Source organism: Rattus norvegicus, chromosome 2 (genome assembly GCF_036323735.1).
Source record: "Rattus norvegicus strain BN/NHsdMcwi chromosome 2, GRCr8, whole genome shotgun sequence".
In the NCBI taxonomy this organism is placed as follows: domain Eukaryota; kingdom Metazoa; phylum Chordata; class Mammalia; order Rodentia; family Muridae; genus Rattus; species Rattus norvegicus.
In genome coordinates this window covers 194,945,200-195,195,958 of record NC_086020.1, presented here as the reverse complement: position 1 = coordinate 195,195,958, position 250,759 = coordinate 194,945,200, and the positions used below count along the sequence as shown (strand labels likewise).

Genomic DNA, 250,759 nt, shown 5'->3' with positions numbered 1-250,759 from the left:
AGGCCATGCTGCAGTGTGGCTGGCTTAATCTGTGCAGGCAGCCACAGCTACTGAGTCCATGAGTACAGGTCCTGTCATGTCCAGAAGACAGATTTGTCTCCATCCTTTGGAACCTCTGGCTTTCAGACTCTTTCTGCCCCTTCCATGTTGTCCCCTGAACCTTGGGAGAGGGGCAATACACACTTACGGCTGAGCTCTCCACTTGGGCGATTCACTGACCTTCACCAGTTGTCAGTTCCTGTGATAACCACTGACCCCCACACAAGGAAGCTTCTCTGAGAGGTGCTGAACGCTGCATTACTCTCTATATAAGGATACATATAGCACGTTGGCACTGCGTCCTCTTAGCAAATCACCCCTAGGGCCTATGAGTGATAGAACCCAGTGGGTTCTTGGCCAGATTTACACTGCCTTGCATGGAATTTTCTCCTGCGAGGGCAGGTCCTAAATGCAACCAGAAAGCAACAGGTCACTACATTTTCGCCACTGATGCACCACGGGCATATCTTGCTGGACCAGTTACTAATAGTTTTATAACTCTTTGGGGGTTCTGGGCCTGTTGAAAATCTTACAAAGGCTATATATTGTAGTTTCAGAAAAGTAGATGTGCCTGTCTGCTAAAGGTAGTTGATGGTTTCACTGGAACCAGACCAGAAGCCACCAGTGACTCATGGGCTCCAGCTTCAATGCCTGATCTTGCCTTGCCCTCTCATTTCACAAATGACTAATGCTTCCCTTAAGTTTACTAGTCCCTGCCTTTGCTGCTACTCCACATTTGCCATTGTAAGTTGTAGCCAGACGAAAGTACTTGAAAACCTTTGATGTACAGAAGATGTGCAAACAGTGTGGATGTTTACATATCTTAAGTAAGCTCATTAATGATCCATTCAACAAACACCAGCAATATCCAGTTTCCCATGACGGCCTCAGGCAACTGCTGCTGCTGTGTATGTGTGTGTGGGGGGGGGGGTAGTTTTTCTAATGTCTAGGTATTCCTTGAAACAATCTCCAGTGTCCTGAAATGCTGGCTTTGGGTTGGGGTGTGGAGCTAGGCTGGCTCTGGTGATATGGTTGCCTAGCACACGCTAAGCCCTGGGTCCCACCCACAGCTCTGGGGTGGAATGAGACACATTTTCAAAAATGAATCGGGGAGATAATGAGCAGTATTTCATGGGAGTCATTTTTAATTTTTAACTACTATTTAAACTAGTTGAGAAAATTTGAGAGTCCATCTATCTATTTGCCTATCAATGGGCACATCATTACCAAAAGCAGGAAACACCCTGGGTTGGGGCTCCTCAAACTCACTGTGCTTGTGTATAACCTGGGAAGCCTGCTAAGAATGATGGCCAGTGAGGTCTAAGGACTGCATTTTGGTAAGTAGTGCTTCATATCCCTCTCTTGTTCTCTTTGTGACTTTTCTGCCCATTGTGTAAGGACAAGTCTTAGCTTCTGAGAATCCTGCCAGAATGTCAGTTACATTTCGAGAAGGACCTGCGAGGTACCAGGCCCCAAGGGAATGCTCGGACATGAATACCACTCTTTATACTGATCCTCCTGTGACCTGTTATCTCTAGTGAGCTGATTGGTGATGGAGGACAAGAGATCGGTGCAACAGCTCCAGGTTAAGTGACAACCAGGATTGCACATCTGTTACTGAAAAACTCGGGTGCCCCAAATATGACCAAGGTCAGAACCCTGGTCAGAAGAGGAGGGAGAGTAGTCTAAGACTGAGGCTGGAGAAACGGCTTGTGACTAGGAACACTTGGTGCTATTGCCGAAGACTCGGGTTCATTTCCAAGCACACAGTGTGGCTAACAACCCTGTAACTCCATTGCCAAAGGTTCCAGTGCCCTCTCCTAACCTGTGCAGGCACTGCATGGATGTTACATACATGAGGGCAGAACCCGCATACACAGAAAAAATAACCTTAAAACCCTCTACAGGCTGAAAACAGAGTCTCCCTGCGCAGACTTGACTGACCTGGGGCTCACTCTGTAGACGAGGCTGGCCTCAAACCCTCTCTTGTGTCTTTGAAGATGTGTTAAAGTCTCATGGCTCACCACCAGGGTGATGGCACCTGTTCTACATAGACTAAAACTGTGACGGACAATCAGTTCAGAACCAATAGTTTCACCTGTGGACTGCCTTCCCACAAAATCATTCCGCTTCATACAATCTGTTCCTCCTTAATAGTCACGCAGTTTCATCGGAAACACTGTTCATAAAAGCACTCTTTAGTTGTGCAAGTTTGCACACACCTGCAATCTCTTAACTTGTGAGTTCTAGGTCACTTCATCTACTTAAAGAGTTTGAGGCTAGCCTGGGCTTTTTGAGAACCTGTCTAGAGAAGAACTAGTTAAAAGTGCTTGCCACTCCTACAGAGGTCCAGGTCTTCCTGTAACTCCAGCACCAAGGGATCCCGTGAGGCCTCTGAAAACATACCTATACACACTTGGGCGCACGTGCACACACACAGAGGAACCTAACCTGCCCCACCCCCCTCCAAATGATAATGAATGAGCAGACTCTGTAAAGACCCCTCAGCCCTGGGTCTCGTGGTCACTTTCCCTCTGCCCAAATGTGGGTCCTTTGTTTTCCTGCCAGCATCTGTAATAGCTTGCTAAACCTGCTTATTGTAGAGCTTGGGTCAGTCCCAGGAGTTTGGGTTTAGCTCCTTCAAAAGGCGGGTCAACGTAGTGAGTTCCAAGTCACCCAGATCTACACAGAGCTTTTTAAAAAGAGGGCAGAGCGGGATGCTGGGGAGATGGCTCAGCAGTTAAGAGCAGTGGCTGTTCCTTCAGAGACCTGGGTTCAATTCCCAGCACCACATGGCAGCTCGCAGCTTATCTGCAACCTCACTTCAGGGACCTGACACAGATTTACATGCAGGCAAGATGCCAGTGCATGTAAAGAGAGCATCTAAAAAAGAAAAAGGCGGCCGGCTTAGCATGCATGAGCTCTTAGATACAACTCCCTGCACCATGCCACCCAAACGTCAAAGCTATAACAGGCTAGAGATCTTCATTGGCCCTGTTTAACAAGTGTAAGTTAGAATAAGTTATGGGAATACACCAGGCAAAGACTTTGTGGGGATTACCAAGCTGAAGGGAGCAGGATGTAGTTTGGTCATTGCAAAGTTACTTGTAAGGCAAAACAAAGTCAGATCAACCTAAAGCTAAAAGAAACCACACTGGTGGACTCAGCCCGACTAAGAATGTGGCTGTCCTCTGTGCTCCTCTGCAAGTCAGATAAGGTTATCTTGATGAGGGAGCTTCTGTGTGAGTGCTTTTGATTTTTAACCTGGTCCCTAGGGGCCTGGGTTAGGAACCTAGTCCAAAACAGCCATGTGAAATCTTCATCAAAATGTTTTGCTCCCAAAGTATCTGTGTTTCCCAAATTCGGAGTGTGGTGGTCTATTACCCTAGCAGAGGCAGGAAAATTGCCACAAATTCAAATCCTGCCTAGACTACATAGCAGATTCTGTCTTGGACAAAGCCATCACCATCACGTGACACAGAGGAAACCTACAGAGTCTCAGATGCTCACTGCTGATTCATTAGGCCAAGATGGGCCTCTAACCAAGGAACTACGATTGAACGAGGTCAGAAAACCCTGTCAGGCTCCACTCAAGTGCCTTATCAGACCTAACCAGAGCCTGGAGTCTTGAGATAAAGGAAGCAAAAACAAAGGCCTTAATTAATTCCTCTCTAACAACAGGTTTCTGAAGGATCCAAGGAAAGCCAGAAACCAAAGTAGCTATTACAGACACAAGTTTAAACCTGTTATAAGCTGGGAAGGTACTCTCGATTTAGCTGGAAAAACACAGCACACACACACACACACACACACACACACACACACACACACACACACACAAATTTACTTGATTCTAGGAGGATCTTGAGTCCTAGGCCAGTTAGGGCAACAGGGAGATCATCCAACTTTTAAAAGAAAAGATAAAAGGCATGTATTACTGAAAACGCTTTAGAAGGACGCCCCTAGTACTTCCCTTAGCACAGCGCTCTTAGGAAGAGCTCTAGCAGGTCTTCGGATGAGGGAGGGGACGAAAATGTTTACTAGGAGGCCAGTAAAGTCTCCTGTCGCCAAAGCAGTTGTCTGGGAGTTCTGCCTCATCTCCCCATGTTTGTTTTAGGGTTCAGCCTTGATTCACAGAGCCCAGTCTCACTTGAGGAAGAATGACCAGCACCTGTGTGTAATTTCTGCAAGGTCTGGGATCAGTTTAAGAAACTCAAATCCACGGCACAGTCCTGTGGCAGGGTGAAAAGGTGCTGTCTTTTGCAAAATGCATCACCCAGAAACGGTCTCTCTTGCCCATCTCCCTCCTTACTGTCTAAATCTCTAAACAAAAGAGTAAAATGGTTGTAAAAGATCAAATGCAGGCTCCTGGAACCTTGCAAGTGGCTCCATCAGAGGATGGAAAAGTGAAGTCTGCCTCTCCATACCACGGCCATTGTTGCTGCCTGGAGGGTGTTTCCACATCCCTGGCAAAGGTCTGATACCAAGAAGACACTGAATTTTTTGTTTTGTTTTGTTTTTCAAGACAGGATTTCTCTGTGTAGCCCTGGCAGGCCGGGAACTCACCCTGTAGACCAGGCTGATCTGGAGCTCGGAGATAATCCCCCTGCCTCTGCTGGAGTTAAAGGCATGCACCACCACCATCAAGCAGAGTTTAATTTTTTTTTTTTTATTTTTGTTTGATGTGTGCTCCACAGCTGTGGGAGCCCAGAGAGGCAGTCGGATCCCCTGGAGATACAGTAATGGCGAACGGCCTGATGTGAGTGCTGAACTCGGTCCTCTGAAAGAGCAGCAAGCATTCTTAGCTGCTGAGCCATCTCGGCAGCCCCTGAAATGGTAAGATAGGCCTTATCTTGGAGAGCCACCCACTTAGTCACACAGGCTGGCTGGGCTTCGAGTCAGTGGGCAAAAGTGCTCCTGCTAGCACATGTGAGGCTATGGGCTTAATCCCCCGCGCAGCACAATGAAGACTTCTCCCAGCTCAATATGAGCTAACTAGAATGTCCTAGTCACAGGGAGTGTTGGGTTAGGCTGTTGCCCTCATATAGGAGCTACATTTACTAGGGAGGGGGAAGAAAGCTTCTCCAAGGTCATTTCTCTTATACTGAGCTCATACCAAGGACAGATTGGTGTGTGCATGCTCTGTGTTCCTACTGTATAGGCATGCATACTCTGTTCTCAATTAGCAGTTTCCCATCTTCAGCCTCCTAAATGCTGAGATCACAACTATGCTGACTCCAGTTTACTGTTTGTCTCCTTGTCCCAACTAAGGAAAACTCTGAAGGGTCATCTCAGCCTCAAAACCGTGTGAGGGCTGGCGGTTGAGCTTAGAGGTAAAGTGCGTGAAGTGTTGGATTTGAACCTCAGCACACATTCAAATGCCAACAAATAGTGCAACTGTCAAAAATGCATGAGGGTTGTCTGTGGCCTTCCTGATACCTAGCGACTCAGTTTCTCCCTCTGCCCATCCCGCTCCACTTCCCTTTCTGCTTCCTGGTGTGACTAGCTTCCATGCAGAAGACCTCTAGCCACACCCACACTCTTCCTTTTGGTTCTGATTAAGTTCCGTAAAGGAGGGAATGTAGTTTTGAAAATATTTGTCAAGTAGCCAACTTGTGTTACTTCCTTTAGTCTACATAGCTACTTAGTATGGTCCTCCTACCTAACATACAGTAACTCACAAACCATAAATTGGCCAAAGATCCTACAGCAGAGCCAGGCTGAGATGTAGTCATAGCTGCAAGTCAAGGTCTCGAGAAGGACTGCTCCTGGTTGAGAAATGCTACTAACCGTTGCCTAGTTTGTGTTGAGTTGTGATGTGTTTGGGTGGTGCTAGGGACCACCATATGCTAGGTGTTTATTCCACCACTGAACGCCATCCTCAGTCCTGCAGCTGGGATTCAAACCCATAGCCGTTTGGTTTCAAGGCCGCATCCCTTCCGCTGGCCACACTACCATCTTGAACAGGTCAGAGGGTTGCAACCAGGGGCTCACTCCGCCTTCTGAAAGCCCTGGGGCCACCTGTGATAGATAGCTCACACCTTTGACCCCAGCACTGGGGAGGCAGAGGCAGGCGGATCTCTGAGTTGGAGGCAAAAGTACTCTGCATATTGAATTCCAGGACATCCAAGGATACCCAAAGAAACTCTGTCTTGAAAACAAACAAGCAAACAAAAAAGCCCCAGGATATTAAATCCCCAGCACCAAGAACAAGCAAAGCCAGCAATGCCTGTAGGGAGTTAGGACACTAGCTGACTGTCAGTCATGCTCCCAAGTGAGTCCACTGGTATTTTTCTTTTAAGCTCTTCAGCTGAGAACAGGACACAGGGAAAAACAAAAACAAGAAAACCTGGATTTTAATGAGGAGAAAGGGTAATTTGTGTACTCACATGGGATCAAACCAGAGAAACTTAGAAAACCTCTGGGTAGGTCTCCTGTGTTAAAAATGAGTCCTAGAAAGGTCAAGAGACTACCCAAGTTCAGTTCATGGCAGAGCCCACACAGTAAACTGTAGTCCCCACCCCCGCCCACCACTTCAGCCTCATCTTCTCCTGAGCTGACCTTGGACCAGCAGTTCCCAGTCTGACCCTGGCTACTCCCTCAGACCTACCCTCTCTCCTCTCTCCTGCTTCTCCACAAAGCTTGGCTTTGATCTTGCTTACCTAGGCTGCCTCAGGCTGCCCACCACCCCGATTGCCACAAGAATCCTGTCCTCAAGTCTCTGAACAGGTTTGACAGTGGGGGTAAAGGCAGGAATGAGAAGCATGACAGGGCTTCTGCTCCCAGGCTGGCCCTCTGTGTGGCCTCAGGCCTGGGAAGCTCACAAGCAAGCTTGCTCCTCAGGTAGAGCCGGGAAGCCACAGAAACTAAGCATCTGTCTCCTCCCTGCTCTGTGTCTGACTTGCCACACCTGCCTGTGGGGAAGGGCGGCCAAATGCTTAAGGAGAGATACCTTCCTCCGCCCCCTTTCTCCATCAGAACTCAGACCCTAAGCTCCTCCTTAAACTGCCTTTTGCATTCCTAAAACTCCCCATCTCTCTTAGCTGCTGTGTGCTCCCTCTCCTCTTCCCTGCCTGTCCCACCTAAATCACAGCCTTCCAGGACTGTTTGTACCTCAGGGCAGCTGGTATCCTCAGGAAGCCCCTGACCAAAAGGCATCTGGGGAGGCAGGGTGGTTTGGAGGTGGTGGCAGGGCATAAACAGGCCCCTTCTCCATCCCTCCTCTCAGCCTGGTGAGTCAGCAGCACAGGGCCACACACAAGGCTCCCATTCAGGGCTCAGCTTCCTTCTGCTATAACTCAGATCTTGGCCTCTCTCCCTCCCTTATTCTCTATGTGGGCCTTATTCTCACCATGGGAAAGCTCTGCTCCCTGCCCCGGGCCTCCACGCCCCAACCCCCACCCCAACTCCCCAACACCACATCAGTCTACATTCCTCACTCTTGCTTTCTGGGGAGTAGGGTAATCCCAGCCGGCTGTGGACATAGAGGACCCAGAACAAAATAGAAATGATACATTCGTGAGTCCTCATTTGCATATCCAATAGAGATCTGTGGGCGTGCTGGCATAAGTCTGTGATGCCAAGTTGAAGGACAGCCTGGGTTACATAGCAAGATACTGTATTGAAAGGAAATAAATACAGGTGAAAGCCAGTTGTTTGTTGTTGGTGGCTCTTATGTAACCTTGAGCTGGATCTAGAAACACACACACACACACACACACACACTAAGTGCTGCAGTTTACACTTTGGTGGTGGGGATGAGTCACACATAGTGACATCTTACAATAATGCACGTCTTGAGACATAGTAGGTGTCTCAGGTTGGGGTGGGGGCTGTCCAAGAGCCTAAAAGGAGAGCAGGATCAGAGGGCTTAAAGATTTATAATTCACTCAGGCAGAAGGGAGAGGTATCTTGGGTGCAAAAGGAATTTGGACCCAAAAGACATTAAGAATAACAATATTGGGGGTTGGGGATTTGGCTCAGTGGTAGAGCGCTTGCCTGGGTTCGATCCCCAGCTCCGAAAAAAAAAAAAGAATAGAAAAAAAAAAAGAATAACAATATTGTCGTTCTCTATGGAACCCAGGGAAGTGACGACGATGTGAGCTACCTCTTCCAGTAGCTTGCCCTCTTCCCATTGGGATTTCTGCCTAGCACACAGCAGCTAGTCTGTAGGTTATCTGCCCTTGTCCATTGGAGTTGCAGGGTAGGGAAGACAAACTTGCACGTCTGAACTAAACTTGCACGTCTGGATTAAAGGACGCTGGTTCTGATGCCACTGCTGAGCACAAATGCCAAGCAGGCTTCTTCAGGCTGGCAGCCTCACCCTGCTCCCAAAAGCTAGGTTGATCGCTCCCCCTGGTGTTCGGACGTGGACAACTTCAATGGGACGAGGTGCTGCTGCTCATCAACCTCAGCAACCTAGAGCGATGTGTTCTGCGGCCAGGAGGGGGCGCTGCACCAGAGCCGCCCGCAGGCAGTGCCGCGTGCCCTCTCCTCTCGCCTGTGCTCAACTTCCTTGGGGATGAGCCTCCTGCTAGGTTCCTTTAAAAAAAAAAAAAAAAGAGGAAGACAATGACGATGATGACGATGATAAAAGGGGAGAGAATGATAGGACCACCTCACAGGATTGCTATGTTTTGGTTTTGGGGGTTTGGGGTGTTGGGTGCTGGGGATTAAGCCTAGAGTCTCACACTCACCAGAGTATAAACACTGGAACAGTGAGCTACATCCCTGGCCCTTTTACATGCTTTTAAGTTTGAGATAGGATCTCACTAAGTTATACATGCTGTCCTTGAATTTGTGATCCTTCTGCCTCAGCCTTTCATGGAATTGGGATTACAGGCCTGCCTGCCCTATGAGCCTTTGTTTGCCTTGGGTCTTAAAGGAGCACGTTTAAAAAGGAAACTAGTTCTTAGCACAAATGAGCCCTCACCAAGTCTTGGATAGTGACCAACTCCTTACATGTCCTTACTGCTAGAGGGGTCAGGTTGAGTATCACTATTTATTATCCACACACTGCATGATACCCCAGAAATGTCGTGTTGACATCCCAAACACAGAACTCTTAATGGAGTGAGGGTTTTATTTTATTTTGCTTTGTTTCTGGTGCTAGGGGCTGAACCCATTACCACTGCTCTACCACTGAGCTAAATCCCCAACTCTCTGTTTTATTGTTTGTTTGGGAGACTAAGTCTCATTCTGTTACTCAAGCTGGACTCAAATTCATAGCCATCCTCCTGCTGCAGCCTCCCAAATGTAGGATTGCAAACTGGGATTACAGGCAATGTGCCACCATGCCTAGTGCGTTTCGATGTGTTTTGAGACAAGCTCTCACTCTAGCACAAACGGGCCTGGAACTTGCAATGATCCTCTTGTTCCACCTCCCAGGAGCTGGGGTTACAAGCATGAAACACCACACCCAGTTTCATGAGTCAAGCAAATAGCCAAGAGCCAGCACCCTGGAAGGAACACAGAGACTCCATCCTAGAGATGTCCACGACATAGTCTCTATGAGGTGCCAGGCACTGCCATAGGCACTTGTAAGAATAAACTTTCTGCCCTTGGCTTTTGCTGGTAGTGTGTGAGACAAATGTAAAATATGGCACTCACTATTTAGACTGCAGGCATGATAGGCTCACACCTGCCTACAAGGCAAGTTCCAGGCCACCTAGGGCTCCACGTGGAGACCCTTTCTCAAAAGGCAGCTGTGCTGCACACCTTTAATCTCAGCGCGTGGGAGGCAGAGGCAGGCAGATCTCTGTGAGTTCATGGCCAACCTGGTCTACAGAGTGAGTTTCAGAACAGCCAGGGCTACACTGAGAGATCACGTCTCAGAAACAAAACAAAACAAACAACAACAAAACAAATACAAAAGAAAAGAGGAAAGACAGCTGTGGCTGCAGGTATTCGGCCAGTGGAGTTAGCAAAGGTCTGGCAGAGGAAATGACATTTGTCCTGGCTTTGGAGGAGATGTGAACCAGGAGTAAAGAGCCCTAAGAATAGCAGTGCCAGGCGAAGTGCTGGGTGCAGTCCCAGCACCGAAGCTGAGCCGAACGTAAGCACCACACCAAGAGCCTGGTAAGTGTGTGCCGCCTCGGGCAGCAGTGTGGACCGGGAGAACTCCGTGGGAGCCATGAACAGCGTACTCTGCCCGGGGAAGGATTTTAGACTTCTGGGCCTCTGACAGACGGAACTGAGGAGACACCCAGAATACAAGCTCCCTTCTGGTAAAGCTAAGTTAAGCTTCAAGCTCCTTCTGAACCCTAAAGGACCCAAGCTGCGTGGTCAGCACATCATTATAAAATGCAAGGGCAAGCTCCACGGTTGCTTGATGCAGCTTCCTTTCTGCTCCTCCCAACATTACTCTCGGCTCCGTGTGGGCTGGCCTTGGAGTGACGGTCGCACGCAGTTTTGGGATTGGCCTAAAGTTAAATTGAATAAGAAGCTATTTGTTATAACGGGAGGTGTATTTATTTATTATATATTTTGTTGTTTTGCTTTTGTTGTTGTTGTCTGTCTGTCTGTCTCAAGAGCAGTGAGGCTGCTCAATGGGTAAAGGTGTTTGTTACCAAGCCAAACAAGCTGGGGTCAGCCCCCAGAATCTACATTGTAGAAGGAGAAAACCGACTCTGAACTCCTTCCTGTGTGCAACATGCTACCCGCGCACATGTGCCCACACCATGAATATATACAGAACTGTGTATAAAAATGGTGCTAGAGGTATCATCTTATTTCAGGTTATAATTCAAAGCACAGTGATTAAAAACATCATGATGCCGGGATAAAAACAGACACGCGGATCAATGAAATCAATTAAAGCCCAGATGTTATGGCCACACAGCTATGGCCTCCTGAGTTTCCACAAATACACACTAAAGAAAGACAGTATCTTTAACAGGTGGTGCTGGGGGAGATGTAGAACAGTCAAACCACACCCTTATCTTTTACTTTGCCCAATAAAACAACTCCAAATGGGTCAAAGACCTGCATGTGAGACCTGAAAATCAGAAACTGAGGAAGAAGTAGAGAGAAGAAGTTATAGGCATGGGTGCCGACTCTCTGACTAGGACCCAGTCGTTCATTCTGGAAGTAAGGCCAACAGTCAATAAATAAGACCACATTGAAATTAAAAAGCTTTGTACAGCAAACAAAATAATTAATTAATATTTAATATTTTATTAAGGGATAGGTTGGAGACTAGGAGAAAAATCTCTGCCAACTGTATGTCTGTGAAAAGATTAATGTGAAGAATTACAAGCAAAACGAAAGAGCTAGAACGATGTTTCAACGATGAAGAGGCCCTGTTCTGCAATCACGATGATCCACCGAACAAGTTAGGCACCCCCACAAATGCCTGTAACCTTAGCTCGCAGGGGGCAGAGACCAGAGAACCTCTGGGGCTTGCTTGCTCCCAGCTTACCTGAGACAGGAGCCCTAAGATCAGGGGGAGACCCTGTCTCAAAGGAATAGGCAGAGAGTGATGGAGGAAGACCCCAGTGCCATCTCTGTTCTCAATTGTACAGAGCGGTATGCCTAAATACACACATGGCCATGCACTCTCACAGAAACACACAAATAAATACTCTTTAAAAATCTAAAGAATATACGCCTGATTGAAGAACATATTCTCAAAAGAAAAAAAAATTACAAATGACCAATAAATGTTTTTAAAACGGTTCAATATCCTTACTTGGCAAGGAAAACTTCCTGAGCTACCAAACTAAACTACAAACGAAAACTAGCAAACTAAAACTACGTTGAGAGATTCTATTTCACCCCGATCAGAATGACCATCAATGAGAGGACAAATGACAACACATGCTGGGAAGAAAGGGGACCCGTATTCACTGCTGCTGGGAATGTGAGCTGGTCTGACTACCATGGGAATCCTTGAGCGCTCTCGACACGCCGGAAATAGAACCACCTCTATGACCTAGCTATTCTGTTCCTGGGCACACACCCAAAGGACTCCATGTCCTACCACATAGACACTCACCATTCCGTGCTGTTCTAGCCACGATAGCTAGGATGTGGAATCAGCCAGATGTCTGTCAATTGGTGAATGGGAAATAAAAATATGATACATATATATCCTTGTTTGTTTGTTTGTCAACTCCACACAGGCTAAAGTTGGCTGGGAAGAGATAATTAAGAAAATGTTCCCAGATTGGCCTATAGGCAAGACTGTAGGGCATGTTCTTGACTAGTGGTGATCGATGTGGGAGGACCTAGGCCACTCATGGGCGGTGTCCTCCCTGGGAAGATGGTCCTGACTCGTAGAAGAAAACAGACTGAGCAGTTAATTAGTAAGCAGCACTCCTCTGTGGCTTTGGCTTCAGTTTCTGCCTCCAGGTTCTTGCCCCGACTTTTCTTGGTGACAAAACATGACTTAGGGGTTCTAGGTAAAATAAGTCCTTCCTTCCTTAGTTGCTTTTAGTTATGATGTTTTATTACAGCAAAAGAACCCCCAAATATATATTCACATATATGTATATATATGTATGTATATATACATATATATATGAATTATATCCATCCATAAAGAAAAATGTAATTTGCAGGAAAAATGGAACTGGAAAATATTGCATTGAGTAACCCAGGCCAGAAAGACAAACTCCGAATGTTCTCTCACGCAGATCCCAGATCTCGCAGATTCTAATTTTTATGTATGTGCCTTTATGTGGGAGAGACTACGTGTAGAGGGCAAGAAACTAGAACGGGAGTGCACCTTGCCTTTTCCTTTTCTCAAAGCTGCTTCTGTGTGTGTGTGTGTGTGTGTGTGTGTGTGTGTGTGTGTGTTACACTAGCATACATGTAATATGAGGTGACTAGGGAGAACTGAGAGTAGAAATGCTCAGGTGATGGAGCAGAGATGAGGGGGTGAGAAGGAGGTAGGAAGCTTGGCCAACACTAAGGATGGATGAAAAAGCCCTAAGGAAACCTGCTACTCTTAAACTAATTAAATATTATTTTTTAAGATTTCACACAGCTGGGCATGGTGGTGCAGGCCTTTAATTCCAGCACTCGGGAGGCAGAGTTTGAGGTAGCCTGGTTATACAAAGCGAGTTCCAGAACAACTAGGGCTCTGCTATGTCTCACAGAAGGAAAAAAATACAAATGCAAAATAGTCTCAAGACAAAAATGAGAAAACAGGGGTTGGGGATTTAGCTCAGTGGTAGAGCGCTTGCCTAGCAAGCGCAAGGCCCTGGGTTCAGTCCCCAGCTCCGAAAAAAAAGAAAAGAAAAGAAAAGAAAACAAAAACAACGAGAAAACAAAACACAATGTGTGTAGTGGCGCGTGCCTGTAATCTCAGCAACTCCGGAAGCTGAGCAAGGAAGATTGAGCCCTAGTGTTCCACACCAGCCTCAGTAACATGCTAAGACTCCACCTTTAAAAACGAAGTAACCCCCCAAAATCGGCTGGGTGTGATGGCACATACCTTTATTTCCAGCACTCAGGAGGCAGAAATGGGAGGATCTCTGAGTTCGAGGCCAGTCTGACCTACAGAATGAGTTCCTGGACACCCAAGGGTTTCCCAGACAACAGGGGTCAGATCGTGGACTCAAACATGTCTCCTGTCTGGAGCATGGACCATTGCCATCAAAATGGCCACTTCTTCTGCAGTGGTATCCAGGACTGCAGACTCATAACTGAGAAGGAGAGACCGTAAAGGCTTCTGTGATGCGCCCCTCCCCCCAACCCCCACCCCCAACCGGTGATGAAGATGCTGAAGTGTAGTTCTTCACTGTTGATGGTTTCTGGGATGAGGGGCAGGGAGGGTGAGGACTCGGTTTTCTTTAAGGGGCTGACTGCTGTGAATTTGACCATCTTCCAATGAGTGCGGGCAACACGTGTTGAACTAGATGTTTTGTTTTGTTTGGAGCAAGGGTAGGAGGGTAGACCTGGGAGGAATGGGAAACGAGTGCGATCAGGATTTATTGTACGAAATTCCCAAATAATTAATACAAGTGTGTTGGGAGTGGGGATGCAGGTAAAACATTTGATGGAAGCCAAAACCACTCATGGTAAAATATCTCTTTAAAAGTTTTTTATTTGCAAGTGTTATCTGACTTACTGTTTCAACAAACCAGAAGTAGTTGTGTGTGTGTTAATAAAAAGGAACTGGAAAAAAAAAGTTTTTGTTTGATTTGTCCTGAAGATTTTATTTTTACTATTACGTGTATACATGCATGTGACTGTGTGTAAATGCAGTGCCCCTGGAGTCCACAGAGACCCTCTAGAGGAGTTAGAGGTAGTCGTGAGTCAGACATTGTGGGTGCTGGAAACTGGACCCAGTCCCTCTGCAAGAGCAGTGTGAAGTCTTAACCTCTGAACCCTCTCTCCAACCCCCCATGGTAAATCCTCTTGTTGACTAGAATAGGTGAAGTCCGTGTTTGCTCACAATGTCTCAAGAAGTATGGTGGATGTGAAGAGATGGCTCAGCAGTTAAGAGTACCCGTTCCTCTTACAGAGTGTAGGTTAGTGGGGTCACGCATCTGCTCAGCCTCTGTGGGAGGCAGAATATGAAAAGTTGGCTGCGCTTACCCAATGCCACAGCCAGATGGGTGTCAGGCAGTGGAAAGCTGCAGGACACCACTCGAGGGATCGGGAAGCATGGTCTGAGCCGCCGGACACAGCTGGAGCTGGCTCGGGGATCAGCAAGGGCCAGCTGGTTCTCAGACTCTTGGGCATCCAGGTACCGCTGGAAACCACGGAAGAGCTGAGAACGGAGTGTGGGCCATGGGGCTGGATCTAGCCCAGGCCGAGGAGGAACAGGGTTGGTCTTGCTGGGGGAAAGTTCTCGGCTTGACAGTGGTAGGCTTGAGCTTGGTGGCTGCTGCAGCTGGGAGCACAGGGAGGCTTTCTTCAGGAGATTAGATGGTGGCTCTGTAGACGAAGGCCTTCTCTATGGGTCCTTACGGCAGATCCCAATGAAAGAGGCAGTCCATGGTTTTAAGACATTTATTGTCATGGCGGAAGGTGGATGAGTAAAACCGTACCCCATTTCTCAGAATGGGCTGAGATTAAATATCTTTTGCAGGGAGGAGTGTCTGGGAAGGGAAATTCATTGGCCTTTAGGTACCTCATTCTAATGGAGATCTGTCTTGAGCCTGTGTGACCTATGGTCATGTCCTCTACCGGTGAAGGGGCTTGGGGGATTGCCTTTATGTGACTGATGGTCACAAATCTATGGAGGGCTGTGGGCCAGTAGCTGGCCTGGTTTCCTGGAAGTCAGATGAAACACCTATTGCTCTCATTCAGGGTCACTGGGCTTTCAAACCTCCTCAACCAGGAACCAAGGTATCTTTCACTGCCCCAGAACAGAGAACCCAGGTTCAGTTCCAAACACCAACATGGTGGCTCACAAACATCCAGTTTGTGGCACATTCTTAATTAATGACTGATGTGGGAGGGTTCCACCCACTGTGAGTGATGCCACCCCAGGGCAGATGGTCCTGAGTCATCTAAAAAAAAAAAACAGACACATACATGGTACCCATACTTCCATACACACAAGCAAAATTCTCGTACACATAAAATAATAAATAAATATTTTTCAAAAACTTAAAAACTTTTTAAAGAGAGAGGTAGCCCTCTGGAGAGAAGATAGCTCAGTGGTTAAAAGCACACACTGCTCCCAGACAGTCCAGAGTTCAGTCCTTAGCAGCCATGCCTGTCATCAGCCCACGCCTGCCTGTAATTATAAAAGGGATCTGAGGGCCTCTTAAGGTCTTTGTGGGCATTCACACTCACACACGTATATATTAAAACAGATTTTTTTTCCATTACATTTATCCACTTTACATCCCAGTCTCAGCACCCTCTCCCTCCTCTCCTCCCAGTCCCACCCTTACAACTACCCCCATTACCCCCTCCCCTTGGGCACCACCCCACTCCACAGCAGGACCTAGCACATCCTCTCCTGCTGAGACCCAGCCAGTCACAAAAAAAGCACATTTTTTAAATTGAAATGGTGGTGGATGTGCATACCTTTGGTTCCAGGACTCAGGAGGCAGAGGCAGTTGAGTCTCTGAGTTCAAGGTCAGACTGGTTTCAGGATGGCCAGGACTGCACAGAGAAATCCTGTCTCAAAAGACATTAAAAAATGAAAAAGGAAAGAAAGAAAGAAATTAAAAAATGAGTAGGGATGGAGATGGTAGGAGTGGCTCAGTGGTAGGATGCTTGTCTAGCATGTTCAAGCCCTTCGGATTTATCTCCAGCACCAAGATGGGACAGACAGACAGACAGACAGACAGGCAGGCAGGCAGGCAGACAGGCAGACAGGCAGGCAGGCAGACACACACACACACACACACACACACACACACACACACACACACACACACAAATGTGGCCTTACCAAGGGAAAAATAACTATTTATCTGCTCTGGCTTCCACTACATGTAGAGGTGATGTCTTGGAGTGTGAGCCTTTTCTCCCCACCTTCCACAAGGCCAGTGGCTCCCGTGGTTTATCAGACTCAGAAGTGCCTATGGCTACAGTGTTGGCCTGGGCAGAGGCTTCAGCAGTACCAGGTGCAGCAGTAGCAGCCCTCAGTGGTTTAAGTCGTGGTGCTTGTTTCCTTCCTTCCTTCCTTCCTTCTTTCTGTCTTTCTTTCTGTCTTTCTTTCTTTCTTCCTTCCTTCCTTTCTTTCTTTAGTTAATAGTCTTTTTATTCGGGGTGGGAGGGAAGATTCGTATTTACAAGTTGGAATGATGTTCTTGAGCAGCTGATGGTTCCGCAGAGGTCCACAGCCACCGCCTATCTTGCCAGTTCTGAGTGATGTTTGAAAGGTGTTAAAAACGGAGTCTAAAGGTGCTCCCTTGATGGAAGCCTACTAAAACTTCATGTGGCTGGTGACAGCCTGACATTTCACTGTGCTAGAGTGAACCAACAGCCTAGTTTATCCTTGGCCTGTTTTTCTGCATATCGTCCTGAGGTAGACACATTTTAAACCTGTTTGTTTTCAGTAAAGCAGCTATTTTAATTTACACTGACCAACTGACCCCATCTAAACAGACTTTGACTTTGTTTTTCCTTTTTTTTTTTAATTTTAATACAAGTGCCTGTCTGTGCTTAATTTTCAAGCTACATGCACAGAAGACTGGCCAGCCCAAACAGTGCACTAATCATCCCAAAGGGAACTTAAGGAGTTCACTAAGTGCCTCCTTATCATTAAGGCAGTACAAGTATTTATACTGTAAAATTAATGCAGAGCCTGATCTGAGGGGACAGGACCACCAACCAATGTACACAGACAGACTCTAGGTGGAAACAAAACATTTCTTGATGTTCAGTTTTGCTTCTAGAAACAAAATGAATACATGAACTTTCTTTTCTTTTTTGTAGCAAGCAAGGAAAGATTTGCTTTAATTTTTCTAGAGGGTTAAGTGGGGAGGTTGGTTTTTGGTTTTGGGGGTTTTTTTGTTTTTTTGTTTGGATTTTGGGTTTTTTGTTTGTTTGGTTGGGTTTTTTTTGTTTTGTTTTTTTTTTTTTGTTTGTTTTGTTTTTTGGGTTTTTTTGTTTTGTTTTGGTTTGGTTTTTTTTTTTTTTTTTTTTTTTTTTTTGGTTTTCTGTTTTTTTCTCTATGTAGCTCTGGCTGTCCTTGAACTCGATCTGTAGACAAGGCTAGCCTTGAACTCACAGAGATCCTCCTGCCTCTGCCTCCCGGGTGCTGGCATTAAAAGTGTGCACCACCCTTCAGCTGAAAGTAGGTCTTTAAGTTAAAGTCTCCATCAGTCTGAATTCTCCATGGTTGCTTTATCAATAACTGCAGTAAAGAATCAGAAAGCGTAGGGAGAATGAGGGGGTGGAAGGGGAAGACGCCATGGTGAGCGAGAGTCCCAGGCTCAGAAGGGAAGTACCTCAGACCTTCTTGCGTATTGATCCCGGCTTCTAATCTCTATACACGTGCTCAGATGTGCTTTTTACAGCCGAATGGATCATTTCATTATCCATTCAACAGTCGGTGGACATGTAGGCTAATTATAAATGTAAAGTGGTACCATCATTTCAAAGAATCTTTTCACGATGTGTATAAAAGCAGGATGTGTGAGCAGATTCATTTTTAGAGATCCATTAAATACACTTCCCCCAAAACACCTATGCAGCATCAATGGTAAACCTAGACATGTATCACCAGCAGAACAGTAAATTATGCTATTTACACAACTGGCAATTTATGGCAACTACAAAAATGTATAAATATAATTTACTCTTGTTTTGGAAATTATATTTCTTTTTATAACAATAGGACATTGATATTAATGAATTCATCATTGCTAAATTTTTGTTGGTTTTTAACCTGTATTGTGTAACCCAGGTTATGTGTATAAATGAATCATTCTTCACATAAATGTGAACAGTGAATTAAATCTGGCAACTGGGGCTGGAGAGATGGCTCAGAGGTTAAGAGCACTGACTGCTCTTCCGGAGGTCCTGAGTTCAATTCCCAGCAACCACATGGAGGCTCACAACCATCTGTAATGGGATCTGATGCCCTCTTCTGGTGTGTCTGAAGACAGCGACAGTGTGAAAGACCCCCAGAGTGGGGAGACCCTCACTCAAGTCTCGGGATGACGCAACCCCCCAAGAACTCACACAAGACCGTCCTTGTTGTAATCACATGAGGTTTATAGATAGCAACCAGTGCACTGGGGTCGAGACTCGTATCCCACGCAGGGGCAGTGGAGTTCGACCCAGAGAGGCTGGGAGAAGAGGTATTTAAAGGGAGAAACCACAACCCGAGGGGGCAGGGATGGAATAACAGTGAAAAATCACAAGGAAGAACTCTCTGTCTCCCAAGATTGTTTCCTAGGAGAAGCTGTCTCTTACTTCTCAGATTGTTTAACTTCATGGTCCGCTAGTTCCTAAGAGAAGTTGTTTCCTGCTTCTCAAGATTGTTCTCTAAGATTTATGGTCAGCTAGTTTCTGGGAGAAAGCTGTTGAGCTGGCCAATGTAATTATCCATTCTATACCCCTAGGAGAGACTTTTTGGAACATACAATTCTGGGGCCTAACCTGTTTTTTTTCTGCTCTAAACTTTGTCTAGGGGGGCAACTTTAAAACTTTTATCTTTTAAGTGTACTCATATTCATAAATAGATTAATTAATTAATTAATTTAAAAAATCTGGCAACTGCTTTTGTTTTTACTTTATTCTAGCCCCCAATAACCACACATAGAAACCAATATTTATTTTTAAATGCACCTCAATAGCTGAGCAGTTAAATGATCGACCTTTGCCTCCTATGCTAATCTGGTTACCTCTCAGCCCCATCCCATGACACTTGCACATTATTATTATTGATCTGGCTCTTTGGGCTTTGGTTGTGTTTCCATGATCTCTCGTCAGACTCCTTCCTTATGGCTCCAAATCCTCCATCTTCCTTGATGATCTAAATCGCCTTCTCTCTTCTCTCCTTCCTCTGGTTGGTGAACATCCCACCCTATTCTCTACTCTTCCCAGCTATTGGGTGATCAGCATTTATTGACGAGGCAGAAAATAAACGATGCTAAGAATTGTTTACACAAACTTGAGACAGGGGATTCTTGGTATAATAAAGGCGTTACAATGCCATGTCCAGATTGAAACAAGACATGAGGGCAGAGAAATGAGCATTTGAATAACACAAGGGTAAAACTTACACAGTGTACAAAGTCATCATGCTTACATTTCCACCTTTTGTCTAGAAAAAGGCTCTTTTTCCTATAATAATAAACAGCGTACAGTAGGAGCAGTTATGAAAAGTATTACATAAGAGTTGCTTTCACAATCTCCAGTCCACTATTTTTGTCAAGTAAATAAAGTGTTCTATTATCTACCTTATCTCGACGAGTTCAGAGTTCTGTATTCAATTCACTTCTTTGTATTACCATTTTAAAAATGTCTTTTTAGACCTAGAACATCTTCTTACATTTTAAGCGACTTAAGCTTATACTAAGACTATTGCTATCTAGTCTTTAACCCCATCAGAGACCCAAGAAGGAATTAAATATTACCTGACTATGCAGAAATGACGGAGACAGCTGACTGCCTGGACAGTCCCAATATTCTCTATAGTGTTATTATTATTATATTATCAATAATATAATAATAATAGTCAGCCTTCTGGCCCAGAGTATCTGACAGACCTTTTGTGAAGCAGGAATTATAAGGGCTTGCATACACTATCTTGGCAGAGCTGGGCAAGCCATTTGTCCTTTCTGGGCAGCATTCTGTCTGCACATGAAGTTAGGGCATTTTCTTCCCTCAGTGGCTAGCTTGCCACAGTTGAAGCAACTCCATATGGGTTTTCTTGATGCTCATCATCATCTTTGAAGTACAATGGGGCAGCGTTGGGAGCAGACCTACCTCATAGCCAAAAGATCTTAAATTAATAAAATTATGTTTTTTTCAAGGTCTGATTATTTATTTGTTACTCTTAAAGACTTATTTTTGACTGGACTCAGATTTAGAAGTGGAAGCTCTCAGCGAGGACAGCCTATGTCTCTTGGCAATCTGTTCCTGGCACTTTTCTTTGGCTTCCTTCATTCTCCTGGCCAAAAGTTTAGCGTATTCGGAGCTGGGAACTGAACCCAGGGCCTTGTGCTTGCTAGGCAAGCGCTCCGCCACTGAGCTAAATCCCCAACCCCCTCCTTGCTTTTCTTAGTATGTTGCTTCTTCAGACCAATATGTCAGCATTCGTGTTGCAGGACACAGGGACTAACAGGACGCTGAATCTTGGTGCTTTGGTTCTGGGCTTCTTACCTTCTTTGTTTAAGGGCTTTCTGACAACATATTGGCGGACATCATCTTCTTTGGAGAGATTAAAAAGCTTTCGGATTCTATTAGCTCTTTTAGGTCCCAACCGATGAGGCACAGTGGTATCTGTCAGTCCTGGAGTATCCTTCTCTCCTTTTTTTTTTTTTAACAACAACCAAGTTGAGAACACTCAGGTTGGCGTCCACAATGCACCCACAAAAACAGACTTGCACTTCCTCTCTCCAGTTCTCCTTGGTCTATAACAAGAATGTCCCTTACTCCACAGCAGGCGCACTCTGCCATAGGTCAAAACGCCTTGCTTCATGGGAAAATCTTGTCATTCCCACCGCTGATCTGGACCTCATAACCCTTCCACTCTTCACCAAGAGCATCAGCAGCTACTTCTGTGGCCATGCGCTTCTGATAGAACGTACGAAGCTTGTGTTCGTCATCCGCTTCTGTGAGTTTCTGACAGCCAGTGGCAGGGACGGAGATGTTCAGTGTCATCTTGACACAGCCGATCGCCTAGGAGGCATCACGAAAAAGAGTTACGTTTAAATTCCATATTCTGTAAGTCTCAGATTTTTGAAGACCAACTATCTATAGTATATTTGAAATAACAAACATTGTTTATTCTTAGCTATTTACTATCTGACTAACCTTGAAAACATTTTATTATAATTAACTAAGCTAGTATCTAATATGACTGTGAGTTTGCCTAGCTAACCATTGATTTGTTATTTCTTAACCATCCCTAATAGTTCATAATTTGTATTTTTTATCATCTCTAACAGTTTGTAATAGCAGCTTTCAAAAGGACTACAACTTTATATTGCAATGTTAAAATTCATCTAAATATAATACCTCAGATAAATTCTAAAAGTATATATGCATTCTATATACCAAAAATAACCTTAAATTTGTATCAATATGCCAATGTGCCAAATTATGACCTCAATTTTGCATCAAAATATAATGATCTTTACCATTGTAAGATTATGGGTATAAAATATTTTTTGGTCTTAAGAATAAATTCAATAATCCATACCTATTTGTCTAATGTCTTATAATATTTCTCTATCCCCCACTTTTCTTTTCAACTCCCTACCCTTTACCTAAGAAAGGATAGGGAAAAGGGAAAGATAGGAACCCCTGAGTCTAATCCCCCTATGTAGTTTCCTCCCTGTCCATGACTTATTTTGTAAGACTTATTTGTAAACCATTCCCTAAAAATGACAATATATGTATAATTTATAAAATGACCAAAACCATCCGCCCCAACTTAAGGGACTGGGATGATGGTCTCTTCATAATTGCCTCCTACTGAATTGAGATGTAGAATTCCTGTCTGGGGCCCAAAAGGAAATTGGAAAAATGGTTAAGGCAAAAGAAAGCTAGCTGACATCGTTTGCTGTCCGGTCTCTACATGCTGAGAAAGGTCAGGGCTTAACTGAAGTCCTGACTGGGACGGACTGAAAGGCTGGAAGAACCAAGGTTATGTGGGACCGGCAGCCTTTCCTGAGGCTGTTCTAGAAGCAAATCTCCTGAGGAAACAGCAGCAATCTGAAGCTGGATCCTGCATCTCAGCATCCTTGAGGGTGACTCTAGTCAGGGCTGCATTTTAGGTTGCTCTTTTTTCCTGCAAACACAAGGCTTTTAAAGGTGATTTATATTCTTCTGTATTAACATAGTATATGGTATGTGCACTGTGCACAGATCAGTCAAAGATGGATTTCTGTTCCTAGTTTGAGCAGGTGAAAGACAGCTGTCTTTCTTTTTTCTTTTTTCTTTTCTTTTTTTTTTTTTTTTTTTTTTTTCCGGAGCTGGGGACCGAACCCAGGGCCTTGCGCTTGTTAGGCAAGCGCTCTACCACTGAGCTAAATCCCCAACCCCGACAGCTGTCTTTCTTTAAGAGTTGGTTTGGTCGTAAAGCCAGACTGTAATATAAATCTTTGTACCATACAGAAGGATGGCATGATGTAACCAAGACTCTTTGGCTGTGTACAGCTGAAGCTCTGGCTAGAGACATTTTTTATGTCTCAAGCACTTTCAGGGTTATTCCCATGTAGAGGGATCAGCAAATCATGTTACCTGTCCTGTTTGGTCTTTTTGATTTCTTTCTTCCTGTCTGCAGCCAACATCTTCAGGGGGTCTTCCTCTATCAAACCTGATTTTTATCAGTTCGGACAGAATCCCTCATTTTTATTCTCCTGTATGGACATATACAAAGCCCCTCCCCAGCATAACACATTTCCTGCTCTCCGTTCTGAGGTTAATATATCTTTGAAATAAATAGGTTGATAAAATTCAGCAGTTTTTTTTAAATAACCCGATGTCTCTGAGCAGCTGTTGTATTTTGTTCATTAGCATCTAAGAAATTTAAAGTCAACAAAGCATTATGTAATCCATCTTAGGGGGGCTTTGATACCCTCTCTATTTATTAAGCATTTCTTTTAAAGTATGATTGGATCTTTCCAATCCACTTATCCTGTAGGATTGTGGGGTACACCTGTAATATGCTTTATATTATAATAAGTATTTTTTTATTTTATTAGAGACATATACTGGAGACTTGCCAGCCTTAATTTGTCTAGGTATACCCATAATTGCCATACATTCTAACAAATGTGTAATAACAGTCAGCCCTTTCAGAGCTCAAAGCAGTTGCCCGTTGAAATCCTGAATATGTGTCTGTAATATGGTGCACATATTTCAGTTTATGGAACCCTGTAAACTGGAGCATATCCATTTGTTAAATTTCATTTTTTTCTTAGTACCATTAGGATTACTTCCTACAAGTAATGGAGTTTGATTATGTAAAGAACAAGTAGGACTTTTCCTTATAATTTCCTTGGCTTGTCGACAAGCAATAGAATTCGTTCTTTAAATACTTGATATTAACATTGTGTTTTTTATGAAATTCTGAAGCTTCTAGCATATTTCTTTTTTTAATTGATTTATTTATTTTATGTATATGCATACACTATCGCTGTCTTCAGACACACCAGAAGAGGGCATCGGATCCCACTACAGATGGTTGTGAGCCACCATGTGGTTGCTGGGAATTGAACTCAGGACCTCTGGAAGAGCAATCGGTGCTCTTAACCACTGAGCCATTGTTCCAGCCCCCGCTTCTAGCATATTTCTTATCAAGAGCTGATCAATTTCATCATTACCTTGTGCTAGAGGGCCTGGTAGACGCGTATGGGATCTGATATATGGAAACCATATATTGCATGGTTTCCATTTCTGATCATTTGCTGCAGTTGCATAAACACTGAAATCAATTTGGAATCATCCTGAATAAGTTCATCAGTTTCTATATGCAAGACAACTCTTTCTGCATATTGAGAGTCGGTTACAATATTAAGAGATTCTTGAAAAATCTAGTAACACCATAAGGATTGCATATAATTCTGGTTTTTGAACTGAATTATAAGGACTTCCAACCACCTTACATCTTCTGATTTATACCTTGCCTTTCCTGACTTACTTGCATCAGTATAAAATGTAGGGGTTCTAGAAACTGGAGTTTTAATTATGTGAGGCAGAATCCAATTAGTTCTTTTTATAAACTGAAGCTACTTGGGTTTTGGGTATTTGTTGTTAATTTCTCCTGCAAATATTACTGCAAGCTCTTTGCCAATATTCATCTTGTACTCATAATGCAATTTCTGCATTAGTAAAAGGTACCACAAGCTCAGCTGGATCTATTCCAGCTAATTGGCAAAGTCTCATTTTTCCATTTAGAATCAATTCAGAAACCTTTTCTACATAGGTTTTCTATATAGGTTTTTTTTTTTTTTTTTGCTTCTTTTTTTTGGAGCTGGGGACCGAACCCAGGGCCTTGTGCTTCCTAGGCAAGCGCTCTACCACTGAGCTAAATCCCCAACCCTCTATATAGGTTTTTAACTTTACTGTTTGTGATCTAAAAATATCCATCCTAAGATATAACCTTCCCTCTCCATGAGAGTTCCTGCGGGAGAATGAGTAGAAGGCGAGCTAACCAAGACGCAGGCCATCTGCAGACCTGTACCATCTAGATGTGCATCTTGTAGTTCCTTTTCTATCAAAGCCCACTCCTTCTCAGCTTCAGTCGACAATTGTCTTGGACCAATTAAATCTTTATCACCTTGTAAGGCTTTAAATAAATTACTCAGCTTTTGAGTAGCCAAGTCAATAGTAGGCTGAAGCCAGTTAATATATCCCAATAATTTCTGGAAACCATTAAGAGTCCTTAACTGGTCTCTCCTAATTTGTACATTGGTGGTCCAACCGTTTGTAAAGTATTGCATATCCTAGATTTAATAGACTCTCCTCATTGTATTTTTTCAGGGGCAATTTGTCATCCCCTAACAAGTCAGGTTTTTGTTTGTTTTTTATTTCATCAAAACACTCTTTTCAAGGTATTTGTGTCTGGATCAGCCAATATTAAATCATCCATATAATGATGAATTCTGAATTGAGGAAATTGCTCACAAATCATCTCCAATGGCTGTTGTACAGAATACTGGCACAAAGCAGAGCTGTTTAACATCCCTTGTGGCAGGCCTTTCCAACAGCATCTCCTTATTAAAGAAGGTACTGAGAAAGAAAACCTTTCCTTATCATGTTCATGTAAAGGAATTGTGAAGGAGCAATCTTTTCGGTCAATCACTATGATCGGCCATTCCTGAGGTAACAATGGAGGCAATGGGGTGCCAAGCTGTAAAGGACCCATTGACCGAATGATTTTATTAATTGCTCTGAGATCTGTCAACATCCTCCATTTGCCAGACTTCTTTTTAGTGACAAATATCAGAGAATCCCAAGGGCTGGTGAACTCTTCCATATGCTGAGCCTTCAGCTGTCCTTGGACTAACTGTTCTAGTGCCCATAGTTTTTCTTTTGTCATAGGCTGTTGTTCAATCTAAATAGGTAAGTGAGTTGACCATCTTAGTGGTGGGGCTCTTGGTATTCTACCAGCAGTGTCAGTTTTTGTTGTGTCCTGTTTATGGACAATTTGGACAGCCTGTAACAGTCTTGTTAAAATTCTTTAACATTTTCATCAGGAACATTTATTTTATCACTTGTCCCTCAAGTTGGAAGAATAGTAATCCGTGTCTCCCATTGCTGAAATAGATCTCTTCCATCCAAAACCCATGGCTATATCAGCCATATGTGGCTTCTGGCCCTATATATTTAAGCCATTTCATACTTTGATTTACCTGGAATAAAATTCCAACTCTTTGAAACTAGACATCTAACTCCTGAAGAGGCCAAGCTGGAGACTATGACCTTGGAGAGATTATGGTTACTCTGCTCCGGTATCAACCATTTAACTTCAATATTATTTATTAACATATTTAGTTTGGGCCTTTGATCATCTATAGACGTTTGTCAATTTTTTTTTGTTTTTTTGGCTTCTGGTTTGTTTTGTTTTATCTGTTGAAGTGGGTTTGATTTTTGATATCTGGGTTTTTAATGTTTATTTTTAGGACACTGTTGTTTAATTGTTCTGCAGAGGAGTATTTCCACTGTTGCCCTGGCTTGGCTGATTTGAATTTGGTATTGAGGGTTTTCTGATAATATGTTACCCCATTTATCTGTTGATGACTTACACTTATTAGTCCAATGTCTGCCTTTGCCACATCTTTCTTATACTGGACAGCATGGCTCTCTTTTGGACTAAATTTGGTTTTCTTTGTAATTCTTTTGAAATGACTTTGTTCATCATAATCCAGATATTTGTGAGTTTGGCTTTTCTCATAACCCCTAGGGATGACTTTGAAAGACCCTCCCCCCCCCGAGCAGGAAGACCCTCACTCAAGTCTCGGGATGATGTGACCCCCCAAGAACTCACATGAGACCGTCCTTGCTGTAAAAGGGATGACTTTGAAAGACCCCCCCCGAGCAGGAAGACCCTCACTCAAGTCTCGGGATGATGTGACCCCCCAAGAACTCACATGAGACCGTCCTTGCTGTAAAAATACGAGGTTTATTGATAGGAACCAGTGCACTGGGGTTGAGACTCGTATCCCACGCAGGGGCAGAGAAGTTTGACCCTGAGTGGCTGGGAGAAGAGTTATTTAAAGGAAGAAACCACAACCCAAGGGGGTAGGGAGAGCGTCACTGGAAAATGTCGAAAATACCAGTGAAAAATCACAAAGAGAAGCTTCCTGTTTCTCAAGATTGTTTAACTTTATGGCCAGCCAGTTCCTTGGAGAAGCTTCCTGTTTCTCAAGATTGTTCTTTAAGATTTTAATCTAACTTTATGGTCAGTTAGTTCCTGAGAGTTGCCAAACCGGCTGGTGTAATTGTAGTTCCAGGACCCGACCAGTTTCTTTCTTGTGCTCTAAACTTTTGTCTAGGGGGCCAACCTTAAAACTTCTACCTTTCAGCTTCTCCTATTCAGGTTATCTCAGGAGAATAAGATACAGCACCAATCATATTCCTGATCCATTTGTCAATAGGTGCTGAATGTACCCTCAATATCCTGATCACCTCTTTGCAGTTAGCATTAGCATTTTCAAAAGCCAAAGATTCGATTAGTCCTTTTTAACTAAGGGATTTGATACCTTTCTATCTTTGTTAATCTTTGTAAAAACAGTCAGTGAATGTTTCTTTGGGGCCTTGTACAACCTGAGTAAAAGGCTCAAGTCATTTTCCTATTTCTTCAATCTTGTCCCAGGCACTTAAGGCTGCTATGCGATATAATGTCAAGGTTTCTTCGTCACATGTGACTTATATCTCTATCTTAGCATATTGACCTTCAGTCACCTAGCAGTTGGTCTTTGGAAATATTGACACCTCTAGCCCTATTTTTCTGTGCTATATCTTTAGTCTCTTCTTTGCACCATGAAAGTCATTGCAACTGTGGCCCGGTTTTTTTTTTTTTTTTTTTTTTTTTTTGAGCTGGGAACCGAACCCAGGGCCTTCTGTGGCCCTGTTTCTCATATTGCTTTTTTTATGTCTGTCTAGTCTTGGGTGATTATTCTACTTTTGTTGGCCCAAGAAATCAAGATTTGCTTCTACAAATGGTGAATGTATTCTGTAGTTATTGACATGTTTCCTAAACATTCTCAAATCTAGCACATCCATAGGGTGCCATTCATGTTCATCACTGGATGATGTTTATCTTCTGACCTTTGCTGCGTACTAACTGCATAAGCTAAAGTTTGTTCTAATAGAGATTTATTTATTTATTATGTATAGTGTTCTGCCTGCAAGTACACCAGCAGGTCAAAAGAGGGCACCAGATCTCATTATAGATGGTTATGAGCTACCATGTATTTTTGGGAATTGAACTCGGGACCTCTAGAAGAGCAGGTGGTGCTCTTAACCACTGAGTCATCTCTCCAGCCCTTGAATTCTTTTCTTATCTTTATTTATTAACTCCTATTTTAGGTCTGTGTACATTTCACATTTCTTTTGTGTTCATATGTCTGTCATTCTAGCATTTTGTTCAACCTGGTCTATAGAACTTTGTACCTGCTGTTCTAATTTTTATTTCCATATTTTATTTTTTCTTTATTTTGTATCTCTAACATTTCAATATCTTCTTTATTCTGATTTATTAATTTTAACAAAGTCTCCTCTAAGCGTGGTGACTTTTTTTTCCCTAAGGCCCTGTTTCTCAAAAAGACATAACAAACTAAAATGCTTACTGGGATAAGAATGGAACTTAATATTGCAATAGCTGTAACGGCCGTGTTTTAATTTGCCCTGTACCTTCCATCTCCCTTGAACCTTAGAATAGAAATATGGAGAGCCCCAAAAGTCTTCACTGTGGTGTTCTTCTCTATATGTTTTATTTCTTTAAAATTATCGATTTCAATATGTTTATATGTAACTATGAAGTTTTATAATTAGTTCCTTTTGCTTTTAGCACAAAGGTATAATTTTTAAACAATTTTACCTGATTGGGAAGTCTGTTCTTTGAGTTTGGCTTCTGCTTCTAAGTTTGTGGTATCAGCAGTTCTGCTTTGTTCTCACAGAGAAGAAATGTGTTTGTTCCTTTTACTTGTAACTGGGAATACCTTACCAGATCCCAGTTCCTCACCCATTCTGGGCAGTTGTCAGCTTCCCAAGGCTTTTATGACCCCCCCCCCCTGGCAGTGGCCTGAAAAGCAACAGAGTTAAGTAACCTTTCCTACGTAAATAGCCAGGGTGGGGGTGGGGGGTTCCTCTGCTCTCCCAGGTTTGACTCCTCCCTCTATGGCTTCCAGCTAGTGCTTGCTCTGGTTGGCGGTTGACTCTGGCCTAAGATTCTGCTCCCACGGATTCTGAGGCCCAAGTTCTTTACCAGACCCTGACCTCTGCCAAGTGGCAGGGCCAGCCGGTCCTTTAGAGAAAATCTCTGAGAGATTGCCTTTGGTCCCAAAGAGTGTTAGCTTGAACATTCCTGCTGAGATGTTTTGTTTATGGATAACATGCTCCACGTTGGGCGCCATATATAAATGGATTATTCTTCACATAAATGTAAACAGTGAACTAATCTAGCAACTGTATTTTTTTTTTTTTTACTTTATGCTAGTACCAAATAACCACACAGGGAAACCAAGCTTTATTTTAAAATGCACCCCAATAGCTGAGCATTTAGAAGATCAACCTTTGACCTTAGTAGCCTCATATGCTAATCTGGCTACCTCCCAGCCCCATCCCAGGATACTTGTATATTATCTGGCTCTCTGGGCTTCAGCTGTGTTTCCATGATCTCCCTCTGTACCTCTTCCTTGTGGCTCCAAACTCCATCCTCCTTACTGATCTCAATCTCCCTCTCTCCTTCCTTGGTAGATTTCCCACCCTAGTCTCTCTTCTTCCCAGCTATTGGGTGGTCAGCATTTATTGACAAGGCAGAGAATAAATGGTGAGAACTGTTTATACAAACTTGAGACAGGAGATTCTTGGTATAAGCCTTACAAGGCCATGTCTGGATTGAAACAAGATATGAGGGCAGAAAAATCAGTATCTGAATAACACACGTGTAAACTTTACACAGTGTACAAAAACCTTATGACTACATACATGTGTCGTTTAGCCCAGGCTGGACTAAGAGTCACTATGTAGCTGAGGATGACCTTGAATTCCTGACCCTTCTACCCCTACCTCCCAAGTGCTGGGATTACAGGACTCTACCACCAAGCCAGGTTTAATTTTATTTTTTGGTTTTATGGGACAGAATCTCTCTGCAACACCTTGGCTATCCTCAAAGTCACTTTGTAGACCAGACTGGCCTTGCACTTGCAGAGTTCCACCTGCCTTCAGAGCACGAATTAAAGGCATGGACAGTACACCCAGCTTCAAGTCACAGTCATTATTGCTAGTTTTGCTTCTATATATTTAACAATCTATTTATCTACCTATCATTTATCAATCTATCCAGTGTGTGTGTGTGTGTGTGTGTGTGTGTGTGTGTGTGTGTATGTGTGTGTGTGTGTGTGTGTGTGTGTGTGTGTGTGTTGTACCTGTGCCGTGATGTACATGTGGCAGTCAAAGGACAACTTTTGAGAGTGAATTCTCTCCTTCTACCATATGACTTGGTAGTGTACACCTTTGCCTGCTGAGCAATCTCACCAATTTGCTGATTTCAAATAAATAGAAACAAATAAAGCAGATTGTGGGATGATGTCACAGGTGAAGAAGGTACAAGATAGAATGAGGCAAAAAACAAGGAGGGCAGGAAAAAAGTTTGAGGGACAGAGAGGAGACTGGGACAGAAAGGACAGCAGAGGGGAGACAGTAGTTGCGGGACAACATGGGAGCTGACATTAAGATTCCACACTGTACCTTTACCAGTTGTTATAAATGTTCTTAAAGGATGGATCTGTACCAGGCTTTGTATGTTTAGGTGGGCAACTATATTTTATCAATTGGATCAAAGGTTATTGTGTCTTGTGGTCTTTCATGTGGAGAATTGAATTTTGGACAGTGTGTGAGATGCCTCAGAGTTGGGATGTCTGTTTCTGCCTTGGGAACTGGATGGGTAGAGAGATTGCTGCCAGGCTCAGAAAGAGGCCTTTGGCAGTGTGATATGGGATGGAGCAAAGCGGGTGAGAGGCTTTGCTGACTGAGACTAAGATATCCAGCAGATATCTTGGGGCACTTCTGTGCCGGATCTAGTGGGATAAAAGACTCTTTTATTTTTATATTTTTACAACGACAGCAGCTTTCCTCTATTTCCTCCTAATGTCCTCATTATTTTCCAGGCTCCATTCTGGAAATAACATCCCCAGCATATTACAAAAAGAAGCAAAAAAGGAATTTATTTTCAGCAGGATGTAATGATGCATATCAATGACCCCAGCATGAGGTGGACTGAGGCAGAAGGGTTGAGAGTTCAAGGCCAGCCTGGACTGCACAGCAAGAACCTGTCTAAAAAAAGAAAGAAAGAAAGAAAGAAAGAAAGAAAGGAAGGAAGGAAGAAAGAAAGGAAAGAAAATTCCTCAGATGGAGTTTGTCTGATATTTTTCTCATGATTTCTTGTGACACTAGGATTACAAAAGAGATCACAGAGGAGGAAATCCTGACACTATCATTTCCATAGTTTTGCCTTTTGCCAGGAATGCACAGTTGGAACCACAGCCTTTCAAATCCACTTCTTTCTGCTAGTGATATCCAAGGGAAGCTCCTCCACGTCTGTTGATAGCTCATTTTATCACTAAAACATTCCATTCTCGCACACGCACAGCTCATGTATCCATTCATCTCTGAAGGGCATGTCAGTTGCTCCCCAGTCTTGTCAGCTACGGAGAGATTGGCTATCAGCGTCAGTGTGCAGGGTTTTGTAGCCATCCCAATGAATGAGCGCACTAACTTGATCACATGGTAAGAGTATATAGCATTAACTGCCTTCCCAACTCACTGGGCCGTTTTACCATCTCTCTGGCAACAAATGTTGCTCTGTAACGACAAGAGACTCAAGTGTTATTTTTGTCACTGGGGCAAAAACTATCGCCCTGACTCCAATAATGTTGAGCCTGATGGCCCTGCTGAAGTATTTGTCAAGTTTCTCCCGTGGTAAAATTCTTTTTCCCTTCCATCCTCCATAGCTGTGTTGTATTTGTTGGAAAGATGTCAGAATGCGCAACCCACACTTAAGGATTAATTATACTTCGTGTCATCGAATGTGCAGTGTCTACATAAGTTACTTGGAAGTCTTTCTATGAGGGAGATTTGTCCTTTCCCCATTTATTTATTTGTTCAGTTGTTTGTTTATATTAACTCAGACTCATGGATATTTATTTTATTTTTTGAATTACTATCCAGAAATGCTTTTATTTTTGTTGCTCATGGCCGCCTCGGCCATCAGGAGCTTTATAAATTTGTCCCTGTGTTCGTATGAATCCAATGAGTGACTATAAGCCACCTAAACAAAAGAAGCTCTCTGGAGAAACTTCGGTAATATTTGTGTTTCTAAGAGCAAAAATTCTGAGAATGTCCAGGGATCCCTTATCCAACCTGGCTACAGGTGCGTTTGGTTCTACAAGAAGGCGATTCGGTCCTGGTGGAATCCCTGAACGCCACTCTTCCACTCTTGGGAACATCTCCCTTCTCCGTGTCCAGCCCTGAAACCAGGAATCCCCAAAATGAAGCTCGGCCCTCTGTCCTTCCAGAAAACGCCACGGCGGGGCGCCCTGCGCAAGGGGTGCGTTCCAGCCGGCCGCGAGCGTCGCAGAGGGCTGGGCGTCTGGGCTCGCTCAGTCGGGTCTCCACGGAACCCCGACCCTGGCCCGACCCCGACGACCTGCCTCACCCCTGGGTCTGCGGCGTCTCTCTGGGCCACATCCGCGCGTTGTGACGCCCAGAACAGAGCGATCGCAGCGAGAGTGGCCCGCGGGCTCCACTCCCCTGGGCGCCCTCCCGCCCTCCGCTGCCCATTCCCACAGACAGCCGCGGGGCGCTCTCGGCCCCGACCCCGCCCTTCTCTCTGGTTCCGGGCTTTCACGGCAGGGCAGACCCTTAGCCAGCGCACCAAAAGCCAGCGATAAACAGCTGCAGCTGGAGACCTGGCTAATTGATACAATAAGTTCTGTAATTGCCTCGAAAATAAGGTAATGATTTGGCAGAGGGAATGCTTTGATCTTATCAGCCCAGAGAGATCTCTCCAAGGAAAATTCAGGGACTGGCTGGAGGCTTCCAATTTGGAGTGTAATGCCGAGGGCCAGCCTCATTCCCCCACTCCCACCCCTCCCCCACGTTCCCTATGTCCTTCTGCAAGTTCTGGGCTTTTCAAGAAGGGATTGCCAAGTCCTAAAATGACCGAAAAGTACACACAATTAGGCCGTGAGCTATGCGTCGAAGAGGGGTAGATTCTGGACTGTTCGGGAACAGGGGGATGTCCGAAATGTATAATCCAGTCCTGGAAAGGCTACAGAAGAGATTGGAATGGAGGTGGGAGGCTAGTTTGGCTCAGGCCTCAGACTTTTTTTTCACACAGGGAGGCTTGCTGGCTTGGACTTTACTCGTAGGTGGGGGTACCAGAGGAGAGAACCTTGTGTGCCCTGCCTCTCCAAGAACAAACACCCACACACACGCACGCACACCCACGCACGCGCGCGCACACGCACGCACACACATACACGCGCGTGTACACACACACACACACACACACACACACACACACACACACACACACACACGGGGAGCGCCGTGGGTGTCCCTGCAGGGCAGAGGCTCCAGCACAAAGAGGATTAGAGAGATGAGCTAATCTGGTTTGTATCCCAGACATGGCCCCAGAAAGGACCCTGTCTACTGATGTTTAAGGAGTGGAGTAGTGTCGAATCTTGCTTTGAGGGCCTTGCTGGCTGACACTAACAGAGACCTCACCCCACAGGCGTCCCTAAGACGCTAGAGTCCAGGCTTCAGGGTCAGATTTAGGAAACAGAGAGACAGAGGCCTTGGGGCATAACAGAATGGCCCATGCTAAAGAAAGAAGAGAAAGACAGAGGACCTTCCCCAGCAGAAACTAGCTCTCCATTCACTTTCCAGTGGGGAAACTGAGGCCCAACGTGGGAAAGTGACTTACAGTATTGTAAATAATGCCCAAGTACTGCGTTGAGTTGAAGGTAGAAAGCTTTTTTTTTTTTTTTTTTTTTTTTTAAATCTTTTCTGGCTCTTGGAGCTGAGGGCAGTTAAAGTCACATACCAGAGAACATAGAGAGTCAGGTAGGCAGGTACCAGAGAGATTCAGAAAGCCACAAAGATAGTTTTGCTTGTTTGGTTAGTCTTTTTAAAAGACACAGAGAAACCAATGGTGGAGAGAGAGAAAAGAAAAAAAGGATATGGATCACAGTTGTGCCTCCACCCCCTCTCTCGGGGGGCGGGGGGACGACAGAGGGATAGGGAGACAGACACAGACAGACAGAGGCCAACCAGGAGAGGCCAAGTGACAGAATTGAGAAAGAGGGACAGACAAATATCTGGACAGTAAGAAAAGGCAGACAAGGGAGACAGGAAGCAAACCTAGACCGTGGACTAGGACTAGACACATAGTCACGAGCTTAAGAAAATAGTACCCCAGAGGAGAGATGGGGAGAAAGGCCATGTGAAAGGGGGTAAAGTCAGGATTTGGGCTCACTGGGGGCACTCTAACATCCAGATCAGTTTGGGACCCAGAGCAAGCAGCAGGCAAGAAAGAGAGCTCAGTGCTTAGCCTACAGGATTCAGTCACATTGGGGCAAAGGCAGAACCTTTCTTTGAGGAGAGGCTGGCCAGTGACCACCCAGGATCCCAGTAGCACAGCCTGGGCCACTTGCCCAAGATGGCACTCAGCCTGTCCACTGCCTGGCTCTAGTCTCCTTATAGCTCAAGTGCTAAAAGGCTCAGACCACCCCAAAGTTCCCATCTCCCTTGTCTTCCCTTCCTGGTGTCCTTCTTCCTTGATGTCCTTCCTTCCTTCTTGGTCCTCTGGGGAAGGTTGCTGTCTAGCCACTTACTAACTGGGAGGAAAGGGATGCTGTGCCATCAAGCCCCCTGCTTTGGCTGGATGTTCCTTTCTCCTGTGCCCCTCCCACACCCCAAGCCTGATTGGCCTAGCCTCTTACAGACAGTTCCTCACCTCGCCTGAAACCTCATAAATACCAAGCAGAGGCCAGCTAGGCTGTGTAACAAGCCAACAGCCCCACTGCACTCTCCTTTAAAATCTTTGGGTTCTCCTCAGTCCCCAGATACCTGGGGTGGATAGCAGGGCAGGAGGTGGGGCATCAGGCATGGTGTGAACCTGGCCCTAATTCAAAAGAGACCTGCCTTAGTCTGCAAAGAAATCCCAGGAAAGGCATCCGGGGGGCCCCTCGTGTATGCAGCAAGCTCAGGAATTCCTTGACTTCCATCCAACAACCCCCCCCCAGCCCCTTCTTGGCCTTTCTCTCTCTGCTCATTACCATCCCCACCACCTCCCACCCACCAGGAAAGAGAAGGTCATCGCCAACTAGGGCCCAAGGAAAGGGGGCTTTTTGGAGGATAGGCCAGGGTGGAGCCAGGGCTGTTTACACACATCAGCTTCCCTTAACTCATCTCCACGCCCATCCAAAGGCCAGGAACAATCTAAAGCCACTCAGCGTACAAAGCTGAGCCCAATGTATAGGGGGACCTGAACCCTAAAAGGCCTCGGTGGACAGCAGAGCACAAAGTGAGCTATGGAATCTGAGCGTGGAATCTCCTTTTTATGCCCACTTTGAAAAGGGCAAGAGATTACGGTGCCACTGAGAGCTGATCTGGAAGCTGTCTGCAGAAGGACATTTGGCAGTGTGCGTGCGTGTGTGTGTGTGTGTCTGTGTCTGTGTCTGTGTGTGTGTCTGTGTGGTGAAGGGGTGGGGTGGGAAGGGGGACAGCCTGAGATTCCTTGGGTCTCTATTAATGCTTATTCTATCTGCCGCATACAGCCTTGAACCCAGAGGTTAGACATCACCTTAAGGCCTTCTCCGCCTGTGTCCATTCGGATGCTCTTGTCAGTGGCAGGCACATAGCAGGTACTCACTAAGTATGACTTGACCTCCAGACCGGTGTCAGACTCTCGAATCAGAGGCTTCTCCTGCAGGCTCCCATAACTCAGGCAGTGGGGGGCTGGGGCATAAGCTAGAGGAGCAAGGCACAGCCACCAGGATTGACCCTGGTTCTGGAAGCCCCACAGCAGGCTCTTGCGTGAGGAGCTGAGCTCTCCAGTAGTGTCTAGGACTTTGAGGCTGGAAGTTTATTTTGAGATTTGAAGCTCCAAAGTGGCAGATCCCAGAAAACCTCTTCTCTGGCTCCATAATTGTTCTCTAGTTAAGTGGTTGAGTGCTCTTGCAGTCAGCTGGCTCCTGCAGCCCGGGATCTGGGGACTGAGTAGAGGGGGGGAGAAGGAACAAAGTCTCTTCCTGGGTTCCCTACTCTAGGCCAGGGGTAGCCTGTAAGCTGTGAGGGATCTTGTCTCCTCAATCCCCTCCCTTCTTGGAGCTGCTGACGTTTTAGGGGTGGGGGCTTATATCAGAAATATACTTCAATAGTTGAGCATCTGTGTTGTGCCAAGACACGGTCCCACTCAGCTATGGTGATAGTTGAAGCCAAAGAGGGGCCTCAGATGTGAATCTGGGGCCCACGTGGGTGAGTCCACCCAAATCAGATGTGATCATCTCCAGCTCCCATCCCACAACCCCAGGCTCATGTGTACAAATAAACACAGGGCCAGAGTCACACCCAGGTCTAAACACATGGGGGAGTCTGGGGACAGCATCCAAGCTGGAAGACTTAGGCCCTGCAAAGGGGTGGAGCTGGGTTGGGAGGAGGTAAGAGTAGTCCAAGGAGAGGGCTTCAGCCAGGAAAGCCTAACTTACAGCCTCTTACCTGACCACCACAGGGGAACTGGCTAGAGCCTGTTCTGTACCAAACGCTTAGCAGGCCAGCTAGAAGTCTACCAGACTGCAGGAATGGGGGCGGGGGTGGGTGACATGGAAAACTGCTGGTTCTGCTCGCTCCCAGTATTCACCCCTTCCCTTTTCTCATCCAAAGCCAGCCCAGCCCCACCAATGATGATGGGCACCTTCTCTCCTCCTCACCTTAGATCACACTCCATTCATTTATCTGAGCTCTCCTCCTCCCTAGGGCACTCTGCTCCATTTAACCTACCCCTTTGATGGTCCCTGTCCACCACCTCACTCCTGTCTAGGGGGTGTCTACTGACTCTGCCCCTCACAGTGCTCTACACCACAAGCTGCCCAGCTTATTTCCTGCCTCCTCATACCCTCTCTTCATTATCACTGTTGATGAGGCCCCCTTACCCTGCCTGATCGCCCTCAGCCCCCCAGCTCTCTGCACTTATCACTTTGTAACATTCCACTGGTTCACTTCTAAGGTTTATTATCTATCTTGCTCAATAAAGTGTAGGCTCCACGAAGGCAGAAATGCTTTTTTGGTGTGTGTGTATATGTGTGTGTGTGTGTGTGTGTGTGTGTGTGTGTGTGTGTGTGTGTGTGTGTTTTCGGAGGCCAGCACAACCCTATCAGATGAAAGAAAATATTTGTGGAATTGACACATCCACTTTGCCTCTTACCACGGAAACTGCAGGCAGGGAACTGAGTTGTGGGGAGAGAGGATGAACGGCCCTCTGAACTTTTCTCTCTTCTCTGTCTCTGAGATGTCTGCAGCCAGCTGCACCCTGTCCTTCACACTCTGGCATCTCTAACGCCCCCACCAAACACGGACTGACAGTGAGTTTGGGGTTAAGGTGGGTGGGCAGTCACCAGCATGATGTTTACATGAGGACTTTATATAGTTTAGATAAAATCACAAGAGGAGGCATGAAAGACACCGGGGAATGGGAGGCTAGGCAGGAGAAACTGAGGCTGAAGGAGTTAGGCCAGACCTCAGAGTAGATCTCCTGTTGGAAGACTCCGGGTTTTAAAGAATTTTTATGTTTCAGTAAGGTTCATTCTGCCCCCGCGGGGCTTCTACTTCACATAGGGAAGTGCGAGCCCGTTGTGGGTTGGGAGCAAGGGGAGCATAAAAAAGGGAGCAAGGTATCCTTCCAGCCCACATCACCTCTCCACCTCTTCCCAACTAGCCCCCTCCCCCGACTCTGCGGGACTTTGGAAGAACCGGTGGAGAGGAAGAAGTGTGGAGAGGGAGGGGGGAGAAAAGGCACCAGTGCTTCTACCCTCTCCACAGGACCCCCACCACCGGCCTCTGGTGCGGGAAAGCAGCCCAGCTGTTTCTGATTCTTTCCTAGTCGCAGCTCCGCCCGAGGGGGTGGGGGACGGAGATACTGGGAGAGACCGAGCTCTCCCGAGCCCTGGCCAGCGGTCAGGGCACCGGCAGGCGGCTGCGTGTCGCCCGCAGGTGTGTCTTTCGGGCAGCTGCACTGCCCTGATCTGGGGAAAGCATCAAGGTGGGCAAGAGTCTTAACGACAGGCGGGACCAGAGAATGGTGTCAGTGCAGTGGGTGGGAGAAGAGCGGTGTGGGGGGTGGCGATGAGTCCTCGATGAGAGGGTCCCCCGCCCGAGGCCGGTTGCCCACGGTGCCCCTGTAAGCAGCGTGACCAAGGGAGTCCCACTATCCGACAACTCTTGCTGGTCTGGTGTCTGCCAGTTACCCAGGAGCGCAGGAATGGGAGGACCAGAAGAAAGTGCATCTTCTGTGCTTTGAGGACGGGAAGTGTCCGCAACCCCTCCACATCTCCCATCCACCACACACCGGGTGTGTCTAGCCATCAAACGCAGTGGTCAGCGTTGCCGAGTGAAGGGCGCTAGGACCCGGTGGCGTGGCGTGGCGTCGGTAGGGACAGGGGGCTGCAGGCAGGGAAGAGCCCCGTCGCGGGTGGCCGGAGCAGGTGGGGGCGCGGTGGGGTGGACATCCGTAGAACCGAGAGGAGGAGGCGGCCGCCACACCTAGGGCGCATTGGAGCACCCGGGCTGGCGCGGGCGGAGCCCCGCTGAAGGCCGCGGGTGTCCCCGGCCCCGCCCCGCCCCGTCCAATGAGAGCTGCGGCCGCAGGGGCTGTCTGCGCGCTCTGGCCCCCGCCACACTCCGCGCCCTGGAGCCACTGACACCGCACCCGACCGCCCACACCCGACTCAGCGCTCGTCAGTCTCCTGGCCCTGCAGCTCGCGCGCCCTTGGGAACCTTGCGTCCCGCTCCCGGACTCCACGTGCCTTGAGGTTCCTGGTCGCCCATGGCCCCCATGGCCACCCTGTGGGGCGAGCTAGGAGACTCCTGAGGAAGCCCAGACAGTGCCCGTCCACGGCCCTGCGGGCTGCGCGGCGGGAGTCTGCGCGGAGCTATGCTGAAGCCGCGGGGTGAGGACGAAGCCGCGCAGCTCGCCCCTCGGCGTGCCCGCGTCCCGGTCGCCGCGTTAAGACCCGCGCCCCCCGACGTGTCCCCAGCTTCTGCCCGTCTGGGTCTTGCCTGTCTGCTGCTGCTGCTGCTTCTGACTCTGCCGGCCCGTGTAGACACGTCCTGGTGGTAAGTGTAGTTCTGGGGTGTGTAGGCATACTGGAACTAGTGCATTGCTCTCGGCACCAGCTGCTTAGGTACCAGAATTGCCTGGGGGGAATTAAAGGGAGGGCAGTCCCAGAAGTCTTCAGTGGCCGGTGAGGAGTTGGAGAGAATGAGGCGCTGGAGAAGAGAGCGCTGGGCATCTGGAACAAGGGAGCTGATGGTTGAAGTTCCCTAGACTGTCACACTGTGCCCCTTGTATGTCTATTCAAGCCTCTAGGGCAGAAGCTACTATACTACCTGACTCTCTCTCAGGGTGGGATCCTTCAGTGACTGTTTGACATGGTTATAGGCTTCAAAAAAACCTTCCACTACCTAAGGATCCCTGGGGATATGAATAGGGGAGCAGCTGCCTGTCCCCCACATACCTCTGCCAGTCTAGCCCACACAGTGAGCCAGCAGCATCCACGGAAAGGCTTAGACGTGAAACTGAGGCACAAACTACTCCCTTCCTCTTAATTCCCACAATTGAAACATATTAAATATTTGGGGTTGCATAACCCAGACATTTGTCACCAGCCTTGGCTTTGAGGGTGTAATTTGGAACACCGATGTCCCCTTTTGCTTTCCTGTCCCGGATGACACAATCTCCCACCTTTCCTCCCCAAGCTCCAGGGGCTCCTAGAGTCTCAAGAGTTGTGAGACCCTCTCTTCAGATCTCTTCTTGCAGGCCTTAATCTTCAGACGCCTCCAAGGGGCAGATGAGGCAAAAGGCATCCAGGATCCACCCGACGCCTGCTGTGTTCTTTGTAGAATTCCCTACCCAGCCCCAGGACTCCTTCAGCCCCCCTTGGATACTCATCCTCTTTCCAGAAAGGGCAAAGTGGGTAGAGTCGGACTGCAAAAAGATTCGGATCTCTCATCCTTCCTTTCACCCCTCCAAACTGGCTTCTTGGGCTGGGCTAGTGCCCCTCTCTAACATTCAGTGCCCCCCTCCCCCTTGCTCTGCTCCTCCTCTGAAACAAGCACCCCCCTCTCCACCCCCATCCCTACCTCCCACAAAGCGAGGTCTCTTCTCTTGCACCCTGTGGCTGCTTTTCTCCTCTGGACTAGGAATCTGGGCTGGAGGGGTGAGGGGTAGCTGGCTGAGGGGCAAGGCAGCTTGGGCGGCAGATTCCTATCATTTCAAGATGCTGCTCTCCACATCCCCACCCCCACCCCTGTTTTCCTGTTAAAGAAGAATCTTTCTTTTGAATCTTTTTTATCTCTGTGGTGTTGGGGAAGGCAAAGAGGGGGGTTCGGATGAGAGGCCTATATCTTACATCTGGCTTGAAACATTCCTTTAAAGAGGGAAAGAAGAAAGATGAAGTGAAAGAGCCTTTCGATGACTAGAGCGAGCCCTCCCCCCTTTATCTTTATGACCCAGTTTGGCTGGGGACTTACATCTTCAGGGTCCCTGTGAAGAAACCCTGGAAGCATGTCCTACCCAGCGCCCACCTTTATCCAGCCCACATGGCTTTTCGGAACACTGCTTGCTTTTCACCAGTTTGCGATAGTCATGGTGACCCACGGAGGCTGAGATGAGGAAGCAGCACTCGGGACATTTCCACGTTCTGGTAGCAGTTCCTAAAGACTTTGCAGCTCTTCTAGCCCCCATTTACTCCTGACTACTCCCTTCCCCATTTCCTCCCTCCCTCCCTCCAAAGTGGTTCCTATTAAAGATGTTGCAAAAGCTGCTAGATGGGAGAGCTTTTAGGGAGGCAGGTGACAGGGGGACTGGTGGCTCCCATGTCCCTGTGAAGTGGAGGAAGCAGTGTCAGAGCCAGGATGAGTGAGGGTGCACAGCTCATTTGCAGAGCTCAATCCCACCTCCCTGACTTCAACATGTCGTAGCTACAACCATAGATGTCCGTCTCAGTAATCAGCACTTATAGGAGGAGACCTGAGTTCTAAAGGCAGGTCTGGCCCACTAAGTGATTACCTCAAACCCAGCCAGATTAGTAGTGTGTAAAATCATACAGTCCCTGGAAGAGATCAATGTCTACTGACTCAGTGCGTCTGTGTTCTACTTCAGAGTAGAAGGCTAGCCCTATGACCAGGCAACAGTCTGATCTCACAGCTTAGGATTCTTCTCCTTCCTTTCCCATAACTCCTTCTGCTTCTTCCCTTAACTAGAAGAGACACATGGCTTCTTCTCAGCCTGTGACAAGAAATGTGAATATATGGAGACCCACAAGAGCTCACAGAGAGAGCAGGGAGCAGCGTACTGTCAGTTCTTCTGTTAGCGCATGGGCACCCTTTATTGATCCCTTGCTAAGTTCCACACCGTGCCAAGCACCTTGCGAAGCATCACCTTTAATCTCCAGGATAAGTGAGTGAGATAGGTACTGTTATAATCCCTGTTATACCTGTAAGAGATTGGGAGGTAGGAGGGGAAGGGAAAACAACAAAACCAAAGTGTGCTGGGCATGGTGGCGCACAGCCTTAACCCTAGCACTTGAGTTCCATGTCTGCCTGACCCAGCTATCAAATTTTAGGCAAAAGTGAGACTCTATCTCAATAATAAGGAAAAAATGCTCAAATTTACAACAGTTTTGAAGTCATAGTTTTATTTCTAATCAAGCACATGTGCTTCTCTTGCTCCAAGAATAAAAATGAATTTTAGCTGGGCATTATGGCACATTCCTGTAATAGCACTACTTAGGAGGCTGAAGCAGGGGAGTCATAACTTTGAGGCCAGCCTTGGATATATAGTGAGACTCAGAAACAAAACAAAAAACCAACCACAAAGCCCTCTTGTGTTTGAAGTTAGATGGCTTCCTCCATCCTGGTTTTCCCCAAATATCCTTTCACAGAGTGGGATTTCCATCAATACTCCTGAACTCATAATGCTGAGATTTCCCTGACTCATACTCAGTGGTATCATCTTGCTGGTTTGCTGGTTTTTATTTTGTTTTGTTTTGTTTTTTTGAGAGACCAACTCATTCTGTATGCATCTTTGGCTGCCCTGGAACTCTATAGAGACCAGGCTGGCTTCAAACTCACAGAGAGATCTGCCTGTTTCTGCCTTCTGAGTGCTGGGATCATATATGAACCACCACTCCTAGCTATGTCTGGGAATTTTTTTACAGAATGTTCTGTGACCTGTGCACTATACAAAGACTGGTTAAAGAACAGACCTGGGGGGCTAACAGTCTTCTCTGCATTTTAAGTCCTGTTTGTGTTGAGTCCAAACATTTATACTAATGTGTAGACACAAAAGGAATCAGAGAGGCCAGGTGTGGTGGCTCATGCCTTTTAATCACAGTACTTGGGAGGCAGAGGTAGGCAGATCTCTGTGAGTTGGAGGCCAGCCTGGTGAGTCAGGATAGCCTGAGCTATTACACAGAGAAACCCTGTCTCAAAAAACAAAACAACAAAACAAAAAAGAGAGAGTGTGTGTGTGTGGGAGGGTGTCCCCGGCTCTGTTCAAAGGGTAGAAACATAAAATGTCTGCAAAAGAACATGCAGTGTTGACAAGGAATCAAACTAACTGAAATAGAGTTGGGAATGCCGAGAGATGGAAGCCAGGGGTAATCAGAGCAAGCACAGAGAGTACTACTGAGTACCTACTGTGTACCAGAAGCTTTTCTTAGCACTGGCTATACTGACAGGAAGACTGCCATTCAGTAGATGTGGAGGCAGAGAGAGTCTAGGCACTTACGAATCCCTGAGAAGCAAGGCTAGTGTTGGTCCTAGCGACTTGGCCAAAGGAAAGGTGAGTTGGTCAAAAGCAGCCAAAGGGAGCCTTCTGGCACAGGAGGCTGGGGTGGAAGTGAGGAATTAATTTCTGAAAGGGAAAACAGGAAGTCAGGACTGAGGCATCCTCTCGTAGACAATGAGCTGAGGGATAGATGTCATGAAGTCTTTGTGTCCCTAACAACTCAGCTCAGTGACTGGCACGTGGCAGGCATTGTGCAAGTGTGCGCTGGGCTGAGGGCAATGGGTTCGGCTTCGGAGTCCGTATTATTGGTGGTTTCCACATTTGACTACAAGGGCTCCGAGAACCAAAGAGCAGGCAAGCCCCATGCAGGGTCTTGAAGCAGTTACTTAGGAACAAGTATGGTAGTAGGAAAACCTAATTATCTTCCCATCTTATATACCGACCAGATGTTCCCATGCTTATTGAGGATGTAATAAGAAGGATCAGTGTGGGCCACAGCAGAATAGATTAAAGTCAGACCACAGGAAGGCCTTTTTAACCAGAGTTTGGCCTGCCCTACTCCAGACTGTCTATGAGGGCTGGATTATTGGTCTGCCATTCCCATCCAGCCTCCTTCCTCCAAGCCCCAGATAAAAAAAACAAACACCCATTGCCTAGATCAGTAATGTGGGACTGAGCTGAGGAAGCAGATCGGTGGTGAGACAGGGACGAGCTCCAACTCCGATGGTTTCAATACTCCAAACAAAGCACCAGGGCAGTGGGTGTAACTTAGAGCTGTGCGTCAGGCAGGCCTTTCCGGCCTGGCCCAGCCTGGGCTGTTTATTTTGTTTGTTCCTGGAAGCTGCTGCCCTGATGGACAGTCCTGGGATGCTGATTCCATGGGATTTATTCTTGAAGGATCAGCCCCCTCACCATTGGACAGATGGGGCTCATCAGAGTTCCTGAAGAGGTTATCGACAACCCTCCTTGTGTTTGCCTGAGTTTGCCACTAGTGATGGTCTCGTCTGTGGGTGAGGGCTGGCTGTGGGAATGTATGGTGAGGACAGGGCTCAGGGCTGGTTGGGTTGTCCCTCCTCTATTGGCTGCCTTCTCTTCTCTCCACTCACTTCTAGGCCTACTTTGGGGCCATTGCCAAACCACTGGCTCATTCATAGTTCAGGCCAAAGTTTTTCTGTTTGTAGTAGCAACTGGTCACTACAGCTCCCACCTGTTGCCAACAGGAAAGACAGCAGCAGTCTCATTTCGGTGTTGGCACGAGAGAATAGAATATACCGAAAATGCCAAGGGAAAGCCTTTGGGAGACTTCTTGGGGACAAAGGGTGATATTGTTCCTGTTTTCTCTCCAGAATCTCCTGAGACCATGGTAGAGTTCAAGGGCAAGAGTTTGAAAGGAGAGGTAATATTGCCTTGAACCGTTTTTGAATGATGCTGGCATCCTACCTATCCTTCAGTGGCCATCTTGCTTGAGCATGTAAATTGGTCAGATTAGGGACTCTACCACATTTTGGTTGATTGATGGATTGATTGACTGACTGATTAAGAGACACGTTCTCATTATGTAGCTCCAGCTGGTTTAGAACTCCCTATGTACACTAGACTGGCCTAGAACTCAGATCTGCCTGTCCCTGTCTCCTGAGTGCTGGGTTCAAAAGCCTGTGCTATCCTGTCCATTGGCCTTGCCACTTTGGCTTCCCACTGCAAACAGCTCTTTGTCCATGAAGATCCTTCCTGGACATTGTGTCGTATAAGTTGGAGAAACAGATTAAGAAAAGTTCTAGGACCTGGAAGTAAAGGGAACAAGGAGAGGGGATAAAAGATGGAGGTCTTGCTCAGGATTAGAACTGAGGGCTTTTTAGCTACCAGATCCAAAGCTGTAAACATTACTCAAACCTGCTCACCATGAGTCCTCCAGTCCCTTCCTCTCTTCATGCTGCTGTGGCCAAGCTGCCTTCATGGCCCAGCCGCTGGGTCGCGCCTCTGACATGAACATTTAAGAGTGTTGTCTCAGATTCTTATTTTGTTAGTTTATTTTTCTGTGAGGATTGTAATGTTTATTAAATAAACAGATGGTGGGTTGGTATAACATGTCACAAGCCTGGCCTGTGTTCCAGAAGCGTGTGTCACTTTGTCCTTCGGTAATGGTAGAGCCCATTCAATTACCCAGTTACTCCTTCTGCAACCGTGTAGCTTTTTGTTTCTTTCAGAGATTGCAGGTAATGGTTTTATCTATCAGCCTCAGAGAATGTCTTAGGAAAGGAAAGAATCTCTTTAAGTTCTAGTTTCCAAATAACTCACTTCTTTATCCCTCTGCTGGTGCCCAGCCCCTTTCAGGAGCTATGACAAGGCCATCTCCACTTTACAGGTACATAGGGGCACTGGGAGCCCGAGTGATCTGTGACAACATCCCGGGTCTGGTGAGCCGGCAGCGGCAGCTGTGTCAGCGCTACCCAGACATCATGCGCTCAGTAGGAGAAGGTGCCCGGGAATGGATCCGAGAGTGTCAACACCAGTTCCGTCATCACCGCTGGAATTGCACCACACTGGACCGGGACCACACTGTCTTTGGCCGTGCTATGCTCAGAAGTAGGCTCCTCTTCCAAGCTTCTGAAGCCCCTTCCCTTCCTATGCTTGGGGTGGTGAGTTAGAGGGTAGGAACAATCCCCTTCAGTTCCCTACAGACTACTTTGTAATCTAAGAAGCAATTGTGAGCAAACCTCAGGGACAGCAACAGACGCTCTGTAGCCTAGATTTGTAAGCTGGGGCTCCTCTTAACCTACATGCTCTGAGATGGTAGGTCGAGGCAAATATTCCCTGTTACTTCTATCTTACTCCCTGCCTCTCTCTGGCTTCCCCATATCCAAGCCCAGGTGGGCATCCATGAACTCTATGGCTAAGGACTAGGACCAGGTTCTTTGCTTTTTATTACCACAATCACCATTGTCACGCACGCACGCACACACGCACCCTAACATTCCCAGCATTATAGTAATGGGCACAAGAGATAAACAGAGGGTGATATGCAAATATTCCAAGAGCCAGTGCCTTGACCCCAGTTCAGCAAAAGAGTTCAGCAGAACTAGAGGGCAGAGGAGGAGGGAGGGGTTGAGATGGGACTCTGCAGGTGAAGAACTGGGGGTGTTGAACCTCCATCTGCAAGGGCAAGGAGAGAACCAGAGCAGACTGAAGTATGGTTCTCTGACCAGGCTGACCCCCTGGGCAGGGGGGAACTGTCCAGCAGAGGGGGCCTGGAACCTCTGGAATGTTGACTAAGTCAGGTATAGCTGCATCAGGACTAGCACTCTCCCTTCTTCTCCACTCTGTGGTGTGTGTGGCTGTGTGTGTGTGTGTGACAGAGATGGGGGGGATTGGAAGGGGGATGGAGAGCACATGAAAAGGTGAGAATGAGAGAGAATGGGTGAGAGAGAGAGCAAGCAAGCATGAGAGAGAGAGAGAGAGAGGGGGGGGGGGAGGGAACCCCTAGGGAAAACAAGAGAAAACAAATAGAGGGTTAGCCCAAAAGGTCAGATGTACCAAGGAGTGGCGTAGTAAGGGCTGACAGGAGAGGGTGGCTACTCTGAGGGATGCTCTTAGAAAACAAGGATGATTGATGGATGGGTTGGGCTCTGGAAAGGCTGAGGAGACCTCTGAAGTTGTGCTGATTGAAGAAAGGGATGGTCAGAGTTGGGCATGTGGCCTGTCCCTGCAATCCCAGCCTAAGGAGGCTGAGACAGGAAAATCTCAAATTCAAGGCTGGGTTACATTTACATAACACTTTCCAGGCCTGGACCATGGAGTAAGACAGTGTGGGAGATACCCACAAGTGTGTGTGTGTGTGTGTGTGTGTGTGTACCTGTGCACATATGGAGAGGGTAGTGTTGGTGGATGTGGAGGAGGAGGAGTGGAAGACACAGGCTGGGCCATTCCTGTAATAAGTCTCTGCCTTTCTCTGTGTAGGCAGTCGGGAGGCAGCGTTTGTCTATGCTATCTCATCAGCAGGAGTGGTCCATGCTATCACTCGGGCCTGCAGCCAGGGTGAGCTGAGTGTGTGCAGCTGTGACCCATATACCCGTGGTCGGCACCATGATCAACGAGGGGACTTTGACTGGGGTGGCTGTAGTGACAACATCCACTATGGTGTCCGCTTTGCCAAGGCTTTTGTGGATGCCAAAGAGAAGAGGCTTAAGGATGCCCGGGCCCTCATGAACTTACATAACAACCGCTGCGGTCGCACGGTCAGTACTCACATCTGGGTATGTATGTTCATATTTTCTGGTGTAAACCAGTTAGTGTGACCGCAGGCTGAATTCAAAGGTGGAAGAGTTGATGGCTTCTGGTTCATTTCAGACGGCATGGGAGCCTGGGAATGCGGGGTGGGGATTTGGGGATGGGAATGCACAGCCACAATCAAGTTTTCATAAGACAAAAAAAACCTTTCTTTTTCTTCCTTTTCTTTTTTATCTTCCCTTTCACTTATCTTTCTTTCCCTGTTTCCTTCCTTTTTGTTTTCTTCTGCATGGAGGAGAGGATCGGTGGGAAGTATTTGTTTCTTTGTTTCTGAGACAGGTCTGTAAAGTTGGTATGTAGACCAGGCTGGCCTGAACTCACGCAGATCTGCCTGCCTCTGCCTGCTTAGCGCTAGGATTCCAGGCACGCACCACCACGCTCTGCCTTGCTTTGGGTTGTTTTGTTTGTTTTGTTGACAGGGACTCATTCTGCCTAAATTCTAGGCTGACCTCACATTTGTGGCCATACTCATGTCCCAGTCTCCTGAGGACTGAGAGTATGTGTGTGCCACCATGTCTGACTAAAATGCAAATTTCAAATATTTAAAACTTTGATCCATATATGATTGTGCGAACACATGTGGATGTGTGGATATACACACATGTGGATGTGTGGATGCACACATGTGGATGTACATGCTTGTGGATGCACATATGTGGATGTGTGGATATACACACATGTGGATGTGTGGATGCACACATGTGGATGTGTGGATGTACATGCTTGTGGATGCACACATGTGGATGTGTGGATACACACACGTGGATGTGTGAATGCCTGTCCTTTGTCACAGAGGCCAGAGGAGGATGTCAGGTGTCCTGCTTTCTATTGTCCATCGTATTCTCTCGAGACATGGTTTCTTACTGAACCTGGAGACCAATCCCAGCAATCCTCCTGTCTCCAATCTTCTGTTTCTGTTCCTCAGTGCCCACCACTGGGATGACAGGTCCTTGTGCTGCCACACCTAACTTTTTACATGGGTGGTAAAGACTTAAACTCAGGTTCTCACAGGGACTATAAGTGCCCTTACATCCTAAGCTTACCCCGAAGTAGCCTTTAATTCATTAAATCTTAACTTATCATTGTTGTGGATGTATGCGTTGTATGGGTGGGCATGCATGGCATGGTGCATGTGTGGAGGTCAGGGGACAACTTTGTAGAACTGGCTCTCTCCTTCTACTTATATGTGTGTTCTGGGGATCAAACTCAGGTTGCCAGGACAACGTGGCAGCGTGGCAGGTGCCCTTCTTTGTTATCAGCATCACTGACCCAAAAGTAGTTTTGTTTTGTTCTGTTTAAGAAGAAAATGTTCCTTCATAGCGACTAAGAGATCCAGGTATAGCTTTAGGCTACTCACTGGTTTGAGCATCTGCTGTGTCCTATGCTGAGAAATGGCATGCTGTGAAAGCCAAGGACATGGCACTTAGCTCTTCAAAAGGACACGAAGGTTGTAATCAGGAGCAGACTCCTGTGACTTGACAATCCAGCAGGCAGTCGTGAAGAGCCAAGGACTGTTAGTCCAGGAAGATTTCCTAGAAGGGATTCAATGGAGTTCAGAAAGACTGCCTGGGATCTGATGTGGCAGAGAATTACCAAGGGCTCAACCAGCAGGCCTGGAGCAGCAGAGTTCAGAGCACTACTGCTGTTGAACCCAGGAATGGCTCAACAGTGTCCTGACCTGTTTCCTCCCTCCCCTAGGCTGTACGGCGATTTCTGAAGCTGGAGTGCAAGTGTCATGGTGTGAGTGGCTCCTGTACCCTGCGCACCTGCTGGAGGGCACTCTCAGACTTCCGCCGTACCGGTGACTACCTGAGGAGGCGATATGATGGGGCTGTGCAGGTGACAGCCACACAGGATGGGGCCAACTTCACAGCAGCCCGCCAAGGCTATCGCCATGCCACCCGGACTGATCTTGTCTACTTTGACAACTCCCCTGACTACTGTGTCTTGGACAAGGCTGCAGGTGAGAAAGAAGAGGCAGAGACATGGAGCCTAGTCATTAGCACAGGTACTTCTGCTTAATCAAGGCTATCTGGTTCACAGGAGTTAAAGAAGGGAAGGAGTCCTCGTCTTATCTGAAGGAAACCTCGTCTTCAGATAGGTATGTCTCAGGCTGGCAGGCTCAAAGCTATACAAATAGGTCCTATGTCACTCACTGTATCCCTGGTGTTTGGGATACAGTAGGCACTACTCAGGGAACATTTAAATAGGCCACCTGTTTCCAAGTTCTGGGCAAGATGTGAGCTACACACACGCACGCATGCATGCACGCACGCACGCACGCACGCACGCGGAGAGATATAACAAGCAAATGTAACTACAAAGAAGAGTGACTAGAGAAATCAAGGAAGACTTGTTTGAACACAGGGAATTGAAGCTGCTTCTTGATGCTGCCACTACAGATTCCAGAAGGAGTGAGGGAAACAGGAGGATCTCTGCCAAGGCTAGTGAAGCAGCAGTCATTTGATTACAAGCAGAAAATGGCTGCTTCTCAGTCTGTTCTAAATATGTATGGCAATGGAGCTGGGGTCTTGGGGACGCTGCAAGGTGATAAGGTGTTTCTATGAAAAAAAATGGAAGCTCCCATCTTGGTCCAGGTAAGTTAAACCGAGGACAGTGTGTAGCTCAATGGAGCTGCTTCTCTTCTGGTTCCTGTCATGGCATCCCCGGGCTCTTCTCCCGGGCAGATTCGATAGTCAAGATGTGGTATTGGAGAGCTGAGCTGTGGCTGGCTTCCATCCTGTTTGCATTCCCCATCATTCCTAGAGTTGAGTGGCCCAGAGTGCTTCAGACCAAAGAAAGCAACCCACCTTGATACCGGGGGCCATGTGCACTCTAGAGAGGGCTGGAAGTCAAAGAGGTGGGGATGCCCACTGACCTCCGAGGGGTTTACTGCCATGAGGTAGCTTTTCCATGTGGTTGAATTCAGAGGATCCATATCTGGATGCCCGGGAATAATTTCCACACATTTGTATAGACTGTTCTACCACCCCTAAAATGTGCCTTTGGATCAGGCTCTTTGGAGTTTGAAGGGAGGATGAGTTGTACGCTTATAAATTTTTCTGAGGCATAAATTTAGGTCCCATAAACCTGAAAGATGCCAATGGTATAAGCCACCCCTGGAGTATGGAACCAGGAATCCCCCTACGGAAGCACTGTCCAACTGAACGTCTCACATTGACAGAATCCTCATTGCTGCTGTTTCCAGTGCAGAAGCAATCAGCCACCTGATTACATATGTCCTCTCTATCGATGGGGGCTGTGCTACAAGGTCCAGGGATTCCTCAAAGTGCAGGCAGCACTAAACCTTACATTAGATCCCATAAACCTACTTCTTACTCTGCTTCTCAGACATACACACCTGTGACGAAGTTTAACTTCTAACTGCTAAGTAAGCTAGTAGCTCTCTTTTTTGGTGATTCTGAAGCTCTAACCCAGGACCTCGTAGTACTGGGCGATGGCTGGACCACTGAGTCACAAATAGAACAATTTTAACAACATACATTTACAAGTTTTAGTCATTTATCTTTGGATTGTCCTACATTTAATACTTTTAGAACTACAGTTGATGTCAGACAGCAAACGACAGTGAATAAACCCACGAACAAGTGTGACAGACTTGTTAATTCAATTCAAAACCAAAACTGTTTAGTTTAGTTAATTTAAATTCTGAATTTAAGAGATCAAGTATAGTCAGTAGCTAGTGTGCTTGTGTACAATCTCCAGATTGTAGAAGAGGACTTGGTATTTAAGACCCAGCCCTTGGAGGTAGAATAACATACGTAGTAGACCTAGTCAGCCCATATTCTAGAGTAGTAGTTCTCTAACATTTTGGATTATATATTCCTGTTGTTAAAATCGAAAATAAGAGGGTGTTGGAGAAATGGCTCAGTGGTTAAGAATACTTGCTACTCCTAGAGGACCTGAGTTCAGCTCTCAGCACCCACATTAGGTTGCTCAGAACTGCCTGTAACTCCAGCTCCAGGGGATTGATGCCCTCTTCCGGCCTATGAGGGCAGCCCCACACAAATGTGCATACACACATACAAAGATATATATACACACACAAGAAATTAAAATCAATCTTAAAAAGTAAACTGAGAGCTGGAGAAGTGGCTCAGCAGGTAAAGGTGCTTCTGCAAACTCTGTTAATCTGAGTTTGAGCCCCATGGTACCATCAGCGAATCAAACTCCAGCAAGTTGTTCTCTGACTTCTGAATGCATGCTGTGGCCCTTGTGTGTGTGCGCTCACATGCATGCACACACACACACACACACACCGATATACACACATAGAGAGACACATGTATACACACATTCATACACACAAAAAATTTTAGGAAAGAAAATTGAGCATATATGTGCACTGTGCACACGTGTGCTCAGACATCTGCTCATGTTGTTGCTGTACCATGTAATTATAAGACACTCAAGTCTTCTACACTGTGGCTGTTGTCATCATTGTAACAGTGCTGGGATCCAGTCCAGAGTCTTACACATGCTAGGCAAGTGCTTCACCACTGAACTACACTCCTAGCCCTAAATCAGAGATTTTAAACCGATAAGCTAAAAGAACAAAGTATTTCTGCTTTTTTCCTCCTCATAACCTAGTGGAATGTGGAAGCTGTTGTTGTCCAAGTCTTTCTGGAAGTCTCAGGCCGTGGGCCCATTATTAGGAAAAGGGTTGATGGGGTCTTTTTGTGCTGACATCTTCTGGATTAGCATTCCCTATGCAAGAAGAAAGCTGCCCCACTTTTCAAGCATCCCTTCCGAAAGCGGTGTGACACAGGAACTTCCTGCAATAAGCCTGCAGCCTGTCATCCCAATCAGCCCATCTCTGATGGACAGAAACGATGAGTGTGTGCTAACAATCTAGTACATCAGATTTGAGTGGTTTTGTCTCCTTGAGACAGGCTCTTCCTACGCATTCCAATTTGACCTCAAACTCACTACACAGCCCAGGCTGGCCTAAACTAAAGTGGCTTCCCTCAGTATTTTGCATGGTGGGATTACAGGCAGTGCTACTGCACCTGGCTAGGCGTTATTTATACACATTTTCATATATGACAACTTGGCAAATAGCTTTAGCTATGAAGTGGCACAACTAGAATTAAATCCAGATAATATGACATCATATTCCCCACAAAATAGAGACCCTTACCCGACTTACAGTTCTAACATTTTTACACTAGATTCTGAAGAGGACATGGCAGTGTGGGGGCTGCAAGAAAGGGATGGCGGCTGGGACGGGTGCCTCTGGGAACGAGAACCTGGGCCAGAGGGCAACAAATAATCATTTTGGTTATATTTTCACAAAAAGAGATTCTTTATGGCTTAAGAGTGTAAGGGTACCCGGAGTGGCAAAAGTAACTTGGTTCTCACCTCCTCTTGTCCCTGTCTCAGGTTCCCTAGGTACCGCAGGCCGCGTCTGCAGCAAGACTTCTAAAGGAACAGATGGGTGTGAAATCATGTGTTGCGGCCGAGGATATGACACAACTCGGGTCACCCGGGTCACCCAGTGTGAGTGCAAATTCCACTGGTGCTGTGCTGTGCGGTGCAAGGAGTGCAGAAACACTGTGGATGTCCACACGTGCAAGGCCCCTAAGAAGGCAGAGTGGCTGGACCAGACCTGAACACACAGATACCTCATTCTTCCCTCTACTTCAAGCCTCTGACTCAAAAGCACAAGATCCTTGCATGCACACCTTCCTCCACCCTCAATCCTGGGCTGCTACAGCTTCTGTTATGGACTTGGAGAATGACCCAGAGGGACCCCAATGTCCTGGCTGGTTCCTTAGCCCTAGAGAGGTGTTGATAGGGGATGGATATAGGAGACTGAGTGGCTCCCTGATCATCCATCTGGAGGTTTGAAGGGAAGAGTAGAAGAGGTAGGAGTCTGTCTTCAGAGTGATCTGAGTTGCACTAAGTCAAGGCCCATTCTCCCCTTGCTTGCACTGACTTCTGGTCCTCTTGCACACTTGGGTATGCAACAGGAAGGGAACCGGAGGTAGCTTCTGTGTTTGATCCTACTCTACCTAAGGAGAGATAAGACAGAGAGAAAACTGCCTGTCCCTTCACTGCAGACAATCTTAGGCTATAGTACTCTGCTGAGACCCTGAGACAGCTAGATGAGTTAGCCACAGTGAACAAGGCTCCACCTCAGGCTTTTAATGCAGCTTATAATCTAGTGGTTTTGTGAGGAGGAAAATCACAATACTGTTCAGATACATATTCTCTGTGTCTTCCTTTCCACCTACATCAGATAGCAACAGCCTGCTCACTAGAACAGGGCTGTGAGAGAATAGCATAGTAAGCCTGGCTAGGCCTTGGAACTTTCCCCGCATCCATTATCCTGGAGATCTGGTAGGTTTAGAGAAGACTAAAGGCAGGTAACTGGGAGAGGGCGTGCGCACCTGGTCTCCAGGGCTTCCATGAGGGGGATCTTCACTTTGAGGTAGGAACAGGATCAAGTAGCTGCATAGGTGGCTGGTGCTGGAGCCGAGGTGGTCACCATCTCATGTGGCAGTGGCCTTCCCCCGTCTACTCAGCAGATCTTTATTTTGTGATTCACCAAGCCCTACTGATAACTACTGCCCATTCCATGGTCAACTTAAGCAGGGAAGGCCTCTCTCTATGCTATGAACCATCGCCTAACTAGGCTATGCAGGAGTGGAGTCTTCAGAGACAGCAGGCATGAGGACATGGGGTTTGAAACCTTGATGGCCTAGTTTTATGTGACCTAACAATGGTCATCTTCTTGCCTATTGATAAACAGAAATAGTACAGCAATCACAGTTGTGGCAGACTTAGGTCTAATCCCAGCTATTTACTCTCAAGGCTTTATTTTCAGCAGGGTCTTTAAATTCCCCTGGCCCATTTTCTTATCCGTAAAATGAGGGTGATACTGAGACCTAACTGTGTCCTAAACTCCACCCAACTAATATACATCATCAACACTTCTCACTGGTCGAGTACATCCTACGTCTCTAGAACTTTCTAATTTATGGCTGTCTGGTCTTGACAGACTAGATTAAGAGGCTTTAGCAAGGAATTCTGGATATAGCTCCTCTTTCTCTTCGTAGGTTCCTGTCCATCCAATCGGACTCTCTGGGCAACTTCAGTCTGCCTAGGCAGCAGGGGCTGGGGGTGGGGGTGGGGTGGGCATAGCTCTGGCCACAGAGGCAGATTTATTTGGATGATAGGACTAATATTTGTGTAACCTGCTGAGACCTGTGTGGGAGAGTTTAGTGTGGTTTTTCTTTTGGTGAGGGGATTTGCTCTGGTTTCACATCCATTAACACAAAACATGAGCTAGTCAGGGCCCTGTGGTCTGTGGTGAGGGGATGAGTGGAGAAACGGGACTGGGTGAGTCAGGCGGAGGGAATGTCTTCCTTGCAGAGTAGAGTCAACTGGATAACTGATGAGCCAGTGGTGGGGTCATGGAGGGAGGCAAAGGGAGCGAGGGACTTCTCTTAGAAGTGGGGAGCTTTGGGGCAGGGGTGAGAATATCCAAGTTACTCTATCAGTGATAGCATTGGCCTTCTCTGGGGAGACAGCCTGAGGTAAATCCACCTGTGCTGTACTCTCTTTGAGTTTGGGTTCTTAGTTGTGGTAGACATCTGTGACATCTCATATTACTCCATGCTTTTCCCTGGGCTCCAAATTCTAGCTGATAAAGATATACAACCACTTATAAATGGTTCAGAGAGAAATAGCTGTCCAGGGAGTGAGAAGTTTGTAGAGTGAGGTGTTTATGTGAGAGAAAAGATGTCTATCTGAGTCCTGCTACGGAAGCTGTGTGGCCCCAAGAAGGAAAGATGGCCAAGCAATTAATTTTCCCTCAGAACTTAGCTTGTCTCTGCATTCCAACTGGCTTTAGACAACTGGCGTTCATTCTGCACTATACAAACAGAAACTGATTTATTTGGAACAAGCAACAAAACAAGAATTTTATTCAGTGCCGGGACTCCACATAATTCTGCTGCTACCCGTCATCTGCTCCAAAGGCCCCCTCTTCCGTCTAACTCTAGATGGTAGTGGTTTGTCGCCCACCAGCAGTGTCTTAACCTTCCTCCTCTGCTCCCTTCTCTGTGTTGGCCTTATTTCATTTATCCTTTGATAAACATTTAGGACAGTGCATTTCAATAAGAGCTATTTGGATACAAAGTGAACTTAAAAGATACTGTTTCCATCCTTTAGGGGTGATGGAATCTTTTTGGAGAAGTCATGTGACTGAAGTACCTCAGCTGCACAGCCTCAGCTTCTTTTAAATCCAAGAGCCAGGCTGATGGCTCACACTTGTAATCCCAGTGCTCTGGGAGGCTGATGAAGGAAAACAGCTGTGTTTATGACCAGTGAGCTCCATGTTAGCTTAGGAGCAGAGTAAGACCCTGTCTCAAACACACAAACAAACAAACAAACAAACAAACAAACAAACAAACAAGATGAAGAAAGAACGCTGGCCACAACCCACTATAGAAAAGAACCATATTTCAATTTTGAGCTCTGAATAATGGCATCATTGCACACTGTTCATTAGAGTAAATGTAAATCAGGAACTTCAGATTAAAAGAAGAAAATACTGTCTTGAAGGTCTGTTTGCAAAGCTTTGTAGGTTAACTTATGCACACTCTAGGCCTCATCTCTCTTCCTCTCTGCATCAGGAAACTATTCTTCCCCTTTCTCTTACATCCCTTATCAAGAACACCAACCATTAAGCCTTTTGCCAAATTCTTAGACCCACTCAGGACATTAGTTTCTGCATGGCTTAACAGAAGACAGATAATCAGGATTTCCCACCCCCAACCCCGCCTTTCTAAAGTTTTTATTTAAATGCTCTCAGTGGTCATAGGGCAGAAGCCCAAGCTAGCTGGGGATAAGGGAGGTGGCCAGGGAGAGTATATTTCTCATCCCTGGGAGGCATTCTGCCTAGCTCCCGCAGCCAAATTACAGCAGCAGAGAACAATGCAGTGCATTCCTGGGCAGGTCGGTGGGCTCTGGGCGCCTGGGTCTGGTGGAGAGAGGTGCCAGACACAGAGCGCTCCATAAGCAACCCCGCAGAGCTGGCCCTGGGTGCAGAAATGAACTACAGAGAGCTTCACGTTACACACCTGGTTATTGATGGCCTTGCTGGAGGCCTCTGCCCCCACCTTCCACTTGGGAACTGCCTGTACTGCGGGGGTTGGGCACCTCTGAAGCAATGTTGGAATATATGAAAGACATGCTTCCCTTTTACTCTTTGCCCTTCCTGTCAGCCTGAGCATAACTTTCAGGACATGCATGTACCCACGTGCAGAAGGTGCACTCAAAACGGACTCTCACAGCCTTTTGGGGGTTGTATGGGAATTATTCTAATCTCATCTCTCCTAACAATTAAACACAAGCAACTAGATCCTCCAGAAGTCATACCAACAACAGGGTCAGCTACAAGCAAGGAATGTTTCAAAACTACATTATCAACATGCAATGCAATGTTTGCTTTGGGAATTGGTACTCTCCCGGGAGGTGGTAGAGGAAGGACACAGAAAGGGCATGGAGAAGAGATCAAGGGTGGAGAATTACCACCCAAGCAGAGTAGCTGAGGTCTCAAAACTTCTCAAACTTGGTCTGCACTGAGGACAGGGAGGAGTGCATCCTATGTGTTCTGAGAGACTGGCCAGCCTCCTGGGACTGCTCTGAGGTATACACGGTCACTGACTGAGCTTGCTCTTTATGACCTGCTGTGTTAAACTCTTACCAGAGCAGAAGACAGGACACCTTTGATTCCAGGAATGATGTCTGTAGGAGAGGTGCTGGTAGGGGACAGGCAGTAGCTTTATGAGGTAAAGGCTGCGGGGTAGTTGCTGACCTTTCAGGAGTGGACTTTATGTTTGGGTGACTGACAGGTTTTAGGTAATAGACCTGAACCTAACTCCAAAGTTAAACTAGTTCCTTCCCTTCCACAGCTTAGATTAGCTCTGAGCATTGCTGTAGCCATCCACTTTTGGATTTGAAAATGCAAGATGAACGTTCTCTGCTTTGCTCCCTAACTCGAAAGTTCTTTTGTTGTTGTTCACTTCCATTCTGCCTAAGAATCTATGATAGAGCAGCTGGACATAGGAGTTCTTTAACCAAGAAGATAGAATTCTGGTCACATTTTGTCAACACTACCAGCCTCTGTAAGCAGCTGTAGCCAAACAGAAAATGCAAACCTAGTTTTCTTTAGCTTCAAATACTATGTACTCTTTTCAGAGTCAGAGGATGCTGGGATTTGGGGATGGGGGAGTGTTGTCATAGTACCAGCACTTCAGAACAGAAACTACTGTTCACTGGCCCAGCCCTAGACTGCCAGCAGAGTATCTAAACAGAGCTTATAAAGACTAAACCTATATTCCCCTAACCTCGCCAATGTCCTGTTCCTACTGCCACTGCTAACCATCACTCTACATTTCAACAGTGTGTGCTTCCCTTTCTTTGTAACCCCACACCATCCCTCAGATTAGCATTCAATTTTTTGTTTTATTTTCTCTTAAATTCTTTTCTAGTGGTGCACAAGGCATAGGCAGAGTGGAAGTAGTCATGAGGAGATATGGCCAGACTGTAGGCTTGATTTGAATTTCCTTTGAGACTTCATTCTTCTCAAAAATCATTACCATGTCCTTAGGTGAGAGAGCTAAGCCACCATTCCACCCATGCCCACTCAGGATGCTACCTGAGACATGCAGATCATCTACCAACTGTGTCCAACCTTGACAATACAACACGAACGCCTTTGCTCAAGAACTGTGCAGGCAAAGTCTTAAGTAAGCTTATAAACCTTGCATGCTTTTGTGTTGGAGTGCATTTACAGTTATTCTTGGCTATGTGCAGATCCATGTGACTTATGGGCTGCAAGCTGGACACACCTAAGACGAAGGAGATCTAGGATAAAGAGAAAAATCTCTAAGATGAGGCAGAAGCAGATTTTATTTGATCAAAACCTCTGCTTCTTTCAATTCCTCCTTCTGCACGGACTCAAAATTGGGGTCTCAGTTTAATCGTAGACAGTGAGAAAAGGCAACCCAGCCAACCCTTCCCTGTCCTACCCTGCGGTACACTCGGTTAAGACAGAATAAGCACTCAAACCCCCTACGTATCCCACTGGTGTACCCCAGCCGAGAAGTCAGAAGGGAAGCTGCAGAAGCACAGTATTCATCAATCACAGACGGGGACAGTGCAGCTCTCTGATGTGGGCCCCTGCTTGGGCTAGGGACAGAACACCTACCTATAGTCAGGATTCCTCCTGCATCCATCCATCTTGGCTCTCACTGCTCTCCTGCTCTCCACCCCCAACTGCCTCCACATGTGGGCTCAGAAGTCATCATCTAAAGAATTCCACTGCTCACCTCCTGCATAGCAGCACAGCCCCATGAGGCCACACACCAGATGGAGGGGATAAAAGTACGAGGTCATGGCTTCTAGCAAGAGGTTTTTCTTAAACTAACCCTGACTCCTGGGAAAGAGTCAGAGCAGGAGTATGTCTGGTGAGCTGCTGACAACAGCAGCTTCATAGAGCTTGTGTAAAAAGGAAGGGAAATTCTACCTTGGCTTTCAGTGGAAATTCCCTACTTTGGGCCTACTCCTGGTTTCATGTCTGTAGCTTGAAGATATCTGAGGAGAATACAGAGATGGACAAATCAAAGGGTTCAGTATTTCCTAAATGTAAGAACCCACATGCTGACATGCAGGCCTTCCCCCAACAGATGCCTTGTTTCTTCAAGGCATACAAGTATCAAGTGAAAGGAGAGGGAAGAAAGGTGCACTAGGACCCTGATGACCTTGGACAGGCCTCGGTAGACCTTCGTAGGTTTGTGTAGAATGAAAAGGGCAAGGGGCTAGGGAATGGCCATCCTTGTGAGCATTATGATGGTGGGAGACAACACACAGAAACAGCAGTTACACAGAGACCAACAGACTGGGCAGCAAATCTTAGAATAAAGGAAGTATGGATGAGGTCCATCTTGAGATGTTTTTCCAGAGGAGGTGCCTGAGAGCTGGAATGTTGTAAGATAAGGCACGAACAGCTGGAAGGCAGTCAGAGGAAGGCAGTCTGTTGAAGAAGCTGGTGTGTGCTGAGCCTCAAAAGCAAGAATGTACAGCAATATATTAGGAATTCCAAGCAAGTACATACTATATACATTGGGGAGTACAGAGAAATCAGAATGCTGAGCCCAGAGTCCCGTAAGAGCCACATAACAGCTATGTCAGTGAGCTCCAGGGCATCTGTGGGAAAGCACTGGGTAAGTTCATTTGATACATACACAACAACTCAAAGAGATTCTGTTTGTGAAATCCACCAAAACGCTATGCAGCACTAACTACGCAGCACTAACTACCCAGCCTTATCATTTGAAATTCTGAGGGAATCAAGTGGTGTTAAATGTCTCGAGCTATGATACATGAATGTAGCATTAGGCCCAGAACCTGACATCAGTCAAGTCAATGCACAAGAAATGAGCGTAAAAAGGGAATAATTTACAACAGACAATACATTTCTTCCCTTCACTCGGAACTTCAAAACTTATCTGACTCTTACTCCATTTGATATATTGGATTTCTGTGGTCACAGGTTTATCATATCTGAGGACGAAGGGAATAGAGGGAAACTAAAGAAGAATTTTAGAGACCACGAAGCAATTTGACTGATGAATGAGAAGACATTCTAATTCACTATGGGGCACTGGACCAACAGCCAAGGGTGGACAAATTCTGAGCCCACGGTCTCCACCTAGACCATGGTTGGTTGGATTTGTGGCTTGTTACGCTGACAGAAACAGCTATTCAGCAGGATGCTCACTTAATCTAGTGTACTTGACAGAATCCCCTAACGTACACAGACAGAGCACAGTCCTGCTCCTCTGTTCAGTCTCCTGATGCCACTGTCAAAAACAGCACAGATACGGGGTTGTGTGCTGGACCCAGTGCGGTGCTGAGTAAGTGAGTTTTAATGCTCCCTGACTGAGCCCAAAGGCGACAGTGTCTTAGGTTTCTGCTTCACCGAGCTGGCATGAGTAGGTGCTGGGAGGAGGCAGCGACTTCACGAGATGGTGTGGGTAGTGTCATCTCAGCCTTTCCCCTCCTCTCCTCGGCAGTTTATTAAAGGTGATGTCTGAAACCCTTCACAAAAGGAAAGCTCAGGGTTTACATTCAACTGTGACACCACCGTGAATTCATTAGGCAGCATGTTTCAGGTTGCACTGTAATTTCTCCATGTAATGTAAACCCATGGAATCTGACATAAGCTGATTGCTTGTGCTGGTTATTTTATTTACATTTCTGAATGGAGGGGATTTCAATACTCATAAAATATCTAACTGTCTTATTTTTCATCTGGTCTCCCAGGGCAGCTATTATAAAATAAGCCTAGAGACAGAAGCCTCAACTTGCATGACTGGTTAAGCAACAAGGGAAAAGTTATTGCTCAAAAAGCAATTTTAAAAAATTCAATATGGAATTTGAGGCTGAAACACAGATATGGTTACTCTTAATGCCATCCAGAAGATAAAGGCTCAGGAAAAACGCTAAATAACCAAGTTCCTTATCTTTGTTCCAGTGCTGTGAGGGTGGGGAGCAGCTTCACAGAGTTCAAAGGGCTGGAGTTAAGTCCTCCCAGAGACCCAGTGAATGTGAGCAGACAGCCAACAGTGGCACAGGAATGCAGGTGACTGAATGGCTGGGAATGGGCTCCCTACCACGTAGAAAGTGAGTGTGCTTTCTTACCACCGTGGTACAAATTAGAATGCATTCGAACTGCCACCACACACCCAACTTACTCTCTAGAAATGGATATTCTATTAACCTACTCAGAGATTAGCCATTTCTGCTTATTCTAGTAGGTTTGGCAAGCTTAGAGATTGCCAGAGGGTAACAGTCACTAGGAATTTCTGAAGCCTCCATCTTCTGCCTTCAAGTCATTGCACAAATTACCTACTTCCCTTCTGCTATAGCACTGAGTTACTGAGTATACGCCCCAGCCCTCTAGTCCAGCCTATGCTTCTATTCCACACACTAAATAACCAGTTTCCACTTTCACTGATTACACATCTGATTTGTATAAACTCACCAGGCATAGGTTCCATGTCTATTTTACAGTATATATACTGTTATTCTAGTATTCAGGAGACTGAAGCAAGAAGGATTGAGATTAGAGATCAGCCTGGGCTACACAGTGAGACCCTGTTTCAAAACCTGAGTATCCTAAGGTCATAACTTCAGGGATCCAGTTAGTATGTATCACTTGACTGAAGTGTCAGAGTAAAGAGAGGAACTAGTTTTACTTCTTTGGGAAGCAAACACTCTGGAGGTCCTTCCTATAAAGAAAGACTTGTAAAGGATTCAAAGTTGAACAGCAAAGTTCAGCTTGCAAGTGTGGACAATAGGAACTTACTTACCTAGTGCTGTACCCCAAAGTTGTTAGTTTTTAAACTTGCATGGCACATGCCTATTTATCAGAATTAGTGCTCAGAGACAGCTATGTGAGTATGTGAGCTCCTGTCCTCTTCCCCACATAAACAGAAGTCAGTAAGTAGTTCTAAGTCACTAGTCTGCTCCCATGACATGGCAGTATTTCATTTTCACCTAGGCTATCCTTCAGCCATTATTAATGGTCATTATCAGGCCTGAGATGGTATAACAGAGGGAAATATATGGGTAGGAGCTTTTATGGCAGATACTATGTGACTAGGAGGTAAGGCTTTCCTTAAAGGTTTCACTGAGGAGTTCTTCATTATGTGTTAAATTATAAATTATTCATACATACATTATACTGAATATTATATTTACAAAACTATGAATGTAGGCAGTGAGGTATAAAGATGAAAGTATTCTATGTTGCATCTTTGAAAGAGAATAAAGACACTTCTTTCTGTATCTTGCTGGACTTAAGGATTCTAGCCAGATGGTTCTGAAAGGAGGACTGACTAGATTGTGAGTCTAGATTGACTTCTGTCATCATTTTGGAATCAACTGAAATAACTTGTCACCTGTAAGCCAATTAAAATGGAAGCATGACTCTCTACTGTGGCAATAGTCCCTACCTCATCCATGCACATCTCCGTGCCCTGCTCAACCTGCCACCACAAGACTATGAGCTATTTGTGAACAAGAATTTTATCTATATTTCATAAAAGTACCCAATACATATTTGTTTACTATATTAATGAATTTATAAACAAGGGCTGGGTAAATGGCTCAGCTGGTAAAGTGCTTGCAGCATAAACATGAAGACCTGAGTTTGAACTCCTAGCATCTATTTAAAAGCCAGGCACAGTGCTGTGTGCCTATAATCCTAGTACTGGGAGAGAAGAGACAATCTAGCCAATGGGTGTGTTCCAGGTAGGTGAGAGATGCTGTCTCAAAATAGAAAGAGGAGAGTGAGAAAGGAAGACATCCAGTGTTGATATCCGGCTTTATCACATGCACACACTAGGCAGTGACACTGCACCTAAGCACACATGCACAAAGCACAAAACGAACAAACAAATCCATTACTAGTAAGATTTAAATACGATGAATTTGAAACTCAAAGGTTTATAGTGTGCTTAATAGCATATTCTTTTTTATGCTGAGGCTCTTTTAAATGTCTAAACTTTGAAAACAAATTAAGATAAGCCTTTTGGAGTTCTTCCATCCAACAGGCTGATACTGAAAGCTTTTTGTCAGAGTATCCAAGACTCTCCGAACTGCATGTTCCAGTGTAGTTTTTGTTTTGTTTTTAAAAGGTGGTATTACAATAGCTAAAATAGACCAAGAGCAAATGAATAGGAACAGTCTTCACAGTCAGGGTTTAGCTAAATTAGAATCCCTGGGCTCTCAGTAAAGGCTAAACCCCCAAAGGGATCAGAGTCAAGTAAATAAAAAATCCAGCTGAATTTTATCAGAGGGCAGAGTTTCAACCCTGAGTACCCCAGCAACAGAGGATGAATTATGTATAAGATTAGTGAAGTGCCTTCATCCACACCCTAGCCAGAGAACATTTTTGTATCTTGCTGTGACTGAGGGGAAAACAGCAATGCATTTGCCCGCCAAGAACAGCTGTGGCTGTACTCTGGATAGGAGTCTAACAACATTGGGGATTAAAATGTAGTCATGATGCTGCTATTGGGAGTAAAAGACAGCTCTGGCTTCAGAAGAAATTAGGACAAAGCATGTTGAACAGATGAGAACAAGACCCAACATATTCCTGCATGGCGTCTTCTCAAGTGGCTTCTTTCTTACATACTGGTCACAGACACACCACTTGCACATTTAGCCTCCAGAATGCTTGAAATTTCAAGATGCAAAGAACTCTCCTAATAAAGTCCTCTTAACTTTTTGACTATCATGAGAAGCCCAAGTAGTTTATTTTCTTGAAGCTTCTTGCTGACAAGATAGATTGAAGACAGTCTTTTAAAAATTCATGCCTATTTTTAAGTTAAAAATTGTCTATTATTAAATTAAAAATTGTCTACTATTGCATGTGCACATACATGTATGCATATGTGAGATTGTGTGTGTGTGTGTGTGTGTGTGTGTGTGTGTGTGTGTGTGTGTGTATTTGTGGGGGAGAGGGGGAAGGTGGGCTCCAATTTTTTCCTCCTTTACATAAGTTCCCAGGGTTAAACTCAGGTCTCCAGGCTTGGACAGCAAGCACCTTTACCTGCTGAGCCATCTTGCCAATCCCTTAAAGCAATCATGTTTGTTTGATTTTGAGACAAGTTCTTTTCTACTTAGTCCTAGCTGCCCTGGAACTACGAATAGACCGGGCCATCCTCAAACTCACAGAGATCCTCCTGCCCCTCCCTCCCTGAGTTTTGGGATTTAAGGCATGCACTATCATAACCAACCCCGAAGGAAATCTTAATGTTGTTACAGACAAATAATTAAACTTTTTTCTGAGACCCCATCAGTAGTAAGGGGTACACCTGCTGGTAAAATGATTAGAAGTCTACTGCTGCCTGAAACCCCCACTTCAGCAAAGAGAATGTGATGGTATTTTAGACCAAAAGTTTATTCTGTTCAACTAAATATAAGAAACACATTTATATTTTATAGTAAAACTTTAAAAAAAATAGGGCTGCTGGGTAGCTCAGTGAAAGAATACTCCCCAAGAAGGCTCAAGGTTCTGATCCCAAGCATGTGCACATGCATGTGTATAGGATTTTAAGCACAGGCTTATACCAGTACTCAAGAGGGTAAATCAGAAGGATTCTTGGCAATCTAAACTAGAACCTTCCACTTAGGCAGATAGATGCTATTACTGAGCTACCAACATTACCAGCTTCCAAATTTGTTTTTACTCTTGGAGTTAATCAAATCCCTTTTGAAATATCATAAGCCAAGGGCCACCACTCCTTTACACTTTCAGCAGACACCGAAGTTGTTTATTCTGTGTGTGTACCTGGTATAAATAACCAAACAGCATTCTTCATTCTTCAGTAGCTCACTAGCAAGAAGTGAAGGAGTGAAGTCTGAAGGCCAGAAGAGCAAGGGTACAGTCTTTATTTTAGATTTAAAGGCCCAGAGCTCACCAACAAACACAGACATGAAGAGTTTCCCAGGCAGCTTACTTACCTACAAGGTTTTGCTGTGTAAAAAGGATTTCTTGAGTCTGAACGCCTTTCCTGTTTTTCAGGCAATCCACATCAGCCTTTTTATTTAAAACTCTTCTCTAGCTTTCACCCTCACAGGGAGACTTTTCTAACAAAGCCATTTGGCTATCACCAGTCTGTTCTTTGTTCTTGCTTTAAAATAGAAAAGTATTGTGTAGTTCTGACTGGCCTGGATTCACTACATAGACCAGGTTGGCCTCAGTCTAACCTTGCCTCTTGAGTGCTGGGATTACAGGTGGGAACATTGCACTTGGCACCACTCTGTCATTCTATATTTCTTCAATATTACTCTATTTGGTGTGAAATTTATTCTTTTCTGCTTGTATTGTAAGGCTGTGTGTGTGTGTGTGTGTGTGTGTGTGTGTGTGTGTGTGTGTGTGTGTGTGTGTGTGTGTGTATTTTGAGACAGTCAAACTATGTAGCCCACTTTGGACTCAACTCCAGCCTCAACCCCCTGAGGGTTGAGATTAATGATATGAATCACCTCCGATGTGTTACTGAAACCAAAAATAGACATGATGACCAGGCTATCTTGTAGATTGTGAAATTTTAGGTAATTAACTTTCAGGACTCAAAATTCCCAGCCACAACACTGTAAAATAATCTATTTTCCAATAAGAATTTAAGTATAAAGTCTTTAAAAATAAATCTGAGGGCTGGAGAGATGGCTCAGCTGTTAAGAGCACTGACTGCTTTCCTAGAGGTCTTGGTTTAATTCCCAGCAACCACATGGTGGCTCACAACCATCTGTAATGGAGTTCAATGCCCTCTTCTGGTGTGTCTAAAGACAATGACAACATACTCTATAAATAAAATAAATAAATCTTAAAAAAAAGAAAATAAATCTGAAAATTATGCCTTTAATAATTTATTAATTTGGTTCTTCTAAATACTAGAAATTTGATTCACTGGGAAAGGACATGAAATTCTATTAAGAATTTTTCTAGAAGGAAAACCTAACACATATTCCTCAGGATTATAGATTTCTTTTGTATTCCACTATTCTCTCCATTTAAAGAACTTTAATGCATCTGCAAGAGAACGATATTTCAAAACCAAGAGTTAAGTAGCTTTTCTTTTCTTTTTTTTTTTTTTTTCCTATTCTTTTTTTCGGAGCTGGGGACCAAACCCAGAGCCTTGCGCTTGCTAGGCAAGAGCTCTACTACTGAGCCAAATCCCCAACCCCTTAAGTAGCTTTTCTAAACCGACTTCTGCCATAGACAGTACAATGAGTGCAGGATAAGAAACCCATATTAATGTCTAAGCAGAAGCCTTCTCAAAAACGTAGCAGCCCACACACTCAAATGCAGCTGGTGATGCAGTACTCTACTAGTAATGTGACAAGGTGTCCAAACTTTGCTACTGACACTCATCTTGACTGAAGAAATGATTAAATGCACTAACAGAAGTACTCGTGGAACATTTCTGAGAATGTCATTTGACAAGTGTGAGGAAGATAGGGCCTTCCATAAGCTTCTGATTAAGCTCTGAGGAAGTGATCTGGCTGTGACATATTACTTTTATTCTTTTGCTCCCTACCCTGAAAGATTTCAGTACTTGAAAATTATGAAAACAAAACAAACAGACAGACAGACATCATAACGGCTTAGTCTGGGTTCATTTGTTTATTCATTGTTCATTGTGTATGATGTGTATGTCTTCCTCAGCTGCTTTGCTTCCCATTTTATCTTTTGAGAAAGGGTCCCTTCACTGAACCTGGAGCTAGGCTAGCTGCTAATGAGCTCTAGTAACTGCCCCGTCTATGTACACAGACACAGACACAGACACACAGACACATGTTCACACTCACGTGCACACACACACACACACACAGACACACACAGACACACAGACACAGACACACACACACAGCATTAGGACAACAGTGGCATCCCTGTACCTGCCTTTTTAAAAAAACATGGGTACAGGCCAAAACCCAACTGAACCATCTCTTCAACCCATCTATTTGGACATATTTGAGGAAACACAATGAGAATGCAGCAGATAAAATACCTGTAGGAAGCAGATGGCGTCTTTTTGTTTTGCTAAAAGATTTCAGAACTGGAACTCAGTGGTAGAGCATTATCTAGCATGCACAGGACTAGATTTGGTTCTCAGCACCAGAGGAAGAAAGGAAAGGAGGGAGGGAGAGAGGGGTGGATATCAGACAGACTATTCAAATAAAGACTTTGGAGGCAATAACAAAGGAATAAAATTGTAAACATTTAAAAGTTTTTATCTGGGGCTAAAGAAATGGCTCAGCAGTTAAGAACATAGCTTTCACAGAGAACCAAGTTCAATTCCCAGAACCTTCGTCAGGTGGCTTACAACCATACAGTAACTCTAGCTCCAGGGTATCTGATCCTCTAGCCTCCAAAGGCACCTGAAGTCATGTGTACCCAGACACAGAGGCACAGGCACAGGGACAGGCACAGGGACAGGCACACAGAGACACAGACAAACACAGAGGCACACACACACACACACACACACACAGATACAGAGGCACAAGCACACACACATACAAATGGAGATACAACACACACACACACACACTTAAAATAATAAAATAGATCTTTAAAAATAAAAACTTGACTCATTATATCATAGGCTCATTCTGTTATCTCTAGAGTTTCTAGAAAATACCTCAGCTGCATTACTGTAGTAATAATATGATTACAGAACACTATTTTGCAGGAATATATATAAACTATTAAGAAAATAATTTCTAAATAAGTGAAGAAACAAATCTGTCAGTTTCCTTCCTTCCTTCCTTCCTTCCTTCCTTCCTTCCTTCCTTCCTCCCTCTCTCCCTCCCTCCCTCCCTTCCTTCCTTCCTTCCTTCCTTTCTCTTTTTGGCATGGTTTCATGTAGCCCAGGCTGGTCTCAAACTTGATATGTAGTTTAGAATAACCTTAAACTTCTGATCCTTCTGCCACTACTTCCCAATGCTGGGGGTTAAAATCACCATACCTGGTTCATATAGTACCAGGGATCAAAGTCAGGGTTTTGTTTATTCTAGGCAAGTACTCTAACCAAGCCAGATCCTCAGCTGTCACACTTTTGAATGCAATCCTAGAATATTAAGCCAAGAGACAGCATAGATTTTTAGCATTAATTAGGTCAAATGGAGAATATAGGAAATATTCTTTCACCTATGAACAACTTTCACATCACTGGTTACGATGATTTAAAACAACAACAACAAAAACAAAACAAAACAAAATCCTAAACTAAGAAACTTTCCAAACAGTCACATATTCTCTTACCTTATATATTCACATGTGGTTAGAGTTGTTTATCCACTTCCCTAGCTCCTAAAGTGATCTTTGCCCCCAGCATGGGAAATCATGAGAGATAGTGGATAAAAGGTATTTGGCATTTATATGTGCTTATTATTTTAAAAAATGAAATTTGGGAAGAAAATTTCTAATTATTTTAGGAAGGGCCTGAAGAATCCCCAGTGAGGCGTTCTGTGGAGAGGCCCTTTGTTAGTGTAAGAACTGACCTTCTATATCTTTGGAAATCATGCAACTTGGCTAACTTAGTCCTTAAAGAATTAATCAAGCGAATTGTAAGGCCCTGGCTACAGTGGAGCCAGCCAATTATAAGTTCCTCTGACATTCATCACTGGTACATCCAACTGCATTTTCCCACATAAAGATTAGTGGAAATATGTGGAGACGAGGCCTGTTCCCACCCCAGCACAGCTACAAAGAGCTCTCAGCAAAACTCAAGGAAGTAAAACAATTTATTTGCTACTCTTTTTGATACTTGCCTTAACATTAACACCTTTTTCTGCCAACATCACAGTGACTGTCCTATTTAGTTAAAACTGGATGAGGGACTTTGGCATTCAAACACAAAGCAAAGCACGAGAGGCACAGCCTCAAGCCTGAATTCATCAGTAAGTTAGTGGAATCCCCAAAGACCACCTTTAAGTCTTTTGTGACAAACACTCCGAGTTTTGCTAAGAAAGCCCTTTCTCCAGCACAGAACTGAAAGGAGTCAGAGTGGGTGAAGATTAGCTCACTAAGGACAGGGCAGTGCTGCTGTTAAATAAAGTCTCCTTTCAGATAAGCAGAATCAGATTCTCAGAGCTGGTTTTGCTGGCTACCCTTTCTTTGAACCCTCATATTTAACCCAGCAGGCTTCAAAGCAGGTGAGAAAATGACCTACCACTTGAAAGCAATTTTTCCTTTTTCAGGAATCCTGGCCTTGGAGAATATCAGCTCTGGTATCAGTACATTCCACATCTCCAGGGATTTATGCAACCTTTTCATTGCTCTGAGCATGATGTCAGATGAGGTTTTCATCTTAGCCAGGAGAAAAATATCCTAACTTGCTGAAAACTAAATCTGGTTCCACATAGCTTCAAACCATGAAAAAGGGGAGAAGGTACTAAAACCAATAGTCTTTCTAGCTCATCCATTCTCTTCCCCATCTCTACATTTGACACACAGCAAGAATGATTGAAAGTCATTGATCTCAGGAATGGGCATGTGGCTCGGATTGTAGAGAGTTAACTTACCATGCTCACAGCCCTAAGAATTCAAGGTCATCCTTAACAACACAGTGAATTCCGGGATGCCTAGGCTACATGAGACCTTGTCTCAAAAACAAAATATGCCAAATCATTAATCTCCAGCGCCAGGCAACATAAACACACATTTTTATGTTTAAGAAAATCAATAGAATTTGCTTTAACAAGTGAGCTAATACAAAAAGATACTAGAGAAAGAAGGTAAAATGGTAATGACCAAAAATTTAGATCTAGTCAGGCCTGGAGACATGCCTATAGTCCTAGACACTCCGAGGGCTGAGGTTTATGAATCCCTTGAACCCATGATTTTATGACTAGCCCTGGCAACAAAATGAGACCCCTCTTTAAAACATCAACAAGGGAGGGGCAGAAATGGGATAGGAAGATGGAGAAATAATAATAATAATAATCCATGTTTTCTTAAGTGGCTTTGCCTTATTAAGAAGCAGGACAAATACATTTCATCAGCTTACTTTATATTGTCATAGATCTCATCTAATGGACTCCTTACACAGAACTTGTCAACATGTTCTATTCTAAACAACAGTTTGCCAGTATCAGGAAAGGGGGCCATTTTCCCCTCTTTTTGTGTTCACACACATACACAATGTATCAACTGCAGATTCTAATTATTTAAATGACATCCAACTACCATTTATACTCAAATTACTGTGAGAAACTTATTTTGAGCTTATTCTCCTCCAAATGTAAGAGGTAGGCTTCCCCACTGTGGCCTCTCTTTAGTGGTGATGCTGTTTGCAGAGGGATAATACCCACTTACTTCTTACTGTGGAAAAACAGTTGATGTACGTTAAACACATTAAACCTATGCCATGCTATTTCTTACTTTACAACTAAGACGAGAGAAGGTTGCATCAATTACACGAGGTTGCATAGACAGTAAATGTCAGGGCTGGAATCAGGGCAAAGCAGTTTGGTTCAAGTCTTGCTTATAACCACTCTGCAATGCTGTCACCTCTCCAGCCTGATAAGGCAGCTGCTATCCTGGTGTTCCAATTCCTCACACTGGTGGCCAGAATAACTGGTGGTGGTGGTGAAACAATGCTTCTTGAGCTTTAGAAATGCTTGCAAGATAAGCTGGGAAGCTGACTCAGGAGGTCTGCAGGGAAGCCGGAGCCCATGCTTTTTTTAGCAAGCTCCTAGAGGAAGCTGGTGTTTCTCGTGCATAGACTATACTTCATGAGGTGGTGAAGAACTAGAACAGGAGCCTCTAGTTCCTTGCTGCATGTCTTCTTTTTTTTTTTTTTTTTTCTTTCTTTTTTTTCGGAGCTGGGGATCAAACCCAGGGCCTTGAGCTTGCTAGGCAAGCGCTCTACCACTGAGCTAAATCCCCAATCCCCTTGCTGCATGTCTTCTATAAAGCGTTTAAGTGTTGTATATTGTAAGGGACAGACTGCCCATTTGCAGTCTTTTTCTATTGACTCCTCTATAGGACCTGACTTTAGAATAGCTGCATGCCACATACTGACGTGCAAATCTCATCAGTAAGGAAGTGGCTTTAGAAATCTAAGAATATAAGTTTAACAGCCATGGGCATAAAATGTGGCTGTAAAAGGTCACTGTCAGCAAGCTTTTAAATATTATTTGTCACCAATTACACAAATAAAATATAGTATATAAATGTGTATTGTCTAACGACTAAAATAAGAATATATTAGTAACTTTTGGTCTAATAAACAAAAAGAAGCTTCTACTTTAAAATATGTAATTTCTCATTCTCAAGTCTCTGCTAAGAGTGCTAAGGAACTTGCGCTATGTAACCTTAATGCTCTCCTGGTGCCATTAGTGACCTCTTCGGCTAAGGCTGCTACTATGTGAACATTGATGGATAGAGTAGAGTACATGCTACTCTCCGCCTGAGCCAGAACTTCAGGGAATACAATGTTGACTGCTCCATCTTTGTTCCAGATTGCAGATCTCCTGCTCTATTTTTCCCCCTTCCTACTCCATTGTCTTGAGAATAACTCAAGAACCCATCTCTCTCACTGCCTGTCTGAAACTTTTAGAAATGTGGGTTAAGTGCCTCCCCACTTCTTTTCTTCTTCTCCTCTAAGTAGATAGGACCCCCTTTCTGGTCCATTTGTCCATGCCCCTCACACAGTGAGGTCATGTCAGTCTGAGACACAGTTACTCCCCATCAGACCACTACAAGCAACAGTAAAGTCATTACCAAGATTCCTTTCCTCATTAGGAGGAAATGGAATAGTCAGTCTGCAATCCACACATCTACACTCCCTGAGCAGCAGTTGGACCCCTAGGCCGAGCCAGTGACCTCTTACCACATTGCACAGGTGACCTTCAAGGAGAAGGAGAGCCAGTGTCCACAGCACTGGTGCCAGAGCCAATACATCTGTAAGGCACAAAGTAAACTATTCCTTTTAGGGGTTTGTTGTTTTTGAACTCCACCATCAGCGTGCCCCCCAGATAGGGTTTCTCCATGTAGCCCTGGCTGTCCTGGAATTCACTCTGTAGGTCAGGCTGGCCTTGAACTCAATAGAAATCTGCCTGCTTCTGCCTCCCAAGGGCTGGGATTAAAGGCATGCGCCACCAAGGCCTGGCTCAGATTAAACTATTCTTATGACAGGAAAAGAAACTATGAGAAAAACAAGATGTTATAGTGGAATGAATACAGAAATAATATATATCTGTATATATATAATTTCTATTCTTCACATAAATATAGAAAATATACTACTATTTGGAAATATAACCAAACAGTACTTTCTTTTGGATCCTAACCCATTGCCTGGTGTTAATGCTAGGGTTTCAAAGGGATATATATTTTTATTTGCTTATGTTTAATTTATGATTGTTGTGTTTGCATGATCTTGAGGACACATTCATCATGGCATGCATGTGACAGTCGGAGAACAGTTTTATAGACTTGGTTCTCTCTCACCTTTACATGGGTTCGAACTTGGATTGTTTAGATTAGTCTTAGTGACAAGTACTTTACCTGCTGAAACATCTTGCTACCCCCCTCAAAAACTGCATATAAAACATGCACATTATTAAATGAAAATCTATTAAATGAAAACTTTTTGGTGACATGAATTAACACATTTATATAGAGGAATAAATAGGGATATCATTTTTTTTTTTTTTTTTTTTTTTTTTGGTTCTTTTTTTCGGAGCTGGGGATCGAAGGGATATCATTTTAAATATCAGTCCTCAACAGGGCAATGGTCCTGCTTGCCTTAGAAGCAGGTGAATCTCTGAGTTTGAAGCCAGCCTAGCCTACAGAGTGAGTTCCAGGGCAGCCAGGACTACACAGAGAAATCTTGCCTCAGAATAAATTAAATGGGGAGAGAGAGAGAGAGAGAGAGAGAGAGAGAGAGAGAGAGAGAGAGAGAGAGGAAGAGGAGAGGGAGGAGAGAGAGAAGAGAGAGGAGAGAGAGGAGAGAGGAGAGAGAAGAGAGGAGAGAGAGGAGAGAGGGAGAGACGGAGAGAAGGGAGAGGGGAGAGATGAGAAGGGAGAGGGCGGGGGGGAAGGGGGCAGAGAGAGAGAGAGAGAGAGAAGCAAGTCAGTCTTCAGTCAGGAAATAGGAAAACAGTTCATGAAGGGTTTGAATTTAAAATAAAGGCTGACACAGTGTATACTTAAGGCCAGAACCAGAAAGGGTCAATGAAACGATGCAGATACAAAAATTAGGAGAACTTTTGAGCCAAGAAGCATATCCCACACACGGGGAAATGTCCCACCTGTGTCTTCTGCGTACTTTTATTCCCCACCATAATTCTACTCTTGAGTTAAAATCAACAAATGTTTTGAACTCATGACATCATTTAAATGGAAAAGTCAAAGTTTTGTTTACAAAATTAGTAGTCTGCAAATACCAAAGAAAATGCATTAATGATAAAGAAAAATTGTACCACTCTTTAGTTGGTAAGGAATGTTGTATTAATCGTCAAAAGTAATCACAAAGGCCAACTTTATAATGTTATAGCATTGCACTCTTAAACTTTTAAGCAACAGAAGTAAGTTCACATCACCAGAACTGTGTCTGACCTATTCATGGCAGAAGCTTTACAATCAGGTCTTGCTGTTTACAAGTGTCGTTCACTGCTCGTGTGGGTTAGCACTGACAGATCAGAGATGCTTTCCTGCAGTGGTTTATAAATACTCCACACAAGTCCTTGAGATCATACTCACAGCTTTAGCAAAAACACCCATGACTTCAGGAAACTGGTGTGTGAGAAGCGCTATCATTGCTGTAGAGGAACAGAGTCCTGCTGTAAAGTGGATGAAGAAAGGAAGCTCCTTCTTTGGGTAAACAGAAACATGGTGAAAAGCTGCACAGGGAAAGAGGGAAAAGAAGGAAGAGTAAGTTTTATTTCAGCATAAACCAATTGTAATATTTTAAAATTAAAATTTAAAATTTAAAATTTAAAATTAAAAACATGGTTAAAAAGAATAAGAACAAAGCTAAAAGCAAGCTATTCACTTTATCCACACAGCCAGATGACTGTACTGGGGTCTGAGAAAGAACATGGACTATAAAGTCATGCTGAGGTGGTTTTGAAAAAGGGCCTGTCCGTTGTTAGTTGTGAACTAAACCCTGTGGAAGTTGCTATGGAGTTGTTATGAGGAATAGTGTAAGCACTTAATAAATGTGAATTGTTATTAATCCTTGTTCATTGAAAGCTCAGCAAGCAGAGTAGAGATAAAGAGATAGACATATCTTGGAGGATTTCCCAGAATCGCTGCTTAATAATTCTACCCAGTTATTGCTGTGTTCTCTGTGTGATACTTCAGTGAGTGCTATGAAAACAGAAGAGAAAACCAACTCATAACCGAAGTGCTTTGTCTGATTTTGCCACACCTATACACCTAAGTATTACTCTTTAGTGTTTGAGAGTCTCACGGCCAACCTTATGACGTTCTTATATAGTGTTCAGAGTACCTGTACAGCGATAGTCTGGAGCTAACCTTGTAGAGTGCCCACTGCACAGTAGGTGTTCAATACATTTCTCCTAAACTGAAAGCTATGTGAAAACTTCATTAGTTGGAAAATTGACTGCTAGGACACCGACCCAGGAATTCCTGATGTAATATCCTGTATCTGTAAGGAATGACTAATTCCATGCTGAACCAGGGTCAGCTATAAATTTCACTTTTCAAAAAATATAACAATTAACAGAGGTTATACCCAAGTGTCCTTCAATAGCTATAATATTTTATATATCTTATGCTATACTCAGAAAGTATATAGCAAAAACTAAATGCATTTTAAGAATTCAGAAGATTTCAAGAGCTCTGAGACATATTTCATGTAAAAAGCACGACAGGATTGAACTTTGTAAACACTGAAAGCATTAGAAATGGTCAACGTTGCTCTTTTAGTAGGCAGAGAACCAGCAATCCCTTTTGCCCTATCCCTCATCCATGAGAGGTTGACTTCTTCCAGGAAACAAAGAGAAACAGACTCTGGTATTTCAGAAGACAAGGAATAAGACAGTAAAGTTAATATTAGCTAAACCCTAAAGCACTTTATGGTTTTTAAAGTTCTCATTTAATTGTTGAAATAACCTGAAGATAGATAGTATTATTTTCATGTTTAGAAGACTGCACAAAATTAACATGAAAACTTCCTAAAATATGAGACTTTTATATTGTAGGAGAGACCTAATTATTTCTTTTTGGACTGGTTTCTGCAGATTCACTTGTCAGTCAATGTTTGGCTAATACATCAGTGTAATGGATGACTGACTAGTACAGAAACACTCCCTTGGAACAAAAGTTCAAATTTCATCACTGGCTTGTAAAGAAAAATTTATCAGGAGGCATAAAAGATGACAAACAGCTATATGAACTAGGGGGAATAGTTCAAGTCTCAACTTAGGAGTCTATAAGCAAATTCCAGAAAGCTTTAAGTCATATCAAGGTTGACAGAGAATTAAAAACAAAACCACTAAGTACTCCTGGGTATTAGAACTCCACATTATTAAAAATTTGTTCATTCTACCACAGTGAGTATCTCCTCAGTGGGAAGTTTCTCCTCCTTTCTTCCCCTTTCAAGGATATCTAGTTCTTGCCTAACTACTCCTACACTACAAGTCCTACCTGCTTTCTCATTATCAGCTCCTTAGAACATTTGTGTCCCCTTGCTTCCAGCCTTAGGTTTCTCCTCACACAATCTAGTGCCACCCTGGAGTATCAGCCTTGTAAAGGACTCCTTTGCTTATCTAGAAATGGTGGCTCCTGGGTCTCTTTTGTGAGAGAGTAAGAAATATCAGGGTCCCTGACAATTTTATCCAAATAACCTGGCATCCAGCTAACAGACTAGGCATGGACACTCAGAGCTCTCAGAGAGATGAAGGGCTGGTGAGATGGCTTTGTATAAGCATGAGCACCTAAGTTCAGAGTACCAGCACTCATACAGAGAACCCAAATGCCACATGCCTGCACTTCTAGAGCTAGAAAGATCTGTGGTGCTCACTGGCCAGCCACCATAACTGAATCTGAGCTCTAGATTTAGTGAAAAACCTTGTTGAAAAAAATTAGATGGAAAGCCATCAAGGAGGATATCCAGTTTTGAGCTGAATCTGGCCTCCAAATGCACACAACAATGTGAACACACACACACACACACACACACACACACACACACACATACACGCACACGAGACTAACAAACAAAAAAGGTGACTAACACAGAAACCAATCTAAAAATAATCCAAATAATTACTTGTAAGTTGAAGAAAATGGCAATATTTACTTACTAGGCAATAGCTCTCTATCAGCAGTCTCTGTGCAGCTGGGGTAAGGGTAAAATAGATGTCCTTTCTCTAATGGGTATGGAATCATTCTAAAAGCTAAGAAAAAATACATTAGCATTCAATTTTATCTCATTTATCATCTATGCTATAAATCAAACCTATTCTGCAGACATTTTATACTTTCTTTTTCTGGAGAAATATTTCTGATGAAATAAAGTGAACGGAAGAACACATAGGAGAAGAATGCATAGGGAAACTAGACCTACTTAGAGAACAGTAGGTGGTCCAGTCTGAGGCTGAAGGGAACGAATGTTACAGTGTAACATCGGCTGGGACCTTCTTTGCTTCAGCCGCCTTATCACAATCATGGACTTAACTCCACAAGTATAAATCCTGCTTCCTATAGGAATCTTCAAAAAATTGTAATAAAGGTAATTGTCCTGGCTTTGAAGCTAAAAGCATTCTTGCTGATTTAGTTTTCCACCTATGAGGATTACTAAGATCTTCTTCAAGAATGTACAGACATACGCCCAAACACGTAAAACAAGTTAAGTTTGGGGAAAAAAAAGGGTATTCAAATCTGGCTTGGAGACTGTAAAAGTCTTCTGTCTAGCATCATTCAATAGTCAGTGTCAACATAAGGAAATCATTCATCCAGATGCACGAAATGCTGCATAAGTCATACACTCGGTGAAAAGCCCTCAAGGCCCAGCAGAGCGTCCAGCAGTTGAGACGTGTGAGAGATGAATGAGAAAGCCCCTGGCTTTCAGTGCCTGGTAATGAACTGGAAGAAGCCCGACTCCTCCCAGGCTCAACTCAACTCATACTTTCAATTTTCCTGAGTTCTCACTGTCAGTGTCAAGCCCAGTGTATGACTGTTGTTAATAAGTAGTTAATACAGAGATCCCCAAACTCCTGGATCACAGATAATGATGTCTTCATGTTATTGGTGGTGGTGGTGGTCATGGTGGTCACTGAATGCAGGGCCTCAAGCACACTAAGTGTGTACTCTATCGTGGGGACTTACTAACTACTGGGTCCAAACAACTTTAAAAATCTATGTTCTAAGAGCTCAGCTATATGAAAAACTATAAATAAAGTGAAAAGTTTTATTATTACTTAATTTTAAAGTAGTCATATTTTCAACAGACTGTGGTGGTTTGAACCCTTAGTATAAACTACTCAAGAAGCCAAGGTAGGAAAACTACACAAACACAAGTTAGTGCTGGCCTGAATGGGAACATGAAGAGACTCATCTCAAGACAAAACATTTCTTACTAATGAAATATATTTAGGAACCCTTTGGACCCTGTGCAAGTTTTCAGCCTTGGGACTGGATCAGACACCACCATCTTCATTTCCTACTCTACAGTGACCCCTGTGTCATGCTCCTTCTTTCAGTCATAGCAGCTAACAAAATGAAAACTGCAGGATTATAAAGACCCTGAATGGAGATGGACTGAACGCTGAAACTGAGTCCTCCCCGAGTTAACAGTTTGAGTGGTATCTGACAGACATGCTGAGTGCTTCCACTAATAATATATACCATAGTTCTAGTAGAGCAATCGAAAGACCTGTCTGCCTAGAGTGGCCTTTGCTAGTGTACCTCTGGGAGCTGGCACTGTCCACTAGAGTGATAACGAGGGGAAGGAGGTGGGTAAACGAAAGGCTCTTTGTTAGCATTTCACATCTAGAAGATGGTTTTCAATTATGACTATAGGTTTCTATGTGCGGTCATAACATTCTCGGATGACAATATATGGTCAAAAGGAAAAGGTACAACAATAAATTAACTAGCTCGTTTGTCTACTATAATACAAAGGAACACTTTTTAGACATAGAATGAGGTTGTAGTGAGATCTTGTTTCAAAAAAGAGGGAGAAGATGAAGGGGAGCGGGGTCAGCAGCTACAGAATAAGTGCTAGGCCAGCCAAAAAGAGACTCTGTCTCAAAAGAAAAACCACAAAACAAAACAAAACCCAAACAAAAAAGTAACTACTGCCGCATACTACAACACATATGGACACTGTCAATATTAAGTTAGATAAAACAAGTGAAATCTGAAGGGCCTACAGCCATCAGTCAGAACCCAGAGCACTGGTGAGGGGCTTTAGTGTGGAAAGAGGAGAAGGCTCTGGAGACAAACCTGATGATGGCCACTCAACAGTATGAATACTCACAATGCTATTGACTGGACACAGAACAACGACAGTGATAAACTTTATGTAATGAATATTTTACCACAATTACAAACTGAAGCCAGGTATGGTGGTACAGGCTTGCAGTTCTAGTACTTGGAAGGTGGAAGCAGGAATCAGAAACTTAAGATCATTCTCAGCTACACAATAATAAGTTTGAAGCCTGTCTGAACCATATGAGACACTGAGGGAGAGGGAGAGAGAGAATAGAGTTGCAAAACTGGCTAGTTTTTATAGTCACCTGAGCAGAGGAAACTTCAACTGAGGGGTTGCCTCCATCAGACTGGCTGCCGGGACATGTCTATAAGGCACTGTCACAATTGCTAACTGATGTAGGAGGGCCTAGCCCACTGTGAGTGGTGTCATGACTGGGTAGGTGGGACTCTGATGTGTGATAAAGCAAGCTGAACAAGTCAGAGGAAGCAACCTAATAGAATGTTCCTTCTATGGTTTCTGTATGAAGCTCTTGCCTTGAGTTTCTGCTTTGGCTTCCCTCAGTGATGAACTGTAAGGTGTGAGAAGAAAGAAACCTTTTCCTCCTCACATTGCTATTGGCTATAGCATTCATCACAGTGACTGAGAACAAACCAGGACACACAGTGTTATCAGTTATTAGAAAAATAATTCATGCTATTTACATCTGAAAACAAAACAAAAAACACCATTTTTAATTTTTAAAAACTTGCATGTGTATGAATGCTTTGCCTGTGTGAATATGTGCACATCAGTGTGTGTCTGTGTGTGTCTAGTGTGTATCTAGTGTCACTGGAGATTGGGAGAGGGCAATGGATTCCCTAGAACTGAACTCTGAGTGGACAAATACTCAATTTAGCAAAATACCCTAACAGTTCTTTATTCCACTTTCCTAAATGTGACATCAATATACATTAAGTTATTTTTTCTATAAAATATAATGCCACAGAGATGATTTGAAACTACACAATCTCATCTTAAAGACTGCACATGGATGCAGTGACTATTGAGGCAGAGATCAGCATTACATCTGGCAAGGGATACTCACTGCCTTCCCATGTGCACTGCAGGAGATTCAGAGCGCCTTCTATTCGTTTCCAGTGTTGCAGATGAAAGAAAGCATAGGCAATTGCTTCACTATCTCCTCGCTTCAGAATGTGTTCTGGAGGTAAGATTAAACTCTTCATCTCTAATAAGTACTGCAAAACAACACATCCATGCCAGGAGATTAAAACTATGCTAAAGGGACACATAAACAAAGCATTCGCTCAAACATTACAGACTGGTTTAAACACATACATATTAAACTTGAAAAAATGACATGCAGTTCCAACTGAAACCTATTTAAAGTACTTGTAATACATGCAAACCTTCAACATGAAAATTGTCCTACAGGTAAAAACAAAGTGATAAACAGCTTATGTGACCTTGTAAAATACAAATGGAAAGTTAAACTGAGAGATAATACGAGAGCAAATACTTTTCAAGAAACAATTAAATATAAAAATCACACAATACAGTTTCTTGAAAATAATGTGTCATCGATTCTGTTTTCTCTTATTCCCATTTTATGGCGGGACATTTGACTGTGAAGGAGTCAGTTAATTAATATTCACTAAGTACAGAACAGGATACTCAAACACTAAAATCCCAACCCATATCAGAATATGAAAAATAGGCTTAAGGAAACAATTACAATCAAACTGTGTTAGGGACCTTATAAAAGTATTAGCAATTAATAAGTGGGTAGGAAATACTAATTTTATCAAGGTTTTAAGACAGCTTTGATATCTAATTCATATAGCATATAATTAGATTATCTGAAATACAGAATTCAATGTGTTTTTTTTTAATATTAAAAAACTTGGCCATCCATCACCACAGTCAATTTGACACATTCTCATTACCTCAGGGGGACACTAGGCCTCTGAGATCATTCTCACTGCCTCATTGTGAGCCAAGAATTAACCTAATTTCTGTCCTCATAACTGCCTATTCTAAACATTTTATACAGATGGAAAAATATATTATGCTAATACTGTTATGATAATATATAATATGATATGTGGAAACGTGTGACTAGTTTCTTTTACTTAGCAGTTTTGAGGTTCATGTAGGTCATAGCGCATATTGGTACTCCATACCCCTTTAGAGTCAAATAAGATACCATCATAAATACACCATGTTTACTTATGTAGTCATCAGCCGTTAGACATGCATCCTTTCCCCTTTTTGGATTTTAGAAGTGATAATGCTGGCCTGAGTATGTAAAGCAGAGTGTTTGCCTAGCATGCCTGAAGCCTTGGATTTCATATCTACCATACACCAAAATATGGTGATGCACACCTGCAATCATAATATTCAGGAGGTCGAGGCAGAAGGATCAGAGTTCAAGGTTATCCTTGACTACACTGTGAGTTCAAGGCTGGGTGGCATACATGAGAAACTGTCTCAAAAACAAAACACAAATCAGCAAAAGCAAGCAAGAAGCAAAAGCAAGTGATGTTAAGTCTTTTTTTTTTTTTTTTAAGATTTATTTATTATATATAAGTACACTGTAGCTGTCTTCAGATACACCAGAAGAGGGCATCAGATCTCTTTACAGATGGTTGTGAGCCACCATGTGGTTGCTGGGAATTGAACTCATGACCTCTGGAAGAGCAGTCGGGGCGCTCTTAACCGCTGAGCCATCTCTCCAGCCCGTTAAGTCTTTATATACAAGCTTTGCTGTAACTACGTCTATTTTGTTTGGATAAACACCTGGGAGCAGTAATGTTGAGATACATAATAACTATGTATTGATGGAGTTGATATTTAAGATGGTCAGGATATGGATAATCACACTGGGAGGGAGCAGATGTGGCACAGAAGATACATTCAAATCACAACCCATTATAAGCACAGATACTGTGCCAGAAAGCACAGAACATCACATATTTAAGACATGAATGAAGTGCCCATTATAAATTATTTTTTACATATGGAACCAAATTTTACCTCATACCATTCATTCATTCATTTATTCATAGATGGTGTCTTACTATGTAGCCCAGGTTAGCTTCAAACTTGTAAATCTGCTTCACTCTCTTAAAGGCTAGGATTATAGATATGCACCACCATGCTCAGCTTATCACAAACTCTCGAAGGAAGTATTCTAATTTTAGAATCTATAACAAAAGTGTGGGGCTTGGGCTCAGCTCAGTGGTGAAGATCTTGCTTGGCATGTTCAAGGCTCTGAGCTCAATCTTCAGCTTGTCAAAAACCAGAAACACAAAAGCAGATGCTAAAATCAAGATAGTCATGGTTATTACATTAACCAACTTCATGATTTTCCTTAAGAGAGAGAGAGAAAGCAGCCACTGGTGCATCAGATCTAATACTGAGTGGACAACATCAAGAAGCCTTACAATTTTAGTTAGCTAAATTTCCTCCTAAGACTAAGGTCTATGCATCTCCCCTTCGACATGTTTGGAGCAGATAAGTAATTTGCTACTACTGTATGATGTGTCACCGAGTCCACATCCTACATTTATTATATACAGTAAAAAACGTAAAGTGTAAAGAAGGTGTCTTAAAATATGTAGTCATACACTGAAGGTATGTAAGTTATAAAGAACACAGAGAGTTGAAGCTGTAATTTTTAAGCTTTCTTATAAGCAATAAGATCCAGAAAGACTCTTAAAAATAAAAAAGTTGTAAGGATTTCAAATCTTAAGCCTTAAGTAACGAGTATTGCATATTCATTGTACTAACACATCTAAAATGGTATTTTCTTTGTTTATGAAGTGCACCTCTCCATGCGTTACTGAGCTTATGACTCATCTTTAATTATCCCTCCTTTTGATGTTTCTGGTCCTCAAGTGTAAGAATGCAGTCTGCTCATCAATTTATTTTAGCAGATGTCCCAAACTATGAGATTATTTACTAATCCAGTTTGGGGACTTAGTGTTTCCCATTCAGTTTCTTAAAAGGAATGCAGCAGAGGTTGTGTCCTAGTCAGGGGAAGCCCATTTGCTGCCTGGCTGGATTCCCTCTCCTCAGTGCCCTGGGTCTATATTCAGGACGGTAATATTCTTCCTAATCCTCTCTAATCCTGGCCCATTTTTTTTTTTTAAAGCACAGTAAAAGATCACTCACACCAGGCGGCTGTGGGAAAATGGACTCCACTGGCTGACCTCTGACACGGTTCCTTATGCTCCTTGCAAGTGCACTAAGAGCTTCTTCAGTAGGAAGCAAACAGTGTAATCACAGTGGGATGGCATCGTAAGACTAGGTCACAGCTCCAGAGAACTGTTTAATTCTTAAATCGGTTCCCTTTTCATTCAGAATGTGAATGCTTTAAACAAAGTTTACAACATAGTATTTATTGTGAGTACATGTAAACAAAGATATTTGGCTAATAGCATATCAATTTAATATGTCCAGAAAACATTTTTGAACAGCAACTATATACCTATATTTTAATGTCAACTCTTCTCAGTGTCAATGCATAGTACATAAATAAATATGATACACTTAATAGAAAATTATAATTCAGATATTTATATCTTAAAAGTTGATTTGTATTTTGTTTTGGTTTGGGAAACAATATTGGCTCAAGTTAATTATTCATAAAAATTTCCCTTGACTGGGGATTTAGCTCAGTGGTGCTTGCCTACCACACACAAGACCATAGAATCAATACCCAGTGTCACCAAAGAATGAAAATGGTACACTGAACCTTTCCTTATACTCCTGTCTTATTATCACATCAAACCTACCAGCAAAAATCCTTTAATACTTTTTGCTTTTACCAGAGTACGTGTATGTGTGTGTGTGTGTGTACATGTGTGTGCACATGTGTGTGCATATGTGTATGTGTGTGTGCATGTGCCTGTGTGTGTTACTGGGAATGGAACCTAGGAAACCATTTATGTTGCAGAATAACTTATCACTGAGCTAAATCCTCAGCCTAAATATCCTTTTCAATTTGACTTTAAAATAAAAGTTTCTATCGAATAGTAAAATTTGCCTCCTAAAATATAAGGAAAAAAAAAGTACCTGGTGCTAGAGAGTGAGCTCAGTGGTGTTAAAGCATTTACTGCTCTTTCAAAGGTCTGGGGTTTGATTCCCAGCACCTACATGGTGGCTCACAGCCACCTATAATTTCACTTCCATATAATGTATTGTGAATATCAGGAATGCATATGATGCACACATTTCCACACAGAAAAAAATACTCATAAAATAAAGTCAATAAATCTTGTTCCTAATGTATTTAATGGGCCTGGTGGACAGCACAATGTAGATCATGTCCTCAACATATGCCAGGCCTTGCAAACATGCACTTAAAATAAGATATAACACTATTCCAATACTTATTTTATGTTCTTCAGTAATGGCCGTTCAGGAATTTCTGCTATGCAGTATAGGCTGTAAGTTAATGCACAACAGAAACTCTGTCTTTCATACTTTCCTACACATCGACTACCAGCACATTCTACTACCCAAAACTGAAATGAACTGAGCTGAGCTGATATATACAACGAAATGTTTTCAAACACATATATCAGCTTTCATTCAGAGACACTTTGTGTATGTGCATGTAACCATGGGTGTCTGTGGGGGCTAGAGATCAATGCTAGATGTCTTCTATCCCTCCCTGTTTGTGAAATGTTTATTTATTGTTGAGCTCCTACTATTATCATTAAGCAGCAGCAGCAGCAGCAGTCTGTGTATGTGCACACACATGCATGCCTGGAGGTCAGAGAGTGACTTGTGGGGTTGGTTTTCTCCTTCCACCCCATGGGCTCTGGGGTTTTCAAGTTTGCATCACCAGCAAGTACATTACCTGTAAGACCACCTCACTGGCCTCATTAACTTATTTTTTAAGACAGGGTCTTTCACTGAACCTGGAGCTCACTGTTTTGGCTAGACCAGCTGGCCAGGGAGCCCCTTAGACATGCCTATCTCTGTTATATGTGACAGCCCTCCCCCAACCCCCAGGCGTGGAGTTACAGACATAAGCCACCACAGCTGCCTTTAACATGGGTGCTGGGAAAAGAACTCAGGTCTCTGTGGTTGTGCAGTTAGCACTTGACCCAATGAATCATCACCTCAGCCCTGTCAAAGGCATTTTCTAACTCTGGAGAAACAAAACCAAAACAAAACAATCATGAAAAAAAGGAAGGAAGAAATAAAGAAATCCACTCTGCTACCTACAGTTTAATTTTATTAGGTGAAGAAGGTGAAAAACTGAAAGATGGTCTTATTTTAGTTTTTTCTTCTTAAAAAAGTACACTTGTGATATATAAAACCACAGATATTAACAGAGCTATACAATAAAGAAAAGTTTCATGTTTGAAGAATAAAAGAAAATATAAAGATAATTATTTGTCCACCTATATTCCTTTTCATGAATAGAACATGTCTCATTGTGATGCTGGAGACCAAAGACAGGACCAAGCATATGTTGATAAGCACATGGTAACACTAGCTATGTTCCTAGTTCCTGTATGACTATACTGACTGTTGGATCAAACTGCCGTGCAACTTACTTCTTATTTCATATAGTTCGTTCTCTCTCTCTCTCTCTCTCTCTCTCTCTCTCTCTCTCTCTCTCTCTCTCTCTCTCTCTCTCATCTCTGAGCAGCCTTGGCTGTCTTAAATGTAGACCAAGCTGGCCTCAAACTCAGACATCCACCTGCTCTGCCTCTAGAGTGCTAGAATCAAAGGTGTGCATCAATCACCACCATCCTGCTTCATACAATAATCTTACATATCTCTTTCTGCCTCTACATGGAACCAACATTTTAATTAATATATATAGTTCATTAAAATGAACTATTTAATAATATGAGAAGAAATAACATCATGCTAGGATTATGCTAATAGCCTTAAAAGTAAAATGTATCATTAACTAAAGCTTGTAAAAACTTAAGGAAATGGCTTAAAATGTTAATGGGAATAAAATGTTGATCTCTATAATTTTTTTTCCTGTGTATTTTGTTCTTGTTTTTCAAGACAGTTTCTTTGTGTAGCCCTGAATGTCCTCTTACTCAGAGTTCTGCCTTACTCTGCCTCCTGAGTGCTGGGCCTAAAGGTATGCACCACCACTACCCAGTCTGATGTCTACATTTTAAAAACATAACATACATTTCTTTACCAATATTTATTAGGTGCCATATATTAGGTAGAGCACTAACATGAAATAGAGGCTAAGGTAAAAGGCTATTTTATTTTTTAAGATAGTTTTTTGTAATGTATGAGAACTGTTATTTTTTTAATGTTTATTTATTTTGTGTGTGTTGTGCCTGCATGTGTATCTGTGCCACATGCATGCCTGGTGCCTTCAGAGGGCAGAAGAACGTATCAGATCCTCTGAAACTAAACTTATGGATGGTTGTGGGTCACCATATAGATGTGCAAGGTCTTCTGCAAGAACAACAAGTGCTCTTAACCGCTGATCCATCTCTCTAATCTCCAAGAGGACCTCTTCTTACCAACAGGGAATAGAAGCATTAAAAACAGCCTGCTCTGCTAAAATATGACTAGGGTGCTGAAGGAGCACCATATTGTATTCATTACTTTATGCCACTCTGACCAAAAACCTGACAGAAGCAACTAAAGGGAACAGAGGTTTATTGTGGCTCATGATTTTGGGGATACAGTCCATCATGGCAGAGAGGACACGATGGCTGCAGCATCAGGGTCCACAATGGGGGAGACTATGATGTGCTTTGCTACATCTTGAAGGACTAGGAAGCAGAGGGTTCCCGCCAGAAGTAAAGCCAGCCTATACTCCCTATGTCTGCCAGTTAGGCCTCATTTCATGTTCAGAAGTTTCCATAACCTCCCAAATAGTTTACTAGCTCGGGAACAGATGCTCAATCATATAAGGCTGGGGGAGGGTCATTTCACATTCTAAATATAACATTCCTCCCTTGGCCCCTACAGGATCATGGCCATCTCATAATGAAAACTATTCATTCCGATTTCAAAAGTCTCCATAGTCTTATAATTCTAACACTATTCAAAAGCCCAAAATCTGCTCTGAGACTCAAGACTATGTTTTAAATGAGGCTATAGGAAAACAAAAACAGTTTACAGACTTCTGATATGCAGTAGCACAGATGAAACAGTCTTATTCGGGATAGGAGGATAACAAGGGAAAGCAGATGAAAGCAAGGTTGACCCCCACAGCAAGCACAGACACTTGGGCATCATTCCCAGTGTCTACAGCCCATGGGTAGTATCACCTGAATTCCACCAGGCTTGGGTGGACACCACTACATGCCTACTATTTGCAGCACACATGGCCACTCTCTTGGGTCAATCCACTCAGTGCCTGCAGTTTTCTTTGATAGGTATCTCATGTTCCTGGCATCTCCAAGGGGGTCTTTACTGCAACCTAAGTTTCACTTCCACAGCATCACACCTTGAGTTCTTGGGGCTTCTCTATCAAATCTGACCCTGCTCCATATTGCCTAACTTTGGAGTTTTCTAGAACCTTGTACTGCTCTCATGTCCTGCATGCCTGCAAAAGTAGCAACATAGGGATGATGTCAAGTTTCACTGACAGTTTGAGAGGCAGCCTCAAACTACAGCTGCTAGAGCATGGCTGCAGAAGCCTCTGAATATCTGTGTGCACAGCAGGGAGAACATTTCACTAGGTAGCTGTCTTCAGCACAGCACATGAAGGTTCTGTCTTTTCAGGAACTCTTCCTTAATATTTTCTAAAATGGTCTCCAGTTGCCAGGTGATGGTGGTGCATGTTTTTATTCCCAGAACTTGAGGCAGAGAAGGCCAGCTCTCTGAGTTTGAGGGCAGCTTGGTCTACAGAGTGAGTTCCAGAACAGCCAGAGCTACACGGAGAAACCCTGTCTCATTTCCAGTTCACACCCTAGACACTTTAATGTGTGGGGTCTTGCCCAGTACAAAGTGTAAAGCCTTTTTCTAAGGTGCTAATTTCTTTAACAAGTATAGTGGCCACTTTGTCCTCACTGGCCTTATCTGTAAGTTCAAGCTCCTTTCCAGGCCAAAATGTATAGTTTTCATACTTTTCTGCTCTACTCTCTGCTTTCTTCACTGAATCTGGAAGAAAGCAGTGTGGACTATGTCACAGCCTAATCATTTTACAGTCTTAAAAATCTCTTCCATCAAACAAATTAGTCCAGTACTTAAAACACATTTGCTACTTTTATTTGTGTGTGTGTGTGTGTGTGTGTGTGTGTGTGTGTGTGTGTGTGCAAGCACATAAGTGGAGGTCAGACAATAATTTGTAGAAATTAGTTCTCTTTCCAGAATGTGTGTTCTGGGGATTAAATTCAGGTCATCATATCTGACAGCCAATGTCTTTACCCAGTGAGCCATTCTGTCAGCCCTAGTCTATTACTTAATTCAGTCTCACTCAAAATTTCAGGACATGGGCAGATTGTAGCCAAATCTATTGCCAGAAATGTAACATGAATAGTCTTCAGTTTTAATAGTCCTTATCCCCTGCTGAAAGTTCATGAGCTTAGTCTTTCGTGTCTGCATTTCTAGATACTCTGATCTACAGAACCCCTACCAGAATGGCCCATTAAGCTCTACTCATGGCATTCTAAAATGTTTCTAGTCCATAGCTCCAACTTTTCCACATCCTTTCAATGAAACAATTATAAATATGTGGTCAGGTTTATCACAGACCACAATTCATTGCTGGCATCAATTTTCTCTATTAGTTCATATCACCATGACCAAATACCTGAAAGAGGCAATTTAATGGAGGGGGTATACTTTGACTCTCAGTATGAGGTATACAATCTATTACTGTACGGAAGCCAGAGAGGCTGATATGGCTGGTCCAGTTGAAGCAGGAGATTGAGATATGGCTTGTTGCATCTTAGAACAGAAGGGAGCTTGAGCTGAACACAAAGCCAGTCTAGAAGCCTCAAGTCCTATATTTGCCATCTAGACTCCATGTCCAAAATCTTCAGTAACCTCCCAACACAGCACCACCAGTTAGGAGCCAAGTGCTCAAATTTAAAATACATGAGCCTGTAGAGAATATTTCATATTTAAACCAGGACACAGGCTCCAGCTCAGCAAACTAGCAAAGACTCCTTTAAAGTAAGACGGTGTATGATAAGAGTTTAGAGAATGGCAGACGGAAGAGACACTGAATATGTGTGCAGTGGCAGGAGACGTGTGAGACACAATCAGTCCAGCAACAGTGACAGATGAGAAGCAAAGCGGGTGGTAGGAGCCTAGAGATGCTGGAGCCAGACCGTGATGAGCTGCCATCACTGTACTACTAAAGGGCTGGTGCTCACCCTGTACACAACAGGGAATACACAGAAGTCTTAAAGCAAAGTGAGATTTACTGGTTGGATAGAAAACTGGCAATGCACTACCTAAAGACTATACACGGACTGACCCTGGACTCTGACCCCATAGGTAGCAATGAATATCCTAGTAAAAGCACCAGTGGAAGGGGAAGCCCTGGGTCCTGCTAAGACTGAACCCCCAGTGAACTAGTCTATGGGGGGAGGGCGGCAATGGGGGGAGGGTTGGGAGGGGAACACCCATAAGGAAGGGGAGGGGGGAGGGGGATGTTTGCCCGGAAACCAGGAAAGGGAATAACACTCGAAATGTATATAAGAAATACTCAAGTTAATAAAAAATAAAAAATAAATAAATAAATAAATAAATAAATAAATTAAAAAAAAAAAGAAAACTGGCAATGCATAAGAGAGGGGCTGAAAGCAGGAAGATCAATGAGGAATCTGACTAGCCACTCACACAAGAAATGGTTAGAAATTCAAAGAAAATACTGGGCAATTGTGTGAAATACACTGCCTTTGGGAAGCTGGGGCAGGGAAACTATGAGTATGAGGTTAACCTTAGACTCTTTAGCAAATTCAAGGCCAGCTTAAACTACATAGTGAGACCCTGTCTTGGGTTAGAGGGAGAGGATAGGAATGTAAATGTCTGATAATATACAATTAAGCAGAAATGATGATTAATTCCAGAAAAGTGAAGTTAGCTAAATAACTTTTTGTTTTTATTTTAGAGACTTCTGAAATACTTGACATTTTAAAAACCCCTTTGTTTCAGTAATAACATTCATTCATTCATTTATTTATGTTTTGTTTTGTTTTGTTTTTTGTTCTTTTTTTCGGAGCTGGGGACCGAACCCAGGGCCTTGCGCTTCCTAGGCAAGTGCTCTACCACTGAGCTAAATCCCCAGCCCCATTTTGTTTTGTTTTGAAGACAGGGTTTCTATGTATAGTCCCAGCTGTCCTGGACCTCACTTTATATACCAGGCTAGCCTCGAACTTAGAGACTTGCCTGCCTCTGTCTCCTGAGCACCTTTTAAAAGTAGGAAGTGAAAGTGCACAACATTGATGAGAGTGGCAGTGCCTAGATCTGAAGACTTTTTTTTTTTTTTTTTTTTTTTTTTGGTTCTTTTTTTCGGAGCTGGGGACCGAACCCAGGGATCTGAAGACTTTTTAAAGGTTATAATATGCTAGTCCTTCAGAAGGGCATAGGGAAAAGTTGATGTAGGAAAGCCAGGCATGGTGACATTCTCCACAAACGCAGGAGGCTGAGGCAAGGGCACTGTTGAGTTTGAGGTCAGCCTGGTATATACTGTATATACACCATCACCATTATCATCACAAAAAAATATTAATGAATGAAAGGGATAACAAAGCCATATATCAAAATGAAAAAATACTTTAAATACATTTTAAAAATTTAATTTGAAACACAATATCTAAAAAACTTCTTTCTTCTTTACTATAGTAATAGTAAAATACAAGTCTGAAAGTGAGAAGCAAGACAGCATTAAAAGATATAAATTTGGAAATTATCAACAAATAAAATATAGCTGGAACACGAACCAAAGCCGTATCCAGTATGTGCTGCTGTCCCTCCTATCTGACCTCAGAATAACTGATTGTTGTATTGGTAATAAGTGAGAGAAATGCCTGGCACTAATCTAGTTTCTAAGTATCTACTCTAGTTCCTTATTTTTCACTACACACATAAAAATTAAAACTACTCTGGAAGATATAATTAAAGGCATGATGAGGCCCTCTTTTCAGGGCTTGGGGATCGAACCCAGGGTCTTTCTGCATGGATGGTCTCTTTAAGAGTCTAAAACCATACCTAAGCTTACACTCAAGTTCACTTTAATTTTCAACTGCTTTGATCTTTATAATTTATCCTTAGATTACTCTCTTCTATTAGTTTGTGACTCTTACAACAGCTTTTGACCAAAAGCAATACAATTCTGACCTGAAGTAATGAAAACACTTTATAATCTTCCTCTTAGAGGCAGAGGTTAGAGAAAACCTCTCTGAAGACATCTGAAATTAAGGTTCTTTGCTCTTGATCAGTCATGCACACAAAGAACCAATTTATCTCTGCAATTAAGTGTTCTCAGTGCACATTCTATGAGATTAGACAGGCAGGCTGTATGGACTAGGGAGACTGAACACAATTCCCAGAGAGTAAGTAAACAGAATTGCTATATGAATAAAGAAACAAACAAGCAAGACTGAATACCTACCAGTCTTGGGAGTAAAGAAGAGAAAGGGAAGGGAGGCTATGAGGACACGCTGGGGGACACTTGGAAAACCCCTTTCTACATCACCTTATAGCACCAAAGATAGCATTCCATAGCTCACCACTCCTATTTTGGTTGTGAGCCTAGCCTTTAACGGCTGAGCCATCTCTCCAGCAGCTCACCACTCCTACTTAGGCCACACTGCACCATAACAGAAAGGCAACCAACCTCTCATTGTGCTGTAAATTTGGGCGTAGACTTGAACACTATTTCCCTAATTTTCCCTTCTACTGTGCTACCCCAAATCTCAACTCAGGGCCTCTTTGCCTTGTTTGTTTTATATACGCTGCTAATATATGTTTAGCCAATAAAATACAAACTAAAGAGGTATGATCTTCTACATTGGATGAACCTCTGAACATCATACAGGATTCAATTTCTGATCAGCCATCAAGGACTCTACTTGGTTCTTTTGTTTTTGGCTTTTTTGAGCTTGAGTCTTGCCATGTAGCTCTGACTGTCTGGAAGTCACAGATGCCCGGTGCCTCTGTCTTCCGCTTGCTGAGACTACAGGTGTGCACTACCATGCCTGACTCAGAGAGGACTTACTCTCTATGTATCAATAGTTTTTAAAAAAATTTCTCTTGTACTTACAGAAATTTTTAGGTATGGTCTGCTTTCTTGAAAAGATAACTCTAAAAACAGCTTTATTTTGGAAAATAATGAACTTTTAAAAGCTGTAGATGTTATATTTTTAGATATGTGCTCAGAATACAAAATGTATTAAAGTTTTTGTTGCTTGTTTTCTTTTTATAATTTATTTTCTTCTTGAGACAAGGTTTTATCCCAGCTGGCCTCTCAAGCTTGCTATGTAGCTATGGATGGCCTTTGAATTTGTGATCTGTGCCTTTCAAACTAAGTCTAATGAAGAAGGGTCTGATCCACCCTGGAAATCACCAGGACTGCAGGCCTGGGCCATCACAGTCTTCCCCAAGACTACATTCATGTGAGGCAGTGACCAAGGCAGATCTCAGCCATGTACTGTTTGGGGGCAGGGTGTCCATTTACAGCTCAGACAAGCCTCTTCCTCAAGATCCCCCCTGCTTTGGCACCATCATTCCTAGCTTCCCTAATGTTCTACTTCTCTCCAACCCAGGGCTTCTCCAGTAGCACACAAATAAATTGTCCTCAGAATGTTAACTAGGTGAAACTGGTTAACTGCTAACGCTCTCATTACTGTGTTTGCTTTTGCCCCTTACTCTGAGGAACCCCCAAGCTCTCACACGGTAACGTGTAAGCACAGAAGCAGTAGTCAGGTGGAAAGAGCACAGGCAGGAGCAGATCGAACAGAACGAGATAATGAATCTGAGGCAGAGTAGTGCCTTAGTTAGGTTTATGCTGCTGTGATAAAGACCACGAATAAAAGCAACTTGTGGAGCAAAGGGTTTAATTTCATATTATACTTCCAGGTAACAGTCCCTCACTGAGGGAAGTCAAAGCAGGAACTCAGAACAGCATAGGACTGAAGCAGAAGCCACAGAGGAGTGCTGTTTACTGGTTTGCTCCTCATAATTTTCTTGATCTGCTTCCTTATTCCACCCAGAAGCAGCACTACTCACACTGAACTTGGCCTCCCACATCAATTATCAATCAAGAAATGCCCTACAGTTGCCTATGGGACAACTGGCATTTTCTCGATTAAGATTCCTTCTTCTACGATGACCCTAGTGTGTGTCAAGAAGATACATAAACTAGCCAGCACAAATAGAGATCGTGTCCACAGTATCCAGTGCTATTGACTGACACTAGAACACCACACTAACTACATCATACACTACTATGTTCAGTAAGACGGCGTGGAAATTTACAATGCTTTTACAGGAGTCTGATTCTTCCTGCTTCATTAAACTATAATTTAAAATACACATATCTTAGACATGAAGGTCAGTGACTTTCAACAAATGCAGCAAGCAACACCTGCGTCTAGCTTCCGAGTTCCTGCCATCATTTCGGAAAGTTCTCCTCAGCTGTTACTTACCATCCCAAACACAAGACATCCCTGCCTCCACAGACACCGCCCTTCCTTCACTGTCCTGCCAATGGAACCCCTCAGTGCACTCATTTCTGAACTATACTTTTGAGGTTCATCTGTATTTTTCTTATAACCCAAGTTCTCTTCTCCACTGTGAAATGTACTTCAGTTTGCTTATCTTGCTGATGAGCAATTGGATCGTTCCCACTTTGGCGTCATTATGAACAAAACCCTCACGTGCACTTGTGACCACGCCTTTTGGTAGACATAGGTATCCAGATCTCCTGTGCATATACCTTGGAGAACTGCTGGATCATATAAGTTGATGTATACATTTACTTTATAAGAATTTGTCAGGGTTAGTGAGGTGACTCATCGTGTAAAGGGGCTTGTCACAAGCCTGGTGACCTGAGTTCAATCCTTGGAGCCCATGTAAAGGTAGAAGAGGAAGAACTGACTCCATATGTTTTATCTCTGACCTCCACACATGAATCATGATAGGTGTGCCCCCCAATCACATGCACATATTAATATTATTTTTATTTTGCTTTGAAACAAGGTCTTACTGTGTAGCCCTGGCTGGCTTGGAGCTTGCTATATAGACCCCCAGGCTGGCCTCAAACTCACGAAGATCCTCCTGCTTCTATCTTACAAGTTCTAGGATCAAAGGTGTATGGCACTATGTCCAGTTCTTTTCATTTTCTTAACACTAAAGATGAGCAGAGTTTAATTTTACTGTTTGCCACGAGAAAAACCCATTGTGGTCCTGTGCCTCAGAAAATCAGAGGTTCTAGCACTGTTTGTTGAGGGAGTTCTTTCCACCATTAGATTGCATTGGTGCTTTTGCCAAAAATCACCTGATAGAACACTTGTGGGTATGTTCTTGTATTTTCCAGTCTGTGGTTTTGATCTACAAAGTAATTATTTCAAGCATAAATATAAAAGTAATAAATTTTTAAAAAATAGTTTACTTATAAAAAACTTTTAGGGACTGGAGAAATGGCTCAGCAGTTAAGAACACTGGGTGCTCTTTGAGAAGATCTGGGTTCAGTTCCCGCACCTACATGGCAGCTCAAAATCAGTCCATAATTCCAGTTCCAGGGGATCTGATGCCCTCTTCTGGTCTCTGTAAGTGCCAGGCGTACATTTGATGCACATACACGCATGTAGGAAAATAATCATATGAAGTAAAATAAACAAATCTTTAGAAAAAGCTCCTCAGCAAATTATTATAACAAGTTTAGCCAGTTCTTAAAGTTGAATTCTACTGTTCTAGCTAGTACATAAAGTATCAAGATAAGAGAAGCACCATCTATAGTAGATCACTGGATTAGAGGGCTAACACTTACAATTCCAATGATCGATGCCAGCAGCAGAGCACAGTCTGGGCTGTGAAGGCTTGTGCACAAGTGTAAATACCTAGTCAAGTGAAACCCCCGATATAGAAGTACACAGCATTTCCTGATCTCCAAGGGTATGAATTTCAAGAGATGAAGTAATCTATGATGATCGTTTACCTCAGGTAACTGGCAAGGCTAATTAATACAAAAGAACTTTCTACAGGTGGAAAATTTCTAGTTTTGTGTACAAATGTATCTCACTTAATGAAGAGGCTCAGAAGACTCTTCAACATTTATATCTCACTCAGAAAACCTATTGGGGGGGTTGTATTTCATGGGTTTATAGTACATGTGGTTATAATATTCACAATGAGTTGAGGCATGTTAATTAAGAGTATAAATGGCTTCCTATGATAATTCATGCTGACTTGTTTTTTTAAAAAGACAGGGTATCTTGCCCTGTAAGCTAGGCTGACCTCAAAGCCATGAATCTCCAGCCTTTGTTTCTTCTGAGTGCTGAGACAACAGGTGCAAAAGGCCACACACTGCTACCTTGTTCAGGAGTGTCACCCATAATAAATACAGACAAATAAAGTACTTATATAATACTAATTTTACATAATAATAATAATAACCCTTGAGAGGATGAGGAAAAACTACTTTTAGTTAAAGGCTAGCCTGGGCTATATGATAAGTTCTACAACACTTTGGGTTTCAGTATAAAACCCTGTCTCCAAAATACAAAACAACAACAAATAGAAAACCTAGAATGGAAGTTGAGAATTTCCTCAGAACAGCTGAAAACCAAACCAAAACACCAAAACAAGAAAAAATGTACAACACACACACACACACACACACACACACACACACACACACACACAATGTAAGCTCATTAGATGTTCGAATTGCTAGGACATGGTGGCACACACCTTAAATCCAAGCACACAAGAGGCAGACGCAGGCAGATCTCTGTGAGTTTGAGGCCAGCCTGGTCTACAGAGCAAATTCCAGGACAGCCAGGGCTACACAGAGAAACCCTGTCTCAGACAGACAAACAAACAAACAAACAAACAAACAAACAAACAAACAAATAGAAGAAGGTCAAAATCTGGTCATTTAGGGAATGGAAATTAAAATCATAGGGTACTATTTCAATAGGAGTGCCTGTAAAGAAAAGGAAAAATAATTACAAGCAAGAGCATGTATATTTAAAGAATGAGAATCTTCAGACATTGCTGATAAGATAGGATGGTCGTTTCAGGAAAATAATTTATGACAAAATCAAGCACAGAATTGCCATACAAGCTGTCAGTTCCACTAAAGAGAAGGAGAAAGGCACTCACACAAACCTTTGTCTATGTTCACAGCAGTAGTATTTATACTAAAAATAGAGCAGAACCAACTCTAATGGCCACTGAAGATCAACAGAATGCCGATTACGTGTATACTACAACGGTATTCATCACGTAAGTTCCCATACTTTACGCTGGAGAAAAGAAGTGAAGCACAGAAGCCACATATCATCCAAGCCTCCTGGGATGGTCTTTATGTGCTTGGCTTAGAGTTTCCCCAGACAATCTTAACAATTATCTTGATGACACTCAGCTTAAAGCATCTGACTGCAAACAACAGTCTACACAGCACCATTGGACTTAGCTGTATACTCTGCCGATAGAGCTGAATTGGCAGCTGCTCTGACATTTGATTTCATATATATATATTCTCATAAAAATGTTTTACATATGCCAGAACTCATTGTTGTAAGATGTAACCACAGACAAAGCAACAGGAAAGGAGATGATCCTAAGAACTAATGAACAAATAGCACCACATCAAACCAAGATGCATTTGCACAGCAGAGGAGCAATCCCTGCAGTGAAGACACAGCCTACACAACAGGAAAAATGTGTGCTAGCCACACATCAGACATGCAACTGATATAGGATAAAGAAACCCAGGCTGGAAAGATGGCTCAGTGGTTAAGAGCACTGATTGCTCTTCCAGAGGCCCTGAGTTCAATTCCCAGCAACCACAGGTGGCGAACCACCTGTAATGGGATCTGATGCCCTCTTCTGCTGTGTCCGAAGACAGCAACAGTGTACTCACATACATAAAATAAATAAATAAATTATTAAAAAAAAAGAAACCCTACAAATAGCCCTATCAATAAATGGGCTACCCAAAATACAATTATGAATTATATTACATATCAGAGTTTCTATTTGCCTATATACTAAATAAAACAGAACTTAATAAAATAGATGAACTAATAAGCTAAATAAATACTTTTCAGGGAAGAAATATAAAGGAACAATAACTATTTGCAGAGCATTCAACACCCTTCGTCATCAGGGAAAAACAAAATAAATCTGCTTTGAGATTTCACCTCACTCCAGTCAGAATGGCTACCATTAAAAACACCTATGACAAAATACCCTGATGAGACTGTGACAGAAGAGGAACTTTCCTTATCCACTGCTTGTGGGATTCTATCAGCTGCATGGAAGCCAGTATAGGGGTTTTTAAAAACTGAATGCAGAACTCTTGGATATACACCCAAACGACTCGGATCAACAACAGATAGTTGCACATCCGTGCTAAAGCTGCACTCTTTCCAATAGCAGGGAAAGACAAGCAGCCCAGATATTCATCATACATGAATAAAGAAAAGGCAGCACATATACACAGTGGAACTTATGCAGACATAAAGGAAAAAGAAATTGTGGCAACTTATTGCCAGACCAAAAAGACAAATACGGCACTTGCACTCATCTGTGGAACGAAGTTAAAACTGCATAGAAGGCTGGGAAGCCTCGGTTGCTGTGTAACCTCGAGGACCTATGTAAGAGCCCCAGAATCCATGTGGACAAAATGTTCAGGGAGGTAGTGGGGCGCTGGCTATGGCAGCACTGGGAAATGGTGAAGATAGGAGACCCTTTGTGCTTGCCAGTAGCCTACTTGGTAAGCCTTCAGCTGGCGAGAGATCCTTCCTGTCTCAAAACCAAGATGGATGGCTCCTGGGGAACAACACACGGACACACAACAGCACAGTACTTGTGCTCCCAACACAAATGTGTCCTCTCCACAAATATACATGTGCATGTACTTATATATATATATGTGTTTTTAAATCATTAAATTATAAAAGGGTCATAAGAGGGGAGGAAGAACTCTTAAGGGAGGTGGGAAATAGAGAAGGTAATAGAATATATAGTGGGAAAGCAGAAAGAACTAGAAAAGAAAACATCTGCTTAACGGGGGAGACTGTATTGGGGAGAATAGTGAGGGAAGAAAGGTGTAATGAGAACAGAGAATAATTACACATGTCCATGAAGACGCCACCATAAACTCACTACTTTCTAATCAAATGTAAAGCTAACTTAGAAAATCACCTGTGTGAGTGTACAACTTGAGGTTTTAGTAGCTCTACATACATCTGCACCTGTGCTCACAGACTATCCCCTCCTGCTAACAGAGCCGATTCTCACCCCATCCTCAGCCTAGGGGCCCAGTGATCGGAATGTGTCTACAGTGTCAGCTTCTTCATGTACTTTAGTATTTCACAGGTCTTTGGCGCAGGCTTTTTCACTGTGCACTGCTGCTGACAGATCACTCATCAGCGTTCTGTTATAGCCTCACCGCAACTCCCTCACTCCTTTATTTTTACAAGTTGTTGACTAATGTGAGTAATTGCACACAAAAACCTAGGACATGTTTTCATTGTTCTCGACTAGATACTTAGGAATGGAATTGATGGGTTCCATAGTACGCCTACATTTAATTGCACAACGGTTTCCCTAAAGAAATACCATTTTACACCCCTAGAAGCAATGCATGCTGTTCTTCACTCTCCCGCAGCAGTAAGCACCATGCCGTGGTCTGTGTGTGATGCTGAGCAGCCCCCGTCTATCAGCTACTCACAAAGCTTTGGTGACACAGCCTCCATCTTTTGCCCATATTTTAATGGAACAATTTGTTAGTTTTAGGACTCTATATCTTCCACTGATCTACACTTCTGTATTTAAGTCAATAAATCTTAATTATTAAAGTTTTAAAATGTACTGAACCTGGTTATGGTAAGTTCTCCAATCTTGTTTTTATTTCTCAAAGAGATGGTTTTTGTTTGTTTTTTTCTTTTTTGGCTATTCTACATCTTTTGCATTTCTGTATTAATTTGAGGATGATTCTGTAAATTTCTGTTTAAAAAACAAACAAAAACCCTTTGGTCAGATAGTGAAAAGAATTATATCAGGGTTGGAGAGATGGCTCAGCGGTTAAGAGCACTACCTGCTCTTCCAGAGGTCCTGAGTTCAATTCCCAGCAACCACATGGTGGCTCACAACCATCTGTAATGGGATCTGATGCCCCCTTCTGGCATGCAGGCATATACACAGGCAGAACACCATGTACATAATAAATGCTTTAAAAAAAAAGAATTACATCAAATATGTAGATTGATATAGGTCAAATTGTTACTGTGCTATTTAGTCTTCCAGTTAACTCACACCATGTGAATCTGAGTTAAATCTTCCGGGGCTCCTCTCGGGAAGCACCCTATGAATACTACGTATTTTCAAAAGCAGATTCAATCTTGATGTTATTATTCATTAAACAATTTAAATGTATAATTACAGCAGTGCCGACATTAATAATACCTATGTGGCCCTTAACAGTTTTAAAAACAAATACATATTACTAATTGCTACCACTGTGAATATATTTTGCATGAAATGGTTTTAGAAACAGAAAAGTCCCAACTATTAGGAGCAGATAGCTTATTTTCTGTTATTTTGAGTGAAAATTAAAAATGAAATGTTTTAGACATCTTAACGGTGTTTTTAAATAGCTCTGATCAGTAACTGGTGCTTATCTTCTTATACAAAGGTAAGATCACAGTGTACCAGACAAGAGAGCTGATCCCAAGGTCATGAGAGCGGAAGAGCTAGCCTTGCCCTCACTGGCTGCAACACTTGGGAGAGTGGGCCTGCACCTTGACTAGGCAGCACAGTAGAGCTGACCCTGCTGGCAAGGGTGTAGATGAGCTAGCCTGAGGGTCTGAGAGCTGGTTCTGCCCTTTGCCAGCTATGATACTGGGTGAGCTGGCCGGGGGTCAAGGCTAGAGAGCTCACCCTAGGGGTATGGGTACAGGAGAGCTGGGCAGTTACCACCCAGGCCCAGATTCAGGTCTATGCGTTGGCTCACTCCAACATCTATTCCATCTAAGAACTGCTGGAATGTGTGAAGGGGCCGGTCCTTCAGACCCAAAGCTGCAGGATCTCCACAACACAGAGCAATAACAGGATAGCAGAGAAGAATCCTGGTGAGGATCCAGTATTGATAATGTAACAAGCCAGAGGCCTTGAACCAGACCAATGACTCACTGCAGTGAATATTTGCAATAAAGAACTGAAGACGAAAGGGTATACTTTATGACAAACTGACTCACTATAGTTTCCACAACATCTTTTTCTCTTTTGGTGAGGGGAGGTTGCAAAGGCAGAGCGAAGCTATGAAGAGCCGGGAAGATGAGAAAATCGGAGTGCATGATGTGAAATTTACAAAGAATCAATAAAAAGGAGAGGAGGGCACCAGGCGCCATCTTGGGCCCTGGTGCACGGAGGCTCCTGGAGGGAGCGGCGCAGATCTTCCCGGTTGCTGCCACAGCGGAGAGGACTTAGGCAGTACCCCACGAGCAAACTTGAGCCTTGGAACTGCAGGTAGGACCAACTTTTCCCCTGCGGGAGACCTGCCTGGTGGGCTCAGGACACGCAGAGGCAGGATTCCTCTAAGGCCGGGCACTTCCTGTGTTTACCGGAAGTCCCACACCAGCGGATCCCGGACCGCAGCAGCTCTCTGCTCCCAAACCCCGTGGGAGAGAGACCTCACCGCCTGATCAGGTGGGCACTCCTGAGGCTGCAGAGCGGAGGAGACCGCCAACACTGCCCACCCCTGCCCACATCCCTGGCCCAAGAGGCAACTGTATAAGGCCTCTGGGTTCCCGTAGGGGAGGGCCCGGGAGCGGCGGGACCCCTGCGCCTGAGACACTGCCGGAACCTGAAGGAGACAGACCGGATGGACAGTTCTCTGCACCCAAATCCCGTGGGAGGGAGAGCTGGGCCTTCGGAGGGGCAGACACGCCTGGGAAACCAGAGGAGACTGCGCTCTGTGCACATCCAGGCGCCAGAGGAAAACACCAAACGCCATCTTGAACCCTGGTGCACAGAGGCTCCTGGAAAGAGCGGTGCAGATCTTCCCGGTTGCTGCCACAGCGGAGAGGACTTAGGCAGTACCCCACGAGCAAACTTGAGCCTTGGAACTGCAGGTAGGACCAACTTTTCCCCTGCAAGAAGCCTGCCTGGTGGCCTCGGGACACACAGGGGCGGAGTTCCTCTAGGGCCGGGCACTTCCTGTGTTTACCGGAAGTCCCACACCAGCGGATCCCGGACCGCAGCAGCTCTCTGCTCCCAGGCCCCGTGGGGGAGAGACCTCACCGCCTGATCAGGTGGGCACTCCTGAGGCTGCAGAGCGGAGGAGACCGCCAACACTGCCCACCCCTGCCCACGTCCCTGGCCCAAGAGGCAACTGTGTAAGGCCTCTGGGTTCCCATAGGGGGGGGCCCGGGAGCGGCAGGACCCCTGCGTCTGGGACACTGCCGGAACCTGAAGGAAACAGACCGGATGGACAGTTCTCTGCGCCCAGATCCCGTGGGAGGGAGAGCTGAGCCTTCAGACAGGCGGACACGCCTGGGAGACCGGGGGAGACTGCACTCTGTGCACATCCAGGCGCCAGAGGAAAACACCAAGCGTCATCTGAAACCCTGGTGCACGGAGGCTCCCGGAAGGAGCGGCACAGATTTTCCCGGTTGCTGCCACAGCGGAGAGGACTTAGGCAGTACCCCACGAGCAAACTTGAGCCTTGGAACCACAGGTAGGACCAACTTTTCCCCTGCAAGAAACCTGCCTGGTGAACTCAAGACACAGGCCCACAGGAACAGCTGAAGACCTGTAGAGAGGAAAAACTACATGCCCGAAAGCAGAACACTCTGTCCCCATAACTGGCTGAAAGAAAACAGGAAAACAGGTCTACAGCACTCCTGACACACAGGTTATAGGACAGTCTAGCCACTGTCAGAAATAGCAGAACAAAGTAACACTAGAGATAATCTGATGGCGAGAGGCAAGCGCAGGAACCCAAGCAACAGAAACCAAGACTACATGGCATCATCGGAGCCCAATTCTCCCACCAAAGCAAACACGGAATATCCAAACACACCAGAAAAGCAAGACCTAGTTTCAAAATCATATTTGATCATGATGCTGGAGGACTTCAAGAAAGACATAAAGAACTCCCTTAGAGAACAAGTAGAAGCCTACAGAGAGGAATCGCAAAAATCCCTGAAAGAATTCCAGGAAAACACAATCAAACAGTTGAAGGAATTAAAAATGGAAATAGAAGCAATCAAGAAAGAACACATGGAAACAACCCTGGACATAGAAAATCAAAAGAAAAGACAAGGAGCTGTAGATACAAGCTTCACCAACAGAATTCAAGAGATGGAAGAGAGAATCTCAGGAGCAGAAGATTCCATAGAAATCATTGACTCAACTGTCAAAGATAATGTAAAGCAGAAAAAGCTACTGGTCCAAAACATACAGGAAATCCAGGACTCAATGAGAAGATCAAACCTAAGGATAATAGGTATAGAAGAGAGTGAAGACTCCCAGCTCAAAGGACCAGTAAATATCTTCAACAAAATCATAGAAGAAAACTTCCCTAACCTAAAAAAAGAGATACCCATAGGCATACAAGAAGTCTACAGAACTCCAAATAGATTGGACCAGAAAAGAAACACCTCCCGTCACATAATTGTCAAAACACCAAACGCACAAAATAAAGAAAGAATATTAAAAGCAGTAAGGGAAAAAGGTCAAGTAACATATAAAGGCAGACCTATCAGAATCACACCAGACTTTTCGCCAGAAACTATGAAGGCCAGAAGATCCTGGACAGATGTCATACAGACCCTAAGAGAACACAAATGCCAGCCCAGGTTACTGTATCCTGCAAAACTCTCAATTAACATAGATGGAGAAACCAAGATATTCCATGACAAAACCAAATTTACACAATATCTTTCTACAAGTCCAGCACTACAAAGGATAATAAAGGGTAAAGCCCAACATAAGGAGGCAAGCTATACCCTAGAAGCAAGAAACTAATCATCTTGGCAACAAAACAAAGAGAATGAAAGCACACAAACACAACCTCACTTCCAAATATGAATATAACGGGAAGCAATAATCACTATTCCTTAATATCTCTCAATATCAATGGCCTCAACTCCCCAATAAAAAGACACAGATTAACAAACTGGATACGCAACGAGGACCCTGCATTCTGCTGCCTACAGGAAACACACCTCAGAGACAAAGACAGACATTACCTCAGAGTGAAAGGCTGGAAAACAATTTTCCAAGCAAATGGTCAGAAGAAGCAAGCTGGAGTAGCCATTCTAATATCAAATAAAATCAATTTTCAACTAAAAGTCATCAAAAAAGATAAGGAAGGACACTTCATATTCATCAAAGGAAAAATCCACCAAGATGAACTCTCAATCCTAAATATCTATGCCCCAAATAAAAGGGCACCTACATATGTAAAAGAAACCTTACTAAAGCTCAAAACACACATTGCACCTCACACAATAATAGTGGGAGATTTCAACACCCCACTCTCATCAATGGACAGATCATGGAAACAGAAATTAAACAGAGATGTAGACAGATTAAGAGAAGTCATGAGCCAAATGGACTTAACGGATATTTATAGAACATTCTATCCTAAAGCAAAAGGATATACCTTCTTCTCAGCTTCTCATGGTACTTTCTCCAAAATTGACCATATAATTGGTCAAAAAACGGGCCTCAACAGGTACAGAAAGATAGAAATAATCCCATGCGTGCTATCGGACCACCACGGCCTAAAACTGGTCTTCAATAACAATAAGGGAAGAATGCCCACATATACGTGGAAATTGAACAATGCTCTACTCAATGATAACCTGGTCAAGGAAGAAATAAAGAAAGAAATTAAAAACTTTTTAGAATTTAATGAAAATGAAGGTACAACATACCCAAACTTATGGGACACAATGAAAGCTGTGCTAAGAGGAAAACTCATAGCGCTGAGTGCCTGCAGAAAGAAACAGGAAAGAGCATATGTCAGCAGCTTGACAGCACACCTAAAAGCTCTAGAACAAAAAGAAGCAAATACACCCAGGAGGAGTAGAAGGCAAGAAATAATCAAACTCAGAGCTGAAATCAACCAAGTAGAAACAAAAAGGACCATAGAAAGAATCAACAGAACCAAAAGTTGGTTCTTTGAGAAAATCAACAAGATAGATAAACCCTTAGCCAGACTAACGAGAGGACACAGAGAGTGCGTCCAAATTAACAAAATCAGAAATGAAAAGGGAGACATAACTACAGATTCAGAGGAAATTCACAAAATCATCAGATCTTACTATAAAAACCTATATTCAACAAAACTTGAAAATCTTCAGGAAATGGACAATTTCCTAGACAGATACCAGGTATCGAAGTTAAATCAGGAACAGATAAACCAGTTAAACAACCCCATAACTCCTAAGGAAATAGAAGCAGTCATTAAAGGTCTCCCAACCAAAAAGAGCCCAGGTCCAGACGGGTTTAGTGCAGAATTCTATCAAACCTTCATAGAAGACCTTATACCAATATTATCCAAACTATTCCACAAAATTGAAACAGATGGAGCCCTACCGAATTCCTTCTATGAAGCCACAATTACTCTTATACCTAAACCACACAAAGACCCAACAAAGAAAGAGAACTTCAGACCAATTTCCCTTATGAATATCGACGCAAAAATACTCAATAAAATTCTGGCAAACCGAATTCAAGAGCACATCAAAACAATCATCCACCATGATCAAGTAGGCTTCATCCCAGGCATGCAGGGATGGTTTAATATAAGGAAAACCATCAACGTGATCCATCATATAAACAAACTGAAAGAACAGAACCACATGATCATTTCATTAGATGCTGAGAAAGCATTTGACAAAATTCAACACCCCTTCATGATAAAAGTCCTGGAAAGAATAGGTATTCAAGGCCCATACCTAAACATAGTAAAAGCCATATACAGCAAACCAGTTGCTAACATTAAACTAAATGGAGAGAAACTTGAAGCAATCCCACTAAAATCAGGGACTAGACAAGGCTGCCCACTCTCTCCCTACTTATTCAATATAGTTCTTGAAGTTCTAGCCAGAGCAATCAGACAACAAAAGGAGATCAAGGGGATACAGATCGGAAAAGAAGAGGTCAAAATATCACTATTTGCAGACGACATGATAGTATATTTAAGTGATCCCAAAAGTTCCACCAGAGAACTACTAAAGCTGATAAACAACTTCAGCAAAGTGGCTGGGTATAAAATTAACTCAAATAAATCAGTTGCCTTCCTCTATACAAAAGAGAAACAAGCCGAGAAAGAAATTAGGGAAACGACACCCTTCATAATAGACCCAAATAATATAAAGTGCCTCGGTGTGACTTTAACCAAGCAAGTAAAAGATCTGTACAATAAGAACTTCAAGACACTGAGGAAAGAAATTGAAGAAGACCTCAGAAGATGGAAAGATCTCCCATGCTCATGGATTGGCAGGATTAATATAGTAAAAATGGCCATTTTACCAAAAGCAATCTACAGATTCAATGCAATCCCCATCAAAATACCAATCCAATTCTTCAAAGAGTTAGACAGAACAATTTGCAAATTCATCTGGAATAACAAAAAACCCAGGATAGCTAAAGCTATCCTCAACAATAAGAGGACTTCAGGGGGAATCAGTATCCCTGAACTCAAGCAGTATTACAGAGCAATAGTGATAAAAACTGCATGGTATTGGTACAGAGACAGACAGATAGACCAATGGAATAGAATTGAAGACCCAGAAATGAACCCACACACCTATGGTCACTTGATTTTTGACAAAGGAGCCAAAACCATCCAATGGAAAAAAGATAGCATTTTCAGCAAATGGTGCTGGTTCAACTGGAGGTCAACATGTAGAAGAATGCAGATCGATCCATCCTTATCACCCTGTACAAAGCTTAAGTCCAAGTGGATCAAGGACCTCCACATCAAACCAGACACACTCAAACTAATAGAAGAAAAACTAGGGAAGCATCTGGAACACATAGGCACTGGAAAAAATTTCCTGAACAAAACACCAATGGCTTATGCTCTAAGATCAAGAATCGACAAATGGGATCTCATAAAACTGCAAAGCTTCTGTAAGGCAAAGGACACTGTGGTTAGGACAAAACGACAACCAACAGATTGGGAAAAGATCTTTACCAATCCTACAACAGATAGAGGCCTTATATCCAAAATATACAAAGAACTCAAGAAGTTAGACCGCAGGGAAACAAATAACCCTATTAAAAAATGGGGTTCAGAGCTGAACAAAGAATTCACAGCTGAGGAATGCCGAATGGCTGAGAAACACCTAAAGAAATGTTCAACATCTTTAGTCATAAGGGAAATGCAAATCAAAACAACCCTGAGATTTCACCTCACACCAGTGAGAATGGCTAAGATCAAAAACTCAGGTGACAGCAGATGCTGGCGAGGATGTGGAGAAAGAGGAACACTCCTCCATTGTTGGTGGGATTGCAGACTGGTAAAACCATTCTGGAAATCAGTCTGGAGGTTCCTCAGAAAATTGGACATTGAACTGCCTGAGGATACAGCCATACCTCTCTTGGGCATATACCCAAAAGATGCCTCAACATATAAAAGAGACACGTGCTCCACTATGTTCATCGCAGCCTTATTTATAATAGCCAGAAACTGGAAAGAACCCAGATGCCCTTCAACAGAGGAATGGATACAGAAAATGTGGTACATCTACACAATGGAATATTACTCAGCTATCAAAAACAACGAGTTTATGAAATTCGTAGGCAAATGGTTGGAACTGGAAAATATCATCCTGAGTGAGCTAACCCACTCACAGAAAGACATACATGGTATGCACTCATTGATAAGTGGCTATTAGCCCAAATGCTTGAATTACCCTAGATCCCTAGAACAAAGGAAACTCAAGACGGATGATCAAAATGTGAATGCTTCACTCCTTCTTTAAATGAGGAAAAAGAATACCCTTGGCAGGGAAGGGAGAGGCAAAGATTAAAACAGAGACTGAAGGAACACCCATTCAGAGCCTGCCCCACAGGTGGCCCATACATATACAGCCACCCAATTAGACAAGATGGATGAAGCAAAGAAGTGCAGACCGACAGGAGCCGGATGTAGATCGCTCCTGAGAGACACAGCCAGAATACAGCAAATACAGAGGCGAATGCCAGCAGCAAACCACTGAACTGAGAATAGGTCCCCCGTTGAAGGAATCAGAGAAAGAACTGGAAGAGCTTGAAGGTGCTCGAGACCCCAAAAGTACAACAATGTCAAGCAACCAGAGCTTCCAGGGACTAAGCCACTACCTAAAGACTATACATGGACTGACCCTGGACTCTGTCCCCCTAGGTAGCAATGAATATCCTAGTAAGAGCACCAGTGGAAGGGGAAGCCCTGGGTCCTGCTAAGACTGAACCCCCAGTGAACTAGACTATGCGGGGAGGGTGGCAATGGGGGGAGGTTTGGGAGGGGAACACCCACAAGGAAGGGGAGGGGGGAGGGTGATGTCTGTCCGGAAACCGGGAAAGGGAATAACACTTGAAATGTATATAAGAAATACTCAAGATAAAAAAAAAAAAAAAAAAAAAAAAAAAAAAAAAAAAAAAAAGAGTGCTGATTGCTCTTCCAGAGGTCCTGAGTTCAATTCCCAGCAACCGCGTGGATCCCATTTGTAATGGGATCCAATGGCCTTTTCTGATGTGTCTGAAGACAGCACCACTATACTCATATACATAAAATAAATATATCTTTAAAAAAAGAAAAAAAAAAGAATCAATAAAAAGGTTTTCTTCTTTTAAAGATCCAGTGTACCATGGAGACTAACAGTATTAACAAATCACTTATGCAATGCTTCTTTTGTGTAGACTCTCTTTCAAGCACCTTTGACTATAAACTATTAAACTTCATCACAGCTGTATGAAGTAGGGGTATTATTTTCACTTCATGTAAGAGGAATCTTACCAGACATTGTGGTACATGTCTGTTTTCCCAGAAGTTGGGAAACAGGCAGGAGGATCAGGAGTTGAGGCCAGCTTTGGTTACATAGTGAATTCATGGCAACATGGACTGCATCAGGCCTGGTTTCAACAAATGTGCACATGCACACGGCACGCGTACGCGCACACAAACACACACAACACACGCACACACACACACACACACACACACACACACATCTCCACAAATGCACACAAGCATGCATACACTTGCAAATAAGGATGAGAAAATTTGAGTATAACAAAGTGAAGTAATTCATCTAAAACCATAAAACTAGGAAACACTGTAGCTGGAATTAAAACTCCAGCAGTTTGGTTGTGGAATTCATTCTCTTAACTCCTCTGAAGCAAGAGAGTGGAAGGTTTTAAAAAAATATTTATAGACTTGAATTTCCAGTAATGAGAGACTGAGTAATTCTCATTAACCATTCCAGGAAAATTAAGATGAAAATAGTAAAACTAAATGCACAAGGATTAGCAAACCATGAAGAATTACCAGACCACAGTCCAAAGACAGATAGCCAGACAAGTAAGCCACAGCTGACTTTTCTTCTCTGTGGAGGACTCTCCAACTGGGTGAGATGGGTAACAGGCCATTCGACATTTTGTTGACTAGGGGCAGGAGTAATAGTGCAGGTCAACAGTGCAAGTGCATCTACAACTAAGGAGTAGAGGGCCCTGAATGGCTGAATCCCAGGGATAAGGATGAACCAGGAGTAGTTTTAAGTCATCTGGGTGGTCCACAAAACAATCATCTCTTAAACATTAAAGTGATGAATCTTGGCTTGCTAGTATTTCTTGCAATCATCTAAGAGCAAAACAGATCTTTTCTGGAGAATATAGTATTGCCCAAAGTTTCAACCTAATTTTACAACTTTTCAAACAAAGTATCTGGCATATAGACAAAAAGAATTAATCATAAATCATAAAAGGAAAATATGATGTAACAGAAAAAAAACACAGTAAGTTAGAGATGGTAGCATGGACCATAATCACAGGACTTGAGAGGCACAGACCAGAGAGTCGGGAGTTCAAAATTATCCTCAGCTACATGAGTTTGAGGCCAGCATAGGCTATAATAAGCCTCTGTCACCAAAAATATTGTATTTAATTATAGAGGTGATGAATGACTACAGAACGCAGTGTATTCCAGACACAACAGGGCAGTTACACATATGAAGCCAGTAACTGTGCCACGCAGACGAACTCCAGCCATGGAGTTGGGAGGTGGTCACGTAGTGCCAGCTCTAGCTGAGGGGCTATTGGTGACTGCTGGGAGAGCAGAGAAAGAGTTTTCTTTAAAGATGTAGCCCCAAAAGTTTACCCATGTTCTAGTAGATGGTTCAACACCAAGGCACATACCAGCAACACTAAATGGACTCTGGTTTAAAAAAAAACAAGTAAACCAAGAAATTGGGAGGGAAGAGAGTTGTGAGGAATGGTGAAGGAACTGGAGCAGAGGGAAGACAGACTGATCTCAACTCATCTACAACACCAGCACTTAAGTTCAGAAAGGAGGAAGTAAGTACTGTTGATGTTAAGGAGTCCATACTTTGGGTAGGGAGGAGATGTACCTGGGAAAAGGCAGTCTGGTGGGCATCCAGGGCTTGGTATAGATACCCTGCAGTTTACCTCAGAGGCAGTTTCCCAGTATCTACTACTCAACTACTCAGCCCTGGAGGGTAGACATCCTCATACTCATTCTCCATTCTCTCACATTCTCTCTCATATTCTCTCTCATATTCTCTCTCTCTCTCTCTCTCTCTCTTTCTCTCTCTCTCTCTTTCCCTCTCTCCCTCTTTCCCCCCTCCCTCCCGCTTTCTTTTCTTTCCTTTCTTTCCCTTTCGGTCTGTCTGTCTTTCTTTCCTTCCTTCCTTCATCTGTCCTTCAGATGGGTTTAAATATGTAGCTCTCAAATTCTTAATTGTCCTGCCTCAGCCTCTGCAGTGCTAGAATTCCAGGCATGTTCTACCATGTCCAACGCATTAACTTACTTCACACCTTCACGTATCCTAAAAGGCAAACAGCTTCCTGAAGAGTTTCTTTTAGAGGTTAATGTCTTTCTGTTACATTATTCATTGTCTCTCTGTATGTATAATTGCGAGGCACACATTATGGATGTTGGGGTCAGAGGACATCTTGCAGGATGTACATTAGGCTTAGCAGGAGGTGATTTTACTGGCTGGCCATCTTGTGGGCTCTTGGGTTAATATCTTTACTGTCTACCAGCCTATAGCTTCCATTAACACACAATGAATCATGGCTATAATTTTATACAGTAGTAAAGGAGTCTATTCCTGAATAATCTTTCTTAAAAAGAAAAATTGTTTATAAAATCCAAATTTTAATATTGGGTTTAAGTGTTTCAGTATTTGGATAATATTACATAGATTAGTCAGTCGTTTGTATAAATGTAAGTTATACAATATAAAAACAAATAGAGCAGGCTGATTGATCTGAGCCTTAATAATTGATATCGACTTCATTTATCTGCTGCAATCTACTATGGTTAATCTCCTGGATTATAGTTCTTGTCTACTCAGTACTAGTTCAAAACCCAGCCATGCATCCAGAAAAGCCTTTTACAATATAGGAAAATTGATTATGTGCTCCAAAATATAAATGACTTTTTATAGCAATCTAGTCATTTCATTGTTTCTTCTCTATAACTATAATAAAAACCAACTGAGTGAAGCTGGAATCATCCCAATGATAAGTTCTTGGCTAGCACATGCAAAGCACTGTGTTCATCACCAACATAGAAGGAGAGTTAAGTAAACACAATTCAGATTTTATTCTGCCAGCAATTACAAACCCATGGGGAACTAATTGCATCTAACCAAGTTGCTTTTAATTTTCTTATTTTAATACAGGGACTGGAGTGTTCTAGGCTGGCCTCAAACTCGCTGTATAGAAAGTAGAGAGAGTGGTCTTGAACGTCTGATCCTTTTGCCTCTACCTCCCACGTGGTAGGGTTACTGGCATGAACCAACCATGCCAAGTTTTCATGGCACTGCAGACTCAAGTCAGGGCTGTGTATGCAGCACAAGTATGCTATCAACAGGGCCGCATCCCCGGTCCTAGTCATTCTAAACGCTTTCTTGATATGCCTTTTAAGATGAAGGTGAAGAGAGAAGGCTAAAACAATTCTGATCTGATGTAGGACAAACCGTACATTTTGGTCTACTGTCATAAATTTGTTAAGTTTAAATAAAAGTAGTATTTTTGTTATAAAAAATCTTACTTTTGGAACATGAGGATTAAATTCCACAGCTCTATGAATTGCTTCCACAGCATTAATTTCTGCTGTGCTTAACCCTTTTCTGAAGGCTGTTTCTGGAGAGAATCTGAAAAGAAAACCACAGAATGGAGAAATGAATGAACCACATGTACAGTCTACTGGGAACTATATACATGGATTCAGATTACAATTTATCTCCCCAAATCCAAGATATTTCTGGCAATGGCCAAAGACAAGACCAGATAACCAATAAACGTGAAAGTAAAGCCTCTGGTTCAACTTGTACACAGAGCATAAGAAGAAATGAAAATTGCAGCCTCAAGTACAGACAGCCTTTGGAGAACCTCCATTGAACCCACTGTGGGAAGGGTGACTACAATAAGAAATGTCACTGAGGGATCAGAAAATCTCAGCAAGCACAATGCAGATCTTATTATTTAGGTGATAAGAAATAAACTGTGAGGGCTGGAGAGATGGCTCAGTGGTTAAGAGCACCGACTGCTCTTCCAGAGGACCTGAGTTCAATTCCCAGCAACCACATGGTGGCTGCTGGTGTCTCACAACCATCTGTAATGGGATCCGATGCCCTCTTCTGGTGTGTCTGAAGACAGCTACAGTGTACTCACATACATTAAATAAATAAATCTTTAAAAAAAAATAAACTGTGCATATTTTATTCTAATGTATTCGAAATATAAATCTAAGGTGAAAGAAATGAGTATCATTTGGTTTCTGGTGCCTGTTTGAATGCTTGTTTGTTTGTTTGTTTATTGATAGTGTCTCACCACTGGACCTGGCCAGATTCTGAATATTTGAACTGCCAAATAAATAGAATTAGCTAAGGACAGCCAGAACTGCAAGGGAGAATAGGTAACTTCAGTAGTGGTATAAAGGCAAGATGAAACCAAGCTGCCTACTATGCACCTGTGGTTACCAGCTCATTGCTACCATATTAACTGTGTGCTTTTTTTTCTTTTTGAGACAATTTATACACTAGGATGTCCTTCAGCTTGCTATATAGCCCAGGCTAGCCTTAAACTCCTATTCCTCCTCCCAAATGCTGGCATTACAGATATAAGCTCCACACTCAGTTCTGTGTGCTTCTTCTTCGTTGAAATTGCTATAATCTTTTAATACATATATTCCTCATACAACCACTTGTGTTTTGTCTGCACATGTGTTTGTCTGTTGAATCCTCAAGAACTGCAATTACAAACAGTTGTGAGCTGCGCCCTATGGTTGCTGGGAACTGGACCCAGGTCCTCTGGAAGAGCAGCCAGTGCTTTTAACCTATGAGCCGTCTATCTCTCTAGTCCCCCCAACCCCCAATATCGTTCTCAACGTAACAATTACAATTACTAGATGTAACTATCTGAGTCCCAGTTTACTTAACTCTAAAAAGCTCTGTCATCAATCTACATGCAATGAACAGCCTCAACGTCACAGAAGACCCTTATTGGGAAGGAAACAGAAAGGAGGAAGAGGGAAAAACGTATTAAATATTCATTAGTCTTTCCAAATTATCAGGAAATACCATGGTTTCATAAGTACTTACTTATCTGAGACAGTTCTTGTTTTCAATAGCGCTGCTGTGTAGCAGATGGCTGCTGACTTTGGAAGGCTTATATCTGTAACAATTATTATTGTCAGTTTAGGTAAGGATTAAAATATATAAGTTACAGTACAGACTCATCAGCTCTAATACAGTAGTATAGGCACCGAGACACATTGTTGGAAGCCCTGGGTTTGATTCTTGATTATACTATTTACTAGTGGCATATCCCTGGGGGATAGTTACGACTTTATTGATCTCTTTTCGAAATGGAAAATGGTACAGAGAGATTAAGCTATGTTGATAAAAGTCCTCTGTATAATTGCAATAGGTTTTCAACAAACATCTATAAAATTCTGTTTACAATAAGACTAGTCATAGGAAATCCACAGTATAACTAAAAGTCTGTAAAAACTAATATTAGGGGCTGGAGCAGTAGCTCAGTGGTTAAGAACACTGACTGCTCTTCCAGAAGTCCTGAGTTCAATTCCCAGCAACCACATGGTGGCTCACAACCATCTGTAATGGGATCTGATGCCCTCTTCTGGTGTGCCTGAAGACAGCTGCAGTGTACTCACATACATTAAATAAATAAATAAACTAATATTAGAAAAAATTAAAATATTTAAGTGCTATTATATCTGGAATGATTTTAACTTTTTCCCTAAGTGTTTGTCTTTTCTACATTTTTTATGTGACTACATTTCATAGAATATAAAATTAATCTGAGATCATGAACAAAGTAAATCCTTTTCCAGAAGGATGCCTAAAATAGAGGTCCTGGAAGAGAATGAAGTGCTCTCAAGATGGTCTCAGCTCAGACTTACAGTGAATGGAGATCCCAACAACTTCAGGTCCATACAGTGATGTACAGTAAGACACATGAACACTAAAACCACAGAAGCACCAAATAAGGTGGGCTCTGTTCGGTTTGGTGGGTTTTACTAAACAGGTCCCTTTCTGACTTTTTATATTCAGTCCCTAAGCCTGCATAACACAAATATCACAATAGGCCACACATCCAGTAAGTTACATATGGAAGAAATTTCTCACAAATTTTCCCATGAGCCTAACTATTCTGAAGATCTGCCTAAGAATTCCAGATGTTTAAAAGAAGTAAACTTCCCCTATCAAATATATCACACTTCAACCTTCCCAAGTCATGGGGATCCTAAACGAATGGCAGGAACCTCTGCCAGGGCCAGTGAATGACAGTCCATGTCCTGTTGTAATGAGAGGTGTAAGCAGAAACACTATGAGAGCTAGGAATTGTGCAGGGTAGACTTTCATCAACTGTACATTAAAAAGAGGGACTAATATCAGAATAAATCATGACCGAAAAACTCAGACAAGCTGAACCAGGTTTATCAAAGTAAAAATTATCTTTAATAAACTTACGAAGATCTAAACCTTAAGAAATAGATGCACATTAAAATATCCTAGATGGGCACAGTGAAATATATCTTTAATCCCAGGACGTGAGAGGAGAGAAAGGCAGAGGCAGGCAGATCTAAGAGGAAGATAAACTAAATTGATGTCTTACTTTGAATGAATGAGAAGAAAGTCCTATTCAGCACTGTTCCAAATCTATTTGTAGCCAACTGTTATTGTTATAATAATATAAATGGCTAATATACATGGAATTGTTCTTACAAAATATCTAGCAAACAAAGAAATGGAAAAGCTGAATTAAGGTTCAGGTTTGCCACTCATTTACTGGGAACTATTACCCAATATTTAACCTTCTTAAACTCCAGTTTCCTAATTTCGTACCAAGAAGAGTAAAAATGCTTGTCCTACACATCACATTGTTATTATATGGACACAATGAAATTATATAAATCACTTTTTTAACTAAAAATAATTATAAAACCATTATTCTGAATTATTCTTATAAAGATTACCATACAACTTCTTTTGGTATTCCTTATATGCCAAAATCCATGAGGCACCCTATTGTGTCCACAATGCCTACACCTCTCCTCATATCTACCTGCTATGTACTGTCCCAATTCTCTATGTGTTCCACTAAATCATAAATGCCATGAGGGTTAAATCCATGTTTTCAAGTTCACCATTACAATCTAAGTGCCTTATACATATTACATACTCAGTTAATAAAGAATACATCCTCACAGAGGAAAAGTTCCTTCTTGTAAACTTTTGATGCTGGAAGGACAGTTAGACACTTGATAGTAGTTTTACCTGCTCCTTGAAAATTGACTGTTAAGACTGGAAAGAGACAATAAAGAAACCTAGAATATCTAGTCTATCTATACCCATGTTATCTACTAATACACACCAAATAACTCACCATCATATTTTGCCAGGACTGCCTGAACATCTGCGTAGGCCTGCAATTCTAGAAGTGATTCTAAAAGATTTTCATGGATGTTCAACATGGTAAGAGGAGGAAACTCTTTCATCAACTGTATATTAAAAGGAAAAAAAGAAAGACTACAATCAAATAAAAAATGACAAAAAAACTCAGTGATTTGTTAAAGTATGTTATTTGCCTTTTTATAAATTTATAAAGATCTAAACCTTAAGAAATATACACACATTAAAAATATGTGCTGGGCAGTGATGTCACAGGCCTTCAATCCCAGCACTCAGGAGGCAGAGGCAGGCAGACCACTTCAAGTTGGAAGTCAGGATGGCCTACAGAATGAGTTCCAGGACAACCAGGCTGAGACCATACCCCAAGAAAATACATACATACATATACACCGATATACATACTATCCTGTTAGAAAGGTGGGCAATCGGGCTGGAGAGATGGCTCAGAGGTTAAGAGCACCGACTGCTCTTCCAGAGGTCCTGAGTTCAAATCCCAGCAACCACATGGTGGCTCACAACCATCTGTAATGGGATCTGATGCCCTCTTCTGGTGTGTCTGAGGACAGCTACAGTGTGCTTATATATAATAAATAAAAATGTTTAAAAAAAAAAAAAAGATGGGCAATTGAAAAGCAGTGATTCTGGGGCTGGAGAGATGGCTCAGTGGTTAAGAGCACTGACTGCTCTTCCAGAGGTCCTGAGTTCAATTCCCAGAAACCACATGGTGGCTCACAACCATCTGTAATGGGATTTAATGCCCTGTCTGGTGTGTCTGAAGACAGCTACAGTGTACTCATATAAATAAAATGAATAAATCTTTTAAAAAATTAAGTTTTTTTTTTTTTTTTTTGGTTCTTTTTTTCGGAGCTGAGGACCGAACCCAGGGCCTTGCGCTTCCTAGGAAGCGCTCTACCACTGAGCTAAATCCCCAACCCTAAGTTATTTTAAAATAAAGGAAAAAGTAATTTTGCATTAAAATAACTGATAAATTTTTTTAGTTTGTAAATAGAAATAATGGTTGTTATCAATTTACTTACATCTCTCATTATTTTCACTGCTTCCCTTATTCTTCCCAATTTTCTTGCACACATTGCCAATCTTCTTTTAATATACACAAGTACATTGGTATCTCGCCCTATTAAAAACAACAAGAAAATTACACAGCTCTCACTTTTGTATCATGGCCTAATATTTAAACTTGGAAAGCTTATTAAAATTAATTATAATTATATAATTATAATAATTAATATAATTATATTATAATTATTAATAATATAAGAATGCATTATTATTAATAAATGCTAAATTTATCACTCAGTAATAAATATTTTATGTATGTTTCTAATATTAAAACCTTAAAATATATTTAATTACTTTTCCTCTAGTAGTAAGCAATTGAGCATAGTATATAATTTCTTTGGTTGATGAGTTTAATACTGATAGAAAACAAGTAGATATTAGTAGGAAGATATATTTATCTACTAAAGTTTCTGCATAAACAACCTATAATTTTAGTATTATTATTTTGGCTCAAAGACTCTAGATGTTTCAAACAAAATTTGTATGAATAATATAAATTTTATTAAGTTAGTAATTAATTAGGAAACTTTCTAGAAAGAGTTATGAGGAAAATCTGACCCCTGGGCCAGGGAGATGGCTCAGAAGGCAGAGGATACTTGCTGCCAAGCCTGGTTACCTGAGTTTGATCCCTGAGATCCACATGGTGGAAGGAGAAAACTGACACACACAAGTTCTTTTCTGACTTCTATGCATACATATGTGCATGTGCACACACAGTCAAATGTGAACACACATTCAAATACTAATATATAGATAAGTATAATTTTTAAAATTAAAAAGTCAACAACATAACCACATTTGATATTATGCAAGGACAAAAAGCAAGAGGTATTATAGATGTAGTTTCATTAGTTCCAGGTTGCAAAATTAACTAGTTTTGTATAAAAACATGCCTTAATGAAATATATTGTAAACACAAGTATTTAACTGAGAGAAAACATTAGCCAAATTTTAATTTCCATAAACAAAAAATGTAGAACTTAGCTGCTAAGAGATAATGTCTTGTATAAACATATTTCAATTTATTGCCTAGTATCTGCCAAAATCATGAAACTAAAACCCCTTGGCCACAAGTCTCAGTCAGAAACAGCAACACTGCCTGATTCTAACAGCTTTGGTAAGTGTCGCAACCCTAACCAGAAGAACATCTTCAAAAGAAAAAACGGTTCCTGTGCATCATCTGATCTCAAGCTTGCTGGAGAAAAATCAATCAAAAAAAGAAACAATGTCACATAGAAAACCGTGTATGTGCTAGGAAACAAAGGGTGTGAAAGGAGCAGTCACCAGAAGGATCCAAATTCAGAAAAAAGAACAAGGAAGAGGAGGGAGAGAGAGAAGGAGGGAGGGAGGGAGGAAGGAAGGAAGGAACCACCCTTTGGTACCACATACAGATCCATAGATGAAGAGCAAACAAAATGATGTTTGGACTGGGGGTTCACCTCAGGGTTAGATACTGTCAAGCACATGGGAGGAAGGCCCTGGATCAGATTCCCAGAAATGCAAAACAGTACCCCTCCCATTACTCTGAGTAAGGGTCTGGGTAAAGACAATGTTTACTGTCTAGAGAGAATCTGAGTACTGTCTGGCATCATTAGAAGGGTCCCTTGAATTTTAAAAAGTGTTGTTTATCTAGTGACCAGCCAGCTCTTGTAGGAAAGAAAATGCTCAGTTTCAAAACAGCATATTTTTTTTCTAGGTAACTAAACAGATCTGTTCCATTCTACAAATACTGTCAGGATAATGCATACTTCTTTCTGTACTGTTGGCTTGTTACTATTAACAGATCAGAAATAGAATCTACCAGTTGTCTCATAAAAACTAGCGAATGTTTATATATTAATTTATTGTTGTTGTTGATATTGTTGTTGTAGCTGTTGTTTTTTGCTTTAAACACAAAAGATGCAAATTCAGAACAGGACAAAACCTGGGCTTGGTGGCGCATGCCTAGAATCCCAGCTTAGAAGGAAGATCAATTCTGGGCCATCCTTGTCTATTTGGCAAATTTGAGGCTAACACCTGAGAAACCAAGAGGGGGGAAAAGGAGGAATAGGCAGTTTAAATGTGCTTACTCAGTTGAGCTTCATGCTGAGGACTCTGATGCTGGCACTGCTGTGACCGTCTATAAATTATCTCTCCCGCCCTGAGTGCCTGTTTAAATAACCTTTCAGCATCTACAATGGTTGTTGCTTCTTCTTCGGCCAGTAGAACGTAGGCAGTGGCACAGCTATAAAGCAAGCAGGCAAGGCAACATTAAGTACAGTGGTGCAGCCCACACTGCTCTTGCACAGGCCCTTGCTATGGCGCGCTTCCCATCCCTACCTATACTCTCCATCTTTGAGGGAAAAATGAACATCACTCAGTGTGTTAACTCCCTAGGGGTGCACTAGGATAGTCATCATTCCAACCCCACAGTGTTTGATCCACTCTTTATTTTCTGTCTTTTTTATTTCTATCTCTGTTCTCTGAAACTTTGCTTTGCTTTTGTGAAAGGGGAGAAAAAGTAAGGTACACAAAAAGTTCCTTTAAAAAGTAGTTGTAAGCACCAGCCCTGCCCCACCCCCAGTCACGCCTGCTCTAAGCCACTGCCTGCTCACAAATGTCCATAACATGGTACCAACCATGGGAGTGCAGACTGGGAAGATTCCCTAGGCTAATTAGGGACTTTTTGTATGTGATCAGAAACAGTTCTACATTAAGCCTTTTCTACCCAAGTGCTATCTGTGGCCTCTTCTAGGCTTATCCAGTCCTTCCTCTCATACACCAACGCTCAACCACACACCCATGTTTGCCCCAAGCTTCCTTTTCTTCACCCTGCTAAAACACAGAGATTTTTGTTTGTATCTTTAAAGTCAACAGCTAGCCAATAAAATAAACTAATTCTTGGCTTTGTGTAAGAAAGAAATCAAAGGGGCTGGGGATTTAGCTCAGTGGTAGAGCGCTTACCTAGGAAGCACAAGGCCCTGGGTTCGGTCCCCAGCTCCGAAAAAAAAAAAAAAAAAAAAAAAAAAAAAAAAGAAAGAAATCAAAAAGTTTCCCTTCCATTGGGATAACTAACCAGAACATTTAGTTTGAAGATGATGTCTTAGTTCTGCTTGTCCAAGCCTATACAGTCCAGCATTTAAATCAGTAGCCACAAGTAGATACTGAACACTTGAAATGTGATTAATCTAAACTGATTAATTTGGCATGCTAGTGCATATCAAATTTTAAAGACTGAGAAAATGTAAAATACTTCATTGGTAGGCTTTTAAAATAGTGATCATATGTGAAAACATTTTATATTTTGAATATTAATAATAAAACACTCAAACTAAATTCTTTTTTAACTACTTAAATATGGCTACTGGAAATCTAAAAAGCTACATGTATGGTTCACATGTTCCAATTAATCAGAGATTATTGACAAAAAATGCAAGAGAAGGCACAAAATTCAGTGACTGGAGTAGCTACCATCCACATCTATAATCCCAATACTCAGAACCCTGAGGCAGGAGGACCTTGAGTTTGTGGACAGCTTTGACAAAAAGCTTTGCGCTCTATGACAAGACCTTGTCTATTATAAAATAGTAATAATTATAAAAAGGTAACTACCCTTCAGTTAGGGTCAAGAAGGCCTTTCAGAAAAAAATGCAGATTGCACCACAGAGACAGTTTCCAGATAGCATTTTAAATTGACATATATAATAATTTACTAATTGACATATTTCTCCAATGCATTACATTAGATTTTTATAAAACATTAGGTACACTATTGCTTTAAACATTAAGTATCCTATCTGCCACCCCAAATCAATTTCAAATTTTTGTTGTTGCTCACAACAGAATTATGTCATGCCGCCCAGACTAGCCTTGAACTCTCATTCTCCTGACTTAGCTTTCCAAGTGCTGGTGATTACAGATACATGTCACAACACCTATCATCAAATATTTGTATTTATTGTTTTGTTTCAAACACTTTTAAATAGCCAAGATAGAAATATTTTTTGTAGGGCGGGGGTTACAGCACAGTGGTAGAGCACTTGCCTAGCATGCTTGAGGCCCTGGGTTCGATCCCAGCACTGCAAAACAAAACAAAACACCACTTTTGTAAAGACCTTGATGGATAAAATTGATGAAATAGAATCTTAAATATCAACATCATCTTATTACTTTGTTTTGTGGTGCTGGGAATAAAACTCAGGATCTCACATGGTAGGCAATGTCTATCATTAAGATACATCCCCAACCCCTACCATAACTAAATTACAAACCAGGTCTGATGGTACAGGCCTATAATCCCAACTTCTCATTAGGGTGAGGCAGGAGAGTGACAAGTTCAAGAACTGCCTGGGCAAATCAATAAGATCTTGTCTCAAAACGTAGAAGGGAAAAAGGCGGGGTGGGGACTGAAAAAGTAGTTCAAGGGTAGAGCACTTGTCTGGCATGTGCAAGGACCTGGGTTCTATCCCCAGTACCACCAAAACCCACAATAAATCATAGTATATGTTCCTTGGCAATTTTGCCTTATATTCTTGCATCTAGATGTGTTATTAAAAAAAAATAGTCCTATGCATACTTAATGACTTTCTTTTGTCTTAAACTGGGATTAAATTCACACACCAGTAAAATTCTATTTCATATACTTATTTTGTATTTGTTTATCATGTGTGCCTATGTATACACCATAGCACACATGTGGAGGTCAGAGAACAACGTGTTGGATTCGGTTTCCTCTTTCTACCACATGGGTCCTGGGAATCAAAATCAGATCATCGTACCTTTACCAGATGAGCTGTCTTGTAGACCCACCAGTATAATACATTTTCAATTAGAGAACTCAGAAACGATGACTGTATTCTCAAGGTTGCGAACTGTAGCTGGTACATAAAGTGTTATAACCATTTAGCAGTTCTACTGTCTCTCACGGCTCCCCACCGACAGTCACAGATCACCTCTTCAATAGAGTCCTTCGGTGCAAAGAGGCTTTCGTTTTAATAAGATATAGTTTACCATATTGCTTATGTCTTTATTGTCCTGTCTGTTAAACCACTGGAAAATCTGGGGCCTAAGGCTGCCCTACCTTTTCTCTCCTGTCGTCCCCGACCCCCTTCTCTCCTCTTCTCTTCTCTCTTCCCCCAGCCCTACTCTCTTTTTCAGGAAAAGAGCTCTACCACCAAAATACACCCCAACCCACTCCATATTCTCTTAGAGGAGTCTAGTCAATTTTTAATTAATTAATATGCATGTGAGGTAGAGGGGTACAATTTCCAACCTGTAGATGTGATTGTCCAACTGTTTCAGTATCATTTGCTAAAAACATCTTTTCCTCTGTTGAACTGCCTTAGCACCTCCATCAAAAAATCAACTAACAGCCCACAGACTCATGAGCTTATGTGCAAACTCCCAGTTGGAACCCATCAGTCTAGTTGTCTAACCTGATGGTTTAGCCACCTAGCTTTATAGTAAGTTTTAAAATTGGAAACTATGAGTCCTCTAATGCTGTTCTAGGATTGTTTTTGGTTACTTAGAGTCCGTTGCAACAGCATGCAAATGATAAGACCAATTTGTCCACTTCTGCAGAAATAGTAACTACAATTTTAATCATTTTTTATATGTATGAGTGTTTTGCCTACATGTATGCCTAGGTACTACATGCATGCAATCCCCATGGAGACCAGTAGAGGGTACTGGATACCCAGGGAGTAGCATCAGATGATTGTGAGCTGCCATACGGGTGCTGGGAACCAATCCAGGGTCCACTGGAGAAGTAGCCAGAGCTTTTAACCACTGAATCATAGGTCTAGCCCCAGTGATTGTAATTTTAACAGCAGTTACATTAAATCTGTAGACTGATGTGGGGGAGCACTGACATTTTAGTCAATGACATTTAATCTGTATAATACATGAGCAGACAATTCCTTCATACTTGTTTAGGTCTTTTTATTTTAACCATTTGAACAATGTTTTGTGGGTTTTCAAAGTTTTGAAAAATTACTTTGAGTGTAGAAGTGTGGGCACACATATGCCATCACGTGTGTTCAGAAGTGAGAAGGTGACTGCCAGAAGTCAGCTTGCTCCTTCCTAGGTTCTGGGGTCGAGCTCAGGCCGCCAGGCCTTTTTTTTTTTTTTTTTTTTTTTTTTTTTTTTTTTCCCGGAGCTGGGGACTGAACCCAGGGCCTTACGCTTGCTAGGCAAGCGCTCTACCACTGAGCTAAATCCCCAGCCCCAAGGCCTTTATCTCTCAACTGCTTTTCTAGTTATCAGTGTGCAAGTATCACACTTTTTGGCTAAATTTCCTCCTACGCACTGTCATATGCTTGCTGCCATTGTAAATGGGGTTGTGCTCATCATAACTGTTTAGAGATGAAGCTAACTATTTATTCATACATTTTAAACCTAATTTATAAGCATGGATAGGTTTCTGTTTGCGTAAACTTCTTAAGGTTTTCTAGACATACAATCACATCACCTATGAAAAGACAGTTTATTTTTTCCTTTCAAACGCAGACATTTTTTTCCTTTCTTGCTCACCTGCCCTGTTAGGATTCCTCATAGAATGTTACACAGAAGTAGTGAGCCCAGGATCATGAGGACCTCAACTTCTCTTCTTTAATGTCAGTTTCCTGTTTCTGAGACCCCTAAGCTACAGGGATCGGACAGCTGTGCTGACTCTGAGCGCAGACCTGTCACAGAGCTCCTGGAGCACATTTTTATGTCAGCTGCATTTTCAACTGTAGGATTTCCTCTTAGTTCTTTATGTGTCCAGAGGCCCTTGATGGAATTTCAAACACGTACTGATAATTTTCTAGTGGTGAAACAGCACGATAGACCTTTCTTGTAGTCTTTACCGTTTTGAACAAATTTAAAATAGATGGTTTAAAGTCTATTAAGAAAAAAGTTCAGTGGGGCTAGAGATGGCTCAGCGGTTAAGAGCACCGACTGCTCTTCCAGAGGTCCTGAGTTCAATTCCCAGCACCACATGGTGGCTCAAAACCATCTATAAAGAGATTTGATGCCTTCTTCTGGTGTGTCTGAAGACAGTTAATTAAATCTTTTAAAAAAAGAAAAAGAAAAAAATTCAGACTTTTTTTGGAGACATTTCCATGAATACCTTTTCCATTTCTGTTCTATCATTTCTCTGAATGCTGGTTTTTCTTGTTTTGTTTGAGATCAGGGTCTGGCTGTACCCCAGGCTAACCCAGAGCTCAGTTACAGTCTCCTGACTGCTGAGATTACAAAAATGTACCACCACATCCACGTTTTCTGCATGCTTCATAATTTTTTTTGTTGATGTTGAAAATTGAAAATCTTAACTCTAATATTCTGGCAACTGTAGAATCTGATTTTCTGCATTCCCCTTTGCTGCTGCTGTTTGTTGGAGTTGTCCGTATAGTAAATTTCCTGATGATTTTGTAACTTTGTATTCTTTGTTATGTGTGACCAATAAGGTCTGTACTCAGCATAGTGGTCAATTAATGATCAAAGATTTCTTAAATATTTATGAACAAAGTACAAAACCCAAGACTCCACAGGTAGGCATTGTGTATGTGTGAATGTATGTGTATGTGCATATGTGTACATATATGTATATGTATATGTGTGTTTGCATGTACATACATATGTATATATACAAAGATGCACTTTCAACGCTCAGGTATTTTACAACTATCAGAGCTTTTATTTCCTATTATGTCCAACCTAAATGTTATCTAGACAGGACATTCTTTACATAGCTGACATTTTTAAATATTTTTATCATAAAATAAAGTTGGATTTTATCTTTTTTTCCCCATGAATTAAGATAATATATGGGCTTAAAAAGACTTGAAAACTAAGTATTTTCTGAGCATGTGTCCAACTCTGTCAAAAACTGGGTCTTTGAGGCTCCCAGGAATCTGTGGAACTTTTGGAGGCCCTATTCTCCAATGTCCCATTTCCCAACCTTTCCTCATATATTTTCTAGGTTGTCTATTTTGTCCTTTTATTTTGTTTTATCTTTTACATCAGAAATAGATGGCTAATAACCCAGTTTCCTCTAAATATTTTCATCTTAGGATGTTCGATTCAGAGAGTTTCAAGGTAACTGAAATAAAGGCAACCCCCTTGAGTTAGTGCCTCAAGGAACCATCACGTTGGTAAAACCAACAACCACAGTTCTGTTCCTGGCATGATACACCTGCATCTGGGCTGGCATGTTCATTTTGTCTCCAAGAATGCCACTGAGCTAGAGAGTCGGGTGTGGGGGTGACTAGAGTCGGGGGTGAGCTAGAGAGTCAAGGGTGAGCTAGAGTCAGGGGGTGACTAGAGAGTCAGGGGGTGAGCTAGAGAGTCAGGGGGTAAGCTAGAGAGTCAGGGGGTGAGCTAGAGAGTCAGGGGTGGGCTAGAGAGTCAGGGGGTGGGGGTGAGCTAGAGAGTCAGGGGGTGAGCTAGAGAGTCAGGAGGTGAGCTAGAGAGTTGGGAGGTGAGCTAGAGAGTCAGGGAGTGAGCTAGAGAGTCAGGGGGTGAGCCAGAGAGTCAGGGGGTGAGCTAGAGAGTCAGGGGATAAGCTAGAGAGTCAGGGGGTGACTAGAGTCAGGGGGTGAGCTAGAGAGTCAGGGGGGTGAGCTAGAGAGTCAGGGGGTGACTAGAGAGTCGGGGGTGAGAGCTCTTATATTTAGGCAATTTCTGCTTGACTAAGCAATCCGAGGTTACTTCACAAAAGCTCTGACTATTTCAGAGTCTCAACAGGCTACACTCCCGTCAGCCAGTCACTAGCTGGGGAACATAGCCATTACTTTGCTCTCCCAAGAGGGTCTTCTTATTGATAACAAGAAAGATTGAAGGAAAACTCTCAATTCATATTAGCCATGTGGCATTCTTTGAATAATGTCACATGACATTTATTTAGAATATATTATACTATATTATTTAGAATAAGTAGCCTTTTAAACATGGAGTCAGGTTTTCATTTTTGTTTTAAGATATAAAGATAACACAAAGTGCTATGAAAGTAAATGCTGTAAACATGAAAAAACTGACAGAGCTATTTTATAAACTTTGAATCTTCTTTGATGCCTCAAAGCCCATTGCTTTGTATAAGTTCCCAGGATTGGTGACTGCTTTAAATGAATGATTTAAATGAAAAACGAAATAAAACAGTGGCATAAATACTGAAGTATCCATTTAACTACTAAGTATCATTTGCATTCTTCATCAGTAGTCTATTTAAAATGAACCTCTAAAATACTTTATGTAAAACCATATGGTAATTTACACTTCCACAAGCAAATACAGATGGAGTGAACACTGCAAATCTTATCTCTAGTGTGCAAGATAGGGAAGGAGACTCTTCCGAATCTTATGAACAGATAAAAGAAAATACAAAATTATTTGCCTGTGTTTCCTTTAAAACAAATTTATTTTTCCAACTTACTCATTGTTTAACTCTAAAGCTTGGTAGGCTGCTTTGATTCGAGCTGGAGGATTTCTTTCCCTCCATGCCTTCTGCATAACTGTGGGAAGAATATTTCAAAGAGTGGATGAGATGGTAAACATAAATAATCTTATGTAAAACGTATGAAGAGTGAGCTTTAAATATCATGTTCTTAAACATATGAAACTGAGCTACGAGTTCACATCTACATGAAAATTTATATTAAATCTGGAAGCTTTCTACATAATAAAATTATTCTATGATCTATTTTCATAACATAAAGTAATTAACTTAATCATATCATTATTACACACAAGCATTTATGTATCTAAGTGAATGTCACACTGAGTTGAGTGACACTAGATTAGAATAAACATGAAAGTTCTACCTTCTGAGAGGGGCCTATAGAGCTACTGAAAATACACAAAAGCTTAAAAAGTCTTTGTTTAATCACTGATTCGATAGAGGAAAAACGTATAGATGTGTGTTTTCTATGAGAACGGGAACAGAAGACTGAGTAACTTAGAGTGCAGCACGTCTCTGGAAAACCTCGGCTTCATCGACCCCGACACTAAGCTAGGTTAGGTTCTCTGTTATAACAGGATGGGTTCTGCTACCACTGAACCAAAAGGCAGATATCGCACTTCATGACGTCACTTAAGAGCTAAGCAAACACATACCAAGTAGATTCTCAAAGCTACCTGGCTTACTTTACATTTTTGAAAGAAAAATGGAGAACTTATGAATGTTGACTTTGGAACAAAGCCTCCAACTGTCCAGAAAGAATAACGTGGACAATGTTTGAGTTTTCCTTTGGAAACAAAATATTAGTCTTGGCTCAGAAAATGAGACAATATATTCCACATGTGTAACAAAAATGCATCTTTCATATCAAACATGTCACCAGCTAGCTGACAGCTAATGCTTCCTGAACTTGACAAACTGATGCAAGCCAGCACCACCTGATGCTGACCAAGTAAAGAACATCAATCTGCAGCAACACTGAAACAGGATACAGAAACAGACTGTGATGCTAGGCTAGTGAGCCCTCGAGGATAGGATGCTCTTCTACAAACTGTACAGCATCTACAGGCCAATTTTAATGCTGAATCTCTATCAGTATTGATAAAATATTCTAGTATATAACCATAATTTATCTAATTAATTAACTAATCTAATTAGCTCTCGATGGAAAGTTAAGTCATTTCCAGTGTTTTACTATTTTAAAAACACTGTAGACTATACATAAACTTATAACTCTAGGTCTTAGAAGGTCTAGAGTTCAAGGTCATCTCACTATTCAGGGGGTCTGAGGCTAACCTGGGCTGCATAAAACCCTGTCTCAAAAACAAAAATCAGCAACAATAATAAAAAAAAAAAAAACGCTGTAATGCTATCTTTCATCCAGGTGTGGTAGTGAAAACTCTTAACTCTACCATTCAGGAGGCTGAGGCAGGAGGATAACAATGAATTTGAGGCCAGCCAGGGTTATATAGCAAGTACTAGGCCAGCCAGTGCTACACAGCAAGACCCTGACTTAAAAAAGCAAAAATAATTGGAAATAAAATTCAATGGTAAAAAATTCTGCCTAGCAGTGTGTGAGGTTTAGGCTCAATTCTCAGAACTGTAATGCAAACCACCACCACCAAAACAGAAAAGAAATATAATCTTTCAGCTTTGTACAGATTACCAAATATTGCTTGGCAGAACAGTTTATTTAAAATAGGTACAACCTTTAAAAGATTTTGGATATATACTCTCAAAAACTGCTCAATAAACTTATTGATTTGTAATTTGAGCCAGCATAGGAAAGTGACCATTTCCCCAGTCTCTTACCCTTGGAGCCAGGTTGAGCATCTCTATACAAAACTCCAAACTACAAAACATGAAACCAAAGTCGAAAAATCAGCACCTGACTTCATGGGATAGGTTGCAGTCAAAACGCATGTACAATAAGAGAGGTATGGTGACACAGACCTGTGATCCCAGAATTGGGAGGTTGAGGCAGAATGATCAAGAGCTCAAGACCACCGTTAAGGAGTTAAAGGCTAGCCTGGACTATATAAGCCCCTATCTCTAAATATAAAAAACAAAACAACACACACACACACAAATCACTTCCCTTCTATGTGTAAAATGTATATATGAAAGAATTCTAAAGTTTAGACTTGAGTCCCATTTTCAAGATGTATCATTATACACATACAAATCTCAAAAATCAAAGAAAATCTAAAAAAAAAAAAAACCACTAGCACTTCAGACAGGGGACACTGAGTCTGTATTATCAACCTTTGCTAATTTAGCACATGAAAACAGTATCGTTTGTGACTTTTGTTTCTGATGAATTATATAATCTATCTTCAAGAATTTTTCTTATTCTCATGTTTTCAAATCCGCTATCATTCCTGCCTTTCAAGATTGATCTTCACAACCAAGGTATACCCAAGTCTAAAGTGAAAGAGGGAAATACAAGTTAAAAAAATAAAAAAATTTTAAAAAGACTTAAGAATAATTTAAATAAAAATACAAACTTATTATGCAATACTGCTACGAGCTCATGATGTGCTTAAAATTAAAGCATACACAAAAAACCCAATTCGCTCAGACTTATCTATTTCCAATTTATATTTGCAATATTCAAATAAGTACAAAAAAGGACTCTAGATGTAAATGTCTACCAAGTCCCAGGAGAAACAAAGTGCTTAGAGCACACACACTGCGTGAACAGCAAAGCAGCCGCCACACTGGCTGACCACAGCCATTGACACACAAGTCCATCCCCTTATTTCCCAACTTTCATCATAGTATAAACCTGGACAACAGTTTCTGTTGGCTTAGTGTTCTATCTTGCTTTTTGAGACAGGGTCACCAGTGTTACCCATCACTCTGCCATCCTCCTACCTCAGATCCATCAAAGCACACTGCTGACCAGTCCTTGAGGGTGTTTTTGCTTATTCTGATTTGAACCAACTCTTCAAACGAGCAAAATTTACTAATTTAACAATTACTATGACAATAAGGGAGGTTCGCACATCACACTTATGTGCATGCTTGCCTTTTCTGCCATAACAACTATCCTGATGAAAATATTTCCTTCATGTGAGTGGCCAAAAGGACGAAAACAAAACTGACAGTTCATTCCTAATTCTCACTCAAAAAAGTCTTCCTGTGAGTTCGGAATTTAACTAGAGTACACACTCACAGCCCTGCAAGTACAGAAAACTACAAGGACCAAAATGACACCTGTGGTCTTGAGAAAATCCATGTGAAACCCCTCAGTTAAAATTTGCACGACTCTTCCCTATACCCAATAGAATGTAAAAAAAAAAAAAAAATATATATATATATATATATATATATATATATATATATATATATTCCTCTGATTATTCTATTTATCCTTTCCTACCTAAGCATAATCACTAAACCCCTCTCCTGAAGTGTGCTCACTTCTAGCTTACAAAAGAAAAGGCTTGCCCCTTGGTCACTCTGAATCTTCCTAGATCCAGTGTGGATGGCTCAAAACCTCTAGGTGTTGAGAGCAGACTGGTTGGGAGATGGGTACTTACTTGTTTATTTTTGAGATAAAGTTAAAAATGCTCTTGCCTCAGCCTTCCAAATATTAAGCTTATAGGCATGACCTGTCAGGCCTGGCTGAGGACAAAATCAAGGAGCCTGAAAATAAGGATTCCTGCCTTTTACTCCTTTCTTTCAGTGGGGGAACCTTGCAGTGAGGAGGAATATTCTTCCACACTGGGGATGCAGCTTCCTTGGCAGAATGGCTGCTTAGCACAAAGACCTGTATTCAATCCCAGCACCACACAACCAAACTCAAAGTCGGGCTGGAGAGATGGCTCAGTGGTTAAGAGCACGGACTGCTCTTCCAGAGGTCCTGAGTTCAATTCCTGACAACCACATGGTGGCTCACAACCATCTGTAATGGGATCTGATGCCCTCTTCTGGTGTGTCTGAAGCTACAGTGTACTCATATAAATAAAATAAATCTTAAAGTTAAAAACAAAACAAAACAAAAACCCTCAAAGTCATCATTAGTATGTAGGGTTTGTGGCTCAGCCTCCAGCCTGGGCCACATGAGATTCTTCCAATGAATACTAAATAAAGAAATACGAACAGAAAACTGGGCCCCTAGACGCTTTGAATGAAGGAGTGATGGCCATTGCTAGTCCCACTAGCTCCTCTCCCCAGGTATGTAAAAGCATCTCTCTCTAAGGGAGGTCTTTACAGGAAGTCAGAGGGTGCATTGGCAGGGATAGTGAAAGCAGTGCCACCTCAGTCTGGTAAGGAACAAGCTTTAGGCAAAGCTTAAAAGTCACGTTTCTCAGACTCTTAATCCTGATCTAGGGTTCACAGTCCTAGAAACCTAGCTGAGGACAACCTGAGCTAAAGAAGATACTCTACCTCACAAAACAAAAACAAAAGAAGCAAAATCCCATATATAAGAGAGATAGTTATGATAGAGACGCTAACACGTATGACTGCCTGAACTGAGAAATGGAGAATGGGGTTAAGTCGCTGTCAGCATGATTCGACTGACTAGACTGACAATGAAGAGACCCCATTAGGTCTTTAAAGGGCATATTCCAAGGAGAGAGAAGAAGAGCTAAGCTTATAGCTGTTAGAAACTTTACAAAAATACATCATACTCGTGAGATGTGGTGGTGAAACTCTTTAATCCTAGTACTTGGGAAGCAGAGAAGGAACCTGTTATTTGAGCCAGTCTGTTCTATACAATGAGTTTCAGAACAGCCAGGACCACACAATGAGACCTGTCTCAAACTCCCCAACCCCCAAAGAAAAAATACATTATGACATTCAGAATCTTATGCCAAATATAATTAAAATTTCAAAATTTATATAAAAAGACTACTGTGAAAAAGTTACAAAAGTAGTAGTAAAAGACTCTCAAGCATAAAATAATTAATTATAAAATTATATATATATATATATATATATATTTGTACATACACACACACAAACACACATATATATAAGCTTAGCTCTTTTTCTCTCTCTTTGGAATATGCCCTTTAAAGATCTAATGAGGTGTCTTGTTAATCTAATCAATCAAATCATACTGACAGAGAAATCTAACCCCATTCTCCATTTGTAACTTCAGACTTTATATACATATGATTTTATGATTATTATATATAATATAAGTGAGATAATCATTCAAGAAAGGAACTTAAACTGGCTTATACTTGCAATTTCAAGCACATGGAAGGCTTAGGCAGGAAGCTCAAATATGAGCCATTTATTATTATGGAACAAGACTCATTCACAAAAACAAAAAAAGACTTGTATATGGTTTACTATTGTTAAAAGTGTTTGTTTCGATGAAAAATGGCTGTTTTCAGATTCTTAGGTATGGCTCAGTGATAAAGTTTATGCTTGGCTGCAAGCGTCTACCCTGGCATGCACACACAGGTAAAACCTTATTTTTTATAGTATACAGGCATATATAGGGAATGCTGGTTTATTTTTTAAATGTGTCTATTTTCTAATATACTAAAAATTATATTCTTTGCAATTACTTAGCCTTATGATATGAAGCTTAAAATGTGTGAAAAAGCATACAGATTTTGAAATTTCTCTGTGGAACTATTCAAACAGAAATGTTTTAAAGAGCCACCAAGCTGTCTGAGGAGCTCAGGGATGTTTGAGATTCAGTCTGTGAGCAGATGAGGTTTGATTCCCACAGAGCCTCAGCTCCCAACATAAACTGACAATGCTCGTGCTCTGCTGCAGTCCCTGACACACAACTTCTGCTGCGGCCACAAGCAGCAAGTCCTCAGACATAAAGCGATCTTCTCCACTAGAAATTGAATCAGCTTATAAACTCAAGAATCCTTGGCTTTTTAGCTGCCACCAATCTTTAACATATTTTATTCAGCAACAGTGTGACACAATTAGCTCACTTCAATGCTAAAAAACTAGCTTTCTTCAGCCCCTCTGCTGATTTCTCAGTGTAGCCAGCTGAAGCAGGGCAGTGCAGGGGTTAAGAGCCACATCCCAGATGAGTCCAGCTTTATCACTTATTAGTTGTAACTGGCACATTACTCAACCTTCTTTGCCCCACTTCCCATTTATTCATCTGGGTTTGAAACAGCCTCATGTTGTAGCTCAGGCTGACCAAGGACTATGTAGCCCAGGCTGGTCTTAAACTTCAGGCAATCCTCCTGCTTAAGTCTCCAGAGTGCTAGGATTAGAAGCATAAACCACTATATCAAGCTTGGTTCCTTCTTTTTTTTTTAAATATTTATTTACTTATTTATTTATTATATATAAGTATACTGTAGCTGTCTTCAGACACACCAGAAGAGGGCATCTGATCTCATTACAGATGGTTGTGAGCCACTATGTGGTTACTGGGATTTGAACTCAGGACCTTTGGAAGAACAGTCAGTGCTCTTAACCACTGAGCCACCTCTCTAGCTCGGTTCCTTCTTTTTAAAAGGGAACTGATAATAGTTCTTATCTCAGTGTGATTGAGAAGAACAAGTTAGTACACATGCTGTCCATGTGTTGATTGTTATTAATGTACTTAAGTGTGTGATAGCAATGCCTGCCATCCATCTATCCATTCATAGTTCTATCAAAGAATATATAACATATAATTTATCTTTTACGAGTTTTCAGAAGTATCTTAAAGAATTTGACTAGAAATTTACCACAAAGATAGAGCAAAGGTATTCAAAGAAGAGGACAGTTGGAAAAAACAGCCTGTCTTTAGGTTATACACTCCTGCCACTGACTCTCAGATCCAGAGCTTTAAAAATGCTAGAGAAGCCCCTACCACTGAGCATTATCCACAGCCCACATAATAATCTGTTCTGTAGGGAACAGCTTAGAGAGACCTAAAAATGGACACTTCTATAAACTACAACATATACCCTATGTTTCTTCTACATATCATTGCCCAGTGTTCACATCTTTCCTCTACCCCGCAGTGTGTGTGTGTGAGTGTGTGTGTGAGTGTGTACAATGCATGTGTGAGTGTGTGTGAGTGTGTACAATGCATGTGTGAGTGTGTGTACAATGCATGTGTGAGTGTGTGTGTGAGTGTGTACAATGCATGTGTGAGTGTGTGTGAGTGTGTGAGTGTGTGTGAGTGTGTACAATGCATGTGTGAGTGTGTGTACAATGCATGTGTGAGTGTGTGTGTGAGTGTGTACAATGCATGTGTGAGTGTGTGTGTGAGTGTGTACAATGCATGTGTGAGTGTGTGTGTGTGTACAATGCATGTGTGAGTGTGTGTGTGAGTGTGTGTGAGTGTGTACAATGCATGTGTGAGGGTGTACAATGCATGTGTGAGTGTGTGTACAATGCATGTGTGAGTGTGTACAATGCATATGTGAGTGTGTGTGTGTGAGTGTGTGTGAGTGAGTGTGTACAATGCATGTGTGAGTGTGTGTGTGTGTACAATGCATGTGTGAGTGTGTGTGTGAGTGTGTACAATGCATGTGTGAGTGTGTACAATGCATGTGTGAGTGTGTGTGTGTGAGTGTGTACAATGCATGTGTGAGTGTGTGTGTGAGTGTGTACAATGCATGTGTGAGTGTGTGTGTGTGAGTGTGTACAATGCATGTGTGAGTGTGTACAATGCATGTGTGAGTGTGTACAATGCATGTGTGAGTGTGTGTGTGAGTGTGTACAATGCATGTGTGAGTGTGTGTATGTGTGAGTGTGTACAATGCATGTGTGAGTACAGGTGATGAGGTGCTGGTTCTCACCTTCCATGATGTTTGTAATAGGGTCTACTTGTTCTAGCTGGCTCTTGGGCTTCTGTGGATTCTCCTGTCTCTGTCTCTCATCTCCCCATAGGAATGCAGGGGTTATAGGCCTGTGCAGGGCTATGTCCACATTCACACAGGTTCTAGAGACCAGAGCTCATGTTGTTGGATGTGCACGCTAAGCACTTCACCCACGGGCTATCTTTCTCCCAGTTCCTGCTTTGCTATCAGGCAATTCTTTCCCAGACTAAACCAATGGATACTATTTTCTGCTATGTCATCTGAATTTCTTCTTTTCAAGACAGGGCTTCTCTGTGTAGCCCTGGCTCTCCCAAAACTAGCTCTATAAGCCAGGCTGCCCTTGAACTCAGAGATCTGCCTGCCTCTGCCTCCAGAGTGCTGGGATTAAAGGTGTGTACCACCACCACCACCACCACTACCACCACCACCACCAGGCTCTCAAATTGTTTTAAGTAATAAAATAGCAGAACAATTTGAAATTCTTATAAAATAGTTCAGTTATTTAGTTTATAATCATAATTTACTTTAATCTGAACTTCTTATCTGTAATGTAAATAACTCCAAGCCAAGTGACTGTATATTATAATAATTACTCTAGAGAACACTTGAAATAATTTTCACAATCACTGTCTGTAGCATGAATACATACCTGTGTCTGAAGGACGTAAAAAGTCTGTTTCACAGGTGAAAAAGGTCTGGTGATCCTGGGCAGACAAGTTCATGTCATAGTAAGTAAGTGGCTCTTTCCCAGTCACCCAAGTATATCTGTAGAAAACAAAGATGTTTCAATTGCTACAAGAGACACTTAAATTCTAAAAATAAGTGACTACCAGTTTTATTTCAGGGTGTTTTTAAAGCTTATTATTTCAGTAAGGAGTTAAAAAGTAACACTCTATGGTTCAACAATAAAACATTAAAAAAATCAACAGGAAAGAATAAATCGCTCAGCCTGGCATAGTGGGTCCTGCCTGTGAGTTGAAGGCCAGCCTGCACCACATAACAAATTTCAAGACAGCCTGAATTACAGAATAAAACCTGTCTCAAAACTAAAATAAACCAATAAATTACTCAGTAAAATGCTCTAAAAGCTAGAGACTAAGCATAAATTTTTCAAGTAGTAAGAAATTTCTCATAAAGATTTATATGAAATCGAAACCATACAACAAGATTACAGGAGATCCTAGTTTAAAAAACTAACAAAGGTGGGACAGGGTGGTGCACAACTTTAATCCTAGCTCTAGGAAGGCAGAAGCAGGCATATTTCTGTGAGTTTGAGGCCAGCCTGGTCCACATACTGACTTATAGGGCAGCTAGAGATATGTCTCAAAAATAACAACAAAACAAAACAAACAAGCAAAAATGGGCACAGTAAGCAAATGCATTCTTGGTGAGGCAGAGGTAGATGGATCTCCATAATTCAAGGCCAGCTTGGTCTGTGTGAGTTCCAAGACAGCCAGGGCTGCATTATAAGACCCTGTCTCAAAACAATAGAAACAGAAGGTTTTTTTATATTTAAAAAAAACAAAAAGTGCCCTAGCACCTCTATCAAGGATAGGAACAGAAAACACTGTAAGATCTGAACCACAGGGAGAAGGACTATGAAAGGCTGTCTTAAGAGTATGACAAGGCCATGACACAAACTCACAGCAACTACAGTTGCCTGCATAGGGCCTACATAAGACTGAACCATTAAACATTCAGTCAATAGAAGGGACGGGAGCCCTCAGGCCTGTCCTGCCCAGGGGAGATAACGTCTGTTCAGGGTGGCAGGAGAGACACTGATGACTTCTGCTCCAGTGGTTACATCCAGAGGGCCACAGAAGGAAAACACAAGGAAGTAGAACTGAGACTTGGGAAGGGGAAGAGGGGGAGGATGGAGGATGGAGGATGAGCATGACACATATATTACATACATGGATCAAAGTGTCAAAGAATACATTTTAAAGAGATGTTATTTTCTATAATATTAAAAAAAAAGTAAACACAGTCAAGGTGATACCTACTCGAGCTAATCATTCACTTTAATACAGTCAGTATCTCCAATTAGAAGAGGCTGTAAGACATTTATAAGACAGGCACCCACAGTACTTTAACCTCAAACCCACACTTGTGCTGAAAGCAAACGTCTTACCTTCTATATTCTGCTCCTCTAAAGAGGTTTAAAGGGTTTCTCCAGACCTTACATTCTGAAAAACAAGAGGAAAGATTAGTTCAATCAACTTCAGGTAAATCTTCACTAACCAACACTTACTGTTAGCCCTGTAATCTATATACAAAGCCAGTTACATACACCACAAATATGAAAAAGGTACAAGTCACCCTTGCTCTTAGGATCAAATCAGAATCAAATATAGTCATTGTTGTATTTCTGTCTCAGTGGAATTTTGTTCATAATTCAGTTTTCAGTTTCCTCTCTAAAATAGGATCTACTAAAACTTCATCCACTCCTATATTCCTAGATCCTACCACAGCTTCTGGAACTAACTTGTGTTAGCATGAGACTGAGAATTAGTCATGTCAACAACCACCTGAACTACCTGACATAGATTAGAGTTGTTTTATTATACACACACACACACACACACACACACACACACACACACACACCCCAAAACAAGATGTATAGCATGCTCAGGCTAACACAGAGTAAGGGTTAGAAAAATAAAAACTGAGGAGACCCTGTCATGTCTCACATTCTCACATCTGCGACCACAGCACTTGAACTGTCTGTGTGTCTGACATGCATCTCAAAAACCTTCAGCCTCTAGACAATCTTAGAGACAGCAGCCTTTTTCCTGTCTTCCAGTGGTAGTGAGAAAGAGAATTATCTTCACCCCCTTTCTTGTAACAATCCTATTAGATCAAGGGTTCACCTTCACGATGTCACTTAACCTTTGCCCTCCTGTATGTAGGCCAGAGTTCCTTCAAACTTGGCTAAGGATGATTTTCAACTCCTGATTCTTTTGCCTCAATCTCCCACATGCTAGTATTTTATGTGTTAGACATGTTTTGTTTGGTACTGCTGGGAATTGAACCAGGCATTGTCCATGCTAGATGCTTCTGAACAGTGTAGGGTGAGTCAGGAGAAGTGAGGGCTTTTCTTTTTTTCTAGTAAATAAAAGGTAAATATGATGGCTAAAACTAGAATAAGCACCGTGGACCACACGTTAAAAACTGCTTCTGGCTGGGCACTGTGGTGTGCCTCTCTAATCCCAATACTTTGGAGGCAGAGGCAGAAGGATCTCTGTGAGTTTGAAACCAGCTTAGAATATAGGGAGAGTGTCAGACCAGTCAGGGCTACATAGTGAAACTCTCAATAAATAACCAATTGGGATGACAGGCTACAAAACAGAAGGGGCTCTATATCAGCCATGGGTTGTCTCTGTGCTTTACTCCATTTGTAGTACAATGACAAGAACAATAGAGACAGACACATTTATTATTGTTTTAGAGGCTGGAAAATCCATGTTCAAGGTGCTGGCAGTTTTAGTGCCTAGTTTGTAAATGGCACTTTCTTATTATTTCCTCATAAAGTGACAAGAGTAGATAGCTCTCTGGAGTCTCTTTCCTTAGGACATTAATTCTATCCATGAGGGTTCTACTTTCATGATCTGATCACCCCACTAAGCCCCTATTCTCCTAATGTCATTACATGTGAAGGGGGCATAAAAACACCAATTACTTAATCTATTGTTTTGAGACTGATTTTCTTATCCTCTGTAATGAAATCAATCTTAATTATACATCTCTGAAAACATCACCAAAAAAAAAAAAAAAAAATCACCTGATAGATGGTGATGTCTAAGGGTTTCGCTTTCTCTGCTGTTGGCAGGAGAGCCCGGCTCTGAAATGCTACTCTCTGTTCCTCCCATCAGTGGCCGCAAATGGCTTATAGACACTTGTTCAATAAAAGATGTGCCATGTTTATGAAAGTACCACCATTCAAATATCTGTAATAAAGGAAACCTTTTTTCACTCAAAATGCAATCCGTAAATAGAAATTAAAGAGCTGCTCCTATTTAGTTCAGCACTTCACATGCACAATCTGCTCTTGGGTGGGTGAGGGAATGAGCAGAAAAAAAAATCCAACCCAAAATTCCCTAGACACAGATGCCATGTAAAAGTGAAACACCCTTCTTATGGATTCGTCATGAAGTTTAGACAAGCTTAGGCCACACTCTACACTTGCTAAAAGGCATTAAGGAATACTAAGAGTGAGTCAGATGTGGCAGCACCTGCCTCTAGTCTCAACTCTTAGCACATAGAGAAGGAGGATCATAAATTTCAGGCCAGCACAAGCTACATAGTGGGAAGTTTCAATACAGGAATAAGAGTATGTAATCTATAATGGACCTTTTCATGTTTTGTTGTCATTTGATTCTATCTGCAACACAATTCAAAACTATTTTAAAGCAATTAATATTAAAGTAGGATCAAACTTCCAAACTTCACACCAGATCCCCTATTTATTAACTGAGTGTACTGGCCAAGTCAATTAATCTCTGACATCTCAGAGCCTCCGTTTCCTTACCTAGTAAATTTAATAAGAATCCTAATAGAGTGCTTTCTGAACCAAAAAGTACTGGTCTAATATTCAGCAATGCTATTAACATGGTTGAGACAAGTTCTTGTCCAAGTTGTTAAGCTATTAAAAAATAGGAATATTTACTTCATTGCATTTCTGTGGCTTACTCATAAATACAAACTAAACTCTCTGCATTTTGAAACTTTATCTCAAAGATTAAAAAAGGTCAAAGACCCAGGAAGTGATGGTGGTGGTGGTTCACACCTTTAACCCTAATACTCGAGAGGCAAAGGCAGGTGGATCTCTGAGTTCAAAGCCAGCCTGGTCTACAGAGTGAGTTCCAGGATAGCTAAGGCTACACAGAGAAACCCTGTCTCGAAAAAACAAGAGAGAAAAAAAAAAAGTCCTACTATTTTAGCTGTCAGTGGTAGTGCATGCCTTTAATCCCAGAATTTGGGAGGCAGAGGCAGGTGGAGCTCTGTGAGTTCAAGGCCAGCCTAGCCTAGTCTACAGAGTGAGTTCCAGGACATCCAAAGCTACACAGAAAAACTGGCTCAAAAAAAACAAAACAAAATGAAACAAACAAAAACAAAACACCTCACAAACAAACAAACAAAACCCAAAAAACAAAAAGTAAAAAAAAAGTCAAAGAAATACTCCAATTCCTACTAAAGTTGTAGAGCGCCACCTACAGATGGGAAAAAAAGAACAGAAAAGATGGCATGATAAATACTTAATACTTTTTTATCTGTAGCAGAATTTTCCCAAAGTATACAATAAGAAACACTAGAACCTAGAGATGTTAATGAAGAACATAATTTAAAAATATTTTTAAATAAAAAGTAGTATCTTTTTTTTTCTTTTCTTTTTCCTTTTTTTTTTTAACGGAGCTGGGGACCGAATCCAGGGCCTTGCGCTTGCAAGCGCTCTACCACTGAGCTAAATCCCCAACCCCTAAAAAGTAGTATCTTATTGAAGCAAAACTTGAGTTAAAATCAAATGTGGTCCCTTATTGTGTGGCTTCTCAGAATAAGAGGCAAGTCAGTAAGTACTCCCTAAGCCAAGTTTCATGGTACAAACTTTTGTTAGTATTACCTCATTTAGTTCCCACAATTCTTTGAGATGAATACTATTACCTTCCCATAAACAGACATTCAGGATATTTACTTCATTGCATTTCTGTGGCTTACTCATAAATACAAACTAAACTCTCGCATTTTGAAACATTCGGGGTTTAGAGAAAGTGAATACTAAATTCCAGACATAAATTATAGTCTGCCCAATGTTATAAGTGTTTACCTAATATACACAGACCCTAAGTTTCTGTCTCAGCACTGCATAAACTGGATATGATGGGGTATACTTGTATAGTAAAAGGAAGAGGACCAGGCAGCTAAGACCTCCTGGACTACAGAATAAGTTCAAGCTTACAAGAGATCTTGTTTCTAAAGTAGATAAATTCTGTACATGCAAATTCTCTTGAAACTATTTGGAAAATGGAAAAATTTGATAACAGTAGTTATAGAATAACCCATTTCATTAGTCTCCATGTGAAGGATTGATGTTTATATATGTGTGCATGTGTAATAGGTTCTCTTCAGTTACTTTCTACCTTGCTTTCACTAAACCTGGAGCTCATTCATTTGTCTGGTTTAGCAGGCCAGCAAACCCCAGGGACACTCTTGTCTCTAGCTCCCAGGCATGCAAGCATTCCTAACCCTTTATGTGAGCACTAGCAATCTGAACCCAGGTCTTCATGTTTACATTGCAAGTCTAAGACGACTGAGCCATCTCCCCGGTCCCTCATTCACTTTGAAATAATAGTATAAGCCCTTTGGTCATTAAACTTCTGATCCATCTCAACCAACCTTACCCTGATTAGAGTATTCAGGGTATTCTGGTTTTTTGTTTCTAATCATTACATTTATGTGTTTATGAGTACGCAGGCATATAGGAGTTGCAATCAGAGGACTTATAGGAGTTGGTTCTCTCTCTTTCCACCATATGTCCAAGAGATTAAACTCAAGTCATCAGTCAGGCTTAGCAGCAAGCACCTACACCTGCTGAGCCATCTGCCATTCTGTGTACAAGTTTTTAATACATAATAAATGAAGTCCAACATGGTAACTCCCCCCTGTAATTCCAGCACTCAGGAGGTAGAGGCAAAAGAGCCAGTTTGGGTTCAAGGCCAGCTTAGACTACATTATGAGACCCTATCTCACAAAGAAACCTAACATGTAATTAACACTACCACTCTCTCTAAAAGACAATAAGGAAACATGGTTTTTGTCTCAAACTTGCTTCTCTAGGTAACTTTTCCCAACTATCAAACACATTCTGGAACTCCTAACAAATACTTATAGATTGATAAATACGTAAACAAACTTTAAAATACATAAACAATCTTCAAAATAGGGGTGAAGAAAATAGAAACTACTTACAAATATTAGTCCAGATATCAAAGAAGATGTCCCTGTAAGTGCCACATAAAACTTGGGTGTCAGTGAACTTAAAAATCCTGTCACTGTTAAAAAGAGAAAACATTAGAGTTTTTACAAAGTACAAACTTGAAGTACATTGCAATTATGCAAGTACGTTTACCTGCATAAATGGATGGAGGTGAGCAGTAAAGAAGCTTGGCCTCTGATGAGGTTATGTTCAAATAAGCCTATAGATTGAAAATACTGCAAGTAAAAAATGTAGGCTGCATCTCTAATCTTCCAGCTGCCGTTACTTAGCAACATAATGCTGTGGACCGCACTGGTTGTTTACGCTCCATTTTGTATGAATGTGCAAAATGGGAGGCAGCGGTTTACTGTTGCTGCCCAGTAACGTAGCGATCATGATGCTAGCTTGGGAGAAGATCAAAATCCAAATGTTCTACTGAATGCAGGCAGCTTTTCCTATTACAAAGCTCAAAAATTCTGAGCTGACTGCCCTAAGTCAGTAACTGTCTACATTAATACCTAATGTGAAATTCACTTGAAAAAGTTATTAAAACAAAAGTGACTTTTAGTCCCCATTGTTTCATATCTTAAGAATCTTCTCGTGTATATAAAAGTGGGGTTTTATACTGTTCTTTACTTAAATAAGAAGCAAATCAAAATGAGTGTATATAAGGCCCTAGGATCCATATTTAGGTCAAAGAAAGAAAATCAAGTCACAGTGAGATAATTTAGTCTGCTTCTCTGAAAATCTAAAATATAATCAGCAAATATATAAGGATAAAAAGCTAAATGCACTTTCACAACATGGTCTAACACAGTCCAGGCTGGTCTCAAACTTACTGTGGATCTGAGGATGGCCTTGAACAACTGTATCTACCTGTATTGGTAAAATACAACTGCATCTAACTGTATCTGTATCTATCTCCCCAGTCCTGGGATCACAAGTGTGTATTAGCATTCCTGGTTTATGGGTGCAATGGATTGAAACCCATGGCTTCCTGTATGCCAGGGAAGCACTCTATCAACTGAGCTACATCCACAGCCCCAATTTTGAGTTTTAAAAGAAACAAAAATCTGCAATAGTCAACTGCTTTCATCTGAAGGGTACATGTAGTCAAAACACAGGCGATAAACCAAAGTTAGCAGGCTTGACAGTTCAAACCTGCAATACTAACATTCTGGAGGCCAAGGCAGGAAGGTCTCCAGCTTGAGGAGATCCTGGACTATAAAGAGGGACGTGTATAAAAACAATTTTTAAGGCAGGCTACAGGCTGGAGAGATGGCTCAGAGATTAGGAGCACTGACTGCTCTTCCAGAGGTCCTGAGTTCAATTCCCAGTAACCACATGGTGGCTCACAATCATCTGTAATAGGATCTGATGCCCTCTTCTGGTGTGTCTGAAGACAGCTACATACATTAAACAAAGAATTAAAGCCAGGCTAGCTAGTATATGTCTCTAAATCCGCCACTTAAGAAGTGGCTCAAGGGATCAGGTATTCAAGGTCAGTCTTGGTTATATCCTGGCCTCAAGACAACAACAGTAGAAAAATAAATGAACAACTCAATGAACAGCATTTTAATGAGCACACAAATTACGTCATGAAACTATTACAGATAAATTAGACCGTATGTGGTGCCTGTCCTCTAAAATACCCAAAGCATTTTAGAGCACTATCCTATGGTCTTTCATGTCATCTCATGGGACTCTCTAATAGAAATATTTCCACCTTCTGAGGCTGCAGAAATAAATTCTGCAATAACACCACAAAAGGTCCAGGACCCCATCTTTTCATCCTGCCTATGGCTAAGGAATAGCATTTGCAGAATCTGCATGGATCAACACTGTTTACAAATTTTATCTTTAGCCCAGGCCCCGTGACACTGTACAACTGCGGAAGGAAAATACTAAACAACCTCACTGTTGTCAGTGCTTCTCTCTCCTCTCTCTCTTTCCTGTACTATCTTATTACTCATAACAAAGTCTGAAGGATAAAAATATTACGAAAAACGTTTCTTAATTGAACCGTCTTACAATAAAAGTATGATCCACTAAAATCATAGCATTTTCTATCTTGTATTACAGATATGCTTATCTTAGGTTTCTGGTGTAGGTTAAGTTCAGCAGCTGGAGACTCAATGGTACGGTTTTTCAAAGAGCCCTGCAAGCAATAAGAATGTATATACATTGTGTGTACCTATCTGGGAATGCTCTCTTCTGCCTTACTACCTGAAGCTTGCAGCTTGACAGGTAGCTTTTCCGGTGGTAACGTAGGCAGAACAGAGAGGGCGAACCTTCAGAGCTCTAGGGAGGGGCCGGTAAACTGCAGCACAGGTTTAACAATTAGCTGCCGGGTTGCTGTGGCCCAAAAGAAAAAATAAACCCACTGGAGCATGCAACACCAATTTCCTTCTGCAAAGCCCTCCATGACTCCCTGAGAATCTCTGATCTTTGGTGCTTGTCCCCGACTGTCCAGGAGGTTTGGGCCTCTCACCCGCTGTCACGTTGTCACACAGCCTCAGCGGGACCCTCAGAGCGTAAAGCAGCCCCAGCCCCGCCAGGAACCACAGCGTGGACCCAGAGTTCGCCAGCCCGGCCTTCAGCCGCTCTTTCCAGCCCAGCGGCGGGCCCAGGCCCAAGCCGGGAACAGGTGCATGGGGACACCCCACAGCCCGCGCGGCTTCCGCGAAGTAGTCTCCGTCCGCCATCTTGCGTCTCCGGCAGGCGCCGGGACCTGGGAGGGGAGAAGGGCCGGAAACCCGGAGTTGGGAATCCTGGGATAGTGGCGGACTTGAAGCTGGCCTCTGTCTAGGCTGAGTCCTGGGGAATTGGACGGAGGTCTGGAAGGTGGCGGAACGCCTGGAAGGTGGCCTACTCTGGGGCTACCTAGTCCTCTAGGAGGGCGGGGAAGGATCCGATGGTGGCACTTATTCTGCAGGAAACGGACTCAATGTGGCGCTGGAGAGAAGTGGTTTTGGTTCCGTACGTGGTTGGGGGTCACCTTTCGCCCTGTGCCGGCGTTGGAAAAGTACTGATGTCTCCTAGAGCCGAGCAGCTCTTAGTGCACTGGACTCGGCGGCCTACGAGACCAACGGGATCAGGAAAACTTCTAGGTGTAGCAACTGCTACTTGACCAGAGGGAGCCCAGGCGCCATGGACAGTCGAGACACGCCACCAAGCATTCCAGGACGAATGGGAAAGTGACTGAAACCCAGTGAGAAAGATGTTAAGACTGCAAAACCCTGAGGGGAAAGTCGACTTCCTAGAGCGCTCCCACCCTAAGCTGTCACGCCCGCGCGGAACTGACATGGCGCCCTCTTGGCCGGAGCTTCCGGGCGGGTCCTTCTGACGGCCCCCTCGGTGATTCCACCACTCAGCTTCCTTCCCGGCTTGCCTCGCGCCGGCCCGCCGGGCTGGGCCAGAGCAGCCAAGATGGCCGACTTCGAGGATCGGGTGTCGGATGAGGAGAAGGTAAGGGGTCCGCCTCTTTTACTTCCTCCCCCGACGAGGCCCAGGGGTCCGAGCCGGCAGCAGTGGGAAACCTGGTGGTGACCCCTGGAAAAAGAAGGTTGTTTCCCGGTGCTAGCATATTCCCTCTGCATCCGGGACGCTTCCTTCCTTAAAGGAGATTTCGTTTGCCTCACGGTGGCCCCAGTCCCCCATTCCTCAACTCTTCTTTTCATTCCGGACCGAACACAACCTTCCTTCAAAAGAGGAGACACTTTGTCTGATTGACTTAACTGTAGACTCTTTACTGTGTAAGAGAGGAGGAGAATGTGATGTCGGGACGTGTCAGGCAGCAGTTATTTTACCGCCTTTGGCTGTTGGGGCTCACCCCATCCCCCCATTTATAGGTATGATTGGGGTTAGTTTAGAACGAGTCACTTCCTGATCAGAGTGGCCTCCTTAACTTCCCTTTTGCTCCTCCTTCCTCAGGAAGTGATTTTGCTGTCAGGACTCCTTGTCAGGGAGAGGTCCTCTGGTGTTGCCTGTCCACCTAACCTACACACCCTCATCTTTTCTTAACTACTGACGACTAAACTAATTGGATAAAAATAAATCAGTAAACCTCAAGGGATTTGCTTAAGAATTTGACGAACACCTTTATTCTGCTTATGCTCTCTTGTGTGCACGTTTAGCCCCAAGGTGACTCCGACTCTTCTGTTTTAACTATAATTTTTTTTCAAAGTAGTTTTTTTTACTTCCGGTTAAACCGTGAGAAGTAGGCAACAGACTTGTTTCAACTCCAGAAAGGTTATGTAGCAAATAAACCTCACATTTAACACATTCAGTTTGGATGAAACACCCAACCCTTTTTTGATGACCAACTGTAGTGCTTTATAGCTGGGGTTGTCAGAATGTCGTTTGTGTGCCTAGATCTTTAAAGGTGTTTTAAATACAAGGGTGTATCCCAAATTTGATAGGATAACTTTTCCTGACAACCACATATATTTGCTAAACAGTTTGTTCAAAAAGGAAAGAAGTGCCAGGTTCTTCCATAAACACAGAATCTTAGGGTGGCTAGAAGTTAAAATGGTTTCACTAGATAACTACTTATGGGACAAGAATGTGTCTTTTGTTTCCTGCAGTGCCTGTTAGCAAAGTATGTGCCCTCCGGTGTTCTATAAAATCTGCCTGGGTTCTTTTTTGTTGTTTTGTTTTGTTTGTTTTTTATTAGATGTATTTCTTTACTTACATTTCAAATGTTATTCCCTTTCCCAGTTTCCTGTCCATAAGCCCCCATTACCTCCCATCCACCCCCCATACGGGTGTTCCCCCCATCCATCCCCCTTACCGCCCCCCCCCATTCCCCTGCACTGGGGGGGTCCAACCGATTGTTGGGGGGGGAACAGATTATTTTTGATCACTTCTTCAAAAAGAATAACTTAATATATACCTGTGTAAGAATGAGCCACTGTCTTTAAATGCTGAAAAGGGTGCTTAGCACCTTTATAAACACTTAACAGGGACCAGGATGGCAGTTTGTTACTAGAGTACTTAACATGTGCAACATCCTGTGTTTGAACTTCATTGTTAGTAGGACAAAAACTAAAAAGCCACCAAATAACACTTTAGTATTGGTTTCTCTTATTTGAACATTGAGTATTATAAATATTAAAGACCTAAGAAATCAAAACTCACACAAAGAAAACTATGACAACGTTTATTATAAAACAAATACTTTTGGTTCACATAACATTAAGTTAGAGTGAAACTTTATTCTATTTCTTGAGACTGTGTCTTATGTGGCTCATGTAAACCTCTAACTCACTATACAGCCAAGAATGACCCCAACCCTAATCTGCCAGGCTTTCTCAAATGGTGCTAGGCACATACCATGATACTTAACTTTATTGCTTAGTTTTAATAATGATAAACAAGCCAGTAATAAGTAGTAAGTCTGCTGATAAATTGCTGATAAATCCTATTCCTATTTTAGTAAAGAGCTTTTGATGTTTTGTATTTGGGGGACAGATTCTTGTTATATATCCCTAGCTGATCTGAAACTTGTTCTGTAGACTGGTCTGATCTCCAATTTGCCCTCCTGTCTTTGCCTCCCATGGTTCTAGGTTTAATAGAGATTTTTTTATTTGTTTTGTTTTTGTTTTTTATTAATTGACTACATTGTCTTTATCAATGTAGATATGTAGTATAATGATACAGTAAAATCCCTATGCTTTGATCCAGGCATGGTGGTGCATGCCCTTAATCCAAACATTCAGGAGGCAGAAACAGGCAGATCTCTGAGTTTGAGGCCAACCGTGACTACATAGTGAGTTCCAGGACTACATAAAGAGACCCTAGTAACTTGAGATTCCTGTAATTTTATTAGATTCCTTTCCTCAGAGTTGACAGGCACATTCACATCTCTCTAAATCTATGACTATAAAGAAAGGCTTTCTGGGTGGAAGTGATGCTGGGACACATCTTTAATTCCAGCACTGGGAGGCAGATTTCTGTGAGTTCGAGGCTAGCCTGGTCTACAGAGGAAGTTCTAGGACAGCCAAGAACCTTGTCTTGAAAAGAAGGAAAAGAAAGGGCTTTGTAAGACTTCTTGATTTTTGAGCTTCTTACCTACTTTGCCTGCTTTTCCTTCTAATCTTTAATTGATTCTTAACAGAAATTGAAAAGCTAGCGGAAAAGGCTGGTCCTGGTGGTACCTGTCCATAATAATTTCAGCTCTTGAGAGATAAAGGCAAAAAGAATTAGGAATTCATGCCCATGCTTAGCTACATAAATGAGATCCCTTTCTCAAAAAATAAAATGTTTTGCAGTGGGGTGTGTGTGTATGTGTCTGTCTGTCTGTGTCTGTGAAAAGATTATACTAATCTTGAATGTCTTGAGATTCATAAGCAAGTAGCCCTGATGATATTTTTGCAGTAATTGTTTGTTTGTTTACTTTGATTTGTTGAGACAGTCTGAATTCTGTAGCTCAAGCTGATGTGGAACTCACTGTGTAGCCCAGACATAACTCCCAGTGACACTTCTGTCTTGAGGTCCTTGGTGCAGGCTTACAGTCGTGAGTTACCATCCAAGCAGTACAAACTAATCTTAAATCTTTCAGGGCCTAGCTGCTTAGGAAGCCAAGGCAAGAGGATAGAAAAATGTAAGGTCTGTCCAGGCTACAAAGCAAATGAAGTACAGCCTGGAAAACTTGGTGAGACTGTCTCAAAAAATGGAAGGGAAGTGGGAGATGGACTGGACATGTAAGTCAGTCAGTGGTAGAGTACTCACAGGCATCTGCAAAGTCCCTTGGAGAGTCCCCGGGTCTACAGGCTATTCGAGCAGTAATTTCTACTTTGAATTCTTGAAAGAAATCCAGAATGTTCATTTTCTTCTTTCTTGTTGAAGACTTCAAATACATTTGATTTGGGGTTGGTCTGTTTTGTTATTATTGTTCTGTTTTCAATCTTATCTTTGTATGTTCTGTGAACACAGTAAGCCCGGACATAAGTTTGGCATTTGAGGCCTTTTTTCCCCCCCTCAAACATTTCTAAAAGCAAGTAAAATCATTTTTGTAACCAGCTGCAAAAGCTTTTATCATCCCCCCCCCCCCCCCAGCTGAGGACCGAACCCAGGGCCTTGTGCTTGCTAGGCAAGCGCTCTACCACTGAGCTAAATCCCCAACCCCAGCTTTTATCGTTTTTAAAGAGGAAGGGTGTTTGTTTGTTTGTTTGTTTTTTGTTTTGTTTTTTTTATCCTTTTTTCCACTTCTGCATCATTACCTGAAATAGAGTGAGCTGTCTGAACAAAGCAGGAAGTGAGACATATACTAACCAGCAGCTAAGTGCTTCTAGTCTTATCTGGTAGTTGAATTTCTGTGAACTATTCCAGGTACTTACCCTTTTCAGTTAACTTAGTTCCAAATGCTTACCAAGATCAAGATACCTGATTAGGAAGTTTGAAGTGTGAGATGAGTGACTTGTTTGTGTTCTCTGCCTCATCTGTTTTATTTCATGATTCAGCTTTGATTTGTTGGGTTTTTTTTTAATGTTCTTTTTATTTGTTTTTTGTTTCCAGCAGTGTGAAAAGAATTCTAGGATTGAACAATACTGATTAGCATGGTTTTCCTTTTAACCTAATGAATAAAATATGTGCATACACCTTTAAAAATGCTGAAATGTAGATGTGTCTGCTTTTAGTTTAGACAGTGGTATCATTTGCTAGAGTTGGTTTGGTTTTTGTTTTGGTTGTCCCATTGGATATTCGGGTTTTGAAACAGTCTCATTCTGTAGCTCACAGTCTCCTCACTCGATGGGTGCTCCTGTTTCAGCTTCCTGGGATGCGAGGATTATAAGCATGTGCCTATTACATCACACCTGGATTAAGGATTTTTTTTTTAAGCTCTTTTTGTTTAATTGCTTTGTTCTGTTTTTAAAGCAAGATCTTAGTATGTAGCTCAGGCTAGCCTAAAATTGGTTATGTAACCAAGGCTGCCCTTGAAACTGACATCCTGTCTCAGCCTCCAGAATGCTGGAATTATACGTGTAAACTATAAAAGCTGCTGTCGCCGCCTCAGCCACCTCCTCCTCCTCTTATTCTTCCTCCTCCTCCTTCTAGAAACAGGTTTATCAAACCATGTAGTAGAGATGTAGAAAATACAACTAGGGTAGTGAGAGATGCTCAGTGAGTAAAGGTACTTGTTGGGCAAACCTGGTGCCCGAGTTCACTGTTGGAACATGTGTAAATGTGAAGGGAGAGAATTGACCCCGCAGAGCTGTCCCCTGACATCCACACATGTGATTTGACAGATGCACACTCCCTCCCTACTTTAATAATAGCAACAGTTTCTAAATCTTGTCAATAGAAGCTAGGATTTAAGAGCTTTGTTAGAGCTTATTAAAAATCTACGCTTAGACTGGATATCCTCAATTATATACTTTACTTGATGAGTTAAATCCTTTAGGGTGAAATAAACTCTGAGTCTTACTTACACTGGTGACTTTCTAAGAAGTCATCAGTTAACATTCATTTTATCATTTTCACCTTCATACCTTTTAGTTAGCTCTACTGACGATAGAAGTCTTATAATTAGTTAAAAAATCCTGAACCAGAACACAAAATCTAAACAGATACAATTCATATGACTATAAGTTTATTATGATTTCTTCTAGAATGGTGAAATATTTCATTGGAACCAGCCTTGGTGCTAAATGGAGTAGTATAGTTAATTAGTTATAAAATGTAGACCCCAGGTCTGTATGCTTCTCAGCCATTCATTTCATACCATACGATTTCCTATGAATTATGAGTGAAAACCCAGTACTGGGCATACCTTTAGTCTCAGCACTCAGGAGACAGAGGCAGGTGAATGTGAGAGTTTCAGGACATCCAGGACTACCCAAAGAAGCCCTCTCCGGGGAGGGGAAAAAAAAGGAGGAAGAGGAAGATCTTTCTTTTAAAAAGAAAATGAAATATTAAAATAAAATGTTGCAGATGTTCTTAGATTGTCTTCATTCTTGTGCTTCCTTTGATAATCAGCAGCTAGTTCTTTGGTAACTGGAATCATGCCTTTTTATCTAGTGCTTAGCACAGCATCAAGAACATCGTATAATTACAGACTTAACTGTGAAAAGGATCATTGATTCCTAAAGTTCTCGCTTGGCTCTTATGAAGTACACTTTCCGACGTCTCTGGATTGAATACCTTTTTGTGTATCATTATGTCTGAGCACTTGCTACCCTTGCTGGTGCTCTGCTGTACCACTGCTGGGAACATTCAGCCTCCAGCTCCCCCACATACCCCAGCAGGGTTTTCCTAAAAGATCTCATAAAACTGCACACCTTGTGTATGCCACTGTGACTATGCATGTGTACCTACAAGGAGCCCTGCAAAGACCCTAAGGGAAGTATTTTCTTTGATATGAGTCCTTTCTTTTAGAGCTTAATAAAAAAAAAAGACAAACAACCAAGCATTCTTGGTGCTTTCCTTTGTCCAATGTACAAATTTCTTACATGTTATTGCCAAAAATAAACAAACCCCATGTATGGATCATGAAATTGAAAACCCTAGAGGAAATTAGCCATAATAGTGAAAACAAAAGACTACTTGGTTTGTTGTTGTTCTAACTAGATTTCAGTAGTCACATACTATTCCTTTTCTCTCTATCTTACTGCATGTGGTCAGGGTCTGGACCTGTTTCCAAGTTCTTGCAATCTTTTTCAAGGAATTGAAATAAGCAAATGAAGATTTGCAGTGAAAGAAAGCTTAATTAAAAGGCCCTGGGTTCGGTCCCCAGCTCCGAAAAAAAGAACCAAAAAAAAAAAAAAAAAGAAAGCTTAATTAAAAAATGAAACCATTTTGCAGATCAGAAAGCAATACAGTCGCTCTTTACAGCTGGCCACAGGAGTGAGAATAATCAAGGGCTCCAGGTTACTACCTGTGGCTGCTTTTATGGTTTCTATAGGAGAGAGGAGTTTGGATACTAAGGGCTGGAGCCAAGTGTTTTCCTATTTTGATTGACAGGCTTGGGTTATGTATGTAAGTCTTTGGACAATGGCATGTCCCATCCCATGATACTTTAGATTTTATTCATACTTATGCCTAATTATTCTTAGTCATAAGATGGTAGATAGGAGATTTTCCCCAAAGTTCACGTAGAGGTTACAGTTTACTTTATTGGAAACACACCTAAAACTAGTTAGGTCAGATTCATTTCCTATCTTCCCTACCTCAAAGGGGAGTTTTTGATGATTTGCCAAAGAGAGAGAAACTTACTTGGAGTGAGTGGGAGTCCTAGTTGGCCTAAGGGTTGCTAGGTGGACTGTTAGAAGAAAGGGACATATGTGTGCTTAGCATCTTCCAGTTAAGGGTTTTAGGTTGCCAAGTACATTGACTTTAAAAGAGTATATGTAGACAGAGTATAGTAGTGAAGGCTTTTAATCCCAGAACTCTGGAGGCAGAGGTGGGGAGATCTTTATAAATTTAAGGTCACACCACTTTACATAGCAATTTCAAGGCCAGCAAGTGCTGTATAGTGAGATCCTATTTCAAACAACACACATGCTTGTATAGCCCAAGCCAAATGGAGTTCCAGGTTGCAAAGCTATTCCTTATGCTTGTCTGCCTTATGCTCATTAGAGCATTCTCTGGAATTTTGCCTTTCTACCTGTCTCTCCATTATTCTCTTATTTGCAGAAGAATATAGAATACCATTTTTTCAGTACTGGGAATTGAACACAGGGCCTTGTGAATGCTAAGAAAGCATGCTACCACCACATTTTATCTCCAGCTCAAGAGGCCCTTTTTCCTTTGTTTTCGTTTTTTGTTTCTTGGAGATGGGGTCTCATTTAGCCAGGCTGGCTTGGAGCTCAGATGTATAGAAAGGATGACCCTCTTACCTTGTCTTTAGTTAGGTTTTCTTTTCTTTCTTCTTTTTTTCTTTTTTTTTAAGATAGATAGATAGATAGATAGATAGATAGATAGATAGATAGATAGATTGATTGATTGATTTAGAGCTGAGGACCAAACCCAGGGCCTTGCGCTTGCTAGGCAAGCGCTCTACCACTGAGCTAAATCCCCAACCCCTAGATTTATTTTATATATGTGAGTACACAGTCACTATCTTCAGACACACCAGAGAGGGCTTCGGCCCATTACAGATGGTTGTGAGCCACCATTTGGTTGCTGGGAATTGAACTCAGGACCTCAGGAAGAGCAGTCAGTGCTAACTCTCCAGCCCTAGTTAGGTTTTCTGTTGCTATGAAGAGACACCACAACCATAGCAACTCTTATAAAGGAAAACATTTAATTGGGGCTGGCTTACAGTTCAGAGGTTTAGTCTGTTATTGTCATGGCAGAAAGCATGTTGGCAAGCAGGCAGACTTGGTCTTGAAGAGGCAGCTAAGAGTCCTACATCTTGACCTGAAGGCAGCAGGAAGTGACAGTGACTCTTCTGAGATCTCAAAGCCTACCCACTAGTGACACACCTACTCCAACAAGGCCACTCCTGATAATAGTGCCACTCCTTATGAGCCTGTTGGAGCCATTTTTATTCAAATACCCATGTTGTGGTAATAGCTAACCTCCATACCTCTACCTCCCAAATGTTTGGGATTTATAGGCATTCACTACCACACCCTACATCTACCTTTCACTCAACCTGTCCACATCCTTGTACTGTTTTTTTTCTTTGGAGGCCTTTCATTTTTCATTGTATGTCTATGTTTGTCAAGCACTTTACCACTGAGTTATATATCCCCAGTCATTGTTTTTAGTGATTTTTTTAAAACATGTTTTTACTGGGGTGGGGGTACCCCATAAATCAGAAGAGACAATTTACAGGATGTTGACTTCTCCCACTGTTCTAGTTACAGAAATTGACCTTGAGGTATCAAGCTTGCTGGCAAGTGCCCTTTCTCACTGAGCCATCCCCTTTGCCCTTTTGTTTTTATTTTTTAGCCCAGACTGTCTTTCAATTAACAGAAATCTACCTGCCTTCAAGAAAACTACTTATTTATTTAATTTTTTGAGACAGATTCTGCCTATTATGTAGCCCTGGCTGTCCTAGAACTTCCTAGGTAGACCAGGTTGGCTTCAAATTCACAGATTTGCCTGCCTCTGCCTGCCTTCAGAATGCTGGGATTAAAGGTATACATCACCCTCCAGGCTCTTTAACAACATTTTTAGGCTTATTTTCATCATTAATTTTTAAAATTGTGTGTATGTATATGTGAGGAGCAGGGGGAGGTATGCACACATGAGTGTAAGTTCCCTGGAAGTCCAAGGGTTGGATACCATGATTCCGTGTAGTTAGAGTTACAGTCAGTTGTGAGGGCCTCTGCCCAAGTCCCCGTGGGAGCTGGGAACTGAACTCCCATCTGTATGCGCAGTGTGCACTCTAGCTGCTGAGACATCTCTCCAGCCCCCTTAGCTCATACTTAACTGTTCCTTCTTCCTTTCCAGCTGGATTACTATAAATTCTTCACAGTTATATTACTCAGTTTTAAGCAATATCTAAAATGTACCTTTACTACTGCTTGCACATGCATATTTTAAGTCATTGCGAGATAGAGTAGTTACCTGAATGAACTAGATGTTATTGTGGAAGGCACAGTGTAACATAAAAGCAGGAACGCTGTATCAAAGATGGTGGTTTTTTAAATGGACAGACTTTGCCTTGTGATTTATATTGCACTGAGATAACCTAATAAGTCCTTTATAAATATGCATTCTTGTTCAAACATTTCTAGGAGTGAAGTGAAGCTTTAAAAAAATAAATAAAAAAACAACTGTCCCGAACTAGGAATCGGTTGAAGGATACAATGTTGGCAGTGCTTGCTTGTACCCTCCTTAGGACCTTGGCCTCTTGTGTAGGTGGTAGACAGTAAAAGGAGGTACTGAGCAGTTGTGCATGGGGAGGCACAGCCCTAAAGTTGATTCCATTCCAACACAGATACCTACATAGCTGGTGACAAGTCCAGATTCTCAGGCAGCATCATAATTGTTGTTAAATCAAGGTAGTGATCTTTTAAACTTTTTTAAACATATCACCAAAAATTATTTCATAAAATGTGCTAAAAGCAATTTGAGAATCATGGCTTTAGAAGCTGAAAGATGATGGAAATCCCCATGGCGATGCCAGGAAGACTGGCTCCCTTATGAACTTTCTGCTGTGGACACCGGGCACGCATGTGGTGCATGTCACAAAATACTCATACACATAAACTAAATCTTTTTGAGAAAAAAAGCTTTGTGCTGTGACAGCTCCCTAGGACAGTTCTTGCCTACAATATTATTTCTAGTGATTCTTTCAAAAGCAAATTTCTAGGTTCTGTCTAGATCTATTGAGTCAGAATTTCTGGAAATCAGTGGTCAGGAATTTATTTTTATTAAATGTTCTAATGATTCTTAATAGAGTCAAGAAACAGAGAACCTTGCTCTGGCTCAAATCTTAATTCTTACCTATTTTGCTGCCTTCAGGCACTCATATTTGCTAGGTTGAAAATACTAGTTATGAAAATGAAATAATACTAATGAATACAAAAGAGGCTAGATTTTTCCCCCCCAGCTATCATAGGCACATGGGAAATTATAATTTTGGCACACTGTTATATTTTTTATGGTGTGTGTGTGTGTGTGTGTGTGTGTGTGTGTGTGTGTGTGTGTGTGTGTTATCCATCTATCCATGTAGCATTGTGTCTTAAACCTAAGCCCATGTCCATGCTGTGGAAGTGCTGTACCACTGACCTGTGTATGCAACCTTTTTTGAAAATTTTATTTTTATTTTGTATGGTTTGCCTGCATATATGTATTTGCACCGCATGTGTGCCTAGTACCTGCAAGAGTAAGAACCGGGAGAGGGATCTCCTGAAACTGGAGGTTACAAACTATTATGAGCCACCATGTGGGTTCTAGGAGCTCTCGTTTTTTTACTTTTTATTTTGAGACATCATTGAACATTTAAAATGTACCTCAGTGCAAAACAAAGAATTGCTTAGGAGGGTTTTGAATTGTGGTCTCTCTGCTTGTCTCCTAAGTAGCGAGCTGGATTAAACCTGGCCTTTCAAAGTTTAAACTTTTTGAATCTGAAATTAGAACCAGGCAAGTTATCTGTGTGACCCAAAAAATTTTAATGACATCTTCTTCCATAATAGGTATACAATAAAGTGCGTTACTAAGTAAAGTCTTTGGGTAATAGCATTTTTCGCCCTTAGCTAAGCTAATTTGTTATTGCATTACTAGCGGGGAGCTTTTACCAGGCTCCAAGGAGACTCTTATGTCTCAAAATTTTGTACCTTACAGTTCCTTCTGCAGTCATCATACCCTTTTTAATTTTTTGAAGACAAGATTACTATTTATCCTGGATGGGCTCGGACTCACCATTTCTTTTCTCTGACTATAGGCATGTACCAACACATATTCCACCACACCCTCCCCTGTTCTTTCACTTGTAATTTCCCCAAAAAGACTCTAAAGCATGTTACAGAGTCTAGCTTTAAAATCCTACCTTCCTCTCCTTGTAGCTTTTTTCACCCACCTAATCCATATGTCTGTTTCCTGCATCTTAAGCTCTGTGTCCTTTATTCTCTATACTTTGATTTGGCAGTTTTTCTTCACAGTTATTGTAAGCATCTTTAGGGCTGGAGAGATGGCTTGTCAGTTAAGAGCACATTCTATTGCAGAGGACCTCAGTTTGGTTTCCAGCACTCACTCAGAGGCTCACAACTGCCTATAATTCTAGTTACAAAATAGCCACTACTTCTAGACTATGTAGACACAAACACCCATGAGCACATAACCACATATATTTACACAAAATTTAGAATAAAATGCATCTTTAAATATTAAGTAGTTGCTTTTAAGTATCCCTTCTTAAGGGATATTGCTTGTGTAAGTAAGTGTCTTTGCTAGCCTTGGTAAATATTAAAGATTGGAAAACTGAGTTACTTACTGTGTTAATCTTGTGTTATTTGTATCCACTGTGATAATTTGCAACTCATATTAGCTGCCAGTCAACCTTGGCAGCATGTCAGAGTGTTGAGGAAGTTTTGTAAAAGCCAGCCCCAACCAAATCTTACATTTCTGCCTATTAAGAGAGCTGTCACATCAAAATCTCTGCCAGTAGAACCCAGCCATCTGCCCATTTAAGTCCCCTAGTGATTTCAGTGTTTAAAGCAAATGAAATGTTTCTTTTCATTTTTTACTTTTCTTCTTCTTTTTTTTTTTTTAAAGGTTTATTTATTTCACATATGTGGGTTCCCTGTCACTCTCTTCAGACACACCAGAAGGGACCATTACAGATGGTTGTGAGCCACCATGTGGTTGCTGGGAAATGAACTCAGGATCTCTGGAAGAGCAGTCAGTGCTCTTAACCTCTGAGCCACCTCTCCAGCCCCTGGATAGTTAAAACAGTCCTCAATCGATGTGCATAGGATTATACTCACAAATAAAGAAACTAAATCCAAGTAATTGAATAGGAAAGATGCCATGGGAAACAGTTTGATTCCCAGCAACTTCAAAGGAAGTAAAATTAGTTTAGGGGAGGAGGGTGTATGTTTACTTTAGAATATCATAAACATATGCACTGGATCCTAAAGGCCAATAGTGATTCTCACAGTTCTGTGACCATCCAGCGCAAGCTCTTACTGCTGACCCTGCCCCTCTGAGCTGGAGTCTGCTGACACTATAATCTCAGGGTGGTGCTGGGAGGCGCTCTAATTAACCTAGTTACGTTTCTCAAAATTATGCCTAGGTTAGACCTTTTCTCTTTCTCTCTCTCTTTAGCATTTTTAGTAGTTAAAATGTTTTATGAATTTTTTTAATTTTTGTTTTATGTGTATGAGGGTTTTTTTTAACATGTCCCAACAATTTTTCTGTCTTTCTGTTCTGCTTCATTTCTTTAAATATCCAGATAAATCTACTAATTAGACCATCAGGTCCTTTCCATTCTTCTGTCCATGCTTATTGCATTTGTGATGACATGCCTTTTCTTAACTTTAAATGAACAATTAAGATACATGCTTAGAAATCTTATCAAAATTCTGGATGTTTTAGAGCCTACAATGAAGATGATCTTCTCCTAACTCAGTGCTTAGAGACATAAATAAAAATGGTTGGAAATGATAGTTATAAAATAGACAGCTGTTGTGTTCTGTTTGAGACAAGTCCTGGCTGCCCTGGAGCTGACTGTAGACCAGGCTGGTCTCACACTCAAAGAGATCCCCAACCCCTGCCTCTTGAGTGCTAGAATTAAAGGCAAGTACCACTAAGTCCAGCTTTTTCCCTTTTCTTTCTTATGCTTACCTATGTCATTTTTTAGACAGTATGGTATGAACTTGTATAGTACATAATGGTGACTCCTATTAAAGAAAACTTATTTGGTACATGTTAAAAATAGTAGGAAACTATGTGAGATTGTGGCCACAGAGGAAAGGTCATGCTCAGTGAGGCCAGCTGGGATTTCTAGCTCAGGCAGCAGAGATTCGGGTATTGTAGATGGAAAACAATTAGAAAGAGCCATCGAAGGCCAGCCAGCTCTTGCTGAAGGCAGGCCAAGCTTGTATGCAACAGGGCAGAGGAAGGTAGCACTTGTTAGGTAGCAAAGGTGGGCTGGTTCTTGCTGAGCTCAAGTCAGGCCTGCCCTGGTCTGTTTTTTGTTTGTTGTTTTTGCATTTCATTTTGAAATATCTGGTAAATCTCCAATAAACTGTCTAGGACAGTAAGTTTTACAGATGTAAATTCCAAGCTGTTATAGATAAATAAGTAGGGAAAGTAGACAAATTATTTTGTTTTAAAGTAGCACTTATATTTTTAAAAAATTACCAATTCTAGCTGTGTGTATACCCTTAATCTTGAAAATTGGCTAAATGAAATACACAACACACATTAAGCTACAGAACCTCCTTATCAAATTTCTCTGCCCTCTTTTCACCTTGGCCTTAACCTTTTCCAGGTCCTCTCAACCTGGGAGATAGCCGAAGACAACCCAGCTCCTAAGACCCTCTGACTTCCACAGGAGCACCTCACGCACACACACACACACACACACACACACACACACACACACACACACTCATGCACGCGCGCGCGCGCACACACACACTTAAACAAAATAAGAAAAAAATTAAAAATCAGACCATTCAGGCAAAGCATCTTTTGTTTTTGAAAAATGCACATGCCTATAATCTCAGAATTTAGGAGACTGGGGCAAGATCACCTCAAGTTCAAAGCCACATAGTGATTTTAAGGCTAGCCTTGGGATCATACTGAGGCCTTGTTTAAATGGATGGATGGATGGAACAAAGGAAGAGGGGGAGAAAGGAAGGCAAGGAAGGAGAGAGAAAAGCAGCAGCAGTAGCAGCAGCAACAAAGTCTAGAAATTTAATCCTGGCACTGAGGGGGCAGAGACAGGCAGATCTTTGCTTGAAGATGACCTGGGGGCATACTGAGTGAGTTCTAGGCCAGCTGTATGGTGATACTTTGTCTCTAAACTACAGACAAAATAAGAGAGCTATATTGTATAAAGTGACACTTATCTGTCTGTAATCCTAGTACGTAGGCACTAGTAAGATAAGGTAAGAGAATTGCTGAATTCAAGGCCAGCTTGTGTGTGTGTGTATTACATCCTAAATGACTTCAAATGTGAAAATCCCCCTTAGGGAACAGCACTGACTTCTATGCAAACAGAGCTTCCTACCAGGATAGAAATAAAGTTCATTCCTTTCAAGAAATGAAAGCCATCTATTTGTTCCTGATATTTCTGGGAAAGGAGTAGAATAAAAGCAAGCAAAGTGTAAAGGCATTGTTTTTGACTACTGTTTTCTTGAAGTAGATATGCTATTTGAAAATATTTAAAAGGAAAAACTGAGAATATGTTACTACGATTAGAAGCAAGACATTTAGAACTTTTTGGCTCATAAAAGTGTTGTTTCTTCTAATTTCTGGGTATCCGAAAGACGGCGTGGTGGAGAATATACGGTAACTATGATACTATTATGCAAAAGTTTTCTGAAAAAGGAATTAAGCCCCAGGTAATGCAGGTGGAGTCAGGAGTATTTGGAGTTTAAGATCAGAGGAAGTAATTTCTTGGTAATTTGAATGGTTTATTCAGTTTAATAATTTAAATCATCAGTTACCTCTATTGTAACCAGTTATGGTAATAATAATAATTAGCATTTATTGAGCTGCTCCTATTTAAATATTCTGATACAATCTTCATGAACTTACATGCTAGCTAAACAAAGCACTCTACCACTGAGCTACATCCCTGTTCCAGAATAATTCTAAGCAATAAATACTGGCCTCCTTTAGGGGGGAGCTACAGTTTAAAGAAATGTTAATAGATTAAAATTAAAGCCAGGCAAAATGGTACACACCTGTCATTCCTGCACTTGGTGGAGACAGACATCCAGGCCACCTGAGCTACAGGAGCCTCTTATCCCACGAAACAAAATTAGGGAAGGAGGCTCTTTTCTTTTCCTCTTCCGGGCCGGTCCTTAGAGGCCTACAATACAGCCTCTAACAAAACTAGGCTGTCTTGAACCCTGGCAATAGGATTGTTTACCTTTACACCAGAAGGTCAGGAAAGCACCCTAATCCGCATGTGGCATATGCCCAGGCAGACTGCAAGGGGTTCGTGCTGTGAGACCCAAAGTCCTTTTGAGATTGCCTAAGACAAAGAAGTACATCAGCAGGGCCTATGGTGGCTCCATGTGTGCCAAGTGTGACCGTGACAGGATCAAGCCGACCTTCCTTTTTTTTTTACTATAGCCAAATGCCTAGATTTTAGTTTCAGCTCCACCCTTTAGACTAGGCACACTCTCAAATCATGGTCTCTTTCCTGCTTACTTTAGTAAAGAACAAAAGAGAAGCTTTAAGGAAAGTTGTGTGAACAGAAGAATAGGATTCATTTGTTTGCTTTAGTAGAAGGTATTTGCCAGGCCTTAGTTTTAGGTGTACAGCAATAAGCAAACATGACAAGTTCTTTACATTCTTGTGCCAGAAGTTTGTATACTGTGACCCCCATGGGGCAGATCCAGCCTGCCATTTGCTTTTACAAAGCCTGAAACAAAACCAAAGAGTCATATCTCTTGATGTAAAAGTTTCATGAAATACAAATTTTAGCACATAAAGAAGGCTTTTGATCACAGTCATGTTTGTTCATTTTGTGGGACAGAAAAGATGTGTATACCCAACCCTGAAGCACTTACCCTCTGCCTCCTGCGGTAGCTGTTTGCTGGCCCGGCTCTGTGCTATATACATTCTTCTGGAGGAACTGGGCAATAAACAGTTTATCTTTAGTGATGACAAGTTCCTTGAAGAAACAAAAGCAGATAAATGGGTGAGAAATGAATGGGTAGAGAGAGTATAACAGCTATGGTTTATATAAAGTTGAGGAACATACTATATTAAATAAATAGCATTAAAAGAGAACTTTTTCTGGTAGTGCTGGGGATCTATACATACTATGCTCACCATTGAGCTAAAACATAGAACTTGATGACTATGTACCCTTAGACAGTGGTTCTCAACCTTCCTAATGCTGTGACCTTTAATGCAGTTCCTCATGTTATGGTGACCCCACCACCACTGTAAAATTATTTCCATTGCTACTTCATAACTAATTTTGCTACTGTTATGAATCATAATGCAAATAGCTGATATACCAATGGTCTTAGGTGACCCCTGTGAAAAGGTTGTTTGACACCCCATGAATCACAACCCACAGGTTGAGAAGCACTGTTCTAGTAACTTAGTTTTGGCAAAAACAAAGACTGCAAGTAGCTCTGAGACAGGTTCAAAAGCTAAGTAATAGAAAATAGAGTCGAGGAAGAGGAGCTTATAGGTCATTAATCTGATTTTAGTATTTAATTTAGACTGGGTATATAAATTCTTACTACTTTGAGCTAGTTTTATGCCATTGCTTTCAAAGGGTGAAAAGTTGATGTTGTCAATATTCTTGGTGGTCTCAGATGCTCGGAGGTTGCTTCTTTGCCAGCACTTGAACAGAAGTCAGTACTGCTGCTTGATGTTGTTCTCGTTGTTGTTGCATACGTGAGCTCCTTTCAGCGTAAATGGTTCAGTGGACTGCGAGCTCATGGTGAAGGAGTGACCTTTTTACCTCCCTTGCTGCCTGCTGTCAGCATGTTGACAATGCCCCATTTCAGTCTTTTGCCTTCCTCGATCTTTTTTATTTTGGGTTTATTTATTTTATGTGTATGAGTGTTTTTTGCCTCATGTGAATACACCCTACGTATGCGATACCCACAGAGACTAAAACAGGACCTCAGAACCCCTGGAACTGCCACATAGGTGCCGGAAACCGAGCTGGGTCCTGTGCATGAATCTGAAGTGCTCTTAACCCCTGAGCCCTCTCTCCAGCCTTCTTTATTCTGTTTTTGAGACAAATCCCACTCTGGAGTTGAGTCTGGCCTCAAATAGCAATCCTCCTGCCTCAACCTCCTGCGTGCTGGTTTTAGAGTTATGAGCCACCACATGCGGCAGCTTGGTTCTTTTTAACTGATGTCACTTGTCTTTTATTCACTGTTATTTATTTAATACAATACATTCCTAACTAATTTTGAGTTTTTCTTTATGTGCCTTTGTTGCAGTAGATGTTAAATCTAAGAGATTTGAAAAAGAAAAAAAAACGATTAACTTTAAAAAAGAAAAACAATATATTTTTGTTAATATAAATAAATTGCTTTTTAGCATAAGTGATTAATATTAGTGGTGTTTTATAACCCTCTCCCCAAAAGGAATTACTATGAAGAGTTGCATGTTGACATTTTGCCACTCTTAATATCTTTAGTTTATTCCTTTGTATGTATTGTTTCCTTGCCTGAAATGCACACCCTGTCTCTCTCATCTACTGGGTCTCGAAATCCTGCACTAATACTGATGCCTGCCTTTGAAGACTAACATGCCCCCCCACCCCCTCCTGTGTGCATAGATAATGGTACTGTCCTTTATGCCCAGTTGTGCACTTAACACACACTTTCTGTATGACTGTGTGAGTGTCAAATACTCAATGGCAGTGTCGATTTCTCCACTGTAAGTCTGTTTACTGACACTTTTCTTCCTTTAGGCCGAGAGGTTAGGCTGGCTTCCAACTCACAGAGACCCAACTGTCTGCCTCCTGAGTGCTGGGATTCAAGGTCTAAACCACCCCTCCCCACCAGCTGGAAGATGTGTTTTAGGTGAATTGTTAATTGGCATATACTTACATTTGCAGTATAAGCACTTTGCCTGCCTGAAAAGAGGTTCACATTTCTCTGGTATCATGAAAAACACACTTGCAGAAGGTGATATAACCAACCACTAGGCTCATTTGCCACAAATAAACAATGATAACAGATTTGCACTGGACAGTGGTGGCACACACCTTTTAATCCCAGCACTCAGGAGGCAGATGCAGGCAGATCTCTGTGATTTTGAAGCCAGCGTGGTCTATGTAGTGTACTCTAGGAGAATCAGTACTATATAGAAAAACAAAAACAGATTTTATTGTTCAAAAATTATACTAATTTCTTGATTTATTTATACCAGCAGTCAATGAGTATTTAATATTTCATGTTCATCAACTGTTGCTTTATATACTAAGGAAGAAATATACTAGAAAATCATATTTCAACATTCAGTCTTTTGGGTTCTTTACACAGTAACTCTGGCTGGCTTAGATGTGTCTGTGTCATCCAGACTGTCTTTGAACTTGGGGTGATCCTCCTGTCTCATCCTCCCAAATGCTGGGATTATAGGATTAAGTGCCACTACATTCACAGCTACATTTAGACTGTTGGTTTGTTTGTTTTGTCTTTTTATTTATTTATTTCAAGTTCTCCTGATGGCGATTTAATTTTTAAACCATTTTATTTACTTGTTTAGAGTGGGTTTATATGAGTACTCGCATACACACAGAGGTTAGCAGACAGTTTGAGGTATTGGTTCCCAGCTTCCACCATCTACAGTCTCAATCCCAGGGATTGAATTCAGGTCCTTAGGCTTGGCATCAAGCGCCTCTACCCACTGAGCCGTCTTTCTGGCTCCCGTCAGGCCTAAGTAGTATACTACTGCACTCAGCTTCCAGTTGATTTTCACAAGGCTCGTTAGACTGTAGTTGTTGTTGTTGGTATGGTTGGTTGGATTTTGTGTAAGAATGGCGCCAGTGGGTAGAGGTACTTGTGTACAGGCCTTTACCGACTTGAATTCTTTCCTGGATCCCACACAGTGGCAGGAAAAGGAAAAAACCAACTTTGGAGAGTTTTTCTTTGACCTCCCTCCACATACTTTTCATGACAAGTGTGTACCTGTGCATACACACACACAAAAATGGTTTAGCTTTGATGTGACCATAAAGAACTTAAAATTGTCTGAAGTGTGCTAATCTGGAAATAGGAGCTGTCTTACCTGTTAGATGGTCATCTTTGTTCTATCCCTGTGACTTTAATATCTTTGTGAGTGGCACATTAAATATTAGGGGGTTTTCTTTTTCTCCTGTTGTGTGCTAGATCTATCCTACCCTGAGAAATTTCTTTGAAGTTAGGCATTGCCTTAGGCTTTCTACTGCTGTGACTAAATGAAACACGATGACCAAAAGCAAGTTGGGAAGGAAAAAGTTTATTTTGCTTATACTTTCACATCACAGTTAATCACTGAAGGGAAGTCCGGGCAGAAACCTGCAGACAAGAACTGGGGCAGAGGCCATGAAGAGGGCTGCTCACTGGTTTGCTCCTCTCCTCGTGGCTTGCTCCTCCTGCTTTTTTATAGAACCAGAATCACCAGCCCAGGGTTGCTCCCACCTACCATGGGCTGGGCCCTCCCTCATCAATCATTAGTTTAAAATGCCCTACAAGCTTTCCTGCAGTTAAGGGTCTTATGCAGACATTTTCCTGGTTGGTGTTCTTTCCTTGATGATGACTCTAGCCTGTGTCAGGTTGATGGAAACTAGCCAGCACAGATCTACTAATTAGCAGTATCTCCATCATTTTGTAACTATCAGATATCTATATATCAAATGCCAAATAGAAGCACATCTGGAGGAATTCCAAGAATAAGGAAGAAAGGACCCAGAACAGTCTTAGAGCATATTGAGGGAGTACTGTCTACCTTTCTTCCATTTAGACTGATCTATAGGTAAAATTAGAATTTATTCTCAGAATATAAACAGTAAGAATGAACACTGAGGTGTTACATAGTGTCTCATACCTGAATCTCAGGACTCATGTGGCTGAAGCAGGAGTTCAAGGCCAGTCTGAGCTACATATGGGTTTTGAGGTAGTATTGAACTATATGAGGTACTGTTTCAAACCCTTCCCTTTCATCCACCACACCTCCAAAGAGAGGCTGTAGCCCTACAGGTAGCCTGCTACCCTTAGGCCTGCTCAACAGATGAGGAATTCAAGTATGCCACATACCACCACTGTGGTGCAAAGGCAGCTGGATCTCTGTGAGTTTGAGGCCAGCTTGGTCCACATAGTGGATTCAGCACAGCTAGGGCTGTATAGAGAAACCCTGTCTTGGGGTAGGAGTGGGGTGTTTATAACCTGCTCAGAAGCAGCGAGCCTACCTTGCCTTACCCTTGAAAGAATTGGAGACAGGCTATAGATAAAATGAGCAGGAATGCTGGAAGCAGCACCAAACAGGAATAGCTGGTGTCTGACTTCATAGAGACAATTGTATATATGCACTAAAAAAATCAGGAAAGTGAAAACTTGGAAAAGTCAAAATAATTATCTGAACAGCAAACTGGGCACTGCTGAAGAACATTTTAGCAAACTAAAAAACGGAGCTGCCCAAAGCATAAAGTGAAAGGTTAAATATATAAGGAAAAATGAGATGCAGAGTAGATCCTAACACTTGGAGAGTGATAAGTAGAGCACAAAACAAGGCTGTCACGATGCACAGTAGAAGAAAGTGTCTCCATCGTGCTTGTTCTGTGCCTCTAATGCACAGTTGAGTAGTACAAGTGGCAGGGGTCAACTTTGTACTTTAAAATTGGAGACAGTGCTTGATTTTCTTCATTATGTAGTTTGCTTAGAATTCTAAAAACTTAACTCTTGACACTTCCAAAACCCACTAATTTGTTGGTTTCTAGGAAACTAAGTGTTGTTTTGTCATCTTTTTCCTAATAAAATTTGGGGCAATCATATGAGTTTGCTGTTTTGGGGAGGAGTGGGATGGTTCTGAAACTGGGTTTTACTGTGTAGCCCTGGCTGTCCTGGAACTCACTCTGTAGACCAGGTTGGCCTCAAATTCAAGAGAACCACCTATGAGATCTGTTTCCCTCTTCTGTCCTCCTCAGCCTCCTGTGGGACTGTAAACCATGCCAGGAAGCTTGGTAAGGTAGAGTGGTTATGAGACACCCTGCTCCCTGCCAAATTCCTGGCCTGGAACATGTGCCACGCTCCCCACGTAAGGAAATGTGACCTGTGGTCAAGTAGGCCCACAACAGAGTTCCCCATGCTAATGAGGTACCCAGAGGCCCTGAGAGTTTAGCCAATAAGTTTCCCTTCCCAGATATTCCTCCCTGGAACAGGTATTTAATCTTGGGTCCACCATGAAAAATTGGTATGGTATGGTATGCATCCGTTTTCCATGATGAACAGTTGATGAACAGTTTAGAACCATGGACTGTCCTTTTCATAAGGAATCGCCATGGGGGTGGGGGGGATAGAGGGGTCTACAGAAGGCCTCTCTGCGCTTCCTGCAACAGCCACTTCCAAGCTAAGGACAATCACCACAAGCTAAGCCAGAGCTTCAACACACACACACCTGGCCCCCAGGCTAGGTGCCATCCCCAGCCCCAACCCCAACTCTGCTCCCTACTCCCTGTGACTCAGCAACACAGGAGTTTGGGAGGGTGCACCCCGCCTCTCCTTTCCCATTCTGGGCCTGTGGATTTCGTCAAACTCCCCGTTTTGCCTCCCAAGCAGCCATGCCCTGAGGCAGGCAGGACACAGACCTGCATACATGTTGTACACAAATACACACATTTAAAAGTAAATGTTATTTTTAATTCAAAATGACTGATAACACACATATTATAAAGTATACTTATAATTGATAAAAATAACTTTAAAGTGTTTTGTAGAAAAAATATAAAGTCTTCTAAACAGTAAATTTTAATAATTTTTTAATTTCAAGAGGTATTATATACAAGGAATGCAGCTCAGTTGATCAGAGTGTTTGCCTAGTGTACAAAAATTCTTGAGTTATATATCCCAGCACCACGTAAAATTGGCTGTGCACGCCTATAATTCTTGTAGAGGGAATGGTAGGCAAGAGCAGTTATATAGTAAGTTTGAGCTAGCCTGAGCTACATGAGATCTTGTTGAAAAAAAAAAAGCAAAAGGCTGTAGACATGGCTCAGCAGAGAAGTCTTTGCTGTCCTTCACAGCAGTTCAGAGATGGATTACTGGTTACAGGAGACTTACAGTTGCCTGTAACTCCAGCTCCAAGGATCGGATGCCTGCCTCTGACCTCTGAATACCAGCACAATACAGACGCCCGTGTGCACACGCATGCGTGCGCACAGGCACACACACGCACACACACAAATACAAATAAATAAGTCTTTAAAACAAACAATGCTATTGGAAAGATGGCTCTGGTTAAGAGCTCTGGCTGCTTGTCTAGAGGATTGGGATTTGATTCCCAGCACCCACTTGCCAGTTCACAGCTGTATAACTCCACTTCCAGGAGATATGATATCCTATTCTGGCCTCTGGGCATAGACACACATGCAGTTAAAACACCCATGAAGGGGAAAAATTTAAGGTAAACACAATTTTAACGGTTTGTTATTTGCATTACATGTTACTTTTTAAAATTATTTGTCTTGGGGTTAGAAAGATAGCTCCGGGATTGAGAGTACTGGCAGCTCTTCCAGAGTTCCTGAGTTCAATTCCCAGCAACCACATGGTGACTCATAGCCCTCTGTAATGGGATCTGATGCCCTCTTCTGGTGTGTCTGAAGAGAGTGATAGTGTACTGATATGCATAAAATAAATTTTCACATTTTAAAAAAGTATTTGTTTTGTTGGCTTCCTTTCCGTGGGGTGGGAGGTAGATACAGTCCTGCTGTGTGCCCAGGCTGACCTTAAACTCAAGATTCATTTGTGTCTTTTAAGTGCTAGGATTAGCTGATGCCTGTCTATAAACAGCTGTATGTTTCTCCTCACAGTACACTTACTATAAATTTTATTTTTCTTTAGGTACGCATAGCCGCTAAATTCATCACCCATGCACCCCCAGGGGAGTTCAATGAAGTATTCAATGGTAAGTAAAGATTAATATTGAGCTGTTGTAAGTACTCCTTAATCACTGTCACTATTTAGCTTTCTCCTTTTTTCTTTTTACATTTTTGTTTGATTTATTTATTTGTGGGAGGGGGCAGTTTGTGAGAATCAGTTCTTTCTTCTACCACATGGGTCCTGAGAACTGACCTCAGGTCCTCACGTTTGGTAACAAGTTCTGAGTTGACTCAGCAACCTTTTCTCTTTTTAAATTTTGGTCTTTTGTGGCCCAGGCTAGACTTGAACTCTTGAGTGCTGGAACATGGGAATGTACCAACACACCTAGCTGTGAGTGCTTAATGTTTCCTGATTGTTACCCCTATTATAACCAAAATATAAAGAAATCAACATTCGGAGACACTGGAATAATTTGTTTAAAGTGACCCAATTACTGGATGTAAAAGTTAAGATTCAGTTCTAGGTTTAAGTCAAATACTTAGCTTTGCCTAATCCATCAATTAGCATACCACTCTGAGAAAGGGAGAGACTTCCTTCAGGCAGCTGTCCTGGGGCTCCCATCTGCAGTTCCAGCCCAGGGACAGGCAGCCCTGTAGGTGCTAAAGAAGGGAGATTGCTGTGAGCTCCAGTTCACCCTGGCTAAAGGCTGTCTCAAACCAAAAATAAGTGAATAGAAATTGAACATGGCTTCATATTTTAAAAGAATGACAGTAAACTGACTTTTCAAAATCATTACTTTTTTATTCTTCCTGTGCATTTTAGTTTTATCATGAAAGGTAAAAGCTTCAATTTTCACTGTCTTTCCTCAAGTCCTGCACACAGGACATTTCCCAGGACTAGTGTGGCTGAACTTGAGATGATTTGAAGTTTATTAACTTTAGGTGGTGTACGCCTTTAACACTAGTGCTTGGGAGGCAGAGGCAGGCAGATCTCTGGGTTTGAAGCCAGCCTGGTTTTCAGAGTTCCAGGACTACATAGAGAAACCTTGTCTCAAAAAACAAAACAAATTCAGATTCACCCAAAAATGGTGACCCAGGCCTATAATCTCAGTACCCAGGAGACTGAAGCAGGAGAATTACTCTCTTCAGGCCAGCCTAGGGTATAGAATGAACTTTTGTTTGAAAACCAAAAATTAGAAAAAAAATTTATTAAAATAAGTTTACAGACTGACCTTTATCATCCCCTCAAGACTTTCATCTATTCCATATAATATTAGGTAGGTGTGGTGATATATACCCATAATCCCAGCACTTGGGGTGCTGACACAGGAGAATTACAAATTCAGGGAAACCTAGACCACTTAGTGAGAGCTGGTCCCAAAACTAAACTTTAAGTATAAAAAGAGGTCTTGGTTATTAGATGGTTTATCTGTGCCAAATATGGTGGTTTACACCTATAGTCCCAGCATTTGGGAGGAGGAGGCCAGAGGCTTAAAAGCTCAAAGTCCTGGCTTGGCATGGTAGCACATGTTTAATCCCAGCACTTGGGAAGCAGGTGGATCTCTGTGAGTTTGAGCGTAGCCTAGTCTAGACAATGAGTTCCAAGACAGCCAAGAAAAATAGAAACCTGAAAGAAAAAAAAAGAATTGTCTTAGTCCTAGTTACAAAGTAAGTTTGAGGCCAGTTCAGAGATCTTGTCTCAAACAAATTGATAAAAATGTCCTCGTGTAGCTCAATTGGTAGAGGGCTTAGCATGCACAAACAGCTAGGTTCAGTTCCTCCCATGGCATAAACTAGCATGGTGATCAAGGTCATTTGTAGCTGCTACATAAATGGAGTTTCAGGCCAGCCTGAGTTTGAGCTCCTGTCAAGAAGGAGTGAAAGGGGAGCAGTAAAGAGAGATGGATAACTTTCTTGAGAATTGTTGTTGGGTTATTATGCAGACAATTCTGTAGGAACCCATGAACATTAGTGGCCATTACTCAGTGGCATGTTTAGAGTTTCTACATATGATTCATCTTGCAGGGCCCGAATTTTAAAACTTATTCTAGAAATGGGCTAGAATTTTTTGTTTGTTCTATACTCAATGTTCCTTCCAACACTTTCTTCCTCAGATGTCCGGCTACTGCTTAATAATGACAATCTTCTCAGGGAAGGGGCAGCACAGTAAGTACCTCTTAAACCCACTGTTGGGAGGACAGCTTGGTGACTAGAGTTTGACTAGCCTGTGCAAGGTACTCAGTGTGGGTTAGCACCGCAAACCAACAATCACATTTCATGCCTCCTAGAGTATTGCTCTAACATCAGATAAGCTGGTGACAGTAAACTGGTACCTTGAAAACCAAATTTGAGACACTTGAAAATAAAGCAGTTAGTCTCTGTGGGGTTTTGTTGTTGTTATATCTATGACCATGTATTTGAGGGATTCTTAAAAGAATGTGTTTGTTTGTTTGTTTGTTTGTTTGTTTGTTTGTTTGCTTGTTTGTTAGTTACTCCATGTCAACAGTGTTAGTTCATAGTCCATGGCCATATTGATTCTAGACCCAGGTAAGATAGACCATCATGATGTCACAAACATGTGACAGATTTCTTACCTAATGGCAAATAAGCAGGCAGGGCTTCGGATAAGATACAGCCCAAGGACATGCCCTAGTAACCTATCTTTTCCACCTAGGCCTTTTTCCTTAAGTTTCTAGAACCTCCTCAAATCATTGCCAGCTGGGGACCAGACCTTCAAAACCAAGCCAAGGCAGTCAGTCTCTTTAGCTATAGAAAACAGTTTTGAGAGCTGTTGCCTAGGAAATAATTACTATCTTTTATGGTAATAGTTCATATCCAAACCATAAGTCTTATTTACTTTTGTTTCCTTCTCTCTCCTTTTTAAATTTTATTTTTAGTAGAAGAAATATGTTCCCTCTGAAATATTGGCTTCCTTAAAATTTAATATAGTTTTAGAGCAGAATTTTTGTAGTTCATATGGAATTTTTTAGTTTAGGGAATCAGGGTCTCGTTATATAAGTGTAACTGATCTGAACTTGCTATATAGACCTGGCTGACCTCAAACTTGGTCTCAAAGCAATCTTGTCTCTGCTTCTGCCCTTGTCCCCTCTCTCCACAACCCCCCACATCCCACTTCCACCTCTACCATGCTAAGACTGTAAGTGTGTGCCACCATGCCTAGACATAGTGTGAGATTTTTTTTTTAACTGCTACTTATAGAGATATTAGCCAGCTAATAAAGAATGATAAAGTTTCTCAAATAATAGAACTAATTATAGGATAAAATCATGATTTTTCTCCCTGGTTGCTGAATCCTTATTCAGTAATAGGCTAACGGTCTTCCTAAAGTACCATTTTTGGCCAGGTAAAGTGGTGTTTGCTATGATCCTCACACTTATAAGACAGCCAAGAGGATCAGGAGCTCAAGCCTAACCTTAGCTGCATAGCAAGTTCTAGGCAAACAAGATAAGTGAGTTGTTGTCACACACAAAAAAAATATGATTTTCATTCCTCTTTGTCCTCAAAAACAGAGTGGTGAGGCTTGTTGGTTTGCAGTTTTGTTTGTTTGTCTTCTAGAATTAAATTTAAACAGTATGGCATTCAAGGGCCCCTGTTATCTGGCTTTGCCATTATTCTTTTCTACCCAAAGTTTTGTTTCAGTTGCTGTCTACTCAAAGTGTCTCTGCAAAGAGGAAACCTGAGTTGGATATTGCTGAAAAGAGTAAACTGAGGAGGGCAAGAATTTGTAGATGTAAAACACATAACTATCATGAAATTTTCCTGGTATGCTATATAATCTGTTAAATTTTGGATATAGAGAGTGTTTTGACAGTTGTTACCTAGTAACCAGTCATCTGCCCTGCCTGTGCTACATTTGTGACTGGACTCTATTAACCTAGGAACTCTAGACCATCACTGTGCTTCTCATCCTGAATGATTTTCTAGTTATAATCCTGAGTGAACTAAGGAACACACTGAAAATACTCTGTATATCTTCTTGACAAATTACACTAATACTGGGATAAAATGCCCTGAAAAGTAATTGGAGGCAACCTTGGTAATGCAAACCTGTAATCCCAGCACTTGATAGATAAAGCAGGATGACAAATGTGTTCAAAGCTAGCCTAGGCTACAGAATGAAAACATAGTGGTTCTCAGCCTCCCAAATGCTGCAACCCCTTAATATAGTTCCTCATCTTGTAGTGACCCCAACTGTAAAATTATTTTTATTGCTACTTCATAACAATAATTTTGCTAATGTTTTGAATCATAATTAAATTTCTGACATGTAGATGGTCTTAGACAACCCCTGTGAAAGGGTCATTACACACACACGCACACCCTGATTTCCCAAAGGGATCATGATCCACAGGTTGAGAAATCCTGCCCTAACTCAAATGTCCTGATTTCCAACTAGGAATGGATATGTCAATACAGAGTTCAGATGCTTCGTCTGTTTAAAATTACACCGACAGACACTAAAGCTCTGTGGGTGTGTGTGTGTGTGTGTGTGTGTGTGTGTGTATTCAAATTCTTACAGATTTCTTGGAGAACCTACTTATTAAAGACGGGTTTTTTTTTTCTGAGACCCCATGTATTTAATTTTTTTTTTAAAGGGATAAAAAACTCTCTTTTGTCTGGGCAGCAGTGTTACACACCTTTAATCCCAGCACTAGGAAGGTGGAGACAGAGGCCGAGGCAGCTGGATCTCTGATTTTGAGGCCAACCTGGTCTACAGAGTGATTTCCAGGACAGCCAGGGCTATACAGAAAAACCCTGCCTAGAGAAAAGGGGGTGGGGCTCACGTTTATTTCTGTACTGAGATGGTCTTGAGCAGACTCGTGTTGGCGCCTCCTAGTACATGCTGTTTCAGTGATGCTCGAGTCACTATTGCTTCCTGAGTGAACCGAAGGAGGCTTTATCATAGCTGGGTAAAGTTAATCAATGCATTAGATTATCAACCTAGGATTTACTTTCTTTTTATATTTTGGTGCCAATGGCTCTAACCACAGTACCATTCCCTGATAGTGCCTAGCACTTCTAGTATAAGTAGGATGTTATAGGTCACATTAAAGGGTGAGTTTCACTGAATGAGATGACATTGTTAAGTTAAATAGAGAAAGCATGGTAAGACTTAAGGTTTAGAGTAGTCACCAGCTATGTATTCCAGTAACTTTGTAAATGGCAGAGGCTGAACTGAGGCAAGGCAGTAGTCCAGAGTAGAAGTGGTAGAGCTAAGAAGTGAGATTCTGGTTATACTGCACATTAAACCGGAGGGTTAGAGATCAAGTATCAGAGAAAAGTTAGGTATGGTTCCAAAGTGTTTGGATTAAAGTAGCTGATAAAGTAAAGATACTATTTTCTTTTCAACTCTTTTTTTAAATAGTGCATTTGCCCAGTATAACATGGATCAGTTCACACCTGTGAAGATAGAAGGCTACGACGACCAGGTAATGACTGCCTGTGACTTCCTGTCCCAGAGTCTGCACTTGGCTGGCAGGCAGTAGAGATAGTCAAAGCAAAGAGAGTAGTCAAAGCACGTGGGATATTGGCTGTCACTATATTTGTGTCTTTGATTTTTAAAATAGTCTTCATATCAGAAATTCTTCTTTCTGGTAATACTAGGTGGGGTTCTCCCACCCCCCATAAGAAAAAAGAATACCATTGACTTGATGTGTAGCTTAGTCATAAGCTATGTACATATAAACCCTTGGTTCTAGAAAGGTGCAGAGAGTGTCTAACAGAAATACCAGGAGACATTAATTAGAATTAGCCTAAGTGACCCAAGGAATTTGCTAGTTAGATAGGGATGAGAAAAAGATCTCATTGAATGCACTTGTGGACCATGCAGCTGTATTACTTAATGCTCACAAGAGTACAATGCCCCCAAGAACTTTCATAAAGTATGTGAAAATGAATGCATGAAAGTTGGTGTTACAGCTAGGAATATAGACACATGGATAATACCTTAGATAGAAATCAAGATATAAAGGGTGTTGTGGTGGTTGGGGGGAACATTGTTTTATTTTTATGAGAAAAAAATGATACATGGCTTAAAAGTCAATGTGGAAAAGAAATGAAAACTTAGGATATTTATTATTTCTTTTTGCAAAACATGGTAAGAATTGTCTTTTTTTATAGAATTACTTATATTTGTAATTCTTCTCTGGAAGGTCTTAATTACAGAGCATGGCGACCTTGGTAACAGCAGATTTTTAGATCCAAGAAACAAAATTTCCTTTAAGTTTGATCATTTACGGAAAGAAGCGAGTGACCCGCAGCCAGAGGATGTGGATGGAGGCTTGAAGTCTTGGAGAGACTCGTGTGACAGTGCACTGAGAGCCTATGTGAAAGATCATTATTCCAACGGCTTCTGTACTGTTAAGTATCTGCCTGTCCTCAGAGAACATCTACCTACCTTATCCTTTTGAACCTCTCTGGCCCTCCAGGCTTTACTTCTTTTCTCTTGGTTATTGTCATCTCCATATTTTATTCCTTAAATAATTTCTAAAGCAATGTAAGCTTTTGAAAATTTCTTTTTTAAAGATTTACTTTTAATGTTTTTTAATTATGTATGAGTGGAGGTAGGGGTTGCATGTAAGCACAGGTGCCCCTGGAGGTTTGATCCCCTGAAAATACACTTACAGATGTTTGAGTCACCTGACATGGATTCTGATGTTTGAATCCAGGTCCTCTGCTAAAGTAGTCCATGTTCCTAATTACTGAGCCATTTCTCCAGCCCTAGAAAATTTCTTTTAAAAATCTCAGTGCATGGGCTGGAGAGATGGCTCAGTGGTTAAGAGCACCCGACTGCTCTTCCAGAGGTCATGAGTTCAATTCCCAGCAACCACATGGTGGCTCACAACCATCTGTAAAGAGATCTGATGCCCTCTTCTGGTGTATCTGAAGACAGCTACAGTGTACTTATATATAATAAATAAATAAATCTTTAAAAAAAAAAAAAATCTCAGTGCATAACAGTTTAAAATATCCATATATTGTATTTTTTTATCTTTGTCTTATTTACTCACAATAAATCACCTCTACCCATTAAAACATTATTAAAGCCAGGTTTGATGGTATACTTGTAATCTTACAACATTTGAAAAGTTAGAGCAGGGGCATCCAGAGTTCAAAATCGTTGTCCACTCTACAGAGAGTTAGAGGGCAGCCTGGACTATGAGGCATCTGCTGAGAGTGGGAATGGGTGGTGGAATTTATAGTTGGTTGTATCGTGCTTAACTTTATTGGGTTTTAGTTTGTTTTGAAACAGGGTCACTAAGTTGTCCAGGCTATCATTGAAACTTTTTCTATAGTCTAGGTTGACATTTACTCTTTTGTCTTTCTAAGAAGCCCAAGAAGCTGGAAATCCAGGCTTGCCCCAGGACTACCTACATTTTTAACTTTGTAGCTGATAAATAAAATTGTATGTTTATAGGATGTATAACATGTTTTGAAATATACCTTGTGGTATGACTAAGTTGAGTGTAGAAACTTGGAATATATAAACTTTCCCCCTGGTTTGTTGATTTGTTTAGATGGGGCCTCAGTCTGTAACCTAGTCTGGCCTTGAACTTGAGAAGATCCCCCTTCCTAAGACTGTGCTGTGTGCTGGTATTTCAGGCTTCATTTACCACACCTGACCGGAGGTGGGGTGGTTCTGCTCTCAGCAACCTTCAGATATACAGTTCATAGCTACTAGTTAGACTTTTAAACCTGTAATGACCAGTTTAATAGGGATATAGCTAGTTAAAATCACTGTGAAGTCTTGAGTAGTTTAATCCTAACCCAGTCACTTAACTAGTTGTGTGGCCTTAGGTATAAACTACCTAACTTCAGTTTCCTCGTTTATATAATAAAACAGTGTCAAACAGTATCATTGTGAGGATTGGGTAAGTTAATAAAAGATGCTGGGAGGGTGCGGCACAGTGTAAGCTGTACATAAGTGGAAGGTGCCGTTGTTCTTACATGTTTTATTTTTCTAAATAATAAAGGAAACACATCATTGTAGCTGAGTACAGATTTCCTTCTCAAACATTCTTCAGGAAAGGAGACAATACATTCTCTCTTAGAAATCAGCTGGCCGTTGGGGATTTAGCTCAGTGGTAGAGCGCTTGCCTAGGAAGCACAAAGCCCTGGGTTCGGTCCCCGGCTCCGGAAAAAAACAAAACAAAACAAAACAGAAATCAGCTGGCCAATCCAAATTTACCATTATTTCAATTCAAAGTTTATCCACATTTTTGTTTGTCTCTTTTGAGACAGGGTCTCATTATGCAGCTTTAGCTAGGCTGAAACTCACTGTGTAAACCAGGCTGGCCTTGAACTGAAGAGATCTGCCTGCCACTGCCTCCTGAGTGCTGGGATTAAAGAAACTTGAACCACCCTGTCTGGCAATTTACATTTTTAATCTGAAGAGCTCAATACCTAAGAACCCCCCTGAGACCTTTTTTCATTTTATTTTTAGTTATATGAGTTACAGAAGGTGATAAAATTGCACCAGTGCAACTTACAATATCCTAGTAACCTTCATCCTTAGCATCTTAGAAGATCCTAATTTTATCTCACTCTGTGTCACGATTTCTGTACAGTGTGTTCCAGACATTTTCTATTATCAGATGAGCATCTAACCTAAATCTAATTAGAATTGAGATGGCTGAAATTTTTGTTCTTGTTTATACTTAGAAACCTTATTCTTCCTTCCATTACACTTTGGTTATTTTATTTGTTTACATTTCAAAATGTTGTCCCCCTTCCTGGTTTCCCTTCTGCAAGCTCCCTATCCCATGCCCCCTCCCTTTCCATTATACTTGAATCTGAGGCAAAAGGATCCTCATTCTTAATTTTACACTGTCTCGTATCTTCAGGGTGGCTCTGTGTGCTTTGTCTTCTACTCTAGTGTATTCCCCGTTGCTTAGGTACAAGGTCTTGGTTTGGGTTTTGAACCAGTTTCATGCTGGCTTCTTTCCATCTCCCTGGCTCCACTTTCCAGGTGCTGTGATTACAAGCATGTGCCATGGTGCTGAATTAGAAATAGTTCTCTCTCTTACCTTTAAAGGGAAGTAAAACTGTGTTGATCACATTAATTCCTGTAAATTACTTCTGTTTCTTTAGGCCTCTCTTTGTACCTCTTGTTTCTTCCTCTTCTCTGCTTTCTCCTTCCCCTAGGTTTGCACTCTGTGTCCCATAAGGAAATCAAGGACATTTTCCCCTGTTAGTGTATTTATTCACTAGTAGTGCAAGTCTGAACCTTTGACTTTTCACTGTTTTTGCCACTCTATGCAAACTGTTTTCTGAGCATAATGAGCCAGCATTGTCTTCTGAGTCCTTAATTTCTATATGGTATTTCACACTGAGCCCATCGCCTACTTCTAGAAGTAAGCTTTTGCTTAGGTTGATTCATCAGCACCCAGAAATTCTAGTTGCTCCATAGCTGTTGCTTTCTTTCCCCACAGTGTGAATTTAGGCATTCTCCAAAGATATATTTCTCTGTCCTAGAGGTTTATAGCCAAATATCTGGGTTCACAGCTGTTAATTCCAGCAGTTGGTAGCTTGAAGAGGATTGAAGTAGGTTTGAGGCCCAGGTTAGCCTACCTAGTGAGTTCTAGACCAGGGTAAGCAACAGAGTATGAGGCTCTGTCTCAATAAAATCAAGACAACAGAAGCAACAGAGTTCATAGTGCAGTTAATACAGACAAAGCCTGGGCATGGGACTCACACCTAGAGTCTCAGCACTTACAGTGTAGAGGCCCACGGTGTGGAAGCAGGAGGATTGCCAGGCTGGGCTACAGAATGAGACTCGGTCAAATGGAAAATACACTACAAGTGCATTGGAAACCCTGAAACACCATTTGTTTTCCTTGCTTTCTTTGGTGACTGCATTTTCACTCACATCCCCACTTCTCCCACTCTGGGAGTTGATACTTCCGAGTGCTTGTTAGACCTTCTTCTGGGTTTCCCAATCTGCTGATGGTGCCACATCATGCAGGTGTAGAAATAGTTTGACTTCTTTTTCCTTTTACCCTTGGATTATGACACATAGCTAGAGTTCTTTCTTAGTTACGGTCACCACTGCTATGACGAAACGCTATGACTAAGGCAAGGTTAGTGGGAAATGTTTTGTTTGAGTTATGCTTCTGCATCATAGTTCTCTAGGAAGTCAAGGCAAGGACTCCCACAGGCAGGAGGAGCTGGAGGCAGGAGCCGATGCAGAGACCATGGAGAGTGCTGCTTACTGGCTTGTTTGCTTATAGAATCCAAGACCACCACCAACCATAGGCTGGACCCTCTCCCATCAATTAACAATCCTGAGTTCTAATTGACAGAATGGTCCACAGGCTTGCCCACAGACTTGTCTTATGGAGGCATTGTCTCAGCTGTGGTTCCTTCCTCTCAGATGACTTTAGCTTGTATCAAATTGACATAAAACTAACCAGCACAACCTTTTCGCTTTCTGCATAATATCCCTCCTTTCCATTCCCATTCACAGTGCCCTAGACCTTTGCCTAGGTTCATTTGTAGCCTCCTAACTGACCTCCGGCTTTTTTCCATTTTATCCTCTGTACCAGCAATGCCAGAAATAATGGTTCTGGTCTTGTTTTGTTGTCTCTTGTAAACAGAATACAGTCTGAACTTTTTACCTCCTATTTAATACATAGGCTTCTCTCTCTCTCTCTCTCTCTCTCTCTCTCTCTCTCTCTCTCTCTCTCTCTTTCATATCCCAGTAGATCTTGCCCAACTATACCAACATGGCAGACCAATTTGGCAGATAGTTAGCATGTCCTTGTTTTCCTGCCTGAACTGTTGACTTGTCTTTAGCTTCAGTTTCTCCCTGTCAGACTTGTGCATGATTCGTAAGGCCCAGCCTAACTGGTATCTGACTTACAGTGTGATAAGCCAGAAGCTGTAGCCTCCTGGGGTTCACTGTAACTGTTTCTGCTTTGTGCTCACCTCCCAAGAAGACCTGTATTAGAAGCCTATTTATTAGCCTCTGACACTTAGTCCCCTCCAAGGTTGTCGATGTGGTGTACTGCTTTCGTACAGTTTCTTATAAATATGTTTTTCATGTCTAACTATTTTTTCCCCAACAATAGGTTTACGCTAAAACCATAGATGGACAGCAGACCATTATTGCATGTATTGAAAGCCACCAGTTTCAACCCAAAAACTTCTGGTAAGAAATAGATGTTCTCTTCTATTTTTATCTAATTTACGTTGGAAAGAAACCAGTGACTGAGACTTTGTTTTAAAACTAACTTGAGATAGATTATTTGATTTAGAGACTTTAGTTCTATAAAATGAAGGACTTAGACATTGTTTAGATTCCTTCCATTTCTAAGACTTCTGTAATTGTACCCTTTTGTCACACCAAGTGAGAACATGTGATTTGCACAGTATGCAGCCATTTGCTCTTTGTTCTTGTGTGAGAAATAAAGACTATTAGAGCACTTCCCTACTGTGAGCAAGGCCCTGGGGTTATCAATTCCTGGTGCTGGTTGTACAGTATAGTGTTCCCAGGTAGTCTCCCCTGACACGAGAAGAACCTCCTGTAGTCAGAATAGGTGAGCCTCTACTTCAGAGGGCAAGGGAAAGGTAGAGTCCACCTGCTTAGGAAAGACTTGTTTATGATTAGCCAACTGGATCCCAACTTTTATGTAGTGATATCTTGACTTTGTCACCTCAAGACTAGCTCCCACCAACACTATTGCACTATTCTGTGCCTGGTCACCTCTTCCTGTGCCTGCTGCTAATTCTGCGGTATCATGTCATGTGTGTTTTTATAGGAATGGTCGTTGGAGATCAGAGTGGAAGTTCACCATCACACCACCTACAGCCCAGGTGGTTGGAGTGCTCAAGATTCAGGTAAGTTCAATGTATTTACAGATGATGTTTAAAATGTCATTTGTTAAAATAAAGGTGCCATTTGCTCTTTGTTCTTGTGTGAGAAATAAAGACTAATAGAGCACTTCCCTACTGTGAGCAAGGCCCTGGGTTTGATCCCAGTCCCTTCAGGAGGGGAGGAGAGAACTAAACCATATATTGATGCAAAGGAGGTCAGTGGCAGTTAGTAGAAGTGGTAGCCTCCTTCCCAGGCATTACTTGAGAGAACTATTGATGAAGGATGAATACTACTGGATTACTTTTTTTCTTTTAAGGATAACAAGATCTTCTAGAAATAATCAAACTGGTTTTAGGAAAGAGTCAGTGAGTGTTAAGTACTTAGGAGCTAGATGCCAGGCATGGTAACACACACCTTTGGTCTCGACAGGCCTGATCTTGCTGCTTCATTCTGGTATGTAGGCCTTGGCCACCAAGCAAGGCTTTTTTGTTCTGTTTGGGGTGAGTGCTGAAAAAGTTCTGTATACTAAGCACTTCCCAGTCCTGAGTTCTGGAGTTCTTTTGGTCTGTATGTTTTATTGGTTTGTTTTATTTTTTTTAGATAGGGTTCTCTTGTATTCTTTTGACCTAGAACAATTATTAACCTTGAATACCTGTCCCTCCATTTCCAAAATGCTGAGATTACAGACCTGTACACCACATGGCTTGTTTCTCTTTGTAATTTTAAAACAGTGTTACATATACCCAATCTCCTGGCTTGCCCTCCCAAGTTCTAGGAGCTGGGCCTATCGTGTACTTACCTTTTAATAGTCAGAATGAGAGTTAGCATGATGAGTCAGCAGATAAAGGCATCTCTTCTCGAGTCTGATGGCTGAGTTTAATACCCAGTTCCCACATGGTGGACGGGAGCCCTGACTCCTGCAGGTCATCCTCTGACCTCTACACATAAATACATACACATTCAATAAATGATTTAATTAAAATAAAATAAAATTAAAAATCATATATATTGAATATTATTTGGAAGGTTATTTTAGATATTTACCCTTTATATTTCTCATTGGCAAATTTACTATCCTTTGGCAAAAGGATGATTCTGAGAAGTAATAATTTCCAAAGACTTAAATTAAAGCAGGCACATTGAAATTTGTATTAGTCAAGGGGACTTGGTTGTGTTTTGGTTTTGCTTCATTAGTAAATGGATCCTGAGGATGGTTCTGCTTTAGAGCAAGTAGAGTTCAAGTTGAGTTTCTTCTAAAGCCGCAACACTGGTTGTTATTTGGGTTTATAACGGTGAAACTTATTTCCCCTGTCTTCTGTTCTTCTCCATACTGTAGTTCTTAAGAAGCATAGCAGATCAGTATGGCCTAGACCTATAATCCCAGCTATCAGAGGGCCGAGGCAGGAGGTACAGAGTGAGACCAACTAGTCACATAGTCTTTTGTTGTTGGTTTGTGTTTGGAGTTTGGGGGGTGTTTTTGTTTTTGAGATGGACTTTCACTCTGTAGCCAATGCTGGCCTAGAATCTACTGTATAGTCCACATTAGCAGCGATCCTCTTGCTCCAGCTGCCTGTGTATTACCACCATACCCGCCTCTTCTATTTTAGCTCTAAGCATACATCTTGGCTTGCATAGCAGGTCAGTTAAGGTGTTTGCTTAACATGTATGAAGCCCTATGTTTGATACCTAGGACTAGATAAGAAAAAAAAAAATCATTGTTGATCTTCAGCCGCAGGTCTACTGGGGGAGCAGAGGCAACAGTGGTAGGCTTGAAGAAGAAATAAGCCCTGACAAGCAAATGGGTGTGGGTGGTAAGGACTGTAGACTGATAAAACAAGACACTGGCTGGGAATCTGTAAACAGCAAGTGTATCGTTCCCACTTGTATTAGTTGCTTTTTTGTTGATACAGTACACCACCATGATCATAGGCAATTTACAAAAGAAGGGGGTCTTTTGGAAGATTTATTTATTTTATGAATATGAGCACCCTGTTGCTGACACACCAGAAGAGAGCGCTGGATTCCATTACAGATAGTTGTGAGCCACCATGTGGTTGTTGGGGATTGAACTCATGACCTCCGAAAGAGGAGCTAGTGCTCTTAACCCCTGAGCCATCTCTCTAACCCTTATACGTGAAAGTCTATGGTTCTAATAGAGTAAGAATCAGTCATGGCAGAGAGGCATAGTAGCAAGTGACAAGGTGGCAGAGCAGGAAGCTTAGAGATCACATTCTCAGCCTCAGGTAAAAAGCAGGAAGAGCAAACTGAAGTAGGAAGAGGCTGTGAGCCCTCAGAGCCTGCCCATCCCCAGTGAGGTGCTTTCTGCCCCTTGATTCTCTTGCTGAATTTTGGGAGGACACCAACATTCAGTCCATAGCGTTAGATGAAGAAAATGGCATTATCTAAACCACCTTCCCAGCGCCTCTAATAGGGTAAAGTTTGGGTTCTTAATTTGGCTTATAAGGTCTTTGCTCTCCTCATCATTTAACTTAAACTCAGTAGCAGGGTTGTCTGACACACTCATTTATGATCTACTCATACAGTGAGCTCTTTGTCCTTCCCTCAGCTAAGCCAGTTTTCTTCCATTCTGATACCCTTTGCTAGGTGACCTTCTCCTTTTCTTTCAATCTTCTTTCATGTGCATTAGTGTTTTGCGTGTATGTATATCCATGTTAGGGTGTCAGATCCCCTATAACTGGAGTTACAGACAGTTGTGAGATGCCATGTAGGTACTGGGACTTGAACCCAGGTCCTCTGGAAAGTCAGTCAGTGCTCTTACCTGCTGAGTCCACCTTCTCCATCTTATCTGCCAAGGTGGCAACTCCCGTGTTCTAAGCCTTGTCCAGGTTTAGGATCTTGTTATTTTCCATGTATGGAAATGGCTTCCCTCATCCTATTCTGGACGGCCTGTTTATAGTCCTTTTAAGATAGTTTAAGGTTTTTGTAACCTACCAAATCCCTGAGCCTTACATGTCTAGGTCTGCTAGTATGACTTGTACTCTGCCTCTTCATTTTTTATTGTGGCTCATTGCTTTACATACTCATAACTGTGCTGCTGTTTTGTGCTGCTGGGGATTGACTCTGGGATCGCATATAGAACAGGCAAGTGCTCTACCACAAAACTTCAGCTGTAACTCCAACACTGCTTCCATCAGGCAACTTTTACATTTATTGGGGGTTGGAGGGTGTTGGTGTATGTGTGGCAGTACATCCACGGAGGCCAGAGAACAAAACAGACAGGGAGTTGTCTTTTCTCCTGTCACGTTGTAGCTTCAGGGATTGAATCAAACCATCAGACTTATAAGGAAGAGTCTGCAACCACTGAACCATCTCAGTAACCCAGCACTTACTTTTGTTTGTTTCATTTTGGTTTTGGTTTTTCAAAACACGATTTCTCTGTGTACCCCTGGATGGCCTGGAACTCACACTGTAGACCAGACTAACCTCAAAGTCACAGAGATCCACCTGCCTCTGCCTCCTGAGTTTTGGAATTAATAGTGTGGGCCAACGCTGCCTGACTTATTTTTGTAATTTAAAATAAATAATTAACTTTATATATTTATATATATACATATATATATACATATATATATGTATATATATATGTGTATGGGTATTTTGTCTACACATATACCTATGTACCTTGTTATGTGCCTGGTGTCTAACGAGGTCAGAAGAGGGCATCAGATCCCCTGTAATTGGATTTATATATGGTTCTGACCCACCATGTAGAAGCTGGGAACAGAACCTAGATCCTCTGCAAAAGCAGTAAATGTTCTTAACCAGTGAGCCATCTCTCCATCGCGTTATTTTTGTAATTTACTAATAATTTTTTTTTTTTTGGTTCTTTTTTTTCGGAGCTGGGGACCGAACCCAGGGCCTTGCGCTTCCTAGGCAAGCGCTCTACCACTGAGCTAAATCCCCAACCCCTACTAATAAATATTTTAGTTTTTAGTCCTCTCTTTAACCTTCAGGTTTTCCTGAACTCCATGAGATTTACTTGCCAATATTGATAATCATACAGATAGGGAGATAATCTCAGGTGTTAAGTACTAGGGTCTATGAAGAGTCCTTGACCTTCATAGAGACAAACTATTGGTCAGTGATTTTTGTATTGATTGTTTTGATACTGTTAGAGGTATAGGATTGCCTCAAGTTCCAAGCCAACCAAAACTACCTAAGAAGATTGTCTGAAAAAGAAGCAGAATGTTGGTTGTGTTTGTAAGCATAATGTGTGGCCCAGGACTCAGAGTGGAGCAAGTGTACGTTTGCTAAACTTAGTAATCCAGTTTCCTTTGCTATGGAAGATCTCTTAAATCTATTAAGTGAATTTACTTACCATTGTGAATTGTCATTGATTGTATTAAGTGTTTGGAGTAAAAAATGGCCTCAAACATGGATTGTGCCCTTGGCACTATGTTTGTGTATAAAGTATGCATAACCTTTCTCAAATATTATCCCTCACAGGTTCATTATTATGAAGATGGCAATGTTCAGCTGGTTAGTCATAAAGATGTGCAGGACTCAGTAACTGTTTCTGTGAGTATGCAATGGGGGATGTCAGCCTTACTTTTCTTTTCCTAAAAAAATTAGCTTTGTACCTAACATATAAAAGGTGCAAATTTTAGCAGTTTCTGTTCGTACCTCTTATTACCAAATGTCTGTATTGGTTTAAAGTCTTTGACTAAAGGTGGTTGTCATGTCTTAAAAGAAGCTTCTTTTCTTTGTTTTTTGGAAGGGTTGTTTGAGACAGTATTTTATATATCCTGGTTGTCTCTGAACTTGTTTTGTAGCCATTGATGACCTTAACCCCTGTTCTTCCTGCCTTTACCTCTCCACTGATGGGATTAAAGGGATTCACCACTGTTCCCAGTTTGTACCATCCTAGAAGTGTAACCTAGGGCCTTAGGTGTACTGGGCAAGCACTCTACCAACTGACCTATATCCTGAGTGCTATGTGAATTTATTATTTATTTATGGCATGAGACCATACGTAGCCAAGGATGAACTTATTCCTTGTCTCCTTGCCTCCATCTCCTTAGTTCTGGGATTTCAGGTAAATGCCACATGCCCTGCTCTGAGAAACATGTATTCTTTATTTGTCTTGCTGCTGCTTCTTCTTCTTTTTTTTTTTTTTTTTTTTTAGAATTATTTATTCGGGGGCTGGAGAGATGGCTCAGTGGTTAAGAGCACCAACTGCTCTTCCCAAGGTCCTGAGTTCAAAATCCCAGCAACCACATAGTGGCTCACAACCATCTGTAATGAGATCTGATGCCCTCTTCTGCTGTGTCTGAAGACAGCTACAGTGTACTCCTATATAATAAATAAATAAAATATTTTTTTTAAAAAAAGAATTATTTATTCATTTTATGTATGTGAATACACTGTAGCTGTCTTCAGACACAGCAGAAGAAGGCATCAGATCCCGTTACAGATGGTTGTGAGCCACTACGTGGTTGCTGGGAATTGAACTCAGGACCTTTAGAAGAGCAGTCAGTGCTCTTAACCACTGAGCCCTGCTTTTTCTTAATTGTAAGATTTTCTCAAGGACAGAAATGCCACCAATCAGCAAATGCAAAGTGGATGAAGAGTTTGTCCCATGAGTCCTGTAATACTCTATTCGTATAACTAGGAAACGTTTAATGTTCATGAAGGCAGGGAGCACTGTGTTTGCAACCTGAAAAGAGAAATAGATGGTGTTCTTCCTTTCATGGTTTCATTACTTCTGTAACTGACTACCCAAGAGCTTTTGTTCATGTGTTATATTTATCAATATTTACATTAGTAAAAAATAAAACTGCCAGGCATGGTAGGGCCTACCTCTCTCTATTCCTCACACTCAGAAGACTGAGGCAGAAGCATTGCTGCAAGTTTGAGGCCAGTGTAGACTATGTATGATGTGAGATATTATCTCTAATAAAATAATTTTCAAAATGAAAACTTGAACAATGTCAAAATATTTAATTAAAAATAGTGAAACTAGGTACAGTCAAACAGGCCTGTAATCTTGAGCATTAGAGAAGAGGAGACAGGAGTAGTATCAAGAGTTCAAGGCTAGCCTTAGCAATAGGAGACCTTGTCTCAAAAAATTTAAACAGGTCACCCTGAACTACAGTAGAACAGGTCAGCCTCAGCAACTTAGTGAAAATTTCTTTTTTTTTTTTTTTTTCGGAGCTGGGGACCGAACCCAGGGCCTTGCGCTTCCTAGGTAAGCGCTCTACCACTGAGCTAAATCCCCAGCCCCCGAAAATTTCTTAAAGTTTGAGTTTGAGGCCAGCCCAGGATATGTGAGACTAAGATTTCAAAACCTAAACCAGGTGTGATAGTCATACCTGTGTACATGGAAACCCTGCTACTCAAAACGCAAGTCTTTTAAAAAGAAAGTTTAAGGCCTGCCTCAGCTGCATAGCAGCTTGAGGCGAACCTATATACATTTATGAGCCTGTCTTAAACTATAACATTTTTAAAGGGCTTATGAGGGAGGGAACGTGGGGTTGGGAGTGATGGCTCTTACAGAGGATTGAAGTTGAGTTCCCAGCACCTATATTGTAACTCCAGTTTTAAGAGGTACAGACCCTTTATTTGGCCTCTCAGAGTATATGTGCACATGTACATATAAATAAAAAATTAAACCTAAAAGGGGGGCTGAGAAACTAAGTATGAAGTGTATACCTGTAATCCTAGTACTTGAGAGACAAGGGCAGAAAGATCAGGAATTAAGGTCATCCTTGGTTATATAGCAAGATAGGTATCAGGTTGCAATACAAGAGACCTTGAATCAAAAAAGACAAAATGGGGGAGGAGGGCAGTTAGGCTGAGGATATATATAGCTCGGTACTGGAGCATTTGCCTAGTGTGCATAAGGTCCTGGGTTTAACCCCTACTACTGCGCGCACTTGCACACACATGTGTGTACACATACATACAGTTTCAAGACAGGATGCTATGTCTAGGGGGTATATAATGAAAAGTGCTTCTTCTGGGAAAGTACTAGTTTTTTTTTTAAGATTTATTTATTTTATGTATGTGAATACACTGTCACTATCTTCAGACACCAGAAGAGATCATCAGATCTCATTACAGATGGTTGTGAGCCACCACTGGGTGCTGGGAATTTAACTCAGGACCTCTGAGCAGGACCCATCTTCTTTCTGTCTCTCTCTCTTTCTCTCTCTCTCTCTCTCCTCTCTCTCTCTCTCTAATTTCATTGTTGATGCATTTGATTTATTTTAGAGTGGTGGTACACAGATGCCATGTGTATAGAGGTCAGAGGTCAATCCATAGGTGTCTGCTTTCTTCTACTAATATAGGTTCCAGTTGTTAAACCCAGATTGTCAAGCTTAAGGGCAAGCATCTTTACCTGCTGAGCCATTCCACCAGTCCCTAGATCCTTTATTATTCATAATCTGTATAATTTTGGTCAGGTTACTTCAGAAGTCCTGTTTTTCATCTGTCAGATAATAACATAACCCATTTCATAGTGGGTTGAAGAGGTAATATGTATATGAACAGTGGATAAACTAGGGTCCTTATACAAGTGTTAGTTCATAGAGTGGGCTTTTCAGTGTCTTTTCATTGCTTACATATTTTTAAAAATATTATTTCCCTCTTTTCTTTTATTAGAATGAAGTCCAAACTGCCAAGGAGTTTATTAAAATCATAGAGAGTGCAGAAAATGAGTATCAGGTAAGAAGAACCTGGAAGTTACTTCTCTGTAAACATTTTTGTCTAATCCTTTGTGTCCTTTAACTCAAAGCACAAACTGTTGGGTGTTCCTAAGTGTGAGTCCTCACAGGCCCTGCAGTAGGGTGTTCTGTTTACAATATGAGACTGTAGCCATGTCTCAGGAGCACGGATGAGTTTGATTTGCTTTCAAGATTGGAGAGGAATTCAACATACATGTTGTCTTCCTGTGTCCTTTCTAACATGTCCTTTGACTGTCTGATTATCTTCCTGTTTACAAACAACTCTTTCTATTCAAGCAACTCATCATCAATTATCTATTGCAGACAGCAATTAGTGAAAATTATCAAACTATGTCAGACACCACGTTCAAGGCCTTGCGCCGGCAGCTTCCAGTTACCCGCACCAAAATCGACTGGAACAAGATACTCAGTTACAAGATTGGCAAAGAAATGCAGAATGCTTAAAGGCCGTCTGTAGGAGTCTCCAGTACATGGAAAGAAAAGGATTCAACACAGTGTGGTCATATGATAAATAAGTGATTTATAAACAAACAAGAGTGATATTTTGCTAGTTAACAAAGTTAACAGATCTTCTAGCCTCATGGAATACTGTTGAACCTAGAGCACTGTCTTGATTCTTTTGTGTGTGTGTTCTCTGCTTTGTAATATTCTGTTATCACTTTATCTACTTGTAAATCTTTTTTTCCATTTTGCTACATTTAATGTCGAAGAGATATATCCTGAAGTCGTTTTACTGTTTAGAAAATGTCCTAGCCATGAAGCCCCATTACTGGCTTTTGCAGTCTGTTAAGTACCTTACCCCTATGCTTTAAAGCACTTCCAGTACTTCCGTGGCTTTTAGTGATCCACCAATGGCTAAAGAGGCTACGATCCCCACGAGCTGAGTGGACAACACACTCCTGTCCTACTGCTTTGATCATTTATAGCTTCTCACAACTGTAGTTTTCAGACATTTGGATTGGGGCTTTGGGGTCCATGTTGGGAGGCAAAGGAAGTTTCCTGGAATTTCCATGGCAGCAGCTACTCTGGGGACTTGTTTTTAATCCAAAGACTTGAACCACATCCCCTGCACATGAATGTTTGCTTATTTTCATTTTCTCGTTGTCTCCTCCCATCTAGTTCTGTTGTAGCCATGGATGTCTGTAGGAAGAACAGCTTAGAAAAAGCATTAGGAAACCAGGGTTGTCAATCACATGCGTCTGTTTCCTTCAGTGGAAGGGAGTGAGTGATGCCTGATCACTAGAATGCTGGAGCGGTGTGGTCAAACAACCTGGTGATCCTCAGCTCTTCTGTTACGAAAGCCTCCACCTTAATCTCCCCCGCCCCACCCCAATATTCTGAGCATTGTTTAGGCCCTAATACTGGCCTTTGTCTCAGTGAATAGAAGAACTTACGCCTATCGTATATCCTTCCTCTAGGCCCTAGCCCTAAGTTCTGTTTGTCAGTCAGTAGAGTTCATTCTTACTGTAAAGGTCACAGGTGCTTTACTACTTTGCAAGGGAATATAGATGTAGCCAGCCCTGAAGCTTTGTTATAAGAACTGTCACACGGACACTTTCCCCCAAAGTTCTACTGTGTTTAAATGTGTAGAAAAATTAAAACACAGGATCAGAGTCTAGAAGTCTTGATCCAGACTGACTAAGTCTGGCTATACCAAGTTTTCATTCTTATCTACCCTGGATCCACTTCTCTTGCCAGTGGCAATACCTGCAGGAGCCCCTCAGCAGATGCTGGCATTCTTAAAAGAGCGTCGCCCATTAGCATTGCTCTTCCACATTTGAGAACTGCTGACGTGCTGTGGAGGTAGTGGATATAAAACTTGAAAACACAGACATTGAAGGAATAATAGGTATCTGTGCTTTGTGCTCTCTGGTAGGATTGTTCAGTAAGCAGGCGAATAAACAGCTATGTCCCTCGCAATGCTGGAATGAACCAAAGTGAAAAGGAGGGCTCCCAGGCAGTATCTGTCTGTCATAACCTGGTATTTCAGAGAATGCTAGTGCTTTCTTCTAAACAGGATGTAAAATAAAATTCATTCCAAGTTACTCTTTCTCCATCATCCTACCTGCCTAGAACTCATATAACTGTGACAGAGCTACCTTCCCAGGTATATTGGCAGGTGTGTGTGTGTGTGTGTGTGTGTGTGTGTGTGTGTGTGTGTGTGTGTGTGTGTGTGATCTTAGAACACACAGGTAATGTGATATGACCTATGACAACTGGTAACAGTGGATTCATTTACATTGTTTACACTTCTATGACCAGGCCTTAGGGGAAGGTCAGATTTTAAAACACCAAGTAGTGTCTTCCTGCCTGTCCCCAAGGACAAGTTACAACAGAAGGTGTTGGCTTCGGCTCTGTTCTCTTTTTTTGCTCAGTAATACAGTCAAGCAGGAGTTTGTTTGCAAATGAAAGCTGTGTAAGCATTTTTGTTTATTTCAAATAAAATATATTTGTATTATTTGTCATTCATATTATCCATCCATGCCACACTGTCTGTACCAGGTAGTCCAATAGAAATATACCTGTTTTGTTCTAAAATTGTGTCTGTCCTTTCTGTCCTTCTGTCAACCTTTGTTCTCAAGGTAAGACATTTGACTATAATTGATCTGTTTGTTGAGAATCTTTAAGGTTTCTGAAATTGTGCCCTACTTTAGACTAGTGTGGACTCAGTAAATATGCCATGACTTGTAAAGAACAGCTCCTTTTGAGTGAATAGTCTCTTAGGCTGAGGCAGGAGTATGGCTGTGAGTTTGAAGCCAGAGAAGGCTACATAGTAAGTTTCAGAGCAATCTAAACTACCTGTGAGGCCCCATTTCCAAGAAATGAAAGTAGAGTGAGGGCTGGTGGGAAGGTAGAGCGGTCAGTCAGCTGTTAGGAGTGAGTACTGTTCTTGCAGATGACCCAAACCAAGTGGGACACAGTCAGCCACGCGCATACACAACACAATCCATTCTTAAAAATAAGTACAAGAGAGATGGACTGGGCACCTTTAATTCCAGCACTCGGGATGAAGAAGCAGCCCTGATTTCTGAGTTCAAAGCCAGCCTATTCTAAAATTGACATTCCAGGACAGCCAGGGCTACACAAAGAAACCTTGTCTCGAAAAACCAAAAATTAAATAAAAATAAATGCTCGGGGTTTTATCAAAAGCCAAAAATCTAAATTTTACCACTATCAACCCAAAAGCTACCAGTGACTTGTTTTCCGCCAGTGTTGAAAAGAGTCTGGTTATGAAAGAGCAGGTCTGACTATGAGTGCAGTCACTAGGCAGGAGGTAAAACTGGAAGAATTCTGCAGCTTCAGCCTGTGTGCCAGTTCACACTGGCTTAACCTTAAATGTTTTTCTCTCCTCCAAGTCTGGTTTATCTACTGATAACCTATAGAAAGTGGTTTAGGTTGGTTGGTTGGTTTTGTTTTGTTTTTTATCTTGATTTGCAAAGTAAGCAGGGAATTTCCTTGATTTATCATCCAGCACCAACTGAGATTCCTTCCTTTTGGGGTAACATTTAACTATGTGTCATTTCCTGTAAAAACAAAATAGGATTTTTGCCTTTAATTTGTTACCTCTATTGGTCTTCTCCAAATCCTATCCATCAACTTAAAAGCAATCTGCAGTTGGTTGGGAGTTGGCAAGGTGGCGAATTGGCTTAGCAGGTCAGGGTGCTTGCCATAGTTCATAGCCCTAAGTCTGACCCATGTGGCTGAAGAAAAGAACCAACTCCTCAAAGTTGTCTTCTGACCTCTATCCTTGTATAGTTCTGGATTATTTGCATAAACAAGAAGTCGATACCTTGCCAGGTCCTCAGAAAAATCTGACTTCCCAGCAGATTGAGTAGTTGCTTCCTCCTGTCCTTTTTTATAGAAATGCCATGTTATAGAGATCAGCCTGGAGAGTCCTACACAGATCAGGAGTTTCTGTGAAGCCTCGTGGTTGGGGCTTTAGGGACACAGTTGAACATTGTTTCTTGGTCATCTGAATCTCCAGTTGTCCCTCTGTTGCCTATTTCTAGTGCCTCATATGTTTTACAATGTGAAATTTTAAGACTAGACATTTAAATTGATAAGGTGTGCACGACTAGCTTCCTGTTTTTGAGCAACACCCTCCAGCCCTACCCCACCCCCTGCCCTGTGAAAAGCAGAGAAAGAAAAGGTCAGTAAATACAGAATAAAACTGGGTGGTCCTGTAGTGGTTGAGATAAATTCTCCTTTAAACAAATGTTGTCTAGTAGAAGTGTCTAATTGGTTCTGAGGATAGAAACCAATTATATTCCTCTTCAAGCCCAAGATACCAAGAAACATTCTAAGGCTGCTGGTAATGGCGCATACATGCGTCCCAGGGCTGGAGCATCACTGCAGCTCCCAGGCCTGGGCGTTGAGAGGAAGAATTATGCATAAAGCCATGCAACTCACCCATGGGGTAGTCCTGTTGCAGATAGTCAAAGTGAACATGGATTAGTAAGTGAACGTTACTTTTGAGTCCGTCTCTTAACACTCCTGCTGCTGTAGCTAGGATGAAGGAAGCTATGTAACAAGCACTGTCTAGTGCTTTCTACTTAAGAGTACTGACCACATTTCAGTACACCACCCATTGGAGCCTTGTTTAAGCTGTAAAATCACCACCAAGAAGCACAGAAGGGCAAAAGCCATGGCATTAAATAGATCATGAGAACACTTGTTTATGAGGGTTGAAGCAAGGAAGCAGAGTATCACAGTGCTCTCTCTGCCTAAACTGGGGACACAGACACAGGATTTCCTTACAGGCTGAAAGTGCCATTACAAGTAAATGTTGATGAGTAGATAAATTTGCAAACAAAGGCTCTTTAAGTACCTGGTATGGCTTTTCCCTTGGTATGCGGTAGTAATTTAGTTTCAGAGTTTTTTTTAGTTGCCTTGGGTAATGTAGTCTAATTTGAACCCAAAGGTTAGAGACTATTCAAGTGGTGATTTATAAAGCCCAATAAGGAGTATTAAGAAAATGGCTGGGCGTGGTGGTGCATGCCTTTAGTCCCTGCACTCTGGAGGCAGAGGCAGGATGATGATCTCAAGTTCTGGGCCAGCCTGGTTTACAGAGTGCCAGGACAGCCAAGGCTGTTACATTAAGAAACCCTGTCTCCAAGAAAAAAAATCTTGAGAAGCTGGGGGTTTATTTCACATACAGTTAGCTAACACTAACTTTCAGGCTGCTGCTGCTGCTGCTGCTGCTGCTGCTGCTGCTGCTGCTGCTGCTGCTGCTGCTGCTGCTGCTGCTGCTGCTACTGGTCAGACTCACTACAATCAACCTTACTTCTTGGAAGTCCAGTTCTTAAGAGAAAGATGTAATGAAAGCTCCAGGAAATTGCTGAGCTGATTTCGAGAGGTGGCAGCCATTCTAGACATCTAGAACTCTATGCATCAAAACAGAAACTTTCAAAGTAGAGTCTTCCAGAAGATCTGTAGAGACGTCCCATTGTAACCAAAGCTACTCGCCATCCAAAACTTAACCAAGTTTTTACATAGACAACCATCTGTGTTTTGAAAGTGTTCAGGACATGATCCAGAGAAAGGGCTGAGGTCCTCAGGTGGCCAGATTTGGAATTGTTAATGTGTAATAATGAGCACGATACCAAAAAAAAAAAAAAAAAAAAAAAGCTCAGGGGCTGGAGAGATGGCTCAACAGTTAGGAGCACTGCACTGACTGCTCTTCCAGAGGTCCTGAGTTCAAATCCCAACAACCACATGGTGGCTCACAACCATCTTTAATGAGAGCTGATGCTGTCTTCTGGTGTGCCTGAAGACAGCAAGGGTGTACTCGCATACATTAAATAAATAAATAAATAAATAAATAAATCTTTTAAAAAAAAAAGACAAATAGCTCAGGAACCATGAAGTTCTCCAGTTAGTCAGTCACTTGTCTGGTTATCTTGAATAAATTATGTCAATGAATTCTAGTTAGCAGGTATAGTCTTGGGTGCGTTGGGATTCCTAAGTAAGCTATTTCTGTATATCTAAGATGCATTTGTGCTTTTTAGGTATATTTGTGTGATTTTTGAAATGGTAAAGAACAGCAATTTTGTCTTTTGAGAACATTCTACTGTGTAACCCAAAGTGGCTCAAACTAGTAGCAGACCTGACTCAGACTCCCAAGAAGTGGGATTGGGCCACTATGCCCCATTAGCAACAGCAATTTTTAGAAGTTTTTATCTTTCTTCTTTGGGGCTTCATCAGATTACCGGGATGGGGAGGTCTGGAGGTGGTAAACATCTGGCTAGTCCTAGTTTTTTCCTCTAATTCATATAATTTCTAGGACGTAAAAATTTCCCGTGTTCCATTTTCCTCATCCCTGATCACATGGCATTTCCTGTTACTAAAGCCTGTTACTCCTGGCCTTCTTGGTGGTTGGCTTAGGAGTAGGTAGTTAACCAAGGGCAAGCTTGACCCTTTTCAGGGCATTCCCTACCTTGGGTTAGACTGTGGCCGCGGGTGAAGAACCACTTTGAAGAAAAACAGTAACTTTGATACATGTGGAAGGAAGTCTGATACATGTATTCAGTCTTTCTGCCTTTCTCCTTGTAGTGGGGGGGGGGGACACACGTTGTTTTGTTTTATTTCATTATAGGTGCTGAAGATTTGTTTTACATCTGTTGTTATGGGAGCCCCACCCCTTAGTTTGTCTAAGCATATTAGTTTATTTCTCTTTTTGGTACTGATGTCGCTGTTAACCATTTATTGCCTAACATGCCTTGCTCTCGGGGTGCTAATGTTTTTTTGACGGCTGGGCAATCATGACTTACTGCTAGTAAGTAGTGAAGAGTAACACAAACCAAGTGCGGTTAAGTGCCAAATGTATGTATGGCTCAAGGGCTAGAATCCCCAACCTTGAAGTATTGTGAAGCCTGTGTGGTCCAGAAAAGTAAGTGAGGACTGGGTTTTGGCAGAAGCTCTTGTCCCACCCACCCACCCCCCACACACACACCCCCACACACACCCCTTTATCTGGAGACACTTGCTCTCCCTCCACCCTCCAACTTTGACTTCTGCCTTCCTCTGTGTCGGAAAGCCAGAGCAGGGAAATGGGGGAGGGGGCGTGCCGCTCGCTTCCGTACTGGTTTATGTCCCTGGCAGTCTGGGGGAGGTGCAGGACGAGCGGCCCCAGTCCAGCTGCAGCCGACCCATGTCCTGGGCCCTGCCCTTTGCTCTGCAGCTTTTCTAAGTCCCGAGGCTCTGGAGAGTGGGCGTGGGAGTAGCCCTAGCTGAGGCTCCAAGGTCCTCCCGGCTGTTTAGGGGGCCCCAGGCGATAGCCACGTTCGGATCCTGGCTCGCAGCCAGGGGAGGGAGCTTGGGGTAAGGGGAGGGCCCTGAGGGAGGGGTCAGACTCCTTAGGAAAGAGTTAATGCGAAGAGGGGGAGGGGATAGGACGAAGAGACCGAAAGGAAGGCTCAGGTAGAAGGACGGAGGAGGGGAGGCAGGCGGGGAGAAGGTGCTGGCCGAAGCAGACGTCAGAGGTAGGGGGCTTTTCCCCTTTGCACCCTCACCAGCCAACTCTAAACCGCGGCGGCGACTTTCAGTTTCATTTCCCGGACCCTCCTGCCTGGGCCGCAGCCGCCGCCGCGATGCCCAGCAAGTTCAGCTGCCGAAAGCTCCGGGAGACCGGCCAGGGGTTCGAGAGTTTCCTGGCCGAACGGGGACTGGACCTGGAGACAGATCGCGAGCGGCTGCGGGCGATTTACAACCGCGACTTCAAGCCCAGGTACGGGCCGGCCCACCGCGGGCCCCCACGGCGCGGGGCCAGCGCCCCGGGTGGTGGGGCCACCTTCCCGCCGCGGGCACACAGGGATGCATCTCCGGGCCGATCAGGCCGGTCGGGTCCTGGCAGACCTCCTCCGGCGCCTGCCCACGCCCAGCCAGCGCCACCCCTAGCCCGCCCGCTCTGCACAGCCCGGCCTGGCGGGGAGGGGTCGGTGCCCACGCGCGGCTCCGGGCGGCCGGGGCTCGGTGGTGGGGGAGGGGAGCCCCACAGGGAAGGCGCTGCGGGCGCGAGCTAAGCGGGGATCCCCGCCCCCTTGTTGAGGGACGACTGCCTGCAGGGTCCACGCTGCGGGAGAGCTGAAGAGGCCCAGGGTAGGCGGGAGAATCTCTGGGAGTCTCAGGGAGAAAAGAACACAAACTGCGTAGGCAGTCAAATCTCCATTAGCACCTGTGGCTTCTCCATGGAGACCCAGGGCCAGGGACAGCCTCCTGGAGGCCCCTTTTCCCCGTGGCTGAAGATATTTGGTTTCCTTTTCCTGTTACCACCCAAGTAAAAAAAATCAAAGAGACTTCTGTCAAACCACAGACGTGTGCTTCAGAAACACCTCTATCAACAGGCTGCTGCCTTGGATGGAAGACGAAGAAGCAGTTTAGCTAGGATGAGTGTAAAAAGGTGCACTGATAAACAGGGGAATGGGATTGGGCCTTAACAGAATTTGAGAGATTTGCGTTGTAACTGACCAAAATGCTAGTATAGGTGAGATATGGATGCTGTTAGGTGATTTGGGGCAAGACTTGGACGAAACTAATAATGGTAGTGTGGCTTGAGCTTGGGGAGAAGGTAGAGAGAGGTTGCCCGCGTTGACCAGAAAATATTACTGTTGTTCATGATGTCTTGAAAGCATGAAAAGGTTGAGTGGCTTCTGAAAACAAGGCAAAGACCTATATTGTATTCTACATCGCTCTTGGCACTGTGGAAACATACAGGTGAAAACTATGCAGGAAACAATAGGGTATGATATGCATACAGCATAGTCTATAGCAGGCTGCACACTAGGCTGACATGATTCTAGGGATAGTAAGGAAAATGTTGAAGGAAGGTAAAGAGCAGGATGGATAGTCAACATGTCTCCACCCACGTGTTCACCTATGTCCACAAAGTGCAGTGCGGCTCTGAACATAAGTCCAGTACTTTGGAAGTCGGGGAAAGAGAGTGCTTAACTCCAAATCCACCGGATTGCTAGGTGTTCCTAGCAGACGTCTGTGCATTGTTTACTGAATAGAAACACCACACGCCAACAGCAATTCTTACCATAAACAGACCAGAAGTTTACTTATGGAAAGTGGAGGGTGAAGAAGTTGATTAGATCATCAGAGTTTTTCACTAAGCTAATTTATCATGATTATTATTTATGTTAGTCAAGTTTATAACCACACGGGCTGGCCTCAAACTTTCAAACTTAAGTGGTTCTCCTGCCTCAGGCTTCCAAGTACAGGAATAGCAGATTTGACCTAAACCACCATACCTGGCTGCTGTGCTGTTAGATTTTTATCTTTTGTTGTTGTTGTTGGGGTCTGGTGGGTTTTTTAGGATTTATTTTTATGTGTACATGTATGCACTATATATGTACAAGTGTCTACGGACGCCAACAGAGGGCATCTGTTTCCCTGGGGCTGAGTTATAGGCAGTTTTGAGCCATTGAACATGCTTGAGCATCTAACTTGGATTTTCCAGAACCCGACTCCAGGCACTGAGCCATCATCTCTCCCATCCCATTTTGCTTTTGAGACAGGATTTCATGTAGTCCAGGCTAGACTTGAAAATACTATGTAACCAAGGCTGACCTTGAACATCTGATTTTTTTTCCTTCCTCTGCCTCTTGTGTGCTAGAATTAGAGGCACATCCCTCCACAGTTGGCTTTGCTCCTATTTTTTTTCAATTTATTTTGCAGTGCTGGAGCTTGAACCCAGGGCCTTGCACTTGCTAGGGAAGCAAACACTCCACCACTGAATGGCATCTGTAGCCTGTAGCCCTAAGGTAACTTTGCCTGTATGCACTTGTGTTTTACCCAACTAAAACTGGGAGATTGGCCTTGGCCTTGAACAACAGATAAAGTTTTAGTACACAGAGGAGGAAGAAAGCCTGGAGTGTTGGGTTTATATCCTGTCATGAGACCTATTCAACAAAAATGAGGAATATCTAACTTGGATGTCTAAGAGGCCCTCATGGTGAGTAGAATGTTCCCAGAGTTGCTCCAAAAAGCAGAAGTAGTAAGTGTTACTGCACAGGCCCTCTCAAGCAGCCTCTTCGCGCAGATTTCCACTTGACTGTTTTCTGTGCATCCCCACCCTTTTAATAGGGTCTTTTGGGTCCCTGACAGACTTTGGTAGCCTTGAGCTCCTGCTTTCTCTTCTCTACTATTACAGCTTTGCTTGGGCTAGGTAAACACTGCTACATACTGAATTACATCCCCAGTCCCTCCTATTCAGTAAAGAGAGTGAGAGACAGAGAGAGTGAGTGAGTGAGTGAGTGAGTGAGTGAGGTGTGTGAGAGAGAGTGAGTGTGTGTGTGTGTGTGTGAGAGTGTGTGTATGAGAGAGTGTGTGTGAGAGAGTGTATGTGTGTGTGTGTGAGAGAGAGTATATGTGTGTGAGAGAGAGAGTATATGTGTGTGAGAGAGAGTATATGTGTGTGAGAGAGAGAGAGAGTATATGTGTGAGAGTGAGAGAGAATGTGTGTGAGAGAGGGTGTATGAGAGAGAGGGTGTGTGTGAGAGAGAGAGGGTGTGTGTGAGAGAGAGAGGGTGTGTGTGAGAGAGAGAGGGTGTGTGTGAGAGAGAGGGTGTGTGTGAGAGAGGGTGTGTGTGAGAGAGAGGGTGTGTGTGTGAGAGAGAGGGTGTGTGTGAGAGTGTGTGTGTGTGAGAGAGTGAGTGTGTGTGAGAAAGAGAGGGTGTGTATGTGTATGGGAGAAAGAGAGGGTGTGTATGTGTGTGGGAGAGTGTGTGTGTGTGAGAGAGAAAGAGTGAGTGTGTGTGTATGAGAGAGAGAGTGTGTGTGGGAGTGTATATGTGAGAGTGTGTGAGAGAGAGGGTGTATGTGTGAGAGAGAGAGTATGTGTGTGTGTGGGAGTGAGTGTGTGTATATGAGAGAGAGTGTGTGTGAGAGAGTGTGTATGTGCATGAGAGTGTGAGAGAGAGTGTGTTGTGTATGTGTGTTTGTGAGAGAAAGAGAGTGTGTGTGTGAGAGAGTGTGTGTATGTGTGTGAGAGAATGAATGTGTGTGTGAGGGAGAGTGTGTGTGTGTGAGAGAGAGAATGTGTGTGAGAGAGGGTGTGTGTGAGTGTGTGTATGTGTGTGTGAGAAGTGTGTTGTGTATGTGTGTGTGAGAGTGTGTGAGTGTGTGTGTGTGTGAGAAAGTGAGTGTTGTGAGTGTGTGTGTGAGTGTGAGAGTGTGAGAGATGTGTGTGAGAGTGTGTGTGTGTGAGTGTGTGTGAGAGAGTGAGTATGTGAGAGTGTGTGTGTGAGAGAGAGAGTGTGAGAGAGTGTGTGTGTATGTGTGTGTGTGAGAGAGAGTGTGTGTGTGTGAGTGTGTGTATGAGAGAGAGAGTGAGTGTGTGAGAGTGTGTGTATGTGTGTGTGAGAGAGAGAGAGAGTGTGTGTGTGTGTGAGAGAGAGAGAGTGTGTATGAGAGAGAGTATGTGTGTAAAAGAGAGAGTGTGTGTTTGGGTCATCAGGTTGATGGTAAAGCCCCACTCCCCCTTCAGCCATCTTATTCGCTCTACTTTGTGATTGTTAAACCCAGACCGTGATTAATTGCCTCTTCCTCTAGATTCTCATAGCTTGCTCTTTCTACGTTGGGCATAGGCTATTTCCAACTACATAACACTGTGCATCCCCTTAGAACTCCACTCCTGTCCTCCCCCACCACACATTCAAGTCCCCTGCTTTGAAAGTTGTGTATGTCTCAGCTCTCAGTCCTTAGCCTAGAGTTTGTATGTAGTAGATGCCCAGTAAGTGCTTGCAGAATCCAGGTGAATTCCAAGAGAATGGGTTAGAGTGAGCACATCCGCCTTCTCAGGAGTTCTGGGACCTGCCAGCTAAGCAGGAATAGATACTTTACATTGAATGAATAGGAGGCGGGAGCTGGCGCCCACTAGAGTTGATGGGAGGAAATGATTTTGCTTTGTTCATCCCCCACTTCCACCCACTTTGGTGGGATAGGGTGGTGAGACAAGGTCCTGCTAGGTTGACCTGGAACTCCTTGTGTAGCCCAGATTGGCCTAAATTTTGAGAGAATTCTTTTGCCTCGGCCTTCAGACAATCTGCTGCCCCAACGTCTTGAGTACCACTGCTAGATGGAATCCTTCCTTTCAAAATAGAAGGTTGAGTGTTAAGGGGCAGGATGATCAGGAGTTTAAGGATGCTCTTGGCATATAGCAAGTTTTAAACCAGCCTGGGCTATGTAAGACCATGTCTCAAAAAAATCAAAAGCACCTACCATCCAATGCTCAGGGAACATCAAAGAAGTGGGTCAGAAAAGTCTGAGAGCAGGCAGGTAGCAGGGAAAGTCTGAGAGCGGGCAGGTAGCAGGGGTGCTGTAGAATGTTGTCTCCTGGACATGACAACCCATGAACTCACAGTGGCTGTGTTCCATCACAAAAGTCCAGCATTGGTGAAGGAGTTCGTAAATCCCACTCCTACTGAGGATTTACTGTCCGTGGATGGCTGCTGGATAGAGAAGGGTGTTTTATTCCTTTGGGGCAATGGCAGCTAGTAGGTTATTCGTGTTCTAGTGGATGGCACCACAGGGGGCTTGATGGATTCTGTTTTAAGGCAAGGTACAGTCTGAGGAGCAGGCTCAGCTGGTGAGGGCACTTACTGCCAAGCCTGACAACTTGAGTTCAATCCCTGGGACCTATTTGGTGGAAGGAGAGACCCAACTTCCAAGAGTTGTCCTCTCGCACACCCCTGCTGCTACATTGCACATACAACAAAGAAAAGTGAATGTTTAAAGAAAATTAAATAAAGAGGACATGAACTTGAGAGGAAGATATCTTGGTAGAAAATTCAGGGAGGTCGAGTGAGGGGTGGATGTGGTCAAAATATATTGTATAGATGTATGAAATTCTCAAAGAACAAATTATATTCATCAAAAGCAGGGTTGGAGAGATGACTCAGGGATTAAGAGCACTTGTTGCTCTCACAGAAGACCTTTCAATTCCTAGAACCCGTAGGGCAGTTCACAACTGTCTGTAACTGCAGTTCCAGGACCTTTTGGTACCCTCTCCTGGTCCCTGCAGGCACCAAGCACACCACAAATGGTGCATAGACACACATACAACAAAACACCTGTTCACTTGGAACAATCAAAAGCAGGCAGAGAGATGGCTCAGACGTTAAGACACTGGCTGTTTCAGAGGTCCTGAGTTCAATTCCCAGCAACCATGGGGTGGCTCACAACCATCTGCAATGGGATCTGGTGCCCTCTTCTGGCATGCAGGTGTACATGCATACAGAAAGGTGTATATAATAAATAAGCCTTTTTAAAAAAAAATCAAAAGCAAATCAACAAAATAAAATAGACTGACTTAATAAAAGTTTTAGAAATAAACTACGGGTCAGAGCATCCTCTCAGTGATGGGGTGAGGAACTCTGGGAGGGGAAACCACGAAGAGGGGCAACATCTGGAATGTAAAACAAAATAATTTAAGAAATTTTTAAAAATAAAGGCAGGGGTTGGGGATTTAGCTCAGTGGTAGAGCGCTTGCCTAGCAAGTGCAAGGCCCTGGGTTCGGTCCCCAGCTCCGAAAAAAAAAGAAAAAAAGAAAAAAAAGGCAAACTGAACCAAGAAAGAAAGAAAATACCCTTGGCTTCTTGCATGGAGTGCGGTTTGGTGTCTTTCCCTCTATTCCTAGTATAAACCATACTGCATTTGGTGCCCTAGTTCTGTACGCAGCCTTCACAAAACTCTGTCTGCATTTAAAAAAAAAAAAAAAAAAAAAAAACCTCAGCAGGCAGTGGTGGCACATGCCTTTAATCTCTGAGTTCAAGGCCAGCCTGTCCAGGATAGCCAGGGCTACACAGAGAGACCCTGTCTCTAAAAACATAACTAAACTGTCTAGCTGGAACAGTAGCTATATCCTCTGCTCTATCATTGACTCTTTTGTGTGCGCATGTGCTTGCGTGCGTGCGTGCGTGCGTGTGTGTGCTCTTGTGAAAGAGAAAGTTTAGGTCTGTGTAAAGGAGGTTGGACTCAAACTGGCAACAGTCTGCCTCAGCTCTCAAAATACTGAGATGCCTTGCATGACCGCTCATGTCTGTAATTCCAGTGGTTGGGAGGTCGATGCAGAAAGAACAAAGACTTAAGGCTATACAGCTAGGCCTTGTCTCAAAAGTCCTCAAAGGCAAAGTCAAGCCTGGTTTTGACCCATTAATGGGAGCTGCACCTGAGTTAGTAAAACTAGATGTTCCTTAAGATCACTTCCAAATCTGATACTGGGTTGGGCTGGCTTTGGCTTTTTTCCTTCTTTCTTTCTTTCTTTCTTTTTTTTTTTTTTTTTTTTTTTTTATTGGATTAACTGTCATTAGAGAAACAAACAACAGAGGCCAGGGGCAGGGTGGTGGAGACTAAGGATATCAGAATAGTCAGGAAAGCCTGCTGAGGAGCAATGATGGGAGTGGCTGAAATTCCTGTGGCTGGGTGACGCAGGTACTGACTACAGTCACAAAGGATTGTGGGAAATGGCCAAGTCATACACCTGGGTACTTAGCACAGCACCCAGTAAGTACTTGGAAAAGGGTGCTGCTGGTAGAGGGGATGTTGCTGCACTTGCCCTGTTGTAACTACAATTAGTGCGATGGACCTAAGGGTTAGCTGGGTTTGTGCAACTTGGAGTTGTTAGTGGTTGGAGCTGTGTTTGGTGACCCCACCTACCGTAGGACATTGACCGGGTATGGGAGGAGAGATTCAAAGACAGATGTATAGTCAACAACAGTAACAGCCTAGAGAAAAATGACAACAGATATGACTGGGCAGATGTTAGAGGCAATACAGAAGACACAAAGGTTGAAGTTCATGTATGATGCAGTCTCGTCACTTGAGAATATGTGCAAGTTCAAGGCCCATCAGAGCTATGCTGTGAGACCCTGTCAGCTATCTGACTGACCAAGGAAATGGAATTTTAAATAAGATACTTTATAAAAAATTTTAGGGTTGGGGATTTAGCTCAGTGGTGGAGCGCTTGCCTAGGAAGCACAAGGCCCTGGGTTCGGTCCCCAGCTCCGAAAAAAAAAAAGAACCAAAAAAAAAAAATTTTTAAACTAGCCAGGCATGGTGTCACATGCTCGGTGGTGGCAGGAGGATCAGGCCTTTTAAGTCTAGCCTGAGCTCCAGATCCAATCTCGAAATAATTTTTTTAAAAACAATGTAAAAAATGTAAATGGTTGAATTTTTCCAATGTCAGGGCCTAGGGAAAGGGCATTTTGAAACTCGTACTAGTAAGAACATAAATTCATACAGCTGGTTTAGGAAGCAATTTTGAGGATTCTATTGTGCTAGGTATGGTGGCTTATGCCTGTAAATCCAGCATTTGAAAGGATGAGACAGTAGGATCGTGAGTTGGAGGCCAGCCTCTCTCTCCAAATGAAAATTACCTTTTTTCCTATGTTGTACAAGTTTATTTGCTCTCTTTGGCCCTCCCAGAAAGTCTACTTCCAAGACTGTGTCTTGTTTAAAAGTACAAGGGTGTTTGTTTGTTTTGTGGGTGTGGTTGTTGTAGCATCGAGAGCTGTGTGCAGCCTGCTTCTGTTGGGGGAGAACTGACTACACTATTTAAATTAAAGCTGTGGTACTTTCTGCCGCTATTCAGGAGGAAGATAACACCATAAAGCATTGTCACAGAATAATGCCTCTGTGTGTGTGTGTGTGTGTGTGTGTGTGTGTGTGTGTGTGTGTGTGTGTGCAGAGTTAGGAGTGCTTATCAAGTAAGAATTGGATGTGCATTCTAGGTTAGCAAAAGAGTTTGGAGTGAAGGCCTTTCACACTGCATGTCCAATGCTGGTTCGCTTAAATGTCCTAACACTTCCTGTGGATACTTTTCGTTTCTCCGTCTGCATGCATACTCACACCTGAGTAAGTTTACATACACAGCACCAGATCTTCTGTCCTTTTCCATCATTCTTTTCATTGTGAATGTCCGATTTCCGTTCCTCTTTAAGTTATATTTACTTAGTGTGTACTTGTGTAGACATCATAGGACAGCCTCGGGGAGTCAGCTCTTTCCTTCCCTCATGTGTATATGAGGGATAAACTCAGGCTGTCAGGATGGGCAGCGAGCATTTTGACTTCCAGCCAGTTCCACCAGCCTTCTGCTTTCTTTGTTGTTTGTTTCCGATGTGTAGCTTTAACTGTCCTGGAACTCACTAGGTAGGTCAGGCTGGCCTCAGACTCACAGAGATCCACATGTCTCTGCCTCACAAGTGCTGGGATTAAAGTTGTGTGGTACAACACTCAGCCTAGTCTGAAGCCTATTACACAGACTAGGCTAAACTTGGATTTGGAGTGCTCTTCAGCCTCTGCTGGGATTATGGGTGTGAGCTACCAGGCCTGGTTCTACCAGGCTCTCTTCTCCCTCTTGGGGGGCTTCTCTATCTTCCCTTCCTCCCCAGCCTATGCTGACCTTGGCGGTTCGAAGACTACTAGAACTCTCAGGGGAGGTCCCAAGCGTGGGTCCTTGGTTTGTAACTCCTATCAAGGGACTCCCTAGTATTATTATTAAATTCTGACCTTGACTTTGCTGTGAGCTTCATATATCCAGAGCTGCCTTTGGGCTGCAGGCCTCTCAAACCCAATGTGTCCAATGCAAATGTGACAGTCCATCTGGCTACCCACCTTCTACTTCCTTGGCAACAGTCCCAGAACCAAAGTCCTTGATTTGGGTATTCTAGATGTCTCCCCCTTTCCACTCTTTTCTTCCTCCTGTCAGTCACCAAATCCTGCTCCTTTGCATTCTGAATATGATCGTATCTGCCCCCTCCTGTCTCTATCACTGCCTTATTTATTCAGGCCTTTGGTTTCTTTTAACCGGACAACTGCAGTGGCTTTCTTCTAACTGGTCTCCCTACTACAGTCTTGCCTCCAGCATATCCATCCTCCAATCCTGGTGCCTGAGCGATCTGAAACGCACATAGGATCTTGCCACTCCCCTGCTTAAAACCCACCAACTGCAGTGGTTCTGTAACCACAGGGTAGCCTCTGACAAGGGCTGAAAGTAAGTCGTTACTGCTCCTCCCCTCTTCCTACTAATACAGACACTAACAATAGCAGCTAATGTTGACCAAGCATTTCTCCTCATGCTTTCCAATGACTTACCATCCCTTTAGAAGAAACTGTAGCCTCTTTAGTGTTGTGAATTGTACTGCCCTCCTTTCTAGGGATGAAGGAGAGAGGCAGAGAAACAAGTATGCGGCCCAGGGAGATGTCCACAAGGACCTTACTGTGTGCCTTACAGTAAGTGCTGATTCAGCCCGAGATGGATTACTAAAGATCAGCACGCAGCTGCTAGACTAGGCTGTAACAACCCAACAGTCCCAACAAGCACAGAGGGAGGTTATCACTCCTCCAGCTCTTGACTTCCTTCATCAAATACGTCATGCATTTGGGACCATCCTCAGTCTCCTGGGTACCAAAAAGGGAAGTAAGGGGCTTCGAGAAGTCAAGGTCAAGTCCAGGTTCTGTGACCTGCCATGAAAACTATCTGGTTCTGCCCATCTCTGCCACCTCCTGTTATCCCTGTCTTCGAACGTTTCACTGTAGTACAAACCAACTGTGTGTGTGAGACACTAACCATCACTCTCCCTTACTGAGGTCTGCTTTGTGCCAAGCACTGGACTAAATGGTTTCCAGCCTTATCAGTTCCTCAAGTGAGCCTCACGGTGGCCCTTTAAGCCAGGTCTTCAATCCCATCTTATTTGTCTTTTTTTTTGGGGGGGGGAGGGTAGGGGTTGGTTTGGGTTGGGTAGTTTTTTGGTTTTTGGTGCTAAGGGTTGAACCCCAAACCTCACAAATGCTAGATCGCACTCTTAGCTCTGAGCTCGGTGGCCCAGCTGAAGTAGCTGGGATGCACAGCCCCGTTGTACCTACCCATCAGTTTGCTCGACTGGTGCTGCCTTTGCCTAAGGGATGCCTACTCGTCCCCCAGAGACCTTCCCCTACCCCAGACAGTGCTCAGTGAACTGCTCCGGGCAGTCTCAGCAAGTTGGCACCATCACCACGCTGGAACCATATGGGTGCTTTCTGAGTGGCCCTCAAGGCCTAGCTCTAGGTCTGGTAGCTTGGACCCACCCAGCTGCGAGTGCAGTGCCTGGCGCCTAGCGTGCCTCTGTAAGTGTGTGGAGTGCAGTATGCTGAACTCCCGTTGCTGAGTCGGGAGGCTGTCCTGCTGACCACTTTTCCTGTCTTCACCTCTCTAGGCACAAAGCCAGGCTATTTGGTCTCGGGAGAAGGATCCTTTCCCTTCCTGCTTGGGTTCCACCTGCACCCTTTGACTTCCGGTGGAAACTGCTGTCCGATCCGCTACCTTGCCCAAACTCTGGACATCTCTGCTCTCTCTGGCCCCTTTCTCAGCCCTCCCCACAGTCTGGGCCCTGCCATTCCCCCTGAGCTTTAGCTCTTTTCACTGAACTTTTTTTTTATGTCACAAAAATAGATCCCCATTTAAAAAAAAAATCTGTTTTTCTCTCTGTCTTCCCTCAGTCTTCCCAGCCAACAGCCCGATACTAGGGTTTTCTCCGCAGTGCTGTTTAAGCTGATTATTTGGTGTTGGAAAGCCCCAATGCCTTGCTTCAAGTTGTTAAAGATTCCTACTGTCCCTAGCGGGAGTCTGCCTCTCAGTCCCATCCCTGCACGAAGCATCCCTCAGGCCTTCCCGGCACACTCTCCCCAGTCCCCCTGCCTTCCCTCACTCCCCAGTGTCCTCTGCTTCTGGCAGCTATGGGACCCCCGCCCCTGGCTTCTCCTCCATGCTGTACGGAATGAAGATCGCTAATCTGGCCTTCGTCACCAAGACTCGGGTCAGGTTCTTCAAACTGGACCGCTGGGCTGATGTGCAACTACCAGAAAAGCGGCGGATAAAGCCAGGGTCGAGCATCAGCAAACAGCACAGATCCCTGCTGGCCAGAATCTTCCATGACAGGTATGTGAGGGGAGGCCCTGTGGGTGGGCAGAGAGGGTAAGGGTAAGGGTATGGGGCTTAAAAAACAGCTTTCATTGGGCTAGGGCAAAGGCCCGCCCCCTCAAGGGAGGAAGAGAGTCAGGGAATGGGAAGAAGAAAGTCAGAGAATTAACACACGAGTGGCTCCCAAGCACTTCTGACTTTACCAAATTCCCTGGGGCAGTTTTAGTTCAAGGTCCCCCCTCCCCATCCCTCCTGACTGCCACTCTCCCCAGGGCTGAGTATCTTCATGGAAAGCATGGGGTGGATGTGGAGGTCCAGGGGCCCCATGAAGCCCGGGATGGGCAGCTCCTTATCCGCCTGGATTTGAACCGCAAGGAGGTCCTAACCCTACGGCTGCGGAACGGAGGGACCAAGCCTGTCACCCTCACTCATCTGTTCCCACTGTGCTGGACACCCCAGTTTGTCTTCTACCATGGGGAACAGGACCTGCCCTGCCCACTGGGCCCAGGTGAGTGGTCTTTTGTGGTGCAGTAAGCCTCGGGTGGTCTCTGTTCAGTGGGCTCCTCCCTTGTGATGGCGGAGCTGGGTTGGGTCGCTGCTTCACTCAGCTGCCTTTTTCTAGGTGAAAGCTATGAACTTCATGTCTACTGTAAGACAAGCATTGTGGGTTACTTCCCAGCCACTGTCCTCTGGGAACTTCTGGGACCAGGGGAGTCGGGAGCAGAAGGAGCAGAAACCTTCTACATTGCCCGCTTCCTGGCTGCTGTCGCCCACAGCCCCCTGGCTGCACAGTTGAAACCCACAACTCCCTTCAAACGCCCCCCTCGGCTCACTAGAAACCCTGTCTCAACCAACCGGATAGAGGAAGGAGAGAGGCCGGACCGGTAAGTAGATAATGAAATGACTGCATGGGCACCTGGGAATTCTGAGCCAGGAGACAGAGCCCCCTTCCCCATCTGCAGGTCACTCCCTCCACTGGGTCTCATCCCTTTCATACCCGAGGAGCAAGCTGCATGAGACTAGCAGATCCCAGTGTAGTGTGAAGACCCTTAAATGCTTACACTGTGTTGGGAGATAGCAATATGTTAGAGACCTTTTCCAGGGGCTCTGGCACTCTTTTCATACACACAGATTCATGGATAAACATTTTAAAAGAATGAGTAATAAATGCAAACCATGTATTTAGGTCTTTATAGTTTTAACATATCTTTCCTTTGTTAATGATATAGGGGTGTGTGTGTGTGTGTGTGTGTGTGTGTATACATACACACATAAATTTACATACAGCACATGTGAGAGTATATCCCCAACACCACGATCAATCAAAAGGCCATGAATACCTGTAACTCCACCATTAGGAACTCAAAAGTAGGAGTTCAAGGTCAACCCTGGCTACCAATGGAGTTTGAAGCCAGCCTGGGCTACATAATGACCTTTCTCAGGAAAAAAGTAAAGATGTCTGAAAGATTATATACCAAAAAGTTAAAGTTGGCCGTCCCTGAATGACAAGAATGTTCCTCGTTTCAAATATATTGCTTTGATGTTGTTTCTTCAAATTTGGGTATTTTTGAGAGTCGGGCTGTGTATCCCAGGCTTGCCTGCAGCTCCTGAACCTTTTTGCATTTTTTTCCACTGCTAAGTGCTGGCTGGCCTGAGCCACCATGCCCAGCTCACAAAATAATTCTTTTAAATATTCCAAGTCTTAGGCTTTACAAAAATAAGAGTGGTCCAGCCTTGGACCAGACGGCTACATGGGCCATAAGTACTGCGTCCCTAGATGGCTGTTGACCATCCCACAGACATCATGGTAGAAATGCTTCCTGCAGGCTCCAGGGGGACATTTCCAGCATCTGAAGATGAGGGGTTTCGGTGTTTAGGACGTGCTTTCTTTCCTCCCACAGAGCCAAGGGTTATGAACTAGAGCTAAGTTTGGCCCTGGGGACCTATTACCCACCCATCCGCCTCCGACAACTGCTCCCTACCCTTCTTCAGGGACCAAGTATCTTCACGTCCCCAAAGGAAGTTGCTGAGATCAAGTAAGTGCCAGCACTTGTGTGACGCTCCCTTGTCTTCCTCTCTCTGCTGGTTTCTCCCTGTCCGTGCTCACTAACTGGTTCGCCTTGAACAGTCCTTGGCTTCCTCAGCATGTTTAACAGTCCTTGGCTTCCTCAGCATGTTCAGTGTGGATATGAGTGAAAGGCTAGAACCCCAGAGCAGGAGGGTTGTCTGACCCACCACGATCCTGCTGCAACTCAACCATCCTTCCCAGGGCCCAGTTGGAGACAACCCTGAAATCCAGGAACTATGAGGTGAAGCTCCGACTGCTGCTGCACCTGGAGGAGCTGCAAATGGAGCATGACATCCGGCACTATGACCTGGAGTCGGTACCCATGACCTGGGACCCTGTGGACCAGAATCCCAGGCTGCTCACACTGGAGGTTAGGACTCAGACCTGCTATGGGAAGGGTGGGCCCCTGCCAGCCAGCTAACACACAGAAACAGTTCCTATTTCAGAGGACAAAGAGCAGGGTAAGATTCCTGACCCCCAAAACGTGCCAAAACAGGGCAGTGTGTTTTCTTTCTACTTTATTTTAGGCAGGGTCCCATGTAGCCCAAGCTAGTTCTCCTGTGTCTATCACCCTAGTGCTGCGTTTATAGGCATGACCCACCACACCCAGTTAATATGGGTAGTGGAATATCTGTATTTTGTGTGTGTACAACATACATAGCACACATGTAGAGGTCAAAGGACAGTTTGCAGGAGTTCATTTTCTCTTTCCCCCATGTAGGTCCCAGGGATCGAACTCAGGTTAGCCGCAGGTGCCGCAGGCACCCTTAGCCACTAAGCCATCTCATCAGCCCTCACATTTGGAATACCTACACACAAACTCAAACTCACTCATGAGAATGGAATGCACAGGAGTGTAGGTGGGAAGGGAGACAGCTAAGATGATGAGGGAAAGGTTATTACAAGGAGTTTGCACCAAGCTGCTAAAGGCTGAACTGGCCAAGAAGCAGCTAGCTGAACTGGGGACGTGGTAGCATCCTAAAATCCTACCCTGGGGTTCTCGGATTCCTAGTCTGGGTGCCTCTGGCAGCCTGTGGGCCTTTCCTCGTCCTTGCTTTGCCTTGTAGGAGAGGAGAGCTGGGATGAGTTGGGCCTGTGAGGCCAGAGCCTGGGGCTAAGGCCCTCCAGTGGTCACTCCTTGGGTGGAAAAGCTCACTTTTTGTTCATAACCTGCAGGTTCCTGGTGTGACAGAGAGCCGTCCCTCAGTGCTACGGGGTGACCACCTTTTTGCCCTGTTGTCCTCTGAGATCCAACAGGAGGACCCTGTCACCTACAAGGGTTTCGTGCACAAGGTGGAGCTGGACCGTGTCAAGCTGAGCTTTTCTCCAAGGTGAGTGTTAGGGGAACCACTCACCAGAGCAACCTTCAGGCTTCTAAGTCCTGGGCACAGGAGGGCTTGCTTTCAGAGAGGACTAGGACCCTGGACACAGGGTTTACAAGCTGTGTGAATGGCTTCCTCTCCCAGAGAACGCTGCAGGACCTTCTGGAAAAGGGGGAGGAGTGGAAAGGTAGAGAGGATCCTAACTTCTTACTACCCACTCGACCTAACTACAACTCTCTGCCTTAATTCTTTGCCGGAAGCCTCCTGAGCCGATTCGTGGATGGGCTGACCTTCAAGGTGAACTTTACCTTCAACCGCCAGCCCCTTCGGGTCCAGCACCGTGCCCTAGAGTTGACGGGGCGCTGGGTGCTATGGCCCACGCTTTTTCCTGTGGCCTCCCGTGGGGTCTCGCTGCTGCCCTCAGATGTGAAGTTCAAGTGAGACTGCGGGCAGGGGCCCTGGGGCTACATGGGGTGTGGATCTTGGGAATGGAGTCTCAGAAGCCCTTTGGGATGCTGGATGACTTCAAGGTCACATCCTGGACCCTCTGCCTGACAGGCTGTATGATCGGAGTCTGGAGTCAAACCCAGAGCAGCTGCAGGCCATGAAGCACATTGTGAGGGGCACCACCCGGCCCGCCCCCTACATCATCTTTGGGCCTCCAGGTACCGGCAAGACTGTCACATTAGTGGAGGCCATCAAGCAGGTGAGGCTGAAGTGTAATCCCAAGGCCTGTACCGACTCAGGCAGCCCCCGGCATATGTCTGCCGTTGTGTTGCCTCCAGGCCCCTGAGTGTTCCTGCACGTCAACAGTCAGTCACCCAAGGAGGAAGCAGGGAGTTAGAGTCATTATGACTGTTGAGTGTCGCAGACCTGAACTGACCGATATCCAGCACCAAGTTGTCATCTGGACTAGCAGGCGTCTGGGAGGCAAATGCAGTCCGCGTTCCCTGCCACAGAGCACGTCTGCCCAGACTGTCTTTTTGTCTCAGGTAGTGAAGCACTTGCCCAAAGCCCACATCCTGGCCTGCACTCCATCCAACTCAGGGGCTGACCTCCTGTGTCAGCGGCTCCGGGTCCACCTGCCCAGCTCCATCTATCGCCTCCTGGCCCCCAGCAGGGACATCCGAATGGTACCGGAGGACATTAAGGTATATAAGGAACTACAGAGGACCAAGGGACGATGGATGCCTGGGAGGTCCTCAGAGCACTTGAAGACTTGCTGTGTGACTTTGGGTGGGTAGGAGGGAGGCAGGTAAATAAGTGGTCCAGAGCTAAGGGGAGCCGGGAAAAGGGGAAGAATCAAGCTGATTTCCAATACTTTCGTAACCGACAGACCTGCTGTAACTGGGATCCTAAGAAGGGAGAGTATGTGTATCCTGCCAAGAAGCATCTGCAGCAGTATCGGGTCTTGATTACCACCCTCATCACTGCCAGCAGGTAAGGAGTGTATAGAATTGGTGTCTGAAGTGCCAGGAAGGGTAATGAGGTATAGGACTAGGGAGAGGAAGGGTTCCTGAGGGCAGGGTGAACTGAAGGGCCAGAGTTCAGGTTTGGTAGTTGGGTACCTGGGAATGACCCCCTGCTTGGCCTGACACTCCCAGGTTGGTGTCAGCCCAGTTTCCCATCGATCACTTCACACACATCTTCATCGATGAGGCTGGCCACTGCATGGAGCCTGAGAGTCTGGTGGCCATAGCAGGTGAGGGGGCTCGGGATGGGTTACAAGTCCAGTGGCCCACGCTGATTTGGTAACCCCACCATTTAACTTTTCTCCCCCTGCCTCCCAGGACTGATGGATGTCAAGGAAACAGGCAATCCTGGAGGGCAGCTGGTGCTGGCAGGAGACCCTCGGCAGCTGGGGCCTGTGCTTCGGTCACCGCTAGCCCAGAAGCATGGACTCGGCTACTCTCTGCTAGAGCGCCTGCTCACCTACAACTCCTTGTATAAGAAGGGTCCCAATGGCTATGACCCCCAGTTCATCACCAAACTGCTCCGTAACTACAGGTATCCCTGTCCCCTCCTCTGCCGCTCATCTCACGTCATCACTGTGGCTGTTAGCTGGAAAAGGGGGTCTCTTTGTGGCCCCCTTTATAGCTACTTGTCTTGGGACTTGGCAGGTTTTTGGACCAGTGGTTTATGCACATTAAAGTTCATCAGAGCAGAAAGCAGCTGGATGAATTTAAGTTTCTCTGCAGTCCAACAAGAAATAAGCAAGGCAGGAGCATACAGTTTTCCTTAAAGGCATTGTTGGTTGAATTCCACGTATGACTGAGGCCTATACATGTGTGGTTGTTATCTTTTGATTGGTGCTAGGACATGAGCTCAGGACCTTTGCACGTTGCTTTCAAGTGTCTGATATACACCCCCAACTCTCTCTTCCCTTTGAGACAGGCTCTGTTTGTATTGCCTATGCTGATCTTAACTCTTGGCTCAAGCAGTCCTGCCTTAGCCCCTGAGTAGCTAGGTTTGCAGGTGTATACCACCCTCACTGTCTTACATACTTCTAGTAGGGGAGTTCAGACAGGGGGGCTAGAGAGATGGTTCAGAGGTTAAGAGCACCAACTGCTCTTCCAGAGGACTTGAGTTCAATTCCCAGCAACCTCATGGTGACTCACGACCATCTGTAATGGGATCCAATGCCCTCTTCAGGTGGGTCTGACAGCCACAGCGTACTAATATATATTAAATAAAATAAAATAAATCTTTAAAAGAAAAAACCTAAAGTCTTACAGAGAACCTGTGTTTGGCACCCATGTCAGGCAGCTTAGCCTCCTCTAACTCCAGCCTCTGGAGGATCTGACACCTTTGGCCTCCTTGGTCACATGCACACAGACACACAGAGACACACCCATACATACACATAATTTAAAATAATAAAAATCTTATAAGAGTTTGGTAAGGGGTTGGGGATTTAGCTCAGTGGTAGAGTGCTTGCCTAGCAAGCGCAAGGCCCTGGGTTCGGTCCCCAGCTCCGAAAAAAAAAAAGAAAAAAGAGTTTGGTAAATGTAAACTGGGCCGTGGCTGCACATGCCTGTAATCCCAGCATTTGGAGGTTGAGCGAGACGGTAGGATTGAGTTAAGGCTGGACTCGGCCACACAGTAAGACGCTGTCTCAGTAAAGGCAGACTTGAGATGGGTGAGTAAAAGAACAGCTATATGTACCTAGCAACCCAAGTCAGATTTCCCAAACCAGTGAACCCACCCACTTGGAAGGAGAGAATGACTTCACAAGGTTGTCCTCTGAGCTCCACACCCATGGCATAGCATGACTACCCACACTACTCAATGATGTAAAGGTTCTGTAGATGCTTGTGTGTCCATACTTAAAGAGTTTGGGGATGTAATGTAATTAAACAGTGCTGATAATAGATGACAATTTGTTCAGGGCTATCTTTGGTAAACTTAAACCTGAGATGGAGTCCTAATTCCTTGGTTTTTTTTTTAAAGGAATTTAGCTGGTGAGTGAGAGCCTCAGCCTGGCCGCTTATTAGAGAGCCACATTTGACTTGGCTTCCTGTGGTTTGCAGCACTTGGCAGCAGACACTGATGAATGTTACTGGGCATGGCCAGAGGGCCAGAGGCTGGGGTGGGAGCACATGAAGCGGAGCTCCCTAAGAGGCCTTTGATCTTGCCCCCCCCCCCCCCCCGCCCCCAGGTCTCATCCCACCATCCTGGACATCCCTAACCAGCTGTACTATGATGGAGAGCTACAGGCCTGCGCAGATGTGGTGGATCGAGAACGGTTCTGCCGTTGGGAGGGGCTACCTCAACAGGTGAGGCCCAGCAGGGCAGGGCTCCCTCCTCCTGAAGGCACAGAGCCCTCCCTTTGTTCTTATGGCCTGGAACCCCTGATTTCCCAGCTGGGTTGGAGGGTGGGAGGCAGGGAGATGAGCCTGAGGTTTTCCTCTCATCTCATGCTGTCCAGGGCTTCCCCATCATCTTCCATGGTGTAATGGGCAAAGATGAGAGAGAGGGCAATAGCCCATCCTTCTTCAACCCTGAAGAGGCTGCTACAGTGACGTCATACCTCAGACAGCTCCTCGCCCCTTCCTCCAAGAAGGGTAAAGCCCGCCTGAGCCCCCGAAGTGTGGGCGTCATCTCCCCGTACCGGAAGCAGGTCAGGCCCTCAGTCCAAGGCTAGGACTTCCCTCTTTGCCCGCCAGCACCCTGGCCAGCTGCCTGCCTCTGCCTCCCTCTTGTGTGAGAGGGTGATAGCATGAGAGAAGGACACCTATCTCTCCCTCCAGGTAGAAAAAATCCGTTACTGCATCACAAAACTTGACCGAGAACTTCGAGGACTGGATGACATCAAAGACTTGAAGGTAACATTAACTCCTTCTCAAGCCCCTTATCTCGGCCTGGGTTGTGTCCTGTCCCACCATGTTTCCTCAAAATGGAACTGGGGTTTCCCGCACATGGTTCTGAGGTGGAACCTGGCAGCCTGCCTCTTTAACAAACATCCGTGTCTGTCTTATTATCAGTCAGGTGTGTGGCCTCTGGCCTAAGGATGAAGTCCAAACTCCCAAGACCAACCCTGCCTGTCATGTGATAATGCCTGTCATGTGATAACATCCCGAAGCCCCCTCCTTAGTTTAACTGTTCCGGAGAAGTGACTCAACACCGATTCAGATTACAATCACTTAGAGAAGTTTAATAATGCCACTTCTGGGGTCCCACCCAGCCAATTAGCATAACCGTCTGGAGGCACAGCCAGGGCACTCGGGGTGGGGTTTTTGTTACTGTTTTGGTTTTTTAAAAGATCCACAGGTGATTCTGATGTGTGGAGCCAAGGTTGAAAACCTCTGATTTCTGATTTACAGGCTTCTTCCTGGGAAATTCTGACCAAATTGGTGGCTACTCCAGGGATGAGAACTCTACTCAGTGCATTCTTTGCAGTGCCACTCGCTTTGCTCTCAACAGTTTCCAGGTCCCCACCCTCTAACTGGCTCTGTCCTTCAGGCCTCCCGTCCTCGTCCACGCTCTGCGGCCATCTTACTCATCTCCAAGTACCCAGTGACCCATCTGTCCTTCCTGGCAGCTTTGTCCCCGAGAGCAGGTCTGTCGCCACGGTTCCTCTTGGGCCTACCTGATCTAAAGCCCTGCCTCTGTGCTCTTCTAGGTGGGCTCTGTGGAAGAATTCCAAGGGCAAGAACGCAGTGTCATCCTCATCTCTACCGTCCGAAGCAGCCAGAGTTTTGTACAGCTGGATCTAGATTTTAACCTCGGTTTCCTCAAGAACCCCAAGGTTTGAAGGCTTGTGGGTGGCGAGAGTCCTTCCACAGGGCCTGTCCCTTCCATGACATCACCACTTCTTCCTTCCAGAGGTTCAATGTTGCTGTGACCCGGGCCAAGGCTCTGCTCATTGTAGTGGGCAACCCCCTCCTCCTAGGCCACGACCCGGACTGGAAAACGTAAGCACTCCAACCCCCATAGTTGCTCTTAGAGCCCCAGCCTAGGGCAGGTGTGTCCTTACTAAGCACTGGCCTGCTACTCCCTCAGTCCTCAGATCTCTTGGTGTGCACAGTGCCCTCCCTGTATTAATACGTGGAGTGGAGCAACTCTGCCCCGGATGTAGCAGTGCTGAGCGCATGTCTCCGGACTCTGCTCCTCAGTGCCGCTTCCCACGCATGCCAATGTGCTGTACCCCACAGATTCCTGGAGTTCTGTAAAGAAAATGGGGGTTACACCGGATGCCCCTTTCCTGCCAAACTGGACCTGCAGCAGGGACAGGACTTGCTCCAAGGTCTGAGCAAACTCAGCCCCTCTACCTCAGGTATGGATGGGCCACGGTAGGCCAGAGAGGTGAAGTGTGGGAAGAGGTCGGGATAACCAAGTATGTCTTTTTTCCCTAGGGCCCCGCCGTCACCAGCGTCTCCCCCAGGAGCGGGAGGGTGAAGAGGGCCTGCCCTTACAAGTAGAGCCAGAGTGGAGAAATGAGCTCTGAGGACACAGCCGCCGGCCCACCCGCTTGCCTTCTCACACCAGCCAAGCCTTATTGCTGCCTACCCCTGACCCAGAACCCAGCTCACCTGTCCCCGCAAGAGACGGGAAGGCCGGGAAGTTTACAGCCCAGACTCTGCTAGGGAAAATAACCAACCCCTTCCTCTGCTAGGGAAAATAACCCAAGCTGCTAAAACTTGGAGGAAGGGGGTTGGAAGAAAGCTTTTTTAACCCTGTCCTTTGCGGTACTGGGGATTGAACCCAGAGCCTCAAATACGCTAGGCAAGCACTCTACTGCTTTAAGAAAAACATGCTGTTCTATGCAAAAGCGTCTTGCTTGCGTCTCATCAGCCTGGTCTTGCTTCCGGTGCCCCCAAGATGACCCTCCAGGAGGGTATCTGCCCAGAGCTACGCCCCGTCACAGCTGCTTCGAGGGGAGGAAACCCAATGGACAAGGAAGCCACCCACAGACTTCTATGTTTAGCCAATGGTACAGACCACGCCCCTCACCCACCCAGGCAGTCAGCCAAACATGACCTCATCCTTTACTCTAGACTCCACCCTGTCCCCTGCTGCCTCCGCCCCCAGCCCGGCCTCTCCAGACAGGGGCCCAGCCTAGCCAGCAACTTGGAAATGAAGAGAGAAAAAGATGGGACTCCAGGCTCACAGCCAAGGTAGGCCAGGAAACACAGGAAGCTGCCACACATGGTGCAACCTTTGACCTTTATTCATGTCCTGCCCTCCCACCAAGTAAAGTCAAATACAAGGCTACTACCCAAAGCAGAAACCCCAGTCCCTATCCTAGACTCCTCCTGTGAGCCAAAAATATATAAAGTGCTGGTGTGTAATATGGGGAAGGCCAAACGGACTAAGAACCCCACCCCTGGACCTCATCAGGAGGAGGAGCCCTGCAAAAGAAGGGCAGGGCACCAACCTAGTTCCCAGAGGCAGGGAGAAGGGGCCTAGCAGCCCCCACTTGGGGCTGGGGAAACTCATGCAGTCCAGGGCAGAAAGGAACCAAAAAAGAAACTGGCAGCATGAAATCCTACAAGGATGAAATGGGGGGAGGGGGGTCTGTACCCCTGTGAAGGGAAGAGTGGGAGGGTTAAGGAGGCTTTGGGGAATTCAGAGAATGGGACAGCCCCTCCGGCGCTTATTCTTCCGGACCTGTAGGCCAGCCCGAGTGGCCATCTCAAATACCTCCCGCACCCCTTCCTTAGTCTTGGCTGAGCACTCAAGGTAGCCGAAGGCGCTGATCCTGTTTGCCATGTCCCGGCCTTCCTCAGATCGAACCGGCTCCTGATAAGACAAGATACAGGGGCAAGAGAAGGGGTAACTGAGCAAAGACTGGGCCTACAGAATTCCTAGGTCCAGCTACCACAGGCATTTTCCAGGCTGGGGACCTAAGACCCAGGTTGCCCTTTCAGAATTCTGTCTGTTCCTCCTCCCACCCAGCTTTACCCCTACAGTACCCATTGCTCCTCTGAACAAGTGCCTACTGCCCAAATGACCTCCACCCTCCCTCCTCTCTAGTCCTCAGCCTTCCTAATTCGACCCTTTAATACAGTGCCTCATGTTGTGGGGATTCCCACACACACTCTATAAAAACCATTTGTGTTGCTACCTCATGACTGTAGTTTTTCTACTGCTATGAATTGTGATGTAAATACCTAATCTGCAGGATCTCCAACATGCAACCCCAAAGGGGTCATGAGCCACGGGATGATAATCGCTGCTCTAGTCCATCCTACATAGCTACCGGAATACTTTCACATACTTCCATCCATCCTTAATTAGCCCCCCACCCCCGCCAAGATAACCTACCTTTTCTTTTTTCTTTTTTTCCAGAGCTGGGGACCGAACCCAGGGCCTTGTGCTTGCGCTTGCCACTGAGCTAAATCCCCAACCCCGTTAACCTAGCTTTTACCTTCCTCTAAATAAACAGTCCACTGGCTAGAGTCATTTAGCAAGTCTTTGAGCACTCACCCCCCCCCCACCCACACACACCCCCTCCCCAGGCACTCTAACTGCACAGCTCCCACCACATGTGGGTGATAATGGTTCTTGTCTTAGTAGCCCCGACCATAAAAAACCAAAGCCCCTTGGGCATGTGGGTCCTCCGACACTTCAGTTACTTGAATGTTGTTCCTCCCAACCCTCTTAACAAGACAACGGGAGGTGAACATCATAGTGCCTGGCTATCAGCTGTTTCCACCTTAGCCGGGAAGTTCAGGGAACTTTCACCACCTGCAGCGCTGCCCCACCCACCTGTTTCATTTTGGCCAGCTCTCTCCTGGTATGCTCATCTTGCCTCAGGTCCTTCTTATTCCCCACTAGGATGATGGGCACATTGGGACAGAAGTGCTTCACCTCCGGGGTCCACTTCTCAGGAATGTTTTCTGCAAAGATACCCCAAACCGTGTACATGTGCCCACTTAGCCTGGTCTTCCGTAGCAGTCATGGAGTCTACTGGACAGGCAGTACCTCGCATTGCTCAAAGCCCCTTCAGTGGATACCCCACCCCACCCCAAGGGCTACTGTCTCCATAACAAAGGAGACTTGCAGGACCTACAAGCTCCCAAGACTCCTCCACAGCCTCTGAAGATGGCAAGTACCAAATGCTCTCGGTCCCTCCAAAGCCTTACCCAGGCTGTCAGGACTGTCAATGGAGAAACACATAAGGATGACGTCAGTGTCCGGGTAGGAGAGAGGCCGCAGGCGATCGTAGTCTTCTTGCCCTGCTGTGTCCCACAGAGCCAGCTCCACCTGACACACAGGGCTATTGAGTAGCGAGCCTGAGGGCCCCAACCATACCACCTTGAGGCCCTCTGAAGATCTTTTTACCACTCGCTATGTGCTGGGTTGGGTTGACCAGTCACAAAACCAATGATACACTTTTCTAAAATCTAAGATGGCTTTGGTCTTAGGCAGTATGAGCTGCCACCGTAAGCGGCCTTTAGTTCTTAAGGCAACCTTTTTGGGGGAGGTCTTGCCCTCGTTCACATTTTGCAGTGGGGAGAGGTTAAGCCCAGAGGCAAAAGGGACTTGGCTCAGATTCCAGAGCCAGTATGTGGTCCAACCAGATAGTACATCCAGGTTGACTTCCTAACTTCTGCTGGTTCTAGCAGGGAAATAAAGATGCACGTGGGTGGTAAGAAAGGACATCCAGGGGCCCTATGTGCCTGGGGAGACAGGGTTCCCAGGCAGGAAAGCAAGCGATTCATGGCCTTCACCTGCTTGCCATCCACTTCGATGTCTGCTATGTAGTTCTCAAAGACAGTAGGGACGTAGACCTCCGGAAACTGATCCTTGCTGAAGACGATGAGGAGGCAGGTCTTCCCGCAGGCGCCATCACCCACAATTACCAGCTTCTTTCGGATTGTGGCCATGACTGAAACTGTCAGGCAAGAGGTAGTGGGGATTTGAGGAGGGGAAAAGCCAGTAAATCCAAATACACTTCTCTATCCACCCACCCCTCAAACTTGCTTAAAAACCACAGCAATCCAGCAAAGGAAGGGAAGGGGGCTTGCCCAGGCATGAACTTGCCAAGAACCAATCCTGCAGGCAGAAGGCCGGACAGTCTTCCTAGATGCATTAGCACTGATCAGGGGTGCAGGACCCAGACCATCTGAGAAGTGCGCAGGTGTGCCCCCTAAAGACCTAGATTTATCTGCCTTGCCTATCAGTTTTCTTTATTACCAGGATTTTTTTTTCCATTTTTTCTTTATTAACTTGAGTATTTCTTATTTACATTTCGGATGTTATTCCCTTTCCCGGTTTCCGGGCCAACATCCCCTTAGCCCCCCCCTTCTATATGGGATTCCCCTCCCCATCCTCCCCCATTACCGCCCTCCCCCCAACAATCCCGTTCACTGGGGGTTCAGTCTTGGCAGGTCCCAGGGCTTCCCCTTCCACTGGTGCCCTTACTAGGCTTTTCATTGCTACCTATGAGGTTGGAGCCCAGGGTCAGTCCATGTATAGTCTTTGGGTAGTGGCTTAGTCCCTGGAAGCTCTGGTTGCTTTATTACCAGGATTTTGACAGTATTAATAATCACTAAATGCAAAGTAGAATAGATTGTCCCTCAAGAGCAGTCATGCCTTCCTGGTCACTACAGGTGTTAGGATAAAGCAAGGAGCCCTTGTAGAGCCCCTAGGTGTTTGTCTCTCCCTGGACACACACACAAACTTTGTTAGGAATTTTGAGAAAAATCTTCAGATCTCCAGTTGCCTGTTAGGGAGATGGTGGCCTTCCCACTTGAAAACAAAATAACAGAAGTCTAGGTACATATGTATGTGGCGGTCAAAGAACAACTTTGTAGTCCGTCCACCTTTGCATGGGTTCCGGAATCAAACCCAGGTAATCATGCTTGATTAGGAAGCACCTTTGTCCACTCAGCCTCTCCAAGATCCTTCTCAGGGATCCAGGCCTCCCTACTTTGACATCAGTAGGCAACTGAGGCTCAGTGAGGTTTAGACAAAGTGCAGGGACAGCTCTCAAATCGGGGTTTTGTGATTGCGGCTGCCTTGCCTACACAGGTGAAAACAGAAGCAGAGGGGCTAAGGCAGAGGACAGTGGAAGAGGTGGGCTGGCTTTCCTGACCTACCCCATCCCTTCCCCAATGTCTCAAGTCACACAAAGAAGGCTCAGTCCTGGCAGCTCACGCTCAGGCAGTCTGTGCCCACCCCCTCCTTCCTGGGCCTGGCTGCAACACTCAGTCACTCAGCTCCTGACAGGGGACAATGACCACACTGTGGAGCCACACAACTATCACAGCGCTGCTGTGACTGAGCTAAACCCACTTGGGAGTCACCTCACCCACTTTCTGGAACAGCCCCTTCCTCCTTGTGACCAGCTGACCCTTAGGCCCTGCAGACACCTCCCTGTGACTCGAGGTAAGGAGTCAGCTTCTCGAAGTTTATGTGTTCTGTCCTGAACCCCAACACACATGACCAAGTCGTTGGGGACTGGTCAGGGGAGCTGACCAGGTTAGTGAGGTCCCTAGGCCTACACAGCCTGGGAGGGACAGTGCCAGACAGCTCCAGAGTAGAGCTTTAGAGAAGGCTGTGGGGGAGGGGGCTAGAGCCCGGGCTGGGAGGAGCCTCAAAAGAAAAGACTAGTGAGGATCAGCCTGAGCCTTGACCAGGCGGGGAGCAGTTAAGAAGGGGACAGTAACCTGATCTCGGCCCCAAACTTGGCTTTTCCTTTCAGTCCCCAATCCTGTCTGGCTCCACTGAACTCCTTTACTCCCTACGTGCCACCACCTCAAACCCTGGCCTGTGCCTGCCTTTTAGAAGCAGAGTATCCCTGCCCCAGGCTGGCTCTTCTCAGCATCAGGCCCCAGCGTGGTTCCTCTCTCACACACACACACACACACACACACACACACACACACACACACACACAACTGGGATGTGAGGGAAGAGGACATGAGTCACAGAGAATTTATAGGAGTTGAGTATGTGCAGACACACTTCCCACCCCCCACCTCAAGGGGTTTTCCCGAGTACCCCCAAAAGGCTGGGAAGAAGGCATTCACTCTGTTGCCTATCTCCTTCAAAAGTGAGATCTGAGAGGTGTACCCAGGTAACCAACCTACAGGATTGCTTCCAACTCCCGCACCTACTCCCATTAATTCAACCAGTCAGGCTGTATACAGGCTGGCGGAGACAACCCCAACCCAGGGTAGGCAGTGTAGATGAAGCGTGACAACACTAAACACTAGTCACGTCCCCATGCATGTGCCACGGCTGTCCCACAGCAGCGAGGCGACTGGGCATCTGACGGTGGGAGGCAGAGGCCGGAACTCCGTGGCTGGGTTAGAGCCCCCAGCTTAGAAGATTCTGCATCTAGGCTCTGCTTAGGCCAGAAGAATTGGGGACTCAGGCCAAACCAGGACATTAGGCCCAAGGCCAAAATGGCATGATGGTCTGGCTAACACTCCCTGTGAAAGGCGGCTCCGGAGGAACTGCCCCACTAACCCTGAGACAATGAAATGTCACACAGGGCCCCGGAGAAGGGTCTGGAACTTTTGGGACCTTCCCTGGGACAAGACATTAGCCCTCCTTAATACTCTCTTGATTTTTCCAGGTGATCCAACAGGCCTTTGTACTCTGCTCCCCTGAGATCTAGGCAAGAATCACTCTTTGGGCAACACCTTTTCCTTAACTTTAAAGCCATGAAGGAAGATCCGGGCCCCAGCTTTCTGCCCAACCCCCTAACACTCCCAAAAGGGTAGGAGGCAGAGTTGGGGATTGGGGTGTTTTGTTCTTTTTTTTTCTCCCCCTTTCACTCTCAGACCCACATACACCACAGAGGAGCAGGATCTTTCCTAGTCTTCTCAACCTCTTAGCTCAGATCAGCTCCAAAACCCGTCTAGGGCGGCGTCCTGACCCGCCAAGCAGTAGCAGCCCCCAATGGTCACATCCCGCCCCTATTCCCGCCATTCCCCATCCCAGGCCAGAACTCCCACCCCTAGCCAGCCTGAGGCCCTGTTCCTTACTCCCCGCCCGGAACTGGAGCTTCTGGGTAGAGTCGCTCAGGGAGATCCAAGTGTGTTCCTGGCCCAGCTAGGGAGGTCCGGAGAGGCAAGACTCAGAAAGGGAAGGGGCTCTGGGCTGTGGTTCGAGAGCTCAGGAGGCGAGAGCGCCTGCCCCGCGGCACAGGACGCTCTCCCATACCCCGCCCGGAACCCCCTCCTGAGCCGTTCCCCGAGCGATCCGGGAAGCAGGAAAGTGCTCTCCTCCGAGGTCAGTTCCCACGACGCCTCGCCACCCACCAGCTGGGGCCCCGTACCTTCTGCTCCGCCGCCTCCAGCTGCGCGGCCGGTGCCGGAGGCTGAGACTGACCCGAGCCCCGCCCCACTCTCCAGCACCGCTCCGGGGCGGGTCCGTCAAGGGGAGGGGGGTCGACGGGGGCGGCCCTTAGCATGGCCCGCCTCCGCTCTGGGCCCCGGGTGGCCGCAGGTCACCCCGGCTCAGGACCCGGCATGGGGCGTGGGGCTGGAGCTGGAGGGACCATGTCCAGAAATGTTTGGATTGCTGGGTGATGAGAGGGCGGGTGGGACCCCCGGAGGACTCGGCCTCTGCCCCACTTCCAACCCGTGGGGGGGCGGACCCGCTTCGGGAAAGTTGAGCGACTCCCAGGGTGGGGTCAGCGAGGGCCACTGCTGCCCTCCCGTGGCCAAGCAGCCCTCGACGTTCCAGTATCTCCTACCCCCTAGCCGTAACCGAGGGGACGGGTTATGCAGAAGCTGCCCACTCTCTTCTCCAGGAATCACTGCAGTAAATGCAACGTGACGCTAACCGGAGCCTTGGAGGCCTTTTGTGATCTACAGTCCCCAACTACCATCGCCTTACAAGTCCCTTCCTTCCTTCACCGGGAATTTCCCTACGTCCTGTTAACAGCACACTCCTGGAAGTGCTTCTGTGTCCTCGACTGGAAACTGACCTCATACTCCTATTGTATTGTTGTGTTGTTGATCCCAGTCTGACGTGTTACTTACCTGATCATATATCTCCTTCCTTATAAAGGGCTAAAGAAGTGGGTGTATAAGGAAGTCTACTGCTAGTGCTGGATACTTTATACACACACAGGTCTCTACTCTGGAATAAGTTCACCAGTTCCCTTTTGCCTGTAAAGAAAGTGAAGCCCAGAGATGTGTCACGATTTGTGACAGCAGGAATTTATAGTGAGGTGAGCTATGGTGACACACAAGAAGCTAAGGCAGGTGGATCTCTAGGAGTTAGTTGCAGGCCGTCCTGGGCTACATTGAGACCCTGTAGCAAAAACTCTTATCAGTCAGTCAAATTTACAGTCAGGCCTGTGGGACACCCAGGCATGTGCTGGCTCCATGCTGCCTGCCATGCTCCCGCTCCAACCTGCTCCCTGCACCATCCAACCAACCTCTGCTCATCATAGGTTTCAACAAAGATTTGCCAGAATAAATGCATGGAGTCTACTGCAGGTACAGCTGGGCGGGTGGTTCATGCCTGTAATCTCAGCACTCCCGAGGGAGCAGAGTTGCCACAAATTCCAGGCCAACATAGGCTGTGGAGTGAAACTGTCTCAAACCCAGGCAGACACATACCTAAACATTCACTCAGGATTGGAAGCACAGATCATACATACATTTGATAAATCAGATAACTGAGGTGAAGGGCACTTTGGCCTCCAGGACTCTGAATTCATACAGTAAACAGTGGTTGGATGTGAACTGAAAGCTATGTACTAACTAAGCTAGCTATGAAACTCTGCCTTCTGAAAACGTACAGTCTAGCCAGGCAGTGATGGTGCATGCCTTTAGTCCCAGCACTCAGGAGACAGAAGCAGGAGGATAGCTGAGTTTGAAGCCACCCTGGTCTACAGAGCTAGTTTTATGACAGCCCAGACTACATAAAGAAACCCTATCTTGAACAAAACATAAATAAAAGTAAACAAACAAACTCACAGTCCGAATGAAGAACACAGTTGAACATAGCTAACAGTTCTTGAAGCTTTATTTCATGAACCTTGCCCGCCCTGCCCACTCCATGTTTAGTTCTTACAAGACAGTGTTGTTATCTACACTTTACTGAGGCGTGGAAGCTTGGAGGAGTGTTTGGGAGTCAAAACACTCAGACTTAAGAGGCCCAGCTTGGGCTGGAGAGATGGCTCAGCAGTTAAGAGCACTGACTGCTCTTCCAGAGGTCCTGAGTTCAACTCCCAGCAAGCTCACAACCCTCTGTAATGGGATCTGATGCCCTTTTCTGGTGTATCTAAGACAGATACAGTGTACTCATATATAATAAATAAATCTTTTTAAAAAAAAAAGAGTCCCTGCTCTTGAGGCTGGAGAGATTGCTCATGGTCGTGGTTAAAAGCACTGCCCTTCCAGAGGGCCTCAGTTCAATTCCCAGCACCCACTTGGAAGCTCACAATTGTCTATAACTCCAATTCCAACACCCTCATACAGACACACATGCAGGCAAAACACCAATGCACAGGAAATTAGAAATAAATTAAAAAAAAATAGAGTCCCTGTTCTTAATAGCGACTTCCCATTGGCTCCTCCTATAGACAGTTATAATCCTGGAGGTAAGTAGCTTGGCAGCATCCAGGGGCTGTAGGACACTCAGCCCTGGAGAACAAATGAAATAGTCAAGAAAAGGTAGTGCAGGATGTAAAGTAAGTTGGAGCTGTGATAAGCCAGAGTCTGGAGGCAGGAAGGTGGTAACGCTAGAGAAAGAAACACTAGCTGGATCACATTATAAAGGTTCTTGGGGGGTTGGGGATTTAGCTCAGTGGTAGAGCGCTTGCCTAGGAAGCGCAAGGCCCTGGGTTCGGTCCCCAGCTCCGAAAAAAAAGAACCAAGAAAAAAAAATAAAAAATAAAGGTTCTTGGATGCCATGCTCCGGACTTTAACCTTAGTTCTGTTCCAGGCAGGACAATGAACCATGAAGTTAGGAAGTTGGCATAATGAAGAGCTAATGTGGTGATGAGGAAGGCAGACAGAAAGGTAAATATGAAAGATCTTATAAATAAACAGTATAGCCACACACCCCTCAATAAAAATGTTATATGACGATCGTTGCTAGGGAATTTCACCATTGTGTGAATAGCAATCAGCGTACTTACACAAACCGAGATGTACAGCCTAGGACACAGCTTGGCAACATTGTATATACTATCCAATAGACAGCTGAGCTCCTGAACTATTTCCTGGACTGCATGACTGAAGTAGCTGAGACTTGGGAAGATACATAAGCCGGGTGTGATCACTAACTGGATTACTAACTTCGAGCAGCCATGGTGCCCACTGAAAGGATGAAGCAGGAGAATTATTTATGGAGGAAACTGTGAATTCAGTCTAAGGTGTGTGGACTGGAAGCACACACTGGAGGAGATGGCTGGGAGGTAGCTGGCATGTGTGGGCTCAAAGCTCAGCAAAGGTTTGGGCTAGACACCCAGGCTTGACAGACAGGTGGAAGAAGCCACAGATGGGGTCACTCGTGGCAAGTATGTGGAGTGGGAAAGGAGGATAGAAGAATCTGGGCAAGCCACATTTTTAGGAAGGTTTTGGTGTTTTTTCCAATGCCCACTTTTCACGCTCTGGTCAAAGCAAATAACAACACACATGCTTGTCCATCTGCTTTATTTGACAGTTGTTGTAATTTTGGAACTAGTGGGCATCCCTGTGTCAAATGGCCACTTGAGAGTCAGGGGCACAACTTCCATGTTTGGGCTGGAGGAGAGTGGTAATGGAGATGCTGGGGTGGCAGTGAGAGGGCTGGGGCTGAGCCCATCAGGAGTAACTGCTGCCTGGCCCTCCCAGGGGGATAACGAAGACCGAGATGTCATCCCCGGAACCCAGCTTGTTGTTTGGGAGACGCCAGCCACGGTCCCGGGGGATTCCCCGGGCCCCCAGGACCAGAGCTTGGGCCAGAGCTGTATACCTGCCAGGAGTACATGTGTATATTCATGTACCAATACGTATACAAGAAGACAGATACACTGGCCCGTACTGGGGCTCCGAGCTTTGTTTCCCTTTGCCCCTTCCTTCACCAGGACTACCCCCTACCTGCTGGGATCATTGGGCTCATAGGTTGACAGCACCCTGTCCACAGTGGCAGCTACCTCAGAGTCATTGGTCACATCCCATAAGCCATCTGTTCCCAGGACCAGCACATCATCTGGACAGTGCTCATACTGTGTCAGATCATACACTCGTACCTGGTAGGCAGAGAAAGAGGACTGAGGTGTTAAGGAGGAAGGGAGGTTGGAGATAAAAGGGCCCTGGGTAAAAGCCAGTCAGAGCCTCCTAAAGGAAAGAAGGAGTGCTCACTTCAGGAAAGCAGGAGAGGAAAGGCTTGATGGGCAGAGTAGAACTGCAGACCTTAAGGTTGTGGTCTCCCAAGCCCCGTGTCACCCCAATGGTAGCCATTACCCGGGCCTGAGAAAATGAGGGAAAAAAAATGCTGCTATTTAGCTCCTCTCTTAGACTCCCTGAAACCATAGACTCCTCCCACACCTACTGTTTGGTGAAAGCTCCACCTCCCTGGACAAGCTGATATGAGTCTCCCTGCCCTCTCCCACTCTACTCAGGGTTTTACCTTTTTGCCCTCTCCACAGACCAGAGGAAACCTGAGATCCTCCAACTCAATCTTTTTGTAGGCCCTGAGGAGGGAGAGTAGAGGAGGCATCACCCAGGTGGCAAAGCTCCTACCCCTAGGAACCACAACCCCCACACAAACCCTTCCACTCCAGCCTAACCCAGCTCCAGCTTCCACCTTACTGCTGGTGAAGGACTGGTTGCTTTGCCATGGGAACGGCCCCAGCTCTGAGGGAAGTTACCAGCCAGTCATATTCTGGTCCCTGTACAGCATCCTCTGCCCTAGTTCCTTGGGCTGAACTCTTCGGGGAAACTCAAGGTGGGTGAACTCACTGCCCAGCAGTTCTGGTTTCAGAAAGCCCTGAGGTTGGGAAGGGCCAAACAGGAGAGAGTCCATTTCCTTCGTATCACACCCTGACACAATATATAGCTGTTAAATTATAACATATCCTTAAAGTTTACTGCAGGCCACACACTCCTCTAATATAACATGAATGAACCTGTTCATCCCTCACAAACCACTGAGAAAGGGACTTGTCAGAGGTATGATTCATCCCCAGGTAAGCCGGATAGAGAGACCACACTGGAGGAAGAACTAAAGTAACGCCCTTGCTTTGGGCCTTTGTTATTTTCACCCCCACTTCTTTTTTTTTTTTTTTTTAAAGATTTTATTCATTTATTATATGTAAGTACACTGTAGCTGTCTTCAGACACACCAGAGGAGGGCATCAGATCTCATTACAGATGGTTGTGAGCCACCATGTGGTTGCTGGGACTTGAACTCAGGACCTCTGGAAGAGCAGTCGGTGCTCTTAACCACTGAGCCATTTCTCCAGCCCCCACCCCCACTTCTAATGATACTTCCTTCCTGGGGCTACAAAGAGAGCCCAGGTTCCTTCCTGCTACATCAGCTCTCCAGCTCACCCAGCACCCCACTGTCCCCACAGCACCTTCCCAGGAAGCTCCCAGTGGGAAGCTCTGAGAGGAAAGACTGGGGATAGGGACTTTAGCCTCTCCTTACAAGCAGCTGAAGACGCTGACGCTCTGTCTCTGGTGTGAACTCCCGGGACATTGGAATGATTTCACCATTCCGGACAATGATGGCCCTGCCCAGAGACAGAAAAGATTTGGACCTGGCTTTCTCGGAGAAATTCATACAGAGTGGAGAATTCCATGCAGGGGGACTAGGCCCTCCCCATAATGAACCTGATGATTCCTTGCCTGGGTCCTCATCTCTCCGTCCCTTGTGGGTATGCCGAGCCTTTCTTTAGCCTTTCTTTCTTCACTCCAGTCTTTAATACTTAGCCCACCACCCCCTCACCCTGCATCTCTCATCCTGGGGACTGTCACCCCTGATACGACCACTCTCAAAGCCCTCTTCCCACTCACCTGCTGTCACCTGCATTAGCCACATACATCTTGCCTAGCAGGTATACCACAACCAGTGCACAGCAGCCCCCTTCCACTAGGTGGCCACGCCGCTCCCGAGCCATCTGCTCATCCTGCCAGGTGAGGAAGGGTCAAAGGACACAGAAAAACCTGCAAGTCATGGTCACCTGCCCCACTCCGCACCTCTTCAGACCAGAGTGGAAGAGAGCCACATTGGGTAACAGGACCAAGTTCTGCTCAGGTTCTCAAAGGCAGTGTGGATTCTGGGGTTCACCCACCCACCTCCACCTCGAAGATGTGCCCAGAGTGCCTACTTAGCACATTTTTGGCACAAGCCACCCACTCACCATGAGCTGGAAAGCGTTCTCAATGGCCCCTACTACCAGGCTGTCATGGGTCACTTCCTTCTGTGGGGACCAGGACTGAGGGCTAACCAACTGTGAAGGGCTAGAGACTCCTGGGGTTCCTGGAGTGGATGGGAGACAGAGCGGGGGTGGCAAGGGGTCCTGAAGTATTTCTACTAGATCCTTTAGCTGTTCCCGGATGTGGCGATGCAGGAGCCGGGAAGCCATTTCAGCTGCTCCACCACCTGCGTGCCCATCAAACAGGCCCCAGTAGTAGAAGCTGAATCCCTGGTGAAAAAAAAGTTGAAAGTCAATAGGGATGGAGGGTGGAGGGTGACAGGGCGGAACAAGCCTGTGGACAACCATATAAACATCACACGGGAGGTCTGAGTGCGATATTAAGGCAACTTAGATTTACTCATTTATTCATGCACAGCTCGCTGTGTCAAGAGAAAGAGGAGCCAAGCTCAAAATGTGAAGAATGCAAAGATCAGTACTGATCAGCTAAACCACCCATAAATACACGAGCATCCACATATAATGGAGTAGTAAACTTCCCTACCAGAACTAATGGAATTGAAGCCACTTAAGGCTTCTGTGGCAGAGGGAGAACCCCTACACTTCTCCAATTTAGGACAGATGCCTGAAACCCCTGGGGAGAAGTGTCACCACATCCCTGGAGGTCAGGAAAGGGAATGAAGTATTACCTGGTTATGGCTAGGCTCCCTGGAGACCCCTGTAATGCTCCTCCGGCTTTCCACATACACGACCTCACAGCAAGCCTGGTCCTCATTGTGCCTGCTCTTGCCAGCATTGATGACCCTGCCAGGCCAGAGTGTCCCACACCAGGTTAGACACCAGATTAGGTCCTGGAATAACCCCTACCTTAGACTCTCACACACACACATCCTCTCCTGCTTGCTGGCCAAGCTGAAAAAGGTCACAGCTGCCTGGGCTCCAAGCCAGAGGGAAGAGGAGAAGGCAGGGCCAGCAAGAAGTACTGTCTGGTGGCAGAATGTACAGCCTCATAGAAAGGCCGGCAACAGTAACTGCCTGCCTCCGTTCCTCCATCCTTGGCAAAGGAGGCTTTCTGGAAGGTGGTGCTGAGGGTGTGTGACCAGACAGGGACATTAAGTTTTACTCCCCTGCCACTCAAAATTCTACATTCCCACCTCCAATCTCAACCAGCTCAGACAGTGATTCATGGGCACGTTCACCTTCATGGGCACATTCACCCTCATCCTAAAACGACCTAGTGAAAGTTCCAGTCTTTCTTAGAGTGGGGAAGTGCTCCGGCCCAAATAAGGTCTGTAGACCCATCCGGACTGGGCAGGAACCTCTCAGCTACAAACCCCTCAGTGACCCCACCTCCCTAGTGGCTTAGCTTGGCTTTCCCCAAAGATGATTTTTAAATATACAGGTTCTGAGAGCACGCTGCCTCTTGGGCTGTGCCCTACCAGTACCAATCTGTCTACAGACCCACAACCAAAGGGAACCGTCGCGCTCTACGGGCGGACCCCTCCCCCGCCCGGGAAGCCAGGCCTTCTGGTGTCGCGGGCTATTTCTGGGTATGGAGGGGGAGGGGACCGGTAAGAAGGACAGGGAACTGGGGCGCTGGGGCCAGGAAGCGGGTGAGCGAGTCTTTCCACTCGCGATCTCCCTGGCAAACCTTCTCAAACTTCCCCTCCCTTAGCCTGTGAACAGCGGGCCGCGACTGGGAACCCGCCAACTCATCCTCGGCGGTGTTCCCTGCGCCCTCCCTGGGGAGAGAACTGTCTTGAGCCGGCGAGGGGGAGGATGGGTAAGGTCCTGAAGAGGGTTGTGGAGGTTGCACCCCGTCCGGGGTATGGCTGGGAGGGGTGCAGGTTCCTGGGATGGTTCCCGGAGCGTCGTGCGGCAGGGGACGCATCCCAGCAGCCGGGATGAGTCTCCTGGGAGAATGGAAGTCCTATCCTCGTCTGGGAGCCCCGGGGGCGCTCACTCGGCATAGCCTGTGCTCCAAGGCAGGCGGCGACCGGTGTCCGGAGGGCTTTGCACAGCCCGGCCTACGTGGTCGTCGGCGCGTCGCAGGCCCCCGGGGCTCAGCTGCAGAAAGGTGGGTCGAGAGAAGCTCACTGGAGTCTCCGCGGTCTTCTGGGGCGCGGGGATCTCGTTCCCAGACTTCGTCCCGGGGCTCTTAGGTGTCTCTAGGGCTCCCGGAGGCGGTGAGATAGCTTTGGGCAGATCTGGAGACTTGGAGCGCTGGGAAGAAGTGCCACTGGAGCTCACCAGGTGCGCCACGGCCGAGCGCACCCGGTTTAGCATGCTGCCTCCGTGCCCCGCCCTCGGCCGTGGGCCCGCCCCCGGAGAGGCCCCGCCCCTAGGGCGCCAGGTGGGCGGTGCTCGCTCTTGGTCCTTGACAAGCTTCCCCAGGCTCTAAGCCACCCGGGAACCGCCCCACCCACTCTTTGCCTCTTCTCCGCATCCCTGCTTTGTCCCGCCAGAGTGTCAGAGGGAAAGGGTCTTTTGTAGGAAGGAAGCGGAACAAAGGAAGCATTTAAGTCGTGCTGTAGGTTAGACATCCGCTGGATTTAATCCGCTAGAATTTGCCCATTATGACGAGGCAGCCTCCTCGCGCTTGGTTCGGGGAGGGCCAGCCAGCATGGGGAGTAATGGAACTGATGACTTCAGAGCAAAACTTCCTCTTGGGTGTGAAGGACTTGGTGTGACAACACTTCGGGTTAGGGCTACAGAATCGAGAGCAGAGAGAGCTGGTGGGAGTCGCTGTGCTAACTAGGCCCGCAGCCGACTACCAGGCACCTGAAGGCACTATTCTCTTTAAAGATCATCTTCTCATTCCAGAGAACTGTCATTTCCATCCCACTTTCTCTGAACCGTTCCCCCATATTTAGACTTCTGCTGGCCAAGTTAGTAAAGCTAACGACATAATAAATAAATACTGAAGGACTGGACTCTCTATAAGGCACGTTCTAGTCATTAGGTCACTACACCAATGACGACGCAAGGCGAGCTACACCCATTTTACAGATGAAGTAGGAGTAGACAGTCTCCTGTTTTGTTCTTTTTTTAGATTTATTATATATAAGTACACTGTAGCTGTCTTTAGACACACCAGAAGAGGGCATCTCATCACACATGGTTGTGAGCCACCATGTGGTTGCTGGGATTTAAACTCAGGACCTCTGGGAGAGCAGAGCCACTGAGCCATCTCTCCAGCCCGTCTCCTGTTCTTTTTTTTTTTTTTTTTTTTTTTTTTTTTCCGGAGCTGGGGACCGAACCCAGGGCCTTGCGCTTGCTAGGTAAGCGCTCTACCACTGAGTTAAATCCCCAACCCCGTCTCCTGTTCTTTTACTAGACTTGCCTAAGATTCACGCAGCCACTGGAGATTCATATCCATTTCAGAACCTGTTACAGATACTGGTTTCTCTGGATTAGGAAAAAGGCGCAGAAGAGAGTGGGACTCTTAAATTCCCACCCTCTGAGGTTGCAAGCAGAAAAGGGATGCTGAGCGAGTTCTCGCTACCGCCAGGGGGAGGCAAAGGCCAGGCGAAAAGCTTGTCTGGGTCGCAGGAAAGCCCACTATTTGGACCCAGCACAGATGGGCTGTTTTTCTCTCTTCTCTAGGGAAGGATTGCTGTCCCGAGTCAGAAAGATTTCTGTGCTTATACTTGGGCTCTCTCATCGATCTCCAACACACAGTTTAACAGAAGTCAAGACCCTTCTTTGAGGGAATCAGCGACTCCCTGTTCTTAACAGAGACTCTACATCAAGGCCCTCAGCTGGGTGATTCCTGGTTATATCCTGGGTTAATAACCTGTGCCTCCTTTCTTGGCCATTTCTAAATAAAAATTCCACAGTGGTCATTCAAAGTACACAGACTCACTGTAACTAAGTCGTCTGAGTATGGGGGAGGAGGTGAGGCGGGTGAAGTTCAGGACAGAAAAATGAAACCACCAGGGTGGACTGGTAAAAGTCAGACTCAAAGAGAGCAGTAGAGGCAGCCAGGGACAAAGAACATATATCCTGCCACTATGAGTGTTTTCTTCCTGTCTGAGAGAAATTGATGCCAACTGTCTGATAAATGACACAGTGTCAGTGGGAAGCCAAAGACCGGAGGAAAAAATAACCTTTCGTTTTATTATTCAGTGTTTCTGGGTCAGTTTACTTATCACCTTTCCGTGTCACCCAGCTTCCGGGCTCTTCACAGCATCCATGGTGTGACTGCAAAGATGGGCCACAAACCTAGGATCTAGTGACCCCTGGACTCCAGTACCAGTTAATGGACAGTGATCCCAGCTGCTCCCCTGGACTCTGGAACCACTCTGGCTCCTGTCCATAACCAAACTCCAGGGTTCTTATGCTTTGAACCCCTCTCCTATTCTTAGACCGTCAGACCTCTCCGGTCATTCCCACACCTGGTCAAAAGACCTCTCCCTAAGGCTGAGAGGGAAGAGCAAGAGGGAAGGAGGCCAGAAAAGCACATTTATGAGATGTGTCCCTGGCTGGAAGCTGAATGACACTCCTCCATTACAAAGAACAGGGAGGGGTTGGGGAGGGGAAAGGAGCAGGGCATTCTCAGAATAAACACAGTGGCATACATCTGTAATCCCAGGAGGCAGAGGTAGAGACAGGATGATCAGAAGTTAGTAACTAGTACTAAGTACTAGCTACATAGTAAATTCCAGGCTAGCCAGGGCCACATAATGAGACTTTATCTTAAAGGGGAAGGGGGAATGGTTTAGTAGGCAAAAGTGCTTACTGTCTGATGACCTGAGCTCAAATCTCAGCACCCTGGAAAGAGAGATCCAGAGAGAGGGAGAGAGAGAAAGGGAGGGAAGGTCCCCACCCCTTGTCCTAGGCTATATGCTCAGGACCCGGAACAAGGCTCCTTCTTTGTTTCTCCCACACTATCAAGTCCCCAAAGCTTGTTTACTCTAACAGGAGCAAACACCTCTCCTGTGAAGAGGCAGATTCACAACACACTTCTACCCTCAAGCGTTCAGTGAATCCAAAACACGAACCTGTCATATTTTTGTAGTTGGGACTGTTGACCCTCTTCCTGATGAAGATACTGGGAACCCCAGATTTTGTTTCCAAGATTGCTGAGAATCATACCCATCACCCACTGGGCCATTCACCAGCTTCTTGAAGCCCTCCAGCCTGGTTCCCCACCCTGGTACTGCCCTTAGTCCTCCCAAGTAGGAGGGCAGCATGTCTATGCTGGAAGTATTTACTAACCCTCCTGGGTGTCAGTCCTCCTGGGTGTCAGCCCTCCTGGGTGTCAGCCCTCCTGGGTGTCAGTCCTCCTGGGTGTCAGTCCTCCTGGGTGTCAGCCCTCCTGGGTGTCAGTCCTCCTGGGTGTCAGTCCTCCTGGGTGTCAGCCCTCCTGGGTGTCAGTCCTCCTGGGTGTCAGCCCTCCTGGGTGTCAGCCCTCCTGGGTGTCAGCCCTCCTGGGTGTCAGTCCTCCTGGGTGTCAGCCCTCCTGGGTGTCAGTCCTCCTGGGTGTCAGCCCTCCTGGGTGTCAGTCCTCCTGGGTGTCAGCCCTCCTGGGTGTCAGCCCTCCTGGGTGTCAGTCCTCCTGGGTGTCAGCCCTCCTGGGTGTCAGCCCTCCTGGGTGTCAGTCCTCCTGGGTGTCAGCCCTCCTGGGTGTCAGTCCTCCTGGGTGTCAGTCCTCCTGGGTGTCAGCCCTCCTGGGTGTCAGCCCTCCTGGGTGTCAGCCCTCCTGGGTGTCAGCCCTCCTGGGTGTCAGTCCTCCTGGGTGTCAGCCCTCCTGGGTGTCAGTCCTCCTGGGTGTCAGTCCTCCTGGGTGTCAGTCCTCCTGGGTGTCAGCCCTCCTGGGTGTCAGCCCTCCTGGGTGTCAGCCCTCCTGGGTGTCAGTCCTCCTGGGTGTCAGTCCTCCTGGGTGTCAGCCCTCCTGGGTGTCGGTGTCAGTCCTCCTGGGTGTCAGCCCTCCTGGGTGTCAGTCCTCCTGGGTGTCAGCCCTCCTGGGTGTCAGCCCTCCTGGGTGTCAGCCCTCCTGGGTGTCAGTCCTCCTGGGTGTCAGCCCTCCTGGGTGTCAGCCCTCCTGGGTGTCAGCCCTCCTGGGTGTCAGTCCTCCTGGGTGTCAGCCCTCCTGGGTGTCAGCCCTCCTGGGTGTCAGCCCTCCTGGGTGTCAGTCCTCCTGGGTGTCAGTCCTCCTGGGTGTCAATTTGGAGCCACTGTGGTGAAAACAAAACAAAAAACTGTGCAACTTGAGAATCTCCCAATACACTGGTCACTTCCGGTGCCTGGGAAGCACCTTAAATAACAATTGACTGTACTAACAAAGAACTGGATACACACACACACAGACACACACACACCCACACATAGACACACACACACAGACACACACACACACACACTCACACACAGACACACACACGCGCGCGCACACACACACACACACACACACACACACACACCACCTCCTTTCCTCTTTCTTTCCTTTTAAGATATAGTCTGCCTGGGGTTGGCGATTTAGCTCAGTGGTAGAGCACTTGCCTAGCAAGCGCAAGGCCCTGGGTTCGGTCCCCAGCTCCGAAAAAAAAAAAAAAAAAAAGATATAGTCTGCCTAAGTAGCCCTAGCTGGTCTAGAACCTTGTGTAAACCATATAGACCAAACTTTCGGGCAACTTCCTACCTTCCTATCCCTGACCCCTACTGTGCTTTTCTTTGATTGGGTTTAGGGGTTGTTTGGTTTGGGCTGGGTTTTATTGTATGTATGTATGTTTGTATATATGTATGTATGTATGTATGTATGTATGTATGTATGTATGTATGTTTGTTTGTTTGTTTGTTTTAGATAGGGTCTCACACTTATCGCCTGCCTCGTCTCCCAAGTTCTGGGATTATAGGTGTGAATCACTGTGGTCTGAAGAACTGAATTAAGATTTAATGAGCTCCCATTTAAATAACAGCCTACTGCTGGTCTAGGTGAATACTACTCCTAGCTCCAACGACCCACCACCACCCAGAATACCACCTTCCTACCTGAACCACTGGACTAGGGGCCACATTCCTGGACGTTTTAGTGATCTGCTCTAATTGATGTGTTTTGCCCAAGGAACTGTCCACGAAAGCAGAGTCGGTGGGCTTCTGTTCCTGACTCGCCCTGTGCCACAAGAGGCCGCTGCGGACCAGCTGTGCCTAGGTTCCCTCAGAGCGCCCCCATGCTGTCTGATGTCTGGAAGAAGGCGGCGGTGCCCGCAAGGGCTGGAGCCGCAGGAACGACTCCCAGTGTAGCGACTGCGCGCTCCACAACCTGCAGACGAAAAGCTCGGGAGGACCCAGCCTGGCACCGCAGAACTGCTGCTTTCTGGCCCAGAGCATCCAGGTGCTCCAAGTCGGGGACTCCAGCTTAGCCAGAGCCCCTGCTCTCCTTGGGCGCAACAACTTAGTGACGATCTATCGCAGGAAGAGCTCGAAACCAGACAACATCTAAGCTGGCCACTCCCGCGGAGATCCCGCTTTTGGGAGTCTAGATGCCAAGCTCAGAAGCAGCGAGGACCTCAGGCCAGACGGTTGAAGCAGGGCCACTGATGTGGAACAGGTGGGTACCAGGAGTAAGAATAGATGCTGGAGGGGAACAGAAGTAAGCACAAACAAGATCAAAGGTTCTTGTTGACCTCTTGTTGGTATGGAAGCTGCTCTCCCAGCCTCACCTTAGCCTGAATTGAGAACTGGGGAAACAGCCCAAGGAAACTGATGGATGCGGCCGAACATATCCCAGAAACTTCCTTCTCTTGTATTTTTAGAATGAATGGAATGTCAGAGATCCCAAGTCTCCCATCTTCCCCAGGTTCTTTGAGCATTGGCGTATCTAGGAGAAATGCGTGAGTTGGATCAGATACTATTAGAACTCAACCAGAAACAGGATAGAGAAGGACAAGTAACATTTGCGATGGCCAAAATAAGGGCTCCTGACACAGCCTTGGAAAGGAGACCCATGGGAAAGGAAGCACATCTAGAAGGTTGGGGACACACCCTTACCCAGGGGTAGGCACCACCCCTCTACCCCCACCTGCATTCCCCTCTCTACCTCCCCGCCTGAGATCACCCGCTTGTGTGTTTTAGTTTTACTTCTCACTGGAGAGTGAATGAGGAAAGGACTTTGACAGAGAATGGAGAAGCTCTTGGGGGCTGTGCAGGGAAGCAGAGACCTGTTGCACTGCTAGGCTAGCCTTCTGGAGTAGAACTGAGGGACAGCAGCAGAATTAAGCCAGTTGCAGAAGAGTCCAGGAAGCAAGGCTCAGGATGGGTTGGTGAGAGTTGGAGACAGAGAGAACTTGGAGACCTGAGAATTCTTCCCCAGGGGGCTCTTCTGGGACTAAGCTGGCAGATTCTGTACTCTCCCTGACCTAGCTCTGTCCCAGGCCAGAAAGATGACTGCACTGATTCTTAGACCCTCCCACCCCTGCTTCACCCCTGGAAAAAGAAAGCCCAGCTACTCTTCTCACCATCACTGCCCCCACAGGTCTCTGTAGTCTCGGGGAGGAGGGACAGATTCCCAGAGCAGCAGCGACTGCCTTTGCCACAGGAACAGCCTAAGTTGGAGTCCTTTACTGCTCAGCCCATTGCCCTACTCTCTTCCAAGCTTTCTTTTAGCTCCTTCAGGGGTCTGGCCTCTCTGTATTCTGAACAGCCTCCACATTGCTGCCTCCAGGTGGAATAAGGCCAGCAGGTGAAGAGACAGAGGCCTAAAGACCCAGAAGCAGTAAGTGGGATGCTTGGAGATGGGAATCGAGGGGATAGGCAGCCCTCCAAGGGAGCAGATGTAGCCTTCTCTTTGTCCCCTGATATTCCTAGAACTGTGCTCTCAATTTCTGGGGACAGTGACCAGGCTAACCCTTGACCTCCGGGACCTGTGACCTCCTGAGGCTCTTCCTGTCCCCTTCTGTGGCTAGTTTCCCTCAGCTTCTTTGTGCTTCTATTTTTCTGATTTCCCTCTGGTTCTTACCCACCCTATGGGACAGATGTTGGAGGCCTTGTTTGGTTCATAGAAGAAAGGAGGAAGAGAACATGTGGGCCTAGGGCAGACTTCTGGGTCCTGTCCCATGACAGTCAACCTTGGGCAAGACATTCAACGTCCAATCAAGGGGAAGGGGGTGTTTCTTCCATTTATTTATTTATTATTTTTATGTGTGTGCATGATGTGGTGTGTGTGCATCCATATGAAAGCCAGAGAAGGCTTATTTAATAGAGACGTCCTGCTCTGTCACTTACTCCGTTCAGTCAGGGTCTTTCCCTGAATCTAACTCTAGGCTGTCCAGCAGTCCAGTCATCTTTTTACATCGTCTAGTTTTTCATATCTGTGTTGGTGTTCTCATGCTTGCTCAAAGTCCTCTTACTCACTGAGCTGTCCCCCTCAGCTCTGTGTTTTGTGTTTGTTTATTTGAGACAGGATCTTCCTATGTAGCCCAGGCTAGACTTGGAACTCACTATGTAGATCAGGCTGGCCTCAAACTTCCACGATCGATGTGCTGTTGCTTCTGAAGTGCCAAGATTATATATTTGCCATAACAACAAGCTTTCATTCCTTTCTTTTAAAAATGTTAATTGTGTTTCAGATTGAATTGTACTGCTAATACAGTCCCATAATTTGAAACTCAAACATGTAAAAGAAAGAAATTGGTGGGGGTAGGGGGAATAATTCATCTTCCTACTTACAACCTTCTAGCCAAGCAAAAATTTCCTTTCTCAATGGCAAACTGAGCTGGTGTATACTTATTAAGTAACACACACACCCTCTCCCTATACGCACAGCGTATTCACTGTGTACGAACCATGCCCTCCACACACACTTGTTGCTTTTTTCCCTCTTGTAAGACTGGTTTCTCAGAAGAGTCTACTGCATACATCATTACAAAGTTCCTCAATGGCTTTGGTTTTCTCTGTGTTCTGTTCTGTCCTGTGTTCGCAGCCATCTGGGGGAACTGCCTTTTCAGATTCTCCACAGTGTACTCAGCTCCTCCCTCTACTGATGGCTTGTTGTATCTAGACTTTTGGAACTTTATTTGTAAAATGGATAATAGCAAGAGCACCGGGATATCACCAAGAGCACACAAGTGGAGTGTTTGGGTCAAGAGCTTAAAAACTAGGAGCCAGCGTCATTGTCCAATTCAGGGTACAGCCCTTTAATTTACTCTGCCAGATCTCTTAAACGTCTCCTCCACAGGCTCCCCCTTCCTGTTCCTTGATCCTTCGCTATCAGTGATCATATCCTACAGTGACATTGTGCCTGACCACAGCTGCCTGGAGATAAGGTATGCATCCTGCTTAACCTCGGGCCTCTAACCTTCCGTCATAGAGAAGGAACTGAGTGCAGAGGGAGCATCTGTTTTGGGCTAAGTGGGGTATGTACTTCTCTCCACAGAATGGCTGAGAGGTCCACCAGCAACTGGAGCCCAGGCAGCTGGGTGCTAGCACTGTGCCTAGCCTGGCTGTGGACACGTCTGGCCTCTGCTTCCTTGCAGCCTCCAACATCCACAGGTTTGGAGAAGGTGGTGAGATGAGGGAAGGGGTTTTATAGAATGTCTGGAGAGCTAGAAGGCACTCGAGCCCTTCCCACAAAGCAGGTAGATCTCTGGGGCAGAGTAAAACCTGCAGGTGTGACTCCTGGAGTCATTCCCCAGGACACCGTCCTCTTCCATTACCCAGTCTAGAAGGCCTGGGAGGACCCCTTGGTACCATCTCTTCCAGGGGAAGGTGTTCTGCAGTGAGGCTCTCGGGTGGAGGCTTAAGTCTAGTCTCCTGGCCTAATTCTGGGGTTTTCCTTCTGGGATGGCTAAAGCCTCTGTAAGCGGATGATCCTCCCCCACGCATTGTAAGCTCTGGGGCCCTTGCCCTCACCCTGAGAAAGTGGAAGGTGGGGGCTGGTGTGGAACTCCAGCTTTCAAAGAGTCATGAACATAGCTTCAGGGGGGTGGGGCGGTAACAGGAAAGTTTCCTGTTTCTCTCTCTCTCTCTCTCTGTGTGTGCGTGCGTGCGTGCGTGTGTGTGTGTGTGTGTGTGTGTGTGTGTGTGTGTGTGTGGTGAAGGTATGATCTCAGTCTTCACCTCACCTCTATAGCAGAGAACACTACCACTGAGTTGCAGTTCCAGCGCTGCATAGCTCGAATGACTTTTTCGTGAGCAAGGAGGGAGTGAGGACCTGCAGCAGGGTAGGAGGGAGGGAGGAGGGCAGGGCTGGGGGCCTGGGGCTCCTGATCCTTTAACTTGGCCCTTTCAGTCCTAGTGAAGCAGGGCACCTGTGAGGTGATTGCCGCACATCGCTGCTGTAACCGCAACCGTATCGAGGAGCGCTCCCAAACGGTCAAATGCTCCTGCCTTTCTGGCCAGGTGGCTGGCACAACAAGAGCAAAGCCCTCCTGTGTGGACGGTGAGTGAGAGGCCAGGCCCTGGGCAGCCTGGGCAGAGCAGAGATAAGAAAGTCCATTTAGGCCTTGCCATCTGCTGAGGATCCAGTTTCAGAGCCGTCTTAAGGCTTACCTTATCTGTCTCAAGTGATGGAGTCATCTTGGAGGAGAGGGCAGACCTGGCCCAGCCTGTGCCACAGAGGAAGAAAGCTCTTGTTACAGGTCACATACATACTTGCCACCTGGCCCATCCCCTCAGACCAGCTTCTCAGGCCCCACACTCTTCTAGGGAGGTCCTCTTCCACAAGTCTATTATTATCAACCTGCTCTGTGTGGAACATGTGATCCCTGACACCGCACACCCACTTTCCTTGCTTTCTGTGCACACTTGTGTTGTCGCGCTCTCGTGGCATCCAGATCCTCGCCACAGCCGTGCTCAGTAGCTCACACAGCAGCTTGTGCACGCCTGGATGTGACTTGAAGACTAGCTCAAATACACTAAGGAGGGCACTTAGGATGCTACCTCGGTGCTAACGACAGCTGCCCCAGACTCAGTTTCTTCTGCCACCTAGCTTGATGCCCTCCTCCTACTTTGATGAAATTGACTGGGATAGACCCCAGTCCTCAGCCTAAGTACAGTGCTGCCTCCTGGTCTGCCCAGAGTAGGGGGAGGACAAGGGGAAGGTGGCCATCAAAGCCTGCGGCATGTGGGAACCTCACTCACAGGCCAGCTGTGCCCAGTGCTGTGCTCCCAGACCTTAGAGCCACACCTGCCTCCTGCCCCACAGCGTCCATCGTCCTGCAGAAGTGGTGGTGTCAGATGGAGCCCTGCTTGCTGGGGGAGGAGTGTAAGGTGCTCCCGGACCTGTCAGGGTGGAGCTGCAGCCGAGGACACAAGGTCAAAACCACCAAGGTATTGAGATGGACGGCTCATCCTCCCGTCCTGTTCCCCCTTCACCTGAGGTAGCAGAGGGGCCGAGTCCTGGAGGGCCAGGACTGCAGTGTCATAAGTTGGGTACTTGAATCATGAGGACACATTCCAGACAGTCTCCTAGGTACTGCTACTGGTGAAGGTATGGCTGCCTTGGCTTTCTCCTGTTTGCTTCCCATGGGTTTACCCCTAGAAAATACCAGGTCTTTTAAAACAAAATGGAACAGGGCACAGAGGCACACATCTGTAATCCCAGCACTCAGGAGCAAGATCGGGAGTTCAAGGCTAGCCTGAGCTACATGATACCTGAATCAAAAACAAACAAACGAAGGGGGAATGTAGAGACTGAGGAAATTACCTAGGCCATCCAGGGAGGAATTTATCCTTCTATCTGAATTACAGAAACTGTAAGCCCTCTGCCTGCCACCTCACCACAGACTGTCCCCTGTCACCTACACTTCTCCTACCCACTCCCCTCCCCTCCCACTCCTACTCTCTGCACTTCCTGACTGCCCTCCTCTAGTCAGATTGCTGTGTCCTCAGTGATAGCACCTAAGATTATCATCACAGCTTGCTGCCTGCCCCACAAAACAAGGGGTAATTAAAATTTTATCAAACTCTTTAGCAGTTCCATGTGCGCAGTGGCTAATTAGTTGCATGCCATTGCCATTGTCATCTGTGAGAGTGAGTGACATTTCCCTGCAAGCCAAGGCAGTGTCCCTGCCCCCCCAGCTCCACCATGCACAGCAAGCAGGCTAACAGACTGATGCAAAACCACTTCTAGGGTTCTGAGGAACGTGGAGGTTTTCATAGACCACATAACACCAGGGAGCTACAGTAGGAAAAGGCTTGGGGGCTGGAGAGGTAGCTCAGTGGTTAGGAGCACCTTTTGCTTTTGCAGAAGACCCAGGTTCGACTTGCAGCACCTGCATGGCAGCCCAGTACTGCCTATAACACGGTCCTAAAGGGTCCAATACACTCTATGGTCTCCTTGGGCATCAGACACACATGTGGTCCATACACAAATGTCCATGTAGGCACAATAGTCGTACACACAAAACTTAAGTGGGGGCGGGGGAGCAGTTGGCTGACTAAAAGTCAGGACAGCCTGTCTGTAGGCAGCGAAGGGGGACAGCCATTCTGAGAATGTTTATTAAGACTTGTAAAGTGAGACCTATCACAGAGTCAGGGACATTGGCCATATGGTTACAGGCCCAAAAGGCAGATCACTGCCTTTGCAATTTGTGTAGTGACTCAGAAGCCAATGACAGGCTTGGCTGACTGGCATCAGCATGGACCACCAGGCCACATGTGCTCAGCTTTGGTGGCTTTAGGAGAATGGCAGCAGCGACCTCTAGGTGACTTGCCTGTGCTGGGGCTCTCTGGCATGCTACAATGACTGGTTTCCTAGTGCTTTCTCAAACCTTCTTCTACCTGGTCACTTGCTTTCCAGGTCACACGGTAACTCTCGGAGGTCAAGGCTGAGGCTTTGACTCAGCTTGGGACTGAAGAATGGCCTCTGGTCACCAGACAGCAGATAGGAGGACTCACTCACCCGGACACGTGTCCTTGTCAAATGTAACATAAATCTGTCAGGGCCCTGTTAGCCACACTGTTAGGCAGAAATGCTTGATCTTCAGCCACATACTTAGAGACCTCTGCTCTCCTATGAACAAAGGCCAACACACAAACCTACCCTTAAGGAAAACCTTGTCAAGTTAGGGAGTGGATGACAGATACTTTAAAGTGTCTGGTGCCATGGTTTCTGAGTCACTTGCAGTGGGTACAGTGCGGGTGGGGTGGGTGGATGAAATTCTCACAGATCTTCAGCCATCCCCCGATCGCTGGACACAAAGTCATGAGGTCACACCAGTATCTTCCCATCCTGGCCTTCCCAGCAAACCTGCACCCCAGCCAGATGCTAAGATGTGAGAGGAAAACACTGTCTCCTGATGCCGAGCCCATGGGATCTCTTTTGGACAGTGCCAGAAAGTAGAGGTGAGGAGCTCTTCAGCTCAGCTCTGCCGAGGCACGGTGGCACTCACAGCCTTTGCTGTCTATGGGATGGACAGGACCTCAGTCAGAGTCAACCCCTACCTGAACTTCAGGCGTTTGGTTGCCTGTTTTAATGGATAAGAAAACCTAGACACAGAAGGATGAGATGGCTTGCCCAAGATCTCACAGCTTGGGCTTCCAAAACATGACTGTTGAGATTCCAGCCCAGGCCTTCCATGGACATTTTATCTAAACAGTGAGACCAGCAAACACTGTCTGCAGCAATGGCAGCAGGATGGCAGCAATGTGATCTTTGGGAGATGGGACTTTGACCACTTCAGTCCCCCAAATCCAAACAGGCCACATGACAGCCCAGAGGGAACTCAGCCCAGTGGCAGCTGAAGCAGTGTGAGCAGGTGCCCACCTCTGGCTGTCTGCTTCCCGGAGCTTCAGCCATCCCCCTACATAGGTACCTGTCAGAGGGCAGAGGGGCAGTCCAGAGGACAGCCCAACCTTGAAGGTCTCCACAATCGGGCTGGCCTCCTGGATGGCTTGGGGGTGGCATGCTGGCTTGCTCTTATTCCCAAGGCCTCAAGAAGTGGTATATGTTAGAGACCAGCCTGGATGATGGTCCCTGAGAAGGCAAATCAGTGATAGTTTGCACTGGAGTCTCGGTGCCCCATCTCTGCCTGTTTCTCTAGGCATTTGGCTAAGACTCTGATGTCACCCCACCTCAGGGCATGCTTTTGGTTTTGTTAAATGAGATGACAGTGATGTTATCTTTCGAAGTCAGGCCTCTGTCAGTCTGCTTGTAGCAAGGTCACAGGCCAGGGTCACCATGGAGAGGTCCACGGCTGTCATGGACTCCTTCACACTGAAGAGTGGAGGCCGGAGGATATGTTACGTCTCCGTGACATATTCTTTGTTGTGTTCTTTTGTTCCATTTTGTTTTTAAAAACATTACAGAATTGTCAATGTCATCTTTAGCTCTAGGGGTGGAGGGAACACATTGTGGCCCATTTCAGGTGTTTGTCACCCTTCCCAGGGGACATTGAAGGCCTGGGATGGCCTCCCAGCCTCCTGGCTCACCCCTCTGTACCAAGGAAACCTGAGCGCAGGGCTGGGCCTGGGTTTGTTTTCCTCCTAATGCTCAGAGAGAGATGGGTGAGTGAATTATTTAGGTTACAGCTTCAGCAGAGCCAGACAATGAAAAAGTGTGCTTTCCTGGAGGCCCGAAGGTAGGCTCTGTAGGTGACAGAGAGCTCAGTGGCAGAACACTGAAGGAAAGGTGGACTCTCCATTCACTCGCTCCTGGACTGTCACCCCAGTGTCAGCACCCCTGCTCCACCCTGGCTTGCTATCCACATGAACTGGGTTAGAATGGAGAGTATGGAGATGGGGCTCTCCTGTGAGCTGCCAGCCTCCTCCAGCCCTACCTGCCTCAGTGTCCTGATTCTGTACCTTCTCTGACCCCCAGTCTCCCTCCCTCCCTCCCTAGCCAGGCATTCACTGGGTGAACTCTGAACCGAGGGAGCATGTGTACATTGCCAGGAAAGTACCACGTAAAAAGCTCTGGCAAAGAAAAGCTCCAGACCCCCCTGCCCCCAACTCCAGCTCCCCAAAATTCTGTATCCAACGGAGTCCAAACTTGTGTAGGTTTTGTAGCTATGCAAAGAACATTCTAGAAATAAATGGAGTTTTTTTGGAGCACAGGGGTTCCTGTAGTTGTCTGTCTTCCTTCTCCCTCCTTGGCAAGAGCATCTCAGATCCTCTGACGTCTGCTGGGACCCCAACCCTTCAGCTATGCAGACCTTAGGAAAGCTGGCAACTATTAAATCATATGACTGATTTCTGCTGACCTCCTGGCAGTATCACTGGAGTCTGTGAGTGACGTCCTGATTAAGAACCCAAGGCTACAGCTCCTTAAAATCAGAGTTATAGGATTGCAAAGGGGTTTAGAAGCCAGTTAGCCAAACTCTCTGATTTGCCAGCCTAGGAGAGGGTAGCTCAAAAAGGTTAAATAATTTGCCCAAAGTTGCACAGCCTGTTGGTGGCATGTCCTTGCTCAGTGACGCAGCACACAGTTCTTTCCATTATTGTCCATCCCTTTGTACTCCAGAGCAGATGAGAACTTGGAAGGGGAACAGGGTTTTTAACCATGACTGTGAGTCTCATTCTAGACTTGCCCAACACTGTGAGAGCAAGGGGCAGAGGGAAGAAAAACAGGAAACACACAGTGGTCACAGACACATAGGAAGGAAGAAGGGGAGGGGTGGACATCACCACTTCAGAATGTCAAACCACACAGCAAAACTGAACAAGGCTGATGCCTCATGAAGGAGAACTGGTCTCTGTCCTCTCTGGAGGAGGTGACACAGAGCTTTGCCAGTCCTTGGCAAACCGGCATGGTGGTTCATGCCCATAGCCTAGGTACTCAGGAAGCAAGCAGGAGGATGGCAAGATGGAGGCCAGTTTCGACCTAACAGAGACCCTGTCAAAAGAGGAAAAACAACAACAACAACAACAACAACAACAACAACAACAACAACAACAACAACAGAAAAGAATTTGAAACCTTGAGGAACCTTGAAGCTGCCTTGATAACCCCAGGTTCTTTATGTCCTATGGGGGGGATTGCAAACTAAAGCACATGGGGTTTTTGTTTGTTTGTTTTTTGTTGTTGTTTTGGGGTTTTTTTCAAATAAAGTTTTATTGAAACATGTGTGCTTACTATTTTTTGCCTATGACCATTTTTGTGCTATGACAGCATATTTGAGTCATTGTGAAGAGACCACATGACTCTCAAAATCTAAGTAAGTCGGGGGTTGAGGATTTGGCTCAGTGGTAAAGTGCTTGCCTAGGAAGCGCAAGGTCCTGGGTTCGATCCCCAGCCCCGAAAAAAAGAAAAAGGAAAAAAAAAATCTAAGTAAGTCACTGGAAACCTTTAGCTAGTCTTTGAATCAGTATTTTGCTGTAGCCTTCTGAACGTGAATACTCTCAATCTGTAAAATGGTGGTTCCATTGGATTCCAGCGTTTGGGGAGGTTTTTGTTTTTTGTTTTGTTGCTTTGTTTTTTTTCCCTTTGATCCTGAACCTGTGTGACCTTAAATCCTTTCCATGGCCTCTTGTGATGTCTAACAACAACAACAACAAACATAGACTCGAAGTCGAAGACGGAGCCGAGAGGAAGATGCAGAACTGATGGACACGTCTCAGATACTTCATAGCCCACATCGATTAGGTTGCTCTTCTCCCAGTTCGCGCAACTGCTATTTTTGAACTTCAGGACAACTGCGCGTGCATCCTCATGTAAAGATGGGACCGTGCATTCGTGTGAGTGGCTGGCGTTTCTACGGCAGTGGGTTTTAGCATCGCCATGTTCTCAAGCAAGGATGATTCTCAGAAAGCACAGAACCAGTTCAGTGACAACACTAAGGAGGCAGAGGGCTGGACCAGGGTGCACTGGCTGCTCACAGCCCAGGACAGTGGACATCCCCCTCTACCTGTGTGGCTGAGGTGGGGTGGGTGCCTTTTTATCTCTCAGTGTGAGTAGCTAAGCTGGCCCTTGATGTCCTTGGGGTATGAGTGTGGGGTGGGCACAGGCCCAGCAGCTGCTGGACTCAGATGGCTGTAAATGTATTTGGAGTAGATGTAAGGCTAAGCTTGCAGAGAAGCAGAGAACAGCGTTTCAAACCACTCTCCAGGGCATAGATTCCCTTTATCCTCTTCTATGCCCACAAAGCCATTATCATCAAGGTTGTTCTTGTCCAACGTGACACGCCCCACAGTGCCCCAGCCCAGCACCCCAGTCCTTCCTAAGCACGGCCTGGAAGACAGCACAGCTCTGACTCGCTCAGCTGTTGGTTGGGTCGTTTGTTTGTTTCCAAGACAGGGTTTCTCCGTGTAGCCCTGGCTGTCCTGGAACTCACTGTATAGACCAGGCTGGCCTCAAACCCAAAGATCTACCTGCCTCTGCTTCTTGAATGCTGGATTAAAGGTGTGTGCCACCGCAGCCCAGCTTGATTCTGTTTGGTTTTTGCTAACATTTTGTTTTTCTCTTTGCAATGTTTCCAAGACAAGGTTTCTCTGTCCAGCTCTGGCTGTACTAGACTTGCTTTGTAGACCAGGCTGGCTTCGAACTCACAGAGATCTGCCTGCCTCTGCCTCCCAGATGCTGGGATTAATTTTTACTTTTTAAAGACTGGATCTTACTATGTAGCCTGGGTTGACCTTAAACTCATGGCAATCCTCCTGCTTCAGAAACTCCAGGTCAGTCTCCAGATGTGGAGGACATAAACTTCCATCAGCTTCCTTCCATAACCCTAACATCTGGCAGGTGTATTTGAGTTCAGGAGTTTGAGATGTAGCTTTTTCTGACCCTCTGCCTCCCCTAAGTCAGACACTTACCCTCCCGATTTCTTCATTAATTGTTGCTATAGGTTCCAGAGAGAGGCTCAGTGGTTAAGGTTAAGGTTAAGGCTGTGCTTCCAGAGGACCCAAGTTCGATTGCCACTGCCCACAAGGTGGCTCATACAGTAACTCCAGTTCCAAGGGATGGGATCTAACACCCTCTTCTGGCCTTTTCAGGCACTGCATAAAAACACACAATGCACACACATGATCAAACAAAACATACATACAAAAAAAATAGTAACACATGTTGCTGTGATTCGCTCCCTTCAAGACTCATGTTGAAAATTGATTGCTCTTTATGGCGGTGTTGGGAAGTGGGCCTTTGAAAGGTGATTAGCTCGTTAGGAGGGATTAACACCTTCTTCTGGGCATGGCTTTCAGGTGGCCAGCCATCTTATAGATGCCCCTCCTGAGGCTCTCACTGGAGGTTGGGAAGATTCAGGCTCAGTGCTCTTGGACTTTCCAGCTCCCAGAGCAATGGCATCTATGCCTGCAGCTACTGACCTAGCAAATGCTTGTTGCTTTGTCTTGCCATTTGAAATAGGGTCTCTCAGCGGATGCTCAGTTGGTAGAGCGGAGGACTGTAGTTCGTGTGATATGAAATAGGGTCTCTCTATGTAGCCTAGGTTGGCCTGGAACTCACTGTATAGCCCAGGTTGGCTTTGAACTTTTAGCAATCCCGCTGCCTCTGTTTTCAAAGGGGTGGGGTTACAGCATGCATCATATCTGACTTCTAATGTTAATTCTTGATACCTGTTAGGAAAGATTACCAGAAACAGCTTGCTTGCTGGTAAGCTCCCCCCCACACACACACCATTCCCACTCCTCACTCCCTACTCCCCACCCCCTACCAACACCACCAACTCCACCCCTAAAGCCATTGCCTTCAATACAGGTCAGGCCATCCTTTTAAATGGACCAGGCAAATAGGATGTAGCAAGTACTCTACACACCTGGGCAGCACACAGGCATCCAGATAGTGGTAAATAAGTTCTGTAGAAATTTAGGAGCTTCTCACCCTGAAAGACTTAGTGGAGAAGGTGGGGTTGCCCAGTTGTCCAGGGTACATTCAAATATCACTCTAAGGTAGAAAACAATTTGTGGCCTGTGGCTTCTTCTACAAATAAGAATGAAAAGAACGAAGTGTTGCTTTCTGGTATTTGGGGGGAGGTGCCTCATTGAGACAGGGTCTCCTATATAGCACCCCTCCCCTGAGCACCCCCCCACACCGACACTAGCCTTGAATTTTGGGAAATTCTCTTGCCTCTCCTCTAAGTGCTGGGATTGTGATTGTGTGTGTAAGAGATGGTATAGTGAAACTTCCAAAGTAGACCACTCTGTGGGTGGGAAGAAAGGTTTATTCAAACTTCTAAGGCCAACGAGGGGGCAGTTTTATAGAGACAGGGGCTGAGGCAGGAGGAAACCTGTAAGCTAGAACAGCCTGGAAGTTAGAGTGGAGAGGAGGGGTCAGAAACTCAGGACTTCAACAAGCCTTGTAAACATATGTTAACAGGAGGCTAGATGCCCCATTGCTATCAGTAGTCCTCTAGAGGGCAGACAAGGAAAACAATGGCTCTTCCTGGCAAACAGAGACCCACACATTTGCTATGTTTCTGAAGGATGCTGATTTTCGGCTTCTGTTTATCTGCTAGTCATCCTGGGTATCATGCCAAAGCCCATCCTGAGCTGAGCCCATTCTTTAATATGATATTGTCAGTGGCATTGTCATCTTGGGGGCTCACTTTGGACCTAACAGTGTGCACCACCATGCCTGACACCACCTTGGATTTTGAAAGTAGTGTAGACCCTTTGTTTTTTTTCAAGGCAGGGTTTTTCTGTGTAGTCCTGGCTATTCTGGAACTCATTCTATAGCCCAGGCTCATCTCAAACTCACGGAAATCTACCTGCCTCTTTCTGCCTCTTCCTCTGCCTCTGTCTACCTCCACCTTGTGGTAAAACTTTTTTTTTAAGTAAAAAACTATAATAACAATAGTCCTGATCTAATCCTGATCTAGTTTCTGGATGGTTCTGGATAGTTTGATACTTTAGGTATTTCTGGAGGGAGAATAGCTGTCTCATTGCTGTCTCATCCGTCAGGAGAAACTATAAAGGATAATAACAAAGGAAACCTCCAGGATGTGAAGTTGAATGAGACATAGCATTGCTAATTTTGCCTGAGAGAGGCCAGTGGTGTCTGCACATGCTTCATTTGGTTGTGCCTGTTAGTTTATTCATTTGCATGTGGTATGCGTGCATGTGCAGGCCAGAGGTTGACGGCAAGCATTTTTTTTTTTTTTAGTGTAAAAGCATTTATTACTAGGAACAAAAAGGACACAGCACAAATAACAGTGGAAGGATCAGATTAACTCCTGCAGATTAGCAATGTGGTAAGCAAGGAAGGTAAATTTGGAACTGCAAAGATTTCATCGATCTTAAAAAGTGGTCTCTCATGGGCTGGAGAGATGGCTCAGTGGTTAAGAGCACTGACTGTTCTTCTAGAGGTCCTGAGTTCAAATCCCAGCAACCACATGGTGGCTCACAACCATCTGTAGTGAGATCTGATGCCCTCTTCTGGTGTGTCTGAAGACAGCTACAGTGTGTTTATATATAATAAATAAAATAAATCTTTTTTTAAAAAGTGGTCTCAGGGGGTTGGGGATTTAGCTCAGTGGTAGAGCACTTGCCTAGCAAGTGCAAGGCCCTGGGTTTGGTCCCCAGCTCTGAAAAAAAGAAAAAAAATGGTCTCAGGAGAGGAGGGAGGGGGATGGAGGAGGAGATAAATGTGGTCTCTTGTGGTGAAATGAATGTTAGTTAATCTGCTCCAACAGCACTGACGGGATCAACCATTCCATTTCTTTTTTCTTTTTTTTTTTTTTTGGTTCTTTTTTTCGGAGCTGGGGACCGAACCCAGGGCCTTGCGCTTCCTAGGTAAGCGCTCTACCACTGAGCTAAATCCCCAGCCAACCATTCCATTTCAAGTGCCACTGATACTGCTCAGATGACAGCAAGTGTCTTACTCTGCTGATCTCCACTTCTTTTGTTTGTTTGAGGCAGGGTCTCTCTCTCTCTCACTGAACCCAGGGCTTACAAACTGTCCAGACTGCCTTGCCTTTGAGTCTCTAGGATCCTGTCTCTGTCTCCCAGTGGGGAATTACAAGAGTGGAGTGCTATCATGCCCACTTTGTTTGTTTTTTCCCTATATTTGTGCTGAGATTGTGAACTCCGGCCTTCCTGCTTGCACAACAAGAATTTTACCACCGAGTCACCTCCCCAATTCCCCTTAAGTATCCATATGTATGTTTTTAAAAAATATTTTTATTGTTTTCTTTGTGTGTGTGTGTGTGTGTGTGTGTGTGTGTACATATAAGGAGGCCAGAGACATCAGATCTCCCAGGAGCTCAAGATACAGGCAGTTGTGAGCCACCCAATGTGAGTAGTGAGAACCAAAGGCTGGTCCTTTTGAAGAGCAGCACCAATACAAACCTGCTGCTGCACTATCTCGCTAGACCTCCTATATATACACGTGTGTGTGTACGTGTGTGCGTGTGTGTGCCTCTGTGTGTGTGTGTGTGTGTGTGTGTGTGTTTTCTTTCTCTTTCCCAGTGGTGAAAGCAACCAGGGCATTTTCTTAGCTGAAAACAATAATAATAATAAAAACAAGCTATACAGGAGCAGCATGAGATTTCATCCAGAAGCACAATGAATGGTCCACAGTCAGGCCTAAGGGTGACTGACGGTGTGTATAGCAGAGCAGCACCTCCCCCTTGAGCCCGTTGCCTCACAGTAATTCTGTGAACTGGTTATACACACCTTGGTTACTTTGCCCCCACAGAAACCTATGAAGCAAGTGTTATTAACATCCGCTTACAGGCGCTGCTGCTCAAAGGAGAGAAAAGTCATGTGCCTCTGTTGGCAGTCACCCCGCCTGGGCGTCTAGAACATAAAAAACACCACTAGAAAGCAAACAGAGGGGATGGGCAGTTTTCCATATGAGAGCTAAACCACAAGTTTTGACCTAAGCTAAGGTAGAGCATACAGGACTATGATCTAGGATTCTCTGCTGGGACCCTTGTCACAAGAAGGAAGAGGAAGAGGAGAAGGTGAAAGGAGAGGAGGAGAAGGGAAAAGAAGAGGAGAAGGGGAAGGGAGAAAGAGAGGAGAAAGGAAGAAGGGAGAAACTAACAACAATCCAGGTAAACTTAATAAGCCCTCCAACCTAGAGAAGAGCTTGGTTGCCCAGGGGTAGGAGAGGTGGGGAGCAGAAAATGACAGTGTCTCCCAGTTTGGGGCTTTCTCTTCATTCCCAGCTAGTGTAGCCTTTATTATTTTCCACCATCATGGAGGCATTCTGGCCTCATGTGCTAGATCTTGGTGCTGTTTGGGGAACACTGGAAGTGTAGCATCCATCAGTCCTCCCCAGATCACTTAGCCTCTCCTCTAAAGCCCCTTGTGTGGCTGTCTTTATCCCCAAAGAGTAGGCAGATGCCTTGCCTAGTAACTTTTGCAGAAGCTACAATTCAAATCTCAGGCCAGAAGAGGAGTTTATCGATGGACTAGAGGCTTAGACGAGCTGTAATTTCTGAGGCAGAAAGGAAGACAGATTGCTGAGGGGCACTGGGCTGCTGTAGTGGACTGTGGGTCCTTGGTCGTTACTCCTGTCCTTTGGTTTGTAGGAACCACTTTTCCTCTAATGCAGTATCAAGTTTCCCTTTAACATCTGTTATGCACATGGACTCTCAAGCCATGTAGCTGTGCTCCAGCTGGAGACTGATCCTCACAGAGAGTCTTTTATGGAATCCCTGTAAGAATTGAGAGACGGATGTTCAGAAGGTGGATCCCTTAGACTTGCGGGACCTATCCCAGACTCTTGGAGACACTGGAGCTGATGGGCTCCTGAGTCCCACCACACAGAGTTCCAGAAAGCTCACCAAGGACAGGCATCAGCTGCCAAGAGGACGAGTATAGTGAGGGGTTTTATGTTGTTTTGAGGTGAGGAGTTGGGGATGTGTGCAGTCTATGCTTCCGTACGCGTTTCTGTGTGCACATTCATGTGGAGGCTAGAAGTCAATGTTGACAATCTTCTATTGGCTCTCTGCCTTATTTCTTTTTTAGTGTCAGGGGATCTCACACTGAACCCAGACATAGACACCTCAGACTATACAGCCTGTGAGCTCCGGGGACCCTCCTCTCTCTGCCTCTTCGTCACTAGGGTCACAGGGGCAGTCTGGTTCTTGTTTGTTTGCTTGCTTGCTTGTTTGTTTGTTTTGTGATGTGGGTGCTGGAGATTCCAGTTTAGGTCCTCATGCTTCTGCGGTGAGCGGTGAGCATGTTAGCAACTGAACCATCTCCACAGTCTGTTAACTGAGTTTTGATGGCTGAAGTGACCCAGAGTCATTTTCAAGGCTAGAAGATTGAGGTTTTATTCTGTTGATCCTATGAGGAAGGGAGGGTGGTAGTGGTAGAGGGTGTGGGGGGTATCCTGGCCCCCTCCCCTAAGGAAGATGGCTGGTTAGCCATTGAGTTACCAGTGGGAACTGCTTTAGTTGCTGATTGTTAAAGAATAAACTGCTGGTAAACTGATTGCCCATCAATAATCAGAGAGAGAGAG

General features: G+C 44.1%; 7 protein-coding genes and 1 pseudogene across 27 annotated transcripts; 4 read left to right on the top strand and 4 right to left on the bottom strand.

Moving 5' to 3' along the window:
• Positions 1–18,651: 18,651 nt before the first annotated feature.
• On the bottom strand, positions 18,652–21,545 carry LOC134485664 (small ribosomal subunit protein eS6-like; annotated as a pseudogene).
• A 17,468-nt stretch (positions 21,546–39,013) lies between these two features.
• Wnt2b (Wnt family member 2B) lies at positions 39,014–53,386 on the top strand. The gene is made up of 5 exons (NM_001191848.1): positions 39,014–39,195; positions 45,234–45,454; positions 46,826–47,103; positions 48,854–49,118; positions 52,559–53,386. The coding sequence occupies exons 1-5, from the start codon at positions 39,014–39,016 to the stop codon at positions 52,786–52,788; spliced, it is 1,176 nt and encodes a 391-aa protein (NP_001178777.1). The 3' UTR covers positions 52,789–53,386.
• A 19,817-nt stretch (positions 53,387–73,203) lies between these two features.
• On the bottom strand, positions 73,204–143,020 carry St7l (suppression of tumorigenicity 7-like). Of its 5 annotated transcripts, NM_001007639.1 has the most exons (14): positions 142,208–143,020; positions 139,710–139,792; positions 136,528–136,693; positions 134,875–134,929; positions 133,393–133,508; positions 124,969–125,047; positions 117,647–117,801; positions 115,535–115,632; positions 114,472–114,586; positions 112,161–112,233; positions 110,609–110,711; positions 79,265–79,415; positions 76,049–76,141; positions 73,204–73,618 (listed from the first exon to the last, which is right to left on the bottom strand). In NM_001007639.1, exons 1-14 carry the CDS (start codon positions 142,419–142,421, stop codon positions 73,440–73,442), a joined length of 1,680 nt encoding a protein of 559 aa, NP_001007640.1. In that variant the 5' UTR covers positions 142,422–143,020; the 3' UTR covers positions 73,204–73,439. The 5 variants fall into 5 exon arrangements, with proteins under 5 accessions (NP_001007640.1, XP_063137717.1, XP_063137713.1 ...); XM_063281647.1 differs by lacking the exons at positions 134,875–134,929; positions 136,528–136,693; positions 139,710–139,792; positions 142,208–143,020 and adding an exon at positions 126,805–126,844 and having other exon boundaries at positions 133,393–133,492; XM_063281643.1 differs by lacking the exons at positions 73,204–73,618; positions 76,049–76,141; positions 79,265–79,415 and having other exon boundaries at positions 110,135–110,711; positions 142,208–142,421.
• Capza1 (capping actin protein of muscle Z-line subunit alpha 1) lies at positions 142,859–187,924 on the top strand. Its single transcript, NM_001109625.2, has 10 exons — positions 142,859–143,184; positions 165,867–165,930; positions 167,959–168,010; positions 171,231–171,294; positions 172,018–172,224; positions 176,935–177,014; positions 177,625–177,703; positions 182,148–182,219; positions 185,304–185,366; positions 185,690–187,924. Exons 1-10 carry the CDS (start codon positions 143,146–143,148, stop codon positions 185,828–185,830), a joined length of 861 nt encoding a protein of 286 aa, NP_001103095.2. The 5' UTR covers positions 142,859–143,145; the 3' UTR covers positions 185,831–187,924.
• A 4,521-nt stretch (positions 187,925–192,445) lies between these two features.
• Positions 192,446–213,945, top strand: Mov10 (Mov10 RNA helicase). 6 transcript variants are annotated; one of them, XM_017590918.3, is made up of 21 exons: positions 192,446–192,706; positions 192,901–193,112; positions 204,099–204,302; positions 204,557–204,792; positions 204,907–205,168; positions 206,186–206,320; positions 206,554–206,722; positions 207,529–207,683; positions 207,935–208,111; positions 208,233–208,380; positions 208,667–208,825; positions 209,011–209,114; positions 209,279–209,376; positions 209,465–209,681; positions 211,333–211,450; positions 211,603–211,794; positions 211,925–211,999; positions 212,797–212,922; positions 213,000–213,088; positions 213,329–213,450; positions 213,530–213,945. In XM_017590918.3, the coding sequence occupies exons 2-21, from the start codon at positions 192,976–192,978 to the stop codon at positions 213,619–213,621; spliced, it is 3,015 nt and encodes a 1,004-aa protein (XP_017446407.1). In that variant the 5' UTR covers positions 192,446–192,706; positions 192,901–192,975; the 3' UTR covers positions 213,622–213,945. The 6 variants fall into 6 exon arrangements, 5 of the variants coding, with proteins under 5 accessions (XP_017446407.1, NP_001380739.1, XP_063137981.1 ...); NM_001393810.1 differs by having other exon boundaries at positions 192,517–192,706; positions 192,931–193,112; NM_001107711.2 differs by lacking the exon at positions 192,446–192,706 and having other exon boundaries at positions 192,782–193,112.
• Positions 213,946–214,321: 376 nt separating this feature from the next.
• On the bottom strand, positions 214,322–220,373 carry Rhoc (ras homolog family member C). Its single transcript, NM_001106461.1, is given in 5 exon segments — positions 214,322–214,916; positions 215,886–216,016; positions 216,263–216,383; positions 216,851–217,014; positions 220,118–220,373. Coding segments are annotated over 4 exon segments (582 nt in total). The 5' UTR covers positions 217,007–217,014; positions 220,118–220,373; the 3' UTR covers positions 214,322–214,742.
• Positions 220,374–223,730: 3,357 nt separating this feature from the next.
• Ppm1j (protein phosphatase, Mg2+/Mn2+ dependent, 1J) lies at positions 223,731–229,105 on the bottom strand. Of its 8 annotated transcripts, XM_008761380.4 has the most exons (11): positions 228,882–229,060; positions 228,419–228,678; positions 227,145–227,259; positions 226,441–226,725; positions 226,094–226,206; positions 225,726–225,810; positions 224,947–225,065; positions 224,706–224,769; positions 224,438–224,545; positions 224,174–224,325; positions 223,731–224,048 (listed from the first exon to the last, which is right to left on the bottom strand). In XM_008761380.4, the coding sequence occupies exons 1-11, from the start codon at positions 228,996–228,998 to the stop codon at positions 223,898–223,900; spliced, it is 1,569 nt and encodes a 522-aa protein (XP_008759602.1). In that variant the 5' UTR covers positions 228,999–229,060; the 3' UTR covers positions 223,731–223,897. The 8 variants fall into 8 exon arrangements, 6 of the variants coding, with proteins under 6 accessions (XP_008759602.1, XP_008759603.1, NP_001005540.1 ...); XM_008761381.4 differs by lacking the exon at positions 224,438–224,545 and having other exon boundaries at positions 228,882–229,088; NM_001005540.1 differs by lacking the exon at positions 228,882–229,060 and having other exon boundaries at positions 228,419–228,745.
• Tafa3 (TAFA chemokine like family member 3) lies at positions 227,183–243,460 on the top strand. 5 transcript variants are annotated; one of them, XM_063282742.1, is made up of 9 exons: positions 227,191–228,238; positions 233,522–233,791; positions 233,872–234,007; positions 234,213–234,290; positions 236,633–236,720; positions 236,831–236,946; positions 237,686–237,835; positions 238,601–238,725; positions 240,197–243,460. In XM_063282742.1, the coding sequence occupies exons 4-9, from the start codon at positions 234,287–234,289 to the stop codon at positions 240,206–240,208; spliced, it is 495 nt and encodes a 164-aa protein (XP_063138812.1). In that variant the 5' UTR covers positions 227,191–228,238; positions 233,522–233,791; positions 233,872–234,007; positions 234,213–234,286; the 3' UTR covers positions 240,209–243,460. The 5 variants fall into 5 exon arrangements, 4 of the variants coding, with proteins under 4 accessions (XP_063138812.1, XP_038959743.1, XP_063138811.1 ...); XM_039103815.2 differs by lacking the exon at positions 234,213–234,290 and adding an exon at positions 235,121–235,171 and having other exon boundaries at positions 233,522–234,007; XM_063282741.1 differs by having other exon boundaries at positions 233,522–234,007.
• The last annotated feature ends 7,299 nt before the right edge of the window (positions 243,461–250,759 follow it).

Coding starts and splice junctions, on each gene's coding strand:
- Wnt2b (NM_001191848.1), top strand. CDS start 39,014: ATGCTGAAGCCGCGGGGTGAGGACGAAGCCGCGCAGCTCGCCCCTCGG. Junction 39,196..45,233: donor CGTGTAGACACGTCCTGGTG/GTAAGTGTAGTT, acceptor TCCACTTTACAG/GTACATAGGGGCACTGGGAG. Junction 45,455..46,825: donor TGGCCGTGCTATGCTCAGAA/GTAGGCTCCTCT, acceptor TTCTCTGTGTAG/GCAGTCGGGAGGCAGCGTTT.
- St7l (XM_063281643.1), bottom strand. CDS start 142,421: ATGGCGGACGGAGACTACTTCGCGGAAGCCGCGCGGGCTGTGGGGTGT. Junction 133,509..134,874: donor AGAGGAGCAGAATATAGAAG/GTAAGACGTTTG, acceptor TGTTTTCTACAG/ATATACTTGGGTGACTGGGA. Junction 125,048..133,392: donor TTTACGTCCTTCAGACACAG/GTATGTATTCAT, acceptor TTCTTCCCACAG/TTATGCAGAAGGCATGGAGG.
- Capza1 (NM_001109625.2), top strand. CDS start 143,146: ATGGCCGACTTCGAGGATCGGGTGTCGGATGAGGAGAAG. Junction 172,225..176,934: donor ATTCCAACGGCTTCTGTACT/GTTAAGTATCTG, acceptor CCCCAACAATAG/GTTTACGCTAAAACCATAGA. Junction 177,015..177,624: donor TTTCAACCCAAAAACTTCTG/GTAAGAAATAGA, acceptor GTGTTTTTATAG/GAATGGTCGTTGGAGATCAG.
- Mov10 (XM_017590918.3), top strand. CDS start 192,976: ATGCCCAGCAAGTTCAGCTGCCGAAAGCTCCGGGAGACCGGCCAGGGG. Junction 206,321..206,553: donor AAGGAAGTTGCTGAGATCAA/GTAAGTGCCAGC, acceptor CATCCTTCCCAG/GGCCCAGTTGGAGACAACCC. Junction 209,682..211,332: donor AAACTGCTCCGTAACTACAG/GTATCCCTGTCC, acceptor CCCCGCCCCCAG/GTCTCATCCCACCATCCTGG.
- Ppm1j (XM_008761380.4), bottom strand. CDS start 228,998: ATGTCTAACCTACAGCACGACTTAAATGCTTCCTTTGTTCCGCTTCCT. Junction 224,546..224,705: donor TCTGTGGAGAGGGCAAAAAG/GTAAAACCCTGA, acceptor TCATTTTCTCAG/GCCCGGGTAATGGCTACCAT. Junction 224,049..224,173: donor GAGCCCAATGATCCCAGCAG/GTAGGGGGTAGT, acceptor TACTCCTGGCAG/GTATACAGCTCTGGCCCAAG.
- Tafa3 (XM_063282742.1), top strand. Junction 236,721..236,830: donor CACAGCTGCCTGGAGATAAG/GTATGCATCCTG, acceptor TTCTCTCCACAG/AATGGCTGAGAGGTCCACCA. Junction 236,947..237,685: donor GCAGCCTCCAACATCCACAG/GTTTGGAGAAGG, acceptor TGGCCCTTTCAG/TCCTAGTGAAGCAGGGCACC.